General features: G+C 38.4%; 3 protein-coding genes across 6 annotated transcripts; 2 read left to right on the forward strand and 1 right to left on the reverse strand.

The window, feature by feature from the left end:
- Nucleotides 1-6,022: 6,022 nt before the first annotated feature.
- Nucleotides 6,023-9,828, reverse strand: LOC148362425 (zinc finger BED domain-containing protein 4-like). Of its 2 annotated transcripts, none has more exons than XM_088339267.1 (3): nt 9,693-9,828; nt 7,028-8,418; nt 6,023-6,822 (listed from the first exon to the last, which is right to left on the reverse strand). In XM_088339267.1, the coding sequence occupies exons 1-3, from the start codon at nt 9,791-9,793 to the stop codon at nt 6,431-6,433; spliced, it is 1,884 nt and encodes a 627-aa protein (XP_088195393.1). In that variant the 5' UTR covers nt 9,794-9,828; the 3' UTR covers nt 6,023-6,430. The 2 variants fall into 2 exon arrangements, with proteins under 2 accessions (XP_088195393.1, XP_088195394.1); XM_088339268.1 differs by lacking the exon at nt 9,693-9,828 and adding an exon at nt 9,481-9,632.
- Nucleotides 9,829-24,146: 14,318 nt separating this feature from the next.
- cacna2d1 (calcium voltage-gated channel auxiliary subunit alpha2delta 1) lies at nt 24,147-185,122 on the forward strand. 3 transcript variants are annotated; one of them, XM_088339835.1, is made up of 39 exons: nt 24,147-24,450; nt 46,803-46,884; nt 50,156-50,272; nt 78,117-78,176; nt 81,720-81,755; nt 86,015-86,144; nt 102,211-102,342; nt 105,347-105,416; nt 109,673-109,723; nt 109,901-110,000; nt 125,462-125,620; nt 129,731-129,835; nt 130,059-130,137; nt 130,201-130,250; nt 130,351-130,440; nt 133,192-133,266; nt 133,342-133,422; nt 133,520-133,594; nt 135,255-135,314; nt 139,851-139,907; nt 140,020-140,091; nt 140,175-140,236; nt 143,858-143,934; nt 150,677-150,737; nt 150,853-150,944; nt 154,470-154,551; nt 162,935-162,997; nt 165,334-165,437; nt 165,881-165,976; nt 167,343-167,410; nt 167,608-167,646; nt 167,715-167,786; nt 171,218-171,370; nt 171,453-171,505; nt 171,582-171,637; nt 172,552-172,681; nt 175,532-175,644; nt 177,523-177,605; nt 182,042-185,122. In XM_088339835.1, the coding sequence occupies exons 1-39, from the start codon at nt 24,362-24,364 to the stop codon at nt 182,153-182,155; spliced, it is 3,288 nt and encodes a 1,095-aa protein (XP_088195961.1). In that variant the 5' UTR covers nt 24,147-24,361; the 3' UTR covers nt 182,156-185,122. The 3 variants fall into 3 exon arrangements, with proteins under 3 accessions (XP_088195961.1, XP_088195962.1, XP_088195960.1); XM_088339836.1 differs by lacking the exon at nt 135,255-135,314 and having other exon boundaries at nt 139,836-139,907; XM_088339834.1 differs by lacking the exon at nt 135,255-135,314 and having other exon boundaries at nt 133,192-133,422; nt 139,836-139,907.
- A 33,674-nt stretch (nt 185,123-218,796) lies between these two features.
- Nucleotides 218,797-281,447, forward strand: hgfb (hepatocyte growth factor b). Its single transcript, XM_088339838.1, has 18 exons — nt 218,797-218,935; nt 228,752-228,911; nt 231,157-231,269; nt 232,701-232,815; nt 242,049-242,191; nt 244,098-244,218; nt 247,257-247,375; nt 257,807-257,972; nt 258,659-258,786; nt 260,418-260,511; nt 268,412-268,542; nt 270,531-270,560; nt 273,886-273,991; nt 274,205-274,279; nt 276,177-276,326; nt 276,402-276,508; nt 278,100-278,242; nt 279,275-281,447. Exons 1-18 carry the CDS (start codon nt 218,875-218,877, stop codon nt 279,458-279,460), a joined length of 2,148 nt encoding a protein of 715 aa, XP_088195964.1. The 5' UTR covers nt 218,797-218,874; the 3' UTR covers nt 279,461-281,447.
- Nucleotides 281,448-288,358: the final 6,911 nt, after the last annotated feature.

Consider the following 288,358-nt stretch of genomic DNA (forward strand, 5'->3'; position numbering starts at 1 on the left):
CAGTTACTAACAGTGCAGGTTCACACTATGCTATATTCAGTTTACACCAGAGTTGGGCAAACCTTTCGAGTTGCAGGCTGCATTGGGTTAAAACATTTTTTCAAAAGGGCCAGGATGGTGGAAAATAATTGACTTTGTTTTTTGTATCTAAAGATGCTCCCCTACTTACGACCATTCAACTTACATAAAGTGGTAGATACAAGTTTTTTTCGGGATGTCGAAAATATCCAGACATTTCTATAAGTTAGGTTTTGTACTGTGTGCACCTTTTTCCGAGTACAGGACATTACTGTAGTGCTTCTTTCCGCCGCTACCGGCTGAGGGGTTACCCCGCATCCACCCAGAAGAAAAAAAAAAACACTTCCTCTTTCTAGTCCTTGTTTAAACATTCTATACTGTCTATGTCTATACTATCTCCATCGAATTCAGAACTTTGACATTATTATTGTTTAAAATTGCATGCATCCATTCAATATGGTTGGTGTAAAGTGGAAATAAGAGGTGAACCGTTTTTTTTTTTAAATGAAAGTGGAATTAGAAAGCTTGATACGGTTGAGAAAATGCTCGGAACACTTTTTTTCAGGCACCTTTTACCACGATGGAGGACCTATTGAGCTCATCTTACAAAAGTAATTTAAACTCTATTAAACTTTATAGAGCATATTATTTTAGGAAACATTTATCTTTTAGTACAAAACAATACAGGTTACTTATACGAACCTTAAACATACAAAATATAGCACTGAAGCATTTTACGAACAAATTCAACTTATGAATCATTGTCCGGAACCTCGTTCGTAAGTGGGGCAGCGTCTGTGCTTATACAGTCTTGAATCCAAAGCCCTGGCAAAAATAAGGGAAAAAGATTATGTAGGCCTATTCAATTTTTCTCATATCTTTGCTGCCATTTCAAAAAGGTGTATTTCGATTGATGAAAGGACAAAAAATTGAGGTAGTCTTTTTAGAAAAGCTGTGACGAAAGCATTTAAGAATAAACAAACATGCAGACATTCACACAAGTACATGTTTTATGTCTTTTTGGTCAAAAATCATCCCTTTAATCAAATTGGTTTGGACGGTTCAGAAAAATAACAAACTAATAAATACTGTCCCGTTTTATAGCACTAAATTTGATAATATGTATTGAATAACTCGAAATCCCAAACAGCTAAATGAGAAGTTTTTCTTTTTAATTCCTTTTAACATTTCTCAATAAATATAATAAATACATTTCAAAAATGTAGCCAGCTATTAGAAGGTTGGGGCCACAGGGGACAAGAGTGGCACCAAATCAACACATTTTTAAAAGTACTTTTTTCTTACCATTTAATAATATTATCTTATTGTTTTCAACATTTTCATTTCGCGGGCCGGACGAAGAAGCCTGCCGGGCTGCATGTAGACCCCGGGCCTTAGTTTGCCCAGCCCTGGTTTAGACTATATAAAAAAATACAAGTTTTAAAGCATATTATTTAAAGGCTATGGACAAGATGTCTTTGACAGCAAAATATATATATATATATTTAAATAATGTTTGAAACTAAGAAAGAGAATATTGAGGAGCCGTGTTTTATTGTGCCATTTTCATCTTTTTTTTTTAAATTTCGGTAATTCTATGCAACATTTTTTTTCTTTTAAGCAATTCAATGTTTGTCTGTTGGAGCGTAATATGTAGTCGGAAAAAAAACTGAGAAAAAGTATTTTATTTTGTTACAGATTTAAATTGTATGGATTTGCGGGCGTGGACGCTTGCGCACACTAATGTTTTCCCCATTGGCGTCTTTTAATGTTTCTGCACTAGAATGAATTAAAAATGTGGCGGTCGGACGTTTAAAGTGGTGTACGTTTATTCGTGTCTGATGTAAGAAATTTGAAAGAATAACAAAAAGATCAAATAAATCTCTTTTGGGGGAAGTATCAGAAACAGGAAAAGTTGTTTTTCAAAACAAAAGCAACTGTTTCCGTTTTCGGCTCTTCACTGTTTGTCCCGTTGCCTGTTAATTGTGTAATCATCCGTGTGTGAATGTGATTTAAACAGTGTACATAAAATATTTATTTTCTACAGAGCGAATGTTTATTTTGGCCATATTTGAGCATGCGAGAGTTAAAAAGAGACATAGATTTAATGTACAGTAATAAATGCGTGTTGTACAACACAAATAAGAAGGGAACAAATGTCTTCATGTTGTAGATGTTGCATGTTTGGTCCGACATATTATGTATAGATTGATCTGTATGCTGGCTGTAAAGAAATATGCTTGTAAAATGGTCTTGTTTTTCCACCAAAAGATGTAATGGTTTTGTGATTGTACACAGGATGTGTTTAGACATTATGCAAATTGTGTTGTAAAAAAAATACAAATGTTGAAAAGATCTCCCAGCCACCCTTCGACGAGTCAAAAGTAATAAATATTGAGAAGAGAGTATATTACAAATGCAGAGTGTTTGTTTTCTTTTCCGGACATTGTTGATACATATTCTCAATTATACACAGTAAAATTGCCAGTGTTAGTTTAACACTGTAAATATGGACCGTTCACTCTATAAGGTTTACTCTTTAAGTGTTAAATAAACACTAATACTGAGTACCTTCAAAAAAATGGTGAATTAACACCTAAAGAGTAAACTTTTATCACTACCTCGGAGAACATATGGTGCTTGACAGTGTTAAAAAAACACCACAGACGCTCCCCTACTTACGACCATTGGACTTGAGAAAATGGTCGGAACGCTTTTTTTTCGGCCACTTTTTACCACGGAGGAGGCCTCTTGAGGCGCATCTTCAAAAAGTAAGTTAAACTCAACTTTATTTATCTTAATAGAGCATAGGGCGGCAGTAGCTCAGGAGGTAGAGCGCTCGTCTTGGGATCAAGGTATCCTAGTTCGAATCCCGGCTCGTCCGTGTTACATGTCGAAGTGTCCTTGGGTAAGACACAGAACCCCTAATACCCCAATAAGCAGCTTAGCGCCTTACATAGATGCAAGGCCGCTATTGGGAAATGTGGAGCACATTGTAAAGCGCTTTGGGAAGTCATTGACTTGAAAAGCGATATATAAGTGCAGATCATTTCATATTATTTTATGAAAAGTTTATTTTTTAGTACAAAACAATACAGGTTACTGAAGGATTTTAAACATTTGACTGTAAGGGATTTTGTACAATCAAATACAAATTACAATTATCGAGTGCAATGAAGATTTTCGCTGAGTGCGCATCAGGTCACGCCTTACCGAATGCGAATGTTTTGTTTAGTTCTGTTGATAACAGGAATCTGACGCAGAAGGCCAGACGCACAAGGACAGACATCGAGACGCTCTTCTCCATGATGGTGGGGCCACGTGGGGATTCTCTGATGCGCCCATGGGAGGAACCGGGGCGCCGGCTTGCGGAAAAAGGCGTGGGCCGGGACACTTGAGAAAATCGAGAGAGAATCGAGAATAGGCTTGACGGAGACTCAAGCAACACTAATTCGGCTAATTTGATGGAGTTCACTTAGTTAAATTGATAGGGAAAATAAATCTGCCCCCGTGTGAAAATGTCGGGTATTCTTGTCCACCTTTTCCCAAAAAGAAACGAGCGCGCATTGTTAGGTGGTGTTTGGTTAATGGAGTCAGACAACTAATTTGAACAATTTGGTAAACAGTACATTTTAATATTTATATTCTAACATTACTCATACAAGCCTTAAACATACAAAATTTAGCACTGAAGCAACTTACGAACAAATTCAACTTACAAACGATCATCCGGAATCTCATTCGTAAGTTGGGCAGCGTCTGTAGTCATTTACTGCGTAAGAAGTCTTGACTTTTGTGGTAATATTTTCCCGCTGGCCATTTTTGGGCATCACACTGTGGGTCATTTTATCAAGTGAGATAAAGAGCTCTAAAAATAATGGTAACATTAATGATAATAGATACTGCAATACTAGTCATGATACAATTTAATGTTGGCTTACCAGTGTTGAATTAACACAGTGTATGTAGAGACCATTTGTCTACTGAAGTTCTGATAAAAATGTACTCTTTAATTGTTAATTTAACAGTGTTTATTTTAAGGTAATCAGTAAATTTAACACTGTTTTCACACTAAACTTGAGGAGGACAGTGTGTGATATTTAGTGCAAACATACATTAACTATCATACCAATGTTAGTTTTTACAAAAAATTATAGGTCGAGAAATTTGTGTTTCTTTTACATAGAGGAAACCTTACTTAGTAGTCGCCAGTCTGTTTGTTTCTCTTCTTGCTGCTATGCTGTGCTTATTTGGCACCAGTTTTAGTTCGCATTAGACAATACAGTGCCATTTAGCTTTCAAATATTACACAATGTACCTTTAAAAGTAAACCTTTAAACACTACCTCAGTTCACATATGGTCCTTATCTGCAGTTTTAAATTATCACTGGTTATTTTACTGAGTATGTTTCAAGCCAATTTGAATTGTTTTATTACTATTAATGCAGTATGTACTGTATTATCAATAATATTCAGGGTTGGGTAGTGTTACTTTAACTTGATTACTTTCAATTACTTTTGGATTACTCCAATACCAAATATCCTAATAAAAGACAAAATAAACTAAATATGAGTAAAATTATGACTCACAACACGTGGTTAGCTTTCTCTCCTGGCTTTGATCTCTTTGATCTCCGGCAAAACTAACATAAAATGCGACAGAAGCAAAATGAAAATAAATCCAAACAGCTTGCCAACATCATTTTTGCCGTTCCATGTATTCCGTTACTCCCCAAGCCTGCACAAAATTTAGTAATTGTATTCATATTTCGTTTCTTTTGTCTTTTATTAGCATATTTGGTATTGGAGTAATCCAAAAGTAATTGAAAGTAATCAAGTTAAAGTAACCCTACCCAACCCTGATAATATTGTCATATTTATGAGAGCACTTTCCCTCACTTTTTCAAAAAGCCATTGTTCTCAAGTCCATAATAGCCAACAGGTGGCACTATTACCTCAAAAGTAAATACTTTATTGGTCAAATTATTGTTTTTGTACTGTCTAGTGGAGCTCGCTGCGTACGGTATTCTTCACATTACTTGTACTCACAAATGTAAAACCACAAGCCGTGGCTCAGAAATAGTCTAAGATTATATGTTCACTAAAAAATAGGATAAGTATAATATTTAATTCAATAAATATTTGTCCTACTTTACCGTATTGGCTTTCTTTTTGAACTACTAGAATATTCCTTTTTCCTGTATTTCGCCTCGATATGTAAGTAAACTGGACTTTTCAAGTCAAGTTGCAAAATCTGAGGAAGAAATACAGTGAAACAAGGACGCAAGTGAATACTATAAAACAAACAGGGTTGGGTAGGGTTACTTTAACTGGATTACCTTCAATTACTTTTGGATTACTTCAATACCAAATATGCTAATAAAAGACAAAAGTAAGTAAATATGAATAAAATTATGACTCACAACACGTGGTAAACTTTCTCTCCTGGCTTTGATCTCTTTGATCGCCGGCAAAACTTACATAAAATGCGACAGAAACAAAATGAAAATACATCCAAACAGCTTGCCAACATTATTTTTGCCGTTAAGTCAAGTCAATTCATTTTTATTTGTATAGCCCTTAATCACAAATGGTCTCAAAGGGCTTCACAGGTTATTACCAGACATGGGACCAAGTCACACATGTGCAAGTCTCAAGTAAGTCCCAAGTATTTTTTTCTTGGGCAAGTCAAGTCAAGTCAAGTCACAGGCTGTGTCAAGTCAAGTCAAGTCAAGTCCTGTAATAGGTCAAGTCAAGTCCAAGTCAAGTCACCTTTGGCGTACTGTTGTAATTTTAGCTTCAGAATCTGATCTTAATAAAGTGAAAGGCAATATATAAGAAATCAAGTAATCATCCTTGGCTAATGTGCCTAACCTGTAATAAAATATTTGTATCCTAAATACTCATGTTCAGTAAAATACATCATAGACTCAAACAAACAGTGATATCGTCAGTATTTAGTATTTATTAACAGAAAAAGTGATCTGTAGATCGAAACCCAAACTTTTACTTTTTTTTTACTTTTACAAAGTAACAATAACAGCTAAAACAAATACTAACTTACAGAGGATTAAACTGTCACATTTCTCTTGCTCTTTTCTTTGCAGATTTCTCTCTCACACGCTTTCTGTCACTCACTCAAACAGTATATCCATAAGTCAATCCCTTTTTATGAGGAAACAAATAACAGCTAAAACAAATAGCTTATTATTATTAAACTTTGTTACATTTCTCCTCTCTCTCTCACTCACACACTCACACACACTCACACACTCTCACTCACTCACTCACTCACTCACTCACTCACTCACTCACTCACTCACTCACTCACTCACTCACTCACTCACTCACTCACAATGACACAAATTAACTCACTCACTCAGTCACTGTATATCCATCAGTCATTCCCTTTTTACAAGGTATTGCATTTGCAAAATAGAAGATTAGACAGGGTCTTATCTGCAAGCCGAGCTCGATGGGGTCTCATAATGATTCCACCATGGCTGAAGACTCTTTCCACTGGGGAACTTGAGGCTGGCACTGACAAAGCTTTCATTGCAACAGGAAAAAGGGCAGGGAGGACAGCCCTGTTTGCGTCCCAGAAGGACAGACAAGGCTGCCCACAACAAAGAGAAAAATAGTTATTTAGTTGTGTCTCTGGGTTGGTGGTTGGGTCCTGCTTGCGGCGTTTTTTGTAGCCTGAGAATAGGCCAGTGCTGTCTTCTTGCTGGCTTTCGCTTTCCTCCTCTAGGAATTCAGGACTCTGGGATGTTGTGTGAGGTTGCACCTCACGTAGAATCAGATCTAATTAAAACAAAGAAAAAAAAGGGCAAGCGTAAGATCTCATGAGCATTATTCAAAATTGAACATCCACAGTTTGATACGCTTGCAAAATCATCTCTAAAATGGATTATAATACTCATATAACTGTTTTGAATTACATTTCCATAATTTGATAATGGTGACACGCCTAAGTGTACATCACGTTAAAAAAAAAAAATCCACTGACCTTTTACCATGTCAACAATGTTATTCTTGACATCATCGGTGACAAGCACATCATGCTGAAGCCACATCATGGAGAAAGCCGGGTCCAGGACAGCTGACCTGATGTAGACTGGGTCTGCAAATGGCAGCTCTTCCCCTGATGCAGCTGACAACATCTTCACATTAACGAAGATTCCCCGGAACCGTTTCTTCAAAGAGAATTGCAGGCTATGGATCATGCTTCCCAGGAAGCGCACTTGCGGCTTGAGTCTTTCCAAGTGGTGGTTAAGAGACAATACACAGGGGAGGACAGAGCTAATCGTCACAATCTTCTCTCCCTGAGTAAGATCAGTGGCCTCTGCAAATGGCTGTAGCACATCACAAAGTTCCTTCATCAAGTTCCACTCCCTAATTGAGAAGACCAGCTCACTGTGTCCCGTGTTCTGAACAACACTGCACAAGTCCTGGTGACTGAATGAGAGCACTGCCTTGACTTGTCGGAAAGTTGAATTCCACCGTGTGTTTACAGCAGCGGGTATCCCTCGCTGATCAAACTTCTCCTCAAACGCATCTTTAAAGGTGCTGGATGTATGCAAGAGAGAGCTAAGCTTGGAGCATTTTGCAAAGGAACTGTTCATGATCCGTGCATCCTTGAGACCATCACCAACAGCTAACTGCAGAGTATGCGCAAAGCATTGCTGACGTTTAGGGCTTCCTCTGTTGATTGTGCGGTCCACAGTCTCCCAGTCACCTCTGGAGAGGTCTTCCCACAATTCTTCATCATCCAGATTGTCATCATCGGTTACTTCGTCATCTTGATCCTTCGGAAAACAGACTGAAAATGCTCGCTTCATATTCGCAGCATTATCACAGATTATGAAGTCGAGTTTTTTCCGAATGCCATAATCCTCACACAGGGAATCAAAGGCTTCAGCAATGCGCTCTCCTGTGTGAGATCCCTTGAATCTGCTGCATGCCAGCAGGTATGACTTCAGCATGACTCCTTCTGAGGTTGTTAAGACATGGCCAGTGACTCCCAAAAAGCCGCGCATCCTCCTATCTGACCAAATGTCTATGGTAACCGACACATGGTCTACACCAGCAAGAATCACTTTGATCTTTTCTTGCATGTCTGCAACAAGTGATTCTATTGTTGAAGTTATTGTTCTGCGGCAGATAGGCTGGTATTTGGAGTCGACCACAGACATGAAGTGCCTGAAATGTTTATTTTCCGTCATTGAAAGGGGCATGCTACATCCAATCACAAGATCTGTAACAATAGCATTGGTTATGGACTTCTGTTTGGGATGATTTGCTGAATATGCTTCCAGAGGACGAGACTGGATGAACTGTGATATTGCAGGCTGTGTAGTATCAGTGCAGGCGTTTCTTGTCCTTTCATACTCTGCATATCTGTGAAGCAGATGCAAAAACAAGAATGAGATGTCCTGTATGGTTGGGCAGACATGAAATCATGACATATGGTTAAAAAAACAGTTGTTTGAAACTTTCTGTATTTTTTTTTATCTATCTTCTGGATGATATTACTTAATATCAAATCAACTGTAACTGAAGCTTTTACCACATTTTTTTACTTTTTTATGCTCATAAAGCTGGTATATCTTAACCATGTGATAGTTAATAAATAAAACAATTTATTTAACATTTCCAACCATGAAATCAAAATTTTTAAAGAAAATAATGAGCTAATATTTATTTTTATACTAAAAAGTTACTAAAAAAAAACTACAAAAAAAACTTCCATAATTGTCGACTTAGTGGTCTTAATTATAAGATTGGATTAACATTATTGTCACTATTTGATTTGGAGACTACTGGCATAACTTTTGATCTAGCCTGCACGATTGAGGCGGTTTTAGCGTGATGACGTTGTAGTCTGATTGGTTGTAGCATAGTCCAGTAGTACACAGAGGCATTTGATCAACGCAGCCTCTCGGATGGTTGGCCAGACTAAACTCGTGTGATGAGTTTATCACACGTTTATCACAGTTTATTAATAGTCGCGATAGCCAGGCTTTATTGTTGCACTTTTATTGCACTTTATTGTTGTCAATGTCTACGCATAGGACAGTGTGGAACGTAATTTCGATTCCGTTTTATGTCAAGTACATTTGAAGGAACTGGCAAATAAAACTGACTTTGACTTGACTATGTACGATCAGCATGCCTGTGAAAAAGAGCGGATCCCCCTGCAGCTGCCGCCAACCCCACACTCTCCCCAATCGTGGAAGGTGCCCTTTTGCCAACACTTCCAAATTATATGCAGATTGAGACTATAACATTAAGGCAAAGACACATTTTTCAGGGATGTGATTTTTCCGCTAATTCGCGGAATTCCGCTTTCGCTCCAAAAATAAAATTTTAAAATTTCCGATTCTTTTAAATGGTAAAAAAAAACGATTTCGTCTCGACAGCGTTCCATTTTAGTGTTTCCGTAACTGAAATGAAACGTACTTGCGATTGGTTGAAGTCTCCGTGTTGACCAATAAACGCGCTCCTTATAAAGGCGTAGGAGTATGCCATTGTTCATTTCTCACACGTTTTTGCCGAGTGTTTAAAGAAAGATGTCCGAGATCGAACGCAAAGATGCTCCGCGAGTTAAAGAAATTGCTAAGATCGTAAAAAAACAAGTTTCGATCGGACTGGTTAGAGAAGGAATTATCTACAAATGTTGGTGACCCCGACGTGATCCAATGTAGCGAGCAGAGACGGGAGTCGTAAGCGGAGTGTCAAACAAAGGTGCCAACGAAAGCTGCTTTAATGACATTTAAACTGGCGATAACAAAACAAACACGAGAGTGGCTAGAACCGGCCGAATTAAGAGTCCCCCTAGGAACTCGCTAACTAAACAATGGTTCCGTGGGTGAATTATGTACAACCCACTACAGTACTTTCATTTATAGATAACATCTTCTTCTATAACAAAGACATTTATGGTATGTTCTAATATGAGTTACTTTTCATTTGGTCATGATACAATTATTTGTTCATGAAATTTGAACTCTTCAACATGATTTATGTGTTAACTTAGTAATCACATGAGTTAGATATGATGATATTCTCAGTGATAGTTTTTAATAGCAAAGGCAGTCCAATGTTTTTTAATGTGACTGATTTTGAGTTGACTTAAACTGTAATTTTATATGGGATAGTTCAAAATACATTGAAAATGTATGCTGTTGTTTTGTCTATTTCTTTGTCATCTGAGTGCATTGAAAGTACTTAAAAACACGGAAAACCCATGACCTCCGGGGGGCTTCGCCCCACTTCTCCCCCCACCAGGGCACTGCCCTGGACCTAGCTGGGTGCCCGCGGCCCCCAGACCCCCGCCTAATTTTCAGATAATTTCACTTTGGTCAAATCACATCCCTGATTTTTGATCATGTACAGTGCACGTGTCCTTCTCAACTTCACCGCTTAGCCTACCCTATTTTCTCAATTAGACAGCCCGTTTATCCGTAGCTCCTAGCTCAATATGCCTGGCTTGTCTTTTGCGTTACCCGTTGTAGGATAGACGAGGCACTATGAGCACAAATGCATTCGTTTTACTCAAACATACTGCAATGTTTATAAAAGTAAATGAATGAAGCATCATTGACGCAGGTTACGATAACCTCTCGTCTCTGCATAAGAATGTCACAATGATAAACTGAAACCCCCCTGTGCAGCGGCTAAATCGCCCTGCCGCTCACTCTTAGCTAACAACCAAAGAGTAAGCAACTGGACTTTTTAGAGATTGAGCTGTAGATGTTCCTCATGGAAGTTCCTCAAGCTCAAATTAGAAGTCCAGTTGCCTACAACTAAACTGTATGGATAAAATGACCTGGGTGAATGACAATATTCACAGACATTAGCCAACATCCAACTCACCAGATATTAACACATTGACAAACAGATATTAACACTGACAAACACTTACTGGGCAGAATGGCTCTTCAAATGTCGGATGAAATTTGAGGTGGTGGTCTGGCTGTCCGAAATTTTCCCGTTGCAAAATTTGCACTGCGCTGTTCGCCGTTTACCTTCTTCACAGAAGTTTTTGAAGCCAAAAGTTACTACCCTCGGAGCAGACATGCTGACTTCAGGTGGTTGCCGTGGAGGTGTGTGGCGCATGGGCAGAGTGGGCGTGACATGAGAGCGTTTCTCAGCCCGCATCCCGTACTGTAATTGTCAACATTATTTAAATAATGAAATATATATATATATATATGAACACGCAAGTCATTCAAGTCATCGTGGCTCAAGTCAAGTCAAGTCCCGAGTCTTAGATTGCCAAGTCCAAGTCAAGTCACAAGTCATAAAAACAGCGACTCGAGTCGACTCGAGTCCAAGTCACTAAGTCTCAAGTCCCCATGTCTGGTTATTACACAGACTATATTACACAGACTATATTACACAGACTATTTTTCAGACTATTATTACACCATGCCCTGCTCTGGAACCAACATGAGGGCAAGGAAAAACTCAAAAAACCTCAACATGAGGAAAATGAAGAAACCTTGAGAAGGGACCGCACATGTGGTATCCCCCTTCCAGGATTACCAGACAGCAAAGGATGTTGCAATCCCAAATAATACAGAGATATTTTCCACGAAAAGTATAGGTTATTCATATGCTATAGAGTAGAAGTGAGTTTTAAGCTTAGATTTAAACATTTCCACTAAAGTTGCAGATCGGATCCCGGGTGGAAGAGCATTCCACAGCACCGGTGCCCGGATGGAGAACGCTCTCGAACCAGCGGAACACTTCTTCCATGTATTCCGTTACTCCCCAAGCCTGCACAAAATTTGGTAATTTTATTCATATTTATTTTCTTTTGTCTTTTATTAGCATATTTGGTATTGGAGTAATCCAAAAGTAATTGAAAGTAATCCAGTTAAAGTAACCCTACCCAACCCTGAAAACAAAGGACAACTACAGACAGTAATAAAATAAATAAAACAAAAAAAACAAAACAATAAAACACACACAAATACCCCCACCACAACATTTAACAAGAAAGGAGTGTACAAAATCCCTCCAGGTCTTACCCATTAAATTGCACACTATAGGTTACAAAGGCAGATCAGCCTTAAAGGGTGAGTAAAAGAAAGAACAGCAACATGATTGGCAAATAGCATACCTGTCAACCTCCAAGGCTCCATGCCCGTACAAACTGTTGTATTTTCCCTGTACAAAATACAAAATAATCGTACACCATATTTTTTTTTAGGAATGATGCATGATGGGAAATCCCCAGGCGGCAGACGGATGTGCACAGTAGCATCAAACCGCTCGCTTCGTTTGCAACAAAAAAAAACGATACCGAGATAGAGGCTACCGCGGCTAACTCGTTTGACTTGATTGATTTGCCGTTTCGTGATAGTGGGTGTTTACCGGATGGTACCCATAATTTACATATTTGCGGTTTTCCATACAGATTTTCTTGTATGTCGTACTCGTCTTAAAATACATTAAAAAACGTACTTTGTACGGCAAAACCTTATAGTTTGACAGGTATGAAATAGTGACAATGGTGGAAACAGTGCACAACAGTCACAATACCGAACAAGAGTGAGCAATAATAGTCAATCCCCTCTGCAGATGTCCAAAATTTATAACAGAAATACATTCTTCATCAGTATTTGGGACGTTACTTTAAAAAAGTAAATATAGTTACTCGCTACTTCTTCCAAAAAGCAACTGAGTTAGTAAATGAGATACTTTGTGGTTAAAGTAACTATTTCCGTTACTTTGAAAAAGTAATTGTTTGTCAAATAATTTTGATATTTTTGAGCAGTCCTCAATTCAGTTACAGTCAGGTAGTTGTGTTATAGAACCTTGTAATATTTATTGCACCTCACCCGCAATAGACTTATTTTACACTTAAAGTGAAACTAAAAAAAAACAGTAAGAAATATAATTGAATAACCATTAGCAGTAAACAACTTAAAGTGAGTTAAATAATTTAAATCTAACTCAACAGGTCCGTTGTAGAGATGGGAATTAGGGACTCTTTTTAGAGAATCAACTTTTTCTGCTTGGCTCACTAAAATGAGATTAGAAACGCGGAGTTCAAATTTTTCCCGAATCTGCCCTCGTTCGCCTTTTCTTTCGGCGCATAATAAAAACTGCATTTGTTGTCACTATCTAACTGTATGGTAGTCGCTATTTTGAATGGGGACATGATCCGCAAACGTTAACATTCTTTGAGGAGAGCAGAAAACCACTTTATTCAAAGTAACGCACCACTTTCGACCTTTAGTAAGGATAATGGAGTTGTAACGGAGGAAAACGTGATTAGTTAGAGTACCCCGTTACTGAAATACAAAACAAAAAAAAAAACGTTATGTAACACCTTCATAGTAAGCCAGCAGAGTAAGAATAAACGTATCCATTTTATCAAGTCAGCTGCAGTGCTAGCACAGATCAGTGCTGGCTAAGAGCATTGTCAAGATTAACGTAGTGATTGGCTGTATTTTTTTCACTAAAAGTAATAACATTATTATTTAGTAATGAGTACAGTCTTAATTGCTTGCATTGTTTCAAAACTCTTTTTTAGTGAAGCAGCTTTAAAGCTTTAAGTAAAGAATCAAACTACCTTTAGAGCGTTAATACGAAGTAATATAATTAAACGATATTTAAAGAGACAGTGAGTATTAGATTCGTAGAGTAGCCAAAAATATTTCTGAAGTAAAAGTTTTGTTCCTTCTGAATAATATGACTCAAGTTCAAGTAAAAAAGTAGTCATCCAAATAACTTAAAGAGTATAAGTAAAAAAATACTCAAGTACGGAATATCTGTAGCAAGGTCTTATTTATTTATTTAATCTTTTTTCAAACAACCATTCAATCGATGATCAAATCCAATCCACAATTAATGACATTTATTTTTAAAATACATTCAAACAATCAAGGTAAAGTCAAATACTTGAATGAATGAATGAAAACTTTTATTTCGAACGTTAAAATAAAAACAGGACAAAAACAATGAGTCAACAACAAAATAATGTCACATAACATGTTGGAAAAGTAATACTTTAGTCCACTGTACTTCAAAAGTAATACGAAAATACTTTAAAAAAACAATAAAAAAAAAAGAAAGTAAATAATATTTAAATTCAAATACATAAATTAAGCATAGGTAGTAAAAGGCTCAGAAGGCAGAAAAACAAGTTAGCCCATTAACTCCTATAAATTTGGTGTGGGTATTACTTGACCACAAGGTGTCGCTGTATTGTGTCGAACATCTGAAAACGTATGCTAAAAAGAACAAGGAAGAATACAAAGTACAGATAATTAAAGTTACAAAACTGCACAATAGTGCCCCTCTTTTTTTGCCCAGTCCTTCACAAGGTTTTTGATTTTCAGCTTATTACAGAAATATGGCCGTCAATTTTGTAAGCTCTCTTTAGGTGAGGTTCAAGTTATTTTCCACCCACAAGTATTTTCGGAAATGAACACATTTATACGATAGTTTTTGTGTTTTTACTTATTATTCAAATTAGTATTGCTTTGTTTTATAACTGATGTTTTATTTTATAACTGAAAGAAGACATCAATGAGTTTTGAACTTGCAAGGAGAACAGGAGAGGACTGGACAAAAATCCTCAAGATAAGAAAATTCCAAATTTGTTCACAGGAACCTCCCCTGGGGCCTTTCTTTTTATTTAAAGTTTGTGTGGAATCAAAATACAGCAACATTATTGGTCAATAGTGACAATGATGTAGAGTGCATAATAGTCAAAATAACGAACTGCCATCCCGATCAATCTTTCCCAGTGCTCAATATTGAAAACAGAAACAAGCAGAATAAAAATCACGACCAGAATGGAATCAGGTCCCAAATGCATAGGGTTAACCACAAGTTTATTGATAGAAAGAGGAAGAGCAGCACCCGCGATTCGGTGCTCACTGCACGAGGGAAGCAAGCCGCTCATGCAATCGGATCGTGATCCGAATACGGAAGTGGATCTTCCGTAGCGGGAGATTGCGGTGTCAAGGACGGAAAAAACTGGTCGATAGCCGGGAAAGCAGAGCAAAAGCGTGGTCAGGATCAAAAACTGTTCGGAGACGGAGACAAACGAGGAGATCAGGAACGGACGGGTGGAAAAATGAGTGCAAAAACGGGACAGGCGAGAGTCAGGGTCAAAAAGGCTTGCCTTGTAACAACAGAGGTTCGCTGACGGACTGACAACCGGAGAGAGTGACAGGACGGGGCTTAAAAAAGGACAGGAAACCAATCAGGTAGCCCGCAGCGGCTGGCGCCAAATGAGCGTGCACAGGTGATCCAAATCAGTAATCATTACAAACCCTATAAGCAGGTACTTCAAAAGTAAATTTACAAATTTCGAAAAACTTTCCCAACAATAGACAGTACGCATACGCAGAATTACAACATAAGCCAGAATATCGCAAAAATCATAATGATCAAGTGGATCCTCCACGAATAAAAATGCAGTCTCCTCTTTGTGAGAGATTGCTTCTTTGTATCGGCCCTCCATTTTAAATGCAAGAATTCTATGTAGATCCGTGGAGTGAGAATCTCGATCACATTTGTGAGTTCTGCCAGATTTTGGGAGCTGCTTTGTCAAAGCTTCGTTCTATTGGAAGTAAAAGGTGTTGCTGGGATGAGTCTGACACCTATTCTTCAGGAGGATGCGCTATCTTTCCTTGTTTAAAAGAATGAATATCTGCAAAAGAAGCCTGCCTTCACTTTTTTTCTCTCTTTGCTATTGTATCCCTGCGCTCATGCAACCTTTTTCCAGAAGCGACCGTTCTTGTCTTCGCTTTCCTCATCTCGGGGAAAAAAAAACGACTGCTTGAGAAGATACCTCGGCAGAATTTGGAGAGTAGATAAAATGGTGAAATGAATGCAACAGTGTTTGTAATTCGGGAGCGACAAAGCGGAAAAAAGGGGGGAGGTTGGGGATGTAGAGAGGATGAGGAGGGTGAGAGGACACGAGAGATACTGCCTGGTTGCTAAGCAACGATTGATAACCAAGTCCCTGGGCGTCCTGCCTGGGCTGCCGTGTTCCCCACCTCCAGGGCTGCAGCACACGCACGCACAGACACGCACAACAAACACAAACACAAGCTCACAAACATACATAGCACCGAGTTTAATTTCCCCCAATCAAAAATTCCTGCGCCTGCGAATTCAAACAAAACATCAGGAAATATTCAGATTGATTCAAATGATGTAAATCAACTGAGAATTCAACAGGAGACACAGAAGTAGGGAAAAATCGTCTTGCACTTGATTGCTCCTCCAAACAGATGCTGAAACTCATCAACTAACCCCTACCACGGGATAGCATCTCCTGAAGGAGCGGAATTTTATTGCACTTCATTTTTTAGCATTTCAGGGGAAGCAATTCACTATGTGTGCTATGTTTTCACACTGGAAAAAATAGTGAGTGATTCTGTACTTCAGAAGAGGGGAACCATTTTTGAAATGCAAGAAACGTTTTCTTTTGAATTCAGACATTGGTTAGATTTTGCTAGATATGAATTAAATGCCTATTTGGATGAAGTCACAAGAACGCAATCGTATCCCTCATCAAATAAAACATTCTTAATGTTTTCCACTTTTACTTTTCGCTACCTATCTTGGGAATCATTATACGTTACAAAAAAAGCAATACAACTCATTAAATCACAATAAAATGAGATGTGTCTCCTCTCATACTTGATCGGGACGGAGTCATGTCATATCGTTGAGGAGAAGATTGCCATCAACTCAAGTCAAATCATTTTTGAAATGCAAGAAACATTTTCTTTTGAATTCATACATTGGTTAGAGTTTGATGGATACGGATTAAATGCCTATTTGGATGAAGTCACAAGAACGCAATCATATACGTCATCAAATAAATCATCCTTAATGTTTTCCACTTTTCCTTTTCTCTACCTATCTTGGGAATCATTATACGTTACAAAAAAGGCAATACAACTCATTAAATCACAATAAAATGAGATGTGTCTCCTCTCATACTTGATCGGGACGGAGTCATGTCATATCGTTGAGGAGAAGATTGCCATCAACTCAAGTCAAATCATTTTTGAAATGCAAGAAACATTTTCTTTTGAATTCATACATTGGTTAGAGTTTGATGGATACGGATTAAATGCCTATTTGGATGAAGTCACAAGAACGCAATCATATACGTCATCAAATAAATCATCCTTAATGTTTTCCACTTTTCCTTTTCTCTACCTATCTTGGGAATCATTATACGTTACAAAAAAGGCAATACAACTCATTAAATCACAATAAAATGAGATGTGTCTCCTCTCATACTTGATCGGGACGGAGTCATGTCATATCGTTGAGGAGAAGATTGCCATCAACTCAAGTCAAATCATTTTTGAAATGCAAGAAACATTTTCTTTTGAATTCATACATTGGTTAGAGTTTGATGGATACGGATTAAATGCCTATTTGGATGAAGTCACAAGAACGCAATCATATACGTCATCAAATAAATCATCCTTAATGTTTTCCACTTTTCCTTTTCTCTACCTATCTTGGGAATCATTATACGTTACAAAAAAGGCAATACAACTCATTAAATCACAATAAAATGAGATGTGTCTCCTCTCATACTTGATCGGGACGGAGTCATGTCATATCGTTGAGGAGAAGATTGCCATCAACTCAAGTCAAATCATTTTTGAAATGCAAGAAACATTTTCTTTTGAATTCATACATTGGTTAGAGTTTGATGGATACGGATTAAATGCCTATTTGGATGAAGTCACAAGAACGCAATCATATACGTCATCAAATAAATCATCCTTAATGTTTTCCACTTTTCCTTTTCTCTACCTATCTTGGGAATCATTATACGTTACAAAAAAGGCAATACAACTCATTAAATCACAATAAAATGAGATGTGTCTCCTCTCATACTTGATCGGGACGGAGTCATGTCATATCGTTGAGGAGAAGATTGCCATCAACTCAAGTCAAATCATTTTTGAAATGCAAGAAACATTTTCTTTTGAATTCATACATTGGTTAGAGTTTGATGGATACGGATTAAATGCCTATTTGGATGAAGTCACAAGAACGCAATCATATACGTCATCAAATAAATCATCCTTAATGTTTTCCACTTTTCCTTTTCTCTACCTATCCTGGGAATCATTATACGTTACAAAAAAGGCAATACAACTCATTAAATCACAATAAAATGAGATGTGTCTCCTCTCATACTTGATCGGGACGGAGTCATGTCATATCGTTGAGGAGAAGATTGCCATCAACTCAAGTCAAATCATTTTTGAAATGCAAGAAACATTTTCTTTTGAATTCATACATTGGTTAGAGTTTGATGGATACGGATTAAATGCCTATTTGGATGAAGTCACAAGAATGCAATCATATACGTCATCAAATAAATCATCCTTAATGTTTTCCACTTTTCCTTTTCTCTACCTATCTTGGGAATCATTATACGTTACAAAAAAGGCAATACAACTCATTAAATCACAATAAAATGAGATGTGTCTCCTCTCATACTTGATCGGGACGGAGTCATGTCATATCGTTGAGGAGAAGATTGCCATCAACTCAAGTCAAATCATTTTTGAAATGCAAGAAACATTTTCTTTTGAATTCATACATTGGTTAGAGTTTGATGGATACGGATTAAATGCCTATTTGGATGAAGTCACAAGAACGCAATCATATACGTCATCAAATAAATCATCCTTAATGTTTTCCACTTTTCCTTTTCTCTACCTATCTTGGGAATCATTATACGTTACAAAAAAGGCAATACAACTCATTAAATCACAATAAAATGAGATGTGTCTCCTCTCATACTTGATCGGGACGGAGTCATGTCATATCATTGAGGAGAAGATTGCCATCACCTCAAGTCAAATCATTTTTGAAATGCAAGAAACATTTTCTTTTGAATTCATACATTGGTTAGAGTTTGATGGATATGAACTAAATGCCTATTTGGATGAAGTCACAAGAACGCAATCATATTCGTCATCAAATAAATCATTCTTAATGTTTTCCACTTTTCCTTTTCGCTACCTATCTTGGGAATCATTATATGTTACAAAAAAGGCAATACAACTCATTAAATCACAATAAAATGAGATGTGTCTCCTCTCATACTTGATCGGGACAGAGTCATGTCATATCGTTGAGGAGATGATTGCCATCAACTCAAGTCAAATCATTTTTGAAATGCAAGAAACATTTTCTTTTGAATTCATACATTCATACATTGGGCGGCAGTAGCTCAGGAGGTAGAGCGATCGTTTTAGGATTAAGGGATCCCAGTTCGAATCCCGGCTTGTCCGTGTTACATGTCGAAGTGTCCTTGGGTAAGACATTGAACCCCCAATTACCCCCAATAAGCAGGTTAGCGCCTTACATGGCTGCACAGATCACGGCCGCTATTGGGAAATGTGAAGCACAATGTAAAGCGCTTTGGGAAGTCATTGACTTGAAAAGCGCTATATAAATGCAGATCATTTCATTTCATTAGAGTTTGATGGATATGAATTAAATGCCTATTTGGATGAAGTCACAAGATCGCAATCGTATCCCTCATCAAATAAAACATTCTTAATGTTTTCCCCTTTTCCTTTTCACTACCTATCTTGGAAATCATTATATGTTACAAAAAAGGCAATACAACTCATTAAATCACAATAAAATGAGATGTGTCTCCTCTCAAACACTATCGGGACAGATTCATGGCATATTCTTGACGGAAAGATTGCCATAAAGTCAAGTCAAATATCGAATAATTTTTTTCAAACTTTTACTCCACAACTAAAGCAGTTTTAGGAATATAGCATCCGAAATCACATATGCCGACAGTAGTGTTTCCTTTGTGCATTGCTTAGCATGCTCTCCATTTATGCGAAAGGTCCCGAGTTCAAGACTCGGTAGGAACATTTGTTGGCCTGGAGAGGGATGGTTTTCCCCAGGCTGTAATTGCTCAAGCCACACTAAAGGAAATGTTGCCCCTAAGACCCACCCAACACCCAATATATACATTGATAAAACATGAACACTTCAAATAACATCAGATCTAAATGGGGGTTAAGTGATGTTGAATATCTTTCCTGATAATACTTAGCTGGTGTATTACTAAGAACAGAATAATCAATTTGGCTAAAATGTCATTGTTTGAACCAATATGGTTCTCAGTATAGTTCGGCTTTCTCCCATGTTCCGGACAACGCCGAAGAACGCTCTAATGAGATGATGGAGGGTGTCCTGGGGGATCTCCTCCCCAAATATGGACCACGGCATTCCTGAACTCTTGGACAATCTTTGAAGCAACCCGGAGCCATTGGATTGACCTACAAACATTGTCCTAAGGCTATTGGGTTTAGGTCAGGTAAACGTAGGTGCCGGTCAATGGTATTACTTCCTTCAATTTCCAGGAACGGCCTGCATACTCCAGCCACATTTGGGAACCCACTGCACCAGCTTAGGTTCTGGAAATGAGTCAAAAGATTTCAGTCTGGTACCAAATATAAGTCAGGGTGCCATCATCTAACCTGTAGAGGTCTTTGCTTCCTTACATGGATATTTCTACCCAGATAATCACTAACTTATCTTCAAACCGGCCCTGCTTGTAGGCGGCATTTTCTTCTTCCACCGTATCTCCTGACCTGTTTACGTCTGTCGCATGTGCTCAGGTTGAACCTGCTCACATTGCAGAAGAGCACAGTTTGCCAGTGGTGTATTTGCCACTTTTGGTAGTCTATGGCATTGTTCTTTTTTAACCAGTGTGCCAAAAGAGCAAAAAAGCATGCCACTGTTCAGTATCTTTGTTTTCTTCCAGTGATCAATTGAGTAACTGTAACGTTCACCCATATCAGTAGGTGGCAGCAGATTACATTGTGTCCCCTTTTTATACTACTACTAGGTAGCACAATATATTTGTATGTATTTGGTTTGATAATGCTGTTTAAGGTTGTAGTGGAAAAATAAACTCATCAAATTATGTAAAGTTTTGCACAAGATTCTGTTTTCCTATTTTACTAAAAGTGAGAAAAACAAAGTCAGAACGAAGTGAAAAAAAAATGTTCAATGGCAGACAATTCTTGCTCAAGTATATTTTTGAAAAATCTCAAAAAAAATGAATGAAAATATCAAAACCCAAAATAAAATAAACATTATTAGCCATATAACCTCCTGAGATATGATGCTGTGCAGCATACAAAGGGCTTACTCAAGGACATTGGGCCTCTAAGGTAATTTTCATAAAGCCTGTTTCTGTTTTTTTTTTTTTTTATCATAAACATCAATCGACAGTGTATATCCTGATCTTTCTTGCACAATAGGGACATATACTAATCCTGCTAAGGGTTAAACAATGTTCTACAGCCTTGTCCACCTCTCCTGGACTGATCTCTTCCATCTAGGGCCAACCAGTTGCTCCTCAAACTGCTCAGAAGTTCAGTCATAATGGTCAATACCTGGGAGAATGTACCACAGGACACTATCGGTCATGTTTTTGGAGCGTGCCCCGACATTGTCAGTTATGCACACAAACTACTGAGAATCATTTTGAGGGTTGAAGGATTTTATACATTTTACTATAAAGGAATTTGTACGATCAAATACAAATTACATTTAATGCAAAAAAAATTCACTGGCTGGGCTGTGGGGCAGGTCAGTGCAACCTAGTGGAGAATGATGCTTACAGGAACAGAGGGAAACGGGGAAAAAGGGCCGATAAGATAATCAGCACTTCTTGACGCAGAGGGCCCTGATGACGTAGAAACGCTCAGGGATGTTTTGATCATTTCAGACATCGAGGCGAGGTGTTGGAACCCAAGTGGGGGCTTTCCTGGCACGCCCATGGGAGGAGCCGGCACACCAGCTTGCGGAAAAACCTTGGGCCGAGAGACTCAAGCAGAAGATCGAGAGAGGAGGGTTGACAGAGACTCTAGCGACACTAATTCGGCCATATATTCGATGGAGTTCACCAAGTTAAATTGTTTGAGAAATTAAATCGTCCCCTTGTGGAAATGCTGGTCGCTTGTTCATTTTTCCATCAAGAAACGAGCGCGCATTTTTAGGTGAATGTAGGTTGTGTTTGGTTAATGGAGTCAGATAACTACCGGTAATACGAACAATTTGGTAAACGGTACATTCTAACATTAAAATCCTAACAGGATCTACAATTCTATTGAGACATTATGACAAAAAGACCAGACTACTATGTCAAATTGTTACTTTTATTTTAGGGGTGTCTTCAGTTTCCTTACTATATAAGGTGCCACTTTTAATTTCTATCAGATTATGAGGTATCATTTTGTTACTCGTACATCAATTAATAATGGTCATAAGGATATTTGGAATGTTTTTTCCCCTCACAAAAAATAAAAGACTTTGGTTTTAAAAGTGGGCGGCACTGCTGAATGGTCTGCGGCACAGTTTTGAGGTCATGAAATCAAACTTTCCTGTGTGGAGTTTGCATGTTCTCCCCGTGTCTGCGTGGGTTTCCTCCGGGCACTCCGGTTTCCTCACACTATCCAAAACATTCATGTCAGTTTGATTGGCCGGTCCAAATTGTCCCTAGGTGTGAATGAGTGAATTGTCTATCCCTGTGTGCACTGAGACAGGCTGCCAACCAGTTCAGGGTGTCTCCTGCCCACTACTCGAAGATAGCTAGGACAGGGTCCAGCGCCCCCGCGACCCTACTGAGGATAAGCGGTACAGATAACGGATGGATGGTTTTAAAGGCATTAATTATGGCGTAGGAGTGAATATAGTGATTAGCATGTCTGCCTTTCAGGTTCAGCGCTCACTGAGGAAATCATCTCTCTGCTCACGGCTTGCGTGGGTTGTCTTGAGGTTTTCCAGTTTCCTCCTACATTTTCAATGCTGCCATGTTTTATTTAATTAAAGACATTCAGCTTTCTTTAGATGTGAAATTTTGTTTGTCTTAATATTCCTGTTAGGGGTTGGCAATCAGTGTATGGTGCACTCTGCCAAACATTTGTTGAAATAGGTTTTAACTGACTCACAAAGAAATTGTGTTTTCAAAGAAAATCAATGAAAGGAACTAATTTGATTTCACACTCTGCAAGAGGAGGTTTCAAACGCTTAGATATTTGCTGGATAGATCACATGCGTGAAACGAATTATTCGTCCCAAGTAGGAATAATTACCAAGTGTCAATCAAATGTTCATCATGTCAATCAAGACATTTAGGAGGTTTTAGCTTTCTCTTATGTTATATTTTTATACTATCTGTAAGACAAGTTCAATTTACCTACCATTTGAGACAAGGGTAGACAAACTAGGTCCGTGAAAGCAATACAGTACCACAAATGCATCTCATCAGCAAGCTTTGAGAGTTCTGAAAATAAATGTGTTCATCAAATCACCAGTTTTGTGGTGGTGGACATGGAAGGAAGAAATGAAGAAAGGGAGGAAGGAAGGGAAGCAAAAAAGTAATTGATTAAGGGAAGATAAGAGGATTGAAAGAAAGAATGAATGAATTATTGAATGAATGAAGGAAGAAATGAAGATGATTGAACCAAACAGAATAGATAGAAGGAAAATAATAAAAGGATATTTTGGAAATATTGAAAGGAGGCAGGTAAAAGAGAGGAAGCTGGCAAATGAGTAAGTGATGAAGAGAGGACGAGCAGATTGAATAACGGAAAAACAAAACAAGGAAAGATCGAAGGAAGGGAGAGAAAAAAGAGGAAACATGGGCAAAGGGAAGACCACATGAAGGAAGGAAAGAGGGAAGAAAGCAAGAAAAACAGCAAAGCAGGATGAATGGAAAGTAAAACAAGATGTTAAGAAAGGGAATGAAAATGAAGGGGATTAAAGGATTGAGGGCAGAAAGAAAGAAAGGAAGTCAGAAAGACAGAAAGAAGGGAAGAAATACCCAAATAGAAGTTTTAAATGATGGAAGGAAAGTAAAAGTAGATTGTGGGAAACTAATGAAAAATAAAATAAAGATGCAAATGAAGGCAATGACGAATGGAAATGAGCGCGTGAGTGTTGACCATTGAGAGAATCCTAAATTGAATGAAAGATGCTACACAGAGAAATATAAAGAGAGCGACAACGAGAGATAGAGAGACTGAGAGCTAAAGAGAGAGACAGAGAGAGAGACCTTCATTTCTCCATTGGGTGGAGGAGGAGCTCGCGGGCTACCTGTCCTTCATGTGTGTGCCGTCTGTTGTCGCTGTGATGGGATTAGAAGCTCCTGAGCTTTCCAGCAGCGAGCAGTGAGGTGGCAGCGAGAGGAGGACGGAGCGTCACGCCGCTTCTCGCTCGTACAACAGCGGAAGGGAGCGTAACATCCAACCGTCTCCACGTCCCACCCACCTCTCAATTTCCGATGGATCCCAGCAAGGCGCACGCCTGGTTCTTCCGGGTCCTGTTGGTCCTGAGCGCGTGTCGAGCTTCCCAGTTCCCCTCCCAGCTCATGTAAGTCTTTAATCCCTTTTGATCCGAGCGGCTTTCTTTTTCCTTTCTCTTGTCTTGAGTGGGGGGCCCCTGCTCTTGATATGTTGTTATGGGGCATTTGCGTGGCGTGGCTTGTCTGTCTGTGCAATCAATACGCGCGCGTGGGCAGGGAGGATGCCACAATTGCTACAATTGCCACAATTTTGCACCACTCACCCACATTTACTGGTTCCGCATGCGAGTGGCTTTTTTTTGTTTTCGTTATTATCGCCAAGTTGCACTTCAACTTGAAGTTGGTCTTGCAGGTCAACAAGTGACACTGATTGAAAGGACAAGGAAAGATATACTGCTGTACAGTATACAGTAATCCCTCGTTTATTTTTGGGGGTTGCGTTCCAAAAAGGTCCCGCGATAGTTAAAACCTGCGAAGGAGAAACATTTACAGTGGAACCTCGGTTTTCGAACATAATCCGTTCCAGAACCCTGTTCGATCACCGAAATCATTTTTCCCCATTAAAAATAATGTAAATCGTTTTAATCCGTTCCAACACCCTGAATGTTTACCTTGAATGTTTAACGTAAACATAAAGCTAACCCAGGCTAATCGTACGTCCGCGTTATCGTAATCTTCCGTACGAAAGATTACGCTAACATGAACGTGTAAAAATAGAAAACTTAGGTCTTTTAGAAGTCATTTAGCACCCGGGTCTCCACAACAAGTGGTAAGCGGTTCATTGGAAAGGGGGCTCCGTTCCAACACCCTGAACGTTTAACTTGAATGTTTAACGTTAACAAAGCTAACCCAGGATAATCATACGTCCGCGTTATCGTAATCTTCCGTACGAAAGATTACGCTAACATGAACGTGTAAAAATAGAAAACTTAGGTCTTTTAGAAGTCAATTAGCACCCGGGTCTCCACAACAAGTGGTAAGCGGTTCATTGGAAAGGGGGCTCCGTTCCAACACCCTGAATGTTTAACTTGAATGTTTAACGTTAACAAAGCTAACCCAGGATAATCATACGTTCGCGTTATCGTAATCTTCCGTACGAAAGATTACGCTAACACGAACGTGTAAAAATAAAAAAAGGGATAAAGAAAAGAATTATGAATAAGATTTCTTACCTTTGTGGTGGTCAGCAGAAGGTGCAGGTGGACAATGGGGTATTCCCTAGCAAGATCAGACACTCGCACACCTCCTTCATATTTTGCTATTATTTCTTTCTTAAATGCAATAGTTTTACGCACTACTTTTCTTTTTTCACCTGTAGCAACTTTGCTGCTTGCGCTGAGTTTCTTCGGAAGCATAATTAGGGGCTAAAACACTTCGTACACCTATATTAAAAGCGAAAGCAAAACGAAGCACGTCCGCACGCAATAACAGTTGGTTGCGAAAAGAGCGATCTACACCCGTACGCCGCTCAGCATCGCACCCTAGCGTACGCACTCACGCATTACTGGCGTTCGAACTCCGATTTTTTTGACCGAACAGCAAAGCAAGAATTTCTCGAAATTGGTCTGACTCCCAATTTGTTCGAACTGAGAAGCGTTCGAAAACCTAGGTTCCACTGTATTTAAGTCTGTATTTATGTATTTATTTAGCAATTAGGAGGAGGGTGATTTTGGCAAACACCAGGCCGAAGATTTTAGTATTAAGCCTCTGGGAATGATTCAAGATGATAAATCCCCACTAGATGGTAGGACTGGCTTTGAACAGATTTTTTCCCACACATAGAAGGAGCCTCGACTTCTTTGTGTTGCTTCCTCCATCCAGCAATTTAAGTGTGTAGGCGAGCATGGCAAGTATAGGCGTCATGAACCAGTGTGGTGAGAAAAGTGACGCTAGGTACAGACAATTCTAACGCTTTAAAGCTGTTTTCTTGCTAAAAAAGACGATTAAGTCCCTTTGCCAATGTCGGGGTAGAGAGGGAGGACGTTTCGTGCAAGTTCGAGGGAATGCAATTTCCATGGTGATTGCAATTTAGTGATCACGTCACAGAAAACATCAGGCACTGAAAAGTTCTTGCATACTTCTTGCACAAGTTTAGTGTTTTTGCAATAAAATGTTGTTTTGCAAGCCAAGTGCCCTTGTGTTTATGGAAAGAAGTGTTTACATACTGGGAGTCTCACAACAATATAAAAAAAGCAGCAAAATGAAAGTTTTTCTCAGGCGTTTCCTCAACAACGGGTATTTTCAAGAAATTTACCTATGTATACTGTCGTTTACCAAGCAGTGGCAAAAACTAGATATATATTTTTTAAACGAAAAATTATGGTTCAAGATTTCTCTTGATATGTCCTACACCTATATAGGTACTGTCACAAGCCCGAAACGGAGACAGGACCCAGTAGCGTTCGTTTACTCAGTCTTAATGATAAAGAGAGAGAGCAGTGCTTGCTTACACGATCCGATGATTGACGGACACGGGTAGCAGGTGGCTGGGACGCGGAAGTGGCACTTCCGTGTCGAGCGAGGATAATCGTTGGCGGCGGGGATACTGGTCACTAGCCGGGACGGGAGAGCAAGGGCGGTATCGAGTCCAGAAAAGAGGTCAGCAACCGGTATCAGGCCCGAAACAAGGCAAAATAAGTCGATGGTCGGGATGGAAGAGCAGGGCAGAAACAGGTCCAGAAACAGGTCGGCAACAGGTATCAGGCAGGAGAAAACAGGGCAGGAAAATGTCGGAAGGTATGAGCTTGCCTAGCTGGGAGCATAGGTTCGCAAACGGTCTGACGGCTTGCTCTTGGAAGCCGGGGGTTTAAAAAGAGTCTTTGTACCAATCAGCACTCAGGGCTGTTGGCGCCAATCGGGCAGTCACAGGTGCCCTGAATCAGCAATCATGACAGGTACAGAACTAAAAATTTCTGTTGGTCTTAAAAAAACAAGACAAAAAGGCAAAAGTTGGCTGGCACCCGCACTTCCCATTTGAGAAAAACATCTGGCATATAATGAATTATTGGTTTACAAAAAGCTTCTGTTCTGCTAAATTATAATTTAGAAAATTAGCATGTCAGCAAATGGATGGATCTTGTTGCTACACTACCACTACCGTGAATCCACTTTCTCATTTTTGATCATTTGTCACCTATGAATCCACAAATAAAAACACAGAACACAGAATCTGAGTTAAAAATGATTAGCATTTATAAAAGACAATACAAACTAGCATATTTTTTGTGTGTGTGTCACATAGTCTCATTTGAAATCATAATCACCATGGCTTTTAACGGAGAAGACACTAACAACATTTCATTAAAAAAAAAAAAAAAAACATGATCTGACTTGTCTTTCGCAGGTTTCACCCATGGGTACTGAGTTTCCCAGATCTTGTTATAACTGCATTTGCTTTTCTTGGCGCACTTTTGACTTTGACTTGACGATTTAATTGATACATTTCAATGTAATGAGCCGCTAAAGGCTGGCTGTCTTTTTGTAGTAGTATTTTAGTTGTAGACACACAAAAGGACAATGGGGACACAGTTAGCACCAATAAAACATTTTATTATTAGTAGTACACATGCCCCCCTACTAACGACTATTCGACTTACGGAAAATGGTAGATACAAACATTTTATCAGGACATTTCTGTAAGTCAGATTTTGTACTGTGTGCACATTCTTCCGAGTACAGTACACTACTGTAGTGCTTCTTTCGCCGTTACCGGTCTGAGAGGTCACCCAGCCTCCACCCTGAAGAAGAAATCCGGCTTCCTCTTCCTAGTTTGTATGTAAACATCCTATACAGTATCTCCACGCTAAGAACTTTGTCATTTTTTTGTTTAATATCTTATGCATCCATTCAATATGTTTGGTGTTAAGTGTAAAGGAGAGGTGAGCAGTTTCTTTTGAAATTAAAGTGTAATAAGAAAGCTTGATGCGGTTGAGAAAACGGTTGGATCACTTTTTTTCGGCCACTTTCTACCATGGAGGGGGAAGTCGCCTAACTCGTGACGCTCATCTTCCTAAAGTAAGTTAAACTTAACTTTATTTATCTTTATAGAGCATATTATTTGATAAAATGTTTATTTTTTTAGTACAAACTCCCGTCATTTATATTGATAGAGCAGGGGTGGGCGAAATATGGCCACATGCAGCCAACCAGGTTTAGTAATCTGGCCTACCGAACAAAAATGGTCAAAAAATAATGATAATATATATATATATATATATATATATATATATATATATATATATATTATAAATAAAGTACTACTAAAAAATGGTTCAGCTTTGTCCCCATTGTCACGTTGGTTATCTTCTATAAAAATGCAACTACAGAGATACTACTAAAATACTACAAAATTACTACAAAACTAAATATCATATTAGGGGTTGGAAACGGGGACCCAAAAAACTACTACAAAAATACTATTACAGTAATACTGTAATATAAAAACTACTACAAAAGTACTATAAAAATGCAATCATAGTATTTTTACCAAAATACAAAAAAATACTCTTACATAAGTACTACAAACATCCTACTACAGAAATATTACTACAAAAATGCAAAGACAGTAATTATACAAAATACTGCTAACTAAATACTACTAAATGATACGACAGTAATTGTGCAGAAATACTACTAAATTCTACTACAAATATACTACAAAAATCAGACTAAGGAAATGCTACAAACATACTAATACTGTAATCAAGAAATATCACTACAAAAGTATTACAACATTGGAACAACAGTAATTCGAAAAAACCCCCACTATAAAATCATACTATAGAAATACTACAAAAATCCCACTGCAGAAATATTAAAAAAACCCTACTGTAGAAATACTTCAAATTACTACTACAGTAACTCTGTAGAGTTAAATCTCACATCTGAAATAAATACTACTGTAATACTACAAAATTACGACTACACTGAATATCCTTAATACAGGGGACTAATATCGTACTTGGCTTAAATTGTGAGTATTTCAAAACTAATTTGATGAAGCTAATCTAATAAGGATGACATATATTTAGACATATAACATGTAGATGTCTGAATGCATTTTTATTCCTAAATAAAAACAAATTGATGGGTTTCCAGGACTTTCCCCTTGGCTAATTTTTTCAACGAATGTGGCCCACTACTCAAGATATTTGCCCACCCTTGTCACAGAGCCTTAAGGTTTGCGAACGGCGCATAACAACAGCAAAACACAAATAATAAAGATTCACAAAGGACACACAGCATTTTCATATTTGCTTGCTAATCTGTAGAAAGAAAGCATACATTTGGATTGACCTGTTCTTTAAAGGCACAGTGTATAATATTTAGTGCCTCCTAGTGGTACAAAAAAACATTGATTTGAATAATAGGGCAAAAATGCATTGTGGTCAAATATTAAACAATGTACCTTTTAAGTGGAGTTGACATCCACTGTTAGAAAGCCACACCTTTTATTGCCTTTTTTTCCGACAACTATTAAGAATTGAAGTTGAAAACGTCTTAATAACGCCAGCACGTCTTCTTTCCATTGATCACCACGAGGATGAAAAGGCTTCATGGTGACACAAAGCTGCCCCCCTCCCCAAGCTCATTCCTGATGAGATGCAAATGGATCGTTTAGCTGCACAGGAGACGAAGCAAAATAAATTAAAATGAGGTGCTGGCAAGCTTCAGTTCATCCATCATTAGATTTACCTTGAAGGAAAAGGGAATTTGGTGGAGGGCCTGGGTGGTTTAGCTGCCACAGATGTTTGTATCTATAAATTAAATTACCTTACCAAAGTTATTTTTTTTTAAATTCGATATGATTTTAAAAAGAAAATACTTGTGTAATGTTCCTAATTGTAAATGAAATACAAGTAGAAAAAGGAACAAGAGCTTGTCCCGAAAACTGCAATGAACAAAAGGAGATGCTAACTCAGTGGTGGGCAAACTAACATATTATTTTGCTTTGATTCTGAAAAAAAGAAATGCTACAGAATGCTACTAAAATACCAAAACAGTAATTATATGATACAAAAATGCTATAAGAGAAATACTACCAAAGAAACACTACTAGGTATATACATATATACTACCACAGGAATACTACAAAAGTATTACTAAATAAATACCACCACAGAAATACTACTACAGTAATGCTACAAACGCACTACTACATGAATATTACTCACGCAATTATTACGAAAATGCTACAGAAATATTATGACAGAACTATTACAAAAACTACCAAAATACATCCATCCATCTATTATCTGCACCGCTTCTCATCAGTAGGGTTGCGGGGGTGCTGGAGCCCATCCCAGCCAGCCTCGGGCAGTGAGCAGGGGACACCCTGAACTGGTTGCCAGCCAGTCGCAGGGCACACAGCGACAGACAATTCGCTCGCTCATTCACACCTAGGGACAATTTGGACCGACCAATTAACCTGACATGCATGTTTCAGAGTGCTGGGAGGGAACCCAGCCAAAAATGGGGAGAGCATGCAAACTCCACACAGGAAGGTTTGATCTCATGACCTTGGAACTGTGCCGCCGACGCGCTAACCACTCAGCCGCCGTGCTGCCCTACCTAAATACAAGTATGGTAATACTACAAACATACTACTTGAGTAATCCCAAAGAAACAACACAGAAATACTACAGAAATACTACAAAACTAAATATCAAATCAATTGAATTAAAAAGGGGGACCTAATATATTATTTTGCTTTAATTCTAAGCATTTCAAAACCACTTTGATTGAAACTCTATTTAAAAACAAACATAGAAAGAAACATAATATGGGCTGGGCACCCGTATGATGCGACAGGGGTAAACCAGTGAAAGCTGTCGGGCCCTGCGGTTGAACAGAAGAGTGTGTTGTGTCACCCTGACCCGGGTGACATGGCCGCTTTCTTGTGTCTCGTTTCATCTGGAGGTACAAAAGCATGACCAACTTGGGTGCCGAGGTGCTTAACTTGTTTGGATGTTTGGGCATTTGGGTTGGCCATGGTCAATTTTTTGTGTGTTTTTTGCTATTTTTTTCTTTTTTCTTTCCTTTGTTTTTGTGTATGTGTTTGTCTTGCTGTCGCTCACCCCTCTCGAGGAATATGACCAGGATAGATAGATAGATAGATAGATATCTGTCTGTCTGTCTGTCTGTCTGTCTGTCGTTTTCACTCCATCTTGACTTTTTTAGAGCTTTACACTATTTATATATGGATGTTGTGAGATGAAAGGATGTTTTGTGTTTGCTTATGCCCCAAATCTATCTATCTATCTATCTATCTATCTATCTATCTATCTATCTATCTATCTATCTATCTATCTATCTATCTATCTATCTATCTATCTATCTATCTATCTATCTGTCTGTCTGTCTGTCTGTCTGTCTGTCTGTCTGTCTGTCTGTCTGTCTGTCTGTCTGTCTGTCTGTCTGTCTGTCTGTCTGTCTGTCTGTCTGTCTGTCTGTTTTTCCGTCTGTCTGTCTTTCCGTTTGTCTGTCTTTCCGTCCGTCGGTGTCTGTCCGCCCAAAGTATCTATCTATCTACAGTATCTATCTACAGTATCTATCTATGGTCATGGATGTATAGATAGCTATTGGCATGTATTTATTCATAAATGCAAATGAGAAAAAACAAAACGTCTAATTTTTGAACGTAGTATTGCCTGCAACTCCCAAAGTTTGTCCACCCCTGTGCTACAGGATAGTAGTGTGTTGAAGATATAGAAGTTCATATGAATGTAACTATAGGGCTACTTTTAGTGATGACTTCAAACAATCTTGCAATGCTCAATACTAAGCCCCTTCTCTCCAATGGCCAGCTCATTATTCCCTTCAAAGTGAAGCTGCTATCACAACAGCTGTCCTTTTTTTGCATTATTTTCTCCAGTCTGCCCCATTTGCTCTTCCTGCTTTGAAAAAAACAACAACAGTGTGTCTGACCCACTTGTCTTTACTGTGCCTGTGTTTAATTGTGTGCTGCTTTTGTGCCAGCGGCTGGAGTCATGAAAACACAGAACACTAGAATATTAATTTGCTCACACCATCGTGATGGCAATTATTTTTCATGCATTTCTAAATACTTTTCCATCAATTTTGTGCATTTATACAAGCATCCCCATTTTTTTCACCTAATGAAAAGCGATGCAATGACGATGTTATTTACTCATTACTAATCGCACCATTAGCGCTCGTGTTGCAATGAACTGCGACTAACCCCGAGCTTTCACGTACATAATAAAAAATGGTCCATAACATTTTGGGAGATTCAACAATGAGCGTACATGAAAAATTCTGCTGTGGGAGAGCTGCCCTGCAGGGCTTTTTTGCACAAGGATATACAGTAGCTCACAGCAAATGCTTTAAATTATCACTATTGAAACTTTTCTCCTCAAAAATAACAAATGGCTGTCTTACTTTGGAACCATTGAAATGATGGAAGATAGCATGACTGTCATTACTGTCATTGCATATGTGGAATTAAATTGTGGGGCTTCTCTTTTCAGTCCAAGTAAAACAAATTAAAAAGTAAAAAATATGCAAACGCATAAAAACATTACAGAAAATATGTTTATGTAATATAAATAAACTACTTGATGAATCCTGATTTGTGAGTGTGTGTTTGTGTGGGACTTATAGTCCCCAAAATGGCTGAAAGCAATTTTCGTGAAAATGAAGGCCTCAGCAAGTGTTTTTGCTAGGTTTTGTGTCAACCACTCCCATGAATACCAACAACATCGATAAACATGTGCTTTTGTGTGGCTTACTTTCTTGGAGTCTTTAATGCCCTTTCACGACCAAACTGGTTACTGCGGGTCCTGACCACCGACTAATCCAAGCAGCCAAATCCAATCTTCTATCAACCTGTCCAAGTTGTGATACTTTTAGCTTTAGAGTTGAAAGATTTCGAGCCAGTGAGGTTGACATACATCTTGTTCATAATCAGTTGGAATAGGCGTGACCATTATGACGAAAAACACCCTGGGAATTAAAAAAAAAGAACATAGAATAGCAGGAACTGTCAAATTGAAAAGAAAAATAAAACAAAAAACGAACACAAAACAATACAAAAATAATAATATTTGAGATTAAACATTTGGATTACTGCACAATGTTTTATACAGGTGAGGGACATTCTGTTATTTTCTCCCCTTCGTCATTATTTTTTTCCCTCTTTCTTTTTCAACTATACATTTATCAATTAATTTCAAATATTTCAGCTAGGATCTGACTATGCCTTAATGAACAACAAATTGATAAATAACCCATGTCATTTTACCTTTTAAAATATAGGTTTAATTTTCTTAAATATGCTTTTAGGCTTAAATTGGCACTCAAATATTTTCATTGAACAATATTTTACCCGTTTCTGAAGATATTTTCAAGATAACTGAGGGGGCAAATGTAAATTACTCAGAAACCAAAAGGGGGCACCTTGTCGGTTTTGTTTTGATTTTATAAGCGCAAGACATTGAAACGCAATGAAAAGAAAAAAGATGCAATGTAGAAGTGTAACGGGGACGATTCTCTGTAAGTAATGCTTGAATAAACTACACCGGGTTTAAAACATTTTGTAATCAAAATTTATGGTGATGCAGGCTTAGAATCATGATACAATATCAAACATCAATTTGTTGATTACATTAAAACAGTTCGACAATTTGAATATATATATATATATATATATATATATATATATATATATATATATATATATATAGATAAAGACCCTGTCCTGGTTACGAACGAGATAGGTTCCGTACGATCGTTCGTAAGTTGCTTCAGTGCTATATTTTGTATGGAATGTATGTTTAAGGCTTTTATATTTCGTTCTGTGTACATTGTTACAAAGAATGACAATACAAAGGAAATTATTATTATTATTATTATAAGTAACCTGTATTGTTTTGTACTAAATAATAAACATTTTAAAAAATAATATGCTCTATTAAAATAAATAAAGTTAAGTTTAACTTACTTTTGGAAAAAGAGCTTCAAGAGTTAGGTGACTTCCTCCTCTGCGGTAAAAAGTGGCAGAAAAAAAGCAATCCAAAAGCGATTCAACCGCATCAAGCTTTCTTATTCCACTTTAATTTCAAATGAAACGGCTCGGCTCTTCTTTACACTTTATACCAATTATATTGAATGGATGGACGAGATAATAAACAATAAAAATGTCAAAGTTCTTAGTTCGCTGGAGATGCAGTATAGAATGTTTAGACACAAACTAGGAAGAGGAAGCCATATTTCTTTTCCAGGGTGGATTCTGGGTGACCTCTCACAGCGCTACATGCCGGTAGTGGCGGAAAGAAGCACTACTATTTCTGGCATCCAGAAAAATGTTCGTATCTACCGTTTTTCGTAAGTCAAATTGTCGTAAGTCGGGTAGTATCTGTACATACATATATATATTTAGAAAATTTCCCTGGTTATATAGTATTCCAGTTAGCGGGGTCCACCACTCCTTTATCTATTTTGACTAAAATCTAGCTTGTATTTTTCCATCTTATTAACTGCAGTTGTTTGTTAGTCAAGCGGGATGTTGTGTAAAGAAAAAAATTAAGGGAGTCAGATCATTATTAGCACCCAGGAGAAATATCCACTTCCTTGTAAACGTCAATGGTGTAACACAGAGCTGAATTTACATATAGCAGCATCTCACGTCCAAGAAGTCCGCTTCCTACCTCAATTAATACACACACTGGGAATATAACTAACTTTGCTACTCTTGTATGGTAATTTCCAATTCCCCCACAAAAAAAGAATACACGAGTAGGAATAATTTATTTAAATCCGGAGAATTCAAAAAGTATGCCGCAAGCTACGAGCAAATCGTGTCATACTGTAGTTTACGGCTCCCGGAGGCCTTGAAATGGTCACAAGATGGGGAAAGAAAGCACTGAATTGCATTGACATTTATAGCTGCAAAGTATATTACCTTGACTTACAGCCATTCCCCAAATACTCTTGCCTTTAAAAAAAAGCCCTCTTTTGGAAAATTGACTTTTTAATGGCTTGTATAGAAATGTTTCTTTCAACAGCACCTGATCAGCCATCAGGTTAGACATTAATTAAATAAAATTAATAAAATTAATAAATCAAGTTTTTTTTTTTTTTTTTTTTAATTAACTTTTAATGGTACAGTTGCTCCCCTACTCACGACCATTCGACTTACAAAAAACGGTAGATACGAACATTTTTTTGGGGATGTCAAAAAATATCCGGACAATTAGATTTTGTATTGTGTGCAGCTTTTTCCGAATAGAGGACATTACTGTAGTGCTTCTTTCCGCTGTGTGGCGCTGTGAGCGGTCAACAAGCATCCACTCCAAAGAAGAAATCCGGCTTCTTCTTCCTAGTTTGAGTGTAAACATTCTATACTGAATCTCCAGCTAGCCAAGAACTTTGACATTTTTATTGTTTAATATCTCTTGCATTCATAAAATATATATATATATATATATATATATATATATATACACACAACAGCCATATCCCCCCAGTGGGAGGTGGCTAGAGTCATTTCTGAATCTTTTTGGGAGATTGATTCAGATGAGGGGATTCCCAGCCCCCTCGCTCAACCCAACTGAGGTGTTGGGAGTCATTAGGTGACCAAACTACCAAATTCCAACCCCTAATGCTGAACGCCAAGCAGGGAGGGAATGGGTACAAATGTTTAAGTCTTAGGTATGACTCGGCCGAGGCTTGAACCACAACCTCCCAGTCTCGGGGCGGGCGCCATACCCCCAAGGCCACCGAGCTGGTTTAATTCAATATGGTTGGTGTAAAGTGTAAAGATTTTTTTAATAAAATTGGACAGTACAAGGTACAGGTTACTTATACAAGCCTTAAACATACTTATATATATATACATACAAAATATAGCACTGAAGCAACTTACGAACAAATTCAACTTACAAACGATCGTCCGGATCTCGTTCGTATGCAGGGCAGCGTCTGTTTTGGGGAAATTGAAAAATTGTCTTTGAAATTCCTTAAAAAGTGCTTGAATTTGGCAATCAAAAAGGTATATGAACCCTGGATTTGGATAGGATGGGTGGCGTGATGGGTAAATGGACAAAAAACAATTGCCTCATAAAATATGGCTTGTATCTTAATATTGTCCCTGTCGGTTTCATGCGCAGACATTTTGAGGGATGTCGAGGGAAAGGCATACAGCTGCCTGTTCCCTAAAACATTTTAATTTTGCAATACTTTAAATGCTCTGTGACTTATTAGTAAAATTACACAAACAACCCTTTAAAACCTTTTACACATTCGGTTCGTTATTATTATTATTTTCTTTCTGTTTTGTTTTGGTTCTAGCCAGGTTGTGTTCTCACATTTTGTAGCATGGACGGGTTACTGTAAGGGTGGGTGCATCGTTCAAAATATCAATTATATTAACACTGAGCAAGTGCTTGGATTGGACCAATACTGTTGTCCTCGGATAAAAAAAATGTCTTCCCATTTTAGCTTTATCATAATGTTGTTAGTGGATTGTAACATTATACATACATTATAACTTTCAAAATTAATCCGATTGTGTTTACACTTTATTTGCATTGCTGACTTTATTTTGAAAACATTGTGCAATGAAAGGTATTTTATTTGTCTTGTGATATTGTTATACAGTAATTGTATTTTTGTATTTTGTTTTCTTTTTTGGTTGACTTTTGTTCTCAATCAATTGATTCGTGAAAGTTTTTTATCTTTTAAAGTGTTCTTTTTATTGTATTGTTTGCATTATTTGCATTTTCTGGGTTTATTTAGAAAATATTGTCCGATGGAAGGTATGGAAGTTGTCAAATTGACATTGTGATGTTTGTATTTTTGTTTCGTTGCTGATTTTTTGATTGACTTTCTTGACTTTTGTTCTTAAACCGCCCTAATAGAAATATTTACTTTTATCCTTTTCCTTTATTATGTCCCGTTTCATCTGGAGGGACGAAAGCACGATCAACTTGGGTGCCAGGGTGCTTAACTTGTTTGGGTGTTTGGGCATTTGGGTTGGCCAATGTCAATTTTTTTGCGTTTTTTGCTACTTTTTTTCTTTTCTTGGTTTTTGTGTACGTGTTTGTCTTGCTGTCGGTCACCCCTCTCGAGAGATATGACCAGGGTAGGTAGGTAGGTAGGTAGATAGATCCTTTTCATAATGCTAAAGTTTGCATTGCAGTTATTTAAATCCAGTTAAAACATTTCAGAGCATAAAATCTATGAGCTGTGTTTATGTAATTATAAACTTAACGCGATGGGATCAATTGTTCAATGATCCTGACACCTCAAAGCAAAATGTATCTGTATCGGATCGGTATCAATTGATACTAAACTGTATTTACTTGGATCGTATCGACATAAAAAATTCTTAACCACCCACCCATAAGTTTCGAAGCCTGCTTTAATATTGCTTATTATTTTGATGATTGAAGACTCTTGGAAATATTGTGGGTCATTTTCTGTAAACCCCTCATCACTTTTTTGATTAATGAATACTTTCTATAATCTTACTTTGTGGCTACGTTTTAAGGATCCACCTCCCCGGTCACATTAGAAAATCTTCTATAATTATCACAAAAAAGTACATAGATTTAGCAGGGAGTGGTGCAGCAGCTGTAACACCAACGACTGTCTATATGTGCATGCTACTGGATACACTTCTTCTCGTTTTCTTATTTGTTTAAAAACATTGGCGCTTGAACTGTCTTCACCGCCTGCTTAGCGTTAGTGTCCAGGTTAGGTATCGCTACATTTCAATTAGGTCATTCTAAATTTAGGTTCTAAAGGTTCACGTACCAGGCAGGCCCCTCACATCTTTTCTATCCTAGTCAGCATATAAGATGGAATTAAATAGTGGGCATTGCACAATGTGCTGCGGCTGCACATTCACAGAACATAATATACATTTTCTGTTCATGAAACAGCCCAATATGCTCAGTCTGCAGTGCTTGTCCATAACCATCTGGCTTTGGGAATTAAAGCAAGCATCTGCTTTTTACTGAAATTTGTTCCCAACAGGAAAGCTTATTATTTTTTTCTCTGAACAATTTCACTTTGTCCTTCCCCTGCTGCTGTCCTAATTGTCTCATCTTGTTTACCATCAGTGCTCTGCATATTCTCCGCGTAAGGTGAATTTCTGTCCGTGAAAATGTTTCTTTTCTGGCTTCTTGGTCTTGTCAAATATTTTGGATCTTGCTCAGATGCACGGGGCCAGACTGATATATTGCTCGTACAGGGGTTGTTTACACTCACTCTGAAATATTTTGTGGGTGAGCATATTGCTCTAGCAGTGTGTTTGTGTGGGGTGATGTGAATCTAGAGGAGAAGCACGGCTATACTCAAGAACAGGGTTGGGTAGGGTTACTTTAGCTGGATTACTTTCAATTACTTTTGGATTACTCCAATACCAAATATGCTAATAAAAGACAAAAGAAACTAAATATGAATAATAATATATATAATATATATATATATATATATATATATATATATATATATATAATAATTACTCAATTTTGTGCAGACTTGGGGAGTAACGGAATACATGGAATGGCAAAAATGATGTATGCAAGCTGTTTGGATTTATTTTCATTTTGTTTCTGTCGCATTTTATGTTAGTTTTGCCGGAGATCAAACAGATCAAAGCCAGGAGAGAAAGCTTACCACATGTTGTGAGTCATAATTTTATTCATATTTAGTTTCTTTTGTCTTTTATTAGCATATTTGGTATTGGAGTAATCCAAAAGTAATTGAAAAGAATCCAGTTAAAGTAACCCTACCCAACCCTGTTCAAGAAGCATATTATTTATACATCATATATTTGATTTTGGACATTATTTCCTGTAATTGACATCATTGAGTGGTTACCAATCATCAATAACGCTAACACAGATATAAGACACTGGTTACGAACCCTTTTACAATATGTCACAAAAGAGAGTAACACCTCACATTCTGCAGATATTTTATTATAATGCCTAATAGAACAATATTCAAGAAACATCACTTTGATACGATTAAAAGTAGTCCGTCTAAAGCTTATACAGCAATGAAATGATCTGAAATGATCTGCATTTATATAGCTCTTTTCAAGTCAACGACTTCCCAAAGCGCTTTACAATGTGCTTCACATTTCCTAATAGCGGCCTTGTATTGCAGCCATGTAAGAAGCTAACCTGCTTATTGGGGTATTAGGGGTTCAGTGTCTTACCCAAGGACACTTCGACATGTAACATGGACAAACCGGGATTCGAACTGGGATCCCTTGATCCCAAGACGAGCGCTCTACCTCCTGAGCTACTGCCGCCCCCAGCAGTGTAAATGTATGCCCCCCCAAACCAATCAAAAATAAATACATAAAATAAATATTGTTATCAATAGCTTAACCCCTGGCAACAAAAGTGACTACACTCCAAAGACACTACACTTCTAAATGTCCAAGCAAAGCACTGCTTGTCATTTTCCCTCCAAAATATCACATGACTTGTTACTCTCACTAGGTCTCAGGTGTGGATAGGGAGCAGGTGTGTTCACTTTGTAGTACAGCTCTCACACTCTGTCATACTTGTCAATGAAACTCCCAAGGTGGCACTCCATAGCAATGAACTCTCTGGGGATATTAAACAAAAGAATTGTGGCACTACATAAGGCTAGCCAAGGCTACAAGAAGGTTACAAAAACCCTGAAGTTGATCTGCAGTACAGCGGCCAAAATCCTCCAGTGTTTTAAAAAAATGACGTATGCCCTCGCAACAGGGCTTACAGTGAAGAAAATAAGTATTTGAGCCTGCTATTTTGCTATTTCTCCTACTTAGAAATCATAGACAAGTTGGAAATTTTCATCGTAGGTGCATGTCCACTGTGAGAGAGATTAATTAAAAAGAAAAATCCAGAAATCCCAATGCATGATTTTTTTTAAACAATTTATTTGTGTGATACAGCTGAAAATAGATATTTGAATACCTGTGTATAATCTAGAATTCTGGGCCTGAAAGACCTGTTAGTCCGCCTATTAGAAGTCCACATGCACTCCATGTATCATTCTGGATCAGATGCACCTGTTTGAGGTCGTTAGCTTCATAAAGACCCCTGTCCACACCATCAAATCAGTAAGACTTTAACTTGTAACATGGCGAAGACCAAAGAGCTGTCCAAAGACACCAGAGACATATTTGTACAGCTCCAAAAGGCTGCAAAGGGCTACAATTGCCAAGCTGCTTGGTGAAAAAAGGTCCACTGTTGGAGCATTCATTAGAAAATTGGAAAAGCTAAACATGACGGTCAATCTCAATCAGAGTGGAGTCCTATGCAAAATATCAACTCGTGGGCTCTTGATTTTGAGGAACCAGCCAGGAACAACACGACAGGAGTTGGTCAATGACCTGAGAAGAGCTGGGACCACCGTTTCAGAGGTTACTGTAGGTAATACACTAAGACGTCATGATTTGAAATTATGGGGAACCTGATTAAACTAGCACATGTTAAGGCTGTCTTAAGTTTCCACATGACCATTTGGATGATACAGAGAAGTCATGGGAGAAAGTTTGTTGGTCAGATGAGACCAAAATCGAACATTTTGGTCATAATTCCACTAAGTGTGTTTGGAGAAAGAAGAATGAAGAGTACATTCCGAAGAACACCATTCCTACTCTAAAGCATGGGGGTGGTAGCATCATGCTTTAGGGGTGTTTTTCTGCACATGGGACAGGACTAGTGCACTGCATTAAAAATAGGATGACCTGGGTCGTGTATTGTGAGATTTTGGGAAACGACGTCTTTCCCTCAGTCAGGGCATTGAAAATGGGTCGTGGCTTGGTCTTCCAACATGACAACGACCCGAAGCACACAGGCCGTAAAACTAAGGAGTGGCTTCGTAAGGTTCCAGCCAGTCTCCAGACCTGAACCCAATAAAAAATCTTTGTAGGGAGCTCAAGCTCCGTGTTTTTCAGCTATTGAAACATGACTGATCTTGAGAAGATCTGTGTGGAGGAGTGGGCCAAGATCCCTCATGCAGTGTGTGCAAACCTGGTGAAAAACTACAGGGAACATTTGACATCTGTCATAGCAAACAAAGGCTACTATACCAAATATCAACATTCATTTTCTCGAGTGTTCAAATACTTAATTGCAACTATATCACACGAATAAATCGGTAAAAAATCATACATTGTGATTTCTGGATTTTTCTCTTTAGTTTATCTCTCTCACAGTGGACATGCACCTACGATGAATAGTTCAGACCCCTAAGTGGGAGAAATAGCAAAATAGCAGGGTGTTTAAATACTTATTTTCTTCGCAGTACACCATTTTATTGTTTATTAATGCACTTGAATTGAATTTGAATATTTTAATCTACATTTAAATTAATTTTGTTTTTTGTTGATTGGATGGACTTGATAATTTGATGATCTGATTGGTTGTTTTAAAAAAATGCTATCTAACAATGAAAGGCGCAGAAGTTCTGTCAGAATTGCTGCAGAGATTGAGGAGTTGGGGGGGCTCAATCTATAAGTAATAATTATAAGCTGCGCATTTCACAAAATTGCTCTGTATGACATTAGACTTAGAAAGAAGCCTCTTCTGAAGGTTTTCCAAAACAAATGTTTGCTATGGATATGTCAACAACATCCTCTGGTATGATGAGACAAAGCTTAATGTATTTTGCTCAGAAGGTGAGAAGCATTTATTTAGACAACCAGGTAAGGACTCCCAAGATTGATGCCCTCCTTCCGGAAACTGGGTTTTAGGGCTGTGTTTCAGAATGACAATGAACCCAAACACACCTCTAAGATGATCATGGCTTTTTTAAAGGGTAAAAGTGTTTGACTGGCCAAGGATGTCTTCGGATTCAAACCAAATAGAACTTCTTTGGGGCATTCTCAAGCGGAAGATGAAGAAGCACAAGATCTTGAGTATTCTCAGCTACCCCATTCTGTCAATTTTAAGAAGTGGAAGAGCATTCCAGAGGCAACTTCTGAGGCTCTGGTGATCTCCATACCAAGGTGGTTTAAGGCCCCTCTGGAACTTTTACTTTAGGGTAAACTCATTCTGGCTAACAGTGGTTTATCTATTAATGTCTATATTTTCACTTTTTTATGGGAAAAATTTACACCGTTATATACATTTTTCAAACTACTTTTTAGTATGTCAAAGTGATGTTTTTCAGTATTGTTCAATTAAAAACAATAATTAAACCTCTGCAGAAATGTGAGCGGTGTACTCCCTTTTGTGACGAACTGTAAAACCTAGAGCCTTTTTTTGTTACTGAATAGGGGATTCATGCTATTACTAGTTTGTAATGATCAGAATTAGGGTTAAAATAGTCTGACTCAACCATTAGAACATTTTGCTTGTACAGATGCTACCCTACTTACAAACGAGGTTCCGGACGATCATTCGTAAGTTGAATTTGTTCGTAAGTAGCTCCAGTGCTATATATTGTATGGAATCTACTTCTAAGGTTTATATAAGTATGTTTAAGGCTTGTATTGTTTTGAAACCAAAAAATAACTGTTTAATAAAATAACATGCTTTATAATGTTTCATAGCAGGCTGAATGATAAAGCATAAAACTGAAAAAAAGGCCTCACATTAGGCGTTGACATTATGTGGTCTGTGAAGCCCTTTGAGACTACTTATGATGAAGGGCTTCACAAATAAACATGAATTGACTTGACTATAAAGATAAATAAAGTTAATTTTAACTTACCTTTGTAAGATTTAGGTGACTTCCTCCTCCGGGGTAAAAAGTGGACGAGAAAAAAGTGATCCAACCATTTTCTCAACTGCATCAAACTTCCATATTCCACTTTCATTTCAAATGAAACTGCTCGCCTCTTCTTTAAGCTTTAATAATAATAATAATAATTTCCTTTGTATTGTCATTCTTTGTAACAATGTACACAGAACGAAATGTCGATACACCTGACCCGTTGTAGCGAGCCGATGCAGCCGCAGCCAACAGAGGGCGCCGCCATTTTTACCAATGTTATAAGTCTTACACTAATCATATCAAGTGGATGCACGAGATATTAAACAATAGAAATGTCAAAGTTCTTAGCGTGCTTCAGATGCAGTATAGAATGTTTAGACACGAACTAGGAAGAGGAGGCCGGATTTCTTTTCTAGGGTGGGTGCTGGGCGACCTCTCACAGCGCCACATGCTGGTAGTGGCGAAAAGCAGCACTGCAGTACTGTCCTGTACACGTATAAATGTGCACGCAATAAAAAATATAACTTACAGCAATGCCCAGGTATTTTTCGACATCCTGAAAAAAATGTTGATATGTACCATGTTTCGTAACTCGAATGTTCGTAAGTAGGGGAGCGTTTGTATAAGGGCGTTTAGTGGTTTACATATGGAATTTATAGGCAATTTTAAAAACAATTTTGGAGGTATCATCCATATGTAAATTTTATAATCCATTGTATTTTATTGACCATTTCAGCAAATTGGTTTTGAATCACCAAGAAGTAAAACCAAGAAATATACTTTCTTTCTTTTAAGAAGTAAATTTGATAAAATGCATTAAAAACTCAAAATGCAAAGGTATTTTTGTTTGCTGATGATATTTGACCAATACAATTAATAAATTAATTACATTTATGATAGAGAAAACAGCAAATACAGAAAACTCACAATTAAAAAATGACATTAAAAATTTAATTTACATTATTTGAATCAACATAAAGCAGTACACAATGTTTTATAAAAAAACATATTTGTATAGGAGAGGGAGCCTCGAAGGGCATTTTGGGACATGAGCAGCTCAAAATGACATTTTTTTTTTTACTAGTAAGATTTTCTTGGGGTAAGATTTTGCTCATCAGGCTGGACTAAATAGCCTAGTATGTGGCTCGCGAGCCATAGTTCTCCTGTTTGCTTGAATCATCTACCTATTGACACCATTCATGTTGTCACATGTAATTTCCTCCTTTGTCAATGACAGTTAAGGGTTGCTAAGGTATAGAACATGTCTATTCCCGCCCAGACATAAGAGATCAATTTGTCATGCCTTGCAGACCCGATTTTTATTCTGATCTCGGACAGGAGTACATGGGTCTTACCTTCCAATTTCCCGGTTCGCTCACTCACATCACCATCATTGTCACTGTCGGGAAGCCCGTTTGCTTCACTTTTCAAGAAATTGCCTGATAACACTCCATTGAATGCCGGTCCTTTCGATCAGATTGACTGACCTGTTTGGCGGCGACACCTCACCCAATGAATCTCTTGTTTGTTTTGATGTCTTGCTATCGAGCTGCTCGCTGTTGCCTACGGAGGGGTGAAGTGATTGACAGCTTAATAGACCGCTGCGCCATCAAGTCTCACACTCACGGTGGTAAAAGCGCTGATTGCACAACGAGACGAGTAAACAAACTCTAAATAATCGATTGATCAGGTAGCACAGCTTCCTAAACCATTTCAAACAGCTGCCATAAACCGGGTTCTCGTGGATCCTAGAAAAGTCTTAAAAGACATTGAATTCATTATTCTAAAAATAAGGCCTTAGTTGGTATAAAATGTCTTGAATTCGTTTTTGAAAGTCTTAGACATGAGAACACATTTATAGTATTTCTATAAACTAAAAATATTTATCAATTCACTGATCTACTTTCGTTGCAACACCGCATAACCACAATAACAGAACTATTAAAACTGTGATGTGGTTTTAGTTGGGCCTATCGGAGCAGACGCATGTCTTAGGTCTACCCACGATACATATAGAAACATCAGGCAGAGACGTTTACTTTGGATCATGGGAAAGTGTAAGTTCATTGAGAAGTGGCTTTGACAAACTTTTTGGGGCCATGGCTAAAAGCTGTGCTAGGTAATGTACTAAGCACGATATATTGTGTGCAAAAAATACTTTTGGTGTTTTCTTTTGTCAGTTTCAATTGTGGGATTTTTTTGTCGACGTGGTCTTAAATTTGATTACAAAAGGCATTGAAAAAGGATTGGAACGTCTTGAATTTAACTTGCCTTAGGCCTTAGGAACCCTAATAAACTTACCAGCAAAACCAGAACCCTCTGTGGTCCCCTTTTTGCAAACTATAGGGAGAGCCTAAACTTATCTTTGTCAACAACATTTTGAAAGTTGGGTTTTATTTAGTTTTTTACTGGAATTTCTGACTCTTGAGTACATTACATATTCACAACTTATAATGAATTCTAACAAAAATATGAAATGACAAATTATAGACGTGTGACAATGAACAGTGATTAGCAACCACTGAGCAGCAGACTGGTACAGAGATGTTAATCATTGGGTACCGGACCATTCTGTAAGAAATAAAACTTTTTTTTTTTTAAAGAAAAAAAGTTGCCCTATTATAATACCGTATACAAAAGAACTTAAAATTTGTGTGTGCGTTATACACAAGGTTTTGTATTTTAGCAATGATTAATCAGTCGAATTATCCCGCTCACCATATTTGCACAATATTGGCTGTCTTCCGTGATTGTGGCAATGAGAGCGTCGAATCCTACGACTATTATTATTATTATTATTATTATTATTATTATTATTACTATTACCAACATGTTCAGTGTGATCTATTTCACTTGTAAATTTGACAAGAGCCTAAAGCACAAGATAGGTCACCGAACATTGAGGGCGGTCAAGCTCACCTGACAAAAACCTACTGATATAGAATTAAATTAATATATTTTGAACCTAATGTAACGGTTGTATTCTGTCACTTCATGTAAAATTCAATTTTTTTTTTTTATATACAGGTAAATAATTCTGTGTATTTGCAGCATAGTGTCCCATTCCGACCTTGGAGGGCACCGCTAATTTTGCTAATTGCTTATTCCAACAATATTAGGACTTTCACTATTTGTCAGATATATTTGAATTATTTCCACCTGGCTGCATTTAAAAATCTAACCTTTAAGATATTATACCTTAAATTATGAATCTAATCAAGTAATTTATATTATCTGGACTGATTTTGGAAAAGATGTGTGATGTATTTAATGCCAGTGATCACTAAATAGTGAACATTGTTTGCAAAGAGATTAGATGTGGCATTCTATGATAAACAAGATAAACATATAATAAAGACCCCAAATGAAAAAAAAATGATTAAAAAAAATTCAGGATACCTAGGCAAACAAATTTACAAGTTAGGGCTTGGAGACTGGCCCAAGTTGCAAGTGTAATTTCCTTTGTAATAATAGTGCAATGAAAAATAGTGCATCGTAACAATGTGACTGTGTAGGGAGTTTCCAAACATATGAAAGGTCTGTGGCAAAGTGGTTCTTTCAATCTTATCGACTGACCAGTTTAGCTGTTTGTCGTGATGGGTTGTGATTGAGCAGATCGTCCGTGGGCTACCAGGCTAGAATGATTGACAGCTTAATTGCACCCATGATGTTGCTTTCGATGTGGACTAACTCTGCCTGTGTGTGTTTGTGTGTGTTTTCTGTTTGGCAGGCTTAAAGACTGGGTTGATCAAATGCAGAAAGAGATCATCACCCTCGCAGACACAGCCACCGCTGGCAAGAGCCTCACCCAGGTAAAAACATACCAATGGCAATAAACTGCATAAACATGGCTTTATTTGTGGCCCCTAAATGAGTTTTCAAGAGAATTACAATCTTGGGAAATTAAGGATCAACATCATCTAGTCCACTTGATTCATCAGAGCCTTAGCAAAGATACTCTGAGGGTCCCTAAATGACTCAATAAAGGACAACAAATTTGGATTGTGGTATAATCTGGTTTTAGCTAAAATCGTTGGTAAACCTGACATATCCACTAATCAAAAGACTCGTTATCCCTGCCTTAATGTGGGTTATTGAATTAAGAGAAACATCTCGTCCCACAATAACCATATTTTCTGGACTATAAGTCGCAGTATTTTTTCATAGTTTCGCTGAGGGTGCGATTTACACTAATATGTGGCATTATTAACACATTATCATATCTTTACATTTCAAATGTTCTATTTGCGGTACTGTATATAACTTCACAAGTTATTTTAACACCAAACCACAAGAGGGCGTTCTAGGCCCGTATTGATAATTTCAACCTTGACCTGTTGTGGGAAGACATTTTTCAAAGCGGAAAAGGAAAGCAGCTTATTATTTACTTCCCGAGTTGGAGGAGTTGCTTACCAGGAAAAGTGACAACAAGGATGGATATTTCATTGTAATTAGTGATTTAGAGTGAAGCTGATAGTTTGGTTAGCATGTTCTTTATGCGAGAGTTATCTGAATAACTCTAAATATTTTACCTTTTTTTTCCCCCAGCTTTGGTGAGTTTTTTTTTCTTTTTTTGGGCAGCTGTAGCAGTGTGATGGCGAACAATTATGTTAGTCCATTTAAATGAGGCTCATGCTATGTAAAATAAATTTTCTTGACCTATGCATATTTTTCAAAAATGTATGTTTATATGATTGTTTATGCATTTTTGATTGTTATCTTAGATCAATATTGTTTTTTCCAATGACCGAAGGTTTTTACACTAAGAGGTGATAAATACTTTACACTGTCCCTTTGATAAAGACAATACCTGGAGACAAACTTTTGAGAGGCTCGATTCACCAAAACTGTAAGAAACCTATGAGGCTTCAGCTTGTCTAGACCATATAGGGGGCACTGTAGTGTTTGAAATGCTAATTGAGCATACCCGGTGCTCACTAACTCTAGAAGTTAAAAGCACCATGTCTGATCATCTGCTTCGAATAGCGGATATTGCTGAACCTCACTCACCAGTCAAGCCTGAAGATTCGTAATACTTTTCTTTTCTGCTTGTTTTTGGACTATATTTCTTCTATTCTTTGACTTTTTTGTCTTCATCAGAACACTTCTCAAACTCCTGGTTGTGTCCGCAATTATATCCTGCTTAGTAACACAACAAAATCTTTACAATGTTTATCTATTTTCTTATACATTTTTTGAATAACTCTTTTCGTGACAAATGAGAACACCAAGAAAAATGTGGACAATTGTTGCGGAACATCCATCCATCCATTATCTGCACCGCTTATCCTCAGTAGGGTCCCGGGGAGCCAGAGCCCATCCCAGCCATCTGTAGGCAGGGGACACCCTGAACTGGTTGCCAGTCAGTCGCAGAGCACACAGAGACAGACAACTCACTCACTCATTCACACCTCGGGACAATTCAGATCGACCAATTAACCTGACATGCATGTTTTTGGAGTGTGGGAGGAAACCGGAGTTCCCGTAGGAAACCCACGCAATATCGTCTTTTTGCCTCTGCAATCAGATGTTCGGAGGAACATTTTGGAGGAAAACAGTGCAGCACCAAAGGCGTCAAGTATCAAACATGTTTGATAATTTTGGTGCTCGGTTCCCAATTCCTTACATTTTGGGGGTGCACAGGGGAAAACGGCAAAAAATAAAAATCCCACAACGCATGCGCTCTAAATCCATGGTGCCCTTCTGAGAAGATAAAATAGTAGATATTTTGCCAAAATGATTCATATAACATATAACTGGAGAAAAACTGGGGGATAGTTGGTATGTTATTCCATATTTAAAATATTTATATTGTACTGGAAACATTTTTTTTCACAAGAATAGCAAGCGAAGTTCTTGATACGTAGATACAAATTGAAGCGAAGGGGAAATGATCAGACAGGCTACATTCCTTTTCGGTAATTACAATCATTGTCCAGTCGCTTAGTTTCTTTTAGTTCTTGAGGAACGTTGACAAGCAAATTACAACAAAAAAGATGACTTCTCTCATCTGTGTTGCAATCTGGCCTTATTTTCCACATAATGGTTCATTATGGGAATGAATGGTTATGAATAAATTTATGAGCTTACAGCACACTTTACGCGACACATTTGTGTTTTCTTTTTGTGCAATGGTGAACATGTGTGATCTCTATCTGACTATGGTTGTTGCCATCTTTAACAGTCACATGACCCAAAAACATGTGACATAGACACCTTGGCATTGAGCTGAAAACCGCATTAGGTCTGCGGATAACAGCTCTGTTAGCGTTCTGCAGCCAATGGCGACAATGCCAAATTACCCGCGCAAAATGGGAATAAAAGTGGGAACTCACCAAGTTTTAATTACTACATCACTATGCAAACTGTTTTTAAAGTTTAGTGTTGAAGTTGGAGGACGCATACTCCAGTACGCATGAACAGAATGAATGAATGAATGAAAACTTTTTATTTCGAACATTAAAATAAAAACAGGACGAAAACAATGAGTCAACAACAAAATAATGTCACATAACATGTTCGAAAAGGGGTAGTCAGAAGCAGATGCTTATTTTTCCTACCCCTTTATCTTCCCTATTAAATACATTTTACAAATCCTCCTTTCCTCTCATGTCTAATATAACAAAATCTCGTGGATATACTTATTACATAGGTCAGATAACAATAATTATAATAATTACTATAATTACATATTCTATATACTAATCTACGCAATACCCATCCCTCAACATCATAATGAACCTAGTTACCAAATGTCACTGCGGCACCAATGATAATAACAACAATAAAAATAAACATAATATTTATAATAACAGTTCTGATATAATAATAGCAACAATAACAACCAGTTAACCATAGTTAACAGAGAAACGATAAAGGATATTGCCTAGTTTTTGGTAAATCTTTGGACTTCCTGTGGTCCGGTATGTGGTTTGTCATGTGTGTGAGGGCTAGTAGTAGTCAGACGTTAACTCAAGCCATTGTTGTATTCATCCTTATTTCAAAGCTATAATTTTCGGGGGTAATTTTAATTCCTCAAACTTTATCATAACTTACCTTTTTATACATGTTTCTTATTTGTAGATTTTCTTAAGGAACAAGCATCTGTACACCGTGGAGCAGAATGATGCTGAGGAGCTGGTGGCCCGTGCTGCCAGGAATATTGAACAGCTGCTCCGCAAAAGATCTACAGCCTTGGAGGTAAGACCGGAAAATGCAAGCATCTGCGAACAAAACAACAGCCCCGTCGACAAAGACACTATCCAGTTGGGAATTTATAAAAGTGAAAAAGTTGTTTACAGTAGAACAATGTCTTCCAAAAGAAGGGCAGCCAGGCTTAATCGTAAACCCCTCGAAACACAGGTGGCCTTTTCGTGTTTGAGCTTTCATCTTGTGGGATTTTCATCATAAGTGAAGCAAGCTCGGAAGCAAAACACATTTTTTTGTATTTTAATAAGCTTTTGCACCTCTAGAGACACTGCACTGTTTTTCACCTAAATCTAAATAAGATAATCATTACTGTCAGCAATTACCCTGGTGTTCTAAGGAGCTTAGCTCGAACCTTTAGAAGGAGAAGCAAAAACGATGACCTGCAGCATATGCCAAACGGAGTCAACTGGCAGATTGGCATTGCTAATGCAAACACTTTGGCAGGTTATGGCAGTGACCTACAGTATCCTTTGAATACAGACTTTATTTCTATAACATGCCACCCAATCCTAAGCCTTGTCTATCATATATGGTTATCTTTTATCTGGGGGTAACATTTTATTACTTTTTTCCTATCCATAGAGATTTTTACAAATGAAAGAAACGGGAAGTAAGTAAGCCGTACTAAAATGGGTCATCTACAAACATCTAACGATGTCCCGTTCACATTGGGGAGTGAAAATAACATTGGTGCAAAGTCATATTTCAGTATTTGGGTCACGACCAGCCGATCCCTTTAATGTCATAGGTCGTCGGGGTCCTAGGCAAGTACAGCCTGATGGCGCCCCATCCCTCTCCAGGCTGTTTTGTTTTTTTGGTAGGGGTTTGCTCCCCTACATGAAACGTATGTAACAGATACTAGTGAATACCAGTAGCAGGAGAAGCCTCTTGATATGACTCAGATACCCCACCTTTATCACCTAGTTGCTTTTGTTGTCAGTGTAAAGCGTCCTTCTGCTCTTCAGGGATGAGTGTGACGATACTGATGCCAGATAATAAATTACTGTGTGAAAATTGGTATATTTGTTTTTACAATTTCAACAAAAATAAAGCCCATCACTGGATACAAATGTTTATTTCTTTTTGACGTTTAAAAAAAAAAGAAAGCTCAATTCTGTCACAAAGTTTTGAGTAGGCCTGTTTTGTATTCTACAAAGACAGTATCAACAGAAAATAAACTTCTCCATTGTTTAAATTGCTTAATTTACCATTCCGATTACATTTATTAATTGACGTTCAAACATCTCAACTTGAGTAAATATTATTACGCCAAAAAATCCCATTTCCAGTTTCTAAAAGGGCCATCTGGCTTGTAATTAACTGAATCATACATTGAAATGTTTGGCTGGCTGAATTGCAATCCCTAAAGAGAATGAACTGGATTGTTTATTTTATGCTATAATAGATAAGCGCCATTGTGCTGTAAGCGGAATCAGTCACATTGCACCGTGCTGTAATAATCCTGTGGCAGCTCACATTTGCTGCCAAGTAAATAAATGCTATTCTCCATTGCCACGTAAGTCTCATGTTACGAAGCTTAAGAAGCAGCCAGGGTGGTTAACAGTTGCTTTTGAACCACATTTGAAACAAACTAGTATCTTTGCTGAAAACTGTACTAGTGAAATACACCGAGATTGTAAGGATAATGCCAAGGATAACTGTTACTATTCACAAAAAAGCGTAAAAGTGTATAATGTTACCAGTATGTCAGTTTGCATTTAGCGGGACACGACCGTAGTTGGAAAGCTATTGTTTTTTTTTTGTTTTTTTTTTACTGTAACACTGGGCAGACTACCAAATCTGCATGCATATATTGGCAATTTTGGAAAGTAAAACAATTAAAACTTGGGATGTGTCAAACTTGAAAATGAGTGTGCGGAAAATGAATAAAAGATCATCGATACCTGGTTTCTGTCAAAGGAACAAAATGAAAATGAAAAGAAAAAGCTACTGTGAACAAAAGAAACAAAGGGAATGTAAAATTTTTACAAACACGACATTCTATTTACAGTCAGTGGGTTTCTTTGTTCTTACATTTTCGGTTGCCGTTAGCAGGACGTTGGCTGACATTTACTTGCTAATATCATATAGATAACTACCTGAAGTTTAGCTGCTTTAATGCAAAAACACTTGCTTGAATGAAACATAATGGCGGTTTGTTCCCAAAGTTGATTGTTTGGCGCTAAGCTATGTGTGGGGAGAGTTTACTATTGATGTTTTAGGCAAATATGTGACTTTGACTGATATGTTGCAGTAGACTGAGCTGACTACTGCACAATAAGCATCATCATTGTTCAGTTCCTTATGTTTACTTGTCACTCCTGTCCATTTAAAGCTAAAATTCCCGTAGAATGTGTACCTTTAAAAGAAGAGAGGAAGAGAGACATTTAAGACCAACAGCTACAAGTGATCTATTTATGTATTTTCATAACCAGCCCCTTTACTCAAAGTACTGGAGAAGAACTTGATTGCTTGTTTTATTTGCATTTTACATATCTCAAAAGTTTATCTTCTTTTGTACCACTTTGTTGTCTGACTGGATTTTTAAGTACTATTTTTTGTTGTTTTATGTAAATTTGATACATTATCATTGGCAATACGCCAGTCAGTAATTCATCATTTTATATGATGCCTTTTTTAACAAATCTTTGCAACGTATACATATTCACTGGTGGTTTGTTTAAGTTGGTGTTGCTGTTTTGGTACTTCAGCCAAGTGTTTTACATTTCAGGTTTGGCCCAAAATGTTCATTTTGTTGCGTCTCTAATATAAGGTACTCCTAATTATGGATTTCCCTCTTCAGCATCACATCGGGTGGACATTTTTCAAAAGACGAGTGCTGATAATGAAACTTGTTTAAAGCAAATAAAGCTGATGAGGACTGCTGTCGTCAAAAGTTCAGTTTTTTTTAAAAAGGAAGAAATTATCAACTAATCCACAAATATTTCATTATTGCAAAGGGGTGAAACATAGCAAGTAATAATTCTCCTTAAAAAACAAGCCACTTGTGCTTTTTCAGCGCTCTTAGCACTACCTAAAAATTCTACTTGCCTGCCTCAAAAACAGGCTCCTTCAATACAAGCCATGTCAACATAAAAGCACAAATGCAATACAATGATGAAAGGTACGACCCTGTGGAGTTTTTTATTTTTTTGACTAAAGAAGGGGGTCACCAATAGATGCAATACGTATTTGTTCATTCAGAGAGCAAAGATAGGGCTTGTCTCTCAGGCACATGTATGAGGCATTCTCTAACTGGTCTCATTAGTAATGCAGACAATCACTTCATAAACAAGTTTTCCCCCAATTGTATATTCGCTGTCTTTTTAGTAAGCCATGGGAACAAATTTTCCTCTGTGGGAGAGTAATGGATGTGTCTTCTAAGAGTCTTTTGACTTATGATGAGGTGCTTGGAACTCAAACCACTTGTATTGCAAATTAAATCAGTTCCAATTCCAATCAGCATTCAATTTGTGGTTAGTAGTGTGTGGATATAATATAATATCTCATCTCATCTCATCTCATTAGCTGCACCGCTTATCCTCAGTAGGGTCGCGGGGGTGCTGGAGCCCATCCCAGCAATATGTATATATATTTCTCCAGGAAATTTCCATTTTATTTTCTGCCTCCACGCTGAAAATTCCATATATGTGTATATATATATATATATATATATATATATATATATATATATATATATGGCCGGTCCAAATTGTCCCTAGGTGTGAATGAGCGAGCGAGTTGTCTGTCCCTGTGTGCCTTGCGATTGGCTGGCAACCATTTCAGGGTGTCCCCTGCCCACTGCCCGATGATTGCTGGGATGGGCTCCAGCACCCCCGCGACCCTACTGAGGATAAGCGGTGCAGCTAATGAGATGAGATGAGATATATATATATATAATTCTTAAGACCACATGTAACACAATTACTTGTTTGCATTGCAATTTTTCCTTTCTGGTATATTTTGATGCTGTGAAGCACTTGCAGTACAGATGCAAATGATACTTTGGCTTACTTGCTAAAACACATCATTTGTACTAATTGGTTTCTCCAGGAAATTTCCATTTTATTTTCTGCCTCCACGCTGCTGAAAATTCCACAGTTGCATCCATCCATATAGCACTGAGCTCAGAATAGAAGCAACACAAAACAAGTATTTTGGTGATTCATTATTTAATGTCAAAAGTCAAATATAGAAACAATGTTTATTAGCGCAATGATTATTGCTCACAAAGGGCATGCATGTTAATGATTAATTTTGATCGCTCCAATCAGATCGCACGAAACGGAAAGCTTTACTCCAAAACGCTTGATTGAAAGGGTGGTTGTAAAGTGACACTGCGATTCTGCAAACAACACGTTTTTCCGTGGAACAGGAGAACATCCGTGATGCACTCAGCATGTGAAAGTTGACCACAAAATGGCGAAGAAATGATCGAGTATAGTTATAAACTAGGGCTGGGTTGACATGCTTAGATGTAATAATATTATATTTTTTAATGTTAATTCTCGTTACCTGCTTTGATATATAGATTTGATTATTTATTACCAACTACTTTAAAGTCCCACCCAAAGGAGCAGAGGAAAAAATGTTCCCGGGTGATCAACTTCTGACCCATTGCAGTCCAGCCACCTTCAAACTTAAACTCAGTTGCCAGGTATGCAACACGGGACGAGGCTTTAAAGGCCGCGCCATATTTTTAGATGGAAACATCACCTTGCGAATGTTTAGGATATCAGCTATTTTATACGATTACATTTACTGCTCTGGTGGCTTGAGAGAGGATTTGATTTGCATTTATTTTAAAAATGTTATCATTTTAGAAATGACCTAGAGACTTTTTTTCGACGTACTCAGAAATGTATGGCAGGACTGATTTAATCATTCAATGGGCCATGTTTTACCCGCGGGCCGCATGTTTGACATATCCTTTTTATACGGATTTTGGATCGAAAATGAGGAGTGCGTTATACTCGAACAAATATGTTTCAATCACTATATTATGAGTCTGCACATGTGTGTTTGCAAAGGTCAGAGTGTTCAACTCACGCAATGGATCTTCACCTCCTCGCATCAATCACCTCTTGCTCCTTATTACATCTTTGTCTCGTCGGTGCCCTTTTGACCTCCGGCCATATTGATATTGCCTTCTATATGCTCGAGGACACAAATAAATTAAATAGATAGATTGAATGGCACACATAGGCACGAACAATGAAGACATTCATCACACATCGAGCAAGTCCATCTTTCGATGAAGCTTCTACTAGGGCGGCACGGTTTTGCAAATAAACCTAATTGGGATTTTTCAGAAAAGTATTGCAATTTATTGTGTTTTGATCTCAAAAGACAAGTGCGTTTTCTGTGCTAGTTAATCATAGAGTCATGCTTTAAGCTTAAGAAAACAACGCCCTCTTCTGGGGAGCTTTGTTAGAGTCGTTGGCACTTGGCGGGTGTGTGGCATAGCACGTTGCTTGCCAACTTCGCCTCGCCTTTATTGGCAAGTGCCATTAAAACTTGTCTCTGATTGACTGTTAAAACCCAAACTGTGACATGGAATTCTAAATCCTTGAAAAAAATGCAGTGTCTTGCGATTACACAATTGCACTACGTCACATCCTAATATCGACCAGATTTTGCCTAATCCTGCAGCCCTAGTTTCAACCAATTTTTACGTCTCTGCTCAACAGCCCAAGACTAAGGCGGCGGTTTAACCAGCCACCTGTGCGTAGCGTGGTGTGTGTACTCACGCCTCCATAAATAAGTGTGTGGGAAGAGCGTGGCATGAATTATTAATGAGCACTTGGCCCCACGCTGCCGAGAGAGAGGGAGAGAGACCACAGTATCAAAGGCTTTACGATGCTCGCTGGCCCTTAATATCTAGCGGGCACGCGCATTCGCACATGGTGGCCGTCACGCAGCATTTCGCATGACTGGCTGTGGTAACAGTGATCTTGTTACTCGGGGTTAATGAACCTAAACCGACAAAAATATAGCAAAAGGTCTTGGAGAGGGCAATTACTCTTCCCAACATGTAAGAGTTTGTCTTTAACGTGGTCAATGAGCAAAACACTACTTAGACCAGGAGAATGCATTGACTCAACTAAGAGGCTTTTGTTAGATATTAGTGTTGAAGAGATAATTCATTAAAGCTGTTTTTCCTTTAAAGGGAAATTGTGTATTTAAGGACTAGATGTCCCTGCATTATGTAGTGCAACCTAAAACAAGTGCTGACAAGCACAAGAACAAATACAAACTCAAATTCACCAACACTAAAGCCTTATGTTAGACTACCACTTTTCTCACCTTATCCCGTTAGATGCGCTGGACTTTTGATAAACAAATACACCTCTGTGCTATGTCACCAGTCACTAAAATATGTCATGCTTCATATCATTGGAAAGCTTAAACTCTTGGGATTCAAGATGTTCTCATCACAGACACATTGCAATCAGACTGAAACAACACATCCGAAAACTATAAAGCCAGCGCAAATCACTAATTACGTCCCCTGGCCATCATTCAATTTTTTGAATGTCTGTCCTTGATGTAAAGAAGCCATTTTCCCAATCTATAGAATGCAACCGTGTAAAACATTTAGTCCAAAACCCACGATAATGCTGACAGATAAATCGAAATCCCCTTCAAGGCATATCTGCTTCATTTGACGTTGCTTCTTGAAATTCGTTTGTTTCGCTCTAATACGTATCTTTAAAAATAAAGGGACTCATAAAATTATTCCCAATATAGTAGCTAGCCTATCCCCTCTTGTTTGACACCTTTTTTAGCCAAAACCAGCCTTTTTTCCACGGTCCACAGCCCGCATTAGCCTATATGAGCCTGTTTGATGAAACAGATATTGTCTCCAATACGTTAAAATATATTCAGCCAATAGTAACTTATTCGAATGATGACTGACGCATTGGTTTGCCAATGAAATTTCCAAAATAAATGTATAAAATAATCGTGTGTATTCACATCAGAGACAAAAACTAAGGTGCGCAAATGCAACTCGTGATCCATTTTTACGAATAATTGTTGCTTGCACATCTGCACAATCATTGATTTGCCTATCTGAAAAGAGAAGTCAAACATTTGCCACTCGATCACAATGCCTAAAAATTTGGCCAAAGTAAAGATATAATCTTGGAAAGCTTTTAGTGTAGTCAAGTGGTTGTCTCCAAATGGGCACGTTTGGAAACGCCTAAAGCTAACCTTAGAAAAATGTGTAAAATACAATGTTTAGTTTTTCAGATTGTGATCAAATATGACAAGGTACCAGCTAATGCTTCAAGCTATTGTCTTACTTGTTTTCCACCTAAGATGTCCATGTTACACTCAACTGCAGGCATTTAAGTCAAGTCAAGTCATTTTTATTTGTATAGTCCTTAATCACAAAGAGTCTCAAAGGGCTTCACAGGTTATTACACAGACTATTTTTTTGACTATTATTACACCATCCCCTGATCTGGAACCAAGATGAGGGCAAGAAAAAACTCAAAAAACGTCAACATGAGGAAAATGAAGAAACCTTGAGAAGGGACCGCACATGTGGTATCCCCCTTCCAGGATGACCAGACAGCAAAGGATGTTGCAATCACAAATAATACATACATTGGTTTGTCAATGAAATTTCTGTAATACAGAGATTTAATTGAACACAAAATACGATGCGAAGAAAAAAAACATCTAGTTTTGTGATTTCCAGCTCAGATTTTTATTTCAGTTTGGAACAAAACATCAGAATATTACCTTTCAAAAGAGACCCAACAGTCCATATCCTCCAAACGGTTCAAAAAGAGCATTCGAATTGCTTTGGATACGTCTTGAATTGGAATTTTATGTGAATTATTCAGGAACATTAAGGCGTTAAAAGCACCTACCGAATTGTTTTCATTAAAACAACAACATAAAAACATCTGGACTCGAAACTAGGATTTTACTGTAAAGCTTCTTTAATTTGAAACGATACTAAGTCTTTGCGTGCATAAACCACACCTAAAAACGTATTAGATTTCCCTTTTCGTAAAAGTTTACCACTTTGGTTTCAACCAAGCACATTTCAGGCATGGGAATCTCTCACCTCGAGGAGAAATGCACTGTTTTGAACTCAAAAAGGGTAACTCGTGTGAACTTTATAGATCCAAGAAGAAAATGTTTTAAGTTGGGGAGGGTTGTATTTAGAGATGTCCCGGAGTGAATCGAGCATTTGAGGTTGTGAGTCTAAACAAAATGGTGTAGTTCGCGCAGGCAGGAGTACTGCCCCTATTCGTGTGTAACACACATTCGATTTGATCTCATTATCACACTATTTTCGTCACACTACCAAAAGATGAATTAGAGGATGGAGAAAACACAAGTCATCCTGAACGATATCAACACAAAAAGCATGAGAAGAGAACAGAACAACTCTGGTGTGAAATGAAATGAGAAGGTACTTTAACACCTTATATATACAATCGTTTAATGTATTTGTAAATGTATACTTCCATGATTACACCTGTCTCCCGTGACTATATATCATCGAAACGATATAGCTTCCAAGTCGATAAACACACATAAGCCAGAAGTTTGATTATAAATGTAATTATTGAGGCTACATAAAAATTAGGCAAACTGATAAAAGACCAGACAGACACACATTAGTTTATGCATGCATATTAGGCGAGCGATCATAACTCTTTTGGATGTCGACATATATTGGGAAATACTTGATATGTGCACTAAGTGACAAACGGCCTGGTCTGCAACACCACTTTGTGTTAAAAGGCAAGCCACGGCAATAAACTGCAGCTGATACGCGTTGGTTTGCTTTCAAAGTTACATACGGTAAATCACTATGACTATAAAGCTAATTTAAATGTTTATGGGTGTGTACAGTCTAATGTAGACTGTAAAAATCTGGGGCATGGTGGTGATTTAATATGAATATAATTATGCATTCATTTATTTTACATCACACTTACTGCCCTAGATTGTATTCAATGATCGGTGCACAGATAAACAACACGCCATCTACAGCAATGACATAAGAATATGATACATTTTTATTCTTGTTTGACACGCTAGGTGCTTTATCGTTCTCAGCAATCTAGCAAAAAACATGTTGGATGCAAAAAATGCATACATTTATTTTGTAAATGAAATTAAATTGGATTATATGAAATGAAATGAAATGAAATTATATCACAAATAGTACTGTTTGTTTTTTATAATATTTGATCAGATCATATGCGTTTTATTATATAATATTTTTAAACCAGTTTTATCTATCTAGATAGATAGATAGAAACCGATTTTATAAAATTAGCTACAATTATATTTAATTAGATTGAATTGGATTACAGTTAAAATGAAAAAAGATTATTATTATTGGTATTTTTTGTTACCTAGAGCATCAAACCATGCACCTGTCTGTGAATATTGAATATTTTTAAATTGAAAAGCTATACTGACTAGGGAGTGATACCGATTATTAGTATCAAGAGAAGGCCGATAACCAATATTTGTAACCTTTATTAATTTGATATAAAAGCTTAGAAATTGGCGTAAGAAATGGTTTATAATGCCAAAAGAAACAAAGAATACTAGTTATAAATTCAAATAAAGCTTAATCCCTAAAACCTTTTACAGTAAATGAATAAGCATTTCAACACAATTAACATGACTAATCATTCACTTTAACCAACAACTAATGGTTCAGGAAATAAAATTAGACTTAGCAGCAACTCGCATAAAGGTACATAAAAACTTAAAAAGCTCCTTGAAACGGTCCATTGTCTGCACCACTTATTCACAGTTGGGTCGCAGGGGTGCTGGAGCCCATACCAGCTATCTTTGGGCAGTGGGCAGGGTACTCCCTGAATTGCTTGAACATGAAACTTTTTTTCAGTGAATTAGAATTTCAACACAACAAACATAACTAATTTTTCACTTAAACCAAAAACTTACAATGCAAGAAAAAATAGGGATAGCAGCAACTCTTATAAAGGTACATAAACAATTAAATAGCTGCCCGTTTTTTTTTGTTAAATAAGAATAAATCTCAATACAATTAACATAACGTAAATTAATTTAAAATAAAGATTTCAACAGAGCAGGCGAATTGAATAGTGTAACAAACTTGTGTTATGAAAAGAGCTAATCACTCAGCCTTCCACTTTATCGTGCTTATCATGCACTCTCTAAAAATCACAAACGCACACACTTGATTGACTAATGTTATGATAAGAGATACCGTATTATATCAGTCTCCACCTCAACATGTTTTTCTTAAACATGTTAGCAACAGTTTTTGCACTTTCTCTGAATAACACACACACACGTTTCTACCCAAGCACGGACTTTTTAAAATGTCATTATTACCAGTGGTTGATCACACTGGGGCATATCGGATCATGTCGGGGAATAAACAGAGGCTGCAGCTGTTTGCAGTCTGAAGTGCCTCAGTGGCTGCGCCCCAGTCACATATCCAATCAGATGGTGGCCAAATTAGTTACTGCAGCTCTTGACCACTGACCACTCCAAGCAGCGTAATCTAATCTATGATTGAAACCAACACCTTGATTTATGCAATCGTTTCTTATGCACAGGATTCAACAAACCACGGCCCCAACAACCTCGCCCAAGTAGAATGCCCAGCAACACCAGCTTCTATTCTATCAACACATTGAAACTAAAATGAAACATATTCCCTTATAATTTAACAACTGATCATTTGCTTTTTTTTTATCGTTCAGAATTCGGTTCAACGTCCTGGATAAAATGTTTAGGCATGAATCTACGGGATGATTCTCGCACACATAAATTCTCGTGAGAATTCCCATGCTTCGCCTTCTTCTGTCTTTCTGACCGTCGCTCACAGACATTCCCCCCTGCTACACACCTCTTTCAGAGCGGAGATGGGCGGTTGAGTTAACATCTGCTCTGGAGACTGAGATATCTCTGATCCTATCATAACCTCGGTTCATTATATTGATGTGCAGAATATCACATCTTGCACTCATTATAGAAACAGTGTGACAGAAGGTGACAGATTAACAAATATATAAACCCCCTCAGCCTTTCCCACACAGACCGATGAGTGTGATTCAGACATGACACGAGAAAACCCTTGATACGCTTAGGATAAGACAATTATACCGTGGCTAATCTTTATTAATTGTGAGCAAATAATTATGTCTAAATAGAATGTGCTGTCCTCATAGGAATACTTGCACACATTAGAATTAGAATTGTCTTCATTGTTATGGTCAAGTCATGTTTATTTGTATAGCCCTTAATTACAAAGAGTCTCAAAGGGCTGCACAGATCAAAGACTATTTATTGCAATCTACAAACTATTAGGACACCAACCCCTGATCGAAAACCTACATGAGGGCAAGTAATACACAGATATTGTCAAGATACAATATAAGTTATTCATATGCTATAAAATAGTAGTGTGTTTAAGCTTAGATTTAAACATTTCGACTGAGGTTGCAGATCGAATCTCAAGGGGAAGAGCATTCCACAACACGGGGCCCGAATGGAGAACGCTCTCGAACCTGCGGATATCTTCTTGGCTCTTGGGATCACAAGTAGACCAGCTTTTTTGGAGTGAAGGCTCCGTACCGGGGGAAATTAAATCTGAAATATATGAGGGAGCAAGTCCTTACATGATTTTGTATACTACCAACAGAACCTTAAAATCCCATCTTAAGCTTAGCTAACATTGATGTCAATGTGTTTTCTAACAACGAGATTTGACCTCGCACTCAAGGATAATCATGTAATAAAAACTTAAATGAGAGAATAAATGTTCATTTAACTAGGCAAAAATATTCCGACGGAAATTCCAAGAAGTGTTTTTATCAACATAATGCAAATGAGAAGATTTGTTTGGAAGATGGTTGACAGTGATCATCTGGCTGTCACGGCAAAACTAGCATTTATAAAATGTCCGGGTTTTATTGTCGCCCAAAAACATAATACAAAGTCCTCAAAACCACATTATATTTCTAATCTTGCACCTGAGGAAACTGTTGCTCCCGCGAACAAGAAACAAATTATTTTAGCTCCTTGCTAGCGCAACAGTAAGTATGCAAGTATAACATCTTGTTTTTTAATCGACTAATTGTTTTAGATGTTTTGTGTTTGACAAGGATTTTGCTAAAAATGAATAAATAACACAAATATCTGACACAGAGACGCAACTTAAATATGGTCCTTCCTAGGAGCTGTACTAGCAATATGAGACTTCCGGTCATGCTGGGGTTTAAAGGGACAGTGAGTATTAGTTAACATCTCCAATTGGTATAAAACATCATTCATAAAAGAAAATCCCAATTTTCATTTCAGTAATAAGCAGAAATTCATGTTAAGCATAAATTCCTGTTGCGTGCTAGATGTTACTTATATATACTTATATATACTAATAAAGATGTTTTTTCTTGTAATACTTCCAGCCATCCATTATCTGCACCCCTTATCCTCAGTAGGGTCGTGGCGGTGCTGGAGCCCATCCCAGCCATCTTCGGGCAGTGGGCAGGGGACACCCTGAACTTGTTGCCAGCCAGTCGCTGGGCACACAGGGACAGACAATTCGCTTGCTCATTCACACCTAGGGACAATTTGGACTGGACAATTAACGTGACATGCATGTTTTTGGAATGTGGGAGGAAACCGGAGTGCCCGGAGGAAACCCACACAAGCACGGGGAGAACATGCAAACTCCGCACAGGAAGGTTGGTAGCCGGATTTGAACCCATGACCTCAGAACTGTGCCGCACACGCGCTAACCACTGCCCCGCCGTGCTGCCTACCTTGTAATACTTGTGGGTCAAAAAAAATATCCTCTTATTTACACAACGTGAGCCTCATCTAAGGAGAGTTGACATAATGGTCCACAATTTTGCTGCTACGGGTACCCAAGAAAAACTCAAAGTCTGGGAACAAAAAAGCCAAGAAGTTTTGGTTACTTTGAGTCCGTCTTTCTCCCCATATTTTTTTACACTCTTTTTAGGTTGCATCACACCACACAGCGACATCTAGCGGTCAAATAATGGTCACTTTCCATCTCAAGAAGGGTTGACTTTTATGGTAACCTGCATTATCCTAAGAAAGGGATGAATAGCCGGTAGCAATTCTTGCACAAGAAGGTCAAAACACTGAATTCTTTGGAGTGACCAGTTAGGTTAACCAAAATCTAATCGGCATTGCGATGTGACCTAGTGCGATTTTGTAACCGTATGAAACCTGTTTTTTTCAAGAATTTTTGGACAGCAACCCTAACAAAGCTCCCCAGAGGAGGGCGCTCTTTACTTAAGTTCAACACTTCGCATCAAATCGGTTTTGGTCTCTTTTCAGATTCAGATTCAGATATACTTTATGTTCATTCTAGTACACGTGTATACAGAACGAAATGTTGATACATCTGACTCGCACAGTTTCCTTGAATGTACAGATATAAATAAAATGTTGTATTGAGTTGGAGTATTGAAGTATTAATAATATACTAAATAATTATGGCTATGTATAGTATTATACAGTAGTGCAAAGAGTGCATGAGTAGCAGCTAACCAGATGTGCAAAATGGGCAGTCAGGTAAACAAGTCACTGTACAGTAACAATAACACTGTAGTACGATAATGCAGAGGAGAACAGCTGTGCAAAGAAGTGGCTAGGTATAAAGAACTCCTAGTAGTTCAAAAAAAAGAAAAAAAACAGACAAACAGATGTACAGATTAGCAGCAGTGTAGACTTACTATGTGTGTGATTGACCATTTAACAGTCTAATGGCCAGGGGGACAAAACTATTGCAGAACCTGGTGGTCCTGCACCGCACACTGCAGTACCTCTTCCCAGAGGCTAGCAGAGTGAACAGTCCATGATGGGGGTGAGAGGGGTCCCTAATGATGTTCTTGGCTCGGGATAGGCAGCGCTTCTGGCCAATGTCCTGAATGGCGGGGAGAGAAGTCCCGATGATTTTCTCTGCTGTCCTCAACACCCTCCTCACACTACCCCAGTCCGAGGCACTGCAGCCTCCACAACACACAGAGATACAGCTGGTCAGGATGCTCTCTATGGTGCCCCTTTTGAAAGAAAGTCGCTGAAGTTTTGACCCCAACTGAATGATCACAGCAAATGCTACTAACAACTAATAATCTAAGTCTGAAAACACAAAAATATTTTTTTTTCTAGACTAAATTTTGTTTTGCAATCACATGCCTGCAGATGAGTGTAGCATAGGTATCTTAGCTGGAAAACAGCAGTGAAGCCAACCATTTGATGGCTCTGTCACCAGTATTGACCTTGACTGACTAAGTGGGATCAAAAACACAACCCCATGGGTTTTTATTCTTCAAAAAAATTTAAAAATAAAAAAAGTTGTTGTATTGACATATTCCAGGTATTCCTCATTAAACAAATATATGACATGATGCCTTTAGTACATTTTCCCTACTAATTGTATGTACTGTAGTTTATGCATCAACAGGTTAGGTACCTACAAAAATACCAAGAATTGCACAGAGAAGGCACCTTTACTTTAAAATCGAATCAAAATTGCAAGACTGGTCTGAAAAATCGCAATTAGATTTTTTCTCAAAATCGTGCTGCCCTAGTAACTAGAACTGAAGATCTGTAGTGTAATTAGTGCCGTTTTTTTGAAGCAATACAGACTGCACTGTCAATTTATGCTCGGACTTCTTGTTCTGCAATGCGTAAAGACGACCCAATCAGACCACTGAAACTTCTGTTCGCAAAAACTTTGTTGCTTCCCAACACTTGCTCCGCAATTGCACACATGCCCAGAATAATCTGGAATAACATTTGCATATGTTATGAGGGGAACTTATGTTTGACATGTTTTGACTCGCAAGAAGTCAGCTGAGTGGTTAGCGCGTCCACGGCACAGGTCTGAGGTCATGGATTCGAATCCAGCTACCAGCCTTCCTGTGCGGAGTTTGCATGTTCCCTCCGTGCCTGCGTGGGTTCCTCCAGGCCCTCTGGTTTCCGCTCACATTCCAAAAACCTGCGCGACAGGTTAATTGTGACTCCCTAGGTGTGAGTGAGCATGTCAATGGTTGTGTGTCTCTGTGTGCCCTGCGACTGGCTGGCAACCAGTTCGGGGTGTCCCTTGTCCACTGCCCGAAGATACCTGGGATTGGCTCTAGCAACCCTGCAACCTTTGTGAGGATAAGCGGTGTAGATAAAGGATACATGGATGGGTGTTTTGACTACAAAACCCAAGAGAACACTTTTTATGATCCCAGCAAGAAGGTTGTGGAAATATGTATTTAAATAGAAAGTGTCTGCTGCCCCTGCCACTAAAATTTATTGAGCTATTTGACCACTGTTGGGCAAATTGTGGCGGAATACTGTGTGATGCATGGAATATATACATTGTTCGTGCTTCACAAGTGAGCAAACTTACATCTACATCTCAAATTATTTTGATTTTACCAACACTGTCTGTATTTGACCTTGTTAAACTGTTTTAAACTTGACGACAAATTGCAAACCTCACATTTGATAATATGATAAAAGAACACTCTTTGGCTGCATTCATTTTTCGTTGATGGCGGATCGTTTCAGGACTTTAATTTCAAATTCACTTTGACAACTTATTGAACTTAATTCAGACAATTTAATCATCAGATTTCTAGCAACCAACTATCTCAAGTACAAAATTGTGTGTGAAAAAATCCACACCTCTGAATAACTGATTGTCTAACTTATTTTACTCATGACTTTTGAAAGGGTTGTTGAATTTGGTGTCAAACTGCGAGCGCCATAATCAATGTTCCCTCTAATTTTCCACGGGTCTGAGCGTTCACACAAAGTCGGTGAGCAACGCTTGAAACAACAGTGAGCAACCATAATCCCAAGTGTGGCAAGATAATTAATTATCAAACATGTCCAAAACATCAAGTTACATTTTGCTGAGTTTCCGGCAATGCAAAATTATTTTTCTCTTTTGAATGAATTGACTCGTGTACTATTGCAAAGGTTGTACGGCCTACGTCGTTTGTTCTTACAATTCTTCTTTTATCCATTTCTTTTTATTTCCTGATATATTTTGTCGCATAATATTAACATTTTTGGGGGCTTATTTAGTCGGTTGTAAGATACAGAACTGTACTTAATCACATGTTTTAGTGGAAGTACAATGTTGGCAACAAGATTCACTTGATATAATTGGAAATTATTTGAATGCAACACAAACTTTTTCTACTTTTTTTAAAAATTCCTTTAAAAAAATCTCATTGTGTTTATTTTTTCCGAGCTGTTACTTTTTTTTATTTTTGTTCTCTGTTTACTTTTTCCTACATTTCGTTCTTTTCTTTCTTTCTGGCTTTTTTCAAAATTTTTCCTTCTTGTTTTCTCTTCCTTTTGTTTCTTTTTTTCTCAGCTTTTCACTACTTTTTCATTTTGGTATTTTTTTGTTTTTTGTTCTGTTCCCCCCTTCCTTTAAGTCATTTTGTGCATAATTTTACATAATATTTGGTCATGTTGGGATTAAAGAAGCAAAAACAACCTGAACAGCCGTTTACGACCCGATTCCTTTTAGTTAGCCTAGCCGAAGAAGCCGGTTCTCGACAAACTCTACTTTACTCAACTTCGTTCTACTTCGACTCGACTTCAAAATACCGCATTTAGGACACAACGTCAGAGAACCCGTGTATTTTTACCTTCATGCAGTGTAACTTTGACCTAAGTCGCTTCTTAATTACCGGTAGTAATTTTGAGCCCTCATTTTTGTGCGCTGGCTAGATTTTCTTGACCGGTGAGAATGTGCGAGCAGTGCACAATTGCGCGCGTGCGCAGCTTAGAGGGAACACTGGCCATAATGTAATATTAGAAAAAAAAACTAGTTTACAGGCATGAGGATACACGGAATACAAATAATGGTGTTACGTAATTAGGATACCACAAAAAATGTAATTGTATTCCGTTACAGTTACAAAAAAACTGACTGAATTAAAATACCGGTTCATTTCGTTAAAATATGGATCACTTTGCAGGATTATAATTTTACTTAAAACTATATCTACGTATTCTTAATGCGCCGGTACACTAATTGTGTCTATCATGATTTCAATCGATGACACTCGAGAGGCACGCGAGTGGTACTAATGTCCCTATTTTTTGCGAAAATTGTACAGACGGCTGGATTCCGAATTCTATTTACTGAGGGCCCACTGGAGCTAGGCTCTGAATGAGTTTAGGTCAGTTTTTCAACAAGACAATTTCTTACAACCACACTCAACAGTTCTCAAATACCTTTAAAACAAATCTACACCATAAAAGATCTCATCATCTCATCATCTCATTAGCCGTACCTCTTATCCTCAGTAGGGTCGCGGGGGGGCTGGAGCCCATCCCAGCAATCATCGGGCAGTGGACAGGGGACACCCTGAACTGGTTGCCAGCCAATCGCAGGGCCCATAAAAGATCTAAGAATACAAAATAATATAAATAGTTAACAAGAAAATAAACAAATAAATAAGTGAATGAATAATTTGTGGAGAAAAAAATGAAATTTTTTTTTTAAAAAGAATGTGACTAGATGTTAAGGCTATAGTTAAATAATGGTGGTTTTGCTGGTCACTGTTTGAGTCTAAATAAAAGGAACTCGCACAAAACTCTGACAAAATAAATGTGTTGACACAGACAGATGCGTACTAACGTGGAGGTCAATGTAGCATAATGTATGGGTGTAAGAATCCAGTTTGTTCTTCACAAATCTACTTAAGTTACAGTAATAAGTATAATGAGTTAAAAAAATACTTCTAGAAATAAAAAATATCCCAAAACTTACTCAAGATAATGTAACGGAGTAAATGCAACCTGTTACTACCCACCACCGATTTTCACCTAGTGTAAAAGTTGACTAACACTCCAAAGTGCAGTGTAGTGTAAAATAAAAACTCTTATAAGAGTAAAATTAACTCTTAAAACTTAACTCTACGTTCATTGTTTACTCTGTAAAAATAAATATATGTTCATTGGGTAGTGTTAAAAAAACACTCTTTAGATGGTAAATTAACACTGGTTATTTTTCTTACTCAGCCTTACTCAATTGATAAAATATATAAAAATAGATAATGCCTGGATAGATATTTATAAGTGACTGTACGGATGACATTTTAAGTCACGGGATGTTATCAGGGATAGACAGCATTGACATTGGAGCATGAAATAGAAGCAGCTGCCAACGTTCCTCTGGGAGTCTCTCCCACAGAGTATCCAGAGGGACACTTATTTTTGTGATCCTCGTCCCTTGAATATGGCCTTCTCCCTGGCCCCTTGCCAGGCTGTCTCGCAGACTTGAATATAAAAATCAACTCATTCTTTATCTGTGCGATGACTTCAATCGGCCTTCTTGTTTTGATGGAATCCAGTTTATTCTTTTCTCCTAGCACACAAAACGAGAGATTTACTCAGTGTATTGGTTCTCTCTGTTTGTTCTGAGGATTTAATGAGGTATTTTCCTCTTTGCTCCAAATTAATCAATGAGCCTTATTATTCTCTTCTTCCCGGACTCCTGCTCAGCTCGTAATATCGATGCCACCCCCCTGCCCTCCACTGCTTGCCCCATCTCTCCTATTTTATTTTGTTTTATGGGCATGTAATGACAAAACATCCCAACTGTGGATGGACGTGAGTGGGTGGAAGGAACACAAGCGTGTCTGTGCGTTAATGATCTTTTAGGCTATTACTGCTCTCTGTGAGTATTGCTTTGTTGGGTAAGCGAGGAATCTAGGTGCTCTAAGTGAATCATTGATTTCAGGCTTTAGTACCATTTTTTTCCCCCAGCACTAAAGAGTTTGGGGTTTAGTCGAGCTGATCTCGTGTTTCCAACCAATACGCGCTCTATTTTTTTCACGATGCAACCCCTCGTGTGGGGATTTGTGAGAAATGGTTTCAAAAAACAGTTTACTGCTGCAACCTATATGAAAACTGGACTTTCAAAGTTACAAAAAGACCAGCTGAAAATATGTTTGAATATATATATTTTTTACTTTTATTTAATGAACAGACACTGCAAAAACTCTTCTTGGTAATTTTGGAAGAATATATTAAAATAAGCCCAAAAAAATCCAGGTTTGTTTTTAGCTAAAATAATTGTGTTTCATTTGCATAGTCTTATTTTCATTTTTAATGTTACTTTCAATATTTTAAAGGGACAGTGTGTATTATTTGATGACTACATGTCACCGTATGGTATAGTGAAAAAACAGCACCACTGAACTTTTGGGTTTTTGGGTAACAGTATCACCAAGATAGTGGACAATTATGTCTGAATTCCTTAGATTATGCTCATGTTATATAAAGTACATGCTCATTTCTTGACCTATGAGCAGAGGTGGGTAGAGTAGCCAATTTTACTCAAGTAAAAGTACTGTTACTTCAGAATAATATTACTCAAGTAGAAGTAAAATTAGTCATCCAAATACTTACTTGAGGAAAAGTAAGAGTACTTGGTGAAAAAAATACTTAAGTATTGAATACCTGAAGCGAAGTCCTATTAATCTTTTTAAAACAACCAATCAGATCATCAAATTATCAATGTCCATTCTATCCATTTTATTTGAAAGTAGATTTAAAATAATCAACGTAAATTCAAGTGCTTTAATAAACAATAAAAAAGTATAAATCAAATGAATAAATTAAGCACATGTAGCGTTAAGCAGCACATTTAGAACCCCAATACTTAACATGCTCTGTAAGCAGAATAACAAGCTAGCCCATTAACTCCAACAAAGGAGACATTGCATAACATAGCTGTTGTTTTGCCCTTTTTAAGGGGAACATGCTTTTGATGTGAGGCCAGCAGTTTTCCTTCTCTTCTGTTTTTTTTATAGTCAGTATTGCTAAGCGATATTTTTAATCTGTTTTATTCGTAAACAACTTTCCCCCACACTGAAGTTGAATATGGTCACGTGACAAGGCTGCTACGTTTGATTGATTCAATATAATAGAAGCTGGCGGAGTTCTGCGTCAGAATAAATGTGCCTTAGCGCAGACAGACAGACGCATACTTACGTGGAAGGGATTTATTAAGTAACAAAGTAACGACTTCAATGTTGCCTAATGTAGCAGAGTACAAGTACTGTTATGGATCTTTGGTGTGCATTGTGTTCTGCATTCTAATTGGCTAACAATCAGTTACTTCTGCTATTACAGAGGATGTTTAGTTGAGCGCTGAACATTTTAATTGATGATTAATTACGAATATAACTTTTATATAATCGTACTCATTTTGTTGGGGGAAGGTGGTTCCAAGGGGACAATGGGAACAAGTGTGACACCAAAGTTGCTAATAAGCTTGTTTTTGCTAAAATTACCACATGGTTGTCTTGGACATGGGACTTATTTTTATAACAAAATATAATCAACTGTTTTTTGAGCTTGTTAAATGCCACCAATAGGCACCAAGTTTGCGTGTCATCAAATAATTAGTACTCGTTTAACACTATTTTGAACTTATGTGCATCACAGCTACTAATTACAGTCAGGATCGCCTTTCAAAGTATGTCCGTTTTATTTGATCATTCCATTTTTAATGAAGAGCTAGAATAGCAACACAAAATAAAGTAAAAGTGAACGTTAAAAAAAAAGAAAGAAACTTTGGTCAACTAACCATTCCAGATGCACGTGCAAATCCGAAAATAATAATAATTTTTTTAGCTTGTCCCACTCCTTTTCAGGCATTCTCTTTTGATTCAGGTTATATTTACATGTGTTCACAAGGTTTGTTTTTTCCTGAAATGAATGAAAAAATAAATGAAATGAACCCTAACTGTCATTCCGGTCACCATTCATGCAGCTGGGAACTAACAACAATGTTCAAGGCGATTTGAGTGCTGCATATTTTGGGTAGACGAGGACATTGCAGATAAAATATCAGTAACACCTTAGGAACATGATATGGATACTTCCTTTTAACTATGGCCTGGATTAAAAAGCCTAATGGGCTGTATGTGGCCCATGGGCTGTAATTTACCCATGCCTCCTTTAGTCAGTTGGAGGAATTTGATTTTGCTCACTCTGCAAAATTAGTATTCTTTTCTGGCACTTTTCAAACAAGCATAGATTAAAACCCGGCTCTCAACATCCTCCCCATTAAAGCCACAGCCGAGCTGGTGGCTCCTCCTCGGGTCTCCAGTGGTCATCTACGGTGACTGAGTGAACTCATTACAGTGTAGAAGCTGAGCCATCTACAATACAATCCAGAGGGGGAGACTAATGAGCAGTTACAGGGAGATCGTTACGGGCGGCCAGTTAGGGACGACCATTAACTCAATTGTTGCTTGGCTGAAATTTGCTTTATCTCATTCTGAGGGAGCGCCGATCAATTTGTGCAAATGACAGCTTGCAGTAAGTCTCCCAGGGACTGCTTCTTTTAGTGTGTTCCACCGTTATTGCACAAATTAACAAGTTCTACAACTGTTGATGAGCCGCCAGACCGTCTCCGTAAATGAAATTGGACTTCTCTCCAATGTCTTACTCTTGTATTGAATTGTACTGCTGGAGCTTAATGAAGCTTGCATAAAGGACTTTGTTAGCCATATATGTGTTCAAATAGGACGATAAACATCATAATACTCAATACACCTTTCCTCTGATATTGTTGATCTATGTGAGACATAGATAGAATAGCAATTTTGCTGGCTGTTTTAATAAAGTTAACTCAGTTATAAAGGAAGCTGCACAACACGTGTGTCAAGCTGCCACCACAGTCCTGGGTCATTTACCTTTGCTCATCTGTTAAGCAGTGTTATTTGGTAGCATTACCCAAATTCTGCCATATTGACATTGCAGATGCTGGAGCCTGAGCCAAGTGCTGCTTGCTATGTTTATAATATTAGTGAGAGTATTTTTCTGTCTCTGTAAGTATCAATTGCACTTGAGTTTTGCAATTATTTTGTCGTTGTTATGTCATGCAGTTGATGTGGACAGTTTAAGACTACACTAAGACTGTTCCAAAGTACCCAAGTTCATTAATTTATTGAGGTTTACGAAGTCTTTCTAAGGAAAAAGAAATAACGCAATCTTTTGTTTATCACAGTTAATGGGGACCAGAACCCTTCGCTAAATGCAAAAATCCAAAAAGTAGACTACAGCCCCACGGATTTTTAAGATGCTCTCTGCTGGCCCTCGCTCATAGCAATAGTGATGATGTATCCGGGATAATGGGCAGCTGCACAAGGGGCTGTTCATTTTAGGTGAAAACAACTGAAAAAAAAGAGCCGTCGGTCATGACACAAATTTGCTCACTTGGCCTGTGTTTTTCACCATCAATCGACTGTGGATAATGGATAACAGCAAACACAGTTCAGTTTACTTTTAGGCGGGCTACAAAAAAATGCCGGCCCCTGCTCTCAGCCATAGTCGACCATGGATAATGGATTGCTGTCACAACCATGCATTTGATTTTGAATGGGCCAGAACAGCACACCTCCTGAAAAACGAGCCTTCTGTTAGTCCCCGCGTGCACCAATATAAATCCATCCATTCGATTTTCCTCTCCTTTTCCCTGATTAGTCAGGGAGCCGACCCCTGGGGTCGGCTCTCATCCATTCGATTTTCCTCTCCTTTTCCCTGATTCCCATACACATCCGTACAACTATGCATGTTGATGCGATGATAGTTCTACCCAACCAATGTGTTGCAACACCTGACTTTTTTTGAGTCTTTAGGTGACTCCCCAATAGAATGCCCTAATGCCGAGGACCAAGAAGGGAGGCAATGTTGTAAGCCAACCTCCCAGTGAGACCACCGAGCTGGTTGCTTGCAGCAATATACGATCAGCAATAATGTATCAGCGCCACATCAATGCAGTTCATTACAAAAAAGAGTAGCAAGGCCAGACTAAATCGTGCTCTGATGCTTCCTGCGCGCTGCAAAATGAGATCGGGGATAATGGATCACGGAATATTTTTCAACCTGCAATGCACAGTGGCCATAAAGTAAGAACTGTGAAGTAATGATTATCGTATCTAGGCAGTGGGAAATATTGTGCCTTTATAATCTCATCAAACCCTTAAAATGAGTATTATCCTCCATTGTTCTTAAAAATAAAAATAATAACTCCAAACGGATATTGCAAGCCTGTTCTTTGTTTTAAAAAAGCTAGCTTATTTTGTAACAAAAAAACAAACATTTTTTGATATTTTAGATCATTTTTCCTAATTCACAAATATTCTGCATCATCACATTCAATATTTGGCAAACAGCATTTGTAAACAAAAGTAATCAAAACAGGTATTAAGGACATGCAAATAAACCTTCTACAAACTCGTAGATTAATGTACTCTCCGGGCTCCCAAAGTCCAAAATCAAGAGCCTGCAGCTGGTACAAAATGCTGCAGCGAGGCTTTTAACTAAGACAAAGTTTACATTATTCCAATTTAAGCTAACCTGCATTGGCTCCCTGTTAGCTTAAGATGTGATTTTAAGGTTCTGTTGGTATTATAGAAAATTATGCATGGACCTGTTCCTTCATATGTATCAGATTTAATTTCCCTTTATGTTCCGGTCCGGAGCCTTTGCTTTGAAAATGCTGGTCTACTAGTGATCCCAAAAGCCAAGAAGAGATCCACAGGTTTGAGATTGTTCTCCTTCATTTACTTCATGCTAAGGTTTTGAGTTTTCCCTTGCCCTCATATAAGTTTGAAATTAGGGGATGGTGTAGTAATAATCTGTAGTTTGCAATAATATCGTGTCTGTCAATTTATTATTTAATATTATTATTCAGCCAGTATCAACCATCAACATGATATCTACCAGAAATCATTTTTTCACGGGAAGCTATCGACGTGACTCGTCGCCTTCGATCGGCGCCGGGTTTTTAGACCCAACTGCTGTGTTGGGAGTCATTAGGTGACCAAACCCCCCAATTCCAACCCTTAATTCCGAGCGCCAAGCAGGGAGGCAATGGGTACCAATGTTGTAAGTCTTAGGTATGACTCGGCCGAGGCTTGAACCAGCGACCTCCCAGTCTTGGAGCGGGCATACCGGGCCTACCATCTAGGCTACCGAGCTGGTCTGTACGGCTCATGTGATTAAGGTCTATACAACTAACATGACTTGACTTGACTGGTGCGTGCAACTGGTCCCAAGGACTAACAGGCCCAGAGACAGTTTCTTTGTGAAAGCCATCACCGCCCGAAACAAGCGTTCAATACTGTGAAAAATCTATATCTTGTCAGTTATATTGAAAAATGGGTTTGCAGCACAATGTTATTGCACTACTTTTCATCACACTTTTGTTGCAAATGCATTATTTCTCATTGCTACATGATTATAAAATAAATTGCACTTACAACTTAGGCTTTTGTTCAACCAATGCCAAGTAAATATATTTTATTCTGACATTCGTTTATCTTGGTTTTCTATTTTTGGTTTTTATAAAGTGTTTTTATATTCTATGGTATCTCGTTGCAAAGAATGCTCGCTCCATTGTTATCAATTAAAATAAAGATATATTCTATTATATTACGTTATATTATATTATATTATATCATATTCTATTTTAATTTAACCTAAGCTATTCTAATGTGTTTGCCTTTAAAAGTTATACAGGGTACCAAAAAGTAAAATCATAATCTGATTTAATCAAATTTAAATGCTGAACAAGTCTAGTAAAGTGAGAAAAGCTCAACATGCTATCTTTCTATATTAGCACACAGGCAACAGACACAATCACACACATCTTCCAGCACATCTCCCAGAAGTCTTGTCATGAATTTTTAACAAGCGTGTCCGTCTGCTCTCCACTGAGGCGTGTGTGCTTGGACAGATTTGTATATGCATGTGCACGTATCATTTGGTGGAGCACAGTGGCGGTAAAAATAAGTGAAAAGATAACCTTAATGTTTTCAGTGCAATGCCCGGACCAGAAAGTATTGTGATAAAGAAAAATCATCACATCACATTGGGGGGAAGACTGATCAACCTTCATAGCTTTGGAAGAGAAAAAAAAAAAGATTCCTACTTCGAAAATGATTTTCATCACATGTGTAGATCCCACTCTTATTTTCCCTTTTCCGCCCCTAAACTGTCTGTGCACTGAATAAATAATGAGATGGAACAAGTGAGATTTTTTATATGACTATTCAGTTCCACCCACCTGACATGGCCTGTTTCATAAACATAAATGTTCGTAAATGCTAATATCTGCGCCCTGGGGTACTTTATGTAACAAGATGAAAATCTTTCGCTAAATATTCCAAAACGATCAGATCTTAAAAGCAGTTCAATTAACTGCCTTTCTTGGGGCTGGTCTAGGGGTTGAGTAGGGCCCTTGACTGGATGAGACCATATACTTATCTGTTATATATGTCAATCTTTAAAGGATTATTCAACCATTTTAAGTTGCATGGGCCCCTACTACTCTGAACACAGAATTTTGTGATTTTAAACTGTTTAAGAAGCAATACTCACCATGTTTTAATTAGAAATGCACCAAAATGAAATTTAGGACAAACCCAAAAGTGATAATAAACACTTGTTTGAAAAAAACAAACTAAACCATTAAATGATTTACTCATCTGTTGAAAATGGAATTCCTCAAACAATTGCCCAACCTTTTAATTTTGCAAGGGCCCCTAGAAGTCTGAACGCAAAATTTTACATTTTTAATATGTTCGTTTAAAAAGCAATATCAACCTATTATTTGGGAAGCAATTTCAGACCAAAACCGAAAACATGAAAAGCTTGCCCGAAAAAATGAAACTAAATAAATTTCTACAAAAATAGAAATAACATTTTTTTTTTTATACTGATACATCACTGCATATTACTACATGCTGGGTTTCTTTTATTACATTCTCAGAAAACATAAAAACAAAAACAAAAAGGCAAAAGAGCATTGCGTATTATTTAGCGCCTCCTACTGATATAAACAACTTAATTAATTAAAAAAAACTGATTTGAATATTAGACAAACATACAAGAACTGTCATATAAACTTGCACTTTTTAAGAACACTCATAGGTTGTAAAATTTGTATTTATATAACAAGAGGGAGCTGCCATGATTGTGCGCCATCTTGCTGGTACGAATAAGGCCCCCGGCCCCCACTCCTGAAACCAAAAACTTTGTGAATGGGTGGTAACAAAAAAAGAGAAAAAAAACAGCGAGGTTTGGTCTCTTTGAATTTCCGTAGTTTGTATTCTTCCTTGTGCTTTGTAGCATTACACAATACAGTGACATTGAGTACTCCCTCTTGAGCAAATAATGAAAAAAAGCAATAGTTATAGATGAACGTTACAATTAGCCGGGTTATCCCTCAAAGAAAGTAAAAATACAGCACAACGACATGCTTTCTGCAAATATAAAATTGGGCATTTTCCTGCGGCACACTAGACGAGGTCTCACCCAACACTGTTAAATACCGTGAATTCCGGACTATAAGCCGCTACTTTTTTCCCAAACTTTCAACCCTGCGGCTTATTCAGTGATGCGGCCAATTTATGTAATTTTTCTAACGGCTGCCAGCAGCGCTCGAGTACAAAAGGTAAGATTTAGGCTGCAACTTCTTAACTTGTGCACAAATTAAATTAGCGTAGACATATCCTCATCATGCAAATTGCAAAAAGAAAGGCACATGACGCAACATTCAAGCTAAACGCAATCGAGCAGTCCGATATAGAAGGAGACAGAGCTACCGCACGTAAACTTTACTTTGCGAGCGTGACGCTAGCGTATTGTTTAATAAGGGAGCGTCGGACGAAGTCTACATGACAAAGTCTCTTTCCCTTACTGAAGGAGGACGACTTTGATGATGTCAGTTAAAAGGAGGAAGATGAAGACGGTTTACCGTGCTTACTGCAAGTTCGATTTGTCTTTTTTAACAGGGTTGTTTATTGTGTTGCGAGCGTGTTGCTAGTAGCGTTTTGCTACCTTTCACAGGCACGTTCGGGATGAAAGTTATAATACTATTATTAAAGCTTTGAAAACTCTCGGTGTACCGTCTTTCTTTGTAAATATGTGTAACCATGTATACTATGTATTTGCAACTGTATATTTTTGTAATGTATTTATTTTAGAAACTTATTCTGATGTTTTGCACTAGCAAATGAGAAAGAAGGGGCGGGGCAAACGCGGGCTGACGGGAAGTGGAGTAAAGGTGAGATGTGTTTGTGGACACGGCCAACAATAGTGGATATATATCAAGGTGGGCGCATGCTTGTGTAAGTACAAAATCGGTTTTCCTCCCGAAATGTGGTGGGTGCGGCTTATAATCAGGTGCGCTCTATAGTCCGGAATTTACGGTAGTTGCTTCTTCTGTTGAAGAAGATTTGAAATTCTCAAAAGGTATAAATATTATTGTGAGTCTTTATTTTTTCCCCATGTACCTTGTAATTGGCTGGCAAGCAGTTTCCTGCGTACTCTCCCTCTCACTGTCTCCCGGGAAAGCCCCCAGCTCACCTTAAACCAATGTGGACAAGCAGTAAAGAAAATGGACAGCTAACAAGAGTGGCACAGTCTTCTTGTAGCAGAGTCCTCTTTGAGTGACAACTGCCCAGTCAGTGATTCATTCGCCTTTGACTGGATAGCCGTTTTGTAGGTTGGGAGACACATCGCACACACATTCACACACAGTAATACATTTTCCCTCTGACATTATTATGCAGTGCGACATGGCCTTTAACCTCGTAGTGCTGTAAGACCTTGATAGCCCGGGCAGTTGGAGCTGTGCGTGGGCAGGCTGCTAGTATTGTAGCCATGTCTGCAGATTTTTGTGCACATTTCCAGTTTTTACACAGCCCAGTCACTGAGATCATGTCGCCCATTTTCCAAACTAAAATCCTCTCTTTTCCTTCCCCTCATTTTCTTTTAGAAACTGGCAACAGCGGCTGAGAAGTTCCAAATGAAACATCAATGGAAAGATGAGTATGAGGTGAGAAACAAAGTTGGGAGTTCCATTGAAATCATTCCACTTACATAGGAAATATTTAGCAATCTGTGGCAATTATTGCACAAGCTCAATTGTTTCAGTATAACGCCCAAAAAAGATAGCTTGCCAGGAAAATCACTCAGACAGTGAGTTTTCAGATTTTCTAGCAGTCAAAATGTATAAAAAAAATCGTGATATAGTGAAATCCTTCGTTTTTTCGCTGCCAATGGGGACCAGACTCTTACCGCTTATATGCGAAATCTGTGAAGTAGCGCCACCGCAATAGCAATGGATTATTTTCTGTGGTATGTGTGTGTCTTAAAAATATATATATTTTTAGAATTTTTTTCATCCTAATAAGGTTAAGACGATAAAAATGATTTGATTTTCATTTTGTCGTCTTCATGCCACTCTGCTCCTTCCAGGGTTCCGGCGGAAACCCTAAAAAGTCTTAAAATGCATCAAATGCATTATTCTAAAATCAGCCCTTAAGTGGCATTAAAATGTCTTGAATCCAATTTTTAAAAGTCTTAAAAATATGAACACATTAAAAAGGTATTTGAACTAAAAAGATGTTGTAATATTTATCAAATGACTTTTTAATAATTCACTGATTTACTTTTGTGGCAACAACGCGTGACCACAATATTGGAAGCACCAAAACAGCAGAGGTGGGTAGAGTAGCCCAACAATGTACTCAAGTAAAATTAATATTACTTCAGAATAGTATTACTCAAGTAGAAGTAAAAGTAGTCATCCAAATACTTACTTGACTAAAAGTAAAAGAGTACTTGGTGGAAAATTGACTCAAGTATTGAGTAACTGTAGCTACGTTGTATTTATTGGTTTTTTTTTTAAACAACCAATCAGATCATCAAATTATCAAGTCCAATCAATCAACAAAAAACACATTTAATCTCAAAGTAGAATAACATATTCAAGTTCAATTCAAATGCTTAAATAAACAATAAAATACAAATGGTATAAATCAATTAAACAAATGAAGCACATGTAGCGCCAATTAGCACATTTTAAGCCCCAATACTTATTTTAACAGGCTCTGCAAGCAGAACAATAAGCTAGCCCATATAGATATAAATCAATATATCTATATGAATCTAAATTCCAATGTACTGCGTATTTACATACGCATTTAATGTAAAAAAACCTCATTTTTAAAACTGGAAGGTTGAATCAAAGACGCTGGATGGTTGAGGATAATAATAATACATTTTACTTCAAAGCACCTTTCTGGACACCTAAGTTCGCTGTAAACCAAAAAACATCAAACAACAATAAAACAAGAAAGTAATACATAGCAAATAAAACCGAAGTAAAGTTAAAGTTAGAATTTGGGAAACTTACCGCTACGTATTTCCTCAAGTTTGATGTGGAATTTTTGAATGCAGAAATATTTTTTTATGTATGCAAACAAAGGAGACATTGCATATTTTAGCTGGTGTTTTGCAGCCTTTTTAAGGGGAACATGCTTTTGATGTGAGGCCAGGGGTTCTTCTGCTCTTCTGTGTTTTCATAGTCAGAATTGCTAAGCGCCATTTTCGATCCGTTTCATTCGTAAACAAATTTTCCCCCGCTGAAGTTGAATATGGCCACATGACAAGGCTGCTACGTTTGATTGGTTAAACATGGTAGCGCCTGACAGAGGTCTCCGTCAAAATAAATGTGCCTTAGCAGAGACAGACAGACGCATACTTGCGTGGAGGGATTCATTAAGTAACGAAGTAATAACTTCAAATTTACTTAAGTGAAAGTAAAAGTATAGGGATTAAAAAATACTCCTAGAAATACAAGACTTCCCAAAAGTTACTCAAGTAGATGTAACCGAGTAAATGTAAAACAAAATAGCTTCTTTTAAAGATGGGCAATAAATGTACTCTAAATGTTACTACCCTCCTCTGCAAAACGGTGATGTCGTTTCAGTCCCGCCTGTCAGAGCAGACGCATGTCTTAGGTCTCAAATTTGATTGCCAAAGGCAGTTAAAAATTCTTAAAAAGTCTTGAATTTAACTTGCAGTTGTAGGAACCCTGTCCTTCGCATGCCTCTTTTAAAGAGTGAGGTTATCATACAACAGTTTCACTTCTGACGGAATTATGTTGATAGTGAGACTTATTTCACTTCTTTCGAAAGTGATAATCTAGCCTGTTATGCAATTGTTCACTACGTTTTCTTATATATACCAATTTGTTTTCATGGGGTCAGATGCACTATTTATGAAAACGAGAACAGCGAACATAAAAATCCCAGCTTTGTTGAACGTTTTTCGCAGTTGTATTTGGGCAGCCAATCAGATACATGAATTTTGTGAATTCTGAGAGTGTACTGTGTTGATTCTGGGATTCGTGTCCTGTCTACCGCCTTCTTCTTTCTATGGCGCAAAAACATCTTGTGCAGCATTTTTGTAATGAGTTTTTTTTTTAAGTCCAAAGTAGCGATAGATTTCAGTCCAAGAGTTATAAGCTTGTTCTCGATATCCCTTACAAGAATTGACAAAATCGGTAGCTTTCAATTAGATTGCATTATAGATGGAAATTCATACTTATCAGGAAAACAATTCAGTTTTTCATTTCCAGGTTCAGAATAAGGTTGAAAGCAATTTCCGAAAAGATAATGAGGAAAAGAGAAAAAAAAAACTACATTTAATCTTTAAGCAATGGAGCACATTTTTGGAGCGAGAGCAAGCAAGCACGGGACTTGGTTATTTTTGTTTAATGACGTTTATAAAATAATTATTTATTTGATGTTAAAGGTCAAATGCAGAGTCGTCTGAGTAATGACCTTGCTTATGCTTGCCAACTTGATCGGATTTGTTCTGCTCTCTTTATGTGTGTGTGAAGTACATAATTTAGCAGTTGCATATCTTCTCTTGGAGAAAAGTGCTGAGTCAAGATTAGTGTCCAAGTTCCACTTTTATCCAAAACAAAGTAAAATTGAAACATACATTGAAAAATGGAGTGAGACTGCCACCACACAACAAATGAATGACAACATTCTCGAAGTAATTTTATCAATTAAATACATAAAAAATATTTGTCAACAAAACAATATCTATAGAAGTTTTACAGACGATGAGGTTGAAGACACCACAAATGGAGCTGATGGCTGTTGACGGTGACAATGCCATCTGTCAATGAAAATGTCTTAACTATACTGAACCAACACAGCTCCCAATGTGACAGACATCTCTTCCTGTCTGAGAGTTTCTTCAAAGTAAATATGAAAAATAAACTTAAATTAACCTTTCCTTGGGGGCAGATCAGGAGCATGTATACTGGGTATTTCGACAGTCTCTAGAGATGTAAATGGTTTATTAGGAATACTCCAAAAATCTGAATTCTGATCCTAATCGGATTATTCCCTGCATATGAGCATAGTCTTTGACTGTAGGCAGCAGTAAATACAGGAACTGATAACACATGTTATCATCCATTTGGAGAGCTGTTGGAGGATTATGGGAACAGAGGCCATCATTTTGTTTTCCAGATATCCTGGTGACTTTATATTTTCCCTCATGTGCTTGTTTTCAGGAGGATGAAATTGCATACTACAATTCCAAGGACAACGTAAGTGTTTATTCTCTTTTGACCTATTTTAAAGTATTGGAAGAAAATTCCACTGAAATGGGTTTTAAAAATGAAATCAATTCTAAGGTATTTTGTGTGAGTCAGTAATAAGAATATCAGGTCAAAACATAGACAAAAGTCACATTTCCGAGTTGCTACTTTCTTCGAAAAAAAATGAAAAAGATGCAGCTTAACACAAAAAATGCAACATCAATTTCGATTGATACTTGAATACGTTCAAAAGTAGTTGGCGCTGCACTCGTGCCGACCTCCAAAAGACAAAATTATCTTCCCTAATTCATTTACAAAAGTATTTTCTGCAAAAAGTGATGCAATAAATCAAACAGTAATCTGATGGAGCAGCTTCCTAACTCAAATTAATTTGCATCTCTTGTAAGCTACTGATTGACGTGTTCTTGATCTTAACTATTTTTAATTATTTTATTTTGTAACCTCTTTTAACCTAAGGTGAGAAAAATGACACATGGCTCCCAGCAAGTAAGAAAATCCGTAGTTTTCAATCTTGCACTCAACTGTTGAATGGTTAGAAAATGTAATTGAATCATTCTCATTCTAACTTTTACACATGGAGTAGAATATAAACATTAGACAGGCCAGGTATGGTAAAAAAGATGAAAATATTTTAATATTTTCAATTGACAATGATGTGTTTGCATGTAGGGCAAGGCTCCAAAAAAGTAAACAATTGATAAAATATTAATATACTTATCAATAACAACAGCATTTTTAATTAGGGGTGTCAAACTCACTTTCACCAAGGACCACATCAGCTGTCCTTAAAGGGCCTGATGAAACTATCAAATGTAACTATTCTATCCATCAATCCATCCATCAATTTTCTGCACCACTCATCCTCACTAGGGTCATGGAGGGTGCTGGAGCCAATCCCAGGCATCTGCGGGCAGTGGGCAGGGGACCCCCTCATCTATTTGCCAGCCAGTCATAGGGCATACAAAGACAAACAACCATTCACATGCTTATTCTTACCTACAGACAATTCGGAGTCATGAATTGACCTGACTTGCATGTCTTTGTATAATGGGAGGAAACCAGAGTGCCTGGAGGTAACCCACACTGGCATGGGGAGATCATGCAAACTCCGTATAGGGAGGCCAGTTGCAGGAATTGAACCTCTGCACCGGTTAGCCTCAATGTAAAATAACTATAGATCTATTACTGTTTCTAGTCACAAAATAACAGTTGCAATAAAATGATATAACTGCACATATAGAATATCTATCAACTAAATATAACAAAATTAATATGAACTTTTTGGGATAACGCTCAATTCTGCTCAATGCCATTGGTGCGAAAACACTGCAGTAGTGCTGCAACAACAAATCGACAAAATCAAATAAAATTGATGATTAAAAGCGTTGGCAACTAAATAGATCCTCGTTTTGTTGAATCACGAACACCATTTCGTTGTGACGCTGGGAATTGTAGTACCACTTTGGTCCGGCAGAGGGCTCCAAGACAGTTTTTATAAAAAGGCTATGTTATTTTTTATATGCTACATTTTGAACATTGCATCATGTACAAACAAAATTGACATGAAAGTGTCAACTTTGTAGTTTTTTGTGAGTGTTTTAGCATGAAACAAAGTTAACAATTTTAAGGGAACAGACAGAGATAGAGAGAAAAACAATCAGAAAGTAAGTATAAAATAAAAAAAAGTAAATAGAAATGGCATGTTAACTCTACCCAGGGGGAAAATTCTTGAGCACATATCATTTTATATTAGCAATGTTTATCATATTCCAAAATGTAGCCCCCAAAAACAAAACATTTTGAAAAGTGGGTTTGTTTACATTTTTTTATTATTTATTTTTTGGTGGATAAAAAAATCTACACAAATTGAAATGTATTGCTTTTTCTTTTTTGTTTTGTATAAGTCCAAATTTAATATGATCTGTGGATAAAGTGATGGGATAAGAGTATCTTACATATTTGCAGGTGTATAGCATACATTTATATACATTTTTTTATTTATCAAGTTAATTGACAACTTCTATTTTTTTATTGTTTTATATAATAGAATATTTTGTTTTGTGCACTATCTGTCCAAAACTTCAAAATTGGAATAAATAGGAGGGAAATTAGAAATCCAATTCATCGATTAATCGAAAAAAAAATAATAATCGACCGATTCATCGATTATGAAATTCGTTAGTTGCAGTCCTTCACTGCAGAATAGTCCACAGGTATGAAGGAAATGGGTCAAAGTAGTCTTGGACCTTTGATTCTTAGATACTCAGACATTTAACACAGGTTTTAAAATAAGAAATTGATTTTAATGTAATTAACAGTGAAAACATGTTCAGAAAATTTAGAAAACAAATGCATGAACATTTGATAAAAAATATGAAACTTTCCTTGTGATCTTTTAGTTCTGTTGATTTTTGTTTTTGTTTGATCTTATATTTAAGACCAATATAATTTTGTTTTTAATTTGTCATTCATTAGGAATATGTGTTTTATGGCTGTTTTGCGAGACTGGGAACGGATTAATCGGTTTTCAGTTATTTTTTATTGGGAACATTTGTTCAAGATACGAGCAGGATCTGAGAACTATTTACTTTTGTATTTTCATTTTTTTTTAACTTGACTTTTGTTCCAAGTGCAAACATTTCTCTTGATGAAAGAGTGTAAAATTAACTTGAAGAAACACTGAATTTTATACTGTAAATGTGCAGACACTTAAAATAAGACATAAAATAACACATTTTTAATAAATTGGCAAAGCTTATATTATATTATATTGAGTTGTATTTTCTCTGTTACATGCGCAATATATTCTTTGTGGTTTTATCAACTCTAATTTGTTGCCTAAAATGAAGAAAGTGTGCCCGGATACTGGTGTTATCCAAGTGACCCAGATGTTCGCTAGTCAATAGGTTGACCTCCCATTCACATTCGCATCCTTCATCTTCCTCTTTCATCTACATCCTCGTGCTCGTCTTGTAGCTCTTTGCTTTTTTCAGTGTCGTGTCCTTCAAAGCTTTCTTCTGTTCTTTTCCTTCTTTTGTCATGACTACTTCATTCCCGCTACCGCCTGCACCTTTTTATTTTGCAGGTGAAGAGGTTCCTGCCAAGGTTCTCCCTCTAATTGACAGATGAGATATATGAGGCGGCCATATCGTTGCTTTATTAGGAAACAAGTGTTCACCGGCACTCTTGCCCTCCTCCCTTTTCACTCCTTTCGCATATGCGTCCTCTACATTTCAATGCATATTACTTAGAATTTGTCTAAACTGCTGAGCAGAACCGTTGTTTTTCTTTTCTTCTGAAACAAGGTGATACAATCTAAACTTTACCAGGCTGATTAAGACTTGGCATTTATTTATGAGACTAACTATTCACAGATCCCTTAACCCCTTGGGTAGTCTAGGCAACACTTCCTGTGGTGTGTCAAGAAAAGCCTGGCTGCAGCCGTCCCTTACCAGGCCGGTTTTGTGGGTAGGGGTTTGCTACCCCACAATAAACAGATGGTAGTGGTTTCTATGGTTAGCAATAGCTGACTAAGATACAGTTCCTTTATCACCTGGTAGCCATTTTTGTAAAGCGTCCTCCCAACGCGCGTACAACGTACATCCTAAATCACAGGGGAAAACTTTTTATTTCGCAAAAGAAAAAAAGTTTGAGCCTGTTACCAAAATATTGAGTAGGACTGTTTTGTTCATATTTACATCATACAATACACATTGCATCATTTGTGGGTTTCATATTTTTGTTGGAAAACTGACTTTGTTGCAATGACGTTACATACTATGTTTATGACATATTGTAGGATCTTTATGCTGTTAGTCTTTGCTTTTTGTGCTTGCATGTCTTTAATTCCTGCATTTTATTTAAAGTAATAATTTACAATCTTATAAAGTATTGAGTCATATTTTAATGTTTATTTGTATTTTTAATTAAGGTTTATATATGTATGTATGTATATATGTGTGTGTGTGTGTGTGTGTGTATATATGTATATATATATATGTGTATATATATGTGTGTATATATATATATATATATATATATATATATAAATGCAAATACTTACTTACATTTTTTTTAAATTACGATTTCAATACATCCACTTTATATATTTTCAATTAAAAAAAAACACTTCTATTTATATATTTATGTTTGATATATATATTTTTTTATAGTGAACCTGTCATTGTTGTTGTTGGTAGCCGCGGCGGCTATTTTCCAGTTAATTATCTCTTGTTTTTCTTCACTAGCTGGATTCAAACGAAACTGAGGGACGCAAATCCCGACTGCGGCCTGATTTTACGGAAGATCCTTCCTTCCGGCGCCTCACGGACCACAGCCACACAGCTGTGCATATCCCAACTGACATCTATGATGGCTGTGAGTGCACACAAGCAAAACAGTTGACACATGATAACAGCATCAAAAGATATTGCTATATTTCTAAAATATGCCAGCAAGGAGAGAAAAAAAGGGGATACAAATAGAAAAAGGAACTGTTAGATGTAATTTCCATTTATGAAAGACACCAGAAAAATGGATGAACCATTCAAATGTCCCCGTTTTTTTATTCTTAGAATGAGTTGAAACAGGTACCATTTATACAGGTAACGAATGGAGCCTTGTTTGACCTCGTTTGAAGAAGTGGTTATTGAAAATGCCCCAAAAAATCATCTTAAAATTTAATTTCACTATATCCATGGGAAACAGCAAATTATATCGCTTTCAAATATTCAACACAATGCAATTCTCTACGTTCATCTGCAGGGAGACTCACACTATATTTCGACGGTTGAGTATTTTTTAAGTTGAGCTATGGTTGTCATAGCTGCTGAGGACGATTTAAATGTTGAATAGCTCCTTCGCTTTGTTTGATTCTCTCTTACTTCTTTCCAATGTGGAGCAGTTATCTTCCTTCGACGCGAAACGCCGTTAACATTTCAGAAAAATGCATAAATAAATTCCACACAATGCAGCTTTCAAGTCAGAAAAGGAGCGTATTAAAAAACATTTACCCCAGACTCTAATAATACATTTTGTGCATAATGGCATCGTCAAGTTAACTGCAAGCTTGAGTTTATTTGCCGCTTGCCTTCCGTTTCTCTCGTTTACCTGCCAAATGCTTTAAAATGAATGTCTTTCCCTTGTTGGCACGCTGGATACATTCCAGTTCTGGCTTATGCTCTAATTACTCTAAAGCCAATTACAAGAATCCAACCTTAATGCCATTTTCTAATTACATTTTTGAGCTGCTTCGCCTCAGATCCTACATTAGCACATTGTTGTTCAACCATAGTGCCAGTCAGTGTTGGGAATAATGCCATTATATATGTTAGGTAACGGCGTTATTTTTTAGTAACGTGGTAATCGTAACTATTTTTTCCACCATTGCAATGCCTTTCCTGTTGCTGACAGTCAAAAGCGGTGCGTTTCTTTAAATAAATTGAAGAAACTATTAGCCGTAGTGAATCTACCCTGCTCTGTTTATTTTGTCATCGATGTACGTTCGAGAATAGCAGCCGTAAGAGCTGTTATTCTTGTTTTGACCGTGTGGTGGCACCCGATAATTCTGTGGTGCATAAAGGTAGCAATGCAGATATCTTACCCGAAAGGGCAGACGATTTTTGACCGCTATACTAAGCTGCGCTACACGGAAGCTGGACGATGCGAAAGATGTGTCTTTCTTGTTGAGGAACAAGCTATATGGCGTGAGATTTTAGAAGCCTCTGCTACTCACATACAATCACTGGTTTGAGAAGGGGTAAGGAGAGTCTTTTTGGCTGGATTTATGATGGAACAAGTACAGAAAGTATAATTTTTCTCAGGTTGTTAGATTTACATTGCAGTATTGAACACAATTTGTTGTGTATTTTATTGTTGAACTATTTATTTTTGTTGAGAATTAATATTTGAAGTACAGTAGCATATGTTTACTTGACCAGTCCCTTTTTGATAAACATGTGTCTGTGTCTGTATGAGGTCACCGGTCACTGAAATATGTCATGCCGCATATCATTGGAAAGCTTAAACACTTGGAATTCAAAATCTGATAACCATTTTAAAAGGTACTCGTCAGAAAAACATCGTGATCAGTCCGAAACATGATACCCAAAAAACTAAAAGGCTGGCGTAACTCACCATTACGTCCCCTGGCTGTCTTCAACTTCTTTGGATGTCAGTGAAAATTTTGCCGTTACATCAAGGAACATTTAATGGAATTCAACCGTGTAAAATGTTTACTCCAAAACACACGATTATGAGAACAGGTAAATGGAATCCTCCTAACACATTCTGCTTCTTCAGTCGTTTTCTCTTGTGATCCGTTCAGTTTGCCATAATATTTCTGTTTACAAATAAACAGACTTGAAATATTCCCAATATGGTAGTTAGCCCTCCCCTTTCGATTGACACCTTTACAATGATGAAGGTCTCTTTATGCTAGTTTTATTAATGCACAAAGCCTGAAGTTACATTAAACATGTGTCTTCCTCTACACATACAGGTATATTCCACCTGTCTTATCTTTACTGCATCATTGCATAAGCCGCAGGATTGAAAGCTTTGAATAAAAATTGCAGCTTTTAGTCAGAATTGTATGGTATATTGTTAACAGTTTATTTGTGTTGCACTTCAAAGTTCAAATTTACAGAAACTACTATATCGACATGCTTTTTTTTAAAACTCGAAAGTCAATAAATGTATTTATGGTACATAAAATGATCCACCATCTTGTTGTTAAGGGAGATCAGATTGTATTCTTCTTTGTGTTTTGCAGCACCCATTTTTGGTTGCTCTACACCATGGGTCTCGCACTTTTTCTAGCCGAGAGCTATTTTTTGTTCCTAACTTGCGTAAATGGCCCCCAGATTGATAAACAACTTATGGTATTACTATGTTGTTACTATGTTAATAATATATTTTTACCAGCAGTGTTTCCCATAGGAAGTTGTGGGAAGATCTCTGACCCTCGGGGTAGGGTGTGTGTGTACATTTTCAAGCCTGGTGTATCTCTTTAGGGCATTTTGAGGCCACTGAATGTAATAGAAATTGCTGTATTTGAACACAAAGTCATATCAGGAATATTTTAAATTTAATCTTAAGTCAAAAAGCCATAAAACAAAGTCATTAATTCATTCACACATTCAGTCCATTGTTCATTCACTCACTACTGACACACTTTGCACCCTGCCATTGAACATTTAATTTTTCTTGGCTTTGTAAAGAAAATTTCCATAGCTCTTCCAAAATTAAACACTTCAGGGCTTCGTCCATTCATGGAGACTCTCAGGCAGGCAGCAAGGTGTTCTCCCAAACGAGACTATGGCGGGCCACCAGAGTCTCGTTCATTGGTGGGAAATTACTGTAAGTAGGGTTAAATGGACTCAACTAATTAAAAAAAAATCATTGTACTAGAAAATCACAATGACCCCGCACTGTTGAGCTATTTTTATAACAGGTGTCCTTAGGGGGCACCCTCGTTCCCGCGATACCTGCACTACACAACAGTAGTAGTGGTCAAATATTAGACAGTGTGTCATGTCCTGCACGGCCGTCATGGCACCCAGCTGGCCCCGCCCCTTGACACCAGCTGAGACGCATTGAATTGATTGCTTGTGGAGTACTTTTGCGCTCCTTTTGGGACTGCCCGTTGCCAGACCATTGCTTAACTTTGAGGAAAACCTGTTCATGCCTGTTTGTTCTGAGTTAATGCCTAGTTTGTAATTTTGATTGCCTTTAAGCCTGTTTTGTTTTGTCTTTGGTTCGTTTGTGTTGGACAACTTTTCTTTCCTAAATTAAAGTGACAGATCGTCTACGCATTTGAGATTACACTTCCTGCTTCCTGGCCCGTTTCGTGACACAGAGTGCCTCTCGTTAAAACACATGTGTCTTGTCTCAAAAAGGTTGAGAAAAACTACATCACTGCACTAGCACAGCATTAGAAAAACAAATCTGCCAAAAAAAAAAGGTTCAAGTCCAACGTGGCTGTAAAAGAATTAATTAATCTATAAAATAAACTGTTCTGCTTACTCATGTTTCTCAATCTCAAATGGATAGATTACTTTAATTTTTTAAAAATGTATTAACTGGACAACCCTGTATAGTTTTGTCAACAATCTTTAAATAAAAATGACAAAAAACATTGAGTAAGTATGCTATAGGCGTGCCACAGAACTTACAAAAATACCACTACAACAACACACATCATTTTTTTTTTCTGTCTACACATATTACAGTTTTTTTAGTAGCATACTACATAAATCTATCCTCACAGCTCAAATATACCACACTGGGTTTTCCGACGCTATAAACAACATTTGAGTCCACAGTCCAACAGAACTCATATGAAGGTGTCACCAAATTTATGGAGAGTTTTGTAGCCTTGGTCAGGTATCAAAATTGAGAGGAATCTGATGTACTGTGCGTGTTGCTTTGACTTACAAAATGTATTAATTGGGATTTGGTGAAATGTCATGTGTCAGCATTCACACAAAGAAAGTGGACAGGTTAATGTCCTGCTGTGAAGCCTTCTGGTACCAAGGTTAGAACCATGACCCTTTATTGTTGGGATTTATACTTAGCATTAAATATGGATGCCGGTGTTGTTTTGTTTCTGACTCTGAAGGTTCTGGGCTTCAACCGGTTATGATTTTTTTTTCTGTTCCTTTGACATATCCCGGTTATAACCTGGGCTTGGTGCCATAATACACCTCACTCAAAAATGTCGTGTCTTGCCTGCAAGTAATGAATATCAGAGCTACTGGATTCGATCCAGGAATGAGGGATGTTCTGACGGCTCAGCTGGGACAAATGTCTGTTTACAGTTACGTATAAGCCATTTTTGGGGTGTGGGGAACACAAATCAAGGAAACCACTTAGCATTAAATTACCATATAAAATAAAATCCCATGCATGGCCTGGTGTTTTTTTTAAAAAAGAATGTTTCTTTAGACATTTTATGTGACACGCTGTCACCGTCCTAAAATCCATTTCAGGTCAAGAAGTACTAATAGAAAACTATATTATGTTTTCAGCATTTTCTTGTATCACAGAATGATAATAATAATAACAACAACAACAAGTTAGAGTCAAGATTACTGAACAACAAAATAAAGTAAACTCTACACTAAGATAAGTACTACAGTTTGCGAGGTTCATGGCTATCCAGATTAACCATAACTGACACCTTGCAATAATTCAGATTGGACATTACATTTATAAGGATTCAAAATTACAAATTAAATCACTGAAAATTATTCTGAAATAATTGAAGCAAATAAAAACACTAAAATAGAAAGCATCTTCTCAATTCTATGCAATGGGAAGTCATTCAAATAATATGTGACAAGTAAAGTAAAAGCCTTATTGGCCTGTGTATACATTTGCTTTCCCCTCCTAAGTCATCGGACAAACATCTGTTTTCAGTTTCTCATTCTAATGTATGTAAAAAAACAAAAAACAAACAGGAAACAACTTTTATTTAAAAAAAAAAAATCATATTAAAAAAAGGAATAATGAACACAATCTGATATTCCATTGGCAGTTTGTATGGGTACTTGAATTCCTTAAAAATGCTTGAATTTAACTGGTGTGTTTTCAAGTCTTGGAAGGCGATTCAATTTTAGGTGAAGTGCTTGGAAATGCTTGCAATTGTTGCCATGTTTCTCAACAAGTCTGCTTTGAAATGACAGTGACACTGCTCTCTGGCAGCTTCACTTTGCCATTGCATTACTTCCCTCGTGATATACGGCAGCTAGCATTAGTTTGTATGGCATTGTCCCATGAAACATCATCCACCCTTATTTTTTGCGCCTAAGAGGGCTGGTGTATGCTACACCTAAACAAAGCACTATGAAATGTGTATTAGTGCAAGGATTACTAATCAATAATCAATTTATAATGGGCCATGCAAATAAATTAAGGTAGTGTTTTCCAGTGCTATGTACTGTATATATATATATATTTATAAAATCTGTCATTCATTGTTTATTGCAATTCCCTTTCCACCTTATTATTTCAACTACATACACTCAATACCCTTCAACGTCGCCAAAATTACAGTGTAGTTCATTTAGATCGACAAGTATGTCCACACAATTGTATTCAACAATTTTGAAGGCTAAACATCTGTTAACAATTCTAAAAGATTTACGTGTTGGAATTGGCCTCAATCATCAATAAACGTGTGTTGGCGGTGTTTAAAGTTGTAAGTGTAACTCTTTTAAGAGTTAAAGACCAGCAATTTATATGGATAAAATTTTGTCGAAACAATATCATTCAACCCCTGACAATTGCAGCCTGAATACTTCGAGTCTTCTTTTATTATCGACAAAAACACGGCCAGTAGCACAGGGGCCAAATACGCAAAGCTGTAACGCGACCTTCGGGCTTGCCATTGTTCGACTATGACAGAACACTGCTTACGATGTCTATTTATATATGTCTGTGATTCTAAGAAATAGATGCTAGTGGTATGACGCTGCCCCAACACAGTAGAAGATGTAGCAAAAATGAAACGATCTCGATGAAAGGGATGGCGGGCCTTTTTAATTTTCCATTATTGTTGGAATTGAAAAACAGATGTTTTTCCTTGTCAGTTTCCCTAAGAGATTTCACATTTTCCCCCTTGGTGGCCAAATCGTCAGCTGTCTTCTGGCGTTAGTCAGGAGTGAGGCCATTATCACGTGATATTAAGAAAGACTAAAAACACAAAGCAATTGAGAGTAGAGTCCGATATATACAGGGAGTGCAGAATTATTAGGCAAATGAGTATTTTGACCACATCATCCTCTTTATGCATGTTGTCTTACTCCAAGCTGTATAGGCTCGAAAGCCTACTACCAATTAAGCATATCAGGTGATGTGCATCTCTGTAATGAGAAGGGGTGTGGTCTAATGACATCAACACCCTATATCAGGTGTGCATAATTATTAGGCAACTTCCTTTCCTTTGGCAAAATGGGTCAGAAGAGGGACTTGACAGGCTCTGAAAAGTCAAAAATAGTGAGGTATCTTGCAGAGGGATGCAGCACTCTTAAAATTGCCAAGCTTCTGAAGCGTGATCATCGAACAATCAAGCGTTACATTCAAAATAGTCAACAGGGTCGCAAGAAGCGTGTAGAAAAACCAAGGCGCAAAATAACTGCCCGTGAACTGAGAAAAGTCAAGCGTACAGCTGCCAAGATGCCACTTGCCACCAGTTTTGCCATATTTCAGAGCTGCAACATCACTGGAGTGCCCAAAAGCACAAGGTGTGCAATACTCAGAGACATGGCCAAGGTAAGAAAGGCTGAAAAACGACCACCACTGAACAAGACACACAAGCTGAAGCGTCAAGACTGGGCCAAGAAAAATCTCAAGACGGATTTTTCTAAGGTTTTATGGAGTGATGAAATGAGAGTGAGTCTTGATGGGCCAGATGGATGGGCCCTTGGCTGGATCGGTAAAGGGCAGAGAGCTCCAGTCCGCCTCAGACGCCAGCAAGGTGGAGATGGGGTACTGGTATGGGCTGGTATCATCAAAGATGAGCTTGTGGGGCCTTTTCGGGTTGAGGATGGACTCAAGCTCAACTCCCAGTCCTACTGCCAGTTTCTGGAAGACACCTTCTTCAAGCAGTGGTACAGGAAGAAGTCCGCATCCTTCAAGAAAAACATGATTTTCATGCAGGACAACGCTCCATCACACGCATCCAAGTACTTCACAGCGTGGCTGGCAAGAAAGGGTCTAAAAGAAGAAAAACTAATGACATGGCCTCCTTGTTCACCTGATCTGAACCCCATAGAGAACCTGTGGTCCCTCATCAAATGTGAGATTTACAAGGAGGGAAAACAGTACACCTCTCTGAACAGTGTCTGGGAGGCTGTGGTTGCTGCTGCACGCAATGTTGATTGTGAACAGATCAAAGCACTGACAGAATCCATGGATGGCAGGCTTTTGAGTGTCCTTGTAAAGAAAGGTGGCTATATTGGTCACTGATTTGTTTTTGTTTTGTTTTTGAATGTCAGAAATGTATATTTGTCAATGTTGAGCTGTTATATTGGTTTCCCTGATGAAAATAAATAATTGAAATGGGTATACATTTGTTTTTTGTTAAGTTGCCTAATAATTATGCACAGTAATAGTCACCTGCACACACAGATATCCTCCTAAAATAGCTAAAACTAAAAAAGCCCCACTCCAACTTCCAAAATATTCAGCTTTGATATTAATGAGACTTTTGGGTTCATTAAGAACATGGTTGTTGTTCAATAATAAAATTAATCCTCAAAAATACAACTTGCCTAATAATTCTGCACTCCCTGTACAGTATGCTCCCCCTTATGTGATGGAATTTAGTATCTTTGTATCTTTTAAATGTGTACTTGATAGCTGACTCCAACCTCAACTACATCAACCTTCCTCTATGAGCAAACTTTTGTATGTTCAGATCATGGTTACAGTAAGCGTGGTAACCCACAATCAGAGGTGGGTAGAAACGGAGTATATTTACTCTGTTACATTTACTTGACTACGTTTTGGGAAATGTAGTTCCAGGAGTATTTTTAAATCCCTTTGATTTTACTTTTACTTGAGTAAATTAGTGAATATAAAACAGTACTTTTACTCTGCTATATTGGGAATCATTAGAGTTGTTACTTTGTTAATGAAAAAAATCGCTCCACATTAGTGCACGTCTGTCTGTCTCCGCTAAGGCACATTTCTTCTGACCCAGAACTGCGCCAGGCTTTACCTTGTTTAACCAATCAAACGTAGCAACCTTGTCACGTGACCATATTCATCTTTAGCAGGGGGAAAGCTGTTTACATATGAAACAGATCGAAAATGTCATTTAACAACACCGACTTTGAAAACACAGAAGAGGAGGAGCACCCCTGGCCTCACATCAAAAGCACGTTCCTCTCAAAAAGGGGTTTTTAAGGGTTATTGATCTATCTTCGTTATTCATTATCCATTATCCGTTATCGGTCAGTTCATAATACGCTACAAGGCCTAGGAGCCGGGACACTTACTCTCAGCCAAAAGGCCAAGCTAAGGTCCTAGCCCTAAAGCCTTGCTGCGATCATTGCGAATGCACCGTTCCCGGAGGTACTGCAATACCGGGCCGATGCGTGGAGTGGACAGAGCAAGCTCATATTGCGATTACCGTGATTTCTACATGTAAGGTATGTTTCTCTCAAAAAGGGTGCGAAACAGCAGCTACACTATGCAATGTCTCCTTTGTTCGAGTTCATGGGCTATCTTGTTGTTCTGCTTGGAGAGACAGTTAAGTATTGGGGCTTTATATATGCTACTCGGTGCTACATGTGCTACATTTATTTATTTGATTTTTAGTATTTTTATTTTATTGTGTACTAAATCACTTAAATATATTAAATGCTTATTCTAATCAACTTTAAAATTAAATGTATTATTTGTTGATTGGATGGACTTTGATAACTTGATGATCTGATTGGTTGTTTTAAAAAAGAAACAATAAATCCAACGTTGCTAGTTACTCAGTACTTTGTTGAGGAGTTTTTTACTTTTACTCAAGAAAGTATTTGGATGATTACTTTTACTTAAGTAAAATTATTCTGAAATAAAAGTACTTACCCATCTCTGCCCACAATTTCTTTTTTCACATTTGCATAAAATTCCATTTGGGAGGAGATTTTGCCTTAAGCTGAAACCAAGCGATGCTAGAGATTTTGCATTTGGTACTTGTTATGAAAACACATTGTCGGCAAATATCCTGCTGCATTCTGCATACATGGACGCCTTATCCGAAGAACATATTTTTCTGAAGGGGAAGGTAAAAAAAAACGACATTTGCACACTGCTGAGGCTTCACCTCACCCAATTTGATCTCCACCCCATAAATGTTCCCGGAATAGCCTTTTTTTCAGCCAGGGGGGCCGAAATTGAATTTTGTGGGTAAAGTGGAAGGCGGGGTTATAAAATCACACCTCGCAACGCGTGATGTGAGACTGCAGATGACAGACATATCACAACACCCCCATGTGTTTGGCTAAATGAGGGATGAGGCAGACGTGGAGGATAATTGGCTGTTTTGTCTTCCTATATACCATAACTACTATGAATATTTAATTAAACACAAGACTTTTTACTTTGTTTTCATCAAAACATGTCGGATGATTACATAAATATTATTATTTTTACCCGACACATACTGTACATTATCGCTCTCTAAAATTCCGTAATGAGGTACGGAAAAACATCATATTCTAACGTGAACATATTGGTAACTAGGGACGCTGAAACCCATGGGGGTTCTATACTGGTTGAGCATGGACCACACATCAGACCCGCAAATGGTTACATGAATAGAGCAATGGATTTAATTGATATTCCTATGCAGTGAGATACATTTGGCAGGCATTGTGGAATAGGTATCGATCAAATGTTTAGTATTCAGGTTTTAAGTCAAATAATGTAATCACTATGAATTCATTCACGTTAGCACGATAGGTTCAATAAAAAAATCCATCCAGAATTATGTATTATTACCCAGACTGTTGTACTGTATACGTGTAGCCGTTTTAGTCTATAGCTCAATCTTAACTTTTAACCTGACACAATTTCAACTTTTCTCATTATGCTCTGGCCGTAGCGCAATTTAACTCCCCCCATCTGGAATTGTGCACCTAATGAGGTAAATGAATAATCGGCACACACTTGTACACAATCGTGCACGCTCTCAGGCACGCAAGCACACGTGTGTGCTTCGATTGAGAAAGAATGAAACAGCTACTCTGGGCTCAGCGAGACTTAATTACCTGCCGTCTGGAGAGGAGTGCATGCAAATGCATTGTGTTTGCACATTATTCCCACACGTCACAATCAATACAGTCAATTTACATTTCATTCACTCAATGCCCTTATTAAAGTTTTAAACTGAGAGGAATAAAAAACTATATGACCCTATGGAGGCTTGCGTACGTGCCAAAATTAATAATTCCTTAAGCGTCTTGAATAGAAAGTTAAACGTAGGGTGCGTCACTCAATGTGTCTTTAAAAAAAGTTGAAAGTTAAACAGTGTCCTAGACGCATTATTTTTGCTGGGGACGCATAGTGTCAAATCAACGTGCGTCCCCGGAACGCAACTTTTTTGACACAAAATTGTCATTATTACCTGATTAATTTTTTTTTTTAACAAAGATTTACCGCACTCCAAACTTTTCGTCAGGCAGATCCACCATTGTTGTTTTGGTCTCGCTGTTCAAGTTTTCGTCTGCGCGCCGATCTCGGCAAATGAGATCTCGTTGCGTCGAGATTACGTCATTGTTGTGGTGGTTGTCGTCGGGTGAAGGTGAAGGTGAAGGTTAAGTATGCCTCAGAAAAAACAGTATTACGTGAAAATCAACACAAAACCGGTAATTTCTTCAGTGTCAGTAATAAGTCGAAACATAATGCAGAAAGTGATAATTCCGGCACAAAAAAACTTTCGGAAGATCGTGGAGGCAAGGAAAACACTTGTGTTGAAGCAAACGATTCGACGAAAGAAAATAAACAAAATAATAATCCTAGCAAGAAAAGGACTCTTCTGCCAAAATGGACTAAATTATATTTCTGGTTACGCGATGAGGAGGATTATAATGGAGGCTACATGTTCTGTGATGTGTGTACCCAGCGTGATAAAAACACTGGATTGCATAAATTACTTCGCAATACGAACTTTCAGAAAAGCACCTTGGATCGGCACAACGACAGTCAAAACCACAAATTAGCTATGGAAATTCCGTTGCTGCAGGAAGAGGGAGGCAAGTATGAACGGATACACAATATTGTGAACCGAAAAATCTGAAGTGATAACTGCTTTGTATTACGAAATTAACTGTAATAATTAAAACTGAATGAAAATATAGATTAATATAATAATTTCAGCAATATTATTTTATATAATGTACAATATTGTTGTGAACTGAAAAATCTTGAAGTGATAACTGATTTGTATTACCAATAAACTGTGATGATTAAAACTGAATGAATATATAGATTTATATTATATATTTGTCGCCAATTTACAATTTCAACCTCGATAACACAACATTTTGGGGACCCATAGATCTCTGTTGGGACCCATAGACCAATAGTCCGCGGGACCCATCACTTTTCAGAGGTAAAATGAACACTGGTTAAATATGTTCTCTTAAGTATGTGTTAACCATGTCCAAATGATTTCAAAGAGCCCTTATGCTTATGCTGTCACAGTTTTTCAAAATGGATAGAAAAGTGGTTGAATTTTGGGTAAATTGTAAATGCTTGATATTGTTGCCATGTTCTGCTAAAATATGATGTCGACACTGCTCTCTGGTGGCTTCTCTTTGCCATTGCATTTGTTCTTCTCGTGATTAACTGCAGTTTGCATTAGTTTGTATGGCGTTGTCCTCTCAAGCATCATCATTGGTGCACGCTAGAGGGCAGGTACATGCTACGCCTAAACACGGCACTATAAAATGGGTATTGGTGCAAGGACTATTTATCAATTTTTGCTATCTATGTCATGCAAAAAATTAAGGTAGCGTACCCCACTGGTAAATTGTAATGGGAAGAACTTCCTGCAACTGAAAATGTAAGCTACATATTACTTTCCTTTTTATCCAACACCTATGTGGGGAGAGATTTTTCTAAAAAATAACCAGACTCATTTAACTGTTTCAATATGACCTTTTGATTGACACATCTTTGGACCATATTGAGCCAGTAGTAACTAAATCAAATGATGATTGACACATTGGTTAGCCAATGAAATCTGAAAAGAACAATAAGCAGAAATTCTCTATGTATTCAAATTAGACCCTAAAACGCGCAGGTGTGCACACTCATTGATTAAATTCATGAAAAAGAAGTCAAACATTTACAACTCTTTCAAAACGTCTACAAAATTGTTCAAAATAAAATACACAGTTGCCTTTTTTATACCTTTAAACGTGTCTCCAAATGGCCACTTTTGCAAATGCCTAGACCTACTATTGTAATGCCCCCAATAGCAGGTAGTTGCCTTGCTATCGCTTGGTTAGTATGTAAAAGGGAAAAGTGTGAAGCACATTGTAAAGCGCTTTGGGAGGTCTTCATTGACTTGAAAAGCTCTATATGAATGCAGAGCATTTACTTATACTAAAAACGTCCATAATCTTCAAACGTTTCAAGAACAGCGTTCAGTTTCTTTTAGTAATCATCTCGAACTTTGTTTCCATGGCAAAACCAATAGCAAGCCATTATATAATGCCAACCAATAGCAGAGATGCGTCTTGAGAGACATACTGTATTAGGTACGCAACTCACTCAATCATGCGCTGAAACACTGCAACATGTTTTGGACACACATTTGTTGTTGATATGGAGGTCAATATTCCATAACAGGGGCCGGAAAAAAACATTTTATCAAACATACTCGCGTGAACATATTGTATTCCAGAGATACTGTAATGCAGTGGTCTAATTTAATATTTCAAAGGCTTTTAATACAGCCCTTATTAAAGAACTCCAGAAGCATACTTAATAAAGCTTCAGGTAGAACTTGAATAACACAGGGTTTACCATAATCCGTACTGTCAGGCAAACAAAGAAAATGTGCAAATGTATTTCCTCAGCGGAGGTAACAAGAGATAAGAATTACAATGAGGAAGAAGTGAAAAAGAGGGAGGAAGGATTGGAGTCAGAGGCTGATCCAGTTGGGGGGCACCCAGTGTTGCATCCCCTCCATCCATCATTGTGAGTGCTGCCTGGCTCTGGGCTGTCCAAGTGCTGTGTCACTGCATCCATATTGCCTGTTGCCTCCCACAACACACACTATCAATCAGAATCTATCACTCGCCTATCGCACATACACAGGTTACAGGTTACTTCTAGGTAGAAATAAACAAGTTCGTTTTTGTCAGCATTTACTGTGAATATCTACGTAGGTCTTCAAACCCTGACAAACAGGCTCGGATACAGCTTCTTCCCCAGGGCCATCACCACCCTAAACAAACGCACAAAAATGTTAAAACATATATTGCCAATTATTTGGGTTTTTTTTGCTTTTTTGTTGTTGCAATTTCACAAAACTGTGAAAATATATACCTTGTGACTTATTTTGTGTTTTTTAATAGTTGCTGCTAAATGTTATTGCACTTCTTTTTATTGTACTGTTAATACAATGCACCATTCCTTTTCATTGCATTATTATTCTAACTTAAGCACGACTTTGTAATTTTTTTTTTGCCTATTCATTTTGATTTTTCCTCTTCAAAGTCTTCATTACATGGTTTACCCTGGAGTGGTATGTCTAATCTTGTTGCATACAATTTTTAATGACAATAAAGATAACTTAATTCAATTCGTTGTCAAAATTTTCACTTGTTTTACATGGTGGTTATAGATGTACGTAGTATAAAAGCTCAATAATTGTGATTACCCCACTGTCCGTTTTTTCTAACTTTTTACGTGAGACCACCACCTAAAGCTTGTGTCACTATTGCAGCCTCCTCCAAGCTCATAATGATGAACATGCAATTACGGGCATGTCTTAGATGCACTTGAATACACTCTTCTTTTGTCAACTTTTTGGGGGTTTGTGTTGCGTTTGGACTATCCTGGAAGCAGGCCTCATTTGTATTTCACAATTTTCATGCTACACTTACAAATAGGAATTTAAAGAAGCGGGAGAAGGGCATGAAATCACACTCCACATCCCCACCACCCCTCTGTCCTCCTATCCCTCCTACCTAATGTGTTCTGCACCAGACAGCTTAGCTAAAAGTAAGATAATTGCAGATAGGCAGGGTGAAAAATAAAGCATAAGTGTCATGATTACTGATGCATATCTCCTGTGCCCGCTCCTTTGGCTCCAACTGCCTCTGACTCTGATTGGCTCCCTGTCCCTATTTGAATCCACTCCTATCTGTCCCCTTTTGTCAGTCCGTCTGCGAATCTGTTTTACACGGCAAGCCCTTTTTCGACCCTGACTCCCGCCTGTCCTGTGTTTTGCTCCTATTTGTCTCTCGCTACAACCTGTTTTGATCTTGACTACGTCTGCTCTCCCGTCCCGAATTACGATCCGTTTTTTGATCCCGACCACGTCTTGACCTCCCTGTCCCGGCTAACTACCAGTTTTCCGCCCCTGACACCGCCATCGCTCGCTACGGAAGATCCACTTCTGTGTTCGGATCACAAGCCAAGTACTAGAGCGAGCACTGGATCGTCGGCGCACCCCTTACTCGTTCCTTCAATAAAACTTGGTAAATGTTACGCGAGTGGGTCCTGTTTCCGTACTGGGCCTGACAGTACGGACTGACCACAAAATGGACCCAGCGAACGCTCACACAAGCGCGGATTGGGGGAGAGCTGGTAACTCCTCCGCACTGCAGCAGTTGCACCGCCCCACTGTTTGAGCATAAGTAACATATGAACCACTTTGACCATAGGTAACGATAACGGCATTGTAACAACAGAAAAATAAATAGTCTGATTACCCCATTACCGAAAAATGAAACACCATCACCTAACGGCGGTATTTATAACGATGTTATAACTTACACTGCTCTTGAATGATACCGTAAGAGACAGGCATACCGGAATATCTTGTGCCATTTGCTCGCTAGCAACTTCTGCATGTTTTGCTTGTGAGGAAAGACTCATGTCATTGTGCTTCTAAAGTTGAAGCACCTATAATTAAACCTTTCCCTACCTATTTCCTTTTTGCCTTTGTGTAAGTTAACCCCAGGCTGATTTATAGTCCAGAAATTTGATCCATCCATACATTATCCATTTATCGGGGGCAGGCTCGCAAAATACACTACACTCTTGACACTAAAATGGATAGCAAACTTGCTAACATGTTAACCTCTGTTTTTTTGTAATGACTCGGGGGAAAGGGTTTTCATTGAAAAGCCCATGAAAGTCTTGTACATCCTCATTTTATCTACTTTATTTATTGCTCTTAACCACAATTTCCTCTAGATTTATTTCTCTTCATATTGGCAATGGTGGCTGAATTGGTATGACTTTTCTCCGTATTCGTGTTTGTTTCACATTCGGATTCTAAGATGATTAAAATAAGAACTGGAGTTGAGCATTTCCGTTAAGGTTTTTTATTTCTGAATATTCTGGACACAAATGAGGAACAGAAGACTGATACTTAATTCAAACATCCACTGTCTAAATGGCTAAATATAACTTTTATACTAGGAGGATTGCTATTAAAAAACAAAACATAATTTAAGAGGTAGTGGAAACATCCCCTCTTCACACTAGCCCGTTGTCTAGAATGAAGCGCATTTATCGTGACTAAATATGTGAGTTATACATTACTGAAATAATGAAACTGTGATTAATGAATAAACTTACGATCATGACTATATATGCAGTGGCACATTTCAATGTTACAAAATGACACAGGTACATAAACTCTCTTTGTTATTAATTACAAATATTTGCATTAAGACAATCTGTGTTTTGTTTTAAGCGACCATTGTGCTGAACGAGTTGAACTGGACAGAGGCCCTGGAGGATGTGTTCAAGAAAAACAGAGAGGACGATCCTACGCTGCTTTGGCAGGTTTTTGGAAGCGCGACTGGTCTGGCCCGATACTACCCAGGTAGGACAATTACGGTTGAGATCCGTCTTAAAACATGGTAAAATGGTAGCGAGAGAGGATGGTGGACATAGAATGTGACCTAAACGCTTTCGTCAGAGGGGCAAAAACCTAACCGATTACCAATTTCCCAGTCTTTTGGGTCAAGTCTAAAATGTTCCTATTAAGACTATTTTTGGTGTGTAGTTTACAGTGTTGGGTACATTACTGAAATACAATAATTAATTACTACTACTAGTTACTTGCCTTAAAAAAGAATTCCATTACCCCCCAAATTACTGACACCGTTACTCTTAAGGTAACTATCGGTTATAAATTGCCGTAAATACTTGCATTGAAGCCGACCCCCTAAAACTGAGATGAAATAGCTGGCCTCCTTCAACATCTGCAAAAAGCTCCTGAAAATATTCTATGAGACAGTAGTGGCAAGCGCCCTCTTCTATGCGGCAGCGTGTTGGGGAGGCAGCGTCAAGAAGAAGGATGCCTCTCGTCTCAATAAACTGGCTAGGAAAGCGAGCTCTGTTGTGGGCAAAGAGCTGGACAGCCTAACAACAGTAGCTGAGAGACGAGCACTGAAAAAGCTGAGGTCAATCATGGACAATCCATCGCATCCACTACACAGCATTATCTCCAGACAGAAGAGCAGTTTCAGCGACAGACTGCTGTCACTGTCTTGTACTACGGACAGACTGAAGAGATCTTTTCTTCCTCATGCCATGAGGCTCTTTAACTCCACCCGGCAGAGTAAAGGCCCACATTAAACAACACCACCTACATTGGATATTACCGAATCTTACTGCAATATGTATTCTGTGTAGCACTATTTAGTTACTCTATATTACACGCTACAGTGGGCATTTGCACGTCACACTGGGTATTTGTATATTGTATTCTTTTGGCTTTATTATTGTACTGTTCTCAGCTCAGGGATGCTGCTGGAAATGTGAATTTCCCTTCGGGGATGAATAAAGTATCTATCTATCTATCTATCTATCTATCTCTCTCTCTCTCTCTCTCTCTCTCTATCTATCTATCTATCTATCTATCTATCTATCTATCTATCTATCTATCTATCTATCTATCTATCTATCTATCTATCTATCTATCTATCTATCTATCTATCTATCTATCTATCTATCTATCTATCTATCTATCTATCTATCTATCTATCTATCTATCTATCTATCTATCTCTCTCTATATCTAATAAAAAAAAATATTTAAAACATGTTGACACCAGTGAACCCTCATATTTCTTGGCTTGGGCAATCTTGTAAGCCTGCAAACACTTAGCCGAGACACTCCATATCTATTTTGTCTCTGGGTTTCAAATCACTCAAATATTTTCTTCTCCATTTCTGGGTACTGCTAAAGATGTTTTCCTTTTTTCTAGTCATGGTGTATTTCAAACATTTTATAAATAAAACTTCGGGACACTTTAAACGTAAATTATGTGCTCACGTTTGCCTCATTGATTTTGTAGTTCTTGTATATGTCAGGACCAGAACGGAAACAGGACCCAATTGCGTGACGTTTACCACAAGCTTTATTGAAAGAAAGAGGAAGGGCTGTGCCCACGATCCGGTGTTCGTTGGACGCGGGAAGCAAGTCGCTCTCAGAATCGGACTGTGATCCGAACACGGAAGTGGATCTTCCGTAGCGTGCGATGGTGGTGTCAGGGACAGAAAAATGGTCGGTAGCTGGGACTGGGAGAGCAAAGCGTGGTCGGGGTCGGAAACGAGTCGTAAGCCAGAACGGGGTATCAGACGTTGTTGGGGACAAAAAGAGGTCGTAAGCTGTGACAGGAGAGCAGACGTGGTCAGGAGCAAAACAGGTCGTAGCCGGAGACAGACGGGAGCAAAAATGAGACAGAAGGGAGTCAGGGTCGAAAAAGGCTTGCCCCGTACACACAGAGGTCCGCAGACGGACTGACAACAGGCGACTGACAGGACTGGGTTCAAATAGGGACAGGGAGCAAATCAGAACCCGCGGCAGTTGCGCCAAATGAGCGGGCACAGGTGATTCACATCAGTAATTATGACAGTATAAGCCATATACCTTTCCAAAGTTCTGCCTACCATTTGCCACTGGTGTCACACAAACAAATATGTGCATATAAACCGACCTCCTGATTCCAGTATTTAATTTTATAGTTGTAAAAATTAGATGTGATTATACACGGTAGGGAGAATATCTCCATCAGGATAAATTCAGCGTTCTTGTACTATGTGCTTGAGACGGCGCGGCCATTACTGAATTCAGTTGTCTTTTGTTAGTGAATATAAACACTCACCCTCCATATTCATTATTGGCTAATTGTGAGTATATATTACGTCGTGAGTCATGGAGGAACAGTTAGCAATGAGAGCACATTGTAAATCGTGATCTACTTTTATGACTAGCGAAGTAAGGCACCATGTTGTGACGACAGTTGAGTTACAAAATGTTATTAATAACACATTACAGTACTCATTACCGAGAAAAGTATTTTGGTTTCAGGAACATGTTCCATTGCAGAACATTAGTCCCAACATTACATATATCAGAGTAATGTACAAACCAATCATCCAAGCTCTAGTTTGACAGTATTTTCTATTCATGAGATCATCTGTGTGGCCTCACACGAGGGTTTGATGTATAATATACTGAAATGATTACTGTCTTTGGCTATTTTATTACTCTGTGTTTTTAAATACTACTTAGCATGCATGAAGAGCTGGCTCATTCTCTCATGCATGCTGGCTTTTCATGCTCCCCTACTCTAATACCAAGCCGGTGATTGCCAAAGCAGTTAAATTAAGTCCACGAGTCTTCTCATGAATTATATTCCGGGCTCGACAATGTAATGACATGCAGATGACATCCGGAGATCTGTCATTTTTCTGTCACCGTGCAATACGTCACCAGCCCTACATGAAGGAAAGGCGGTGCATAAAATAAGCAATTAGTGGTTTTATCTCCTTGCTGGGCGAAACGGGTGTAATCAACACACTTTTCATGTCCCGCAGCGTCTCCCTGGATGGATGCTCGCAAGACGCCCAGTAAAATTGACCTGTATGATGTACGCAGGAGACCATGGTAAGAACATTTTTCATTATCGCTTGCTGTTGGGCAGCCACAAAACGGCTCGTTGATTTAACTGTGAGAGTAAGGACACTATGCTATTTCTGGAATATTTTGCTTAAAAGGATGTTTGGGGTAAATTTAAATTGGTATTTCAATACACTGATTGGTACGGTTCAAATAACCTACAAAGATAAAACACAACCCATAAAATATGATTAAAGTTGTAAAAAGGCCCTGAACAATACCTCAACACATGTAACTAAAAACATCCCTTAATTTCCAATTACCTCAGTGTATACTTCAGGCATGCCTTAAAATGTGCATTCAAACCAGCTGTTGATTATTCAGGGTTAGTACAGGTGCTTGAAATTCTTGAAAATGCTTGAATTTTAATATTGTGTTTTCAAGGTTTGAATAGTGCTTGAAGTTTGCTGGAAGATCTTGTGAATGGTTGACATTTTTGCCGTGTTTCTCAATAAGTGCTTAATGATTGCAGACACTGCAATCTCTTGGCTTCGCTTTGCCATTGAGTTTTTTTCTTCCCTCTTTATTAACAGCAGCTGACATTAGTTTGTATGGCATTGTCCAATCAAGTATCATCGCCCCCTATGGGTCGCACCCAAGAAGACAGGTGCAAGTTACGCTGAAACAGGGCACTATTAGTGCAAGTATTAGTGCAACGAGTATGTATCAATTATACATTTATTATAGGCCATGTATAAAATAAAGGTAGTGTTTGCTAGTGGTAAATTGTAATGGAAGAACTGCCTGCAACTGAAAATGTAAGCTACATATCATTTTTATCCAAAACCTGTATAGGGAAAGATTTGTCTCAAAAACAAATATATTTGTGATTTATTCAGGATTCATAAATCATGTCTTGATAAATGCTTATGCAAGATTAAAAATCAAAAATTTAAATCAAAGATATATTTGTGGCTCTAACAAATTATGATTAGCTAATATTTTTTTTAACGGTACTGGATAAATTGGAAGATTGCCCCTCGAAAGTCCTTCAAAAATGTTTGATTTTGGCCATGAAGGAGTTGTGCGAACCCTGTTTATTGCAGATGGAGTGCAAATATTTTTACAAGGGTTGTACTGATTTATAGCCAAGCAAATATATCCTCAAGTGCTTCTGATAACTTCGTGAAAATGTATTTTTTTAATGATTCTGTCCAAAATAAAACAATATTTTTTCAACGATACATCAATATATCATTTTGTTTACCAGAACTACTTCATGCGCCAACACAACAACTGTTTGACTTTACAGACAATGTTTAATGTTTAAAAAGATTGAAAAGATAAAGGTTTGTGTGAGCATTTTCAAAAAAAAAGTGGGATATGCAAAATTGAAATAAGCAGGTCTGACTTTTAAGACTTTGAATTGCCTGGACATTTGTAATCTGTACACCCCGAGTTTTGTGTTAAGTCACCATAAGCCAAAACCAGGGGAATGGTAAATATAAAAACAAATCTGCATGTCAATGGCGAGGGAATATTCTACAATATATACAAATACCTGTCAAAGGAAATGTGAATATTGTGATAAAGCTCTTTATTTTCTGTAATGTAATTTTAAAGACGAAAATATCATACATTTTGATCCATTACAATTACATATACTGCATTACAGAAAATAAAGAACTGTATGCTAATTACAGTAATCCCTCGGTTATCGCAGATAATGGGGACCAAAACCACCCGCGAAAAGTGAAAATCCGTGAAGTAGCGACACCCCTTCAAAAATGCCTAAAAAAAAAAAAATATATATATATATATATATATATATATATATATATATATATATATATATTTTTTTTTTATTATTATGATTTTATTTTATTATTATCATTTTTTTGACCCACGAAGCTCTGAACCCGCGAAAAGTGAAAATCCGCGAAGTAGTGACGCCCCTTCAAAAATGCTTAAAAATAAATTTAAAAATAAATAAAAAATAAAAATCAATTATTATTTTATTTTATTAATATTATTTTTTAGACCCGCGAAGCTCTGAACCCGTGAACGTGAAACCGCGAAGTAGCGAGGTCCCACTGTACTACAGTCCTGTACATAAATATTTATATTGAGGTCCCTTAACCACATGCGTCGTTGAGGCAAGAATGAGGATATATCTTCCTCTACTGCTGACGGTCCCTGGCCTGTTTTTTAGTCGTGGAAAAGTTGACACCAGTCCGTTCCTTAATTTCTATTAGCCCAGTTCTTCTTCAATCTTCCTTTCCTCTTCCCCGCTTGGCTTGTGCCCTGGAAAACTATTTTGCTCAGTCCTGATAATCTTGTGACGTGACCATACCACTGACGTTTCTGTCTGCGCACAGTTGGCAACGGTTCTTCATAGGGTCCAATGTGCGCTCTGATGGTGTTGCGCACCATTTCATTTGTCACATGGGCTAAGTTGCCTAGAAGTTTTATGTAGTATTGCATCTCCATGGCCTGGAATTTCTTTTCCAGTTTTGCTGTGAGAGTCCATGGATCGCAAGCGTAGAGAAAGATGGAAGTCACCAGCGTATGCTTGAGTCTGATCTTTGATTTCCCTGCTCCCTCCAGATGGGTTGAAGTCTAGCAAATACAGCTGTGATTTGAGCTATCCTGGTCATGATTTCTGGTTCTAACCTGTCTTCTCATATGACAGCTCCATGATATTTTAATTTGGTGACAGGTTTTAGCTTTCTGTGGTTGATGGTGTTGTTTGTGGTGATACCCAACAGGGTTGGTCATTACTTATGTTTTTTCTGTGCTGATTTTCATCATACCCTGGCTTGATGCTGAGAAAGTTAATTGGTGCCTCTACTTCTTCTCTGATGATTGGAAAGTCGTCACTTTTCCCTGGGCCGAAATTCTTAAGAACCTGAGTGTCTCCCGGTGCCGGGTGGTTGTAGAGTTTGAAGGAGTATTTTATTCCTGATCTTTTTTCTTCATCCTGAATCCTGCAGACTTTTGCCTGTTTTGTTCATGCAAGGTCTTCTTCAATGTGGAAGCTTTCTTTGAATGGTTCTTGTTGAGGAACTCTTCTACTTCTGAGCATTTGTGTTCGATCCGTTTCTCCTTTGCTTCTCTAAAACTTACTGGTTTATTTTTTGTTGCCCTTTTTTTGGCTGCCCTATACTTGGCTGCTCCACCAAGGCTTTTATGTTTTCTACAATTTATTTTGCTGCTTTAGAAATCATCCTGGATATGTGCGCGTATTTGCAGTCTCTATTCCACTTTTGAAATGTTGTGGAAATATTATGTAGTAAACCTGATTGTGGTATATTCCATCCGGGTGCTGCCATGTCCATTTTCTGGAGTTCTTTTGGTTGCCAAGAGTGTTTGCCAGCACCAAGCTGTTGTAGCTAGCTAGTTCAAGAAGCTGTTGTCCTCTATCATTGGTTTGTAGGTTAGAGCTTGTTTCACATGTTTTCTTCCAGTCTCTATGAGTATTCACTCCAATTTGGGCGTTCCAGTTACCTTGCAGGATGATAATATATATTTTTTGGTGCTTTGTCTATGATGTCGTAAACCTGGGCTTGAAAGTAATCAGTTTCTCCATCTCTGTGTTCTAAGGTTGGTGCATATCCCTTGATGACTGTGATGTTGAAAGGCGAGCCACCTAGGCGTATTGTGATGAGCCTGCTTGAGATTGGGCAACATCCTAATACAGAAGCCTTGATGTTTTTGTACACCAATAATCCCTTACCATAAATGTGCTTGTCAGTTTATCCACTTTTGTAGAAATTATGGCCCACATCACTTGTCATCTCTGCAATGTTTTTTTCCATCTGGCCTCAAATAGACCCAAAAGGCCTCAAGAGTATATTTCCATCTCGTAGATAAGTTCTTTCAACTATACGTGTTGATTTAAGGTGTGGACATTCCATCATATGTGCTTAATATTCCTTCAATGTGTACTATTAAGCAGAAGTCACATCAAAGGCTGTCATGCCTGTAGCAGCACTTGAATAATTTCTAAGATGTGGACGTCTACCCGGAAAAAGATGGAGATGATGCTAAAAAGTGACAAAAATATCAGTTTGAACTAAATGAACAACTCTGAATCAGTGTTGTTATTACTAGCCTATGAATATTTCCACCACCACACATGTTGCAAAAATCTTGGTAGCTAGAGTGATTACTGGCAATTTCGTTCATTTGGCTTGGAAAAAATGATTTGCGCTCCACATGATTTAAGCCGGGGGCCGGGAAGGGAATAAATTAAACACGTAAATCAAGGGAAGACTCTGCTCACTGCTTCAATGTGTGTGCAGGTACATCCAAGGAGCCGCCTCGCCCAAAGACATGCTCATCTTGGTGGACGCGTGAGTTATGCTAACGTCATTGATTCGTCCCCTTATGATTTACCCCGTTCATAACATATTTCATTTCTTTATTTGTACATGCCCCCCTCCAGCTATTTTTGATGCCTCTTTTTCTTTCGTTTTTTAATTTGAAAAAGGAAAATGCTGCAGAGCGATTTAGCCTTCCTGTTTTTTCAGAAGCGGCAGCGTTTCAGGCCTGACTCTCAAATTGATCCGGACGTCAGTCAGCGAGATGCTGGAGACGCTATCAGATGACGACTACGTCAACGTGGTTTATGTGAGTGCTGATTGGGATTCTTGAAACATTTTGCATAATTCACTCTTTTTTGTTTTAAATGAGTTAAATTAAGTTTTTGTATTGTTATTGATAACAATGTAGTGAACATTTGTTGCAACAAGATTAGACATTGCACTCCAGCTGGAACACATAATAGACTTAAAGACTTAAGACTTAAAGATGAGGTGCATCATTTATGTCTAGTTGGGGGCGGCAGTGGCTCAGGAGGTAGAGCGCTCGTCTTGGGATCAAGAGATCGCAGTTCGAATCCCGGCTCCTCCGTGTTACATGTCGAAGTGTCCTTGGGTAACACACTGAACCCCTAATGCCCCCAATAAGCAGGTTAGCGCCTTACATGGCTGCACGGCCGCTATTGGGAAATGTGAAGCACACTGCAAAGCGCTTTGGGAAGTCTTGACTTGAAAAGCGCTATATAAATGCAGATCATTTAATTTCATTTCATTAGTTATGTCCATTCATGTTTATTTGTGATGCCCTTTATCACAAGGAGTCTCAAAGGGCTGAACAGAATACAGATTATTTTAAACTAATGAGGGCAAGGAAAAATGCAAAATCCTTAGCATGAGGAAAATGAAGAAACCTTGAGAAGGGACCGCACATGAGGTAATCCCCCTTCCAGGATGACCAGGCTAAAATGGATGTTACATTAACAATTAAAAAAACTAAAAAATATGTTTAAAATAATTAAAGTATAATATAAAATAGAAAACAAGGAAATAAAATAATAAAGATGACCAGGTTGCCATGGATTTAGCAAACAATACACAGATATGGTCCACATGAATTAAAGGTCATTCATAACCTCTGTAGTATAAATGTGTCTTAAGCCTTCATTTAAATAGTTTGTCCTTAAAAGGTTACATGTTAAATATTTCTCTATTAAGTATCTATTAACAATGCACTGCTGTGTTCAAAGAACCCTCATGTTTTTTTTCCCCACTGCACCTATCTACTTTTGGCTTACTTTTAGCAAAGCTTTTTCCGGAGCGGAACACATTAGTTGGGAGAAATGGTTAAATTATATAGATGAATGTAAAAAATACTCAGCTGATTAATGGAAGAGAGCAAAGGTACTGAGCAATGGAAAGCTTATTTGCAAAATTGGAAAAATTCCTGCGGCACACTAGGCAAGATTTAATGGCACATTAGTGTGTCATGGGACACTGGTTGAAAAAAAAACAGCAAGTAAATTGCAAAGTCTTACCACAATTTAGTCATTGTCCCAGTGTTCCCAAAATAAACTCAGTTCGACAAAAGCAACATTTGGTTACTTAGAGAGCAGCTGAACCTTGTCTCTTGATGTAACAACCCTGCTAATTAAGCGTGCTTTTCAATATATTTTGGTCGCTGTTGTTCAAAACATGTCCAAACAGTTAAATATGAGATCCAATCCTCTGGCTTTATTCGATAGGAGCTTGTTAACAACCTATTTGCATGTAAGTCTGTTAGGCAGAGTTGCCCATTATGTGATAGGTAAAGAATTCCCCTTATTTTTTATGTATTTATTTATTTTTTACCAGGTAAAAATATATTAGTTGTAACAATGGTTTGGATGGAAGACTCAGATATTACCAACGCAAAAGGTAATGGAAGAATGTAAATGATTTCAATAGGTAATATTTAAGTTAGCACGCAAGATGGCCATCATTTTTCATATTTAAAACAGTCACATTTTAATTTGTTTCTTGTTACAAATATTATTAATATGCATGCAACATTGACATGTTAAAGATATCTTGTTTTGATTTATTCAAAGGGAAAATAATAATCTTTAGATTTTTGCTATATTCGTCCACCGAATCGAATTTCATTTGCTGTTCGAAGCATGCATCACTTGGTATTTTGTTTTCTGAAATTCAATTCTGTTGTCAGTACTTATTAGGTAATCAACATACTAGTGGCTTGAAAACAGAGAAATTGAGAGAAATACTCAGACAGCCCTTTTTGGGGCCTTGTTTAATCCTGAACAGCAAAGACAATAGACTATTGAGCTTTATTTACGCATGCAGGTGGCATGGCATCTTGTAATTACTCACACTCATTGGTTTTCTAGCTCTGCCCGCATTTTATTGACATAGTTTTTATTATATAACATTTTCAACGGATGTCACGTCCAGCCTCGCAGATGTTTTCTCTTAAGCCAGTGGTTATCAAACTATGGCCCGCAGGCCGGCTACAGCCAGCCTCAATGTTTGGTCTGCCCCCCTGGACAATAACAGAGACATTTTTGACAGTTTTTTAACCTGAGAAAATAACTCAAAGTCTGGGTGCGTGTTTTTGTTATGACATTTAAACCTGGGTTGCAGCAGTGTGAGCGCCCAAGTCTCGCCACTAGACTACCAGACATATAGATGACGTATGAAAAGTCGTGGGTTTATTATTTATTTTCTGAATTTTGTTGTGTGAAGAATCCAGAGAGTGTTATTTGATTATTATTTTATTCACTAATAGTGATATTACTTATTTTATGACTAGTTCTGTGAAAAATCCAGAAGGGTTTTTTTATTTGGGCTTTCTGGAAAACATTACATTTTTACATTTAACAGGAAAAAGTTTGGGGGACCCCTGATTTAAGCAGTATTTTAAGCCCATGTTTTCCGTTAAGCAACAAGGCAAAACGTCGAAACAGACAATGAGGAAACCTCAAAACACACCGTGATTGGCCCCTTCCTGCACAGAAATAGGCCACAAAGGATGAAATCAACCAGCATGGGACCCAACCAGTGCAAAAACCCCAAAGTAAAATTGCATATAATGCGTGTTTTTTTTTTAATTTAGACTTTTGTTGCTCACTGTTTACTTCATTTTTACTATTGGCCAATCATGTTGCTGTTCTTTGATTTCCCCAACCTTTAGGGTGGATCTGCTTTTGTAATCTAGGAGATTTGATAAAGAGAAGCATCTCACGGGAGGGCTTTCAGAACCGGTTGGAATGTATTATCAGCGGTTTGTGCTTCCATGTTTTGTTTGTTAAGTTTAAACTCAAGTAAACTGTCAAAATAGGGAGAGAATATATATACTCTTAACTTGCAAAAAGCTTGTGATGACTAATGAACTAGTAAATAAGTAAATAGTAAATAATAAATATATAAAACCTTTGACAGGGTCCATTTAAATATTGTAGATAACCAATTGATGGTATTTTACATCTGGTATTTGGTGGAACACTGATCTGTTTTTCGATAGCAAAGACACTCCAGAGCACAATTGCTTTGTCTCAAACGCACACACATAGGCAGTTCCCAGAGATGGATGACATATAATGAAGTATGGATTTCTGCCAAGTCTGGCCACCTTCAAGCAAGCCTTTAATGAAATGCCCGCTTCTCAATTTGGTGCACTGGATGAAATTGTGCCCTCTTTTTACTGTCCCTTCTGTATTACAGTGTGTGTGAAGGTGTCGTGACATTTAGCCAACCTCACCTGCCAACCATGTTAACCAAATTAATCAAACGTTCCCCATCACTCCATCTGCATTAAGTGATCGCCTTTCCATTTTATATAAGGTGCTAGAATGTTCCAATTTATGTTCGTTCCCTTCATTTCTTGTTTTGGCATCGACCAATCATTCCCACAGGTAACTGTTTCATCTTTCATTCCTCAAAACCTCCCAGCCTTGCAGTTAAGTGTCCAAGAGCCAAGCAACCAGGAGGTTGAGTGGTATGTCAATAGTGATGCGCTCCCTTAGATGAGTTGTTTTCTGTGATAGAGCCTGCTGGTTGGTGTTTTGTACTCCCCCGGGGGAGAATTTGTTTTTCTGAAAACAACATGTCACACTTTTCGGTGGGCATTGGTTCCAAGAAGAGCTTTACGTCCATTAACCCATCCTTTGTGTTCCTGGGAATCAGCCAAATGTAATAAAAGAGACTTGGATGCTGAAAGGACACATATCCTAGGATATGAGGCACATTCATGATCATGTTTGACATAATGGTGATGCCTTTTCTTATAAAGCAAACAAGTTTAGGGTAGAGATGATTTTCCAACAGGGAGGAGAACGCTCTTTTCATGAAACCATACCTCTCGCTAAAAAAACACCGACTGGCATTCTGAGCTCAGATTTGTGGTGCATACAACAACCAGACAATTAGTTGGAACTTTCAAAAATTCAATGATCCACTCTGGGAAGGGTATCGACAGTTGAATTTACAAAAAATATGCATGCAGCTGTAGATTGGAGTCAAACACCACTTTACTGTGTCTGTAGTAAGGATTTGGCATTTAAAAATGGTTAATACACCTCAAAATGTAATATTTAGTGCCTCCTAGTGGTCAAAATGATCTTTCATAAAAAAATATTCATTTGGATAATGAGAAAAAATACTTGATATGTACAACATCTTAGAACAATTCTTTTTTTTTAATACCCTTAGGTCAAGAAATGTGTATTCATTTTAACATAAGGCTGACCTAATGGGAGCTGACATGATTGTCTGCCATTTTGCTGTTACGGGTCAAGAAAAAGGACGGGAGAAAACTAGAGTCTCCGTTGTTCCAATTCTTCCTAGTGCTTTGCAACATCCATTTTTGGTTGCACTACACAATACCGCAACATTTAATGGCCAAATGTTACACAGTGTCCCTCTAAAACCTGTTTCATACTGCTAATATATTTGCTGTGTATTAACCCAGGTTTAGTTTACCAAAAGGTACATTAATGAATTTTGAACTGACAAGGATAACAATAGAAAACCATACAGTATTTCCTGTATACACAAAATTAAGCCTGTACTAAGTTTCCACCCATGAGCCCCTCTGTTGTTTGAAATCTTGTTTACCAGAGACACACCCTTAATAGTGTTAGAGACAAGAACAGCAGCATGGTGGACCAACAGTGACAATGTTGCAATCATTTCATAACAGTCAAAATAAAGAACAACAGTGTGCAATCTCCTTTGTGTTCAATGGTCAAACTTGAACCACATTGTTCATTGTAAGCAACCAAAATAAAAACAAGTGTAACCCCAATTTCAAATAAACAGTAGTTATCTTATCATAAGGTTAACCATGTGATATTATATTATTTTTTGTATTAGTTTTTGTCACCTCAGTAGTGATATACTACAGGTTTTCATGCCAGGTGGGGAAATGGGAAACGGGGGAACATAAACAGGAGGCAGGGGTATGCTCAAAAGCTGGTTTCATTTTCGAAAGTGTAGGTTAGGGACACAGAGTTGAGAGGAAGTCAAGTGCTTAACATTGACCTAAACTCGGGCTGCATGAATAACCGAAATCCTATCGACATTGAGATGTGACATTGTGTAGTCGCATAACACTGCAGGTTTTTTCAAGGATTTATAGACAGCAACCCTGAAAAAATCCCCAGAAAGGGTGCTGTTTACTTCAATTAACAATTTAATAATCCCGTAAATTTCACCTAAAATCTCCATCCAAGACTTACCCAAAGTAAATTAAATGCAGTTGTTGAACCGTTTGGAGAATCACGACGGTTTTGGTAACACTCTTAAGTTTTGCCACCAGCTGAAATGATCACTGCAAGTGCAACTAACATTCAACAATTTAAGTTAGAACACACATGAATGGTAGGCTTTTCTTCTCACCTGAATTTTTTTTGCAATCACATGCAAGACTATTGTAGTATGGGCTGGGACAAATACATGGAGCCTTGCCTGGTCCCAGGTCAAATTTGATCACAATCCGAAAAGTCAATTCTTTGTATTTTGCACATTTTTCAAAGTGGCCATTTGGGTACTCCAAAAGGACCAGTGACTACTGACATACAGATGGGTCTTTGCTTCTCAACAGTTGGATGGCTCACAGGCGGGGTAAAGCCTGACAACAGTCTTATCCCTTGTATGCATAAGTGGGATAAAAAATGACCCGTGGGTCTTCGAAAAAAAAAAAAAAAAAAACTTGTAATATTGTCATATTACAGGTATTCCTCGTAAAACATGTATCGCATGATGCCATAAGTAGTTTTGTTTTTTTCTCCACTAATTATTGACCCCACTTATGAAAGAGTGTATGTACTGGTAGCTCATGCATCCGAGTACTCCCAACAAACCTAGCACAGAAAATACACTTCCTTTTAAAAATCGAAAATCGCATCCAAATCGCAACACTGGTCTGGAAAAATCACAATTAGCTTTTTTCCCAAAATCGTGCAGCCCTAACCTGAATTAAATTATTTATCCTGAACTAAAACTTTCTAAACAGACAAAATATATTCTTAAGACTCAAGTAGCTGGAGGTACTGATTGGCTCACTCACCCCCATATATACTATATATATATATATATATATATATATATATATATATATATATATATATATATATATATATATATAATTAGAATCACACTTATCATTTTGTCTCACTGTCCCCCCTTTCAGCACGAATCCCTTTTTATCCTCTCTTGGAAATCTTAAGACTGGTGTATGACACCCCGAAGTGTCGGGACTTGACATGTCATCATTAATCTCAAATGTGAGCAATAGATCCTACCTCATTAACAGCAGCCAAGGGACCAAGTTGGCATTTGGTCAAAGAAAAAAAAAACTCTCACACACAGTCCCTCGACATCTGTTGTATGTCAGTGGAAGGCCTGTTGGCTATTCCTCGCCATTCTTCTTATGCTCATCTTTTATCCCAATTCCATGTTTTTTCTCTTCTGTCCTTTTTCTTTTCACTTGGAACAGGGTTTACTAAAGGTTTGCTTGATTTAATATGAAAGGAATCTGGATTGTTCACAAAAACAATGTCATGAGATAGCACACTCTTTCACACTCACAATGTAGTGTCTTTTCGATATGTTTTTTATCCACATTGAACCAATCCAGCAACCAGAAGGTATTACCTCCTCCATAAACCTTTTTTAAATGTAAAATTTAGCACTGCATGATTAGGATTGACAAATAAATGGCCTAAAAGCCGACTTGAAGCCAGTCACAAGAAGGAGTCATTAAATACTACCAATGACAAACTCTGTTTTACTTCCCCTAAAATGCCCGATTTTATTTAAAACTCGGACTTCGCCAAAACACTCTTGCTGTGGCGCAGTCCGCTTGCCGTTGCACAACACCGGCTGGACTGCTCTAGAGGGTTGTAGTAGGGACCGGGGTAAACTGGACGCAAAAGCATGTCCTTCGTAATGAAATCTAAGTTAAACAAGACTGTATAATCGTCCGGGCTTAAGCGCTTACCTCAAGGTTGAAAGTTGCCTTCCAGAACCGAAATTTTGACTAGTGATCTCATTGGCTAACTCAACAGTTTCATTCTCATTTGTTTGGTCTCATGAGAGCCCGCAGAATCTCCACTGCGGGCTTCAGGGTAGACTTCTGAGCCTAGCAACAAGTATTGGCTCAAATGTGATTGATTAAATACTTAAAAATGAAAGCACACATCTGGAAGCAGCGAAATCAGGAAGAAACCAATAAAAAGAAGCTGACTGACCATTTGCAGTTATTTGATAAATATTGATGCACAAAATATAATAAATATCACATGATTCGGATATTCTTAACGTAGCATAAAAGGCTTTGCAGGCACTCACGGATCACCACTGCTAAAAGCACAGAATCTTTAAAGACATATAAGTATGACAATGCCCCTCACTTTATACACCTTTTACCAAAAACCGAGTGTAGGTAACCTCAGATACAGTTGAGTCCATTAATCCGGTAAGAAGTAAACTCTGTGGCGGTCTGGTAACAATGTGGATGATAAAATCAACCGTGTTGGGGGGGACATAAAAAAAAAAAGAAAATGGGCAGGACAATGCCATCATTTATCTCCCTTTCCTTTAATTGTACACCTCACCCTAGCAAAACACATTCACAATGAGGTTAAGAAATTCTAGATTACCAGCAAAGCGAATAGTCATGTGGAAGATAGAAGGACACAAATCCCCTTTAATGAAATCATCTTGGGAGCGCCCTAGCGTCTCTCTGACCCACCAGCCTAAAGAAAGCAAACATGAAATGGATTGAATAAATTATATGTGTTTGTCTTGTGTTATGGAAAGAAAATTCCCAATGAGGGCACTGCAGGACAAGATAAAGCAAATAGGCGCAGAAGAGGTGTTCATCTTGAAAATGAAGAAGAGTAACAAATGAAATGAAATGATCTGCGCTTTTCAAGTCAATGACTTCCCAAAGCGCTTTACATTGTGCTTCACATTTCCTAATAGCGGCCGTGATCTGTGCACAAGAGTGAAGCACAGTACCAGTAATAGTGTTGTGACATACTTAGTTGTTTTCCATGTTAAAAACTATAGATTTTTACAGTTTAAATTGGGTGTTACCGTTTTTATCAAAGTGAGTGAATTTAATAGAAAATAGAAATAAAAATGTTCCAGTATGAGAGAAGTCCTTTATTTACCTGTGGTTAGGTGAAAGAGGAAGTAATCGGATTGAGCCTGTGTCCCTTCAGAGTGTGAGTTTTCTACCCCTAATCTTGACCAAGTGGCTAGGTCCACCAATGCGTCTGCATCAATCTCTGTCTCTTTAAAGATTTAGACTCAGTTCAGTCCGTGTTTTCTCGATTTAATGAACTGCGTGCAAAACAGTAGAAATGATGTGGTAACATCTTCAGCTTTACTGCTACATAAACACAAATAATGAGTTTATACTGGGACCCCAAAGCACAGGTTGACCATTATTCTAGCTGCTTTCTCACTTTTTGCAATAACCCCCATGATGCTAAACCCAATTATATATTGTAAAAGTCCAAATGTTGCCCAACACAATCCTTAGGGCTCTGCTAGCCCAATCATTTCTGAAAATATCTAGTAGTAGCTGTAACATAAATTATATATCACCAGCATACTTGTAAGTACACTGATTAGCTACAGTCAGAAATTATACATTAATACATACATTAAAAAGAAAACACAGCAGCTCAATAAAAAAAATACTGTTGGGAGCCCCTGTCTGTTCACATTGAACTCAACTGATCTTTATTTGTAAAGGGATTTCATAAAAGTTGCAGTTGGAACAAAGCACAGAGCCCAAAATAATAAATAATGAGAATACGTTCGTAAATCATGAACCAGAAGCACCTGGTATGGAACACATCATACAGTATCTGTCTTTACACCAGTGAAAAACCTGAAATCTATGCACAAAGGTTTTACAAGACCCACTGTGAATAAATTGTTCCTTTGGTGAGTTTCCCATCCCCAAAAATTGTAATTTAACAACTAGAAAAGCAAGCAGATGAGTCATTTTCCCCGGATAAGACAGAGAAATGTGCATGCTCTTGTCCTCTGGTGCTGCGTACTGTAAATTTTGATGATGATTATTTTCCAGCAGAGGTTACACCTTCGTGTATGTGGAAAATTACTTTCTGGAGACTGTTCATCGAAAGAGAATATTTGCATAATGATTTGCCTGCTTGTGCTAAAGAAACCTCTTCAAAGAAAATCAAAAACGCTCTGAAAATGTAAAACATGAACATAGAACGAAACATTAATACAATCAATAGCTTATTTCTGTTAACTTTTGTTGTTTTTAAAATTACTCCAAAACAAAATAATCCATAACATGTTTAAAATGACCTCTGATGCGGTCAGAATAAAGTGAAAGAAACATTACTATAATTACTAAAAAAAATTCCATTGTTTTCAAATATATATGTTTTCATATTCTATACAAATTAAGATCTAAAAAAAATTTAAGAATTGATTTGAAGATAAATCAATTATTCATTAAGTAATACATAATGAGTTGCACTAACATTTAACGTACGGCAGGGGCCTCAACTATCATCTCGGGCCGCAATTGGCCCCTGGGCTGTGAGTTTGAGACCCCTTAATTAAAGGGAAAGTGTGAATTAATTGAATACTGGATGATCCTGTATTGTGTAGTCCAGCTCAAAACAAGGGCTAAAATGCTCAAGAAAGAATACCAATTATGGAGACTCAAAGCAGCCAAAAAGCCCAAAATCTTCTCTTAATTTTTTTGGTAGGCATTTTGCAAGGCTTTCTTTTATTTTGTACCCTTAGCAGCATGGTAGTGTACAATTTTGCTAGATCCCTTTAGGTGAGGCTTATGTTAGGTAAAACAAAGATGTTTTTTACCTACAAGTATTTGAAAAAAAGCATGGTTATGTGATTGTTCGTGTATCTGTGCTTAATTTTTAAATAACGAATTTCTTTTTGATTTTTTTTTCACAACTAAAAAGCACTAAATGATACACACCATACCTTTTATTAAATATCAAAACAACATCCAATCCTACTCCTACTCAAATTGTTCTTTAAATCCAAAACCCAATCCAGTTTAGCGTAGTTTGTACTGTCCTCACTCTGATGTTTCATTCAGTTGAGAATACGCAGACTTATTGTATTTTAGTTGCTGTTTATTCAAACAATAGCTTCTAATAAAACTATTTTAATGTCACCGACAAACTAAAAACAAAAGTGTTTGTACAAAGTACAAGGTCCCGTTAGCTTGCTAACTACACAGCTATAATCTAAGCTTAGCTACGACATGCTCTCAACAATTCAAACAAGAGGATGTAATGTTGTACAAAAGTTACCATGAACAAATACCTCTGGTCACGTAGTCACGCTAATTTTAAAACTAATGGAAAATTCCTATCCAAAGCAACACGAAAATAGGATTCACAACCAGCGTTGTGCTGTCATCTTTCTGTGATTTTCGTTTTTTTCTTTTAGAAACAATTACCGTACTTTCTGCACTATAAGGCTCACCGGATTGTAAGCTGCACCCCTAAAAAAGTAGTATTGTGTCTTTTATTTTCCATACACAAGGCGCACCACACTGTAAAGCGCTACGGAAGGAATATCAACAAAACAGTCATATAGGTCAGTCAAACTTTTTATTATCCCTCAGCGTTCCAATGGTCTGACTTTGGACTGTTGAGAAGCAAATATGTGTCTCAGACACGTAAAGACATGGTGTCTGTACAATGTCACCAGTCACTGAAATAGCTCAGGCCTTATATCATTGGAAAAGTAAAACGTTTAGGATTCAAGATATGCTAAACATTCATAAATACACTCATCACAAAAACATTACGATCAGTCTGAAACAATATACAAAAAACATAAAAAGACATATTCTTGCAGCGATTGCATTCGATAATAATACACAACCATTGTCCCAATACATCCATAAGTGTAGTGAATCCAACCGTGTAAAATATTTTCGCTGAAAAGCATCTCTGCTAGCTGACTGTTTAGCCTCAGAATTCCTGTTTACAAATACAGACTAGTAAAATTGTTTTCTCTAGGTCATAGACAATTTTACCTCTAATTTTCCACGGGTCTGAGCGTTCACACAAAGTCGGTGAGCAACGCTTGAAACAACAGTGAGCAACCATAATCCCAAGCGTGGCAAGATAATTAATTATCAAACATGTCCAAAACTTGACATCAAGTTACATTTTGCTGAGTTTCCGGCAATGCAAAATTATTTTTCTCTTTTGAATGAATTGACTCATGTACTCTTGCAAAGGTTGTACGGCCTACAAACGTCGTTTGTTCTTACAATTCTTTCACAAGATATCCATTTCTTTTTATTTCCTGATATATTTTGTCGCATAATATTAACATTTTTGGGGGCTTAGTCGGTTATAAGATACAGAACTGTACTTAATCACATTTTTTAGTGGAAGTACAATGTTGGCAAAAAGATTCACTTGATATAATGGGAAATTATTTGAATGCAACACAAACTTTTTCTTCTTTTTTCCGTGTTTTTTTTCTCCTTTTTTTAATTCCTTTAAAAAAATCTCATTGTGTTTATTTTTTCCGAGCTGTTACTTTTTTCTTTTTGTTCTCTATTTACTTTTTTCCTACATTTCTTTCTTTTCTTTTTTTCTGGCTTTTTTCAAAATGTTTCCTTCTTTTTTTCTCTTCCTTTTTTCTCAGCTTTTCACTACTTTTTCATTTTGGTATTTTTTTTGGTTCTATCCCCCCCTCCCTTTAAGTCATTTTGTGCATACTTTTACATAATATTTGGTCATGTTGGGATTAAAGAAGCAAAAACAACCTGAAGAGCCGTTTAGGACCCTTGTGCGCTGGCTAGATTTTCTTATACGCTGAGAATGTGCGAGCAGTGCGCAATTGCCAACCTAACTTGGGATTCATATATTTTTTGGCCAATTGCAGGCCTTGTTTTACGCTGCTTTAGCCTATACGAGCCTGTAAATGCTGAAAAACCCCGCCTACTTTACTTCCGAATGACTTTAGCTAATAGTGACCGATTTAAATGATGATTGACACATTGGTTAGGAAATGAAATGCCACTATATATATCCCATCATGCACCGCACACTACTTCTTCTATGGAGAAATATCAAGTCGGCGACTCCTTACCGTAGTTGTGACACCTGTTGCGACTCAATATTGATCCATATATAAGGTGCACCCTATTATAAGGCGCATGGTCAGCATTTGAAAAAATTGAAAGCGCCTTATAGTGCAAAAATTACGGTAACATGTTAACAAAAAGAAGGTGTTCCGGGACCATTCTCTAAGTTCCTACAAGGAAGAACATATTTCCACATTAAAAAAGACGGTGTGTAATATTTAGTGCCTCCTAGTGGTACAAACGAAACTTGTAAAAAAAAAAAAATACATGAATTATCATATCAATGTTAATTGGCTCGAGAAATTTGTATTTAATTAAACCCAGAGGTCGCCACCATGTTTCTCTTGTATCTTGCTGTTATGGTGTGCTCCTGGCACTGCTTTTTGTTGGCCTTAGACAATACAATGCCATCTAGTGGTCAAACATTACACACTGAGGCTTTATTATATCTATTTTTTCCAGCATTTATTCTTTCACCTCTGATGATTGCCTTTGCAAATGTACCGCTAACGGCAGCATCACCACGTGACTTATCTCATGAGATTAAATCGTTTTTTTCTGCACACAATGACAAACAATTTCCTCATGTTCCCTATTCAAACACACCCTTCCCTTATCTTTATCCTCCTGGTAATGGATTATTTGACAATCCGATCCATTATGACCGCCTCTGTCGTGTTTGTGTACATTCTATTCTGTCTTTTTGATATGGCGTGTGAGCTTTTTTTTCCCTCTCACCATTGTGATCGCAGCCTTTCGGTCAAATAGAGATGTGTTTGTCTGCTATTGTCAAAGGAGATTGGACTTCAAGGCCAGCCAATGGAAAATACACGCACAGACGCGCATGGGTCAAACATTATGCTGCTTCGCAGCTTGTTGATGAGTGTTTGCAGACTCACACAGCAACTCTGATGACTTGCGGGAAGGTTTAACATTTGAATGCAAATGAATGCTGAAGGCCTTAGTTTTCTTCGTGGTATTCCTAGTACTAAATTTAAAAACTACAATTGTCCAACAACCTTTGGGAGAAGTGGCATAAACGCCTAAACCAGTAAAATCATACCCAGGAAAAAAGAAGGTAATGATTCCTCGCTCATCGCGTTTCTTGGGGGAAAAAAGAAAATCCGCAAAGTAGAATTGCACCTTCATAAAAGCCTCCAAGGGTCAAACATGCGATGAAGTCCTTACAGACTGAGAGTATATGACTGTAACAAGATAACAACTATAGATCTACAAATAAAAACACAGAACACAAAATTGCTGTTAAATAATTGCTATTTATTGTCATTATACAAAAATACTTCTCCTTTTAGTGCTAAAAAGTGATCTGGCTAGCGCCGTGCTTGCATGCGGTATCCTTGGCTGAGCCAGGTCTCGGTGATGATTAAATACAGTGGAACCTCAGTTTTCGAATGCCTCTCAGTTCGAACAAATAGGTTCTCGACCAAAAATTTCGAGAAATTCTTGCTCCGCTTTCCGTTCAAAAAATCGGAGTTCGAACGCCGGTCCGCTAGGGGCGATGCTAGCGGCGTACGAGTGTAGATTGCCCCCACCCCTCGTGAAGAACTGTTGTCACGGCAACGCGCACTCTTTTTCTGTTTTCGTTTTTCAAAAGCGGTGTAGGGAGTGTTTTAACCCCTAATTATGCCTCGGAAGAAGGTTGGTGCAAGCAGCAAAGTTGCTACAGGTGAAAAAAGAGGAGTAGTGCGTACAACTTTTGCATTAAAGAAAGAAATAATAGCAAAATATGAAGAAGGTGTGCGAGTTTCCCTTCTTTCAGGAATACAGCATGGCTTCTGCCGACCGGTAAGAAATCTTATTCATAATTATTTTCTTTATCCTTTTACCGCTCACCACTTGTTGTGGAGAGAGACCCGGTTGCTAAATGACGTGTAAACAACCTGATTTTTTTTTATTTTTACACGTTCATGTTAGCGTAATCTTTCGTACGGAAGATTACGCTAACGCGAATGTACGATTAGCCTGGGTTAGCTTTACGTTAAATATTCAAGATAAACATTCAAGGAGTTGGAACGGATTAAAACAATTTTACATTACTTTTAATGGGAAAAAACGGCTTCGGTGATCGTACAAATCGGTTTCCGTACAAAGAAATGGAACGGATTATGGTCGAGAACCAAGGTTCCACTGTATAGCAGTTTCTCACGAGTTGTAACCCCAATTAATCCGTTTCCTGGCTAATAGGTCTGGCGTTGGTATTATACAGGCTCTGCAGGGCTAACTTGTGTGGGTTGTTACGTAGCCTAGCCGGATTAGGCAAGAGTGGCGCCGCAGTTGCTTTTCAAACGCAAAAATATACCACGGTGCACCCGCTGGGTATCACTGTTTCGTTGCTCTGAGTCTGATTTTCTTGATAAATTCCTTTTTAATGCAAATAATCGTTAAAAGCTAGCGGCAAGCAGGCTTCCCAGATTGTTTTAGGTGGACACATTGACTTGTATGTAATAAATAGTTGTAACAACCCTCACGCCCCCTATTCCCCGCTGTTTGACTGACAGTATACACCAGCCTATTACAGTTGCGCCCGCAGACAGTCACACCCACCCAACACATAAAGCTCTCCCTAACCTGCCCCTGTGATGGCGTTTGCTGCGTGCTGTCTGCTCAGAACATAATGTCTGGAACGTTTCAATTCCGAATCCGCAAAGCAGTGAAACAGCAATAACAAGTGACGAGGCGTCTCTGTATATTCTATGCTTTCCACTTGTCTTGTTCCTCATAATTTTATTAGAAAATAAAAACAAAACTAGCCGCATCGCCCTGTTTTTTTTTTTTTTTTTTTGCACTGTCGCTCCTGTCTTGTTGCCATGGGTACGGAGTTGCGGCACTCCAAAGATGTGAAGCAATTAGCAAGGCTTGATGAATGTGTCTCTTTGTCAACTAGCACCTAACAACCAAGGCCAGGTGGGATTGAGGCGTGAGTTAGTGTGCAAGTGTTTGTGTCTTAATAAAGGCCTCGATCGGCTTTATTTACATTTTTGTTGCACATGCCGTAATGTGTTCCAAGACGCTGCTAGCTAAATGGGCTCATGCAACCGAGCGTTTCACCTTAACAACAGGAGCGGGTCTTTTGGGGTCTGCTCGGTGTCATCTAATAAACGCCGACTTTTGTTTGGCAGTTTAACACCATGGTGAAGAAGACGGCATGTTTCGACCATCTTGTTCAAGCCAACGTGAGGAACAAGAAGCTGCTGAAGGATGCCGTGCAGAATATCACCGCCAAAGGCATCACCAACTACACTAAGGGATTTGAATTTGCATTTGAGCAGCTTGCAGCGGTAACAACCTATATTCAGGAATATTTTTCAATGTATTCAATTTTTTTTTCTGTTCATTTGTCTACCAGTCAATGAATTCCTTTTCAGGACTTCTTCATTCCTCCCAAGGACCAAATATTACCGAGTGTTCTGATTTAAAAGGAAAGTGTGTTTTTATTAACGCCTCTTAGTGGTAAAAATGGCCTTTAAAAAGAAGAAAATATTGATTTAATTAATAAGGACAATCTTCACTGATTATCCTCAGTAGGGCCGCGGGGGTGCTGGAGCCCATCCCAGCTATCTTCGGGCAGTGGGCAGGGGACACCCCGAACCGGTTGTCAGCCAATCGCAGGGCACACAGAGTACGACAACTCACTCGCTCATTCACACCTAGGGACTATTTGGACCGGCCAATTAACCTGATGTGCATGTTTTTGGAATGTGGGAGGAACAGGAGTGCCCGGAGGAAACCCACACAAGCATGGGGAGAACATGCAAACTCCACACTGGAAGGTTTGATACCATGACCTCAGAACTGTCCCGCACACGCGCTAACCACTGCGCTGCCCGGACAATCACATGAACTATGATATAAACAAGTATGTTTTAAGTACTAGTAGGTCGAAAAAAATTTTACACAACATGAGCCTCAACTAGACCAGTAATTTTCAACTGGTCTGACTTCTGGAATCGCCATATCACCTTAATTAAAAGCCATGACCAAAAAAGATTTACTGAATGAAATGTTTGAGAAGTTTGAACCAGATATAGTAAAATATAAAAAAGAACAGCTAAATTAAAACAACTTTAAGTAGTCACATTCCCTTCAATTCCCAAATAGCTACATTTTCAATAAATCCAAAACACTTTACTTCAGTGGCTTTGTCTTCAAGACAATAACATCGATATCTCATATATATTCTGCTGTATGTGCATATGGCCATGTTCGACTTGTGTAAACTAATTCTATCAGTCTTTCTCTAGTGGTGTGAAATGGAAGCTGTCAACTAGCAGGGAATTATGGCCATTAACTGGTTAAGGCGTTTAAATGACCAGTTATTATTTTTCCTATTTTTGGCATTATTTTGCCAAGGCAAAGGCCCACGGCCCACTAAAAACGGGTCCACTTTTGGGTCCTGACCCACCACTTGACAACCACTAATCTAGAATGAGCTGAGAAAATTGTCCTCCATTTTGCAACTACAGCTGCCCAAAAAAAAAAACCTTGCCAAGCGATAAACATAAATGAGAAGAAAATTGTGCAGTTTGATCAATTTGTGTATCTGTAGTTTGTATTCTTCCTTTTGTTTTTTAGCACTCATCTTCGGTTGCACGACTCAATGCAGTGACATCTAGTGGTCAAAAAATACACACAGTTCCTTTATCACACAGTTTTATCTTAATATAAATCCAATAAGTGTTGTAGGGGTGCAGGAACGTATGCCAATAAAGTCCTGCCTAGCTCTCATTTCAGAAAAATAACAAAAAAACATGGTCAATGATTTGGTTTTACTACTTGTTAGTCAGGAGTTGGTTATTAAAAATTTAATTTATTGTATATTTAATCCTCAACCAGTTCAGATTGTCCCCTTGCCCACTGCCCAAAAATGGCTGGGATGGGCTCAAGCACACCTGCGGCCCTACTGAGGATAAGGGTTGCAAACAATGGATGAATACATATATTTAATACGGCTTCCATTTGAGAAATACAAAAAAGTTTTGGTCCTTTTCTTACAATCGTACTTTCATTTTTATTACTCCCTAAATGTTTTTTCCCCTCAAAAATATATGTTATACACATATACTTCAGCCTTCAACACCATTATCCCGGAGATCCTGGTGGAGAAACTTGCACACCTAGGACTCTCTCCCTCCATCTGCCACTGGATAATGGACTTCCTCTCCAACCGCCCACAGTCGGTGAAACTCGGTACCCACGTCTCTCCCACCCTAACACTGAACACTGGCTCCCCCCAAGGTTGTGCACTGAGCCCCCTGCTTTTCACCCTCTACAGCTCCGACTGCTCACCGACCCACCCCACAAACACTATTATTAAGTTTGCTGACGACACCACCTTGATCGGCCTCATCTCTGAAGGGGACGAGGCGGCATACAGGGATGAGGTTGAGTCACTTTCAACGTGGTGCTCGGAAAACCACCTCATATTGAACACAACAAAAACAAAAGAACTGATTCTGGATTTCAGAAGGAATAGCAGGAATCCAGCACCACTCATCATAAAAGGAGACTGCGTAGAGAGAGTCCACTCGTTCAAATTTCTGGGCGTGCACATCGCCGACGACCTCTCCTGGTCTGCAAACACCAGAGCGGTGGTAGGGAAGGCCCAGCAGCGACTGCACTTCCTGAGATTGCTCAGGAAAAATAACCTAAAACAGCAGCTGCAGGTGTCTTTCTACAAAGCCACAGTGGAGAGCATCCTAACATACTGCATCACGGTGTGGTATGCGGGGTGCACAGCAGCAGACAGGAAAAAGCTCCAGAGGATCATAAAAACAGCCCAGAGAATCGTCGGCTGCTCTCTGCCCAGTCTGGAGGACATTGCCTGCTCTCGCTACCTCAGCAGAGCAGAAAACATCGTCAAGGACTTTTCTCACCCCGGCCACCATCTCTTCGACCTGCTGCCTTCCGGCAAGCGCTACAGGTCACACAAAGCAAAAACGAACAGACTCAGAGACAGTTTCTTCCCCACAGCCATTACCACCCTAAACAGACACCGCACAAACAACTGAAAACTGTTGCAAAAAAAAAAAAAAAAAAAAAAAAAAAAAATACCTCACACGTATGTAAAATGGTACTCACGTACATGCTGTCTGCACTATGTTTGTTCACTGCTCAACAGACACCGCACAAAAACTGAAAACTCGTGCCAACACTACCTCATACGAAAATAATGTTACTCAAGTCTTGTTCTTGCACATGTCGACTGCACTACGTTTAATGCTCAAATTGCACAATGTCTGACCATTCCTTTTTTTGCACTATGATGTCTATGCTTGCACCAATGTATATGCGGACTATTTTTGCACCATGATGACTTTGCACCAAATGCAATATTGCACAACCGTTACGATACAACGTTATCACGACAACCCTGTATGTAACATCCCACATGCTGACATTGTGGTGTAAATACCATGTAAATTATAACTATAGCCTTATTCCCCTTGTTTTATAACATTATCTTCTCTGTTCCTTTATCTTCTTGCTCATACCCTCACTATGTGTAAAACTGGAGTGTCATGCCCAATTTCGTTGTCACAATATGTTAGCCCATTTGTAACAATGACAATAAAGGTATATTCTATTCTATTCTATTCTATTCTATATGTTTTCATTTTGTATAATTTGTTTGATTATTTTATTTTTTTGCTGTTCACAGACTTATAAATAACCGTACTTCACTGTAAATGTTAAATTGCATACAATTCTTTCAATTTTCCTTTTTTTTACACACCAAACTGTTTTAAGGTTTGCCATCAGTTGTTTTTTAAGAATCACAATAAATTATTATTATGTGTAATTTAATATATTAAATACCTTGATTTGAATTCAAATTTTATTTTAGTTTTATTTCTTGACATGTAGTTTAATAGTAATTCGTTTGCAGAGCTTATTTGTACATATTTCAATCATTCATTTTTGCCTGTTGAGGTAACCTTTTAATTATTATTTTTTTATTGTTATCGTTATTATTGTTATTTTATTGTTATTTTATTGTTATTTTTCATTTCATTTTTTATTGATTTAAGCTTCAGGGTTTATCTTTCCTTTACCAAGTTTTACTACTTTTTGGTTGGTTTAAGTACTCCAACCTATGTCATTAAGACTACAAATATGTTGTATAATTAATGTAAAGTAATTGGAGTCTTAAATTGAACTGGATGGCAACTGACAGCTTAGTACTGTATTGATCCTTTGCTGCCATCTAGCGGATACATGATAATTCTGGGAGACTATTTTATTCTTTGTTAAATAGAACTAACTGTATGTTGTTCCGTCCGTCTTCTGTCTGCCCTTTTCATTTTTATTTTTTCTCTTTTTAGTATGCCGGTTTTGTATTTTACTTACTATTTTTTTAAATAATAATTGTCCTGTATTTGTGTCAACAGGTAAACATCAGTAGAGCAAACTGTAACAAGATTATCATGCTGTTCACTGATGGAGGAGAGGAGCGTGCAAGGTCCATCCTGGAGAAATACAACGCAGACAAAAAAGTATAAACACTCTTTTAACAGGTTGTAGTTGCAAAGTCTTTAGTGCTTCCCTTCTGAAGTCAGGAACACAGTAAAACATATGATATGACAAAAAAAAAGCATATTATTTTCAATTTGTACGTGATCTCGTCTTTATTTTCTGGGAATTTGGCATGGTATTGGTGGAATTTATAATAAGAGAGAATGGCATCCAAATCAGAATGCTAATGTCACAATGTTGTAGGTGAGGATCTTCACCTTCTCTGTGGGGCAGCACAACTACGATAAAGGACCCATTCAGTGGATGGCCTGCTCCAATAAAGGTGCAGCAATTTTACAGCACATCCAGAGTATGCCCTAATTTCCTTTATTTTAATTCCCTTCAGGTTATTTCTATGAGATCCCCTCCATTGGAGCCATACGAATTAACACCCAGGTGATCATTTCAATACTGGAATTATGAGCATCGTTCACCTCTCTAGATGACCTAGTATCTAGTCATGTTTTATTCTTTGATTTATTTCTTTGCAATCTAGGAGTACCTGGATGTCCTGGGCAGACCTATGGTTCTGGCAGACAAGCAGGCCAAACAAGTGCAGTGGACCAACGTGTACCTCGATGCTCTGGTGTGTTTAAGTCTGAATGTTCCTGAAAAAAAGCTAAATCCTAGAACAATGTGAACATCTTCAGACTATGGTTGTGCACCAGTCTCAAGAATTGTCTACTGTTCCTTCCTCATCTGCACCTGAAGAATCAAGAAGGAATCTCAAAATATGAATAATATGCAATTAGCAGCTTTGAGGATTGAGCCACTTCACAGTACAAAGCATTTTCCCTCCGGGAAGCAGCACTTCACCAGAAAGACACTCGATAACAACCTATTTGTGTCTTCAATCTGCATAGCGAATACAAAAGGCATTTAAGTCTGGCGTAAAACGTGAGATTGCCTTATCAAAGAGTTTGATTTTTAGATTGCCCGAATCCCAGAACATGCTTTCTACAGAGTGTTTGAATAAAGTCAAAAAAGTTGGGGCAGTATTTAAGGCAGTGTTCTGCAACCCTTTAAACTGTGATCCCAGCCTCAAGCACATGGGTAGGGAAGCTTAAGAGTTTATCTATTTGAAATTAAATCGAATACTACATCACGATTAATTCAAGTTCCAAATTGTGTGTCAAGTCATGTTTTACTAATAACGGTTGATTTACCGTATTTTCCGGAGTCTCCATAAATTGCACAAGCTCAAAACTCAATCCATCCATCCATTATCTGCACCGCTTATCCTCAGTAGGGTCATGGGGGTGCTGGAGCCCATCCCAGCTATCTTCGGGTAGTGGGCAAGGGACCCCCTGAACTGGTTGTCAGCCAGTCGCAGGGCACACAGAGACAGACAACTCACTCGTTCATCTACACCTTGGGACAATTCACCTGAAATGCATGTTTTTTGGAATGTGGGAGCAAACCGGAGCGCCCGGAGGAAACCCACGCATGCACGGGGAGAACATGCAATCTACACACAGGAAGTTCGATCTCATGACCTCAGAACTGTGCTGCACACGAGCTAACCATTGCCCTGCATTCTAAAGCATTTTAAAGAAAAACAAACAATTTATAAGTCGCACCGGAGTATAAGTCACATTTTTACGGAAAATTGTCTCATTAAAATCCAACACCAACAACTGATATGTCATATAAAGTTTAAATGACAAACAATTTAAAATCAAATTTAGCTAGAGGCAACATCAGACTTAATTATTTGCTAACATTACATGACTTAAGTAAGAATGTACCTGGTTTGCTAACATAACATATTAAGAGTTATTCTGACAACCACAGCAAAAGTTACATAAGAATTTTACTCCAAATACCTGTCAACTAAATTCTGATGAAATGTTCATCCTCTGTGTCACTTTTCATCAATTCCGCTAATGTCTCGATTAACATATTTAGCTGTGTATTTTACTACTCGCAGTTTGTAATCTTAAAAGTATGATTTTATTTTCGTTTGCATTTTTTATTCCAGCCTTCCCCATGGTGTTTTTTTTAACATTATCGACATTGTACAAATTATTAACGCATGCCTAGAGCGTCTTGCGGTTTAGTCTTAGAATACTATTTTAAATCACATACCGATAATAATATGTTAATCGGTTCACCCTCATGGGTTCAAATCCAGCTACCAGCCTTCCTGTGTAGGGTTTGCATGTTCTCTCAGTTTCAAATATATGCACGTCAGGTTAATTGGCCAGTAAAAATTGTCCGTAGGTTTGTATGAATGAGTGAGTTGTCTGGCTCTGTGTGCCCTACTACTGGCTGGCAACCCGTTCAGGGTGTCCCCTGCCCACTGCCTGAAGATGGCTGGGGTGGGCTCCAGCACCCTGCGACCCTACTGAAGATAAGCAGTGCAAATAATGGATTGACAGTTTTACCCATATTTTGCTCCAGAGTATAAAGGCGCACCCCTGACCTAACTATAAAAAAATTTGATTTATGGTGCATAAAAAAAATATGTGTGTGCTTGTACTGCGGAGACCTAAATGTCAGTAGACAAATACATAAAAAAAACAATTGAAATTGGTAATTTTATAGTTCAGTGGACTTTAAAAATTAAGAGGGAAGACATCAACACATGTTGAACTTGCAAGGAGAACACAAGGAGGCTGTACAAAACACTTAAGATGCAAAATTCCATCACTTTCTAATGGTCCCCCTCTGAGTCTTCTCTTTTTATTAGTCAAGTCAAGTCATGTTCATTTGTATAGCCCTAAATCACAAAGAGCTACACAGACCACTGATTATTGCAAACCACAGACTATTATTACACCATCCCCTGATCTAAAACCTACATGAGGGCATATACTACATAGATATTGTCAACATAAAATATAGGTTATTCATATGCTATAGAATAGAAATGTGTTTTAGGCTTAGATTTAAACATTTCCACTGAGGTTGCAGATCGAAACTTAGGGAGAAAAGCATTCCACAGCACCGGGGCCCGAATGGAGAATGCTCTCGAACCTGCGGCATCATTTTCAGAGCGAAGGCTCCGGACCGGGACATAGAGGGAAATTAAATCTGAAAGATATGAGGGCGCAATTTCTTAGGTTATAAAATGCAGATCTGCCCTAAAGGGAGTGGTCAAAAAACAGCAAAATGATTGGCCAAGAGTGACAGTTACTCAAACAGAATATACTAGTAAAATAGTGAAAATAACAAAAAGCAAATGAATATAAAATAACAAATAACCTTGGCATCCTATGCAATCCCCTTTGCAAGTGTCCAAAAGTAAAAACAGAACTACGTTCTTTATTGAAATCAAGCAGAATAAACCCACCGGTAAATAAAATTGTCCTTGTTGTTTTTGCACCATCCTCAGGAACTGGGCCTGGTCATTACCGGAACCCTTCCAGTCTTCAATAAGACCAAAACGAAAGACGACAGGAATAGCGAGGTGCGGCTAGTGGACAATGGTCACAGATCATTTACAATAGTCAGTACATTTACTTCTGTTATATCTATTTTTCAGCATCAAAATCAACTAATTCTTGGCGTTATGGGCATCGACGTGTCACTGAATGATATCAAGAAGCTTACACCGCGTTTCACTGTGAGTGCATCACCATTTATATTCAGATTTCATAAAAGATAAGAAATAGATATGTATTATATGCAAACTGTTGTTGAAAATGTGTTGTATTTGTCAGATTGGTCCAAACGGATATTACTTTGCCATCGATCCAAACGGTTATGTGTTGCTGCACCCCAATCTCCAGCCAAAGGTAAGCATCACAAGGCCGTGCAGTGAATGCTAGGAGTTAACTGTTAGGAGATGTATTTTTGGACAGAAGGTTAATATTATCTTACAATACAGACGCTGCCCTACTTACGAATGAGACGATCGTTCGTAATTTGCTTCAGTGCTATATTTTGTATGTTTAAGGCTTATATAAGTAACCTGTATTGTTTTGTACTAAAAAATAAACACTGTTTATAAAATAATATGCTCTATAAAGATAAATAATGTTGAGTTTACCTTACTTTTGGAAGATGCGCTTCAAGATGTCTTCCTCTGTGGTAAAAAGTGTCGGAAAAAAAGCATTCCGACCATTTTCTCAGCCGCATCGAGCTTTCTTATTCCAATTTCATTTTAAACGAAAGGACTTGCCTCTTCTTTACACTTTACACCAACCATGTTAAAGCATGTTGAATGGATGCACGAGATATCAAACAATAAAAATGTTAAAGTTCTCAGCGTACTCGTGATAGTATAGTTATAGACAGTATAGAATGTTTACACAGAAACTAGAAAGAAAAAGTGGATATTATTTTCTTCCGGCTGGATGCTGAGACCTCTCACAGCGCCACACGCCAGTAGTTGCCTAAAGAAACACTCCAGTAATGTCCTGTACTCGGAAAAAGGTCCATACAATACAAAACCTAACTTACAGCAATGTCCAGATATTTTTCCAGCATCCCGAAAAAAATATTGGTATCTTCCATTTGACGTAAGTCGAATGGTCGTAAGTAGGGGAGCGTCTGTAATATTTTTGCAGCATTGTATTCTTTAGGTTAGCTTTTTGCACATGTTTGTAACCTTATACCAAATATACAGATACAATTTTAGTCACTTATTCAACTTTTAACAACAGCTAACGTTACGTTTTAGAATGTATATTTAGCTGGAAATAATTGTAATTATGCTTTTTAATGATAAACTATGCAAATGTCCGTATTATGTTGTTAATAAAGTAACAGTACTGAATCCAGCATTTAGATATAGCTATAGTAGAGGCGCTAAATAATACACACTGTTTTGAACTTCAAATAGCAATATTTTATTAGCTGATATTTCCATTTGTCATTTGAGGCTACCATCGATTTAATGGGTCACCCAAAATTTGTCATTCCTACTGTACATTTAATTTGCAAAAATATATTATATTTGTGCAGTTAAATCTAAATAAGTTTTAAATCAAAGTTATAATTTCATTTGTTTTTAATCTAAAAAAAATGGTCTTGTTTGACCACTTTTTAGGTCATTGGCCATTTTACACAGTAAGAGTTAGACATTAATTATGCGACATTTAGCAGATTAGCTCAATTTAACTCAGACATTCAATTTTCTAATCTAAAGCAAGGTTTAAATCACAGTATCAGTTTGTGTTAGTATTTTGTAAGTTAAATTTAATGGATACATCAACATTAGCTTTAGCTGTAAGTCGGGTATTCTTAGTTTTATTTTATTCTTTACTGTTTATTCAACAAGGCTCTTTCTTTTACGCAGCTATTCTATTTAAATTGTTTTATTGGCTTTTAGCAGAGGAATAACACTACATGTCGTAACTATCACCAGACGACCTATAAATATTTCAGTAACCCTCTTGTGTTTTGACAACCACAGAAGCTATTTTACAAAATACTTTAACACAATTTTCCCAGAAAAGGATCCATAACCGGAAGTTAAGGCTCTATAATAAGTATGCTGTCACTTTCCATGAGGTGAGATGTTACAATGTATTGCACATAAAAATAGTCAGTTGATCTAGTCGCCATAGATGAGTGTTCATAAATGTTACTGCAGTTTTCTTTTTAGCATACCGTAGTAAGCATAGCATGGTTTTCCATAGTCGCTATCACTCCCATTGTGAAGTTGTATGGTGTAACCTTAACAGACGTAGGGTAAATTATGCCGGCCTCCCACCCCTCAAAAAACCCTTTTCCTTTTCTTTGATTTCTCTTCATCAGTCATTTTAGTTCTTTTCATATGCTTCCCGTGAATATGTTTGATGTCATATTCTGTCTCATTCATCTTTGCTTACCCTTGATGATTTATTCTTTTTTTCTTATTCTTCACATTTCCATGCTGAGATGTCATCTTTCATTTCCCTTCTTGCTTTTTCTTACTGCAAAATGTAAGGAACATCTGCACTTTGAAAGTGTTAATGAATATTTTACATGCTTCTTGACTGTGCGATTAATGTGATGTAAGCGAAGTTCTTAATATATTTTCAAGACACTAATGTCCCTTCATCCCATTGGTACTCTTTCATCTGGCACATATACAAGTACTCATATATGACGGTCATTCTGCTCACGTTTCCGCAACACAGATATACAGTATTCCCTCGCCATTTTGCGTCCTTGGTGCATAGCAGGTTTTTTTTCGATGAATAGATTTCGGGCAAAAATACGTATTTCAAAAAGTTATGGCGTCACTTTACAAGCGCCTATTGTCAAAAACCCACTCGGGGTGATGCGGAAGCACAATGCAGAAGCACACATTAGAATAATCAATTGCTTTCCTTTATTTGGGCAGGGTTTGTTACATCGAAAGTCTGGCAGCCAGGCAACAGTATCTAGTAAGCCGTAAGCAGACAATCGTGATCCAAAATGCAGACAAAGGTTTGGTGATACAATGAACCCGGCAGCAAAGGCGCCAATCCAAGAGTTCATCAGGCGGTACTCGAAATGAGAAGGAAGGCAAGGGTTCGGTAATCTAGAATGTGAAAAAGCTGAGACAAGAGTACTTGGGACGTGACGATAAAGACAATTAACTAGCACAGAGCCAAGGAGAGAGTGTTTGAATGGTGACGAGGGAGAGTTATAATAGGAGGGAAATCAAAACAAGGGACAACAGCTGTTGGGTAGAAATGAGAACCTAGAAATGAGTAACCAAATAAGCTGAGGGAGAGAGGGAGGGGGGAAGAGAATCATTTAAACTCGTGACATTTGATTAACCGCCCCTCATACATGCCGTTTGTGAGTCATGACGCAAATAGACATTGTCTTCCCCACTTTTGACAATAAACTAAGGATGATTTAAATCATGTCACTCCCCAAAATCAATTACCGTGTTTATATGCTCTTTGCTCCAAAAGTGTGGTTAATTCCCGCGTCTTGTCTATTTACGAGGTGTGCTTGGACGTTGTTTGCCAGAAGCAGACTGAAGCCCTGTTCACACCTGAGGCGCAACTGCTGATCAGCATTTTGCTTCTGGCGTCACTTGTTTACTTTTTGGATCAAAACAGGTCGAGGCAGAAAGCATCTCGTATCAAATAAATGTGATCATTTTGGCGCATGGTAGACGAAGGGGAAACGGCGAGCTTCTCTTTTGCTCAACACACACTTTCTAAATACGAAACACTACGGTGACATCTGAAAAGATGCCTTTCTGCGTGCATAATTACATGGATTTTTTTGGGCTAACATTATCCATATACCGTAAATTCCGGACTATAGAGCGCATCTCATTATAAGCCGCACCCACCACATTTTAAGAGGATAACCGCTTTTGTACTTACACAAGCCGCACCTGTATATAAGCCGCATGCACCCACATTAAAACATGTAACACAATCACAAAAAATTACCCAAACCTGACTTTCAGTCCCGCGATCGTAACTGAATATATAGTACACAGTCTAAAAACCACAGCCGGCAAAATGAACGGAAAATGATACCGGTACTTAAGGTTTGATGCAGACCTGCAGAGTCCAAGTTTCTTTGAAAGTAATCCAAGGAAAAAAAGTGTATATTTTCAAGGTAAGGGTGGGAAAAATATATATCCACTATTGTCGGCCGCGTCCACAAACACGTCGCACCTTTACTCCACTTCCCGTCAGCCTGCGTTTGCCCCGCCCCTTCTTTCTCATTTGCTCGTGCAAAACATATCAGAATAAGTTTCTAAAATAAATACATTACAAAAATATGCAGTTGCAAATACATATTATCCATGGTTACACATATTTACAAAGAAAGACAGTACACCGAGAGAGTTTTCAAAGCTTTAATAATAATATTATAACTTTCATCCCGAACCGTGCCTGTTAAGGGTAGCAAAACGCTACTAGCAACACGCTCGCCACACAGTATACGGGCCTGTTAATCCTTATAATTGACATCATCAAAGTCGTCGTCCTTCAGTATGGGAAAGAGATTGACATATAGACGTCGTCCCACGCTCCCTTATTCATAAACACGCTAGCAACACGCTCGCTAAGCAAAGTTTACGTGCAGTAGCTCTGTTTCCTTCTTAATCGGACTGCTCAATTGCTTTTAGCTTGAAAGCTGCGTCATGTGCCTTTCTTTTTGCAATTTTCATGATGAGGATATGTCTACGCCAATTTAATTTGTGCACAAGCTAAGAAGTTGCAGTCTTCCTCGGCGCATATATTCCACCGGTCTAAATCTTACCTTTTGTACCCGAGCGCCGCTGGCGGCTGTTAGAAAAAATCCGTAAATTGGCCGCATCACTGAATAAGCCGCAGGGTTGAACGTTTGGGAAAAAAGTAGCGGCTTAAAGTCCGGAATTTATGGTAATCTATAACAGGAGCAAAACAGGGGGTTTTGACAGTACTTTATTCAATAATTACAATATTTGCAAGTCACATGCTACAGTTCCCTTTCGATATCATCTGAGTCATAGTCAAGTAACTGCAGTTCCCTTTAATTCTCAACGAACGGTGATAAACAAATGCACTGTGGTCCGATAAGTTGGCAATAGGGCATCCACCACATCCTAAGCGACACAGCCCCCGTTCGTCTTTTCCTACAGCACAGCAGTAAAGAAGTGTCGTTTTCTGAATCACTATTTTACCCCATGGTAGTCGCCATCTTGAATGGTTACATGATCCGTGAACACGTGATTTAAGACTACTTTGAGCATTCCTGAAAACGGCTCCTGGTGTTAGGAGAGAGTGCCCTAAGTATTCTACAGCCCATGAAGCCGATTGTGTAAAATTTGGATTGAAACAACTGTGGCATTTTCGCTGTCATGGCAGAAAAAAAAGTCGAAATGTTAAGTCAAGTCAATTCATGTTTATTTGTATAGCCCTTAATCACAAGGAGTCTCAAAGGGCTGCATAGACCACAGATAATCGCAAAACACAGACTACTGCAAACTACAGACTATCATTACACCATCCCCTGATTTAAAACCTACATGAGAACAAGGAAAATTCAAAAACCTCAACATGAGGAAAATGAAGAAACCTTGGGGCGGCAGTAACTCAGGAGGTAGAGCGATCGTTTTAGGATTAAGGGATCCCAGTTCGAATCCCGGCTTGTCCGTGTTACATACCGAAGTGTCCTTGGGTAAGACACTCAACCCCCAATACCCCCAATAAGCAGGTTAGCGCCTTATATGGCTGCACAGATCACGGCTGCAATTGGGAAATGTGAAGCACAATGTAAAGCGCTTTGGGAAGTCATTGACTTGAAAAGCGCTATATAAATGCAGATCATTTCATTTCATTTAATTGAGAAGGGACCGCACATGACGTAACCACCCTTCCAGGATGACCAGGCTGTTGCAATAACAAATAATACACAGACACTGTCAACATAAAATATAGGTCATTCATAAACTATAAAATAGAAGTGTATTTTAAGCCTAGATATAAACAGTTTCACTGAGGTTGCAGATCAAATCTCATGGGGCAGAGCATTCAACAACATCGTGGCCCGAATGGAGAACGCTCTCGAACCTGCGGTTCTCTTCTTGGCTCTTGGGATCACTAGTAGACCAGCATTTTCAGAGCGAAGGCTCCTGACCGGAACATAGGGTGAAATTAAATCTGAAAGATATGAGGGAGCAAGTCCATGCATGTTGCAGGAAATTAACAGAAACATATCAAGCTTTTTGAACAATCAAGCCCGAGCTTGTGTTTATCATTCCTCTCCTTGCTTTATCTTATGAAAATATTTCGGAAAAGGGAAACAGCGCATGGGCGGTAATGCGCAAAAGTAAACTGATTAATTGGGTTACGCTGTGTTTTACTCATGTGTATTTAGTACTTACTTCAATAAAATGAACCTAATACGAGTGGTTATAGAATTAATTCAATACACAAATCGAGGGAATACTTTAATACTAAATGTAAATAAAAGCAGAATAAATGCCAAAGAACAACAAAATACAACGGAAACAGGAAAACACTGAAAACAACTTCAAATGAGTATTATTTTCAGTTGCAGAATCAAACTGCCACCTACAAACCTTTCTTTTTTTCTGTTTTGCAGAATCCTAAATTCCAGGAGCCAGTTACTCTCGACTTCTTGGACGCCGAGCTGGAAAATGAGATTAAAGTGGAGGTACTGTACTGTCGACAGCACCCGTGGGCGTTCGGTTAAAAGTTGAGTTGCCCTACAATATGCTTTCAAACGTACCAATATGTAACTGAAATGGGGCACCTGCCACCCGCAGATCAGGAGAACGATGATTGACGGTGAGACGGGTGAGCGCACGATTGACACCCTGGTGAAAACTCAAGATGAAGTGAGACACTCTGCATATAAATGTCACCCTAAAATCAATTCTATGCAGATGAATTACAGTTCGATTTGCTTATCATTTTGCAGAGGTATATTGATAGGGGAGTGAGAACATACACTTGGGCGCCGGTCAATGGAACCGATTACAGGTGAGTCATCTTTAGCTCTCGAACTCTTGCCCTGTCAATTACGACAGAAGTGCTGACCATATTTTCTAACACAGAGGCATAATTTACTTACCAAACTAAAAGTGGAGCGAAGGATTCAGCAAAAATTGTATTATTCACAATTTAATGAAGTTAAATTAAAGCTGTAGTATTCACAATGTAACAAACTACTGTTTGTTTACTGTCAGACAAATGGACAGGTCACAACTGAGATAAAACATTCTGAAATTAAAAAAGTTATAAAGACAATTAGACATCATCTTTTTAATAATTTTCTTAATTTGCAGAAAATAAAAGAATGCATGGAAGTGTGACACAGAAATGGGTTGCATAGTTTTAGGTGTCCTTAAAAAGTTGAAAGTAGAATATTTTCTCTATTAAGTACTTTATGTGTTAACAATGTCCCACTGAGTCTAAATAGCCTTCATCATTTGTTTTCCACCATACCTTTCTGCATTGATCATACCTTTTTATACATATAGGTAGCGGGTCCAAAGATACTTGTATGACGGACACCACACACCACAAAGCAGTCAGTTTCACTGTAAGCAGTAGGACTGTGTATTGATAAGGTGTCACGATTGCCCATTGCCCTCACTTGGGCCCGCTCGTTTGCCGCCAGCTTTTGCTCGTTGCCTGATTGGCTCCCCTCCTACTTAAACTCAGTGCTCTCATTCAGTCCGTCAACGAATCTCTGCACTTGCAAGACGTGTATTTTGACTCTTTTCAGTATCCGGTATCAATCCCGTCTGTCCTGTCCTGTCCGGTATCTTGCTCATGTGTCCAGTATCCGGTAACGATCCAGTCTGTCCTGCCCTGTTTGGTATCTTGCTCGTGTATCCAGTACCGGGTATCGATCCCATCTGTCCCGTTGTATCTTACTACTGTATCCAGTATCCGGTATCAATCCCGTCTGTCCCGTCTTGTCCGGTATCCTGTTCGTGTATCTAGTACCCGGTATCAATCCCGTCTGTCCCGTATCTTGGTCCAGTATCCGGTATCGATCCCGTCTGTCACGTCCTGTCCGGTATCTGCTCGTGTATTCTGTATCTGGTATCGATCCCGTCTGTCCTGTCCGGTTTCAATCTCGTATGGTCCCCGTTTTCCTGCGCCTGACTTCTCTGTCTCACTTCTTCTGCCCAGCATTCGCCGAATCACTGGCGTTTGTGTTCACGTGCATGAGTGCCCCATTTCGGTAAAATAAAGCTTGAAAACGTTACGCGTCTGGGTCCACCGTCTGTTCGGGTTCTGACATAAGGTTTTAGCGATTCCGATTGCTTAGCGATCCCTACTTATCGATCGAATTCCTTATAAGTACTATGCGACGACAGATATAGTACAAAAGGTTTTATTCATATAAAATAATTTAAAGATGGGCTGGACTGTTGCACAAAGGGCCTCTGCTGTACCTGCAGCTGCTCACTGGCTACCTGCAGCATTACCCTGACTGCCAATCAGGTCATCTAAATTACGTGGATAAAAAAATGCAGTCTGAAGTGAGAGGTGGATACACAGAGTGGCGTTAAATTAACCTCATGTTACGACTAAAAACTTAGCTAAAGTAGCCAGCGAACCATTAGCAGGCTAGCTAGGTTGTTTACCTGCTGTGGCTACACTGTCCTCCTGCCTTCGAAGCGCCTCAAACACGGTGCATTATTTTGAGTTTAATGCCATGTTGTCCAGCCAGGTGTTTTACCATGTTGGTAATGTTACCCTCTATCGCTGAGATGGTTTTTTTTTGCAAGTACAGCATATTCCTGCATAGTCTTTTGGAGTGAAATACAGCCACACCTTTAACTGTTTAGTGCGAGCCGGGGACATCTCTGCAGCTGATATTATTGGTCGAGCAGCAACAACAAATAGCACGTGGAACGAAGTCACCCAAACCTGCATTGGGGTGTGTTCGTTTGGTATGTTTTCGATAGCGGACCCGAAATAGTTTCCCCACCGATTTCAAGGAATCGGTTAACTGCGGAACCGGTTCCAAATTAGAAGCGGTTATCGATGCGCAGTCCTAGTGAGCACCCAAGAGAACTATTGTTATCATAATAGATACTCTAATTATATAATATGCCGAAAATGTACGGAGACAGCAATGATAATGATGATGGTAAGAAAAAGTGATGGAAGTAGTGATAGTGATGATTATGATAATGAAGAGACTGTGTATCCACAGAGCCGATGTAAATATGTATGTTCAGAAGTTATTCTTTATATATAAATGCACTGGGGATCTAGATGTGGGATGCAACTGTTGAGGAAGTCTGGGGGTAGGGTTTAATAAGCATATGCTCCTTCCTACTCCCTTTTCAAACATTGTGGGTCTTTTTTTTTCCCCGATTTGTTGTTTTTTTTTTTGCTTTTGTCATGTTCGAAATAAAAGTTTCATTCATTCATTCATTTATCATACTTTTAGCACCACTGTTGCTGGGCGATCAACACATTAGGAAGCAGGGGAGGTGGGAGGAGGGAGAATAATTGTATGCTCGTTCATCCGGATTTTTGATAGTGTGGCCTAAAAATGTTAGAAGTAAGAAAAGGGCTGCATCAAATACAGTCAAAAAGCCAACCTAAATCCCAAAAAGATTAAAAAAATAAGAGTTTATGAGAGGGTGTCTAATAAATGATAATACTTTAGGAATGAGCTGACTGAGGCTGCAATCATGACTTGAAGCCAGGAGATGGCAGCAGAGAGCAACAAAGTTTCACATTCCAGACAGCACATTTAACTATTTCTATACACAAATAAATACTGTGCTAGATTATCACTTGTATTTAATCAAGTTGATGTCCAATATGAAATATCCTGTAATAATGTATAGTATTTATTAAACTTGCAACTTGAAACTTTTGTCTGGATCCCGATAGTTTTAAAATGGAGTAATTGTATTTTCGTACAGTGCAAAGAAAAAGAATCGTGTTCTACCGACAGCTGTTTTTGCTTAATTTTATTATATTTCTGATTTTAGAGTATTTCTAAGGTTTTTTCCTCAATATAATTGATATTTAAAACTATGACATTTGCAATACTTCTATGTTTTTTTGGTGAAAATTTGTATTTTTAGAATTTTATGTTGACTTTGTTTCCAGTAGAATAAAACAAATACCATTTTAAATGTGCAAAATCTTTTAGGCGATGTATTTTCTATTACACTGGAAAGTTATTCTTAAAAGATTCTGAAAACTGTGCCTGCTCACGAGTTCGTATGTTGTTTATAGGCTCCCTTACCGCTATGCCGATTTTCATGAATATTTACACAGTTGTACTTTAGGCTTTGGCAAGTGTCTTTAGCTTGGTTTCAAGCCAAGACACCCCAAACAAATACACCAAAAAATCAAAAAACATCTGCTTTTTTGTGATCTCCTGTCATGGAGTCTCTATCGCTCTGTGGTGGCCAAATTTAGTACTGCAGCTCCTGACCTCCAACCACTCCAAGCAGCCAAATTCAGATAAAAGATATAAAGCTAACTGCACTATTGACAGACTGGCATCTGAAAAAGCATCAACCAGATGAGCACGAACCTCCTCATCCTCTTTATTATCTTCATTATCATCATTGCGTGTAATGAACCTACAAGTTCTGGTGTGCTTTCCCTGTGCAGCCTGGCGTTGGTTCTGCCAAAATACAGCGAGCACTTCATCCAAGCCAAACTGGGAGACGACATCAAGCAAGCGATGTGTGAGTGCAAGGTTGCCGTCATCAAGCAAACTGCGCTTTCAATTTCCTTTGATTGGTCCTCCACGGGAAACTCCCCGACATATTTCTCATTCGGTCGCCGCTCTTGCTTCCCAGCTGGAACAGCAGGCCTCTCTGCGTGTTCCGCCGCAATTTTCTTTTGTAGTGCTGGTCATGCACTCCCATGCATAGTCAAACACAGTCAGTTCGAGACCTGAGGTTCTTTTGATCCTCCCTAAACTTTTTCCCTCCCTCTTTTTCTTTTTTTCTGACCTGCTTTCGGCTTCTATTGTAGCACTTTTGCACACCTACGCACACTTTTTCTACCAGGCGTGATCACATGGGAGAAAGAAAAATCGCAAACATCAGAATAAATTGACTCATTGGCAAGCAAAAATTGAACTGAACTGACGGTATAAAGTAATTTGAGGAGCTTCCCTCAGACAAAAAGTGAGCTTTCGCATAAGGTGATTTGCAGTGGCTAGTTGTATGTACCACCATATACCTTTTCAAACAACATTATTTTTTTAGCAGATTGTGCTTGTATCAAGGATATATCGTTTCCGGGGTGAATTTATGATACAAAGTACAAAGAAATCCGTTCCTGGCCTCCCAGAAGCATCCCAGTTAACCCTAAATAGCTATAAAACACATCTTCCTCATCTCTAAAACACATTCAAATTGTCATTGAACATAAAACCAATACAAAGTGATAAGATAAACATGATGATAATACGATTACTTTAAAGCCCCGCCTTGCACCAAAGTAGCATATCTTAAAATAAAGACAATAGGATATGTAATGCACTGTATCTTAAATATGGTTGAAAAGAAAATGATTTCATTGTGATTGACTCAAATTACAGTTATTTTCCAATTTATATTTCCCCTAAAGCTGTTCTCAAAGATCAATACGACTGATGCTTTTTCATGCATTTAGAAGTAGTGACGTGTAAAATACTTTAAAGCCTTAACTATTGAAGTTTAATTATACAGACGCTCCCCTTCTTACAGCCAACGTAAAACGGTAGTTACGAACATTTTTTTCGGGATGTCGAAAAATATCCGGGCATTGCTGTAAGTTAGATTTTGGATTGTATGCACCTTTTTCCGAGGACAGGACATTATTGTAGTACTTCTTTCCGCTGCTATTGGCGTGTGGCGCTGTGAGAGCTCACCCAGCATCCACCCCAAAGAAGGAATCCTGTTTCCTCTTCCTAGTTCGTGTGTAAACATACTATACTGTATCTCGAGCGAACGTTGACATTTCTATTGTTTAATATCTCGTACATCATTTCAATGTGGTGGTTTTAAAGTGTAAAGAAGAGGCGAGCCGTTTCTTTTGAAACAAAAGTGGAATAAGAAAGCATGATGCGGTTGAGAAAATGGTCAGAACGCTTTTTTCGGACACTTTTTACAACAGAAGCGCATCTTCCAAAAGTGAGTTAAACTCAACTTTATTTATCTTTATAGAGCAAATTATTTTATGAAATGTTTATGTTTTAGTGCAAAACAATACAGGTTACTTACTAATACAAGCCTCAAACATACTTATACAAACCTTAAACATACAAAATATAGCACTGAAGCAACTTACAAACAAATTCAACTTAGGAACAATTTTCTGGAACCTATCTTGTTCGTAAGTAGGGCAGCGTCTGTACACGTACAAAAAATAAATGTACTGTGTTTAAAGTGATGTTTTTTTTTCTATAGACATTTTATTGTGGAGGCAGCTGTTTTTAAAAACTGAAAGGCTTCAATAATATTTTTTCGGACTTATCGAGACTCTCAACTCGACCATTCATCCATACTGATACTACCAGTACTAAAACTCCTCTATCCCCAACTTTAAAAGAAAAATCCTACTTCATAACCATAAGACATCATCACGTATCAGCACCAATACCGATAGTTATTCGCCCATCACTTGTTCAAATATTTATTTTGGACTTGCTTTAAAGTATGCACTACACCAATTTTTGAGTTTTCACTTCTTTCTGTTTAATTTTCTACTTAATCTTCTACAACTTTTTCCATGTCTTCCTTGCTGGACCTCTGCAGCATCATCTTGGGGCAAGTACACACTCTCTTTTCTCTTTTCTTGCAATTTGATGCTCCTCACACCTTTTGCACATTTAAGTGATTATTACATTGAGAGTTCTGTTGACAATTACTTACATCTTGAGGATGCCTCACAGGGTATTATTAGTGGCCCCAAAATGGCTAGCTCAACATAAAAATACATCTGCCTCCAGTGCATTTTCATCCCTTTGATGTGTCTCTACAAAGCCGTTGGGGTAATGGCGTTGTTATCCTAATAGATGAGATTTTGACGGAGTACATTGGCCCATGTGTCGTTCCATCAGCACCATAAAGAGCCGGCCGACGTTAACAAGCCCGTTTGAAGAGCCCAAAACCCACGGAGTTGATCGGGCATAGACTCAAAATGTCTGTGTGGAGCCATTTTTATAGGAGGCATCTTCCATCCAATTGAAAACAGTTGCCATAATCAAACCGACGTATGTTGACACTAAGCATCTTATTTAAGGATCTGTCGCTTTGTGACATGTATAGCGGGTCTGGCTTCGGTTACCGAAACATCGAGGGGTGTGGTAATAGCAATACAAATTGAATGATCAATCACGCCCAGCATTTTTCAGACATGTACTTGTACACAGCTTTTCAGCAGTCATTGATACCGCCAGTGTTATGATGTTAAATTGAGATTAGGCACAGATGCAATGACATAGAATTGATACAAGTTTAAACTTCAGTAGACACTCAAAACAAGCTAGGATTTTAAACTTGCAAGGAAGAATGGGCAAGGGGCTTTAGGATAAGAGAGTTCTATCCATTCCTAAAGTCCTCCGAGATCACATCAGCCTTAAAGCGTATCAAAGAATAGCAACATATTTGGCCGATAGCGTCAATGATGTAGCAGTAGAAAAAAATGAACAACAGTAGAAAATAATAGTATATATAAGGGACTGACCACCTATGAAATCTCCTTTGCATTGGTCCAATATTAAAAACAGAATAACCTTATCTTATGTACATATTATTTTGGGTGGAAACTTGAAATCGTAAATGTTAAACACTTGGCCAAAGTTATAATACAGAGATGAGTTTTCCCTAAAACACATACAATTTTTAATTTTAAATGTTTATTTTACATGGGCTTAGTAAAAGCAGTGATGTTCAGTCATGCAGTTAAGGCTGTGCTTCACCGGCCTTTATAGAATTAGAAAATATAAAATGTATTAAATGATCAGATCCATTCAGTGTTAACGTTCTTTTTTAATTTCCTAGTTTGTTTTTTTTGTTTTTTAAATCGCTGAATTTTCACATTATATGTTGGATTCTATTAAGACAACCAGTATATGACATAAAACTTTGTTGAGCTTATGCAAATGCCGAATGAGAGACACAATTCTCTTGTCTCATGGCAGAGGTCGATCGTGAGACCAAGGAACCTGATTTTGTGCACACTTTAGTCCCAAAAAATATATTTAGTAATAGTCTCAGGAATCTAACAGCAAGTCAAGCCATCCAGTATTTTCTTTCTTGTTGCATAGATTTTCAAATGAATGCTTTTATTCAAAAGAGGTAGTGCATCAAATTCATTTATGAGTCAATAAAATTAGTATTTTATGTACCAGTTTATCTAATTACTGCTATTTCCCTTTCAATCAACAAATGAAAATGGAGGTTAATTTATTTGTAGATCTAACTGTGCCTCTCCAAACATGAACTTCACCACACATCACTCCTGAGAATGTATTTTATAAAATAATAAATAACTGATTGGAATAGCTGCTAATTTTAAAGACTTAAATTCTCATAAAACTATGCTCATCTTACATTAGTACTTTGAGTAAATTGACTGATTTTGTTGATCCAAAATATTTTGGGACGCTTTAAAGCTAAAATTGACAGGTCAGTGAATATGGACTAAAACATGAGAAAGATGGAATTTCAGTTGTTTGCGTTGTAGTCAATGCAGTCTAATGTATTAAACAAGTCAAACACGGATATTCGCCAAAGTAAAAAAATGATAATGGTAAAATAAACACTCTTTTCACTTATCTCTGTGCCAGCCAATTGATTGTTTTAACAATTGGATTGAATGTTACACACCTAGCAGTTGGACCTGATGCAAATAGTTTAAAACAGAGTCCCCTAACCTTTTTGAAGATGACAACTCCATTTTGTCACTAATAAGGGCTAAGGACAAAGAAGGGCTACCATTTTATATACATTTCTAAAATAACAATGACCGTTATTACTAAGCTGTAGTTATGTTACCGGGTTGTAATTACTAGTCATTAGGTCAACCACAAAAGCATCATGTCGGATAGAAATTAAATGTACTAAGAAATTTCAGTGACCCATAACTGATGAACTATTCATAGAACCTGAACATAGGCTACTCAGGTGTTCTTAGGGGGCTACCTGGTGCCCTTGGGCACAATGTTGGAGACCAATGGTTTAAACAAATATTCAGTTTTGTTAGATAGATAGATACTTTATTTATTCCCGCAGGGAAATTCACACTTCCAGCAGCATCCCTGTACAGAGAACAATACAATAATAAAGCAAAAAGAATACAATATACAAATACCCAACGTGACGTGCTAATACCCACTGTAGCGTGTTATATAGAGTATCTAGATAGTGCTACACAGAATACACATTGCAATAAAATACAGTAATATGCAATGTAGGGGGTGTGGTTTAATGTGGGCCTTTACTCCGCCGTGTGGAGTTAAAGAGCCTCATGTAATGAGGGAGAAAAGATCTCTTCAGTCTGTCCGTGGTAGAAGACTGTGACAGCAGTCTGTCGCTGAAGCTGCTCTTCTGTCTGGATATAATGCTGTTGTCTAGAATCAAAGGATAAGTTTGTTAAAAAAAGAGCTATAAGTATATGTTTTGTGTCCTTCACATGTCAAAATTGATTGGTGTTGGAAGTATTCCATTAAATTCTAATCAGTTTTATTTCTAGGTATGTAGCGACAACTGGGAATTTTAGAGAATCCTCATGGCGCCCTTTGTTGGCAGGGACTCAAGACATGTAACCATTTGTCATATTATTTATTGTATTTCCATACTCCTCAAGTTTTAAATCAAGGTTGGACCACCTCTAACATATACCGACTGATATATAAGGGAAAATTCCCCACCCCCCCAAGGAGTGCGACAAAATCACGAATTCTTATACCAGAGAGCGCTATATAACCAGCCTGTAAATCTGCCTGTCATCTTTTTACGCCAAGGATGTCGTTTCATTTCAATGACAATGTTCAAAGTGATGGTTTTTGCAGACTATACCAGCTGAGCATTTGCTAGCTAAAGAGTCTACCAACCATCGTGAATGACGGCCAACCACGCCTGTCTTGTCATTTACAAGATTCCGAAGACTCGTCAGTTGCTCGGAAGAGATCATTCTTTTTTTTAGATGTTTACAACTGTGATGTTTTATTGCGTGTTTTGATATTTTAGTTTTATGAGGGAAGATTTTCTGATTAATTTGTTTCTCGCTTTCCGTCTCTTTTCTTTCTTTATGGGGTCACAGGGCAACTAGGCAAGTATCCAATTCCACTCTTCATATAGATCTTTTTGTATAGAGCCTCATATTTGCCATGCCTCTGTCTCTGTGTATTTGTCAATAGCTGTTAGTGTTTGTGTGTGGCCTTTCGTTGCTATCTGTATTCATTTACATCACTGTTTTATATGAAAAAAATATTTCTTAAGTGTTTAGAACATAATGTACTTTTGTTATTTACTGGACTTAATGTGCACTGGATTCTTAAGCTTTTTGAATCTCTGGCATATGCAGTAAATATCATCCAATGGTCAAGACAAAGGGTCTGGAAAATGCGTTTATAAGAGTTTATAGGTTTGGTAAAGAAGACATTTTCACTCCCTACTAGATTATAAAGTGCAACTTCAAACTTCAGGCAACATTTTGTTTCATGTGCATTTTATACTCCATTATCTTTGTGAAATTAAAAAAGAATGACTCACTTCTGCAAACAAAATATTTTCACGCAGTTCTTAAATTTCTCGATGTGATGTGAAGTGCTTTTTCATTTACAATTTTATGATTCTATTTTTCACATAAAAATTCCAAACGTCTGTACTGCACTGGATTATAAAGGGCACTTTTAAATTCCTGGCAAAAAATGTGTTTTATAGTTGTTCCTTGTAGTCTGAAATATATGTTTTGTATTTTTTATCTCCACAGAGAAAATTAGAGTATTAAATAAACAGTATTTAACCATTCTGTGGTAAACTGTCAACTGTCTAAAGTGTATTCTGTAGAAGAAATGGTTTACATTGTCAAATAACGTTTCTCATTTTTTAGGATTTATTATTTTTTTACATTTTTTCTAGAATTAATCTAATATAATTTTCTTATTTTAATGTTATTGGAGATGGTCTGTAAAAAACAATAAAACATATTATACCACTTGCCCCTTTTAAGGTATATGGATTGGAAATCAACGCATAAGGAAAAAATGGTTTACATTAGCAGATAATGTTTCTCATTTTTTAGATTTTTTATTTTAGTGTTTCCAGCATTAATCTAATATAATTTTCTTATTTGACTATCATTGAAAATGGTTTAGGGAAAAAAACAATAACAAGTATTCTCTCACATGCCTCTTTTGAGGATTTCAAGATTGCAGATCAACATTGAAGGATCTGATTGAAGATTTGTGTCTGCTTTATTTTTCCAAAGTGATGGAAACGCTCCAGTTGGAGAACTTTGACAACTTCGGTCACACTTTCATAGCTCCACGGTGAGTAGGCCAAACCCTGCTCCTCATCCATCTACTCCCTCAGAACCCTTGCCATGCGCATGCCCGAAGAAGAACGTGTTGGTGAGAGTGAAACTGACGGTTGCTGTTTCTTCAGGGAGTACTGCAAAGAGCTGACGTTGTCGCTCAACAACACCCAGTTTCTCCTCGATTTCAACCAGTACATTGATAGGAACACTCCAGATGCATGTGAGTCATGCATCTCTCTCCGTGTTTTCTTTTGACTTTGTTTTTAGAAACACTCGCACTGACGGTGTTTTTGGCCTTTATCAATGTACACTGTTTGAGACTTGTCACTGTGTTTGTGTTCATATTAGAGGTAAGATCAGGCATAGAAAAACCCAGTCCGACCCATGCCCACCGGTGTTAAAGCCTGACCCATTCTGAGCCCGACCAATTAACTTTATTTGCAGAACCAAGCCTGAGGAAAACCCGAAATAGCATATTTTATGTGTGAGAAGAGGTTATTTATTATAAAAGATTAAAGTCTGTCTTTTGTAACAAAATTTAAGTTAAACAAAACTGAATACACATTTACATCTTTTATATATCTGTGCCTGCAGTGGTTACATTAACCAACAATGTTCCATTATTGATGGATTTAATTAGAGTTGACGGAAACATTTTACGGTCGTCAGCCATTTTGATGGGTTGAAAATCTATCCCATCTAAATCTATCCAAACAACTTAAAAAAATCACGATTTGCGTGTGTTTGTGATTGTGTGTGTGTGTGTGTGTGTTTGCTTGTGTGTGTTTGTATGTAACCTATAGGCCCCAAAACAAGAACTTAGTTTTGTGAAAATTTACACAGTTGTACTTTAGGCATCTGCCAGTGTCTTAAGCTAGATTTTGAGTCAATGCACTCCCAATAAATACGAACAAAATCGATAAACATCTGCTTTCGAGGGGTCTGCTTTTGTTGGGTCTTTACCGCCATAGGCAGCCAAATTGGGTGCTGCAACTCCCAACAACTGACCAATCCGAGCAGCCAAATCCAATGTCTTATAGGCCCAGCGGTGTTGGGGCTTTTTACTTGTTGGGCAAGAAACCATAGCAGCAGGACAATTCTAGCGCTGCACTTTAAGAGAGAGTCAGAGAGACCAAGAAGAACAAAATGCCAGGTGTGTAATGAACAGAGACGGGAAGGAGTTATTTGATTTGACATCGCAAGAATGTAGAACAAAATCCACACATAATTGTAGTTCACATTTTTATAAACATATTTTAAAAAGTCAGGAAGAGAGAAACCCAGCCCGACCCGAACACAATGATTGACATTTCCCTCGTCGGTCGGGCTCAGACTCTGGCTTGGGCTTAAGAGCTTACCTCTGTTTTTTCTGCATGCATCACAGTCTGTTTTCACCTTTGAAGTTTTGCAATCTTCAACTCTACGCTCAAGAGTCTGAAGGGCAAACTCATTTGATGAGTCAGGTCTAAGCAGGGTGACATCAGGCCTGATCGGCCAAGCTTCCTAGAAGCCCTGTGTTGTCATTCTACGCGGTGAGTCATCGGGTTTGATTGGTCGTCAGCTAATGGATCTCGGCGGCTGGGATTGCTTACGGCCATTATCCCCCTGCTAATGGAAGCAGCTATCCCAGATCCCTTTTGGAGCCAAGGTTACACGAAGGCAGCTGCCTTTGAAAACTTTGGAATCACAATCAAAGGTGTCCAAAGTCTGACTGAGTGCCATTTGCAATGAAGCATTTACCTTACACTGCTAAAAATACATTTGTATATTTTTATAAGAACATATTGCACAATTTTAATATATGTTTTATGATTTTATAATTGAACGTTCTATATTGTCATTGATAACAGCATTGTGAACATTGTGAACAAGAAGATTAGTTATGGAAATAGGATAAAAAAGAACATCAGGAGGTAGTGCTTAGATACCGACCAAAGTTTTAACAATAGTGCAAAGAAAAGTAGTGGACGGCAAAACAATTCCCAAATATGTCGATAAATAGAATATGATAATAAGATATTTTAAGATGTATAAGCTTGCTTCCTGGATAAAATCAGGAAAAACAATTGTGGTTGTAAAAAACCTAAAGTGTGTAAAATAATGTACCATTTACTAAATCAAACATTTTCTTTAATTTTAACGACGAATTTACGATGGCGAAGGGAATATGTCATCTTCTTTAGAAAGACTAAAAGGTTTGAAAAGTTACACTTATGTCTTCCCTTTTTTAATTACACTGCGCGTAAGGTCTGCTGACAGACTGCCATACTCTTCGATATAGTGGATACAGGAAACAAAACAAAGCAGGTTTATTGACAGAGATCTGATCAAAGCCACTCCTGCCATCTAGTGGTAATTCATCATAGTGGCATCATTCCCAGAGGCTTGATGCATACCGAAGGGTTGCGCCAAAGCCTTTAGAATAGTTTAACAAAACAACATATATATTTTTTTATAGTTTTCACACTCAGGGACAATGCTTCTGAAAACGCAAAAAAAAGTAGTAATATAATACATAATTGTTAGAATAAAATAAGAAGTACCGTATTTTCCGCACTATAAGGCGCACCGGGTTATAGGGCGCACCCCGAAAAAATAGTTTTTGGTCCAATTTTTGACATAGATAAGACGCACCGGATTATAAGGCGCTACAATGGGAACGTGGACAAAACAGTCAGATAGTTAAGTCCAACTTATTACCCCCTTAACATTCCGAAAGCTTGCAAAGACGCAAATACGTGTCGAGAACACGTGCGAATGCGGTGTCCGTAAGATGTCACTCAAATGCATCGTTCCATCATTCGGAAGGTTAAAGTCTTGGGATTCAAGAAATGATAACCATTCCTTCGTATCTATTTTCTTTTTCGCTCGCAACTTTACTGTGCATACGACAATAAACTCTTGGAATTGAGTTTAATTTAAAAATAGACACTCCATTCCATCCATTATCTGCACCGCTTATCACAGAAACATCGAGTTCAGTCTGAAACAAGACAATATAAAACCGGGAATAGCTCACCGAAGTCATTGTGTTCATAATAATGTGCAGGCAATGTCCTCTTATATCCGTGAGGGTAGTAAATCCAGGAGAATACAATATTTACAAATACAGAATAGAAAAAAATGCTTTCTCTATGCCATCGGCCACATGCTATACGCATTCATCTTTTTCGGCCAATTGCAGGCTTTGTTTCGCTGTTTAAGCCAATGGCAGCCTGTACATTATAAAAAGGATCCGCCTCTTGACCTCCGAATAACTTTAGCCAATAGTGATCGATTCAACTGATGATTGACACATCTTTTTCGGCCAATTGCAGGCTTTGTTTGCCGTTTGAGCCAATGGCAGTCTGTAAATGATAAGAAGGATCCGCCTCTTGACCTCCGAATAACTTTAGCCAATAGTGATCGATTCAACTGATGATTGACACATTGGTTAGCCAATGAAACGCCGGTAAATAAATCCCACCATCCACCGCGTACTACTTGGCGTTCGGGGGAAAATCGAGTCGGCGGCTGCAAGTTAGTTGGAAAACTTAATGTTGATCCATAAATAAGGCGCATTGTATTATAAGGCGCATGGTCAGCTTTTGAAAAAAATAAAGGCTTTTAGGTGCGCCTTATAGTGCGGAAAATACGGTAAGCTATGTTGATTGCTCTTCTTGCATCTATTTTTTTCTCACAAGTTTGTTTTAATCTAGCAAGTGAAGCGGTTTGATATGTAGACGATATCTGTCTCCAATCACAGGCAATTTGTCCCTTGTGAGTCGACTCATCCTGGATGCCGGCCTGACAGCTGAACTGGTCGACTTATGGAAGGAGCAAAAAGTGTGAGTAGGACCTGTTCAAGTTTTGTTTGGTAATACAAATGTTGACTCCGGGTTGCGTTCAGCTGCTGCTCACCATCTTATGTGAGAAAATAGTGCATGTTTTCTTGCATAGAATCTTTATGCATATTTCATCGGTATATTCCAATTAGTTGCCGAGATAATGCATTTTGGAGACAACATGTCTTGTCCTTGTCGCCCTGAGCTGTGAAGTCATTAGTGAAACACCAGCACCTTAGCAAGCCAGTCGCCATAATGTTTTAGGTGTTAGTTTGTTGTATAGGGCTTTAAGCTAAGTTTTGGTAGTTTATGTGGAGAATTCCTAAGGCGTCTTGTCGTAGGTGGGTGCAGTAATAGGAGAACAACCGGGCGAGCAGCCAAGAAAGGGAAAACTGGCAATAATAACACCCAGAGAGTCGCCACTGGGGGGCTAACTGGGACCATCCAACGAAGGGTGGCCAAAGCCTCTGCGTAAAACTGTGAGGCTAGCCAGCCAACACGCAGTGAGAAGCTACGCTAACTGGGAACCAACAATAATAAGCAAAGCTGGCCGGGAATAAACCAAACTGGTGATGTAGTCAGACTAGCCGGCCAAACAACACACGGTGGGCAGCCAACGAGCGCCGACCGGGAGCAGACAAAACAGGAAAGCCCTCGGTGGCTCTGACGTTAACTGTGAGATAGCTGAACAAAATTATACTGACGGCGACACAAGTGGCAAAAAACAAAAACGAAAAGCCACAATAATCTACCTTTAAGGAGGCCAATTAGGAACGCATGCTTTAATGGCGGAAGCTAAATTTATCCCATGTAGCTTTTGGAGGTCGAAGCACGCAACTCTGACAAAACATTCACAAGGTCCCCAGCAACAGCGTAAGCAAACTATCAAATTCTACAAGAAGAAATACAGGTATGCAATTGTTGTTCACAACAATCACTACCTGTTATAAAGCTTTACATGTTGTGTTAATTGGATTCATCATTTTTAAAGTGTTCCTTTAAATGACGTCTCAGCTCTATCGCCAACAAGCCAGATTCGCACAATTGTGGGGAGGAACTCTACCGTACAAAAAATGATTGAAACAAAAACGATTTATATTGCTACCAGACACAAGTAGTGCAGACAGGAATCATTTCAAAGAATGTGTAAAAATGTTCCGAATTTCTTTGCATGTACTCACCCTCTGACAGTGAATAAGGAGCTTGTGCATGAAGTTAAATTGAATATCGGGTTCTATTTTCGGCTCTTTCCATAAAGTTGCGGTGTGTTGATGGTGTGTATTTGGGGATCATTCAATTCCACAAGCATGCCTGATTCACACCGCGGCACATATCTGAAACTCTGCACTGGGAAAGGCAAGGGGGTGTTACAGGATCACGGAGCAATTGCACAAACATTATTCAAAGATTTGTATCCGTCAAACAACATTCTAAAACTATTGGAAACCTCACAAATAATGAACCAAGTGAAACTAATTTTTGGGGTAAGTGTTTTGAAACGTTGATATCAACGACTTATTAGGCAACTTACTTCATTTCAAAATCTGCAAAGCAATGAACCAACTTATTTGACACAAAATTGTCATTATCATTTTTTAACAAAGATTTACCGCACTCCAAACTTTTCGTGAGGCAGATCCGCCATTCTGATTTTGGTCTTGCGGTCCGAGTTTTCGTCTGCACGCCGATCTCCAGTTTGAGTTGTGTAGTGAAAGTCCGTTTCTTTTCAGAGAACCGGCTTCTTCGGCTCAACTCATTAAAGAGAGCCGGCTTTCAAACGGCTCACTTGCTTTGATGCATTATATTACGAAAGATTATGTCGTATAAAGAAGTCAAGAAAAAAGGAAGTATAAAAGGAGAAAATGAAAAAAAGACGGGTTTGTGGTGATCCCTTTTAATCAGTATATTACCAACAATAATTTAATGCAGAAAATGAATTAATAATTTGAATAAGAAAATGTATTCTTCTACTTAATTAATTAATATTTGCGTGTATTTTTTCCTTCTACAGTGAACGTCCAAGCGACTTCATTTTTGAACTTTTTTTTATAATAAACCTCATTCATGTCGAGCAACTCAGTGTCCCACAACAAAATGTTCATTAACAATATATGTGATATAAGGAAACACATGTACAATATAACATGTTAAACTAAATAAATAAACATGTTTGAAAAAAAATATGGTGTAAGATTATTTTGTATTTTGTAAGGGAAATTACGGCAGTTTGTAAGGGCATGGAGCACACAAAATTTTGGGGACCCATAGATCTCTGTTGGGACCCATAGATTTTTGAGCATGCGAGTACTTTTCAGAGGTATATATACTGGAGCCATATCTCTCTAGTGGGAGGTGGCTAGAGTCAAGAGCACATTCACGACTCTTTCTGGGAGATTGATACAGAGGGGATTCCCAGACCTCGCTCAAACCAATTGATGTGTTGCGACTTCTCGTTGGGAGTCATTAGGTGACCAAACCCCCTAATTCCAACCCTTAATGCTAGGCACAAAGCAGGGAGGCAATGGGTACCAACGTTGTAAGTCTTAGGTATGACCGGGCCGTGGCTCGAACCAGCAGCTTCCAGTCTCGGGGCAGGTGCCCTACCCCAAATTCCACCAAGCTGTAGTTGATTACTGTAAAATTCGGACTAGAAGGCGCACCTGATGATTAGCCGCACCTCGTACATGTTTTAAGAAAAAAAAAATTGTACATGCGTAAGCCGAACCTGACTATAAGCCGCATGTGCCCACATTGAAACATGAGATATTTACAAAGAAAGACGGCTTACAGAAAGTGTTTTAATAATATACGGTACCTTGACCCCTTAGGGGGCCAGCGGTACGCCGGTGGGCCACCTAATCTTTGATGAACAAATACGTCTCTGTACAATGTCACAAGGCACTGAATTATGTCATGCCACCGATCATTGGAAAGCTTAAACTCGCGGGATTCAAGAAATGAGGACCATTTTAAAATATACTCATTAGAAAAGTATCACGATCAGGCTGAAACAAGACACCTGGAAACTATAACGCTGGCGTAACTCACCAATACAACCCCTGGTCGTCTTCAACTTCTTTGAATGTCAGCAAAAATGGCTTTAATACATCAAGGACAATCCATAGAATCCAACCGTGTAAAATATTTACTCCAAAACCCATGATGATAGCGACAGATAAATAGGAATCAACCTTAAACATTTCTTCTTTGTTGGACATTGCTTCTTGTAATCTGTTGGTTTCGCCACATTATTTCCGTTTACAAAATAAACAGAGTCGTAAAATTATTCCCAATATGGTAGGTAGCCCACACCTGACGATTGATACCTTTTCCATGTTGAGGGTCTGTTTATGCTAGTTTTATTCATGCACAAAGTGCAAAGTTACAATAAACTTGACTATTCCTCTACACATATATTCCATGTGTCTCATTTGTACCCTTACTACTCGGGCACCCCTGGTGGCCGCATAAATTAAATTAGCGGTATCATTGCATAAGCCTCGGCTTTGAAAGTTTGGGTAAATAATTTGTGGCTTATAGTCTGTGTTTTATGCAGGGTTGGGTAGGGTTAATTTAACTTGATTACTTTCAATTACTTTTGGATTACTCCAATACCAAATATGCTAATAAAAGACAAAAGAAACTCATCTCATCTCATCAGCTGCAACGCTTATCCTCAGTAGGGTTGCGGGGGTGCTGGAGCCCATCCCAGCAATCATCGAGCAGTGGGCAGGGGACACCCTGAACTGGTTGCCAGCCAATCGCAGGGCACACAGGGACAGACAACTCGCTCGCTCATTCACACCTAGGGACAATTTTGGACCGGCCAATCCACCTGAAATGCATGTCTTTGGGATGTGGGAGGAAACCGGAATGCCCGGAGGAAACCCACGCAAGCACGGGGAGAACATACAAACTCCGCACAGTAAGTCCGGTAGCTGGATTTGAACCCACACAGGAGGTTCCCGAGACATTAGAACTGTGCCGCACACGCGCTAACCACTGCGCCGCCGTGCTGCACAAAAGAAACTAAATATGAATAAAATGACTAAATTTTGTGCAGGCTTGGGGAGTAACGGAATACAGGGAACGGCAAAAATAATGTTGGCAAGCTGTTTGGATTTATTTTCATTTTGTAGTTGTCGCATTTTATGTTAGTTTTGCCGGAGATCAAAGAGATCAAAGCCAGGAGATAAAGCTTACCACGTGTTGTGAGTCATAATTTGATTCATATTTAGTTTCTTTTGTCTTTTATTAGCATATTTGGTATTGGAGTAACCCAAAAGTAATTGAAAGTAATCATGTTAAAGTAACCCTACCCAACCCTGGTTTTATGATATCAAACTTGAAAAAAAAAGTTGATGCCCACCTAGCAATTGACGTCTTATGGACTATGAATCTTGGTCTTAATCAGATCTCATCTATTTTAGGTATGATTTAGTCTAAAAACAAAGGTCCAAATTTGGAGTTGTATTCATCCTTCTACAGGTATATGTAGTTACAATTTAGTCCGAACATTGCTGTCGTTGTGTTTACTTCATCTGAAAGCTTTTTTTTTTTTTTTTTTTTTTTTTTTTTTTTTTGCTATCCACAATAAGACATCTTCTGAACTAGTACCTTTTTTCAAAATGTTTAAAACGAGTTTTGCTGGATTTTTTATTTTCGTTTTCGTGTTTTCAATCAAAAATCATTCTCAAGGTGCAGATCTCATTTTAAGGCATTCTAAGACAGTGTTGTGCAGTAATGATTTCTTTGAACAATTCCATACTGACTTAAAAAAATAATGTACTAAGATGTTTTAATAACAGCAGTAGAATATTACTTTGCACCTCCGCAATCAATCGTGGATAAAGAAGATAAGCTCTTTTTCAAAAAAACATGCCTCGCAGTAATGATAACTTTATTGCTAATATGATGCTTTTGTGACACATTAATCTATGAAACAACCAAAACAACACAGCGAAACGATTTTTTTTATGGCACCTAATAAAAAGCTGCGGCCTTCGCTGACTCACTGCATGTCTCTAGCTAATATGTAAGGTTTTATTTACAGTGCAGAACATTTGTCATTTACTCCTTGAACTGAGTCACCATTATTAGTCATGATGTTACTGTCCCATCCCTACAGTACTGTTATCACCCATTTAAAAGCCGTAAAGTTCCAAAATCCATAGTGATCTTATGGTATCAAAAACAATTACCTTTTTCTTCATTCAGATGGTTTACAAACCTGAATTTCACCAGTAAACTCTGGTTGCTATTTTCCATGTCTAGGTATTACAGGCCCAGTGTGTAATCCATTGGGACCCATAATGGTTAAAAAAATGCCATTAATTTGAAACACTAATGGCAAATGGTCTGCATTTATATAGCGCTTTTCAAGTCATTGAAGACCCCCCAAAGCACTTTACAATGTGCTTCATACTTACCTATTCACACACACACTCACACACCAATATAAAAGCAATATAAAAATATCTTATTTGACAATGTTCCCCAAAAACCTTTGAAGACCTACATATTTGTTTATTCTTGACCTTCTCAAAAACAATACTAATATTTATGATTGATTCCATTAATGGGGGCAGCGCGGCAGCGCAGTGGTTAGCGCGTGTGCGGCATAGTTCTGAGGTCATGAGATCGAACCTCCTGCGTGGAGTTTGCATGTTCTCTCTATGCTTGCGTGGATTTCCTCCGGGCACTTCGGTTTCCTCCCATATTACAAAAACATGCATGTCAGGTGAATTGTCCCTAGGTGTGAATGAGCGAGCTAATTGTCTGTCCCTGTGTGCCCTGCGACTGGCTGGCAACCAGTTCAGGGTGTCCCCTGCCCATTGCCCAAAGATAGCTGGGGTGGGCTCCAGCACCCCCGCGACCCTACTGAGGATAAGTGGTGCAGATAATGGATGGATGGATTCCCTTAATGGGAAAATTTCCTGAAATGTGTTTGTTTGTTTTTTTGTTTGGATTCCTTAACCACTCGGGTCTTAGGAGCACCATTTCTAACCATTCCTGTGGTGTGTCTTGGGCAAGTACAGCCTGGTGGCTCACATCAGTCCGGTATCAAACAGGGCTTGCAACCGTCACAAATCATTGACAACAATCTGGAGTTTCTCATTTAGGCCATCAGATAGGAGTAAAGCACTTTTGGTTTTATTATTCAATTGATATACAAAAACACATGTATCGTCTAGTAATCACTCTTTAAGCCTCCTTTGTTTTGAATTGATCAATAACATTAAGACAACTTGAGGCACCTTTGAAAAAAGGGTCACTGTCCTACTACTACGGAAGCCTAAATGAGGATTTTGCCAAGGTAGACTGTCCCTTGCTGCTGGAAGAAGTTGAAAGCTTTAGGTACTTGGGTTGTGATGTGGCTGCAGTTGGTGGAATGGAGTGTGAGGTATTGCACAGAGTGAATCAAGGAAGCAAGGTTTTGGGTGCTCTGGGGAGACTGACGAACAACAAGAGTATGAGTATGGATGTTAAGAGGGGACTGTATGAGAGTGTGATTGTGCCGACTGTGTTGTATGGTGCAGAGACTTGGAGCCGGAACGCAGATTTAAGAAGGAAGTTGAATGTTTTTGAGATGAAGTGTTTGAGGACTATGTTAGGAGTGAAAAGATTGGATAGACTGAGAAATGAAATTGTGAGAGACAGAACTGGAGAAGTCGTGGAACTGAGCAAGCGTGTTGATAAGAGAGTACTCGGTTGGTTTGGACACATGGAGAGGATGGATGAGGAGCGAATGTTGAAGAGGATCTACAGAGCAGAAGTCAATGGAAGGAGTGTTTTTTTATGCTAATTATTTCCCTTTTATTTTCTTTGTTATTGTATGTGTGTGTCTTGCTGTTGGTCACCCCTCTTGAGGGATATGACCAAGGTAGATAGCTAGATAGATAGATAGATAGATAGACAGACAGACAGACAGACTGTCCCGGTTGTGGTTTTACAACAAAACAGCTACATATCTTCTACTACTGATGCCTGTATGTGAAGGTCGTCTATGGTGTTTCGGCATCTTTCACTTGTTTCCACTATTTTCTTCTCTCGCCTTTTGGTTTCTCACTTGCCTGCCGTTATGGCTTGCCGCTAGCAGCTATTGTTATTTGCTTCTTGTAAATAAGTTCGGTGTTTCAGGGTCCTGACGCTTGATAAATTCTGTGTTGCTCCTCTAGTACCTCAAAACATAGCAGCTTAGACCGGAATTATTTATTATTTCCAGCCAATCCAAGTGTTTCCAGCTCGCACAGTCTTTTGTTGTCACTTTTAGGAATTAACACCATCTTTGATATCTTGTAGCTCAATAAATGTATTATTATTTTTGGCCATGCAAGAAAATAGGGAATTAAGCTTCTGATTCTTTTAAAGTGGTATCAAATGATTCAGCTCCATTTCAAGAGACAATTATATGTAGTAGTGAACTTTTACAGGCAGACACTTGAAGATTGACGGAATATATTCCGTATACATCGGTGGTAGATAGCAGAGGTAGGATTTTAAGCCCAACTAGAAATTCTAGCTGGTTTGGGCTTAAAATGTCAATCATTACGTTTGGGCTGGGCTTCTCTCTTGCCGCTTGTTTTAAAATTATCCACCTGTCATTGTTCTTCTTTGTTTCACTGCCTCTCTCTTTCTCTCTCTCTCTTTAAGTCCTGTGCTAGATTCTTAAGGACATACCGTTGCTGTTGTTTATGGCTCAATTTTGAAACTGTTAAAATGACAGACGGCCTTAAAAAATTCCCGTCAAAAGAATTTTGGTTAATGTAAACACAAAACAGAAATATAAAAGATGCAAATGTTTATATAGTTTTGTTTATCTGAGATTTTATTACAAAGACAGTCATTCATTAGGTGCAGTATCATAAATCAACTCTCCTCCTCCTGAGTCCTCGCAAATAAAAACAAAAATTTCGGGTTTACTTTGGGTTCGGTCCAGCATATTTAGTCAATTGGTTGACCTAGGGCTGGGTTAGTCTTTGACACACGGGGCCGGGCTAAATTCGTGCTGGATTTATAGGCCTAATCTTACCGCTGGCAGTTAGGACGTCGGCAAAAAACTGTGTTTGAAAACACGGATTGGTGTTGTTTTTTACTTAACATAAAAATTGAAAATGATCTAAGCTTCCAGAAAAAAAGTCAAGAAAACCCAATAAAAACATTGTGAGGCAAAAGGCACTGTATTATTCCAGTTTCCGTTGGGTTCTGGAATCAGTTTTGATGTTTGGAGCCCATTTTTGATCGCAAGTTCCAAGTGTCTTCACTTTTACTCATGTGACTGGTTGTGAAATTCAAGACTGTCTTTTAAATCAGCCAGGAATCACGGATGCACTATTTGTCTTTGTGATCTGCTCTGAAGCTTGACTGTGTTTTTCCATCTTCTCAGAAACGGGACAGTGGCCAGATTTGTAGCCACAGATGGAGGAGTCACACGAGTCTTCCCTCGAAGGTATCGTTGATCATGGTCCCGTTGTTCTTCTTTGGCTTGCCTAAACTAGCCTGTGAGCTGTAGACAATAACCTGTGCTGATAAATTTCAAATATTTTAGGGTATTTTTATTCAGATCTCTTTTATGTTGCACCATTGGCTCTTTAAAATGAAGGATGATGTCCTTGCCAAGCATTGATCGATTCATGATTATTATCCATGAGATTGTCACCAATCTGTCATAAGTCATCTTGGAAAATAAACAAAAATGTAGTAAAACAATTAACAATTAAATATCTAATAAAACAAGTAAAATAATTGTTTTTTTTTCAGGGAAAATGATACAAAAAGTATTTAATTTATTTCTTTTAACATTTTATAAACAAGAAATTGAAATTTTTAAAATGTAATCAAATATATCTTATACAAACAATTATCTAAATTCGTGTTTTCCTTGTGAACAAAAAGAATAAATAAGGATAAATACTTTGTAAAAAGTTCACGGTTTTCTCATACTCATAATAATTAATAATAATTTAAGTAATATTATTATTGTTTTCCTAAAACTGAAGTCATTAAATATATTTGAAAAAATATTAATAATACCTAATACTTGCATATGTTTTCAGGTGGCAGATAATTTGAATAATGTGTTTCTTGTTTTCTTTGAATGCATTAAAAAAGTAAAAGAAACAAACAAAAAAATTAACCTGCCAGCAGAACAAGAATAATTAATTTTAGTTTTACTCAGGGTACTACATTTTATCCTCACTTTTCTAATTTGACTTTTTATAATATGCTAATTGTTTTGATATACTAAAATTTAGCCTCTCACAATTTACCATCTGTTCAATGTATACTTTTTTCACACATTGAAACTTTTGTTTGATCCATTTGTTTCCTTTTGAAAAATCATTGAGTATTTGAAGGTATTGAAAAGGTATTAATGCTGCAAAGCTAATAGATCAGTTAACATACTGAAAAGTGACAATCTCGGAGGTCCATTGTAAAAGATATTAAAAAGCACCAACAAATTTGAAATTTGATTCACGATTAAACATTTTTCACCAACATTTAGTCGTATTTGAACCATAATTTATACTGGACCCCCAGGATACGACATGTATCTGTTCTTAAGTGGGGAAAGTAAGGTGAAATTATCGGATGTGGGGCAATTGAAACATTTGTTAATCAGATATTTCCCAACGACTGATCCCCGGGTATAAACATTCAACTTACATGTGCATAAGATTTTTTTTTTTTTTTAAATAGAATATGTACCTATATGTGATACACGCACATATGAGTAGATAACATTATAAATTAACATGCACAGAGAAATAAAATCGTATTGACCTTTGTTGTGGCGTAACTTGAGCTGGCAGAGTGAGGTAGTGGGGAGATGCAATGCGGGGAGAGACAGAAAATTCAAATAAAAAAAACACTTTTTTAGCTTCCATTTACCGGTACAAAGATTGTTTGCCCTTCAAAGACTTTGTTGCTTAATTTACCTCCTTATTCTTAATGTCGCAATCGTCAAACTTTATGGCAATTTTAGCGAGGTGCCTTCTTTGTATTGCCTTATTTTTTCACGGTTTCATTCCATTGTTATCTTTTTTTCTTTTGCCTTTACCATCTCTGCAAACGTTTGGACACATAGCCACACAATTTTAAGTTAACACGTGATACTGAACAGAACAACGAACAGAGTTTAGCCAACCATATATATATACCCATAACCATATATGAAACTGGGGCATGATAGGCATGACTTGCACTGTCATACAAATCAACACTGTCAAAATAGAATTTTGAGGAATTTGTTGTCAATGTCATATGGTGGAAATGTGCTGTAACAAGGTCCCATTCTACAACAACATTGTAAGGTAGGAACGCCATAACCTTGGGGTCTATTCAGGGTTGGGTAGGGTTACTTTAACCTGATTACTTTCAATTACTTTTGGATTACTCCAATACCAAATATGCTAATAAAAGACAAAAGAAGCTAAATATGAATTAAATTATGACTCACAACACGTGGTAAGCTTTCTCTCCTGGCTTTGATCTATTTGATCTCCGGCAAAACTAACATAAAATGCGACAGAAACAAAATGAAAATAAATCCAAACAGCTTGCCAACATAATTTTTGCCGTTCCATGTGTTCCGTTACTCCCCAAGCCTGCACAAAATTTAGTAATTTTATTCATATTTCGTTTTTTTGTCTTTTATTAGCATATTTGGCATTGGAGTAATCCAAAAGTAATTGAAAGTAATCAAGTTAAAGTAACCCTACCCAACCCTGGGTCTATTGCACATTAACTAATGTGGTTATTTTAATTTGTCCTATTTCGTTTTAGCGCTGGAGAAGACTGGCCGGAGAACCCCGAGACATACGAGTCTAGCTTCTACAAGAGGGCCCTGGACAACGACATGTACATTTTCACCGCTCCATCTTTTAACAGTAAGACCTTTGTGTTCATGCAATTCGGTACGCTTCTTTATTCAGTGTGGTCTGGCACTGAGCCTCGATGATTTCGTAAATCAGTGTGAACCGTCCTGACAGCGACCGTGCCTGCACGCCGGTGACATCATGCCTTTTATCCTCGGTCTTTTCCCGGCTTACAGAATGTCTGTCAACACTCATGCTCGGCCTTACACTTGGGCCACGAGCCTCCTCTTTAGCTTATCTCCACTAATCACTCCGGCAGATGTCAGGGGAGGCAAACAATGAGTATAGTTCCGTTGGGGTAACACGCTACTGGATCAGCACATTCATGAGTCCACCAGGCTTAATGCAAATTACAAGCTTTACATGCATTCCCCACCATGGATAACTGTTATTCACGTTTTTGGCCAAATGTGCGGCGATTCAGTTCAAGGTTCCCTCGTGTGTTCCTCACTCAGCTGCAGCAGAAGGCCGAGAGACCGTGTCCGATTCTGGTATCCTCGTCAGCAAAGCAGTGGATCTCACCATCAATGAAGTCACGCTTAAACCGGCAGGTCAGTCGCGCTTAATCCCACATCGATCACTGCTCGTTACGAAAACATTGCACATTTCACAGCAGCTCATATCTTATGAATTGATATTTATCACATAGTCTATCAGTCAATGTAAGTTAATATGGAAAAAGTGAACAATTATAAATGTAGAAATAAGTTAAATTAGTAGGAATGCCACTCATATTCACATATAGCAGAGAGTAGATCAAGCTACACCATTAGAGATAAGATTGTGCCTTAAAAAAATCCAGCCCAACCGGACTCAGCCCTTGAGTATTGAAACCTGAACCAGCCCGAGCCCAACAAAATTTCTTGATTTTTTTATCCTAATATTTTATTTTTGAGGATTTTTTTTTTTAAATGTAAGGAAGAGAAGGGCTTCTCTTTCGCTAACTTTTTTTAGTCATTCACCCCTCAGAGGAGGATGTCTTCTGCTGCACTAAAAGTGGACTGAATTGATGTGCAGATCCTCCACAAGAACAATGACGAGTGCATAATTAAAAATATAAGTCTGCGAAAGACAAGCCCGGTCCTAACCCGAACTAATGATTGTCATTGTTAGCCCGACCTGGCCCAGATATCGGTTCGGGTTTTGGTTGGGCTCGGGCTTAAGATCTTACCTCTACACTCCATATATTGTAAAAAATAATCAAAACGAGAAAGATACGAGGGTTATTTACCTTCAACTATTGTTAGCATGAAAATCGAGTGGTCATTATCCGTTCTCCCTTCCGTTTGATAGATGCAAATCTTCAACATCTTTAAAATCTCTAAAAACATTCATCTTAAAAGTCCTCTGGCGCATTGATTATCCTCTGTCATTCTTTATAGGTTGCTTACATGATACACCTGAAAATGTTTTTTCGAAAAAAAAAACAATAGAAGGCAGACGTAACACTCCCATGTTTATTCTTATGCATCTTATTGGCTAAGAGACACGGAAAAAAAAACCCTACTGACATTCCTTCTTACCAGCTTTGAAAGCAGACAAGCGCTACAGCTCTTATGCAGGTAGTGGTAAAAACACAATATTGCACTTCCGGCCTAGATCCGTTAAATTGGTGAATTTCATATCCGAGCCAGATGAGAAGAGCCTACCTGGTAGGGAGTGATACATACCTAACCCCTGACATACAGAAACAATTTAGAGTCTTTCTTTAAAAATTCCAAGCAACCTTTTGCAATGTTGATAAAAGCCAGGGTGCACCCACGCTAGCATATGCAAACTCCATTCAGGTTGACCAAAAGCCAAGTTATAGACCCAAGACTGTGACCTAAACCAATAAAAATTCAACCACTGAATTTGTGTTTTGGTTACTATTTTGTTGCTACTCTGGTAATTCATCATTTCCGGTCTGATTCGTAGTGGTGGGAGTGAAGCTCAATGTCTCTTTCTGGATGAACAGTTTCATCAACGCCACACTTAAAGAGAATGTAAGTGATGTTTATAGAATTATGTTTATGAGTCAGTCGGGAACCATGGTCCTGAAAACCAATCGTCCTGCCTGTTTTCCATATCACCATTGTTTTGGGGGAGGGAGACATGGAAAACAAAGCAGGGCTAGAGCTTTAGGTGACCAAGGTTTCCTACCCTCAAGGTATCAGCAGTAAATTTACTTTTTCTATTATAGTGCAAAGACGAAATCTGCGGCTGTATGAGGAATGACAAGGTAAAAGAATCAATCGAAAATAATTATTTTATTTATTACTTAATTCAAAACCATTTCCTCTTCTTTAGCACGTAGACTGTGTGATCCTGGATGATGGTGGTTTTCTACTCATGTCCAATCAGGAAGATTACATTAGTTTGGTAAGTTTCGCTTGATATTCAGCACTCACTGGATAAAAGCATCAGCAGAGATGATATTTTGAGCTATTTATGATCAGCTGAATACATGTTTGCAACAGCAGTTTCTCTTTGTACATGAACTTGCACGTTAAAATCAGGTTCAGGTTTATTTATGAACGGGTTTGATACCAACGATGGAAGCGTAATTCACATGTCTTAAAATTGGGATTTTACCCTTCAAACCGAAGTTCATGTCAACAATTCTGATACATTGCTATGCCATGCTTTATTGCAGCAATTCAATTGACCTAATTTTGAAGAACAAAAAAGCTTCATAGTGCACATTAATGTATTTAACACAATGGATGCATTAAGGATAAAACAATACTTATACCACATTACGCTTCGGAATAGCTTAAAACAAGCAGCAACTTCTTCTGCGTGACCTCTTTTACTCCAGATAAGTATGTTTGTCGTTTTGTGTGGAAAGCTATTCTTATGTTCTTTAAGACTAAAAATGTGTGCTGGCTTCTTACGTGTCAAAAGTAGCATAGTGTATCTCAATCTTTTAGCCACATTGTTATGTGACACTAGTAGTCCTAGGTACAGTATTTCCCTTTCTCTTAGCCTCACAACTGACTCCGTTGACTCTGGCTACTGTATAGTTATGTGGAAATGCGGAGCAATGCTTTGTTCCTCATATTGGCTTGTTATGGCTGGAATACAACAAACCCGCACACAAGTTGTCACCTTGCTTTTATAATAAAAGCATGAACTAGTACCCTGTGGTTCATCCCTGAAATGCAGATAAACATGAACCAAATGACACGGCACTGGGTTTCCAATTAAAGCCTACAATAACTGTGATTTGTACTCCACTGTGACTTGCTTATTGTTTAAAAACTAAAGCCTCGTTTTCACAGCCGGTATCTACCGTTTTCGACTGTGTTATACTCTAAAAGATCGCAGGTGAAGCTGATGTACTAGCTCGGCCACGACACGGCTCGCCAATTTCAGTACCCCTATTTGTTGCGGATAGGAAAAAAGTAGCTTGGCCAGAACAGAACTTTTTCTTGTGGGTAACTTTTCAAGGACAGTGATTGTTCCGTAAATTCATTACGTCATCGCTGCGCAAATCACAGCCTCAGGAAAATCGCAATCACTGCAACCAAGTAACAACATACGAAAGTTATCCCAAAAAAAAAAAAAAAATAAATATGTGGTCCGTTGAAGAGGTTGACTTTTAACATTGATTGTGGATGTACAGGCAAAGGCATCCTGATGGGTGCATGAGTAAAGAGGGTGTTCCAAAGGATTGTTGAAAAAACGAGGGATCATGGTTTCTGTGCGACCTCTGCTAAAAGAGAAAACTGAAGAGCAAGTATCATGTCATTAAAGATAATGATGGCCGAACCGGAACAAGGCATAATAATTGGAAGTGGTTCAATTTAATTGACGTTTATGGCCGCAGACCGACTGCCAATGCCAGTGATTTTGAATTGACTCTTCCCAGCTTATTAACTGCATTAATTACGGTGAGTGCGTTAGTTGATGTTTTGTTTCACTGTTTTACATTGACAAATCAGGTCCTGCATTTATTTTTTTTTCAAAACAATTTTCTATATAAAAGCTTTGCTGCATTTACATGCAGCCCTCTGCACTCCCCATTATTATTACTGTGCGCGTCAGCACTGCAGATCGTTGGCTCGCAAGTACAACGTCAATAGGAACGGAGGTTACGAGGGGGTTTGCTCGGCAGAGACTGTTGATTTGAAAATGAAACGCATTTTAGGGTGCAGCTTGGTTGGATGGAGTCGAGTTGAGTAGGGGTTAATACTGACCGTGGAACCGAGGCTTAATCGTGCAGGTGGAACCTTTAGTGTAAGACAAACAGGGACAAAGTCAAGGACGAGGTATGGGCGTTTTAAAGTGAAAATATCTTGGGTTTAACATGTCGTAAATCTGGGTCTCCCTGTATGTATCAATATACACATCACCCCTTGTAAAATCCAACAGAAAAGTATGTTCGGCTTGTTATTTATAGGGTCGTGTGTTGTTTGAAGAAATATCGCAGGATAGAACATTTCACTGTACTGTCAGGGAAGGTGAAATGAGAAACTTTATAAGTCAACTATTGCATCTCGTGGGATTGCATCAATCTCCTACCTAGGTCAGGCAAAGGACTTGTGGCTTACTTACAAAGATGGCTTACTTGCTTACCCCGAGCTTCTTTCAAAGCTCCTCGAGGACACAGGTTCATCCGTGCATCACACGCAGGAGGACGATCAAAGTTCAGGTTCAGTCGACCGGTGGATGCTTTATAGAAGCGAGTCTCTGGTGGATTTTAGACTCTCGGAACTGAAATACTGTCTGCAGACTGCTGTAGGTCCCTGTGGTCCACTGTGCTTGCCAGAAGAATGTTTCTAGTCAGTCATGACTAGACTAACAGTACATAATGCGTGTTCATTTTCAACAAAGTAAAACATTTGATGAGTTTCTGCTTGTTTCTGATTTGAATATTGGACACCTGTAAAGGAGATTGCATAGGATGCTCGTTAATTATTTAGACTATCATTCTTCTCTATTGTTTGTTATTTTGCCCATCATGCACTGTTTATATCATTGTCACTATCAGCCAATAATGTTCCTCTTCGTTGATTTCTACACCCTGTAGGGCAGATCTGCTGTTTATACACAGGTGTTTATTGATTCAATAAAAAGAAAGGGCTCAGGGAGGACCTTTAGGACAGATTTGGACTTTTATTGTGGTTTTTTTTTGCCAGTCCTCTCCTGTTCTCCTTGCAAGTTCATTATCATCGATGTATTATTTTCTTATTTGATACAAATGTATCAATCAAACATTAATTGTCCCTTGTTTACAACTCCAATGATTTTTTTGGACACGCTTAACACATTCAAACAATTAGTCTCGAGCCTGGTGCTTTCTCCACAGATAATGTTTTAAATCTCTCTGATTAGGCGTTTATTGATTGGATCTGGTATTTCCATTAACAGAACAAACACATGTAAGTGGTTCTGAGGTTGGTTTGCATGAAAGTTGTTAGTATAGAAAAGAAGAACATCCACTTATACATGCCAGTCTTAACTTGCCATTGTAAAAAGTAGGAGTTATGTTGCTGTTGCTTTTAACACAACCCTGCAAAAAGGTAAAACAAATGATTTTTCTGCGGTCGTTGTAGGAATATAATATTGTTGCACAACATTTGACATTGCACAAATGAGCAAGGACATGGCAATCGCCCATTCCATTTCACGCATCAGAGATGTGTTGACAGCTGCCTTCTTAAAAGGATTGGCTGCATATGACTGAGCTCGACTTGCAAATTACCATTGTAAGCAGATGCTAGTTTTTTTAGAACATATTCCCTCGCCACACAAAATGTCCATTCTGTTGCTGTCCCATACCAAGCGTCCTTTGCGTATGTGTCCAGATAGGTCAGTTCTTCGGCGAAGTGGATCCCGTATTAATGATCAACCTGGTCAATACTTCTCTGTACTCGTTCAACAAGACCTACGACTACCAGTCCGTGTGTGATCCGGAGAAAGACAGCAAGGCTGCGGCGGGGCCCCGCTCTGTCTATGTGGTCAGTTGATTATTTGAGCAGTTCTACCTAATTGGCTGGGATTGGTGGGTGTTTGCTCTACATATTTGACTTTGTTTTGTAGCCCACCATAGCAAACTTGGTCAGTGTTGGCTGGTGGACATCTGCTGCTGCCTGGTGAATGCACTTTAAGACTCAAACCTACTTTTCTTGATTTTGGCAAAATTGAATAGCAATGATTGTCTTTATGTAGGTCCATATTCCAGCAGCTCTTCTATGGGCTCTTGTTTCCAAGTCTTCTTGAGGCGGGTGAGTGTTTAATAGCCATTTTTTTGTTTTATGGGAATTTTATATTTCAATCAGTTTCTATCCTTCTTTACTAGGGGTCTCAAACCTTTTTAAAGCTCATAGCTACTTTTTTGTTACTAACTAGCACAAAGAGCTACCGGTTTGGTATGCATTTCTTATTAGGTCATCTCTATGTTCTTAATATTTTATTACCGGGTTAATGACTATAAAGTATAACTGGTTTATGGGCACCACCTTGGTGACCACTTATATTATGTATTTTAAGCAGGTCATTGCCAAATAAATGTTTGAAATGATGATTTACGGATTATTTTAGTGGGAAAAGTTTTTAATTTATTATTTAGTATTCCGGCCAAGCATGACACCTTTTCAGTTTTGGGCCCAAATTTTCACTTTGTTGCATTCCTAAAAATTACTCAATGTGAAAAGTTCTCAAAAGTAACATTTTTTGTCAAGTAAATTATTTGACACAATTTTCTCGCATTGGTGGACATCCATGGTCCAAAAAACATGGAGCTACTCACTAGCGGTTAATGAGGTCTGATTAATTGAGACATGTGGTAAAAATTGAGAGTTTTTGCTGATTTCTAGCCCGTTGCTGTCTCTTTTCTATATGGGGTTAAATAATATTAACTAAAGTCGGGTAGCATGTAATCCAACCACATTAAAAAAAAAACAAATAAATACTCTCTAAAGTAGTAAAAAGTGTATCTTAATACATAAATTTAAGTAAATTTCTAATAATAAGATAAAAATGGTGAAGAACAGTCATAATGTACTTTTACTTTGTCACATTCTGCCACTGCAGATTACGAGACAGGTGATGTCAATCTTGATCACTTTTTGTGCTGTCAAGTACAGAAAAGCATCGTTTGCCTTAACTACAAACATTTATTTGTTCGGACTACATTTAGCGGAGTCCGCAGATGAGGAAATTTCAGACGCCATGTTTAAAGAAAGCTGCATCACAGAGCAGACGCAGTACTTCTTTGACAACGACGAAAGATCTTACTCAGGGGTTTTGGACTGCGGAAACTGCTCAAGGTACGTCTGTTACTTCCCACACTTATGCTGTGTGCATGTTAATTTTAATATACTCTCACAAACGATTATCTTTCTTTTCTATAACTGAATACATTGTAAATGACACAATAAAGATGTTCCTCCTTTCTTCAGATCATTGTCCTGCACATCCTTTCATTTAATGATCTGTGGGGATCGGTTTGGAATAGTGCTACCTTCCTAAAGGGCCTTTTTCGTTTTTTACTTCAGGTGGCTTCCCTTACGAGTTCCAATCATAGTCGTTTGACCTTGATCCATCACCGACAGGAACTGCGGGGGGAAGCGCAAATGTTCTTTTATCTGTTAGACTTCCCCCATTCTATGGCTTTTATTTCAAATTTGCCAATCTTCACGAGCTGCTGCACATTTACTTTACGTTAACCTTCTTTGTGTCAATTTGAGGGTTAAATATGGCAGTAATTACCCAGTGTTACGGGTCCCATGTTTCTGGTTCCTGATGTTAACGGCGGCACACACGGAAACCCTCATGTTGGCCATAAACCGTCCAGTAAGAGAGCGGCATAGCAAGGCCACATGCACACCTGCGTTGGTCAGAGCAGTGTGTATCGAATGAGACTTCTTATATTACATAGCAGCTCGTAAAGTAAATCACTGCAATTGTATCAGACTTACTGAGATTGGATACGTGCACAACTTGGATACAAATTCAGACATAAGTTGACATAAGTTCTTTCAACCATATTTACACAGAAGGCATTTGTTGTAGTGTTGTTGAATGGATAGATAAATTGATCCAGAGGTAATATGAATAGTGTCATTGTATAGGTGGTAAGCTAGGTGAGTTGATGGATAGTAGATAGATGGTAAATGGTGGCGTGATGGATGTATAGTCATTGACAGAAAAAGTTGATCAATTAATAGATGTGTGCATTGGTGATGGCTAATGAATGGGACAAATGTTAGTTGTATCTGGTACGGAATTAATGTCTGGATGAAATGACATATAGACCATGTGGCTATGGTACATGATAGATGTGGATAGATAGATGGATGGATAGATGGATGGATGGACGGATGGACGGATGGACGGATGGACGGATGGACGGACAGACGGGCGGGCGGGCAGACGTTCGGACGGACAAACGAACACATTGGCTATGTATACTTATTATAGATGGACGAGCTGACTGGTAGATGGACTGATGGATGGAAATAGGACATCTGCATACATTTTATTTAATAAATTTGTATTTTTAACATAATTTTAAAGCATACTGTCTAAATTACACAACAGAACTACAAGGCAGTCATTTGTTGAGAAATACAGTGGAACCTCTGTTCTACACCATAATCCGTTCCAGAACCCTGTTCGAAAGGCGATTTGTTCGAACACAGAAAACATTTTTCCCATTACAAATAATGTAAATCGTTTTAATCCGTTCTAACACCCTGAATGTTTACCTTTATTTATCTTTAAGACACAAATAACATAAATGTAACCCAGGCTAATTTTACGTTCGCGTGATCTTCCGTACGAAAGATTACGCTAACATGAACGTGTAAAAATAAAAAAAGGATAAAGAAAAGAATTATGAATAGGATTTTTTACCTTTGTGGTGGTCAGCAGAAGGCGCAGATGGACGGTGAGAGGGATGGAGGAGGAAGGAAAATTATTTTTTGGAAGGAGAGTCCCCTTCCATAAAAACTTCAGGGAGCTCTTCTGTCTGAGGGGTGCTCACACGTTCAAATCTCTTTGCTACGGATGACTGGCTACAGGATCTTCTTTTCTCTTAAAATATCTATCCACTGACACTTGCTTCTGCCTTCTTTGTAGCACTTTTCGGAAGTGGTTCATGACAGTGTCATTAAAGTCATGATGACTCTGGTGGCTGCAGCTTTATCGATGTGGTGAAATTCTGTAACTCGGCCCATTTGCTACACATTTGTTCAATCTCGGACGTCCCCCAGTGTATTGGAAGTGCAATTGCACCTGAGAAAATTAAAAGGAGTAAAAAAATGTGATGTGAAACATCCACCCCGGCGTTCGAACTCCGATTTTTTGACCGAACAGTGAAGCAAGAATTTCTCGAAATTTTTGGTCGGACTCAAATTTCTACGAACTGAGAGGCGTTCGAAAACCGAGGTTCCACTGTACAATAATCCCTTGTTATAACGCGGTGTACTTTTCACGGTAATGCGATTTAACGAATTTGCACGGTGCAATGTGTTCTGTATTATGATTGACTTACAGTGCCTCTGCTTATTATCATTTGACAGTACAGTATTATGAGTTAAAATAGATAAATAATTCACAAACCATTTTAAAGCTGAGAAGCTACTTTTTGTTACTGATTAGCGTGAATGCCTACCATTTCTATATTCATTTCTAAAACAACAACAAATACTATGTTGTTATTATTAGGTTGGTACTATTAGGAATGAAGTCAACGACTAAAACATCGTGTCAGCTAGTAATCACATTTATAAAAAATCGCAATGACACTGGTGAACAATTATCAGAACCTGTCTGCGGCTACTCAAGTGTTCTTAGGGTGCTAACTGGGCACCACGTTGGAGACCCCGGTTTATACAGTACTTTTATTTGTCAAACAAATGTTTAAGCTTGTAAAAAGGGGTTGTTCTTTGGTTTCAAAGTAGAACATAGTTTTGTATAATAACAATAAAAATCAAATAAAGTTTTTTGCTTTGCGGATTTCGCATGATTAACGAAAGATTAATGTATAGATGTATTAATCTTGAATATGTAACCCATGCCAGTTGTAAAACGTTTAACCAAATCTAAGGCCATTTTAGTTTTTTTGTGCTCTAACATTGTATTAACATTTGACATCATCTGTCTTTGTCCACCAGGATGTATCGAGCCGAAAAGCTGCCTAATACCAACCTAGTGTTCCTGATCACCGACGCCAAAGCCACGTGTCTGTCATGTGACCCAAGACCGCTGCGGCAGGCCGAACAACCCTGTATCCTTTCACTCATGTCGTAAATAATCAACTAGGGAGTGGCGCTCTTTCATTTTTTAGCCCTTCCATCCATCAGCTTTTGAGACACGAAAGGTTTAAAGTCGGCGTCCAAGGACACACGCCGAAGCACTTTGCAGACAGGCGAGCAGTAAAACCAGATGCAAAAAAAGGGGCTCTCACGTTACTACCAGCTTGGCTTTTCTTTCTTTGGGGTCCGTGTGCCGCCATCAAGTTGAATTAAGGTTAGGAGCAGAGGTGCACTTGTGTTTCGAAAGGTAGGTAAGCAGGCAGGATATCTGTTGGACAGATGTGGCTTCTTGCCTCTCCAACAGTAAAGGTGTCATCACAGTCGTTTGCCACGGGGTCACCACAGGCCGCTTTTGTTGCCGTTGAAGTAACGGGGGCAACAAATTCTCTCTAGTTGTTAGCGTTTAGTCTCAATTGGGCTTTTAGTTGTGGTTGTTTTGGACTGTTGCTTGGTGTTAAATCGGATTGATCGTTTCCTGATGTGATTCAGTGTTTTACACATTTGCGGTTTTCTCCCTGACATTTGCTTCACTTACGCGCTGTCAAATTTGTGTCTTGTCTGTTTTGTTTTACGCCTTTCGCGTTAAGATAATCAGTTCCTTACCCGGCAAGGTTTTTTGGGGGGGTATTAGGATTTTTTCTTGTAGATTATTTTCATGGCTTCCACATACTTGTCAACCTCAACCAACTGCTCCTCTTATTAATGATGGTAATTCCCCTTATTAGACGAGAATACACCACACAAACACAACGCGGCATCTATTTACTTACAGTAAGACAACAAAGTAATACAGAAAAACTCTTGTGAGATCTAATAGCAAATAGCACAAGAATATTGATTGTATTTTAGGAAAGTGGCCGGCTATGATTGAAAAGTAAATAGCTTGTATCTGATAAACTGCACAATCTTGCGCTCCCTTTTTTAAGAACATACATGGATCATTTTAGCTATTTTCAAATCATCTTGGTGGCGAGGCGTAAAAAACAAGCGCTGGAGCGAAGCACTTCTGTTGAGGTTGTATTACTTTAAAACAAATAAAACAAAGACTCAACTCCAGTGTTGTAATTACAGAACAGAGCTGTGTGTCCTTCACAAAAAGTCTGCCCAAATGTGTAAAGCTTGTTTTTATAGCAAATGGGCGTTGTTTGAAAGAACAGAGCCTCGAACGAATAGAAAGTACCCCATTCCCGTACCAGATCTGACTAGATCTGAGACTGGATATTGCTGGATTTCGAGGGTGGTTTGATAAAATCCCCAGCAAAAGTCAGGCCTCCTCCTAAGCAAACCAGATATAAGTTAGAACAATGTCAAGACTGTAACAACTGAATTAATGGATACATTGAGACCTCAAGTGAATACAGCAAGAACTAAATACTTCATCAGAAAAATGGATAATAGAGTGCATCGATTAAACAAATGCTGGAGCCCATCCCAACTTTCTCAGGCAGTGCGCATGGGACTCCCTGAACTGGTTGCCAGCCAGTTATAGGTCACTTGCTCATTCACACCTAGGGACAATTTGGACCAGCCAATTAACCTGAAACGCATGTTTTTGGAATGAAGGAGGAAACCGGAGAGCCCGGAGGAAACCCACGTTAGCACAGGGATAACATGCAAACTCCACACAGGAAGGTTGGATCCCATGACCTCAGAACTGTGCCACACACTTGCTAATCACTGCGCTGCCGTGCTGCCCTTAGAAAAAATAATTCTCTTTTGTACTTCATTAGCTTTTTTGCGTTCATGGGTACATGACTCAGAGAGTGCAATGATTTCTACTCTGCAATTTAGGCTCAATATTCTAGTTTATCACCACATTGTAGCTGTTTTTCTAAAAACTGCCTGTTCAGCTGAAGGTCCGGATCAATGCGAGCTGGCCCAGAACCCGAGGTATCGCAAAGGGCCCGACGTGTGCTTCGACAACAATGAAAACGTAAGTGTGAGTGCTGACAAGGCAGATTTGAAAGAGCGGGTCATTTTTCACATATGTTATTCGCTGTCAGATTATGGTCAGTTTTGGCCTCTCGGGACAATGTGATCGATCTACTCACTACCATGTCGATATTTGTATGTCTTGATGCATTTTCATCCTATCATTTCTTATTTGTCTGTTTTCATGTTATTCTTTTAAACCATTTCTCTTCATCTTTTTATTTTTTTTTTGCCTCTGCATTGCTGCCTTTCCCGTTCGTCTTGCAAGGACGAGCCATTGTGTCCTATCAGCAGAGGTTCCGCAATGAGCTCCTCAGCACTTCTCTTCTCTCTGTTGATGCTGCTCAATGTTTAGGGTTAGTGTCTCTAGGATAGATCAATCAAGGAAAAAATCTGATTATACTTCTTGTTGTGTTCGTTCATTGTGTTATTAAAAATGAAACACATATCCCCTTTTGTAGGCAAAAATGCTGACAAAAGTCAATCAAAGAAATTGAAAAAAAAAAAAACATTTTTTATTTACTGTATATTCCAGACTATAAGACTCACCTTATTGTAAGGTGTACTTTTTAACTTCTGGCCAATTTGAGACTTTCATTTTGTTTTATAGTCCGGAAAATACGATTTTATTCATCTCTCTATATTTTCACCTGTCTTTAATTGTAATGCAATAATATTATTTTTTTATGATAGAAAATAAGTATTTGCTCTAGAATACTGTATCAAGTTCATAATACCATAGACTCAATACAGAGAAGTAATAAAGTAATTTAGAGTTACATTTGTAGTTAATAATAATGAATAAAGAGTGAATACATCAATAGATTTTAAATTTGCAAGAGAGCAACAAAAAGCCAAATACTCAAATAAAAAACGCAAACATGTTCTGAAAGCCCTCCTTTGAGCTATATATTTTTATCAAATCTCCTCGGTTACCAAAGCAGATTCCTAAATTGTGTGGTTATAAAAGAACATCAACCTTATCGGTCAATAGTGGCAATGATATAAAACAGTTCATGGTAGTCGAAAACAGTGAAAAACAGTAGAGTCAAAATAACGAACTAGCAAACTATGCGATCTTTTTTGCAAGTGTACAATTTCAAAAAAAGAATAAACTAATAATTGGTAAATTATTTTTTTCATAAAGTCTTCCAGTAAATCATATTCTACTTCTGTAATAGTTTATATGAATGAAATGCATTAAAACAACAGTGATTGAAGCAGTTTAGAAATATTTTAATCAGCTTCAACTTCTTAGAAGTATTATTATTTTTATAGTTGACATGAATAGAATTGTCTCTAAAATCAGTGGGGTTTCCTTCAATGTAGCGTATTTTTTTGTGTATAACTTACATTTCTTTACCTATAAAAATAACTTAAATTTTGGGCATTGATTGATTAGTCAAAAAAATTTCGCTGACCACAATCCCAAAACATTTAGTGCAATGGGAGGTGAACCTGGGTCCCGGCTGTGAGAGTGGCGGACTGTAACCATCCGTCCACAAGTTATAGAGAAGACATATGAAGAGAACATTCGATGTTATTTCATTATCACCCCGTTTTTATTCTCTGTATCAGATACGAATGTTGGAAAATGGAGAAAACAGAAAGTCATACTAAAAGATAAATAAACGGAAAAAAGCACTGAGAGGGAAACAACTCTTTGTGTATTTGATGTAGAATCAGACTTTGAAAGACATTAGGAAAAAAACATGTTTCGTGTTGTGTTAATAGATTACAATGTCAATAAATGATTTCAATCATGGCTTTCACAATGCATAGTTTAAGTGTAGAAAGGTGAAACAAAATTGTATGTTTTTAGTAAAAAATGAGGGGTGCACGTTATACTTAAATATACAAATTAATATGGTAAATAAAATGTTTTACTTTAGCGGTCATTAATGGAAGCAATAGTTTACCTACTCTGTTCACACTCAGTCACATCTAATTCGCTAAATGCATTCCTCCGTTGGGGAAAAAATAGGGGATTGAGTTCATGCATGTCATAAATCAATATAAATTGGCAAAATCAAAGGGGGAATGCAGAAAAATTATTGTCTCCGGTAAGCTCGAGAGTGTTTATAAGCTGTCTAAACATTTGGCCTAAAAAATGGTGTCATATGTGTCAGCCCTGCCCTTTCATTGTTATTACTTTTTTAACCTTCTTAGATCCGGACACTTGATGTCTGCGAGTGTGTCCTGGGATTCCTAAAAAGGAAATAGGAAGTGGGCCTTTCTCATCTTTCCATCTCAGCTTTACTTACCTTTAGTTGCAGTCCTCATAGGAAGACAGATTGTGTCACTGAAGTAAACAGAGGAAGCCCCGCACAGCTTTCCTGCCTTTTGAATTTGGGCTGGTCCGAAACCTTTTCAAGGCTACTGGCATGTCTGCTTTTCCTGAGGACTCCCAATACACTCACGCACATTTACAGTTGCAAACAGGAACTGTACTGTACATTATAACCTCACTCCAGGTTTTCATAGGCAGGAACTATGTAGCACTTCTGCAAACCAAAACCTTCATCTCCAACATTAAAGTAATTGCTTGCTGTATCATGGGTTACTTATCGGGTTTTGCTACTCTGCTGATTTTCATCGGGCCTTGTGTTCTGTATTCTGATTGGCCAAACAGTCGTCATGCCCCTCGCCTGCCTGTCTCTACCTGTGCGTCAATAACGTTGTGGTCTCAGTTGTACGCTCACAGAAAACAGCTTGACAAACCTACATTACATACACGCAAATCTTTTTCAATTTCAAGTCAACTAAACACTCTGGATCAACGAAAGCTTTGGTAAAAGCACAGGGCCAAGAATTAAATTTTTCTCAACTCGCTAAACTTCAGCTGCTCTGGAGTTGCATAAAGGTCTTCGGCGCTCCCTTAAATTGTTTGATAATGGAAAAATATACGATTTATTTTAGAAGATAACCAGGAAATCAAACATTCTTTATGTTTTCCAATGAATATAATGAGATACAGTATGCGATCCTTTTAAGGCTTATATAAGGCATTAAAATTTTTTGCGGCTCCAGACATTTCTTTGTCTTTTTTGTTCTTTTGTTGATCCAATATGGCTATTTCAATATTTTGGGTGGCTGGCCCCTGGGCCAAAGGAAGGTAAAAGATGATTTTCATAACATCCACATGATAGCGACAAAATATGATCTCCAGTAAAAACGTATGGGTATGAAATAATTTCCGCCCATTATTGCAGCAATTTTAAAAAATTTAAATTTACAGTACTGGAAAAATAAATTGTTTATATTATTTAAAAGATGCCTGAGCCTGTAATTAGGGTTTGTTCTTTGCATTCAATGTATATTTCACATAAAATAAATGAAAAAGGTCTTTACTTTGTAGATTCTGACTATTGCCGGTCCTTTTTGGAATGCTGCAAAAAAACAAAAGGTTACTGCATTTATTGTTTGGATATATTTTGTTTGTTATTAGAAGTAAAAGGCCTCGTCTTACTACTAATAAACAGTTAACAGACTTGTCTAGTATTAAAATTGTGATGGGGTCACAGTAGAGTTCCTGTTTCTTTAGTTAGAACATCTGGTTGTGGTGAACTTCAACCTCTTTATTGCTGGAATGAGGGCAACAATAAACAAACAGGTCACAAAAACAACTGCACTCGGTACACACGATCAGGCTGGCATAATTTTAGGCAGTCATGTTAACCCAAAAAAACATTTAGGAAAGGTTCTCTGTGATTTTTATTTGTCAAAACACATCCTGCATCCAATAAAATAGAGAATCTACTTACCTTTGTGTAGCACTTAAAGGGTTTTCTTATGCAGCTGTCCAAAACTACAATTTGTTTTAATTAAACTTTATAAAATGGGAGCAGATGTAACAACAAACAGCATTTTTTCTAGCTAGGTTAATATAATTAGAATCAATTTTGCAGCATAACAATACATTGATCAACCAATATTTCAGCACAAGGATGTAACAACTGGCTTATTCCATGTAGACAGAAAAAATACCCGTAAGGAGTCTGGTATGGGTTAAAAAAAGAAAAAAAAAATCCTCATTACAACTAAGGTAGAGTATATTGAGTTTCGTTTTTGGCGCATTCCTGCGTATATAGAAGTGCCAATTTAATTACTATTGACTGCTGCACTACTTGATTAAGATATACAGCTGTGGATACAGTCTGCAAACAAATGTCTCAATTGCGGTATGAAGTGTTACTTTTCTTTACTAGACATGTCCCCGCTGATTCTGCCAAAATCGCGTTCTGACTCCATAGGTACAGAAAGAATCTCATTCATGCAGGTTACCATTTTGAATAACAAGGAATTGGGTACGGAAGGCGAGCCTGTGTTTAAAATGTAAAAAAAAGTAGCTTGTAGTCCGGAATGTACAGTACATTTAACAAGGGTAGAGTTTGTCGTGCTTTTTGCTTTTTTGACTGACAAAGGCTTCCCCTGCAGGAAGACGACTCTGATTGTGGCAGCGTGGCTAGCCTCAGCGCGAACGTCAGGGTCACCATCGCCCTCCAGCTGCTTTTGTTTTTGTGGCTCGGCACGCCTTCCACCAGTTCGTGACGCCCGCAAACGTGCCAACCCACGCCACAAGAGAGATTCATGCGTACATGGAGGAAAACAGGGCAAAGAAAACGCTCTGAACAAGCGAAGGGTCTCACTTCACCCAAGGAGTCAGAGGATGCCATCCGGGATGGGACAAAGATCAATTTTGTTATATTGCCTGGGTGGTCTCGGCGTGTTCATCTCCAATGCCAAAGGTTTCTCCCTCGTTTTTTTTTAAAGCTTACCCTGCTCTGCTGCTCTCATGCCAGGCCCCAAAGTATTCTACTCTGGGGGGAAAGGGTAAGCGCGAACCAGACCCTTTAATTCAGTTTTTCTTTTTTTAAAAGTTGTGTGCTCACTGACAGCATTGATTGGTGTAGTTGTTTCTCCTGTTTGTTTTGATTGCACATATATGGCAAGTAACCTGACATTTTGTCACTTTTGTTGAGTATTTGAAAATGTACTGTACCCATGCAGCCGACAATTTGCTACTCGATTAGTGTTGTATCTGTATATGAACTGATGTGTGCTTCATACCAGCAACACTGCGAAAAATATATACCGTATTTTCTTGAGTAAAAGGTGCACCTTTAAAATCCATTATGAGATGTTATCATCATGATCATATATGAGCCACCTGGACCAAAAAGCACATGCAATTAAAACTACTGTAAGAGCGAAGGTTGAATACATTAAAAAAAGTGAAAATTGTATTTCTTCAGCATAAATATTAGGAAATGAGGTTTTATAAATTAACTTATAATTATGTATTTCTGATTTTATTACTGACTAATTTTAGTCTGGAAGATGCAGTGGTTTACAAGGGGAACCTTTGAAATGGTGGCTAATGTTTGGTTTCGAGGTGCACCTAATACTGCCGAAAATATGGTAATCACAACCCCCACCACCCCCCAAAATATTAATAACGAAAGTATGCGATGACACAACCTCAAAAATTAAATTTCTTACAATTTATTTAGGCTCACCTGATATGGTCACAAGCACAATAAGTAAAGAATCATCTAACCATTTACAAAAACCTAGGCTAAACTTAGCTCATCCCCGTCCTATACTTGTCATCTACGTACATCTCCTATTAAACTGTATTGTACTTCATCGAGACCAATTACTCTTGATTTGACACGAGAGAGAGTTACCATATATACTCGCATATAAGACTCATTTAGAACTATGAAATACAATGCTGAAATCAGAGGGGCTACTGATATGCCCATAAAACAATATAAATGAGAGAAGGGAGTAAGAGAGGCATAGCCACACTAGCCAACCTATGCCTAAATTTCCACAAGAATGTATTAAGCACCCAAAGATTAGGAATGCACTCTCCTTTCGCTCGCACCTCATTCAAAAGCAGAAGGATATGTATGCCCTGAATAAACTTTGAGTTCTCTGCATTAGCGAACTCAGGAGCCTAGATGACTTGTGACTGAAGCCCATATCGGCCTCGATTGTCTCTTTGTTTTTCCCAACCGTGCTCCTCTTCCTGCTTGTTTCCTCTTTGTTGTCGCTAAATTAAAAAGTGCTATGAAGCCGACGCCTGCTTGAGGCTCGCTTGAATTTCTTTGTTGTGTTTCGCGCGGTCATCATCGGGGCCTGCTGGAGAGAACGCGAGAGAACAAATTACAGTGGTACCTCTTTGTACGAGCACCTCTAAACACAATCGTTTCGATATCCTAGTTTTGATTCAAACAAAAATCTACCTCGCTGTACGATTACATTTACAGTTCATGAGCAGTCCCGGAGGCTATCACTACAGACTGCTCGTGACTTCTTACGGCCTGGATAAACTCGTCCAGTTTGCACACACAAACTACTACAAGCAAAAAACTTAAAAATAAACAATTATCATTTAAAGATTGTCTCTGTGTACGTTCATTTAAATTTGCAGTAACTTTAATTTTTAATGTGGAGTAAGTAAGTGCTAATGTACCACCAACAATCTCTCAAACTCATACCATGGGTCAAGGGGCCGAAGCCACATACCATTTCCTCAGCCAATTTCTCCCTGTATTAACAATTGCTAATCCTCATTATTAGGCCATTATAAACCTTTACAAAGACAACGCTGAACCTACTCCCAGCAAGACAGACTGTAGAGTACCGCGACAGTTTTAGCAATCCACGATGACATGGTCGTCTGCTACTGGGGACAGGGACGATCCGGATTAGAGTCAAAATGGGCTAGACAATATCGTTCTTTTTTGTGCCAATGTATAAATTGTTATACGGCAGACACAATGTGAAATGAAGTTGACAGGTATGCAATCTCCGTGATCACCTACCCCTCATCATCTGCACCATGCGCACACATTTGTTACGGCGTTAAAAATAAACTCACTTTTTGTTTCGTTGACATCAGATTATTCATTTTATTATATCTTTTTTAATTTTAAATACTATCTGATGTATTTAGCGATCAAGAATATGTGTTTTGTTGCTATATAGTCTTCAATTGGATTTTCTTGTGATGACAGAACTAGACCAGTTGGTTTTTAATTGTTTCATATAGGAAAATGTACTCGTTTCACAAACAATCCGAGCTACGAGCACAAACCTGGAATGGATAAACCAGTAGGAAGAAATACCACTGTATCAGCGATGGCCCGGCATTGCCTTACCTCTCGTTTTGAACAGCGTCGCGGTCACCAATTGCATGCCTTCCCAGTTTCAAGTTCTCTCCACCTTGCCTTTGTGTTGAGCTGTCGGTGCTACGTGTGCGGGTAATGCCTGTTTATCAAAGTGTTGATGTGCGTGTATTTCGGAAAAGGAGGGGCTCCTCCCGATTGTGCTTTAATACTGTACATTAGTTTCTCTTTTGTGGAACTTGACTATAGCCTGAATACATTTTTGTAAACATTTCTATACTATTTACTGTATAAAAGAAAAAAAAGTTAAGATGTTTATAACATGGTGTTGATTATCGTGCAAATATAATATATTCACAATAAAAGTGTTGTATTGTTATGGGCTTTTCTGATTTTTTCATTTTATGGGAACACATCACGTCACCTCTAAATGTTCATTTGAAAATCACCAATACTTGAAAAATCTGTTTTTGAAACTGGGGTCTCAAACTCAATTTTCTTGGGGCCCACAAGAGCTTTGGTCTGCGTAAAGTTGGGCCACTTTTCTTCACAAAATAAGCTCTAAAAATAAGAACTATTATTGATCAAAAGTACATAAAATAGTAAACTTAAAGTACATATATGAGTAGAAAGATGTAATTATCATAATTAAGATTCTGAAGTGTAAGGTATAGAATAGAAAACTCGAGCTATGTGCATGTTGAAACAATGGGGACTAGAGTACCACAAACACAGCAGCATTTGAATTTGTAGTACTTTTCTTACATTGTACATATATATATATATATATATATATATATATATATATATATATATATATTGGCGGGCTGAATTAAAAAAAACTTGATGGGCCGTATGTGTGTCACAGGCTTTGGTTTGCCCACACCTGGTCAATATACCCTCCATGCAATTTTCCCACAAATAATTAGAATGAAAACAAAGCAATTAATTGTTTTCGTAAGAATTTAATTTCAAACCATGTATTAAGAATATTAGCATGATGGTTTTTTTTTTGCACTACATAAATACCTTGAAATATCTATTTAAATAAAATAAATACATGATCAATTGCAAAACCGGAAACATTTAGTCATTATATTTACATTAGATCAAATGTATACGCTTTTCCCTGTATTTTATTTGTTTTCATTCTAAATTGTGTATGCCGTATAAAAATTTTGTATGGGAATAAAAATAACATTTTGTTTGGTTCAACAACAAATTATTTTTTTTCCAATCTCATTTTCCGAATTCAGATTCAGATATACTTTATTGTCATTCTTGTTCACGTGTATACAGAACGAAATGTCGATACATCTGACCCGCACAGTTTTCTTGAATGTACAGATATAAATAAATGTTGTACTGAGTTAGAGTATTGAAGTACTGATAATATGCTAAATAATTTATAGCTATGTATAGTATCATACAGTAGTGCAAAGAGTGCAAGAGGAGCAGCTGACCAGATGTGCAAAATGGGCAGTCAGGTAAACAAGTCATTATACAATAACAATAACACTGGTGTACGATAGTGCAGAGGAGAACAGATGTGCAAGAGGAGCAGCTAACCAGATGTGCAAAATGGGCAGTCAGGTAAACAAGTCATTATACAATTATCTTGGACCATGATAGCAGGCAACAACGGCATTGTAGATTGCTAAAATGGTCGCGGTATTGGTGCCGCGTTGTGTTTGTTATGTTTGTTTTCGCTCGAAAAGGGGAAATGCAATCATGTATAAAACGAGCAATCGGCTAAGGTTAACAGGTATAGAATTGGTGCAAAAACATCAACATCTGCAGTACTTATTTTTTGTTTAGCAGGCTTGACGGGGCATATGAGGCCCGCAGTCCAGGGTTTGCCTACCACAGAGTTAGAGTTAGACCATTAGGGAATGTAAATTGTGATAAAAGTGCATACCCTTTTATTAATGAACTATGATTTTAAATATACCAACAGCTTTGTTTTTCTCACTTTGCGGAAGTCTGCAGTCTGCTATCTTATCACTTTTCCTTTTTTTATCAGCAGCGTTGTTTTGACTCGGCCGAACTTTTGTTTACATAATGCCAATCTGAGCATCAGTTTGACCGCAGCTTGAAGGGCCGTTGTCTCAGAAAGTTTGTTTCTTTTGCGTCTGACAGGGAGGTCCCTGTACATTTGCTTTATCGGGATGGCCTCGAAGGCTGTCGGTAAGGGGATACGCTTGTAAAAGGGGGTTTAGGTCATAGCCTTTAACATGCCCGACTTAAGGAGTTACAGACACAGGAAAGCGTCAATGGCTGGCGGTAGGTTCAAAGTTTGTTTTTCACCACTGCCACCAATTCTAACTTTTTTTGTAGAGAAAATTCTGTTTTATATACTATATTTTAAAAATGATCAATTTTGTGGGATGCAGGGAAGCAGGAACAGTGGCAGGTGTGCTGAAAAAACATGTTTTTACTAAAAGAAAACCAGGATGAAAGTAACAACAGTAAAGACAAACCAGTCTCAATAATTCGAGTAAAAGTATGCAAACCTAAAAGAGGAAACAATAAACAAACCTGAAGTGACAATGAAAATAACCCACCCCTTCCCTACGTATAAATGAATGTATAACTAAATAACTACAAAAATGAATACGTACATGAATGAATCAAGACATACCTACTGTGTATATATATATATATATATATATATATATATATATATATATGGGCAGCACGGCGGTGCATTTCATGCAATTGGCCGGTCCAAATTGTCCCTAGGTGCGAATGAGCGAGTGAGTTGTCTGTCCCCGTGTGCCCTGTGATTGGCTGGCAACCAGTTCAGGGTGTCCCCTGCCCACTGCCCGATGATTGCAGGGATGGGTTCCAGCACCCCCGCGACCCTACTGAGGATAAGCTGTGCAGCTAATGAGATGAGATGATATATATATATATATATATATATATATATATACATACAGTATATGACATGAATGCAGTTTATTTATTCATGCATTGTGTCAATAATATTTTTTACATTTATTTTGGTATTTATTTTGTCGTGTATTTTGCGATGTGAAAATAAATGCATTACAGTTTCAGGATTAACATTTTACATCAATATCTTTCTTAAATATTTTCACAATTTCGGAGGTGTAGATACTATAGATGTTTTGAAACTTTGTTAACAAGAAACAGTTGCGTAACAACCAGACTATTATTCAGGTGTGAAATTTTAGAGCTGATAAGATTGATAATAGATTCAAATATTTTGGAAAGATGTAATGCAGGGAATATCTCATCTCATCTCATTAGCTGCACCGCTTATCCTCAGTAGGGTCGCGGGGGTGCTGGAGCCCATCCCAGCAATCATCGGGCAGTGGGCAGGGGACACTCTGAACTGGTTGCCAGCCAATCGCAGAGCACACAGGGACAGACAACTTGCTCGCTCATTCACACCTAGGGACAATTTGGACCAGCCAATCCACCTGAAATGCATGTCTTTGGAATGTGGGAGGAAACCGGAGTGCCCGGAGGAAGCCCACGCAAGCACGTGGAGAACATACAAACTCCGCACAGGAAGTCCGGTTGCTGGATTTGAATATATGTCTCTGAAATAGATAGATAGATACTTTATTCATCCCCGTAGGGAAATTCACACTTTCAGCAGTATCCTTTGTTGTTTATTAACGGATTAAGAGGATGCCCTCAGGGTGCTTTGTTGTAGTTAAGCCACAGCGGAGTGGATGACGTCACACGCTAGTCCAAAAGTTCAACTTCCCTGCAACATATGGAAATCTTTGTGCCCAGGGATACACCACCTCATGTTAGCGAGTCCACCTTCTCTCCGCTTCCCGCAGGCTTTCGTGTTTCTGTCCAACAGCGCTGAAGCCGGATAGCTCCAGTAGCTCCGGGTAGCTACACACTAGCGTCCGGGATGCTAGACGTGAGCCACGTTTCCATAAAATACAGCAAACTGCACTCCCTGTGCGCTGTGATCTAAATTATACAAATCAAAGCCAAAATTAACAGTTACTATCAATCGTACTATCATTTTGGCTAAATTGTATAATCAGACATGCAAATTCACAGAAAGAATCGCCTTTATACTGTACATGAATTAAACAGTGATTGTTATCTTCAAAACTTTCCCTCAACTGGAAGGCAATTAAAACTAATGATATTTAGACTAATAACATTGTTGGTATCATACCCCCCTCCCCCTTTTATTTGTTATCATTTTTGGGGGTGTAATTTAGTCTGTTTATGAGTTAAGATGATAACGCAACATTAATATTGTTTTGAATGTAAATATGAATTAAGAAATAAATATGAACTTTCACAGTGGCGTGCTACTTTCTGGTGTCCCTAATCTGGGGGCTATTTGAATTGCTTTTTAAATTTGGTAACTGGTAATGTAACAGAGTTGAAATTTGATTGTTTTGAATGTTTTTTTGAATTCTCACAAAATCTGTGTTTTTGTTGTATTACTGTTAATATTCCGGTACCTCATTCAGTTGTTAAGTCATGGGCGACTGCGACTGTTTTTTTCGTTTGGCACTTTATGGGCTTCAGCGCTTGCCGTAGCTGAAGTGATTTTTGTAAGCGTTGAAGGTAAGCTGTGCCCAATATCAGTTGGATAAAAAAAGTGCATATTTTGCTAGACATTTGAGCTGCTTTCGAAATTATTTTTGTATATAAAGATATAAAAGTTTAAATGATGTGTATTAAAAAAGCACTAAATAAGAAGTTAATACAGCTTGAAATGAAAATGCAACATGTTTTGATGCAAACACGCCACGAGGTGCGGCCTGTTGAGTGATGACCCGTTCTTTTGTATCTTCAATATTTTAGATAATTGCAGTCGAGAACAGAGACCCCTGACTTTTGTATTGTTTTATTTACTGAATGCAGGTACGTGGGAAAGTTATGTTCATTGTTATAATCGAAGTTTCATTATTAATGTGCTCGCATGTTGTCTGCTTGCCGTTGCTTTAAGTGATTTTTGTAAGCGTTGAAGATAATTGCAGTCGAGAACAGAGACCCCTGACTTTTGTATTGTTTTATTTACTGAATGCAGGCAATAAACCAGAGATTGTGAAACCTTGTGTCGTGCATGAACGAGGGTCGCTACACTGGTGCCGTGACTACGCAACTGGATCATTTCGATCAGCCTCTGAGCAGATCCCGGCGTTGCTGCATATTCTTCTTGTGTCCACTAGAGGGTACTGTTGTACTGCATTGGCGCTTTGATTTTGTTTTATGTATTTGTGCCACTGTGCATTTGCTATCAATACGTTAATTATTAGTTAATTTCTGGTTTTTATTTTTCCTGTTTTATTTTCTATTCTTTGTATTATCAAAAGTATAATGGCTGAAGGATATAGTAGTCAAAATGACGATTTTCAGGGCTTTTCTATTGGCAGGGGTGTCCATTTTAATGGTTTGAATGCAAACACACTTACTAGTGGGTATGGAAGTAAAGGTGTAGGTGGTCTCCAAGAACATGTTAGTGATGGGAGGGACAGGGGGCGTGGTATGAGCCCAAACTGGTCTCCAAGTGAACAGTTCTTGAGGGAGAATGCACAGACTTCAACCCAAATGAGTGATAATATTGCCCTGCAACACTTGACTGACATGGTAGGCCGAATTGGAGAACAGATAGGCAACTCAGTATTGGCTAGTCTGCTCTCTTCTGGTTTCATTGATCGCACACATGCACATGACACACCAATGACTGGAAAAGCAGCGACTGTTATGACTAAAGACGACCCTAGACCACATAACACAACGCAGGAAAACACTACACCGGTAATTGTCCATGTCAAGACTGAACGTGAAATTGTGACTTTCAGGGGAAATGGTTCTGACAAGTGTTCAATTCAAGAATGGATCACCATGACTAAAGCCCAGCTTCGGAAACAGTCATATACAACAGCTGAGAAAGCATATGAGATACTAAGCAGGCTTTTAGGGAGGGCAAGAGACGTTGTCAGAGTAGCTCTCAGGAGTGATGAGGCACTTGATGTGAGGCAAGACCCAGATATCATTTATGACATTCTAATACGATACTTTAGTCATTCCTCGTCAACTCTCCCGTTGCAAGATTTTTACACCACGCTACCCACGCCAAAGGAAAATCCAGTTGACTACTGGATCAGACTAAACAAAGCAGCAGACACTGCTGATGAGGGTTTGCGTCGCTTGGGCAGAAAAATGGAAAACCTTGGCGGGGAAGTGGCACAAATGTTTGCAAAGTACTGTCCTGATCCACAGCTATCAAACATTTTCAGATGCAAGCCTGTTAATGAGTGGACTTCTAAGGACGTTCAACTCAGGATAGATGAGTATCAAAGGGAATCAGGGGCGTCAACTAGGTCTTGCAGTGTCCCTCCACTGAAGAATTACCCGACTGCAGTGCTTGACAGTGAATCTCCTTGTTGTTCCTACTCTGGCTCTATAGAGACGGGTCTCCAGTCCATTTGTCCCCACCAGGTTAACCCCGATCCATATACACATTTTTCGTGTGTTCGACAGCATGCCCAGCGCCCACAGCATGTCTCACCGCCTGTCCGTGTCCCATCACAGCATGTTCCACCACAGCATGTCCCACCACAGTATGTCCCACAGCCTGCTCAGAAAGATGACAGTGATGTCCTTGGCCGAATGATGAGCATGCTAGAGAGAGTTTTGTCTAGAGTGGAGCCACGGAATCCTGAGCGTATTCAGAGGCGCCTAAGTCCTTTCAACTCTCCTCCATGTAAAGTGTGTGGTGGCGCTGATCACTCCACTTTATATCATTGCAAATTGAATAATCTGTGTTTCAAGTGCCTAGCCCCTGGTCACTCTAAGCAGCATTGCCCCGACAAAGTTTCTCCCCAAATCAGTTTAGTTTCGGGAAACTAGCTGACCTGTATTCAGAGGGAGGCCGTACAGGTCAAAATGAGTTCTCCCACCCATTTGATCTCAATTTCAATTCAGTTTTTAATTCTGACACGTTCACACAATCTCAGTTGCCTAATATTGTTTATCAAAACACACATACTGTAGGGGGCCGCGATAGTTTGTTTTATGTACCAGTTAGAGTGGGGAGCAGTATGACTTTGGGGGGGATGTTGGATAGTGGCTCCATGGCCTGTACCGTGAGTGAGACTGCTCTGCGTAAGATGCTCTCTGTTGGAGCAGTACGTACAGAAGACAAATTTTCCACCAACGTGACACTCATTGGTGTTGGGGGTCGACGAGTGTGCCCAAAGTCAGCTTTCAACATCGAAATGGAAATCAATAATTGTAAAATGATTGTGCCAACAATTGTTGTTGAGGGGCAACCTGATGACCTAATCATTGGAACTAATGTTATCAGAAACATATTGCATGAGTCAAAGAAGTTTGGTGCGTACTGGACAGCAATCTCTGCTCCATCATCCACTAATGCTGAAACTGAGCAATTTCTTTCATTGCTAGCTGGCTTGCATAGATGGAGTGGTGGTGAAATGCCCGAGAAGATAGGCACAGTGCTCTGCAATTCAGCCACATGCCTTGAGCCTGGCCGTGAGTACCTCTTGTGGGGAAAGCTGTCAAAAACTGCACGAGTATCTCCTGGGAGCGCAGCGATGACAGAACCTACGTCGGCACGATCTGCCCCCAAGGGTCTAATGGTCGCCAGAATCGTCACACCTCTGTGGGCAGATGGATGGGTTCCACTGAAAGTCATGAATGTCACAGAATATCCGCTGTTTTTGAGACGCAATGCAAAGCTGGCTGACTTGGTGCCTTGTGTTGCTTTGGAGGATCTAGACCTGGTCAGTGGCCATCAGAGTACTTCCGTTGTGCAATTGCCCCCTGTCTGCTCTGATGTAAGTAATGCTGAGGAGAAGCTACAGTCTATTGGCCTGGGTGAACAAGATGTTGGCTGTTGTGATGCATCGTCTGAGTGTAAAGACAAGTTGTCAGAGCTGATCATTCACTACCAAGACATCTTCTCGCGTAATCACCTTGACTGCGGAAAGGCGAAGGACTTTGTTCACAGAATCCATCTGGTTGACCAAAAGCCGTTCAGACTCCCTTTTAGACGTGTGCCACCGAGTCAGTATCAAAAATTACGCCAAGTTTTGAATGAAATGGAAGAGAAAGAGATCATTCGAAAGTCGACAAGTGAATATGCTTCACCTTTAGTTCTCATCTGGAAGAAGAATGGTGATATGCGTGTGTGCACTGACTTTAGGTGGTTGAACAAGAGGACTCTGAAAGACGCTCATCCTCTGCCACATCAGGCTGATTGCTTAGCAGCACTTGGTGGCAACTCCTTCTTCAGTACAATGGACTTGACGTCTGGGTTTTACAACATGCCTTTACACGAAGATGATAGGAAGTACTCAGCGTTCACTACGCCTATGGGGCTTTATGAGTACAACAGGTTGCCACAGGGGCTCTGTAATAGCCCAGGAAGTTTCATGAGGATGATGACATCCATTTTCGGGGACCAAAACTATTTAAGTCTGCTATGCTACTTGGACGACATTTTAGTTTTTGCCCCTGATGAAAGTTCTGCACTCAGACGTCTTGAAATGGTGTTCAGCAAACTCCGTGCCCACAATCTGAAACTGGCCCCCAGGAAATGTCACTTTTTAAGGAAATCTGTAAAATTCTTGGGGCACATTATTGATGAACATGGAGTGTCAACCGATCCAGAAAAAGTTGAAAGTATAAGCAAAATGACTGTGGCGGACTTGATGGAGTCGGATGGAGCGACACCTTCTGTGAAACGTGTACGGTCTTTCTTGGGCATGTTAAATTTTTATCAACACTTCATTCCGGGGTATTCAACACTCGCAAAGCCCTTGTTTTATCTGCTGGCTGGCCAGAAACAGAAGAAAGGCAGAAAGCCCAAATGCACTGTAGTGGGCCGCAAACTGAAATCAGGTGACTGGACTGCTGACCACGACCAGGCATTTACAGACCTCAAAAAGGCCCTTATCCATTCTGTGGTTTTGGCTCATCCAGACTTTAGTCGTCCATTTTTGCTGTCGACTGACGCCTCACTGGATGGCCTTGGAGCCGTTTTGTCCCAGGTACGTGAAGGTGACACAGTGGCTAGGCCAATTGCGTTCGCTAGCAAGTCTTTGACCCGGTCACAGAAGAACTACCCAGCTCACCGTTTGGAATTTCTTGCACTGAAGTGGGCTGTGTGTGAGAAGTTTAGCCATTGGTTGAAAGGCCATGAGTTTACCGTCTGGACTGACAATAATCCACTTACACACATTATGACTAAACCCAAATTGGACTGTTGTGAGCAAAGATGGGTGTCAAAGCTGGCCAGTTACAATTTTGAAATCAAATATGTGCCTGGTCCCAAAAACACGGTTGCTGACGCTCTCAGCCGTGTCCCTTTTTGTCAGAATGTTGGCCACAGACTAGTCAGTGAACCTCTTCATGATCTCACTGCGGAAGCTGCGGTTTTGTCTGATACAGCCGTCCAACAGACTCTCAGAGACTCTACAGATCAGCCTGTCATGGCAGAGAAGCTGTCCCATTCTATAGCTACAAATGTCCAGTCATTACTCGTGTCGGCCCAGACTGTATCCAATCAAGAAGTTGCTGCGGTTGTCCAGTCACACACTGAATGGGCCTCCGGTGCGAGAACTCGTGCAGCTCAACTGATAAGCCACATGCCCCACCTTATTCCAGATACACTACCCAGTCTGCCTGCCTTCTCTATGGATGACCTGCGAGAGGCTCAGTCCAGGGACAGAGTTTTGTCTCGTCTTCGGTTTTATGTGGAACGGTCTCGAAGACCGTCTAGACGTGAAAGGGCACACGAGACAAGTCAAGTTCTGGGCCTCCTGAAGCACTGGGAGAAGTTTGTTCTGAGTGATGATGTTTTGTACAGAGTATCCCGTAATCAGATTTCAAATGCAAAACGCCATCAGTTAGTGGTCCCTGATTGCCTGAAGGCCGAAGTTTTAAAAGGGGTGCATGACAGTGCGGGCCATCAAGGCCAGTCAAGAACCCTGAGCATCGCCAGACAGAGATTCTTTTGGTTGCATATGGACAGAGATGTGAGGATGCATGTTCGTCAATGTCAGCGTTGCATAGTCAGCAAAGTCACTGAGCCTGCAGGGAGGGCCCCTCTGGAAAGCATTGCCACTTCCCGCCCATTGCAACTTGTTTGTATTGATTTCTGGTCCGCTGAAGATTCACACAACAAATCTGTTGACGTATTAGTGATAACAGACCATTTCACCAGATTGGCACAAGCTTTTCCATGTAGAGACCAGTCAGCCAGGCAAGTAGCTAAAGTTCTATGGGAAAAGTATTTTTGTGTTTATGGCTTTCCGGAGAGGATCCACAGTGATCAAGGCCCAAGCTTTGAGAGCAATTTGGTCGCAGAACTTTTACAATTGTCTGGGGTGCGTAAGTCACATACTACCCCGTACCATCCGATGGGAAATGGAAGTGTTGAGCGTTTTAATCGTACTTTGGGCAATATGATCAGAGCTCTGCCCCCTGAATCAAAGCAGGACTGGCCAAGACGTTTACAAACACATTCATGTACAATTGCACTGCTCATGAAACTACTGGATATGCACCATTTTACTTGATGTTTGGGAGAGTTCCTCGCCTCCCAGTCGACACTCTGTTTGGGAACATTTTGTCTGACCCTGACATTACCACCTACGGCAGATATGTTGCAAAACTGTCTGAAGACCTGAGGGAGGCTATGTCAATTGCTCAGGAACATGCAAAAAAGGAACAGGGCAGACAGACTCGACTCTATAACAGGGCAGCAAAAGGGCCGTCAATTGGAGTTGGAGATAGAGTCCTTGTGGCGAACAAAAATGAGAGGGGCAAGCGAAAATTGGCTGATAGGTGGGAGTCTACCATCTACACTGTTATTGAGATGAACCCTCAAACACACACATTCAGAATTCAAGACACCATCACAGGGAATGAGAAGGTTGTTCACCGTAACCTGCTGATGTTGGTTAACTTTCTCCCAGTTCAAGACCAGCCCTCTCCCCAGTCTGATTTGTCTTTGTCCTCTGCACAATCATCTGCCTCTGTTTGTTCTTCAATGACCAGTCCCACTGTCTCCGAAGAGTCTCATGCTCGAGTGCCTGCTCAGCTAAACCGGTCTGGATGTGCGGCAGATGATGCGCAGAGTCTTGTAAGCATCTCAGGCCTTGACAACTACACAGATCTCACACCTGCATCTGGGGAGAGAACCAGAGAGTGGGTGCATGGGCTGAACTCTGAAAGTTCTGATCACTCTGGTCATTCCTTGACCACTCATACTCACGACACTGCTGTTAGGGATGAAAATTCGACTCTTAGTGAGCATGATCATGTTCAATCTGTAGTGGCTGCTGTCTCTGGAGGTAACGTTAGCCACACTGATCAACCAGAGTCTGCACCACACCGCACTACACGCCTGGGTCGTGTTATACGACCAGTCAACAGGCTTCTTCACACTATGGCTAGACAAGATGTCACCAGACACCTACAGTGTAATGTTTAGACTATGCGTAACACAGTAGTTCGAGCTCTTGGGGCATGACAATTTTTCCCTTTAAAATTCTTCTGAAATAACTTGGTTTTGGAGAGAATGTTTTGTGCTCATTTATGTCTTGTATATGTCTTGGGTGAATGTGGAATGTGTAAGGCATTCTATAGCCGGTGGCTGGTTCAGAGAATTTTCTCTGGCCACTGCATCCTTAAAGGATACTTCTCAAGTCGGTCCTAATATGTGTGACCCAATGTCTACTGTTATATATTGATTTTGATTTTATAACCAAGTGTGAGATTTTGTCCAGAATTCGGTGGGGGTGGGTGTAACAGAGTTGAAATTTGATTGTTTTGAATGTTTTTTTGAATTCTCACAAAATCTGTGTTTTTGTTGTATTACTGTTAATATTCCGGTACCTCATTCAGTTGTTAAGTCATGGGCGACTGCGACTGTTTTTTTCGTTTGGCACTTTATGGGCTTCAGCGCTTGCCGTAGCTTAAGTGATTTTTGTAAGCGTTGAAGGTAAGCTGTGCCCAATATCAGTTGGATAAAAAAAGTGCATATTTTGCTAGACATTTGAGCTGCTTTCGAAATTATTTTTGTATATAAAGATATAAAAGTTTAAATGATGTGTATTAAAAAAGCACTAAATAAGAAGTTAATACAGCTTGAAATGAAAATGCAACATGTTTTGATGCAAACACGCCACGAGGTGCGGCCTGTTGAGTGATGACCCGTTCTTTTGTATCTTCAATATTTTAGATAATTGCAGTCGAGAACAGAGACCCCTGACTTTTGTATTGTTTTATTTACTGAATGCAGGTACGTGGGAAAGTTATGTTCATTGTTATAATCGAAGTTTCATTATTAATGTGCTCGCATGTTGTCTGCTTGCCGTTGCTTTAAGTGATTTTTGTAAGCGTTGAAGATAATTGCAGTCGAGAACAGAGACCCCTGACTTTTGTATTGTTTTATTTACTGAATGCAGGCAATAAACCAGAGATTGTGAAACCTTGTGTCGTGCATGAACGAGGGTCGCTACAGTAACAGTAACTAAATACCAGTACTGTTTTGCTGCAATGCACCCATCGCTGATGATGGCTAACTAACAGCAGTAACTCATGAACTTATACAACCCCTAGCAAAAAAGTATGGAATCACCAGTCTTGGACAAGCCCTCACTTTGATTTTATTCCGTTGAAAAAACTTTATTCACACACATGAAACAGTTGTAAGGTCATTCCAAAGTGGAACCTAACGGCATTCAAAAACCATCCATCCATCCATCAATTATCTGCACCGCTTATCCTCAGTAGGGTCGCGGGGGTTCTGGAGCCCATCTCAGCCATCTCCGGGCAGTGGGCAGGGGACACCCTGAACTGGTTGCTAGCCGGTCGCAGGGCGAATTCAAAAACAATAAACAAAATTAAGAAAAACATTGCAATGGTCAGTAAATGTTACTTTTACAGACCGAGTGCAGCAAAATAAATATGGAATCACTCCATTCTGAGGAAAAAATAATTAGATTCGGTGCATTTTGAGTAGGAAATAAGGACACACACACAGTCAATTTCCTTTCCGTAATTGGGCACCTGGCTTAGATTAAGTCTGCCCTTTAGTCAGCAGTTAAACACAGTGCAGTTATCACACCTAGGAGGGTTCTTGGACTGAGTGGATTGGCACAAATCATGGCTCCAACAAGAGAGAGATGTCTCCTTAGACTAAAGACATGATCGTCAAACTTCTTGAAGAAGGTAACTCTACTCGTGTGGTTGCCAAAGATGTGGGCTGCTCACAGTCAACTATATCAAAGATTTACACCAAGTATAAACAGCATGGGAAGGTTAAAGTCAAGCGTACTGGTAGGCCAAGAAAGGCATTTAGGCATCAAGACAAGCAACTGAAGGCCATATGTTTTGAAATAAGAAAATGCACAACAAGACAAATGAAGAGGAAATGGGAGGAAGTTGTAGTCAATGTATGTGACAGAACTGTGCAAAATAGCATAAAATAAAAGGTGATCTTCATATAGGAAAGCACAATGCACAAGTTTACACTGGCATTGTAGACAGCTTTCTTATTCCTTCATTTGAAAAAAATATTGGCATTGATGAACAAATTTTCCAAGATGACAATGCATCATGCCACAAAGCAATAACTGTGAAAGCCTTCCTTGGAGAAAGACGCATTCAGTCAATGCCATGGCCTGCAAATAGCCCCGATCTCAACCCAATTGAAAACCTGTGGTGGAAATTGAAAAAAAAATTGTCCACAGCGAGGCTTTGACCTGCAAAGATGATCTGGCAACTGCAATAAATGAAAGTTGGAACCAGATTGATGAACAATACTGTTCGTCACTCACCAGGTCCATGCCTCAGAGACTGCAAGGTGTCATAAAAGCCAAAGGTGGTGCAAATAAATACTAGTGACATGTTTTGATTGTTATTTCTTTGTCTGTTTTTTTATGATAACATATTTTTTTCCACACAACGGCGGGATTCCATATTTTTTCTTTGGTCTATAAAAGTAGCATTTACTGACCACTCCAGAGTTGTTTTATTCATTTTTTTAGTGTTTCTGAATGCTAAGGAGTTGCACTTTTGCAAAACTTTATTATTTTTTCATGCCTTTTATCAGAGCTTGTTCTACAGAATAAAATGTGAGAGTGAGTGAATGTAACTGAGTACTTTTCCAAGACTGATGATTACATACATTTTGCTCGGGGTTGTATTACAATGACACAATAGACAATAATACAGTGACTCATTACTTGTTTTTTTCAACGTCAAAAGTCACTTAAGAAAAATGAATGTTCTGCTGCATCACTAAATTTCCTTTTTTGCTGTCATTCTGCAACATTCTTATTTTAGCACCGTGGCCGGCTGCTCGAATGAGAACACCTCACCCCAAAGCTGCAGCCGAGTGACTCACTGCCAAGTAGGCCCAAAGAAAAGCGCCGTCTTTTCAATATTTGTTCCTCTAATTACAGGAAGTTACGCACGTGGCTAACGCTGACTACGCCGGAACGAGCGAGAACGGTTAAAAGTTCAACGACACCGTTCTGATGGTAATGAAACGAGCCTGCCTCGCGATCGCATTAACAAACGTTATCGGTGGCGTAACGCAGAGATGGAACCAGTCTAAATTTAGCCGCAATGCTCCCAGTGGCTTCGGCCCCTTGACCCAGCCCGGGGCCGACAAACCTGTGTCTGGATGAACTTCTGTGCAGAAGATTTTAATTGGCTTTTTTTGTTTTGTTTTTCTGAAGGAAACAGGCATAACTCCGTTGAGATTAAATCACAACAAAACCTCTGGCATTGAAGTCTAATCTGTATTTAGATGATGTATTACATAAAGTTATACAAAATTCTAAAATGAAATACAGTTGAACCTCGGTTCTCGACCATAATCCGTTCCAGAACCCTGTTCGAAAACCGATTTGTTCAATCACCGAAATCATTTTTCCCATTAAAAATAATGTAAATGGTTTTAATCCGTTCCAACACCCTGAATGTTTACCTTGAATGTTTAACGTCAACATAAAGCTAACCCAGGCTAATCGTACGTTCGCGTTATCGTAATCTTCCGTACGAAAGATTCCCCTAACATGAACGTGTAAAAATAAAAAAATCAGGTCGTTTACAAGTAATTTAGCACCCGGGTCTCCACAACAAGTGGTGAGCGGTTCATTGGAAAGGGGGCTCCGTTCCAACACCCTGAATGTTTAACGTAAACTTAAAGCTAACCCAGGCTAATCGTACGTTCGCGTTATCGTAATCTTATGAATAGGATTTCTTACCTTTGTGGTGGTCACCAGAAGGCGCTCGCACACCTCCTTCATATCTGGCTATTAATGTTTTCTTAAATGCAATAGTTGTACACACTACTTTTCTTTTTTCACCTGTAGAAACTTTGCTGCTTGCACTGACTTTCTTCGGAGGCATAATAAGGGGCTAAAACACCCGAACGCCGCTCAGCATCGCACCCTAGCGTACGCACTCACGCATTACCGGCGTTCAAACTCCGATTTTTTGACCGAAGAGCGAAGCAAGATTTTCTCAAAATTTTGGCTCGGACACCGATTTGTTCGAACTGAGAAGCGTTCGAAAACCGAGGTTGCACTGTAATGAATATTTATTATTTTAGCACACGTTTATGAAGTTCGAATGTTTAAAAATCGTTTTGGGGTAAAATCCGGTGAATCTTGCCACAGATAACCTCTTTAAACCTGGCTTCCTCTCTTATCTCACTTAGATCAGTCCCGTAACTCTGTAGGGCAGGGGTGTCCCCTACGGCGATCGCGATTGACTTGTCGATCATGAGGCAATGAAGGACTCTCTGTTCGTTTAGGTGGAAAGAAAGTTTATTAAGTGATCATCACGTTCAACATAACGCATTATTCCCTGCACGAGAACAATACAGTTGCCCCGTGGCTGCAACTTTGAAGCAACAGGGAACATTGCGCAATGTGAGGGATCGCTAATGTTATGTACAAAATGATTTTATCTGGACAAAAATGCAAGTTTATATAACAGGTTATGTATTTTTACTTATTAGGTAAATTGGCATCGTTTATTTTTAATGAATAATGTTTTTTACCACTAAGAGGTGCTAAATGCTAAATGCTCTTCCCCCTGACATCCGATCTGCAACTTCAGTGGAAATGTTTAAATCTAAGCTTAAAACTCACTTCTACTCCATAGCACATGAATAACCTATACTTTTCGTGGAAAATATCTCTGTATTATTTGGGATTGCAACATCCTTTGCTGTCTGGTAATCCTGGAAGGGGGATACCACATGTGCGGTCCCTTCTCAAGGTTTCTTCATTTTCCTCATGTTGAGGTTTTTTGAGTTTTTCCTTGCCCTCATGTTGGTTCCAGAGCTTGGGATGGTGTAATAATAGTCTGAAAAATAGTCTGTATAATATAGTCTATGTAATATAGTCTGTGTAATAACCTGTGAAGCCCTTTGAGACTCTTTGTGATTAAGGGCTATACAAATAAAAATGACTTGACTTGACTTGACTTAAATATTACACACCAGAGCCATTGGAATCGTGACAAAACGTAAAGAAAAAGAACACCGTTCATCAGATCCTAAAATTTGATATCCGTAAATACAGTTCTTATATTTAACAAATCCATTCTTTCTTTGTGGTATATATTGTTATTGTATTGTTATTTTGGTTTACTTTTATCTCAGTTTTGAATGTTTTACGTAAGGCTAGAGTTATTCAAAAGGCAACATGAGTATAGCGTCTTGGGAGGTCAGATCCATATAAGTTTTTATTCAGCAGGGACGAACACAGCGATTAAACAATGAGAGCTTGTCGACAGACCACTCCACCTTAATTCAACAAGACAGTTTGGTTGGAATGATTTCTGCATGTGTGTGTTTGTTCATGTTTTAGGTTAGCGGATGTCTGGCAAATCGCTCAGTTGTATTCTGAGTTTACTGAGCCAATTTGGCCATCAAGTAGTTCATTAAAAGTACGAGGTCTAACATGGACACACATCAGGGAAGCATACCTGCAGACATTTTTTTTACACATGGTACTATGTCGGTAAAGCAATTTTTGTACATATACTGTGATTCATTCCTTTTTCCTGAACTGGACTGAACCACTTTTCGAAACGGACATCCTTTGGAACTGCGATCCAAAGGCTCTTCGACACTTTTTCCTGGACAGCTACGGAAATGCTATCAAAAGCCAGGCATTTTCTTTTTTGCTCTTACGTGAAACTGCTTCTCTATACGGGTGAATGATCAATTTTAGAATACATGTGTATAAAGGTTCCTCAGTTAAGTTTCTGAGAGTTTGTTTGTGTTTCAGTGTTTACAAACAGTGAGTAGTCAGGTTAAGATAAGAGTATTCCCGATACAGTATTTGGGTTATGTAAAGCCATGTAAACGTGCGCCGAAATCCAAATATGCTTTTATTCGAAATGAGAATAATCTGATTGAGAGGGTTGGGTAAATCATTCATGTTTGGATTACCTTCATGTCCAGACTATAAACTGCAGTTTTTTTCACACAATTTTAACCGTGCAGTTTAAGTCTTTTTTTATTTGTCATCTATTTTTTTAGGTCTGTCGCAGGGTTGGGTAGGGTTACTTTAACTGGATTACTTTCAATTACTTTTGGATTACTCCAATACCAAATATGCTAATAAAAGACAAAAGAAACGATATGAATAAAATTACTAAATTTTGTGCAGGCTTGGGGAGTAACGGAATACATGGAACAGCAACAATGATGTTGGCAAGCTGTTTGGATTTATTTTAATTTTGTTTCTGTCGCATTTTATGTTAGTTTTGCCGGAGATCAAAGGGATCAAAGCCAGGAGAGAAAGCTTACCACGTGTTGTAAATCATAATTTTATTCATATTTATTTTCTTTTGTTTTTTATTAGCATATTTGGTATTGGAGTAATCCATAAGTAATTGAAAGTAATCCAGTTAAAGTAACCCTACTCAACCCTGGGTCTGTGTTACCTGTGTTGCTGCTCTGTGTCTTACTTGTGTTCTTGCGGGTGCCTTTCCATATGTGCGTTTGTTATTACAACTTTAAAACTTTTTCTGTGTACCGTCAATATTTGGAAATATCTCATATTTCAACGTGGGCACATCTGACTCATAGTCAGCTGCAGGTCAAGTTTTTACGGAACGTTTTTTCTTTTAAAAAAATGTATTTGGTGCGGCTTATAGTTGGGTGCGGCTAATAATCTGGAAATTACAGTACCTGTTCATGTATAACGTTCTACAAGTTTGACGCCTTAATTGCAATGCTGCGCATGCTCCATTTCTTCTGTGGCTGTTTTTTTCCTCTTTGTTAGTGCTGCAAAAAAAAATAGGCTGAATGTACACAAAACCATAGACGTGCGAATTCTGGCTAACTTGATTAAAAACTAGTTAATTTTGTTGATTCCTCGAGGTGTGCATGTGATTTCTAAATTAATTTTACAAGAACCATGCATACAAAAACATCATAAAAGATTGCCACTGGTATTGTAGTTTCATATTATTTTTATCTAAAAATAGCCCATTTAAAAATAACCATAGATCATTTTATTTTGAAATGCAAATATTTGGCCATATGTATCAAATACTGCATCATTTTATTTTACCTCTCCAAAATAATGCTTGCTTTGAACAAAAAGGGTTAGGGTCGGGATAAGGGTTTCCGTTATAGATTAGGGTTAGTGGGGTCAATGTTTAGGGCTGGGGTTAGGGTTAAGGGTTCAGATTAAGGGTTAGGGCTAGTAGGATTCAGGGTGGGGGTTTAGGGGTTGATGGTGTGGGAAAGAGCAATTAAGTGGGGTGTTAGCGCACACTTCAGTATCATTACAATGAGCATTTAAATCATGTTTATGAGTGTTTTGTGGAATGCAGTTGTACCAAAATGACGCCCCGTGGACACATTTGGTCGCTTAACATACCAAAGAGCATTTTGACGCAGGTTTTTTTTCTACCTGAAAAAGAAGTCACAGTCTGGGTGGTCATTTTTGGTCGTAAAGGATTCGAACCAGGGTCTTTCTAATGGACTACCCAGTGTTAAAGATAACTTATCAAAAGGCATTGGATTTTATCTCATTTCTCATTATCACACAATGTTAAGTAACAGTACCAGAGACAAATGTTAATTTCCTTGTGCATGTCACATGTTACTGTTTGTTGCTTTATGGAAAACAAAATCGTTTTCGATTCACTCTTTGTGCAATCGTCACACTGTAATGTGACCCTAACAGGAAAAAGGTTGGGGACCCCTGATGTAGTGTGTATAAGACTTGATAAATGTGTGCTACAACTGCTTTGTAGAATCGAGGTGAGCAGTCAAATACCCTTAATCAGAGTGTTTAGGAGTGTGTGAAAGAGATTTTTCAATAGTGTGTATATGACAAGACTGGATTAATGAAGCAAGTGTGAATGATGCCCTGAGGGCGTCTCGCAAGCATGACTCACACCGGCGTAAATTAGCAGCGAACGGCAGACAACACAAAGCTGACTGTTAGCAGATGGGCAAGAAATGAGGAAACGCAGGTTGGCTAGCTAACTGTTTTCATCCTCACGCTCGTGTCCTCGGGCCTGCTTCGCTTATCTTGCCATCTTTTGAACACGCAAACACTTTGTTGCAAAGTAAGGATTGTTTGTTTTAGTGTGAGTCATTTTCATTGGTTTCATCAGGCATCAAAGACAAACAGTAAGATCACATTTTTTACTTGTTTAACTTAACTGCATTTATCGTATCAATAAATGTTCCAGTTTATTTGTTCTAGGGATAATGACATCCACTTACATGAACATATCTATTTTCTTGTTTCAGATGAACCAGTCTGTTATGTAATCTGCATTGTAGAGAAAATTAGTTTGAATAGTATTTATCTAATTCAGGATGTAATTCGGTGCTAACCGATTCTGCCAGCAAATAATGCTCACAGCTTCTCACACGAATTAATTTGAAATAGCCTTTCACTGTAAATAAAATATATCATGAAGGAAGCATTACTCTAAACGTATTTTATTTTTAGCTTGAATTATTGATTTTGCAATTCATTGCTATGGATCATGATTGATTAGTCCAGAAGGAAATTATTATGACACACAAATAAATAATGCACATTGTTTATTTTCATAAAGAGGACAACTAAATCAAACAAAAGAACAAAGAACATGGTTGACAGGAGAAACTGCCCTTTCTGATTAAAAAAAGAGAAATTTACCTAACCAATGCGTACTAAGTGTCACAGTTACTCAAAAACCAGACAGCATGTAGTCAATTTTGTGCTCAAGTTACCTTTATGAATGGGGCCAGTTTTGCGGGTCATGTCTTGGCCAGTGGCAGGAAGCATTTGGGGGCCCACAGGTAATCTAAAGATTTCGCCCTGTGGGCCCTGCACCCAGAGCAGGGGTGGCCCATTGCTGGGAGCAGACGTTCGTCTCTCAGTCGGCAGGAAAAATAGACTGAGGGGAGGGTGCCTCCACCTTTTGTAGCTGTCGTGACTTGGCCAGTTTGGTCTTGCACACAAAAATCAGATGTGATTAACAAAAGGAAAACACACAATTTGGTTGCCAATAGTTAGTTTTCTGCCAAGCACGCTTGTATGGGTCAATTTCTCAAACTAAACCATTTATGATCAGGAATGATCTAACATGGACATATATTAACATGGGAGCACAGCCAGTTTTTTTATTTTATTATGATGGAAAACCTTGTCAGTCTGCTTTGTTAATCTAATCAACAAGTTAGAACAAAAGAGTTGTTTTGTGGGGGTAGGGTATGGCACTTGAGTCTATCGATGAAATACAAAAGGGGAGAAGGTTCTGTAGCAGGAAGAAAAAGAGGGAGGTTTCTAGCCAGTCACAATATCTATACAGCATTTAGAATTTAGTTTATTTAGTTATTTTAAGAAATAAAAGTTTTTTTCTAGATAAATAAACAATGTCACTTATAAATCCATGATTTATTTTTCGTGACAAGACGAAATTTAGATAAATAGATCAACTTTATTTGTCATTCTTGTGCACATGTATGTAGAAATACATGTTGATAAATCTGACCCGCAGTTTCAGTAAATATATAAATAATACATATGAAGTCAAAATAGGTATGTATTAAAAGTTGGTGTCTCTAAAAAGGATACTGATCATTTAGTGTGCAAATATATGGATGTGCAGTGGTAGGTAAAAAATCATAGTTATGAGTATTGTACAGGGGTGCAAGAGGAGGAGCTGAACAGATGTGCAAAATGGGCAGTAAGGTAAACATGTTCACTATACAGTAGCAATAGAAAATAAAGACAAACAAAAACGCTTTTTTTTTAATTAAAACAATTTAAAAACAGATGTGGGACAGCAGCTGGTTAGGTTTGCACTATGTGCAATTGACCATTTAACAATCTAACGGCTAAGGGGACAAAGCTGTTGCAAACCTGGTGGTTCTGCTGTGCACACTGCAGTACCTCTTTCCAGAAGCTAGCAGAGTGAACAGTCCATAATAGGGTAGAGAAGAGTCCCTAATGGTGTTTGTGGCTAGGGATAGGGATCGCTTCTGGCCAATGTCCTGAATGGAAGTCCCAAATTTCTCTGCACCACCGTCCTCATACTGCTCAGTCGGAGGCACTGCAGCCTCCACACCACACAGAGATACAGTTTCTAAGAATAGTCAAGTCAAGTCAAGTCAAGTCAAGTCATTTTTATTTGTATAGCCCTAAATCACGAAGAGTCTCAAAGGGCTTCACAGATTGTTACACTATATTACACAAACTATTTTCAACCGACAAGAGGAGTAGGTTATTCGTATGCAATGGAGTAGAAGTGAGTTTTAAGTTTAGATTTAAACATTTCCACTGAGGTTGCAGATCGAATCTCAGGGGGAAGAGCATTCCACAGCACCGGTGCCCGGATGGAGAACGCTCTCGAACCAGCAGAAGACTTCTTTGCTCTCGGGATACTCTCTATGGTGTTTCTGGTCAATGTGGTGAGTGTGCGTGGGAGCGTGTGGGCTTTCTTCATTCTCCGCAGGAAGTACAGGTGCTGTTGCGCCCTCTTCACCAGTGATACAGTGTTCACAGACCAGGTGAGTTCGTCCGTGATGTGTACACCCATCAGTTTTGTGCAGCTGACTACCTCCACAGCCTTGTTGATGAAAGGTGGGGCATGGTTGAGTTGCATTTTTCCTGAAGTCAACAATAATCTCTTTAGTTTTGTCAACGTTCAAGACCAGGCTACTGTCCTTGCACCAGTCCACCAACACTCCATTTCCTTTCTATAGGCCAGGTTATTATACTCCCTGATGAGGCCCACTACTATTGTGTCATCCGCAAATTTCCAAATGTGGTTTGTGACTGACCTTAGGACGCAGTCATATGCCATCAGGGTGAACAGTGGAGAGCTTAGGACACAGCCATTTGAGATGTTCTGACCAAGCTTCACTGGGGTCTGTCAGTGAGGAAGTCCAGCAGCCAGTTCCGCCATTTTTCTACCAGGTGTTGTGGGATGATTGTGTTGAATGCTGAACTGGATGTTCTTCTCGTCTAGGTGTGTCAGGTGATGGGGAGAGGAGATGGCATCCCCGGTGGAGCGGACTAAAAGGATTTGAGCGAAGAAGGGAGACTACCCACCATCCCTCATCACTTTCTACAGGGGCACCATAGAGAGTATCCTGACCAGCTGTATCTCTGTGTGGTGTGGAGGCTGCAGCGCTACCGACTGGGGTAGTGTGAGGAGGGTAACGAGGACAGCGGAGAAAATAATCGGGACTACACTTCCCTCCATTCAGGACATTGGCCAGAAGCGCTGCTTATCCCATGCTAAGAACATTACCGGGGACCCCTCTCACCCCCATCATGGACTATTCACTCTGCTAGCCTCTGGGAAGAGGTACTGCAGTGTGCGGTGCAGGACCACCAGGCTCCGCAATAGTCTAGTCCCCCTGGCCATTAGACTGTTAAATGGTCAATCTAACATATAGTTAACTTAAATCTAAACGGCTGCTAATTTGACTTTTGCACTAGTGGCAGTTTTTTTTTATAGCTTGCCACTCCTTGCACATTTGATCTCTGCACTATTGTTACTTACAGTGTTATTACTTACAGTGTTATTGTTTACAATATAATGGTACTGTGTACCTGACTTGTTAACCTGACTGCCCATCTTGCACATCTGGTTAGCGTCTCTTCTTGCACTATCGGCACTATGGTAAATAACACAATACAGCTTTATTTATATCTGTACACTGAAGGACACTGAGGGAAACTGTGGGAGTCAGATCCATCGACATTTCGTTCTGTATACACGTGTACTAGAATGACAATAAAGTAGATCTGAATCTGAATCTGAATCTGACTAGAGGTGATGTGCTCTTTAACCAGCCTTCAAAGCATTTTATTATGATAGGAGTCAGTGCAACAGGCGGGTAATCGTTTAGTGATGTTATCTGGGAAGGAAGAATATGTACTACAGAGACTCAATGTGACAAAACCATAGCATTTGTCTTCTCATTTTTCTTTCGCCAGGCTTTTCCGAGGATTTCGGTTTTTGAGGGTGCCTGTCGCAAGATGGACGACAATCATATCTCATGTAATGTCAACTAAATACAAATTCCTCGACCTACAAGTATTTTAGAAACACTTCTATATGATAACTAATGTTTTTTCTTGATTATTGAATTCAATATTGTATTTTTGACGGATTGAGTTTTTACCACTACCAGACACTAGATGATACACAATCTACCTTTAATATTTCTTTTCTTTTTAAATATGGCCCTTGGTTTCAAAACTATCGACTCTCCATCTTGGAGTTAATAACCAAATTACTAGTATAATAAATAAGTGTTGAAAAGCAAGCCAGAAAAAGAGTACTCCTACAAGGTGACATACAAACCAAGACAATTGTCCTCACTTCATTCATTTTTCTGTTTCCTATTCAGATGCGATTTGTAGTTTACAAATGCACTTCCAGTTTATTATTAACCAACCCGAACAGAATTGAAAGAATGGGAAGAATAAACACAGCATAATAATAGAATAAATGTTTCCTTTTGGCTAAACCGTCTCTTAGGTTGCACATATGATTATTCAGGGTTCTGGTGCCCTTTATAGGACGGCTGTATGTTGAATGGGCTTTACAATGGCAGTGCACGTGTTGCAGCGCTGATGGTGGGGAGGTGGGGGCGGCATGCGGATGTGCCCTTTAAACAGTTATGACTTTGCGGGGATACACACAGCCCACTAATTGTTTTTCCCTCGTTCTGCATTCTCAGTTCAAGTCAACACCCGTAAACACAAGAGTGAAACAGACAAAAGGCCAATATGGAAGTATTACATTAAAAATATATTCCGAGATAACAGACTTTTAGAATAATAATTGTCTTTAATCCTGTTGATAAAAGTAGAGTGAGCATTGTTTGTAACAAGATGAGACGTAAAACTCTAGGGTAAACACTGAATATCGAGTTATAAGAGAAAAAAAAATCTGACTAATATCAGCATAAATTGGCTAAAATATTTACAGGGTAGTGCTTGCAGATTGGCCTAAGTACTGAATGTGCATCATAAACAAGAGTGTAATGAAAAATAATGCTATAACATTTAGCAGCAACAACATTTCAAAATATTGTAAGTGGAAATAAAATATGAATACCAATTTTTATACTTTTTATTTATATATAATGAAGGTGAATGGACAATTCTCCGGGACCAGGCAGAGTATTTGGAATAATACAGTTGGAGAGAAGCATTCCAGTTGAGGACATTTATTACAAAGTTTAAAAAATAAAGATAAAACAGAGTACGGGGCGGCAGTAGCTCAGGAGGTAGAGCGCTTGTCTTAGGATCAAGGGATCCCAGTTCGAATCCCGGCTCGTCCGTGTAACATGTCGAAGTGTCCTTGGGTAAGACACTGAACCCCTAATACCCCCAATAAGCAGGTTAGCGCCTTACATGGCTGCAAGGCCGCTATTGGGAAATGTGAAGCACACTGTAAAGCACTTTGGGAAGTCATTGACTTGAAAAGCGCTATATAAATGCAGATCATTTCATTTCATTTCAGTACTCTGGGCCAGTCTGATCAGGAGGGCTGCACAGACCATAAACTATTGCAAACTACAGAATATTATCATGCCATCCCCTGATCTAAAACCTACATGAGGGGAAGGAAAAACTCAAAAATCTCAACATGAAGAAAATGAAGAAACCTTGAGAAGGGACCGCACATGAGGTAATCCCCATTCCAGGATTACCAGGATGTAACGGATATTGCAATAACAAACAATATAGAACACAGATATTGTCAACATGAAATATAGGTCATTCATAGGCTATTGAGTATAAATGTCTTTTAAGCCTACATTTAAACAGTTCCACTGAGGTTGCAGATCAAATTTTAGAGGGCAGAGCATTCCACTGCACCGGGGCCCGAATGGAGAAGGCTCTCGAACCTACGGATTTCTTCTTGGCTCTTGGGATCACCAGTAGACCAGCAATTTCAAAGTGAAGGCTATAGACCAGAACATAGGGGGAAATTAAATCTGAAAGATATGAGGGAGCAAGTCCATGCATGATTTTGTATAATACTAAAAGAACCTTAAAATCTAATCTTAAACTGACAGGGAGCCAATGCAGGCTATCTTAAATCAGGGTTATGTGATCAAACTTTCTTGTCTTAGTTAAAAGCCTTGCCGCAGCATTTTGTACCAGCTGCAGGTTCTTGATTTTGGACTTTGACATAGCGAACAAGAAAGGGCTCAGGACGCATCATTGGGAGAGCCGCAGCGCTGTTAGGGTGGAAAAGACATACATGGTGGCTAAGTTTAAAAGACTCTGGGCGGTTGGTGGTGGTTTAATCGCTAAAAACTATGAAAGTGATGGATGAGGTATTTTTTCTTTTGGTTACTTGTGATTGATAAAGCAAACATAGCAAATGACACTTTGACCATTGTACACGGTAGAACTATGTCAGGATGAAAATCTTTTTTTGCTAGGAAAGATGTCAAGTAACATCTAAGACTGTAAACAAATCACAGAAATTATAATCATACTCTCTTTGAGAATAACAACTTCAGCCTTAAGATACGATGTAAAATATTTGCCAATTCATCATAAAATTTTATGTTAATCTTATTCTCTTTTAAGTATCTTCTCATATGTTTATATTGAGTTACACGTTTAATCTTGCACACAATTTTCACTCTGTTATTATAAATGACAATAACCCTGACAATAAACTCTAAAAATGTGTTTTGTGACAATGCTTATTACGCAAAAAACTTTGCTCACCTATCATTTTACTTAATTGAAATGGTCACGGTTACAATATATCCCAGACTGGCTGATTAACTGCATTTGAATCAACAAATATAAGTGGGCATCATGACATGCGGCATATACTTGCATATGACCCCAATTTAGAAGTGTAAAATACATGACTGATTTAAGGGGATTGGCTTAAATGCGCATAAAACCAAAACACATTGACCCACTGCCGTGGATTGTCCTCATGCTCAGTCATCTGTGTCCAGATTTGGTATGACAGGAACAGTATCTCATTTCATTGAGGTTTTGTGTGTTTTATTGCTTTGTCCATACAGGGAAGGAAAAGTGGAAAACAGTGTCAGCTAAGATATAGTCAAAGAAGAATTAATTGCGAACTACAAAATTGGTGTATAAATCTCTTCTGTTGGGGCGTTGCTTAAAGGTATAGTCAATGGTTTGAATAGTTTTATTTTTATTTTTATTACCAGTATATTAATCTTTACTATTTTTACATTTGAATAATTATTGTTGTTTCGGTCGACATTTTGCAAATATTTTTGCTATGTCTTTTTTTGTAATTTATTATGTATGTAGCTATTTTTAATCAGTTTAAGGGTGTCAGCTTATATGCGACATAGGCTTATATGCGAGTATTTCAAGTATGACCCTGGAATTGGAGCATATGTTGCAGATTCTGTACTTTCCACAATTTCTGGCTTTGAAGATACAAGTCGAATAATGTCTAGCATTCTAGGTGTTTGGACGGCAGTTGGGAATGTTTGCGTGATCTTTGCAGGCCCTAGGTCATTAGCCTTACAGGTGAAATTTGATCGTTTTTTTCTTTGTATTGTTTTAAAATATGTTTTTGTGGACTCATTCTTGTGAGGCATCTCGTTGTGTAGGATATACAATTTTATAAAAATGTTCCCCTATGCACTATTTTAAAGAGAACCTGTTCAGAAAGCATTGTACATTGTTTTTTTCAGATTATCTGCATTTATCCAGATCAATAATATTTTTTCTAAATGACGCAACATGATGTTTTTTTCCTTTTAAAGGAAACAAAGTTGAATATATTCTACTGTCTCTAATTCAAACTGCACACTATTTTCATATGATAAAATTGAGAAGTCAAATTTTTTTATTGATATGGGTGGAATGGTTGTTCCTGAAGTCAGACCAGTTGAGAACCACTGCTATATAATACGCATTGTTGCTTTAAAATGCTGTTTTTTGAACTCAAGTTCAACATAAAAGGAACATTTTCTTGTCTTACCTTTACTTATAAATTATGTTGTGCACCGCTCATTTTGAATAAAAAAAAAAATTCCTGTTGTTTTTCTTCAGTTCGACACCAGGCATGCAGTTGATTTTGGGTGGCAGCTTGCACTTAGTATTCGAACTGTAAATGTAAAAAAGCAATTTAGAAATGGTAAATCCAAAAACTGTGAAGCTATAAAAGAAAGAACTTGATCGATCAATAAATATAACCATTTTTTACATTTTTTTATTTCATATGTCTATGAAGACAAGAGAGGCGCCGCTTCATTTGCCTCCCCTGACTGCAAGGCAAATGTTCATATTGCTTTATCTTAACACAATGTTGCAAACAACACGGAAAAATGATAATGTCACAAAATATTGGCGTGTGTTTGTTGGATTCGTCTTACGGTAACTGTCGGCACAGCTCAATTACCAGCAATGGAGTCAATCTTGTGCCTGGACAACAGGAAGCGCTTGTGTTTGTTTTAAACGACAGGATCTCTTAACACGGCATATCTGTGTTTACTGCATCTGCGTCTTCTGTCATCACGAACCTTAACACGCACACACATGCATACACAAAAAAAGCACAAGAAAACGTTCATTAGCGGGTTGCACTTTTTTTACACTTGTACACTTCCTGCCCTTCTTACATACATCACAGCATGCTTGTTATAATCTATAAATGATCCCTGTTGTTCTTAAGCTACACACTGTTAGAGTATTGTACATTGTTAGGGTCCAACCTCTTTGATTTGATCTTCTTTAATTGATGGTGTGCATTTCGAATTGATGAATAAAGATTCAAGATAAAGAGTACTAAGACACTTTCCATTGTTTGATTAGCTTATGAGCTATTTGGCAGCCCATTACCTCGTGACGAGAACCGTTTTGTGATTAAAGTAGTTTGACATCACATTTACCTGAACATTGAAATCTATCTATCTATCTATCTAGCTATCTATCTATCTATCTATCTATCTATCTATCTATCTATCTATCTATCTATCTATCTATCTATCTATCTATCTATCTATCTATCTATCTATCTGTCTGTCTGTCTGTCTGTCTGTCTGTCTGTCTGTCTGTCTGTCTGTCTGTCTGTCTGTCTGTCTGTCTGTCTGTCTGCCTGCCTGCCTGCCTGCCTGCCTGCCTGCCTGCCTGCCTGCCTGCCTGCCTGCCTGCCTGCCTGCCTGCCTGCCTGCCTGCCTGCCTGCCTGCCTGCCTGCCTGTCTGTCTGTCTGTCTGTCTGTCTGTCTGTCTGTCTGTCTGTCTGTCTGTCTAAAAAAATCGCACAAATACAAAACGTCCGTCTGTCCATATGAAAACTGTGTGTGTTCACAACATTTGGTCCAGCCATTTCTGAGCCTATACAGCACACACAAATACACACAGGTACACGAATTGGGATTTAAAGTAGATTAGATGGTTTAGATTATTAAATACTCTTTTATACATTAAAATCAAAGATCAAACTCTTTTACAGGCCCAAGCATTAGTTAAACAAATAAAAGCACTTTACACTTTAAACATTTATCATTACCAGTCTCTTAATCTGAAAAATCATACTGCAGAACACAATGCATGATGAAAATCTGTGAAACAGCGAGACAGTGTAATGTTTATTGTGTTACCGTGAGGTATTACTGCATATCTGTTGTCAGTCTGTCTTTGTGCGGTTGAGAAATCAGTAATAGTTAAAGACTGTATATATATTTGGTACCCTTTAATATTGCTAGTTAGGTGTCACTAATAGCAATTGTTGTTGTTATCTGTATTGGATAATTAATTTGGTAACTGAATTAGTTTGTGTTTTTGCTGTTTTACTCAACTTCACTGCCTGACTGATTTTCATGTCCGTAAATTGAAATTTCACCAAATTTGAATATTACGCAGTTAAAAACGATCTATTTACCTTAGTTTACTGTGATTATGTTTTAGGTTAGTAAATTATAAACGTTTTTGTGGATGTGTAGGTATGTGGCAGTAGGTTTGAGTTTCTAATACGTTGATGGTTTCCGGGATGCTAACAGTGACAATCACTGCTGGGGTGGTAAGTTGATTACTACTGAGCTAAATTGTAAACAAACAAAAGTAGTACAATCTTGAAATGGAGAGCAGTATCCTATCCTTGCCTTTTTCTAATTACATTGGGACGACTTTCTTGAACGTCCTCCAAGTTTGTTCTGAAAACTTAAGCCATTTGGCTTTACATTCCTCTCTAGAATGGAAATGGAGACACAAGAAGACATTCCGGTGAAAGTGTGTGACTCATGAGCACTTGTTTATTACTGCCGGCGACTTTTTTCAAAAGGGGGAAGAACAATATGAGTCACTTGAACAGCAGAGTGTAGTTGAGTGAGAAGACATCTTCTATTTTGTCTTCCATCCGCCATTAAGCCCTGCTTTTTGATTTTGTGCTCATGTGCTTTGTCTGAAAGACACAGGAAGTAGGAGTCTGTGATAGTGGGAATTTTGGTATCGATCGGAATCAAGTATATACATGGTAGCATCGATCAATACCGATCCCTTACCGATACGTTTTTCCTTGGAAATGTCATGATCATTGTTTACCATATTTTACCATAAGTCGCACCAGGCCAAAAATGCATAATTGTGGAGGTAGAACCGGAGTATAAGTCACATTTTGGGGGGGAAATTTATTTGATAAAACCCAATACCAAAAAATTACATATCATCTTGAAAAGCAATTCATAATAAGAGAGCAATGGACTGAATAGATTCGTACAAAGACATAACATTACATGATTGACATGTGTGTTAATATCACTGGCGACTTAACATAGTATTCAGATAACTCTAGCATGAAGAATATGCTAACAAACTATCAGTTGAACTCCAAATCACTAAATCCCAAAACATTTTCACCCTTGATGTCACGGTAGCGATGCGCTGCTTCCTCTTTCCGCCTCTCCATCGCTTACATTAGACGTCATTTCTGCTTCTCACCAGTATCTTACAAGTGTATTCTGTCCTTTTAGGGAAGGTTTGGGATCACTCCTTATTGTATAAAATTACACATAGAACATTTACGTCTTCGTTGGAGAGTGACACAGTACCTGTTTCTTGATGAACACACAACAACTCAAACTCAAACTCACATTGGGTGACCCGCTTACGTCATTATGACGCTCCTCAGAAGCTTTACAAACTTTATTTCTGCTTTTCGGCTGTATATTTCAAATTAAAAAGTAAATTGTGTTAATAATTTTAGTCACATTCGGAGTATAAATTGCTCCACAGGCAGAACTACGAAATAAACTGCTTCTTATAGTCCGGAAAATACGGTAATCGAACCCTCTCTCCTTGACTTAGTCTGTAAGTACGATAAAAACAGCAAAAGTATTTTAGGCACCAACCTTTTTAGTAAATAACAACATTGCAAACTTTAAAAGTATACTTACTTATATTTACAACTGTTTCAGAACAAAAGCCAAGACAGTAAGACCAAAAATGTTGCAATATAACAAACATACAAATACTGTATACTAATGTCAACTACAGAAATAAAACACCTTCCATTGCACAATATTTTGAAGAAAATGTCAGTAATTCAGAAAAAGTTTCAATGGTCTCTTTGGCTCTGGTACCATATTGACAATGGATTTACAGAAATTTATTCAGGAACAGCAACATGTTTATATTTGTGGTTGCAGCCTGCTGAGCTCCGCAGTTTTTTCATGTGTTTATGCAAATGCATGGTCTGGCCACAGTTCCGGACCACTTTACCATTCAACTTAAACCTGGCATTGTCCTTTTATGTAGTTAAAAAAAGGTCCACACATGGCTGCACTTCCTCTTTGCCTCTGTCATTTTCAGCCTCTGGTTCTGGTGGGCACATAGTTTTAGTCATCTCTTCTGCTTGGCAGGCAGGCAGGGTGCAGCAGCAAACAAAAATTGTGCCTGTCAGTCACACATTCGAGCCTACTCTGAAGGTTGTAGAGGGCGCTCTGTTAAACAGGGAAGGGCTACGCTATCTCCTCAGAGATGCGGCTCCTTGAGGGTAGAGGAGTGAAGTATCGATCCCAGGAGAATTGTACCGATCCGATGTAATTTCCGTCTTAGTATCGATAGTATTGATATTTGTATTTTCCCACCCGTCCCTAGCAGTAAGGTCATCGCCTATCTTGAGCTGTCATCGCTTCATGAAGATAAGACAGTTTGGGAACGCTTTGGGATGTTTTCATCCAGCATGGCCTCAACAACTTCATGACAATCACCCCACTGCTTATCAGGGGTAGAGGAAAAACAAGCAGTGGCATGAAAACGTTTGGGAAGTTATCAGTCCCTTAAGTGCTTTTTCTTTTAGAAGAAATCTGGGGAGCTGTCAGCCTTTGGTACCTTGTATTTTTCATTAGGGGAAAAATGTAGACTCCACTAATCCCACATAAAATGGCGACAGCGGGTCAAGGGACATAATCATGTATTAATATTTACCGCATTTATACAAACTTATCTCAAAGTTTTTACGTAGTATAGTACCTTATTTGCCTAACAATTGAGAGGTTAGAAAAACGTCATTGACCACATTTATACAATAGTGAATGTAAGCTAATTGCAGCAGTGAGAGTACTTATTCTTAACCACGACACCACTAGGCTTTAGATTTTATATCATCATCACAATTTTTCTTTACAGTACATTAAATATGTGGGGCCATGATTAAAATAATTTATTGACAATATAAACTATGAAGAGAATACCAAAAACATTTTACAATATATTCATTGAAAGTCCAATTTAGTGTCTATAAATGATTTTATTCATACCCCTCAGAAAAACATTTAACTTTCTACTTTTTAAAGACAACTCAAATGAGGTAATTGTTGTATTCAATCACTGTAATACATTTCTCTCCTGTCTCCTGAAATCTAGCACTAAAAGCCTGCAGGTAGTGCAAAATACTGCTCCAAGCTTTTAAAATAAAAAAAGACAGTTTGATCAGATGAACCCCGATTTTCTTAAGTGGTTTTCCTGTTGTGGCTCCCTGTTAGTTTGGGATTATACAACATTTTGCATGAACTTGCCCCCTCATATTTTACAAAATTTGACATTCCACTATGTTCCTGCTTAGAGCTTTCGCTCTGAAATCGTGGGTTTACTAGTGGTTCCAAGAGCCAAGAAGAAATCCATAGGTTAGAGAGCGTTGTCCATTCGCTCTGCCCTCTGAAATTTGATCTGCAACCTCGGTCAAAGTGTTTAAATGTAGACTTAAAATACACTTATATGAAAGAGCTACGATAATAATGATGTTGGCTTCGGGAGGCTGTCAATCGGATCTTCTGTTATTACCTACATTTCTGTTCATTCTCCTCATGTTGAAGTTTTTTAGATAGTCCTTGTCCTCATGTAGAATTAAGAACAGGGGAAATGTTAGACTGTAGTCTGTACAGGCCTTTGAGACCTCTTGGGATTAAGGGCTACACAAATAAACAAGATCTGACTAGACAATTTGCACTTCATTTTTAGAATATTGTGCAACGTAAGGTATAGTTGTCACGTTGTTTTATTTTGAATTTTATGTTACATTGCTACTTTTTTTGGGATTGACTTTCTTGACTTTTGTTCTGTAGCGGTTATAATCAAAATATTGATATTTATTCTTATATTGCCAAAGTTAAAAATGCATTTATTCAATTAATAAGATAAAACTTTTTAGTGCAAACAATCTTCAATCTTGTCATGATTGCCGAAGTGAAGACACCTGTGGCAATAGTTTGGCGTGCCGGAGCGCGCTCTCCGATTTGCTGACGTTCACTTCTTCAGCGTTCAGACAAGGACGTCTGATCGTACTCCTGTGTTCCTGTGTGTTTCGCCAGATTAGCAAGTACCAAAGACTATTCTCCTGTTTTGATTCCTGCCTTCGGTTCCGACCTGTTTCTGCCCCGCGTTTACGAGCTACTGTCCTGCCCTGGCCATCGACCTGCCTGCTAAGACGTATTGATTCTGCCTACCTGTCACGGGACTGCCGTCCGTCCAATTGCTGCGAACCTTCAGCTCCCGCTAAGAGAAGTGCCACTTCCGCGTCACGAGCGACCTGCTCCCCACAATCGACGATCACTGGATCGTGGGTGCCAGCTTACATCTCTTCAAATAAAACTAAGAAACTAACGCAATTGGGTTCCCGTCTCCGTTCCTGGTCCCTGACAAATCTGTGTTTACCGTGAATTTAAATGAATTTAACAGGGAAGGGGTTCAATTATTCCTAGGCGATGACATTTCCAAGCAAAAAGTATCTGTGTCAGATCAGTATTGACACCAAAATTCCGCTTATTGCCCACACCTAGTGTATTCCTGAACATGCATCAGATTCAGTATCTATTGGCCACTCGAGGTGGAGAAATTGCTTTCTGGTTATGACATGATGGGAGCCTCTTCTTGGCCACTTTTGTTTTAAGAAGGCTGAAATAAGAAGAAGTTAATGGGGTGGGCGAGAGAAGAGGAGGGAGGGCTGACTTGGAGGGGGAGGAAGAGGGGAGGAGAAGGAAGAAGTACTTGGAGGAGAGGAGACGCATCCTCTGCGCAGTGGTGGGAGCAACATCTCCCAGTGAGCGTCGGACTCTTCTTTTTTCTTGCTTTCTTTCACTTTAATTGCTTGTTTTATTTTTATGTGCGCTATCAAATAATGTGCACAGCGATGTGGATTTACAAGCTTTTGCTGACTCTCTGCGTGCTGACCTACTCAGGTAAGTTTGTCCGTGGCTTGCACGACAAAGTGAACTTATCCTGCAATCTTGCCAATGTTTTTCTTCCTCTTTTTGAAACCTTTCCACTCCATTTAAAACAAATCCTTTCTGTTGTGGTGCACAAATATAATGCCTTGATCGCACCACGAGAAAAGTGAGTTGATCTGTATGAGTGACGGGTCGTTCACGAACGAAGCGGCTTTATGAGCCAGCTCTTTGAAGTATAAACAGGAGCTAGTAAAGACAAGGCTCCTTTCGGAACCGCCTTTACATCTTTCTCTCTGTCTCTCTGTCTCTCTCTCTCTTTCTCTCTCTCTCTCTCTCTCTCTCTCTCTCTCTCTCTCTCTCTCTCTCTCTCTCTGTTTTTGGTCTGTATTTTTGGTCTCTGTTTTTCTGGCTCTCTTTTTTTGGTCACTGTTTCTCTGTTTCTGTGTCTCATTTCTCTCCCTTGTTTCCCTCTCTTTTTCTCCACATTTTTCTGTCTTTTTATCACTCACATTTTCTTTCTTTATTTTCCTCTCCCATCTCCCTTTCTCTCTCATCTCCCTTCCCCATCTCTCTCCCTCTCATTCTCTCTTTCACTCACTTTCTCTTTTCATTTCTTTTTCTCTTTCCCTACTCTCTCCCTTACTCTTTCTCTCACTTTCACTTTCTTTTTTCTCCTTATTTCCCTTTGTGTTTCTCTTTTCTCTCTCTCTCTTTACCCTCTCTCTCTTCTCTCTTCATGTTTCTTCTCTCTTTATCTTTATCTTAATTTTCTCACTCTTTCTCTCACTCAATTTCTCTCTCTCTCTTCCTCTATTTTCCCATCTCTGTCTTGAAAGCGCTCATGACTGGCTGATAAGAGTGGTGTTACTTATGTGTGATTTGCTCAGTATAAATATTTTGAAACATTAAAGAGGTTAAAGTGTCATGTATATTAAAACAATAGTGGCTATTCTAATAAAGTAACATAAAATATTTTCAAAATGATTTAATCTGGAGGATAATATTTCATTATTGTTAGTAAGATATCATATTTTTAATTTTATTTTTATCTTTTTAATCTGAGGAAACTATTTTAGAGCCGAAAGTTCTGACTCTTCATTGAGCGGATCAGAAAGAGCTCTTTAAAAATATCAGACATTCCTCCTATTAATAACTTGTATTTTATTCAGATTCAGATTCAGATTCAGATCTACTTTATTGTCATTCTAGTACACGTGTATACAGAACGAAATGTCGATGGATCTGACTCCCACAGTTTCCCTCAGTGTCCTTCAGTGTACAGATATAAATAAAGCTGTATTGTGTTATTTACCATAGTGCCGATAGTGCAAGAAGAGACGCTAACCAGATGTGCAAGATGGGCAGTCAGGTTAACAAGTCAGGTACACAGTACCATTATATTGTAAACAATAACACTGTAAGTAATAACACTGTAAGTAACAATAGTGCAGAGATCAAATGTGCAAGGAGTGGCAAGCTATAAAAAAACTGCCACTAGTGCAAAAGTCAAATTAGAAGCCGTTTAGATTTAAGTTAACTATATGTTAGAATGACCATTTAACAGTCTAATGGCCAGGGGGACTAGACTATTGCGGAGCCTGGTGGTCCTGCACCGCACACTGCAGTACCTCTTCCCAGAGGCTAGCAGAGTGAATAGTCCATGATGGGGGTGAGAGGGGTCCCCGGTAATGTTCTTAGCATGGGATAAGCAGCGCTTCTGGCCAATGTCCTGAATGGAGGGAAGTGTAGTCCCGATTATTTTCTCCGCTGTCCTCGTTACCCGTTACCGTTTATGCGCGTTATGTATACACCTTTCTCTCATATATACTACTATAGTCTCATACACACTAGTGGTAGCAGTGGTTGTGCATGGGTATGACAGTCTGTATGAAAGTATAGTTGTGCATGTGTTAGAGCAGGGGTGTCAAACTCGTTTTAGCTGGGGGCCGCAAATGCTATAAAAAATCTCACGGTGGCCGGACTAGTAAGTTTAAGAGAAGAAGAGAGGGAGAAAAAGAGAGAGAAAGAGAATGAGGGAAAGAGAGAGTGATAAACAGATAGGGAGAACAAGGGAGACAGAGTAACAGTGAGCGAAATAGTGAGAGCAGAATAAAGATATGAATGGAGAAAAAGAGGGAAATTAATATGTAGGGTAAAAGAAAGTGAAAAAAGAGAACGATAAAAAGAATAAGAGAAGCTGGAATGGGCTCCAGCACCCCCGCTACCCTACTGAGGATAAGCGGTACAGATAATAGATGGATAGATGGGATAAGAGAAGTGAAACGACAGAAAGAAAAAGAGTCAGCAGGAGAAAAAGAGGCAAGTGAGGTGAAAGAGAGAGAGAGGTCGAAAAAGACAAAGAAAGAGAATTAAAGTGTAAATTAGAAAGAGAAAATAGAAAGAGAGCAAGGCATAGAAAAAGAAAGAGTTAGAGAGAGAGAGAGAAATAGAGAAAAGAGAAAAAAAGAGAGAAAGAGAGAGTGAACAGGAGAAAGAAAAAGAAGGAGAAATAAATAAAAAAGAAGTGAGTCAGAGAGAGATGGAGAAATACTACCACAATTGTTTTGCAAGTGTTAACTGGCTTTGGTGACATCCGGTGGAAATATTTAAAACCACAGCTCGTTTTCCTCTTGCGCTTCTCTCACTGTTGTTTTGCGGGCCGGATTCAAACCATTGCTGGGCCTGATCTGGCCCGCGGGCCGCCTGTTTGACACATGCATATTAGAGTGTAATATTGTATGTGAGAGCAAGTGTAATTTACTTCTCAAACGATCTCTCATTTGTGTGCTTGTTCGTGCAGGGGAAACAAACTTGACCGCTTTGTGTCATTGGTTTGCCTGCATCACTGTAAAGTGTGTGAGAGCGTGCGCTCTTGCACACTATGCTTCTTAAGTGATGTATCCACTGCGCATGACATGAAGCCCTCCATCGGAGACATTAGTTAAATTAAGGCTGTTGTGAGTCACAGGGAGTACATCGAACTAAGGGGGTTCAACAAGTCCTGATTCTAAGCCCCACCTCTGAGTTGCGCCAACAGGATTACCGTAAATTCCGGACTACAGAGCGCACCTGATTATAAGCCGCACTCACCACATTTTAAGAAGAAAACCGATTCTGTACTTACACAAGCCGCACTTGTATATAAGCCGCATGCGCCCACATTGAAATATGTAACACAAACACAAAATTAACCCAAACCCAACTTTAAGTCCCGCAATCGAAACTCAATGTCCTTCATTGAAGTATACAGTCCGAAAATCACAGCCGGCATAATGAATGGAAAATGATACCGGTACTTAAGGTTTGATGCAGACCTGCAGAATCTGGGTCCCGTTGAAAGTAATCCAAGGAAAAAAGTATTTTTTTCAAAAGCTGACCATGCGCCTTATAATACAGTGCGCCTTATTTATGGATCCATTTTAAAGTTGCAAAGTTTTCCAACTAACTTGCAGCCGCCGACTAGATTTTCCCCCGAACGCCAAGTAGTACGCAGTGGATGCTGGGATTTATTTACCAGCGTTTCATTGGCTAACCAATGTGTCAATCATCATTTGAATCGATCACTATTGGCTAAAGTTATTCGGAGGTCAAGAGGCGGATCCTTTTTATCATTTACAGGCTGCCATTGGCTTAAACGGCAAACAAAGCCTGCAATTGGCCGAAAAAGATGTGTCAATCATCAGTTGAATCGATCACTATTGGCTAAAGTTATTCGGAGGTCAAGGGGCGGATCCTTTTTATCATTTACAGGCTGCCATTGGCTTAAACGGCGAAACAAAGCCTGCAATTGGCCGAAAAAGATGAATGCGTATAGCATGTGGCTGAAGGCATAGAGAAAGCATTTTTTTCTATTCTGTATTTGTAAATATTGTATTCTCCTGGATTTACTACCCTCACGGATATAAGAGGACATTGCCTGCACATTATTATGAACACAACGACTTCGGTGAGCTATTCCGGGTTTTATATTGTCCCTGTATCTTGTTTCAGACTGAACTCGATGTTTCTGTGATAAGCGGTGCAGATAATGGATGGAATGGAGTGTCTATTTTTAAATTAAACTCAATTCCAAGTGTTTATTGTCATATGCACAGTAAAGTTGCGAGCGAAAAAGAAAATAGATACTAAGGAATGGTTATCATTTCTTGAATCCCAAGACTTTAACCTTCCGAATGATGGAACGATGCATTTGAGTGACATCTTACGGACACCGCATCCGCACGTGTTCTCGACACGTATTTGCGTCTTTGCAAGCTTTGGGAATGCTAAGGGGGTAATAAGTTGGACTGAACTATCTCACTGTTTTGTCCACGTTCCCATTGTAGCGCCTTATAATCCGGTGCGTCTTATGTATGTCAAAAATAGGACCAAAAACTATTTTTTCGGGGTGCGCCCTATAACCCGGTGCGCCTTATAGTGCGGAAAATACGGTATATCCACTATTGTCCGCCGCCTCCACAAACACGTCTCACCTTTACTCCACTTCCCGTCAGCCCGTGTTTGCTCCGCCCCTTCTTTCTCATTTGCCCGTGCAAAACATATCAGAATACGTTTCTAAAATAAATACAAATAAATACAATACAAAAATATACAGTTGCAAATACATTGTATACATGGTTACACATATTTACAAAGAAAGAAGGTACACCGAGAGAGTTTTCAAAGCTTTAATAATAATGATATAACTTTCATCCCAAACGGTGCCTGTGGCAGGGCAGTTAATGGTACCAACACGCTAGCAACACGCTCGCAACACAGTAAACGGGTCTGGTAAAGTTTACGTGCAGTAGCTCTGTTTCCTTCTTTATCGGACTGCTCGATTGCTTTTAGCTTGAAAGCTGCGTCATGTGCCTTTCTTTTTGTATTTTGCACGATGGAGGGTATGTTCACGCTAATTTAATTTGTGCACAAGCCAAGAAGTTGCAGTTTTCCACGGCGCATATATTCCAACGGTCTAAATCTTACCTTTTGTACTCGAGCGCCGCTGGCGGCCATTAGAAAAATTACATAAATTGGCCGCATCACTGAATAAGCCGCAGGGTTAGTTTGGGAAAAAAGTAGCGGCTTATAGTCCGGAATTTGCGGTACTTTAAAATGGGAATCCGATACACTTACTTGTTACCTGTTGAAAAATGTAATTAGTAACGTAATTCGAATAATATGTAACTGCATCACTTTTGATTCGTTTTGGATTACTGCAATATCAAATATGCTAATACGGGGGAGGCGAACATGTGGCTCTAGAGCCGCATGCGACTCTTGGCTGATAAGAATGAGGCTCTTTGCCTCATCATATTTTCTATATACTGTGGCTTTTTGCCTTGTTTCCTGTTGATTTTTTTTTGTGTGTATTGAGGGTGGACACTTTCCTTGAAATCAACAAAGAACAATACTTGTATTGTAAGGAGAGGAGTGTGTTATGGTAAATAGTATGATTTTTATTGTGTGTGTTTGTGTGTGTCTGTCTGTCATGGCAGGTCAGTGCGTGGTGTGGCTCTTTGACTCTCACAGTTAAAAATTTCGGGTCTTAGTGTCAAACTTGTTCGCCACCCCTGTGCTAATAAAAGACTAAATAAACCCAATACAGACGCTGCCCTACTTACAAACGTTGAATTTGTTCCTGAATTGCTTCAGTGCTATATTTGTATGTTTAAGGTTTGTATAAGTATGTTTAAGGCTTGTATGACTAATCTGTTTTGTCTTGTACTAAAAATTAAACATTTCATAAAATAATATGCTCTATAAAGATAAATAAAGTAAGTTTAATTTACTTTTGAAAGATGAGTTTCAAAAACTGGGCAAACTCCTCCTCCGGTGGTAAAACGTGGCTGAAAAAAAGCGATCCAACCGTTTTCTCAACCACATCAAGCTTTCTTATTCCACTTTAATTTCAAAAGAAACGCTTCGCCTCTTCTTTACACTTTACACCAACCATATTGAATAGATATATTAAACAATAAAAATGTCAACGTTCTTAGCGCGCTGGAGATACAGTATGTTTACACACGAACTAGGAAGAGGAAGAGGATTTCTTCTTCGAGGTGGATGCTGGGTGACCCCTCACAGCGCCACACGTGGTTAGTGGCGGAAAGAAGCACTTCAGTACTGTCCTGTACTCGGGAAAAAGGTGCACAATACAAAATCTAACTTACAGTATTTTTCGACATCCCGGAAAAATCTACTGTTTTTTGTACGTCAAATGGTCAGAAGTAGGGGGGCGTCTGTGTAACCAAAACTACTAAATTTTGTCTAACAAAAACTAACAATGTAACCTTGAAAAATAATTAGAGGGAACCAAGGTCAGGTAGTTGCTTATAGCCCTACAAAACAGGGATTTACCCGTAATTTTAACCACATAGAATAGTTTATTAAGAAAAACATCAAACTTTCTCTCTCACTTGGCAGACAAGAAGTACTACATTCTAGTTCACATTAATAGGTCAAGAACCAAATATTGTTCATTGTTAGGAAAGCCAAACCTCTTGACAATATTTAGAATCACTAGACCAAGTAAAACATTCTCACAATATAATAATACAGTGATTGTAAAGTGATTTTGACACATTATCTGTAAAATACAAAAATAAGAAAATCACTCAAATTTACTAAATGTCCCTGAAAACATGACTAGCGTGCTTCTACACTGCCCCCACGAAACTGCAGGCACAAGCCAATTCAAGAAAATGAGTGCTACATTGAAAGAAATTTAAAATACAGGCAAAACACAGGTTAGTTAGTCTCTCATTAGCTACACCTCTTATCCTCAGTAGGGTCGCGGGGGTGCTGGAGCCCATCCCAGCAATCATCGGGCAGTGGGCAGGGGACACCCTGAACTGGTAGCCAGCCAATTGCAGAGGTTAGTAGTATTAAACGATTTTAACAGCCCTATGGCTTACTTTTCATTGCGCCTATCTTCTTTCATCTTACAATCATCAGAGCTGTTCGGGGCAGAACATATTAGGTTCGAGGAAAGGGGGATTCCAGTAGTGCTGTAAAGAGACATCATGCTCGTCCCTGCAGATTTTTCATTGAATTTCGAATAAGGAGTGGAGCATAAAAATGGTGAAAGTCAGAAAAGGCCTGCTTATAGTACAGTCCAAACTCCAATCCAAACCCCAACAAGAAGAGTTTATTCGAGCGCATGTCAGAAATGAATGTACCTGCACCCGTATCATGAACAGTCCGCCTAAGGCTGCAATAAGTGACTTTGAGCCAAGAGATGGCAGCAGAGGGGAACAAACATTTCAAATCCTGCACCCAACTTTTGAATCTTTCGAGTGATTTCCTTGCCCAAAACACAATCTGTCACGGTTGCCCATTGCCCTCACTTGGGCCCGCCCGTTTGGTGCCAGCTGCTGCTCGTTGCCTGATTGCCCTCCTATTTAAACTCAGTGCTCTTATTCACTCCTTGTCAGTCCATCAACGAACCTCTGCACTTTCAAGACTTGTATTTTGACTCTGTCCGGTATCCTGCTTGTGTATCCAGTATCCAGTATCGATCTCGCCTGTCTCGTTCTGTCCGGTATCTTGCTGTAGTATCCGGTATCGATCCTGTCTGTTTCATCCTGTCTGGTACCTTGCTGCATTCTCCAGTATCCGGTATTAATCCCGCCTGTCTTGTCATGTCCAGTATCTTTCTCCAGTCTCTAGTAACCGGTATCAATCCTGCCTCTATCGTCCTGTCCGGTATTTTGCTCCAGTCTCCAGTATCCGGTATTGATCCTGCCTGTATCACCCTGTCCGGTAGCTCGCTCTAGGCTCCATTATCCGGTATCAATCCCGCCTGTCTCCTCCTGTCCGGTATCTTGCTCCAGTATCCAGTATCCAGTATCGATTCTATCTGTCCTGCCCTCTCCGGTATCTTGCTCCAGTATCCAGTACCCGGTATAGATCCTGTCTGTCCCATCCTGTCTGGTATCTCGCTCCAGTATCCAGTATCCGGTATTGATCCTGTCTGTCCCGTCCTGTCCGGTATCTTGCTCGTGTATCGATCCTGTCCGTCCTGCACTCTCTGGTACCTGCTCGACTAGATTTAAAATGTTTTAATATTGTTTGAATCTGGAAAAAAGTTATACATATATCTATATTTTTTAATCAGCAGACCTTCTAAGGAGGGAAAGCGGTAGTCCAACACATAGAATGGTAGTGTTGGTGACCATGCTACCTTCATCTTGGACCCGGTTTTACAAAATAAAGGTCTAGTCGCTGGTCATTCTGCCCAATGTCATTTGGACAGCAACCACAGAACTAAATTATAGCAACAAGATTTTGCAAAAAATGGCAAAAGCAAAATGACATTTGATAATAAACAATTAATCTCGCTAAAGCTAGGCAAAATCATTAATTTCGGAATACAATTGTATTGAAATAGTCTCACAAAAAAATCACATAAAAAAAGATAAATTATTATAGGTTGTCAGGTACGATTCATTCAGGTCAGTGTAGTTACAGCTAAATCACAGACACTCAATGAAAAGCATCATAAATGGAGCCCCGATTCGATGAGTCAACACAGCAACGAGAAAGTCAAGGACATAGTTTATGATTCCTCTGAAAAGCTTATACGGAGCCATGGGGATGACATAAAAAAGAGGTCAGAAAGAAGCACAAGGAAAATAAGAAAGAAAGAAACTACTTCTTGAGTAGAATTAATATTTTGTTCTGCAACTATCGTGCCCACTAATATCAAATTGCATGAGGTACGGGCAAACGGTATGTGAAAAAGATAATTGCATACTTTTGCTGGGACGAGCACCTAACGAGCACAAACTTGCCACTCCCCTCTTGTTTTTGAAATAAAAAGAAAGAAAGAAAGAGAGAAATAAAGAAAGAAAGAAAGAAAGAAAGAAAGAAAGAAAGAAAGAAAGAAAGAAAGAAAGAAAGAAAGAAAGAAAGAAAGAAAGAAAGAAAGAAAGAAAGAAAGAAAGAAAGAAAGAGAAAGAAAAAAAGAATTAAAGAAAGAGAAAGAAAAAAAGAATTAAAGAAAAAGAAAGAAAAATCAGATGATCAGTAAAATTTAAACAATAAAATTCCTTCAAACAGTTAAGAATTGATTCATTTATAAAAGTTATTCTGAATGTTAGTATTGGACACTTGCAAAGGATATTGCATAGGAAGCTTATTTTGACTATATCGTTATTTTGACTCTTATACCTCACTGTTGTTTATTATTTTGACTAGTGTGCACTGTTTACATCACTATTGGCGTTTTTATTCATTCTTTAGGGCGGATCTGTTTTTTTGTAACCTAGAAGTTTTAATCAAAAACCAAGTCCTCAGGGAAGTGTTTTTAGAACAAATTTCGAATTTGGCATTTGGGGGAACTCTCCTGTTCTTCTTGCAAGGTCAAAATTCAATCATGTCGTCTATCTTTTTTTTGAAATTTTACTAAACTATAAACTTGTACTGAATATATTGTAGTCCTAAACTAAGTTGAACCTGTTAAATAATGATTTAAATGCTAACGCTACGGCAGCTGGGTGGTTAGCGCGTAGCCCCACGGTGCAGAGGTTCAGGGTTCATGTCCAGCTACCCCAACTTTCCCGGGGGGAGTTTGCATGTTCTCCTCTGTATACTCCGGTTTCCTCCCACATTCCAAAAGATACATGTCAGGGTAATTGGCAGGTCCAAATTGGTCCTAGGTGTGAATGAGCAAGTGAGTCTTTCTCTGTGTGCCGGTCAACGGGCTGGCAACCAGTTCAGGGTGTCCCCTGCCCAATCCCCGAAGATGGCTGGGACGGGCTCCAGCACCCCCGCCACCCTACTGACGATAAGTGGTGCAGATAATGGATGGATGGATGCTTACGCTTTGTGGTTCCTTCCAAACAGAGAGCAGAAGAAATGCGCTGCAGGACTACCAGAAGACTGACGGTGTTCGTCTGGTGGTCTCTTCCCCAAACCCCACCCACCTGACTAAAAGCAGGAAGGTCAGCATGGCCAAGTGCGCTCGAACCTGCAGCCGAAACAGAAAGCTGCCGTTTACTTGCAGGTAAAGTCTGCAATATATTATGAGATAAAGTTTGAAACAAGCACTTAAACACCAAGAATTCCATGTGTCTTATTTTGGGTAGATTTTGAAAACCATTTTGATGCAGTTGAGTTTGTTTTTAAGTAAAACAGAATTTTGATGCATAAAACGGGAAAAATGGGATTTGCTACTGATTGTAAAAAATCCTCCTCCACATCCCAAAACAATAATTAAGACAAAGTCGAAAATAAATTATAATAAACAGTTGAAAAGTCCCAAAGACTGTGGAATTCATTCTAAATTCATACAAAAAGACTACCTCCTGTAGTTCTGAATATTTGCATTGTGATTCTTGAGACTTCTTGTAGTTCTGTTCCTAACCATTTCGTTACCAGATGAATATTCACTCGATTTGCTGATTATTCTGATAAAGGAACATATTTTTCATTTCAACCACCATTTCCTACAACTTTGTAGCTCCACAAATATTACAGTTAGAGATAATATGATCAACAAAACATAAATTCATGATGATTCATGTACCGTTTTGGCAAATGATAATCCACTAAATGGAAAAGGTTTAATATTTTTGGTAAAATATACAATAAATTACAGCATCAGTCTAAAAGTGTTTACTTCTAGAATTAGAACTTTAAAAAACTAAGATCATTACCTAAATGACCAACGTGTGCTCTATAAAGTTAGGTCCCAGGTTTCGACAAAAGCAAACATTTTTACTTGTTATTAAAAAATTGTCCTCCCCTATAAAAATCAGGACAGGGCATCAAATATCACCAAATATGTAGTTTTGTGGAATTCAAATTCCAGGAGAAACTCTGAGGATTCGGAAAGCCCCTCAAAAGGCGTGTAAACTTCTAATGTATTATCAAAGAGATTTGAGATTTTTTGTGTTATGATAATGAATCGACCATGGTGAGGATAAGGGTGCAGCGAATGTATGTATGTATGTATGTATGTATGTATGTATGTATGTATGTATGTATGTATGTATGTATGTATGTATGTATGTATGTATGTATGTATGTATGTATGCATGTATGTATGCATGTATGCATGTATGCATGTATGCATGCATGTATGCATGTATGCATGTATGCATGTATGCATGTATGCATGTATGCATGTATGCATGTAAGCATGTATGCATGTATGCATGCATGTATGCATGTAAGCATGCATGCATGCATGTAAGCATGCATGCATGCATGTAAGCATGCATGCATGCATGTATGTATGTATGTATGTATGCATGCATGTATGTATGTAAGTATGTATGTATGTATGTATGTATGTATGTATGTATGTATGTATGTATGTATTTATGTATGTATGTATGTATGTATGTATGTATGTATGTATGTATGTATGTATGCATGTATGCATGTATTTATGGATGGATGGATACAAATGAATCGATTAGAACTGCATTTGCACCTTCATTCTTTGTATGTGTATAAAGCAGGGGTCTCCAACATAGTGCCCACAGGCAACATGGTGCCCCCCGAGGACAGCTGAGATGTCTGGCAGTGCTGTGTCATTACACTTTTCTTTCTGAGTCTATTTAACCCTATTTTTAATAATGAACCTGGTAATAACACAGTAATAACATAATAACAACTTAATAATAACATAATATTTTTTAATTTTAGAAATGCATATCAAACTGGGTACTCTTTGCACTGTTTAGTAACCAAAAGTAGCTCTCCGCTTAAAAAAACCTTGGAGACCACTGGTCTTGAGAATCTAGTCCTGTAGTAAAGCACACTTTTGGTGTTTAATACACATTTTTCGAGAAGGAATACATCTGACCTTCATGTTTCCAAAGACTGTAAGATTGGTTCAAATGTGCTATCCACATCTAATTGCGAAACTGAAATCCCAACCAATTCTGACTTACATTGGAATTTAATAGCTCTGGCTATTATTGAGAGCCATTGATTATTCAATTAAGTCAAGCGGGCTTATGTAAGGTGACTTTGGAAACAATTTCAGCCAAGGGTAAATTCATGAAGAAGAAACTCGTAGGACTCTAAGATGTTTTCTTGCATTACCCAGGTCTACTTCTACCTCTTTAAAACGATAACGAAGCTGAATGAATTCAAGAACATTATGTTTTCTCTCTTCGGGCCTCCATTTAATGGTTTGTAAGTTATAACAATGGTGATAATTGAGTGGAATACTGCCTTCAAGCTTCACAGTTCCCCTATTTATCTCCCCTCACTACCTCATTTGTTTTTGTGTCTAGAGCGTTCCTCTATGATCAGCAAAACAGGAAATGCCAGTGGCTGTCTTTCGACCGCAGCTCGCCGGTCGCCCAGACGCAACACGACTTGAACGTCCAACTCTATCAAAAAAAAGGTGACGTCATTTGCTATTTTAGGATCAAATTCATTAAAAAGAAACAGCCCGGAGGTTGTTATAGCCCTGTCTCCCCTTGGAAGGTAAACAAAGGAAGGGCAAGGACCAATGTCGTTGTTTGTGTCGCCACGCATTATGCATCATTTTGTGTTATTATGCGACCTTGTGCATAAACTGTGGAAATTGCTCCCGCCCTAACACTATTTAAACATCCAAAAGAATGTGGAAAATATTCAGGTAATCACATGTCCCTCGTCAAAGCCAAACTGTAAATACAGTACTCCCTCGCTATTTTGTTTGTTTGACTTTCACGTCATTGCGTGCATCGCAGATTTTTTCCATTATTAAACACTTGCAAGACTGGTGCTTCAATACTTTTTGCAAGTGGTTGTGTATATCTACATTTTTATACATTATCATATACTTTTTTTGTTTCCTGGGCTCTGATTGGAGCAATTTGAATGAGTCGTTTTCAAGACAGGTGACAACCGAATAACCCCTTATTCATGCACATTCTATTCAAAACAGCGTCACGAAAATGGAAGTTTTTTTTTTTTTTTTTGCATTTAACTTTTGACGTTATATAAAGAGTGATTTAATTCATGTGTTTCACCAAAATGAAAGAAACCCCATGCACATTTGCTCTTGCATGGTCCATTGCTGTTTCCTTTTCGCTGACAACGGTTGTTTGTACGTAGATTAACGAAAGCATGGACTTACACTACTTATAGATGTATACAACTGTGGCATCCACTATGTATATACATCTATGGCATTTTTCCATGAATTAGCCTTAGAGAAAACAATTGTCCACAGTCCTTTTCAGGATAAAAATGTCTTGGTTAATTGAAAGGTTTACTAAAGGTTTACTTTTTCATTGTGTAACGCGGAAATTCACTTAATACAGTTAGTAATGTAACGGATAAACCTCAATAATTGTATGAATGCTTGACTTCCCAAAAGCGCTTTACAGTGTGCTTCACATTTCCCAATAGCGGCCGTGCAGCCATGTAAGGCGCTAACCTGCTTATTGGGGGTATTAGAGGTTCAGTGTCTTACCCAAGGACACTTCGACATGTAACACGGAGGAGCCGGGATTCGAAATGCGATCTCTTGATCCCAAGACGAGCGCTCTACCTCCTGAGCCACTGCCGCCCCCCATTAAAATGTAAAATGCAGAAAATTCGTTTCCTTCTGAAAATTACTGCACTAGTTTTCACATTTCAAAAGCAATTGCACTTTCATTCTTCTAGCACTACCTTGTAAATATTTTGCCCCTTTGTCAGACTTTCTTTAGCTCCTTTATTTTATTTTCAAACTTCATTACGTATTTATTTTGTTTATCCTGGAACGCATAGTTCACTATGGTGTTATCAATGGCAATAAAGACTACTCTATATCATTCTATCATATTATTTTTGTCTTCTCCAGATTACATTCGTGAGTGCATCATGGGTAGCGGTGAAAGCTATCGAGGTCGAAGGTCGATCACAGTAAACGGGATCCTGTGCCAGGCCTGGGCCTCCCCCATTCCTCATGAACACAAGTAAGCAGGGTTTACTGTTTTCCTATATGGTTGTGTTTGTTTTGGCCTGCTATTGATGCAATTAGTCAGTAGCTGTAAGCTATGGTGCATGCCTGTGTATGCGATATAAGAGCGTGAGAGCCCTAGGGTGAGATCTTTCTTTAAAAATGCTTATTTCGCTTCTTGCCTCGGGCTTTCTGTTTATCCAAATATGTGTTTAGGTCTAACAGCCCAGAGTGAAGCTTGAGGAACCTCCCTACTGAGTTACAATCCCAGATAAAGCACATTTTTCCCAATCCGATGCCCTGTAAAACTAAAACAAGCTAATTAAAATAGTTTGTATTTACGCTGGTGGAAAGCATGTTTCTACACTCACTGCGCTATGATGACATTCTCTCAGACTCTTGTGAGTCATCAGCAGGGATTCTACACTTGCATTCCGTTTCAGAGTTGAGTTGCATTGAAGATCTTCTGGCATCGGCCGGTAATTTTTTTCATTGGAGTGGTGGACAAACTACAGTTTACGGCTCAAATGCGGCCTTGCAGGCTTTTTAACCCAGCCCGCTGAACCAGAAGTTTAAAAAATTTGAATTTTCTCTCGCGGGGGTCGCGTTCCAAAAAGGACTCGCGATTGTAGAAACATTCTTTTATATAAACTCATTTAGACCGGTTTAGTGTCTGCAAAATTCTTGCGAGTCAGCCCAATAATAACATTAGTAATGATAATGATAACAATAATGTTAAAACTAATAATAACAACCCTAAATCTGTGTAATCACTAGATCACAATGTACAATGTTGTTTTGGCTGAACTGTTTCCCTTAATGCTCCAACGTTGTACAACATGGCACTGAGTAAAAATAGTGTGATGATGAGATAAAAAAATAATGCCTTTTACTATGTCAATAACATTCCTTGTGGTCTAATGGTTGGGATTTGGCACACTCACCGTGGTGGTCTGGGTTTGATTCCTGTTGATCCAAAGCTGTGCAAATGTGATGAGCTGGATTTGTAAACTGATACATCATTGCTCGAATACAGTGATCTAGTACAGTAAAAACCTTGTGTGTAACACATACCGAAACTTTCAGGTTTTTGGGGGTTGTATATAATAATAAATACCGAGTAAGGAAAAAATAAGGCATTTTTATTTTCTACTTTCTGTGCAGCCCAGTACTAAACAAACTGTGGCCCGCTACTGGTTGCTGACAGATCTATTATACATTAAAACCAACGACTTGGCCAAGCATTTGTTCGACAAATAAAAGTACTGTACAAACATAAACAAATTTAAATCTTTTTTGTACTGTCAAATAAGAATTTTTGAAATAAAAATACTGCTACACTGCATAAGAGTATATGTATACCGTATGTTGAAAATGGTTTCAGGACATTATCCTAACTTCAGATGTTATTTTTTCACCATCTTCTGAAGGTTGTAGTAAAAAAAATGTTGCTTACAAATGTTTTTACCGTATACGTGGAGAAGGCCAAGTATTTTGCTTTTTTGGATCCAGAGTGTTTTGTTGAAATGATGGCTATTAGAGAAACTCGATGTTGATAAAGATTTGGGCGTACGTAATGTTGTCAGGACCAGAACGGAAACAGGACTCACTCGCGTAAGGTTACTCACAGTTTTATAGGCAAGAAGGAAAAGAATTGCACAGACGATCCGGAGATCGCTGGTCACGGGGAGCAGGTTGCTCTGAACGTGGAAGTGGTATTTCCGTGGCGAGCGATGGCGGTGTCGGGAACGGAAAAAATGGGTCAATAGCCGTGATAGAAGAGCAAAAACGTGATAGGGATCGGAGACCAGTGGAAAGCCAGAAGAGGAGAGAAGACGTGGTCGAGATAAAAACAAGGTCGTAATTCGGGACGAGAGAGCAGACGTGGTCGAGGTCAAACAGATCGTAGTGGGAGACAAACAGGAGCAAAAACACGGCATAGGCAAAAAAGGGCTTGCCGTGTAAAAACAGAGCTTTGCAGGCGGATTGACAAAAGGGGACTGACAGGACAGAGTTTAAATACTGACAGGGAGCCAATCTGTCAACAAGCTGCAGCTGGCGCCACACCAGCGGGGCCAATTGGGCGCCATGGCAACCGTGACACACGGGTGGGGCCAATTGGGTGCCATGCCAACAGTGACAAATGTAGGTTCGTCAAGCCATTTCAGGTAGAACTTAAACCGCAATGTTATTGGCGTACAGGTAGACACAGGCAGAAAAGGGGTGGTGTGAATGTTCAGCCAACCAGGATTCAAAACACAATGCAGGAAGAAAATCCAGGAAGCAGCTAAACCGTGTAAAGTAAACTGCACTACCGCAAACTATTATTGTATTACTAAATACAATTGTTGTTATAGTGCCATTCCTGTGCCTTTTGTGTCCCTTGTCCATAAAAATATTTTTTTAATAAAGCATTAGTGCACCAAGTGTTCCAAAAGTCTCAATGTCACAAGCCAGAAACGGAGACAGGACCCAATGGCGTTCGTTTTACTCAGTATTAATTGAGAAAGAGAGCAGTGCTTGCTTCCACGATCCTATGATCGTCGGTCACAGGTAGCTGATGGCAGGAACGCGGAAGTGGCACTTTCGTGTCGAGCGAGGGTAGTCGTAGACAGCGAGAAAACAGGTCGATGGCCGGGACGGAGGAGCAAAGCAGAAACGGGTCCAAAACAGGTCGGCAACAGGTATCAGGCAGGAAAAAACAGGGCAGGATAATGTCGGATAGTACAAAGCTTGCCTAGCTGAGAGCATAGGTTCATAGACGGTCTGACAGCTTCTTCTTGGAAGATCGGGGTTTAAAAAGAGTCAGGGAGCCATTCAGCGACTAGGGTTGTTGGCACCAACGGGGCAGTCGCAGGTGCCCCGAATCAGCAATCATGACACTCAAACCCATTCTAAATGCCCTTATCTCGAAATTTGTTTGATGGATCTTGATAAAACTAAAAACACTCTGTGTTTTATTGGTTAAACTAAAGAAAAACAAAATATTTGTTGGTTATATGAAAGATTTTCATTTACATTTAATAGGAGCGCAGCCTGTGACTCTGTCCAGTATAAGTTGGTATTCCAGTTTTTGCTGTTTTCTTAAGATTTTTGGTTCCAAGTCCTAATTTGGTTTGTAGTTGGTTCCTTCTTTGCAAAATTTGTGATGACTCAGTCCGAGCTTAGTCTATTATGCGCAATACCGTTTCTTTTAAAGTGAACGACATTACATAACCTGAAAAAAATAGAAATGCCGAACATGACAAACAAGAACTTGAAAGATTTTTACGCAAACTGTAAAGAATTGACGTAATTCCAACAAAAATTGTCAAAAGGATCGGCTTACAAATTGGGGTCAAACATATCCAGTATACTACGCCAACATTCAAGTAATGTAAAGTTTTGTTTTTTATGTTTCTACATTTGCACTTTTTCATGTGTTTATTTTATTCATTCATTATTATTTATCAATGGAAATGAAGAAAAAAATATATAGGGTTTGATAATACATATTAATTTTGGATTGATTACATTAAATGTTGAAAAGCAGTTTTTTTCTTACATAATATATTTTTTACACTCATTGGCAAAAAAAGTTGCTGATTTCAAGTTTCATTCATTCTTTCATAGTCAAACCGCTTATCTCCATAAGGGTTGAGGGGTGTTTTATTTTTCTGTACAATAAATAAATCTAAGTAAAAAAATCAAAACTGCATCAGCCAACCAACAATGGATTGTTTTGCTCAGTTTTGCTGTCTCAGATAATTGTCGTGAGCCATTAAAAAACGGCTGAAATATTGCAACCTTTTAATGTGTTTAATATTGCCTATTATGGCAAAAAACATACATTACATTTTAAAATAGCACGAAAACGAATATTAGTAGGCTGTAAGCCAGGGGTCGGCAACCTCATACACGTGTGCCAGCATAATAATGATTCTTTCTTTTTAAAAATGTGAATTTTCAGTTGCGCACCGTGTTGTTTAGAGGCTTTATGCAAGCGCCACGGGTGGCCGACAACTTTCAAAAAAACAAAAAACAAAAACATACAATTTTTTTTTTCTTAATTTAAACGTTTGCTTTATTCCGATTTCAAAATCTTCGTTTGTTTTGGACATTTCCGAATTTTGTTTTGTTCGGCAATTTGCATACTCGGCAGCCAATCAGAAGCCTGCATTGAATAACTTCGTGCTTCCGGACATTCCCGAGTGTTATAAGGTCGTGCATTTGCATATCATTTTCCAAAGTAGACGCAGAGAGAACACAAGAGAATGGATACGTGGTTAGGAATCAAGCCAAAGAAGAAAATTCAAAATACGCTAACAAAATAGATGACGCTACAAAACGTAAACGTATATTAAAAGCATCGTGGAAAGATTAGCAGACAACGCAACGCGAACATTGCATGAATGAAGATGAGTAAATACAGGTACATACTGATGGCAGATGGAAAACATGCAATGAATGTTATGCGTAGATATCTAATAAACGTAATTCTGTGTTGTTCTGTTATATATTCTGATTATCAATCCTTAATACTTTGCAACAGTTTTTTTTTTTTTTGCGATTACTCGTCTTATTCCGTTTCAAGTTGTGAAAAATAGGGACGAGCAACTTTATGGATAGGCAGGCAACTTTTTAGAGTTTTTTGCCCTGGTGTCCGTTAACTTTTTGTCATGAGTGTCATACACTGTGAATAGTATGGTAGCTGTCCATGTAACTTGTTCTTTGATTGTAGTTCATTGTTGATGAAGAACGGTTGATTCAGGTTGATTCTTGTGGTAAAAGAAAATGTCTACAGGCCTTTCCACATGTTGCTCACATTCATTTGAACAAGAACAATGGAAGATAAATTGGTCAGTTGTACGATTTCAATGTCTATCCATGTTGTATATTTGGACTGGTGAATAATTACAGCTCTTTTGGATAGAGAAAAATTGTTGAGCGAGTCATTAATCTTGGTGTGGCACACCAATTTACAAGGACATTTGAAAGTGGCACTCCACACCGATATAAACAGAAGTATTAAAATAATAGAAGGCTTTCAATAGAAGGCTGTACTTGCCCAAAACAAACAACAGAAATGGTTAAGCAATCCAACCAACCAACCAACCAACCAACCAACCAACCAACCAACCAACCAACCAACCAACCAACCAACCAACCAACCAACCAACCAACCAACCAACCAACCAACCAACCAACCACAATGTATGTCATATTTGTCTTCAATGGCATTACAGAAAATAAATAACTTCATCACAATATGATCATTTTAAGACACGGTCCAGTATATCCTGAAATTATCTACCATCTGCAAAATATTTTAACAAAACGAGGGGCAGTTGCTCTTTTCTTAACCATAGAAAAAACACATTATTTCTTAAAATAAATTAAAAAAAGACAAAGCGATTAACATTTTCTGTCGATGGAGGAAATTTCATCTTAGAAGTTTGGATGTATTGGAAGCAAGTATTCAGGAGACGAATATCCCAAATAGATTTTAACATTGCGTAACAAGCCTCCACCCTAAATAAAGCACTGGCTTAGAAATAGTCACAACCAAGGTCAGGCCAGCACAATGCACATATTGGGACTTTAATTTTATGGTTCTTGATCTGTTTTGGGGTAAAACTTGTTAAAATTACGATGTTGAGTAAAACCCATTTGTAGTGTCCTGTTTTGCGTCTTACCACAAATTCTTACGATGCTGTGCAAGCTAGTTTGTATTGTGTTGTTTTCGACATTAAAATCTGATGTAACGGGATCGTTTAGAATTGTGTTTACTTCTATCTTAAATCACCCAACCAATCGCATTACATTTGTTTTTGTCTTGCTGTAGAACTGCTTGCCTGACAATTATTGAATAGTACTCTTACTCCCGGCCTAGCAGGAAAAATACATCCATTGAATTGACGTTATTGTCTGTGAATACAACATCTTGCACTTTGTTCACAAACGGATGAGACGTGGAACTACATGCTAAACAATTTATAAAAAGATTTAAAAAACTTTTGAATGTTAGGATAAATAAGCAAAATATTTACAATTTAGTGCTTGGGACTGGCCTTCTTTGATTGATTGATTGACATTTGTATTGTATTTTTACCACTGGTCATCCTATACAAGGTTACAATAAGTTGAAAATCAACAGCTTTGAGAAACCATTGTCAAAACAAAAGGAAAAAAGGGGTAGACAGGAGAAAGCCTGTCTCCTTGACAACCTAATCACTTCTCTTATTATTCTTGTCATGTAATCAGATTTTATAACATGGGGTTTTGAGTAAATCACATCTCATTATCACACAAGAGCGATAATCATAGATGTAAAATGTAGATCCGCATAATCATGTTTCGCATGGTATGTCGATTTCATTATCTCCTCCCCAGTTTTTGTCGTTTATATTTTAATTTGGTATTTGTTTAATTCCTACGAGAAGAGCCAAAGGTCAGTTTTGATCCGAGGAGACAGGTCTAGCTGGTCTGTCAGTCTGTAGTTTCCATTTTGACGTTGAGGACCTCTAACTTGTCGTTGAACTTGCTGTAGAGGTCAGCTTTCAGCTTCTCCAAGACATTTTCGAGCGTGGTGATCTGTTCGGCGTGGTTGTTAGCAAGGATTCCATCACGACAATGAAGTAAGACCTTTAGTCTGATCTCTGAGCAGATGGTCAGACATTTTCCTCAGCCATGTCCACCAACTCCAACTAAAAACTCCTGCGCAGATTTCTCCAATGAGAATGAAGGACAACAGATACACATACTCAACATCTTCGATGTTCAGTTTTGTTGAACCCAGTGATTTAGAACTATACCAGGAATTTTTATGATTCCCACTCAGGTGTCTGCTCTATGGGCAAGGTCTTTTTATTACTTTCAGCTCCCCTAGTAAAGTAGATCCTATCAATTCTACTGAATGCCCAACTAAGAATAAAAGTTGTAAATGCATAAGAACAATAGTACCTATGAACCAAATAATGCGATAAAATAATAAAAAAAATCCAAAAGTAAGTTGATAAATAAGATATTAATACACATTTTCTATACATAGGCAAGGTATATTTTTCACAATGTAGGGTACTTATTTAGAGTTTCTTCGTGGGTAAGAAACTGTCTCTGAGCTTGTTAGTCCTTGTTTTAATGGATCTGTAGCTCTACCAGAGAGTGCCAGCTCAAAGAGGTGTTGGCTGGTGTGGGAGGAGTCTTTATTATATTGTTGGCTCTGCTGCTGTTTTGCGGCAATGTCCTTTAGACTAGGCACAGCAGCCGATGATTTTCTGGGCAGTGTTAATAAATATTAATGATTTTTCTTTCTGTTGCCATGACCCCACCATACAGCCCCATGACACCATATACCAGTAACCAATGTGACTTTGTAAGGCAAAGAAGAAGAGGATTGGCAACATTTACAATAAAGTGCTTGTACATTGGCCTAGTTTATTAGTGCATCAATTAATAGTAAAATTAAAATAGAGTGAGAACATGTATCGTATAGAATGGAGAATAACACATGAATATCCAATTTTATCCAGATGGCAAATAGATATATTTCCCCAACGGGTTACCATCGCCACCAGTGTAGATATCTTCTTTCCGTCATCTCTGTTAAAAAGCACTCTGGCTCAGCGTGGGACTCTCTTGAGGCCCAAGCCATGTGCGGTCTTGATGTAGAATATATGAGTCACCGTCATCCCTGTCGATTGTGTAAATTTCTTCCCACTACGGCCCCATGGAATGCTATATTGTCCCGCTTTGATTTTTTTTCACAATATACAAATACTGTTCTCATTAACGTAAGCTACATTTGTACATTTAGGGATGATAGTTCATCCTTGGGCCTGTTAAAAAGGTATGATGCTGGCTGATCTGATTATATTGAGTTTGTTCTAGCCTAAATGCTTATTTATGCTTTGGAAGATTTTTAATGAGAAAAACACGCCTAAGAAAGTTCCGTTTTCTGTTAGTTGGCTATTTCCCCAAAGATGTGGAAACATGTTTTAATACCATTAACAAACAATTTTTTTATTTGTATGAGCTAAATCATTTTTTTAATTTATTTAACATTGACTATGATGACAACAGAAGTCCTGTATTTTCAAATAAAACATTTCAAATTAACTCCAGTAAAAAAAAAAAAAAAACGTTATAATTGACTGGCCCATAAACTTTCAGAGTACACAAAATTTGTTTCGAAAGTACAAAATGGTCCACAACGAGCTAAATCCTTTTGCTGAACCTTATGCAGTTTCAAGCTAAATTAGTAATTTATGTGGGCCGAGGAAAAATAGTCAATAGGTTTTCATTCTGAAGATTTGGCAAACACAATATTTAAAAGGACATTGCGTATCATTTAGCGGCTCTTACTTAAAAAACAAGACTGACCTGGAGGAAGCTGAAATAATTGTCCGCCATCTCGCTCTAAAGGGTAGCCCCCAAAACCAAAAATCTTGTAAAAGGCTGGACAAAAAATGAAAAAAAAATAAAAATAAATAAATAAAAACATAAATAATGGTGCGGTTTGATCACTTGAAGTCTCTGTAGCTTGTATACTTCCTTGTGCTTTTCTTTATTTTTGGGTCCACCACACAATAGAGCTATATCTATATGTCAAATATGAAACAGATTCCCTTTAAAGATAATCTTTGAATAGTACAAATAAGGTGTTTTATTAGTCCTTGATGAAACGATTATTTGTTGAGTTTTTTGTACTTTGGCCTTATTCCTTTTGTGGAGCCATCTGTTGAATTATTTTCGTCTCAATTCCTGTGATGTGTTTCATCTGTTTGCTCATAATAGCCCGTTTATTTACCTTGCGGTTACAATTTGCCCAACTCTACTCCTATTTGTTGTTGTGAGTAAATACCACGGTAGAATTTGTGGAAAGCTTAAGTAAAGCATGCAGTATTTGTATACGTGAGTCGAAGGGCTCTCGTATTTTTGTGTTGAATAAATGGAACTGTCTGTTTTTGTTTATGCACAGTGTGATTGTTTTCATGTTTGATGGATAATGATGGCGCTTAAAGGTCCTCTTATAAAGGTCCTATAGTCATAATATTTTCACCAGGTTTGATTCTTTAAACTTGACCCTCTTGACCATGACGGTGACGCATCTATTTCGCCCATTCCAACCCGATACCAAATTAGGTGGCCTAGATTGCATTTGCTTTTGTTTGTTTTTCTTCTTTCTCTGCACGCTACCTGCAAACAGCTTGCAGATGCTCCCCGCACATGTGGCGTGAGTTTGCGTAACGGTCGTTCTACTCCCGACAGATTCATGTCCAAGCGTTTTGGCAAGAAGGACCTGAGGGACAACTACTGTCGGAATCCGGATAACTCCACGGTCGGACCTTGGTGCTTCACCACAGACCCGCGCCACCGACACCAAGAGTGCGGAATCCCGCAGTGCTCTCAGGGTAGGCCCAATGCATTATACAGATGTTTGTTATTAGAACCAGTTGTGAAGTCGGCAGGACACATGAGGTCCTACTTTGAAACCCTAATTCTGACTGCAAGGAGGTATTTTCCTTTTATAGTCTGAATCTAGTCTGGATTTTGAAGCCATAATACCTATTTAAAACGTGAATATTGGGTATAAGACTAAAACCCAATCTCGAAGCGTACATTGAATTTCTTAAAATGCCAACCCTTGTTTAAAACTATAATCCAAGATAAAACCATAACCGTTTCATTATGACTACATGTATATTTATAATGTTTTTTTTTTTTTTAGGTTTGACTATATTTTTATCTTTTTTTCCCCTAAAAAATAATAAAACTAATCATGTAAAATGAGCAAAAATGATCTTCCAGTGCAACAAAAACTACAGGTATTTTTTCTTATTTGTAAAATTAAAAAATAATAAATCAAGTCAGCAAAATATGCTCACCATCTTGCAAAAATGTTAAAAATCGGATTTTCAGCACCAGTTTCATGGAAAAAAAAATTGATTATTGTTTTGTTTAATAAATTGATTTGGTTTTTGTATTTTACTATTTGTTTTACCTGCTTTTCAAGTTTTACATTATTTTCATCCTGGGATAATAACAAAATATCAGCCAGTGAAATAATTTGTAGGGTTTTTTTTGTAAAAAAAAAAGGTGAGATAAGTCCTTCACTTTGTTTATTTTATTATTTTTGCAGTGAAAATTCAAACAGATTTATCAAACAAAATAAATTATTACATATACAGTAGTACCTCCTGAGCAGCTAAATAGTATAAGAAAATCATATGCTGCCACCTTATACTGCTATGCGAAATAATCCTTGATGAAAAAAGAGTGAAGAGACTTGAATGTGGTTTATGCCTTTTTAGAGAAGAATCACATTTTGTAAAACCGTGAATATAAACACAAAAAAATATAAAATAAATACCATGAATATATCCTACCAGAGAAGTCAGCTTGTCAAAGCAGTCATGAGCCAGTGTCATATAAATCAAAAATTTGCAGGTTTAGACCTTCCAAGTGTTCAGTGTTGAAATTAAGCTTGGGGCCTGAGCATTGTTTGTTTGTTTACAATGTGGTTTTATACAGTTTCCTGATGTCTGAAATTCCTAAGATGTCTACGGCAACACAGGATGGTCCAAAATAGAAAATAATTCCTCCATTGGGTGTTTAAATTACATTGTGGGGGCATAACACACCTACTGATGGATGGAGGTTACAGTTACTCGGCTGATCTTGTGTAGAAAGCAAATATATTGGAAAACACTGGACACGATATCACCGCACACAAGTGTGCCCCGGCAGACTAGTTAAAAAAACCCTCTCTCACAAGGGTCGTAGGGGTGCAGAAGTCCATCCCAGCTGACTTGGGACAGTGGGCAGGGGACACCTTAGCTGGTTGCCAGCCAATCGCAAGAAGCGGAGGTCAAATGGAATGGAAACCCCTGAGGCCAAATTGACGATCATGACTACCATTTGACCGGCAACCAACACAAGTCGGACGCCCCCGTTTAATGGGAAACATGCTCGCTTCAAAGCCCCACAATTTGCTTGCGAAAGTAACGCACGCAGTGAGCGGACATCTGCCTTTAATATGCAAGCGCCTCGTTGTTGACAGAAGACAGCATGAAGCAGTTGGCGAGCAACAAATGAGAGCTTTGCGTACATGAAAGGAATCGACACCTCCTTGGCTCACTACGAAGTGTGTGCACGCGTGTTTATATAATCATATTTATGGCAACGATACAAGAGGCGTTTTATTGCATATCGCCGTGTTTCCAAGAAAATAATGAAGTGATCTGATATGTTTGCAATTAGTTTTCCTAGAGACCATAAATTGAAAATTGAATGTATGCATATGTGATGCTTTTATAGTGGAGTGCATTCACTGCAATGGCGAGGATTATAGAGGACCCATGGACCACACCGAGAGTGGAAAGGAATGCCAACGTTGGGACCTCCAGGAGCCACACAAGCACCTGTTCCTCTCGGACAGGTAACATGAACGCACAAGTTGGGTGGAATTAGCTATTTAGCCGTTCTTTGATTTTAAATCAATTGCCATTGTGTTTAAAGTTAGGTAGGTCTGGATGAGTAGCGGTATCTGACCAAAATTTTTAAGGTATAGGACAAATAGACTTTATTATGTCACAAAAACAAAGGACGTAACCTCAGCGCCACAAAGTTGGTTTGGAAACAAAAATATGAAAACCACATTTTTTGACATGAATGTGAACTAAACAGGCCTACTTTAAATTCCGGAACAAAATATATTTTCCACAATGATTTGGAATCTGGCATCAGTATTTTTATATGCATACCTGATGGCTTTGGGGCAAAGTGCACTGCAATGGGCTGCAGCAAACAACCCAGGCGGTAAGTCTTTCCGTGAAAGCAACACAATGCCAATATAAGATTATAAAGTATCTAAACATCCATCCATCATCCGTTCATCCATCTTCTTTATCTGAGATTGAGTCGCGGGGCTTGCAGCTTCAGCAGAGAACCTAAAAAGTCTTGATCCCCAGCCACTTCTTCCAGCTCATCCTGTGGCATTCAGGTTAGCCAAAAGGCACGTTTCTTCAACATGTCCTGGGTCGTTCCAGAGTCTCCCCTCGGCGGTACATGCACAAAACACCTCGTAATGGAGGAATCATTGTCCATCAGGAATCTCACAAATATTTTGGGGTAGTCAGACATGTATATATGCGCACAATAATTTAAAAAATCATAGGTTTGAAGACATAAAAATAAAAAGTACATATAAGCAGTGGGAGGACCTTATTTTGAAAGTCTCGTTCATACAATAGCAATTACCTAAGAGCATACTTGGCTGGGATGGGCTCCAGCACCCCCGCGACCCTACTGAAGATAAGCGGTGCAGATTGATGGATGAATGGATGTTCAAAGGACAAGTAACATTAACCTCAACACAAGATAAAAAATAACAAGAACTATAATATTGACTTGGGTTTTCACACTCAGCCAATCCATTTTTAGAGAAATGCCCCCATTCTTAGCCAAAACTTGCCTGATTAAAATTTTGCTGCACTAACTAACTAACTCACTCACTCACTCATGAACTGAATGTTTAGAGTTTAATAGTAGCTCAAAATTTGGAGAGAGGACATCAAACGATTTGGACTTGCAAGGAGAACAGTGGAGACAGCCCATCTCATCTCATCTCATTAGCGACACCGCTTATCCTCAGTAGGGTCGCGGGGGTGCTGGAGCCCATCCCAGGAACCATCGGGCAGTGGGCAGGGGACACCCTGAACTGGTTGCCAGCCAATCGCAGGGCACACGGGGACAGACAACTCACTCGCTCATTCACACCTAGGGACAATTTAGACCGGCCAATTCACCTGAAATGCATGTTTTTGGAATGTGGGAGGAAACCGGAGTGCCCGGAGGAAACCCACGCAAGCACGGGGAAAACATACAAACTCCGCACAGGAAGTCTGGAGCTGGATTTGAACCCATGCAGGAGGTCTCCGAGACATGAACTGTGCCGCACATGCACTAACCACTGCGCCGCCGTGCTGCCCGAACTGTGCCCTCCCATGAGCCCTTTCTCTTTATTAAATATTCTAGGTTACAAAGGCAGATCCACCCTAAAAAGATGGGGAACACAGTTTATCTACCTTTGGTTTGACATCACTTGAGGTGGTACAGGGGAGTAGTGGGTGGATGCGGAGTGGGTAGGAGACGGCAGATTAAAATTCAAATGGATTTTAAAAACTTCTTTTTGAGAAGATTGTCATGCTTTTAGTAGTCTTTGTTGCTTTAATTGCCTCCTTGTTCTTAATAATGGTCTCATAATCGATTGGTTATGGCCATACTCTTTATCGAGGTTAATGATGCGAGTGCTTTCTTTGTCTTTCTTTATTATCCAAAACTTCATTTCCATTTTCATCATCTTCTGGCTTCTCCCTTTACCCTCACTACAAATCTTGCGACACATAGCTGAACACGTTTACGTTTTTTTCACGAGAAAGGGAGCATTGTGGGAGGGAGTTCAACCAATCCCATACCAGCAATTTACCTGACGTCGACCAATAGAAGAAAGGCCTTGTTTGTTTCGTTTTTTTAATTTTCTCAAGCTTGTTTTCATCGTTATCATTTTCTTGTATGTTTACCATTACTGAAAGTTAAAACACAGTGTGCATTTTAGGATAGAATGTAATACAAAAGTCTTAATGGTCATTGATTACAACGTTGTTTTCAACGAGATTAGGCATGGCACTCCAGGATAAACAAGATAAACATGTAATAAAAAAAAACGAAAAATAAGACGAAAGAATGCCGGGATAAAAATAGGCAAACGTATTAGCAAGATAGTGCTTTGAGATTGGCCACAATTGTAGGTGACATTTTCTTTTGTAATAATAGTGCAATGAAGAATAGTGCATCGTAACAATAGTGCGATGCTTCGATATAATAAGCAGCTTAAATAAAAAAGTAAGCTTTTGAATAAGTCATTGTGACTTCTAAGGGGGAAAAAAAATAATGTTTCACGAGAAACCTGCAAATGGGTTAAATGTGGGAATAAAAATGCCCGAAAGTGATTTAGAAGTCAGCCAGTGTACTTAGATCTCCCTGATGAGACAAACTTTGTTTTAGTTCTTAGTGGTGATTTGCTGGGAACACTTTTCATCCTGACTAATTGCTCTAAATTCCCGGTAAGCCTGCTTCACGCTTTTAAGCTTAAACTCTTTGTGTGGTGTGCTGGGAGGGGCGGTTCGGACAAAATCCATACGAGTGAGTAACATCCAAGCAGGAACCTTAATCATGTTATCACACTGTAATAAACACCAGGGGCCTCAACAGATGAAATGGTTGTTTGTGAAAAGTCTTCCCTTTGATTAAGTGATTGATTAAGAAGCAGGCCTGAAAAGGATCCGATTAACAGGAGAGACGCCATTTTATATTATTTCTCTCTCACACTCTTACTTTTCCAGTTCTTTTCTGACTTGGTGTTTTCCATCAAGTTTTGATGATGTCATGTACTCAGCCATGCATGTTTTGTGTTAGGTATCCCGACAAGGGTCTGGACGATAACTACTGCAGGAATCCAGATGCACGCCACAGACCCTGGTGCTTCACCACGGACCCCGACACGAACTGGGAGTACTGCGACATCAAAGTTTGTGGTAATACAAGTTTTGCTCTTTGGGTTTTATTGGCAATAGCGCATTGAATTTGATTATCTTTCGTGGAGGTTTTTGAACCCTAGAATAATTAGAAATGACCCAATTTGAGTCCAAAGCGAAATATTCCCTACTTCGAAAAAATATTAAACCACAATTACTAAATACAGAATAATGTTAGGCAACTAGAAAAGATTCAAACATTTCAGCATTAAATCAAATACCAATGCTATTTAGTTACTTGATTTAAAATTCTGGCAACAAAGAAATCTGTGAGTTTTTTTGTTCAAAAACTGAAAAGAAAATGTGTTAAAATCCAGAAACAAGCATGTTGCAGACATGCTTGATTGCTAAAAGGGACATCGTGTATTATGTAGCGACTCCTTGTGGTGAAAAAAGCTCCGTTGATTAAAAATAAAACGAATAAAGATTTGAATAGAAAGCAATGACCTGTTAATACGTTTAAAGAATAGTAGACACTCAAAGTAAGGAGAGAAGACATTGTTGGATTTTGAACTTGCAAGGAGGACAGGGAGAGGAACCTTCAATAAGAATGCCCAACCTGTTCTAAAGGCCCTCCGCTGAGCCCTTACTTTCTAATACACATTCTAGGTTACAGAACCAAATCCACCTTAAAAGTTTTAGAAATAAAAAAACAGCAACATAATTGGCCAATAGGGACAATGTTGTAATAGTCAAAACAACCAACAACACTGCCCAAATATTTTCAAAATGATGAATCTGCATCTGGTGAAATCATATTTGCATGTGTCCCACATTAAAAAAACTGAATTATTAAAATGTTTTTAAGTTGAGAAATGTGTATTTATTGACCCATTTAGATGGAACTAACATGATTGTTCACCATCTTGCCCCCCAAAACCAAAACCTTTTGAAAGGCTTGGCAAAAAACGAGAAATAAACTAGTGGAGTTTGATCACTTGGAGTCCCTGCAGTTTGTTTTTAGTAAGTCGGGGGACTTTGCCATAGCAAAAAAAAACTAAAAAGAAAAAAAAAAAAAAGAGGGTCAATTACACTCCTTAACAGTAGATGGCAATAATGCCCTACTCTCTCCCTTCTTCTTGGTCAATCGGCACCGTCTCATTTGTGTTTAAAAGAAACCACATCTCATTTTATTATGATTTTGTTGGTTTTCTTTTCTTCTCCTGCCCATAAAATGTGAATTTCCCTTCGGGGATGAATAAAGTATCTATCTATCTATCTATCTAAAAATAGGTGTCAAGAAAATTAGTGATACTGGGATGAAAAAGTAGAAAAAAGTGACTCAACGATCGAGTCGAAGAAGGAAACGATTGCGTTTGGTGTCTTCCATTAATTAGTTTATTTTAAATTGTTATAATTTTATCTGTATTACCAGTAAATTAAACTTTATTATCAACATAATTAAATAATTGTCGTTGTTTAGACACAAATTTAATCGATATCTTAAATTTTAAAGTAGTTTTAATGGGTCACTTATATGTGATTCAAGCTAATACGCTAATATATACAGGACTTGGTTTTGTAATAATATTTTAGGATTTTGTAGTATTTCTGTGGTAGCATTTTGTCTAAAGGGACAACGAGGACACAATTTGCACCCAAAACAGTTTTTTTAGTATTTCTTTATTTCTCATGTGTTGATTTTTTCCTTGCCCTCATGTAGGTTTTAGATCAGGGGATGGTGTCTGTATTCTGTCATAGTATGTGGTCTGTGCAGCCTTTTGAGACTCCTTGTGATTAAGGGCTATACAAAAAACATGACTTGACTAGACTATTTTACTTACTGTTGTGGCCCCCGATAAGCAGGTAGGAGCCCTGCATGCCCCGACGCCGCTATCGGTGTATGAGTGTGTGTGAATGAATGAGAGTGAAGCACATTGTAAAGGTCATTTCACAGTCTTGAAAAGAGCATATAAATGCAGACCATTCACCATTTACTTAAAGTCATTTGGATTTTGCTGGTCATTTTCTTTTGTGAAAAAAAAGGTGAACATAATCAGTGGTCCCTCTAAGCTGCGCGCGTGCGCAATCGTGCACTGCCTGCACATTCTTAGCGCACAAGAAAATCTAGCCAGCACACAAAAATGAGGGCTCAAAATTACTAATTAAGAAGTGACTTAAGTCAAAGTTACAGTGCATGAAGGTAAAAATACACCGGTTCCCCTGACGTTGTGTCCTAAATGCGGTAATTCAAAGTCGAGTCAAAGTAGAATGAAGTTGAGTAAAGTTAGTAGTTTGTCGAGAGCCGACTTCTTCGGCTCGGCTCACTAAAAGGAACCGGCTCTATCGAGTCCTAAACGGCTCTTCAGGCTGTTTTTGCTTCTTTAATCCCAACATGACCAAATATTATGTAAAATTATGCACAAAATGACTTAAAGGAAGAGGGAATAGAACAAAAAAGAAAAAAATACCAAAATGAAAAAGTAGTGAAAAGCTGAGAAAAAAGAAACAAAAGGAAGAGAAAAAAAGAAGGAACAATTTAGAAAAAAGCCAGAAAAAAAGAAAAGAAAGAAATGTAGGAAAAAAGTAAATAGAGAACAGAAAGAAAAAATTAACAGCTCGGAAAAAATAAACACAATGAGATTTTTTAAAGAAATTTTTAAAAAGTAGAAAAAAAACACAGAAAAAAGAAGAAAAAGTTTGTTCTGCATTCAAATAATTTCCAATTATATCAAGTGAATCTTGTTGCCAACATTGTACTTCCACTAAAAAATGTGATGAAGTACAGTTCTGTATCTTGCAACTGACTAAATAAGCCCCCCAAAATGTTAGTATTATGCGACAAAATATATCAGAAAAAAAAAAGAAATGGATATCTTGTGAAAGAACTGCAAAAACAAACTAAGTTTGTAGGCCGTACAACCTTTGCAATAGTACATGAGTCAATTCATTCAAAAAAGAAACATATTTTTGCATTGCCGGAAACTCAGCAAAGTGTAACATGATGTCAAGTTTTGGACATGTTTGATAATGATTTAGTTGCCACACTTGGGATTATGGTTGCTCACTGTTGTTTCATGCGTTGCTCACCGACTTTGTGTGAACGCTCAGACCCGTGGAAAATTAGAAGGAACATTGAACATAATCAATCTCTGCTTCAAAGTGCACAATCCTTTCATTCGAAAAAATTGGAGAAGTGGAATATTTCTTTCTTGATTTTGGTCACAGCTTGTCATTTGAATGGAATCGTAGGTCCTCAAGTCAGACCAGTTGAGAACCACTAGACTAGATCCTATTCCTTACAGTCGAACTCACTGCCGCAATTTTGAATTTTAGCAGCAGTGAGTTCTTTGTGAACTGAGGCTGAAACTGTTCTAGTCTTCTTGGCACTGCCTTTACTGGGATGACGCTCATCCATGTTCACCCACATCAGATATTCAGTCTTTTCCCCCCATTGGAAAAAATAAAATCCCTAATTTGGACCTTTGTCGAAAATGGAGCGACTTTACGACCCAGTGAGTCTTAATCAAAACAAGGCAGCAAGTTTCAGGGAGCGCAGTGTTCTTTTCTCTGTCAACATTTAAAATAACTTTTTCTTTAAAGAAATTTTGTTTATTTTTTGTCTCCATTTTAAGGCTCAATAATGTCATTAACAAAGGATTCACAGGCATCAGCTAGCTGTAAATACCTGAAGTTAAACAAGGGATCTTAAACTCACACCCTGGGGGGCAATTGTGACCCTCAGGATGATGGTTCGTAGCGAAAATGGGAGTTAAATAAATTATTTTACCAAATAATTTATTGACCAATTGAATTCTTTTCAAAACTCTTCCGGCCTTTTTGGAGCAGCACATATGTTTTTAGATCATTATGTCAGGGAAACGGATGAAAAACCTTGTTTAGTTATTCTGAAGGGTGGCTACACACACAAGGTGAATTCTTTTTAACGTTTTGATAGTTTATTGTACTTTAATCAAAATCCACACACTCTTGGATTTATGGACTTTTCTTTCACTAATCATCTACTGAAGAAGCTTGAATAGAACACAAAACAATGAGAATAAAATAAAACGAAACAAAACTAGAAGTTGAGAACTTAAATTGGCACCATTTGGATAGACAACAACGTTGGCTTGATTATTACGCTATTGTATTTTGATAGAGTTCCCCATTTTACGTCACACCAATACCAATACCTAACAACAACGAGATGTTCTGCGAAGTTCTGCGTCGATGAAGATGACGGCCCAGTCTTTATGTCCTCGGGTGTACAGCGATGAGGAATCCTGGTAGGCTTGAGAGCCGGTTGGGATGAGGACCACTGGATGCAGTGTTGCAGGAGAGGTTGACTACTGGTGGCTTGAGGCTACTCTGAGGTAGCTGGCTTTGTCCCACTGGTTTGGTCGCTAGCTTGATCAAACTTGGCTGCCGACCTAGCAAGGCTCGCCGCCTGCCCCTTTGAGCTGAAACCTGGCCAGGACCGGCCAGGGCCTTGCCACATATTTTTATCCTGTTAGGACATCCCTCCTGCCTTGTGGCTGGCCAAAATCAGACTGTTCTTGTGAGGTGAGACGTGTACCAGATCTGGGTTCCGGTCTCCTGGGAGGGGCCGGCCCCCCTGTGGTGTAGTTGTCACGGAGACCTGTGATGCGGAATTGCAGAGAATGCCCCCACCCCAACTTCACATTCCAGCAGTATCAGTCAGATAACAAATCTATGTGATTGACTTAAAACACAGTACAGGTATTTACTTCACATGTTTTGACATTGTTTGATAACTTTCAAACATTGCTAACTAGAATTTTAACCAAATGTTGAATACTCTATAGCAGGGGTCGGGAACATATGGCTTACGAGCCATATGTGGCTCTTTCTACGAGTACCCGTGGCTCAGAGACAAATTTGATTGCATGCAATTTTTCTCCATCTCGTTCAAAACTTGACCCATTAATCCTGTTCAGATACACACAAAGCCAAACCAAAGCTGAATTGTGAGGCAGTACTTTGCAGAATATTTAGGGCACATTTTTCACTTCAATTTACACTCGAAGTGTCACAAAACAAAAACAAAAAGAATCTCGTTTTGGCTGTACAACGCTAAAGAATCCTTTATATAAAAGCTCACTATATAATCCGTGTTCAGTGTTCTGATACCTTATGATGAATCCGCAGAACAAACTGTGGAATACGCCAAAACACCGGAAGAGAACTTAAAGTTATTTGATTGGGTGAGTGGGAGGGATGGGTGGAGCTATGCGAAAAGTGCAAGCACTCCCTCCCATCTGTCGCTCTACGATGTCTGCGCCACAGGTAAACACATCAGGTTCCCTGTTTGCAGAATGTCGTGACGTTTTTACTAAATAACTGCTTGCATCTGGTTTTAAAAACAATATGTATAGAAAAAAGGGTCAAAATGAGTTTAACCGATCTTGAGGAATTGCAAAAAAGAGACAAGTTTAAAGTGGTATGATTGTTGATTTGGGGACACGGGCTCTGGCATTATTCTCTTTTATTCATGTTTATCAAATCATCAAAAATAAATATGCTGAAGACTAAGCTTTTGTCTAGGGCATGGGTTTAGCAATTTAGTAAATTTGTCTCATAATATATGGTGTGGCTCTTTCCCAAAATAAAATTAATATATTTTGCTTTTATGGCTCTTTGAGTCAAAAAGGTTACCGACCCCCACTCTACAGGTTCAAGACTCTTGACACCTTAATATGAAAGTTAAATGGAGAATGTGTATTACTCAACTCCTAGATGTCACTGTGTTACCAAAAACGAGTGCTAAAAGAATACAAAGAGATTTGAAGTGACCATAAAGTACTAATTTTTTGCCCAGCCATTCACCAGGTTTTTGGTTTTTCGGGTATCGAAAAATATGTCAGCTGTGAGCCTTATGTTTGGTCAAATAAAATCGAAATTCTCAACGCACGTGTATTCAAAAAAATGCACATTTACATCATATTTCATGTATTTTTGCTAATCATTTAAATTAACAAATATATTTTTTAGATAAATAATATTATTTTTTACCACTGGGTGGCACTGAAAAATACCCATTGTCCCTTTAAATGCAGTCTTTGCAGTTTTTAGAGTAACCTTATACTGACTGATTGATTCATTTTCATATTAATGTTTTTGTTGTTCTTATTTCATGTAGGGAATTAAAAAAAAAGCATTTGAGAACAAAGGAACATTTTGTATCATGACTTTTTTTGTGGAAAACTCAATGCGACCCAACTTCACCCATACCGGAGCTCCGCCGGCCCCGAAGTCAATTAATTTCATACTTCTCAATTAAAATGCCGAGTTTTCTCGGGTTTTAGTCTAAAGTCTGCCTTATATACCGGGAGGTGCGTTCGTTAATTATCTCAATATACACACACATATATATACACACATTAAAATCTCATCTCATCTCATTAGCCGTACCGCTTATCCTCATTAGGGTCGCGGGGGGGCTGGAGCCCATTCCAGCCATCTCCGGGCAGTGGGCAGGGGACACCCTGAACTGGTTGCCAGACGCATAATTAAAATTAAATGCTACTGTATGCATTAACAGTTCTGCCTTTGAGATAAATGTAGATTGGTCTTCAAGTGCTGTCTTGTGGTTAACATGTTAATTCTTTGTTAAATAAATGAGAAAAAAATGGGCAATTTTCGAACGCTTATTACAAATCCTCTTTTGTTGTAACTATGAAACATGTTGTTATTACTTAGATAAAAATGTTGTTTTATGGTAATGTTTTGGACAAAAATTACGTGCTCTTGTTTTAACCGTTGTTAAATAGTACTGAATTTGGTAACTGTTCTGCCTTTGAGAAACATAGAGTGGTCTTCGAGTGCTCTCTTGTGGATGACATGTAATGGCTTGTTGTTAAAATTCAGAAAACAGATGTCACAATGGTGATTCATAGAATAGAATAGAATAGAATATACCTTTATTGTCATTGTTGCAAAATGGGTTGAACATATTGTGACAACGCTATTGGGCGTGGCACTCCAGTTTCACATTTAACAGCGAGGATAAAAGAAAACAAAAAAGATAAAGGAACAAAGAAGATACGGTTATAATTTACACAATTTACACAATATAAAGGAACATATTTCATATGTTTTGTGAAAGAAAATATTTTTATTCATGCATACTTATTTATTTTTTATGTAACCCTAGGGTTGCATAAAAATGCTCTTACTGTATATTTCCATTCACTTTATAGTCCAATTTAGCTTGTATATGAAAATGTATCACAAAAGACTATTTCTGGGGTGTGCGCCTTATAACCCGGTGCACAATTTATCCTGATGATGGCAGTAGTGGGACACGTGCGGAGTGATTATGCCATAAAGAAGGAGACACACTGTTGTCTCCTCCAATATGTCCGCCTTGGCCCCCAAAGCACAGAATGATACCTGAGGCTTTGATATTGGTCATTCTTCCCTGAAAATAAAGAATACATGCTGACGAACATTAGGTGCGCAGATTGAAGCTAGTGTGATGGGACTTCCTGTATTTACAATTTCATTACACTTTCTAAATACGGATATGTTTTTTCAGCAATATTAAAACGCCACATCAGCGCTTATAAAGCATTGTCAGTAAGCAGAAATTTAAGAAAGAGCAGCAATTGCTTTTGGCCTCGGCAAAAAGAGCGAGTCTCTTGGATTTTATGATGTCGGTGCAGGTGCAGAATAGCATACGGATCAGCAAACAAAATGGCAGGCATATTATCAAGAGGTAGGGAGGGGGGTGTTCTCGGCGGTCGAGGTGGGCCCATTTTGCTGAATTATTGGAGTCATTTCATAATTTGACTGCGCACTTTGCAGCACCCTGGGAACGTTCTCGCCTCTTTAATTCTCACGCTCTCCCTATCTCTCCATCTCGCCCTTCGTCTGATAAGCGGCCCTGTTTTTTGTGAAGTGTGTCATTGCTTCTCTCTGCAAATTGCAGCACAATTAGTTAGGCTAATTGCTTTTTTATGATCTGTATCACGCTCCTCTCCTATGTGGCAATGTATCATTTTAATGTTATTGTGAGTTGTAATGTTATTATTAAGTCAAATCATATGTGTTTGTATATCCCTTAAAGAGACAGTGTCTAGTCTTTAGCACCTCCTGGTGGAAAAAAAGGCATTTAAGAAAACAAAAACAATTTTGATTGTATTTATTTATATAAAATATATATAAACTATCATGTTGATATGCATTTTTTTCTTTTTTCTTTCTCCCTCCTTTTTTCTGTCTTTTTACTCTTTTCCTTTTCACTTATTTGTCCTTCTTTTATTTTCTGTTCCCCTTCTTCTTTTTAGTTTTCCTTTTTTTCTCATCTTCCCTTTTATGCTGTTGTTTTATTTTTTCAAATTTTCATATTTTTATTTCTTTTTCACCTGTTTCCAGCTCGGTAGCCTAGATGGTAGGGCGCCCGCTCCGAGATTGGGAGGTCGCTGGTTTAAGCCTAGACCGAGTCATACCTAAGACTTACAACATTGGTACTCATTGCCTCCCTGCTCGGCATTAAGGGTTTGAATTGGGGGGTTTGGTCACCTAATGACTCCCAACACAGCAAGTTGGGTCTAAAATGGCGGCGCCCTTTTTGGCTGCGGCTGCATCGGCTCGCTACAGTTTAACTGTACGGGTCAAGTGTATCGACATTTCGTTCTGTGTGCATGGTTACAAAGAATGACAATAAAAGTAAATTATATTCTTTATTTCTTTTTCTTTTAAATCTTTTTTTCTTAATTTTCCCTTTTTATTGTTTTTTTCCTTCTTTCCTACCTTTTTTCAGTTTTTATTTTACTTTTATCTTTGTTTTTCTTTGTTTATTTCTTCTTTCTTTATGTGGCTTGTGAGACAATGCTAAGAGAAGTACAATAGATGAGTGCCAAATAATGACATGCAGTTTTAAATATGTCAACTTGCAAAACCCAACTCGCAAAATACCCACTTACGCTGAACTTGCTATTCTTAGTCAACCAGAAAAACCCATCTCGTTGTTATTTTACGAAACAAAAGTTACACACGCGTTGTTTAAGGCAATAAAAAACCTAAATAAAAGCCCCCGGAATAAGTCAAGTTTAATTAACTTATATTAAACCAAAGGTTATTTGAAAATAACAATTACATCAAAGTAAATAAGGATATTGTAAACTCAATTAAAAGAATCCAAGTAACTTTTAAGTGACCAAATCCATTTGGTTCTAGTGTTCCGTGTTAACTCTCAAAAGGATATCTTTGCAGAAGTTAAAAGCAGCTTTAGCTCCTTTATATGGTATGTATATTTAACAGCAAATTCCCATGTTTAGGTAATTGTAAAGAAATAAAAAGCAAAAGGACTATTAATTCATTAAATCAATCACGTGTATGTGCTGTTTCTGTCACTTTCAAGCGTGCCTGAATTTACAGAGTGAAAACTATCCATCTATACATTTTCTGCACTGCTTATCCTCAATAGGAGGGTTGTGAGGGTTCTGGAGCCCATCCCCGTCATCACCTTGGACCGGTTGCCAGTGACAGACAACTCATTTTCTCATTCACACACAATTTGGACCTGACATGCATGTTTTGGGGGAATGTGGGATGAAACCGGAGTGCCCGGAGGAAAACTATGCAAATGGGAGAACATGCAAACTCCGCAGGGGGGAGGCTGGACTTGAACCCTGAACCTCCATACCGCGGAGCTGTGAACTAACCACCCAGCTGCTGTGCTGCTCGGGTTAAAGACAATTTAGTGGAAATAAATTCAATTGCTGTTTTTTTTTTTTCCTTACAAATGGACAGTTTATAAACATTATCAGAGATTAAATCTTTGTGAGGAAAAACATATTGAGGACAAAAAAATGTTGTCCTGAATCATAATTTAATTGTGAGCCTCCAAAAAGAACCGAGCCCTACAGCTAAGGCACATTATTTACAGGGTTGGGTAGGGTTACTTTAACTTGATTACTTTCAATTACTTTTGGATTACTCCAATACCAAATATGCTAATAAAAGACAAAAGAAACTAAATATGAATAAAATTACTAAATTTTGTGCAGGCTTGGGGAGTAACAGAATACATGGAACAGCAACAATGATGTTGGCAAGCTGTTTGGATTTATTTTCATTTTGTTTCTGTCGCATATTATGTTAGTTTTGAGATCAAAGCCAGGAGGGAAAGCTTACCACGTGTTGTGAGTCATAATTTTATTCATATTTAGTTTCTTTTGTCTTTTATTAGCATATTTAGTATTGGAGTAATCCAAAAGTAATTGAAAGTAATCAAGTTAAAGTAACCCTACCCAACCCTGATTATTTATACCATTAAATTACTATTCTGGCCCCCGTGGGAATGTTTGTAGGACCATGTGGCCTCTGAGCTAAAATGAGTTTGACAATCCTTTTCTAGATGATGGCACATAATTCATTCACCGTATTACATGCAGGCTTGTCCTTCTCCCTATTATATTATTATTTAAATGTATCATCGTTGTTATTATTTTGTCCCTACAGAATCGCCTCCCAAAAGAACCACGGTGGAAACCAACGAGTGCTACTTGGACAAAGGAGAAGCTTACAGGGGGACCGGGGATATGACCCCCACTGGGCTCACCTGCCAACGCTGGGACTCGCAGTACCCCCACAATCATTCCTTCATCCCGGAAGCATACCCTTGCAAGTGAGTCGTCCATTTTTCACCCAAACATAGCCATGTCTTGATATTTCTATGAACTGCTGAGTTTTCCATATTTAAAGGGATAGTTTGTATTATTTACCGCAGGGGTCTCTAACCCATAGGTGGAACCCCTGAGAAGTCCGTGGACAGGTTGTGAAAATACCTCACCAGCGATGGTCATTGTGATTTTCTCGTAAATTACATTTCTAGCGGACATGCTGTTTGAGTGATTGACTTAACATTTACAAATTTTAACCTTATTGTCAGCCATCTTGCTGCTTAAACCAAAAACCTCCCGACAAAAACTGAAAGAACAAATGGTGCCGTTTGGTGACTTGGTTTTCTTCCTGGGGCCACATATGTTTTTGGATATATTTCATTTTAAACTCAACTATTATAAATTATCAACTCATTACTAAGTTGGCGGGAGCTTTCTCACAGTCCTGGTGATTGGAATTACTTGAGTTGCAGAAGAGAAACCTCTAGAAACATGCAAGACATGGGGCCCTCAAGGACTGGGTTGCCCACATCTGACTTAATGTAATGTCTCGTTGGAGAGTAAGCGTTTTACTGCCGACATGCTACATTTTTTGAGCATGCCTCACCTACTTCATTTCACGAAAACCTTGCGACGGAACATTGGTCGGCAAATATTTTATATCCACTGTACGTTTCCTGTTGCTTTCCAGGGATTTGAGAGAGAACTACTGCCGGAATCCAGATGGCCAAGAATTCCCATGGTGTTTTACAACGGACCCGAGAGTCCGCACCATGTTGTGCACCAACATCGCTCTGTGCGGCTCCCAAAACAAGCCTGGTGAGAGACGGACTGATTTTCTCACAACCAGAGCACATATTCAATAGTGGGTGTATTTTCGCCCGTCCCTGTGGAGCGCTCCACGAGTGTTGGGAAGGCCTCGCCACCACGCCTTACACAAAGAAAACCCAATAGTCCGAAACGTTTAGGACAGTCTGCTATGGCAGACATTAACAATCTTAAACTACCATTGATTGGAAATTCCAATTCTGTTATGCACAAGAATGAATATATAGTTGTGCCCCTTCTTACGTGTGTTATGTTCGAAAAAGGGCTAGCAATTTTCAAAGTAAAAATCTTATATTAGGCAAGGCAAGGCAAGTTTATTTGTATAGCACAATTCATACACAAGGCAATTCAAAGTGCTTTACAGAAATGGCAGACAGGTTAAAAACACACAATAAAAGACATTGAAAATTTTAAATGTGGTTTTTAAAATTCATTAAAATCACAGATAAAACATAATAAAATCAATGAATTAAAGTAAGGTAAAAGTGAAGAGTGCAGATCGAACCCTTTCAGTTGTATGCACAGTTGAACAGAGCTGTTTTCAGCCTGGACTTAAACATTGTCAGAGTAGACGCCTGTCTGACATCATCAGGAAGACTATTCCAGAGTTTAGCTGCATGGAACTGAAACGCAGCTTCACCCTATTTAGTCCTGGCTCTGAGCACCAGCAAAAGGCCTGTCCCTGAGGTTCTCAGGGTCCGAGATGGTTCATATGGGACCAACATGTCACAGATGTACTTTGGTGCTAGACCATGAAGAGACTTATACACCAGCAGAGCTGTTTTAAAGTCTATTCTCTGAGCGGCAGGAGGCCAGTGCAGAGACTTGAGCACAGGACTAATATGGTCGTACTTCCTGGTTCTAGTCAGGACCCGAGCAGCAGCGTTCTGGATGTTCTGCAGCTGTCTTACAGCTCGTTTAGAAAGTCCAGTCAGAAGGCCGTATTATCTATTAAATACTATATTATACATTTAAACTAAAGATCAAACCATATTTACACTGCCAAAAATTGTTTAATAAAAAAAATTCTGAACATAACAAAAGTGTTTTTCAAAAAGTAACTTTTGCACAGTCAAATTATAATTCAAAAAAATAATCTTTCTGTGTCCTGAATCAATAGTGCAAAATTGCACTATATTTTCATATTTTTATCAATATAGCACTATTGATTCAAAACGCTATCCACTCTTTTACTTCAGATGTTATTTTTTAACCATCATGTGGAAAAACAAACTAACAATGTTTTTTATCTTTTTATCCTCCTTTAGTTCTTAGTCTAACTTTGTTGGCAATGGGAAGCCTTTTACTCTGCCTTTTTGGCCTGGCACCAGATGCTTTTGTTGGTCTGGAGCATTTTGTTGACATGATGGCTTTTAGAGAAACCCAAAATTGAAGAAAAAAATTGCTCATACGTAATATATGTTAGTCAATCTGTTTCTATGTACGTGTACAACTTATACTGCAATGCTATTGACGCACAGTCAGATACAGGCAGGAGAGGAGACAGGCTACTGTTTGGCCAATCAGAATGCAGAAGACAATATATGATGAAAATCTGCAAAAAGATAACCGCGATATTTTTCATCTATGCACCCCTCAATTGTCTTTTGTCTTTCCATCAGACTGCTACGAAGGTGTTGGAGAAAAATACAAAGGCGAGCAGTCACGGACGCGATCCAACCTGCCTTGTTCTCCTTGGGGGGAGCACAGCAACAGGTCAGACTACCAGAATGAGTCCTACCACTTTTTCAGGATGCATCTTACAAAATGACCAAGTCAAAATTATCTGCCCACAACAAAACAAATGCAAAACGAAATGAAATGATCTGCATTTATATAGCGCTTTTTAAGTCAATGACTTCCCAAAGCACTTTACAATGTGCTCCACATTTCCCAATAGCGGCCTTGCAGCCATGTAAAGCGCTAACCTGCTTATTGGGGTATTAGGGGTTTAGTGTCTTACCCAAGGACACTTCAACATGTAACACAGACGAGCTGGGATTCAAACTGGGATCCCTTGATCCCAAGATGAGCGCTCTACCACCTGAGCCACTGCCGCCTGATGTCTTATTATTTTCACAACCATACAGCGCACGAGGTTCACAGTCTCTGTCGTAAGTTATATTTCTGTATTTAACATTTCGCAAGTGACACGCCACCAGATAATCCTCTGGTGCCCTCTGCTGTGGCCGCATTCCAACTACACAGACAAGTGTGCGTATTTAAAAATGCAACAGAAGCAAAACTGGGTTTCGTTGTTGTCCATCGAAGTACCGTATTTTCCGCACTACAGGGCGCACCGGGTTATAGGGCGCACCCCCAAAAAATAGTTTTTGGTCCTATATCTTCCATAGATAAGGCACACCGGATTATAAGGCGCTACAATGGGAACGTGGACAAAACAGTCAGATGATTCAGTCCAACTGATTAGCCCCTTAACAATCCCAAAGCTTGCAAAGAAGCAAATACGTGTCGTAGACACGTGCGGATGCGGTGTCCGTACGATGTCACTTAAATGCGTCATTTCAAATATCATTCGGAAGGTTAAAGTCTTGGGATTCAAGAAATGCCAAAAATGTCTTAGTTTTTATTTTCTTTTTCGCTCGCAACTTTACTGTGCATATGACAATAAACACTTGGAATTGAGTTTAATTCACTCAACTCATCACAGCAACATCAAGATCGTTCTAAAACAGGATACCGGGAAAATATAAAGCCGCATAACTTACCTAAGTTCTCACGTTCAATAATGATACGCAATCATGGTCTTCTTACAACCGTGAGTGAAGTAAATCCAGGAGAGTAAAATATGTACAAATACAGACTAATGAAACATGTTTCTTTATGGCGTACTGTAGCAAGCTTGCTAAGCTTGCTACGCCATTGCTAAACTCGGCCAACTGCAGGGTTTGTTTTGGCCATCTAGCCAATCCGAGGCTTCGAATAACTTCAGCCAATAGCGATCGATTTAACTGATGATTGTCACATCTTTTTCGGCCCATTGCAGGGTTTGTTTCGGCCCTCTAGCCTATCCGAGGCTCCGAATAACTTTAGCCAATAGTGATCGATTCAAATGATGATTGACACATTGGTTAGCCAATGAAACGCCGGTAAATAAATCCCAGCATACACCGCGGACTACTTGGCGTTCGGGGGAAAATCTAGTCGGCGGCTGCAAGTTAGTTGCAAGACTGCGAAATAATTTTGTTCCATAAATAAGGCGCACTGTATTATAAGGCGCATGGTCAGCTTTTGAAAAAAATTAAGACTTTTAGGTGCGCCTTATAGTGCGGAAAATACGGTATTAATAACAAAGTAAAACACACTGATAGAGAAAATAGAAGAGCTGCGTCAAAACAAAGTTCGGTGGTCACATATTTTTCTTTACCAGGAATTTATTTTAAACAAAACCAACAAAATCCTTGTCCACTGTTCCACTGACTAGATCAGCTTCGCTAAATCTCTATGATGAAGACCTTAGAACTGTGCCTGCACACGCGCTAACCACTGCGGCGTGAGCGGCACAGTTATGAGGTCATGAGATCAAACCTGTGTGGAGTTTGCATGTTCTCCCTGTGCTTGCGTGGGGGTTTTCCTCTGGGAACTCCGGTTTCCTCCCACATTCCAAAAACATGAATGTCAGGTTAATTGGCCGGTCCAAATTGTTCCTAGGTGTGAATGAGTGAGCAAATTGTCTTTCCCTGTGTGTGTATATATATATATATATATATATATATATATATATATATATATATATATATATATATATATATATATATATACATGGAGAGGATGGAAGAAGAGTGAATGTTGAAGAGGATCTACAGAGCAGAAATATATGGAAGGAGACCAAGAAGAAGGCTGCAACTGACGTGGATGGATGGCGTTATGAGTGCACTGCAGGAAAGACGTCGAAATAGAGTGGAAGCTAGAACTCTTGTTGGTTAAAGGAATAAGTGGAGAGGTATTGTGAAAGGATAATGGGATGTTTGGACGCGTTCTAAGTGATGGGCAGGGCACCTGTATGATGCGGCAGGGGTAAACCAGTGAAAGCTGTCGGGCCCTGCTGTTGAACAGAAGAGTGTGTTGTATCACCCTGACCCGAGTGACATGACTGCTTTCTTGTGTCCAGTTTCATCTGGAGGGACACAAGCATGACCAACTTGGGTGCTGAGGTGCTTAACTTGTTTGGCATTTGGGTTGGCCATGGTCAATGTTTTGGTGTTTTTGGCTTCTTTTTCCATTTTTTTTACTTTTATTTCACACTACACTCAAACCTAGCGAATCATTTTCTGAATCAGTCACTTGGTATACCAGCTATGTGGAGCTCCAAAACGGCGCTATTCCCAACACTGTTCGTTAGGATAGCAGTCTTTCAAAATGATATTAGCAAGTTTGCTAGCCCTTATCAATTCCTCAACTACTTTAAGAAAACCAGATATTTGATTGATACATAGCTGTGCGAAATGATTTCGAACAAACCAAATAATGTAGGCCGGGTTCCCAGTCCATCCCTTGAGGAGTTGCTGTGACCATTTCTTCATAAAACCATCCACAACAGCCACTCCATTTAACCTCCTTTCCCACACGGATTAAATCATATGTATGTGTTTTTATGTGTGTTTGGTATGATTCCAAAGACTTTTGCAGTTCTTGTGGCACAACACCAAACATGGCATGCATTTTTCAGAGTGTTTTGTAGATCCATAGCACTCACTCCCTTCTTGACACAAACACTTTATCTCTTACTGTTCGCAAGCATAATGTATCTTGTTCTTACATAGACATCAGCAAGCTGGTCTAGCAGCTGTCATTAATCATAAAAGGAGGCAGCGACCCAGGAAAAAGTGGCACAAGAATTCTGGCTTTCGCAGACTCTCTAAAATGTGTTGGCTTTCAATTCTGCTTTTTCATTGAGAGCAATTGTAAGCTGCCAATGTTTGTGGTAAGAGCATGGCAGAGTGTCAGCAAAACCTTGGCAAGTCATTAATTCAAATTTTCCAAAAATGAAAGCCCTTGCCTAATATGAAAAATTACACTTTTTGATTAATGAAATTAGATTCTTTAACGTGTTTACTCAAAAGAATTTAATGATGCATTGACTCAGGAAGGACAAACAGGCCTTGAGATCTGTGGTTCTCATATTAAGTGTACTATTACGAGTCTACTGTTAATGTTTTTGTTTTTTTTAAAATTATGTTCTTTAACTGTTCTTCTTCGGGGTGGATGCTGGGTGACCTCTCACAGCGCCGTTACACGCCGGTAGCGGCCGAAAGAAGCACTACAGTACCGTCCTGTACTCGGAAAAATGTGCACACAGTACAAAATCTGACTTATAGCAATGTCTGAATATTTTTCCACATCCCGAAAAAAATGTTCGAATCTACCGTTTTACGCAAGTCGAATAGTCGTAAGTAGATGATTTTAATCATTGTCACACATATTCTCGACTATAATGCTTAGTTTAAGCTGACAAAAAAACTCAAACAAAATTTCACAACAATTTTTCCAAAATAATGGTGCGCATAAAACATTGTTATGAACGAATAAAACCGTACTTGTTTTTAATGTTTTTGGTGGATAAATTATTTTGAATTGGTGGATTACGAGCTAGAGTGTTTAGGCATGTGCAGTTCCATAAGTGTATACATTTTACTATGAAACGTCTTTGAGCTTCATGAAAAAAGTTTCCCTCAAGATGACCTAAGTGAGCAAGAATGATTGTTGACGGCGGCAATCCTCCTCAATCCTCACCTCTGACCTTGAGCCCCTCCTCGGCTTCAAAGCCATCCCCAGGCACTCCCGGCTCCCGCCCAGATAGGTTTAAAGGTCAAGATTTAGGGAGTCAACCAAAGAATTGGCTGTTAAGCTCGTCGTTATAGATCCATTTGATCATTTCTTAATACCGGCAAAAAAAACGGCTGATCCACGTGTGGACGAGTATAGGTGACTGTTTATGTGAGCAATTGCAGTGCATCACCTCTTTATATTCTTTCACAGTACAGAGAGCCTACACAGCTGTGTACTTCCACGAGATAGATCTTATCTCCGTGCAATTGTTCAGCTTTTACTGGAAACTTAATCGCCATGAAGTCGTTCTTTATTACACATTCTGCTTTTATTGCGTGAACAAAAAGAGTTCAAAGCTGTACTTGAGTTTGTTTTATATTGGGTTATTCATGATAAGGGTGGGGGATTCTGGGAATTTGGTATCAATCTGATCCAAGCAAATACAAAGTAGTATCAATCGATACTTTTTGCTGGAAAATGTCATGACCATTGAATCATTGAATCCTTACCTCTTTCGGGTTAATTTATAATTTCAATTAACAGAGCACAAATATTTGAGGCTCTAAAATGTTTCATTTTATTAAAAAAATAAATTAAATATAAATAATTCTGTTACAACAGTTTCAGAACAAAATGCAAGAAACTCCAAGCAAAAACATAGTGATGCAAAGAAAATACAACTACTATATAAAAATATCAACAAGTCGGCTAAAGTACCGTCCATTGCACAATATTTTGAAAATAAAGACAGTCATAAAATAAAGTATCCATTGTCTCTCATTGGCTCTGTTGCCATTAAAAACAAGGGATTTACAGGTTTTTGTTTAGGAACAGTCACATGCTTGGATTTTTGTTTTCTTGCTGCAGCCTTTATCATGTGTTTTTGACAATTTGTGGTGTTGCCACAGTCGCAGACCACTTTACCACACACATGAGCTGTCCATGAAAAAAATCTCTACATTGCACTGTGCTTTCTATCTGCTTTCTCTATTTTTAGCTTACGGTAGGGGTATCTGCAGAGATGTGTTCCTCTCTTCCACCTGACAGGCAGGATGCAGAAGAATGTCAGCCAGAGAGCTAAAGTGTGACTTTCAGTCACACACTTAGAGTGGCCATGGGAGAAAAGGGCTACATTATCTACATAAAGAAATTGGGCTTTGAGGAACTTGGTGGAAGAGTAAAGTATTAATCTCAGGACAGTAGTATCAATCCAATCCAAGTACCAAGTACTTGTTTGGTATTGATAATATAAATATTTGGTTTGAACCGCCTACCGCTAATTTAAAATAACTATGTAAATTTAATTTTTTACACCAAACACGTCTTCTCGATGTATCATTCCCAAATATTACACGAGAATTGACTGATTTTACTAGCACGGGGCTGGGTAAAACTTTCTGACTCACGAGCATTGTGTTATACAATTTGGCTAAGTGACGCACACGAGTAAAACATATTTGATGTATTGATTAATCGATTTGATTTTAATTATCTGCCAATATAGTCTAATGCAGGGTGTCATACTCATTTAAGCTCAGGAGCCACATGGTCGTAACAACTCTAACTATGGGGGCTAGATGCAAGAACACATAATGGATATTACCGAATCTTACTGCATTATGTGTTCTGTGTAGCACTATTTAGTTACTCTATATAACATGCTAAAGTGGGCATTTGCACGTCACACTGGGTATTTGTATATTGTATTCTTTTGGCTTTATTATTGTATTGTTCTCAGCTCAGGGATGCTGCTGGAAATGTGAATTTCCCTTAGGGGATGAATAAAGTATCTATCTATCTATCTATCTATCTATCTAGATTAATAAATTATTGACATAAAAACTGTGTCGTAGCTGTAGGGCTGGGGATCTTTGAGAGGCTAATAATTAAACTATTATTAGGATTCAAGGGTGTAGGCTTCGATTATAAAATGATTACTGTTTTTTTTTCTTGATATCATTTCATCAATAAGATCTAATCCCTTGTATTGGGTATTTCTAAAAAAGAAAAAAAAGAACAACAATTTAATTCATTATAATACTGTTTATTTAACTGAGGGTAACTCCTACAAACTAGAAAGTGACAACAATTACACACAAACACTTATTTGAGTGTAAATTGTTTCAATAATTCATCCATCAATTATCTGCACCGCTTATCCTCAGTAGGGTTGCAGGGGTGCTGGAGCCCATGTCAGCATCCCCGGGCAGTGGGCAGGGCACACCCTGAACTGGTTGCAGGGCACAGAGACAGACAACTTGCTCGCTCATTCACACCTAAGGACAATTTAAACTGGCTAAATAACCTGACAAGCATGTTTATGGAATGTGGGAGGAAACCGGAGTGCCTTTAGGAAACCCACGCAAGAACAGGGAGAACATGCAAACTTTGCACAGGAAGGCTGATAACTGGATTTGAACACATGACTCCAGAACAGGACGTGCTAACCACTCAGACGCCGTGCTTCCCAGTTCCCATAATTGATTTGTTTATTTAAAAGGCTTCTTCCTTTACCCTTTTTTAAAATGAAAATATTTACCTAAATCAGGGATCTTCGCTGTCAGATTTCATACTCCGGTATATTATAGAATTGAGCTAAAGCTTCTTTAAACTGCTGAAAAGACACCCAGGTGCAGATTTGAGTAATGTGTTATTGAATTAAGCTAAAGTTTTGTTGAACTACTGCAAAATCACCCAACTGCTATTTTTTTATTCTGTATTGTCAAATGCAGGCGCTAACCAATAATTTCCAATCACTGACGATAAAAAGTGGGATTTAGTAGCAAATGTTGCTGTTGAGAGGGACATCCACGCAACATACATGAGTGTGGTCGTATTGCCTAAAACATCGCGGTTGAGACTTCTATTTTAAGTAAAGTAACATCAATATTGGTTTTTCCTGTTCTTTGGTTGATAAATGGTAGTCAGTAAATACAGCTTCAGTGGATGGTTTTCTTTGTCAATGGTGCCTGCCTTTGGCGACATCAAAAGGACACATTTAAAAGTGCTGGTCATAGTTTGTCGAATGCACCTCAGTTTTTTTCTTGCGCTTCTCTCAATATTGTCTCGAGAGCCATGTTAAAACCATTGGCAGCCTGCTTCATAAAAATATATTTTTATGTGAACAAGGGGACACTGGGGACAAGCTTGACAGTAGTTGTCTTTGACGCATGATTGATTTAATCAACAAATAAACGCAACTGATTTATGAGCTTGTTAAAAGCTACCAACTGTGTCATGATATAATTAGCACTCGTTTAACATGTATATGAAATTATGTGTATCACAGCTGCTGATTACCGTCAGGATCGTTTTGTTAACCCTCGAATCTTGCCGGTGCGCTGTTTAATTTTATCTCCTTTGTTCAACTAAACTTAACTGACGAACTAAAAAGCCAAATTGAAACAAAGTTATAACAAAAACAAAAGTTTTCCTGGAACGTTATCCATTCAAGCTACATGATTGAGGCCGAGGATGCACAAAAAGCTTAACTCTTGTTTCAGTTGTGAAGTGTCACCAATTGGGCAATAATTGATTCGGTTTAAGTCTGCTATCTATTGGGGAAACGTGGCTGGTACATCAAAATGAGAAGAATTAATATAGTTACCGTTATATTGCATGATGGATTAAGAAGCCTCCCCATGCCTGGTCTAGTAAAACCATGTCAGTAAGCACAAACAGAGTCTGCTGTATTGGTCATCAAGGTTTATTTTTCTGGCTCTTGTGATAATTTATTTAAAAGTTCCGGAGCCAGAATAGTTCATTTCATTATCTCGCCTTATGATAATCAAAATGATTTCTAAATAGTTCCTTTTGTGTTCTGTAGCGGTGAGAGGGGCATGGCAGTTGCAGGTCTCGAGAGGAACTTCTGCAGAAACCCCGATAGGGACAAGCATGGACCTTGGTGTTACACTAACAATTCTGCCATTCCTTGGGATTACTGCAACGTAAAACCTTGTAAGTATCCAGGCGCGAATATAAAATGCCTCGGAACAACGGGCTACTTCCTACCCTAATCATGTTTCCTTCTCAATCTCATCACTATCACAAAGCGCCTTTGCTAAGTGTTCCCATTTCCTGCAACAAACTACCAATGATCTTAATATAGATTCATACGAAAAATTCATGAACTATCTTTTGAAACTGGCTTTTCCCTAAACATGCTGAATTTTAATTTGTATTTAATGTCATGCAAAGCCTTCTTAAAATGGCCGAATAAACACTATATAAACTTGATGTATAATCACTATTATTACGGTAGATTTATTAGCATGATAGCATACAAATTCAAACAAGATTTGTCCAGTATTGCGCAAACATTTTGATGATTTATGCTTTTTGAGTTGAAATCTAGATCTGGTAATTGCTACTTTATCTAACTTTGACTTGAATCATGCAAAAACAATACTGTTTTTTACATCTGCATAGAATGATAAAAAATCTTTCCCAAAACAATTGAAAGTTAGTATATGTGATGGACAGGGTTGGGTAGGGTTACTTTAACTTGATTACTTTCAATTACTTTTGGATTACTCCAATACCAAATATGCTAATAAAAGACAAAAGAAACTAAATATGAATAAAATTACTAAATTTTGTGCAGGCTTGGGGAGTAACGGAATACATGGAACGGCAAAAATGATGTTGGCAAGCTGTTTGGATTTATTTTCATTTTGTTTCTGTCACATTTTATGTTAGTTTTGCCAGAGATCAAAGCCAGGAGAGAAAGCTTACCACGTGTTGTGAGTCATAATTTTATTCATATTTAGTTTCTTTTGTCTTTTATTAGCATATTTGGTATTGGAGTAATGCAAAAGTAATTGAAAGTAATCAAGTTAAAGTAACCCTACCCAACCCTGGTGATGGAGGCTAGTACTTTCGCCCAAAATAATCTATTTCTACGTCTACTTATTTTCTTTTGGCATCATGAATGTTGCAACCTCTTCTGTCAGATCAATAAGTAATTGTTACTGAATTTGATTAAATTAGGGATTAGCACTGAATATTCGACACAAAATTTTTATGGAGAGCTACGTCAAACTGGGAGTTCTGCCATGTCTATACCAACAAGATATCTTTTCTAAAGATCTTGTGTTCCTTTGTTTCCATGTTTTTGTTAGCGACTAGCTGGACTTTGGCTATTGTTTACACGCTAAACACTGCCAGGATAACTATCTACAGTTCAGTTGCAACACTTAGTGTGGGACATAAAATCTATCAATTGATTGGCTGGTGCAACAGTATGTTAGATAATTTAACTTAGTATTGCTATTATTTAATTGCGTCCAATATGTGATTGTGCCTCGTTTGTTGCAATTGACTGCGCTGACTACCGCTCCATCATCACCATCAATTCCTTCTTCTTTTCTCCATTTTCTTGTCACAATTGCTGTCCTGTCCATTAAAAAGTAAAAAGTGCAGCTGTTAAAAGAGAAATACTTTTTTTCATCATAACTATCTACTTTACTCAAGGTAATTTATTGTTTTCAGTGTTGCTGTTTCAGTATTTCAGGGTTTCACATTTTTGATTTTCAGTTTCTTCCCCAATTTTTCATGTTGGTGCATCCCCATAAAATACAATCCAACAATGTGAAGGCCAAACAGAAAATATTCACAAAGTATGTGAATGGAAATTAAACATATTGGTAAAAGGTTACTCAGAGTGTCTGTCTGCATGCATGATTAGATTTAACACTAACCAGAGCTACAATTTTGCCTCCGAGTGGGAAATCCACACGGATATGATCTTGTTTGCCACACTCAAGACTAATTGAACATGACAAATTAAGGGTCGCTGTTGGCCATGGCATTTGACCCACAGTGAATGCAACACTCTTGTGCCTATGGGCTGGGCGGAGTTTTTCCTTTCCTCCCCTTTCCTCTCTTATTTGTATCTTTCAAACCTGGCTGACCTCCACCCTGCTTGTCTTCTGTCCACTGTGCAGGTGATGTTCCCCAGAAGACCCTTCCTGTAGGTGAGTGTCTGCCTTTGGTTGATTTGGGTTTTATTGGCCCACTAGAAAAGTAGTCACTCTTTTTTATGCGCTCATGTCGCAATTTGCAATTACAGTGTGCACTTTGTGTGTGAATAAGCAGTATCGTAACATTTAACATGTTCTTTTGAGCGGGACGGTGAGCCTATATTAATATTAACCTACAATGTCTTTTTAAAATCCATTATAGCTGTATGTGAAAAGTGAATAATTTTCACGTTTAATGCCCACTGCCTTTTCTGGTTTTAGAGCGGGCCATTAACTAATACATTGGGAAATTGATTTTTAGATATGGACTGGTGCGTGCATACTTGTCTATGAATACTTAAACACTGGTGCCTTGAGATACAAGTGGAAAGATTCTGGAGTGTTCAGTTATGAAACTTTGGGACACTCGCAAAATAATTGTGAAGAGAGTTGCACGTTAAATGTTTAAAACAACTTGGTATCCTGCTAGCTAAATATTAAGTATTATATATACCAGTGCACTGCAAAAAATATATATGTTCCTCATTTGCAGAAAATGTTGCCAATTTTCAGTATCACTTCTGTTATTTTATTTTGTTTTTAGTTTTTTTTAGGATAGAAAAAGAGAAATCCTCTTCAAGATTATCTGATGCTGTTAACAGTTGCAAATTCTTCTTACTTTAAGAGTTTCTATCAAGATTAAAAAAATACAACTTAGAATAAGCAAAGCTATTTGTCATCTGCCACATTGAAAAAAAATCCTTAAAATCAAATGGAAACAACAATAATATGTTTGTCTACTGAAGTAGTACATTTCCTTCATCCGATTTAAAAAACAGCTGCATATTTTGCAGAGGTTAACAGATTGACATACTGTGTTTGTCTAAGTTTTCTTCAATTATGTCTTAAAAGTTGTGTGCCTCAGTTGAGGTGTCCTTAAAAAGTTGAAAGTACATTATGTTTTAACAATGTGCAACTGAGTTCAAATAGCCTATTTATTTTTTTCCACTGTGCCTATCTGCTTTTGTCTTACTCTAGGAACACTGTGCAAGGTAAAAGGAAAAGGGTGAGGGGGAGGGGGCGTATACAGTGTTCATTTTATGCTTGTCATCGCAATTTTTCGGAAGTGTAGTTGAACATTGTAAAAGTAAGAAAAGGCCCTGTTTTAAGTACTGTCCAAATGCCAAGCTTAAAATAGAAGAGAAAAATTAAGAGTTTATTCAAGCACATCTAAAAAAGGCGCATTCTTGCACGTGCAACATAAGGAGCTTGGCAGAGGCTGCAATGATGACTTAAGCCAGAAGATGGTATCAGCGGGTAGAAAAAAAGCAAGTGAAAAAGTTCCAAATCCCGTACAGCAGGTTTAAAATACAGAATTATACATAATGCAAAGATTATTGTAATTGACAGGTCTTTTGTTTTCTTTTTTGTATTGTTGTTCTTATTTTGATTTTATATTATTTCATTTTGTTTTTGTTCTTGTCAAAACTTACCAACAAAAATCAACTTAATGATTTAATATTGTGGCTTGTATTTATTTAAACCTTAAAGCACAGCAATCTGTTGTCTAAAAAATCAAAAATATTCCAAATGAATACTAATTAGTGAAAAATACTATTTATATGAACAATTGTCAGTTTTTTAATTGTTTTGCTACCTTCTCTCACCCATATCTGAACTGGAATTTTTGCAGTTCTCATACACCAAACTTAGTACAGCATAGACTTTTTTTGTGCTGTCTTAAGTCAACGCTTCGAATGCTTTACAATAAAACAATCTCTTTTCTTTTTACTCGAGGTAAGATTGGAATTATTAAAAAATTCAGCCCGACCTGACCCGAGTTGCAGGTATATAAACCCCAAACCGTCCAAACCCGACGGATTAAAATGATTTTATAATTGAGCCTGAAATAAACCCGAAACTTTAATTTGCCGCCAAAGTAAACACGCAGCTTTACACCACTCATGAGTACTTCAGCACCAAACTGTGAGTTTATGTTTGACCACGCAGCTTAGGGTTTACTTGCGGCTGAGTCCCTCAAGTGTGCGCTGCCAGTGGAACAAAACGACACTGGAAAGAAAATCAATTTGTGCGGATTACAAGCTTCAAATAGTGAAATATTTGGGCAAAGAGCAGAAAAAAAGTTTATGAAGGTTGTCGGCTATTTGCAAAAAGCAGGAATGACGTCTGACGTAAGGGAGGTTGAAAGAGGAAGCCGCTTTTAACCCAGCACCGAGGAGGAAAATCTATTTGGATTTTGAGTTAAACTGATAGTTTGGTAAGATTTTCTTTATCTAAATAATTACTTGAGAAAAATTAAGTGTAGATCCATACCTGTCAACCTCCAGGGCTCCATGCCCTTACAAACTTTCGTATTTTCCCTTACAAAATACAAAATAATCTTATACGATATTTTTTTTCAAGTTTTTTTTTCAGTTTATTTATGTAGTTTAACATGTTATATTGTACATGTGTTTTGTTATATCATATATATTGTTAATTAACATTTATTTGTGAAATACTGAGTTGCTGGAAATTAGTGAGGTTTATTGGAAAAAACGTTCAAAAATTAAGTAGCTTGGATGTTCACTGTAGAAAGAAAAATACATACAAATATAATTAAGTAGAACTTTCGTATTCAAATTATCAATTCATTTTCTGCATTAAATTATTGTTGGTAATATACTGATTAAAAGGATAACCACAAACCTGTCTTTTTTCATTTTCTTCTTTTATACTTCTTTATACAACATAATATGTAATACATTGCATCAAAGCAAGTGAGCCAGTGAGAGCCGGCTCTCTTTAATGAGTTGGGCCAAAAAACTCGTTTCTTCAAAAAAAGACGGACTTCCTTTCACTACACAACTACCACGGAATGATGCATGATGGGAAATCCCAAGGCGGCAGACGCATACGCACAGTAGCATCAAACCGCTCGCTTCGTTTGCAACGAAAAAAAACGATACCGAGATAGAGGCTACCGCGGCGAACTCGTTTGACTTGATTGATTTGCCGTTTCGCTATAGTCGGTGTATACCGGATAGTAACCATAATTGACAAAATTGCTTTTTTCCGTACGGATTTTCTTGTATGTCGTAAAATGAATAATAAACGTACTTTGTACAGCAAAAAACCTACAGGTTGACAGGTATGTAAATCCTCCACGAAGGAAAAAAAAAACGTGAGAGGGAGAGGCCCGACTGGCCCGACTGGCCTGACTTAATGATTGACATTTTGAGCCCAATATCTTACCTCTACTTTTTACGTTGTTTTGGTTTAAAGCACCACAAACGGTAACCGAAGGTCGTCTCATGTTGGTGTTTAATCGCTTTTGCAGGTGAGCTGTCCTCAGTTGGCTGTTTCGTCCACAAGAGGCCTCGAATCGTGGGAGGGGGTCCGGTTAGCGTGTCAGCCGGCAGCTGGATGGTCAGCATACAAAAAGGGTACGGCCGAGTCTTTAATATTCCGCACGTTTTTCCACGCTCTTGAAGGGCACGCAGCCTTCCGGTGACTCATTAAACTCGGTCATTAATATTCCACACAGCTGCCTGGAAAACATTATTTGATGCCTCTGTAAATATCAAAGGCATTAATCTGTCAGTTATCCTTTGATTAGGCTAAGTGATTTGATTGATTGTTATGTTCGTATTTTGCAGGTCGGGGCACTGGTGTGGGGGTTCGCTCGTACGAGAGGAGTGGGTGCTCACAGACAGACAGTGCTTCTCCTCATGGTAACAACACTTTTCATTTATTTGCACCTTTCATTTTACATATCTAACGCTTGAAAGAGGACTGAGTTTTTCTTCCTCCACGTGTTCCAATCAACATCCGGGTCGCGAGACAAGACGGGTAAAATAACTGGAAGGAGAGATTCTGTCAAGGTTTTGTAGTCCAATAATAAATAAATAAATAAAGCAGAATAATTTGGGCCTGTGAGTACAGAAGAATATTGTCTTTCATAAGCGTGTTTTCAAAGTGGCAGAAAATAATTTATAAAGCAAAATGACGAAGCACAGAAGTTAGTGGAAACTTCCCAGGGGACCAACCTCATACCGTTCCTTTGTCCAAACTGAATCTTGCAGGTGTTTTGATACGACTTAAATGCTCCCTCCCAACAGTAAATAAGAACACTAATTAGAACTGTGTAGAAACTGTATACTGACTAGATAAATTGTTAAATTGTATTTGTATAATTGTATTGAATAAAAGAGGGAAGTTAATACCATAAATTCAGGACTACAAGCTGCTACCCTTTTTCTACAATTTAGGCTCTGCATTTTTTTATTCTTCTTTTTTGAGGAGACAACAAGGCAAACTGCGAGCTGCTCTTTTACACAACACAGGTTGTCTAAATACAAAAGACCACAGTTATGTCTGAAAAAAATTATGACACCCACCCAGAGAAATGAGTCAATGTTGTTGCCAACGTTGTTCATGAGGTACATTACAGAGCAAAACGGGATGTTTGCCAGAATTTTATTCAATATTTACAGTCAACTCACGATATTTCAGCTTTTTTACCTACAAATCAAGCCCTCAATTTGTACATCCAAAGCGGTCCCTTCTCAAGGTTTCTTCATTTTCCCCATGTTGAGTTTTTTTCTCCAGTTTTTCCTTGCCCTCGTGTAGGTTTTAGACCAGGGGATGATGTAATAATAGTCTGTAATAATAGTCTGTGGTTTGCAATAACCTGTGCAGCCCTTGGAGACTCTTTGTGATTAAGGGCTATACAAATAAAAGTGACTTGAAAAAAATGACTTGACTATCAAAAATGCTACACCTCAGGTGGCTGAAGTCTCCTTCAATCCTATAGAAACAATAACTACTAATTGCAATGTGGTCCAGAACCGGGGGAACCACCAATAACAACACAAAAAGAAAAATCAACATAAGTGTTGCATTATGGCACTATTCTCCACACCAGTGTTTTTCAACCCTTTTTAACCAAGGAACACTTTTATTTATAAAAAAGTTCCGAGGCACACCGTCCGTCAAAAATGTTTGAAAATGAAGTTATGTCAAATAGTTCACTGTACTACCTCAAAACTAGATAATTGGTATGTAAAACGAAGAAAATAATGCTTGAAATAAAAAAGAATGATGTGTTTTAATTATGTTTTTATTTTTTACAGTGCAATCTTAAACTGCTTTGTGAAACAAATTGAGTTATTAAATGTACTATGCTACCTCATAAGCAGATAATAAGTACATAAAAAGTATGTAAAAATCTACTGCTACCTACTGATATGGATGACTATCACAGTTCCTCGTCTCAAGATAGCAAAAATACTGAATAATGGCCTGATTTTTTGGAAAGATAAAAACGGGCAAATTCCAGCGGCACACTAGACAAGGTCTCACAGGACACTAGTGTGCCCCGGCACACTGGTTGAAAAACACTGCTCCACACTATAGGGCTTACATTTTACACGATGGAGCCATCTTTCGCATTTTCTTATAGCACAGGAGTACATATGTGCTTGTTTATTAACCTGGTTATTATATTGATGTGATTATTTATAAATAATGAAAAGTATATGACCAGAAAGCTCTTAAAGTTATAGACCGTGTATATAATATATACAGTGACAAGTTTCATTATTACAACACTCTCATGCTGTACCTCAGCGTTCCTGACCTGAGTGAATACCGGGTGTGGCTGGGCGTGTCCAATATCGCAGCAGACGCGTCGGATTGGGCCACCAGACAGGAAGTGCGCATAGCGCAGGTGATATGCGGCCCCGAAGGTTCCAGTTTGGCCCTGCTGAGGCTCTCCAAGTGAGTTTAACCTTGTTATGGGTTGGACGTAGAATTGCAGAAAAAGCTGACTTGACTTTTTGTGTTTGGTTGCAGACCTGCACTCCCTGCTGACAACGTGCACACCATTCAGCTGCCTGTGGATGGCTGCTCCATCCCTCAAGGAACAATCTGTAAAATGTATGGATGGGGAGAGACCAAAGGTACTACTATGTACAGTATTTTATTGCGATATAATTCTTACAAATAAAATTTGGATCACTGCTGTATCTAATGTATGGTATGTATTGCAGTAACTAGCAATTATAAAGGCCATGTACGGGATTTCATGCATGCATTTGGTAAAACAAGGAACAAAATGCACTGATTTATACACATACAAACATGTTTAGTTATTAATATAATTTTTAGAAAGTACATTTAACAATATTGAATATATTTGTCTATTTCATAACCGATATTTAATATGGGTCATGTTTTAAACATTCTCTCTTGTTGGTGATAGAAAGGAGTGGAGAGGTGTTGTGAAAGGATAGTGGGATTGTGGACGTGTTCTTAAGGATGGGCTGGGCACCCGTATGATGCGGCAGGGGTAAACCAGTGAAAGCTGTCGGGCCCTGCTGTTGAACAAAAGAGTGTGTTGTGTCACCCTGACCCGAGTGACATGGCCGCTTTCTGGTGTCCCGTTTTATCTGGAGGGACGAAAGCATGACCAACTTAGGTTCCGAGGTGCCTAACTTGTTTGGGTGTTTGGGCAATTGGGTTGGCCCTGGTTCAAAAATTTTTGTGTGAGTTTTTTGCTTTTTTTTATCCCTTTTATTTTCTTTGTTATTGTATGTGTTTGTCTTGCTGTCGGTCACCCCTCTTGAGTGATATGACCATGGTAGATAGATAGATAGAATGTTTTAAACATTACAGTATGTTTTTTGACTGACATTTTCGTCCCAAATAATGGTTTTAAAACAAAGTGCAAGACAAGTTGTTTTGTAAAAATGTCACAAAATACTGCAGATGAGTATACTGGCAAATTTACCTTCTGCGCAGATGGCGCTGGGTAGAGAGAAGCGAGTGCGTCCCGCCTGCATAGCGCCACCCATTCTAATCAAACTGCTCTCTGTGCTTGGCTGGGTGTTTACAGTTTGTTATTTGGGTTTTCAAAACAGCTGGTGTTTTAACAGTAAACATAATCTTCTTTAAATTAGCATTCATATAAAGGATTCCTTGGCAACATACAGCTGAAACGGGGTAAGTTGATGAGACAACCTGACTGTAAATTATAGTTGAAACTGTGGCCTATATTTACTGAACTGACTCCGAAAGATACCAGTGTTGCATTGGTCTACCTATCCATCTTACTACCATGGTCATATCCCCAGAGAAGGGTGACCGACAGCAAGACAAACACATACAAAAAGAAAGAAAATAAAAAAAGGGACAAAGTAGCAAAAAACACAAACAAAACTATTTGGACCATGGCAAACCCAAATGCTCAAACACCCAAACAAGTTAAGCACCTTGGCACCCAAGTTGGTCATGCCTTTCTCCCTCCAGATGAAACGGGACACAAGAAAGCGGCCATGTCACTGCATTGGTCTACCTGTATACAATTCAGGAAGGCACTTATCTGAACTGAGACAATATTGAACAGATTTGCGCCATCTCAAATTGATCTCCCAGCCATATATAACTTGCGACCCATAGGTACCCGGTCCCTGCCTCATTAAAAGGTTTTACTGGCCGGCGAGCGTTCATTGTATATGTGTGCCTTAGCCAATGTTTCCTAACACCTTACAGGTACAGGCCACGACAACGTCTTGAAGGCAGTCAACCTTCCCATAGTGAGCAACGAGCACTGCCGAGAGCTGCACAGGGGCAGTTTGCACATAACCAACAGCAAAATCTGCGCGGGAGGTCGCAGAAATGAGGGCGTTTGCGAGGTAAAGCACCCTTCAGTCCCCCTCACCCCATCTCGCCTTTCACAACCGCCCGACGCTTTGGAATCCCATAATTGTTCCCCATGTGAATCGAAGCACATCTTCCCCTTCTCGCTTCCTCGCGCTTCTTTCAAAGATCTAAATCTCGAGCAAATTTGTGGACTTAGTGTGCAGAGTTTGATGTAAAGTGTTTCTCTACATTTCATCATCTTCTCTAAACCCCGAGCTTTTGTGTTTTCGAGTGTTTGGAAGAGCTGCGCTGCATTTTTGGTAACCATGAAAACACATTTCGCCTCCTTTCAATACGGCAAGATGAGCTTTGATGTTATCGGGGATTTTAATTACAGCCGTGCAGAGAGTCTCGTAGAGTATGTTTGTGTGAAACTATGAAATGTCAAGTGTCACGCTCTCAGTCAAGCATTACTTCATTTCTCAGCCACAGCATCAATATTGAACAGTCTAAGGTTTCAGATTATTATTATTTTGCTCGCGGTTCTGTTTTTTTCTACGATGAAACTAGTGAAAGTAAGAAATTGACTATTTGAAATACAATCCAAAAATGAACGTTTATTGGTCTAACAATTACACATACTTGCACACGCAACAAAAGGAGATTGATAAAATGACGATTTCAGCCAGAATATGGTTTCAGAAAGTAGATTATTTTGTTACTGACACCATCTTTAATCATTACAAGCATAATGGCTCGATGTTACCGTGCTTGGCACTGCCGAGCTTCTGGTTGCGGGCTTGGCGTTAAGCGAGTTTGTTGGACGAGGGAAAACCATTAAAAGGGCTCCTCACAAGGGAGGATGGTAGTAAATGATAAACAAAAAACACAGTCAAGCCAAAACCCTCCAACTGGCAAGGAACAGAAAATCCTGAGTTGGGCAGGGAAAAGCATGAAGGGATCGGAACCAAGTGCAGGAAGGAACATCAATAAATGTAAAGCGGCAATTCACGGACTCCGCTGTCGGCAGATGGATCCTAACACTTAGAAACCATTGACAAAATGTATCTCACTTAACCCCACAGAGAGATTATGGCGGTCCCTTGGTTTGCCAGGACGGTGAGATCAAGGTTGTGGTGGGCGTTAGTGTCCACGGCCGAGGATGCGCCCGCGCCAACCGGCCCGCCATATTCATCAACGTGCCCTTCTACACCCAATGGATCTACAAAGTCTTTAGGCATTACCCAGAGCTGGAGCTCAGCATGGAGTAACCTGAAACCAGGTTGAAATGCCCACAAAACTACTCAGGAGGGCTCCTCAATTTGTAGGTTGGACTGAGACAAGAGAATCGTTTCTTCATGCTGAAGAAGGGAGTCGAATAGAAGATGAAAACGCACCAGGAACAGATGTCACACTCACTCTGACGGCAAACGATAGTGATTAACATAAAAAAAAACGAAAAAAAAACACCATCTGCTATTCAGGTGTTTAGTACGAAATAAAAGCAACCAATCGTAACAAGATGGCACCCAAATCACAGCATAAAATTTAAACATTAGCAGCTATATTTTTTTGTTGGTGATGGTAATTGATGCAATTTTTGCTTCTAAACATTTCTAGAGGTTAAAAGTAATGAGCAGTTTATGGATGATAAACAACCGAGTACAGGCTCTTCCAAATAGAAAAGGGAATAATGAATGCTAATTGTAAGGAATACAAAGCAAATTTGAATGTGACAGAAAAAAAAAAATACCATCGAAACACTACTAGGTGAAAATGTCTTTATATTTGCTCCAAAAGAGAAAGAGATCAAATCAAAATTACGAAAAAATAGGCACTTTCTCATACGAGGGTGAAACTTATGTATTACAATTTTTGCCCAAGAATCTGACAAATTAATTTTTGTTCCTCAACAAATAAAATCAAAATGTTTCTCGAAAAAGTGGGAACAATATCAAACTAGAGGATATGCTGTTTGTGAAAAAGATAATAATTAACAACAACAAAATAAACATAATAAACCCATCTGCTGTTCAGGTGTTTAGTACAAAGTGAACGCAACCAATCGGAAAAAGATGGCACCCGAATCACAGCTGTAAAATTTAAACATTAGCCGCTAAAATCTTTGTTGGTGATGGTAATTTATGCACATTTTGTTTCTGAACAATTCTAGATGTTAAAAGAAATTGGGGGATAATGAGCAGTATTTGGATGATGAACAATTAAGTACAATCGCTTGTGAAAATAGAGGTCGAAAAGCAATGCTAATTGTGGGATAGTTGCTCTAAAACAGGGGTCTCCAACCTTTTCAAGCTGAGAGCTACATTTTGTTTCTAATTAGCGCAAAGGGCACTTAGTTTTCTACGCATTTCTAAAATAGCAACCAAGCTAGATGACTTGCAAAATAGCTAAAAAGGTAGGTTGATAGTTAGCTATAAAGGTGAACAGATACAAAATTAAAAGGGAGCTAGATAGCTTGCTAAAAGAGTAAAATGCCATCCAAATAGCCGGATAAAAAGCTATAAAAAAGGTTTCTAACTAGCTAGCAAGAAAGGAGGCCAACATTTAGCTTGGTAACTAGCAAAAAAAGTCAAATGTTATCGAGATATGATGCAAAAAAGTAAAAAGCTAGTGAGATAGCTGAATAGATAAAAAAGATAGGAGGATAGCTAGCTACAAAGCTCAAAAAGTAGCCAGATAGCTTGTTAAAATTGCACATTTTTCTCTCATTCGCTTCATAAAACCCATTTATGGAAATTGAGATTTTTGTATTTTTTGTATCTTAATCAATACAAAGTTGAATGGATGAATTTGTTTTATAGACTCGTTCTACTGTCTTAATTAATTGCTTAAAAGTATCTATCAATACTGGAATAGATCTTTTTTGTCCACGAAGTCCATGAACTAGAATGTACTTTTTTGAATTTCCCAAAAAATAACTTATCATATTATTACTATGTTGTTACTATGTTACATTATCAAAAAAATAGTGTTGATTAAACTCAGTCAACTAATAAAAATAATTTCACTAGTAAACAACAATGACCCAGCCCAGGTGAGCTATTTCAAGAACACGGGCACCTCAAATGTACTAAGGGGGCACCCTGGGACCTGCGGGCACCATGTTGGAGACCCCTGCTCTAAAATTTAAATCCAATTTGAATATGACAGGGAAAAAACAACAGAAACCATCAAACCTAAGCTATTTTTAATTTGCTGGGTGAAAATGTATTTATATTTACTCAAAACAAAACTAAACACGTAGAAAAATATACACTTTTTCCTATAACAGGTAGAGCTCAATCTAAGAGTAAAATTGTTCACTCTTAAAATTATTGCTAAAGAATAAAGTAACGGCTTTAAGTTCCTCGGCAAATAACAAACATAATGTTTCTCCCATAAAAGTGGGACTAATGTTAAACCCGTGATATGTTTTTCTGTTAAATAATGAGGGAAATGGTTACTGCAAGATAAATGTATGATTCCGAAAAAGGAAAAGGGAATAGTGCTACTATGTTATTTGTTTTACACAAAAAACAACAACCCCCACATCGAAAACGAAAAAAGAGCACAATAAATAAACTAATAAATTAATTGCATTTAGCAAAGCATAGATAGGACAAATGATAAATTAGTGAAATAAGATTCTGATATTCCACAAAAAACAGGAAAATAACCCCCACACACGTGCGGCGTCCACTCCGGTACCGTTACGATCGTGCTCGAGATATTTTACACGTGGGAATACTTTGGATTCCTGGCATTACTTGAAACCTTTGAAAACCAAAGTGTTGTAACTCGACGGCGCCCCCCCCTCGCGGAGCTTGTTCTGCGGGGCACGCTCGTCTCTATGTGTACATAGTATTTAATGAGTGTATTTGTGGCACTCCATGTTGGGTCTTACAGACCTAAGAAAAAAATGTATCATTCTGTTCGTTCGTATTGTAACTCTTTGTTTAATGTGTACATATGAATATAAACAAGTAGTAAAAAATAAGCGCCTATAAACCTCATGTCAATTCAAAGCCACTGACTGATGATTATGTGTAAATACTGCATTGCAAGTTGTTTATTAGGTGGACAGTGTGTATTATTTAGCCAATAGATGTCCTGCAACAAAAAAAACAAATGCGAAAACTAAAAAGAAGGATTTATACAAACTGCACCCTTTTACTTTTGAGTTTTTGCAAAGATTTTTTTTTCTTTCGGCTACCCGTAGCAGCACGATGTCGGATAATTTAGTCAGCTCCCTCTATGTGAGGCAAACCTTATGGGAAATAAATCAACTTTTCTCAACCTACGAGTATTTTAAAACATGCACGTTTATATGACAGCTAATGTATACCGTCCGAGGATCCTTTAACCAGCTGTGTTGTAGAGGTACCATACAATGGGGTGTGTTTTGGGCAATTGCAGCCTGGCAAAGCCCATCACTCTACAGGTTTTGGAGTCAGAGTTGGCTCCCTATTAAGTCTATCATCTTACATCTCTGAATAAAACACAATCGGAGACAAAATATATTGATTTAAGCTCATGAGGAGATGCATCGGTTCAGGGCCTGATTCTCATTTGACCAAAACGCCGACAACCTTTTTTATTACAACTCATTCACGTAATTTTTGGGGGGAAAATGTTGGAAGAAAAATCAGAAGGACACTCCATTGTATACTGGGGGATATCAAACAGAGGAGTGAAGCTTTATTACACAGGAAAATTGTTGATTAGGCTGAGTAGATCACAATAAAGTAAGACTCTTTGAAGTAAGAAAATACTCAACTGCAAGGACTCTGCAAGGGTCAATATTGGTAATAAATGCATTATTAATTTAAAATTATCCTATCACTCCCCCACATGAAACAGGCTTCATTGGTTACCAGTAGCAGGAGGAGCCTCCTGATGTGACTCAGATACAGCACCTTCATCATCTGGTCATTGTTGTCAGTAAAGCGTTCTCCCACTCTTAGTGCTATCGGATAAACAAACACCAAAAAGGTTTAAATCAATAAATTAATATTTTTATGGTTGCTGAACCCAGTTCTTAAAATTGGGTGTGTAGTTTGAGACGTCCTTTTAAGTATGAGATAACCATGTCCAAGGACTCACAAGAGTCTCTATTCATCCTCTATTCATATATATATATATGTATATATATATATATATATATATATATATATATATATATATATATATATATATATATATATATATATATATATATGCGCATTAGGCTGGAGGAGAGGAGGCATGTGGGATAGGGGGTAAGAGAGTTATTTCACGCGCGTGCTTGAGGTTTTCTATTATTCTAGGATGAAAATGGTGAAAGTAAGATAAGGAATGTTTTGAATACACTCCAAATGCCATCCCAACCCCTCCAAAAGTTGGAAAAAGAATATTTTATTCAAGCGCGTCTAAGAGACAAGTACGTGCATGCGCCATACAGGCAGTTTGACAGAAGCTGCTTATGAATTTCAGCTAGAAGATGGCATCAGCAAGTAGAATATTTTGAGGTTATGCACAGCAGCTTAAAGTAAAAATAAACTCTAACCACTGCTATATAAATGCAGATCATTTCATTTCATTTCACTGCAGTGATAGAACTAGTGTTATTTTAAAAACAAAACAAAAAAACTTTAAAAATGGGGGTAGTATTATACAAACCAACACAAAAATTTAGACCAAATTGATCCAAGTCCATTTTTGCGCCATTTTTGGTCATCTTTGTATTTTAAGAGTAAGTGTGTACACAAATACCATCACATGAGTTATACTGTACTGAAATGCTTTCTTTATCATGATTAATCGGGACCAGAACTTCCCCTTCATCCGCAAAAATCCGAGTAGACACAACTCTCCTCCATTTTCAACAAACCGTCTGCAATTTTGCGTATTATTAAATTGATTTTTAATGCCTTTTTTTTTTTTTTTACCATAAAGTGGCACTCAATAATACACACTGTCCCTTTAAGCTTGTAAGGAAGGTTCATTTTTTGGGGGAGAATGTCTTTGGTGTTTTGCATTTTGGGATGAACCCATTGAAATATTTTGGGATAAAAGTTGTGTATTTGTGTTTAAAGAACAAAAAAAAAATCGACGGAAAATTGTTTAAACAAATCTTTACTGTGTACACTTTCAGATTTATTTGTTTTAAAAGCTTCAAATAGAATTGTGTGGTATCACAAGACACAAATAGGATTCAGGTCATGTATTTTAAAGCAGACATCAACTTAAAGGATTTCCTAAGAACAGAGTATAGCATAGGCCTATATCAGACTGATTATAATATTTTGATGAATTGTAAGCTATTTTTTTTTAGAATAATCAGAGAAATTGGGACCCATCTTTGCAGCCGGTCGTTTTGAGAACGAAATGCATCAAACTTTCCCAGTGAGCAATCGAGATGCCATCTTCACTCTAAGCAAGTCTTAAAAAGAACGCCCCCAGAGATCAATAAAACAGGCTGGTATTCTACAAATATAAAACTCAGGGATTTTTCACGAGTAGCGACCCATAGCACTTGCCAAATCTAAATCATCTGACTTACCCTTTTGAGAATAAACATTTTTCTTCTGTTTGTCGCATAAATCATTGTTTTATTCCCATCCCGACTTGCAAAACAAAGGACGCTTTGCTGAAGGAGAATGTGTCCTCTGCAAACTGTACATTACTGTTGTGTTTTCATGTCTGCATAACCCATCTGTTATTAAATCAACCAAGACTTCTACTTAATATTTTACAAAATGTACTGTATATACTCATTTATCATGTTTTATGAGTCATCCTTTCATTTGTCCCGCCTATTAAATGTTTTGGTAATCTGATTGCTTTTATTAACTTGAATGACATATTCAAAGGCGATCCAGGCTGTCATATGCCCCCCTTGCTGTAGATGGCGTCAAAGTAGCGGAGTTCCTTCTTAAAATCAAAGCCACGTTTTTCAAATGTGGCCGTTTTATCAGGTTTCTTTTTCTTTTTTTACACTAACATCTGCAGGTTTGAGTAACTGGGTTTGGATGAGGTTTGTCTGTGTAACACTGGCCTTATCCCTTTACTTATTGCGTGTAAAGAAGGTGATGTGTGAAGGGCAGATTAAATGTCAAAATCAATTGATGCTGTATTAAATAAATATCACAGCCTACGACCAAAAAGAAAACATGAACAAGGCAACCTTTGTGGCTGTGCACACAATGCTGACAAATGCACAAAGCCGGTTTTCACGTTTTCTTCAAACGGATCAAACGATTGACATCATAACAGAGAGAGACTGAGAGAAGGACGGGGTGAGAAGAGAGAGAGAGAGAGAGGGAGAGAGAGAGAGAGAGAGAGAGAGAGAGAGAGAGAGAGAGAGAGAGACGGAGAGGACTCAGACAGAAAGAGAAAGAGAGACTGGGAAAGAGAATGAGAAATAAAGGTAGAAATAGGAAAGGAGAGAGAAAAATAGAGAAAAAGAAATGGAGGGTAGTAGAGAAATATAAGCAAAAGGAGGAGAACCAAAGAGAGATAAATGAAAGAAAGAATAAGACAGAAAAAAGAGAAAAATTAAGGGAGACAGAAAGAAAGAGAGAGAGAGAGAGACAGAGAGAGAGAGAGAGAAGAGAGAGAGAGAGAGAGAGAGAGAGAGAGAGAGAGAGAGAGAGAGAGAGAGAGAGAGAGAGAGAGAGAGAGAGAGAGAGAGAAAGCACTGAGACAGAAAGAGAAAGAGATACTGGGAAAGAGAATGAGAAATAAAGGTAGAAATAGGAAAGAAGAGAGGAAAATAGAGAAAAAGAATTGGAGGGTAGTAGAGAAATATAAGCAAAAGGAGAAGAACCAAAGAGAGATAAATGAGAGAAAGAATAAGACAGAAAAAAAAGAAAAATTAAGGGAGACAGAAAGAAAGAGAGAGAGAGAAAGAGAGAGAGAGAGAGAGAGAGAGAGAGAGAGAGAGAGAGAGAGAGAGAGAAAGAGAGACAGACAGAAAGGACTGAGACAGAGAAAGAGAGAGACTGGGAAAGAAAATGAGAAATGAAGGTAGAAATAGGAAAGGAGAGAGGAAAATAGAGAAAAAGAAACGGAGGGTAGTAGAGAAATAAAGGCAAAAGGAGGGGAACAAAAGAGAGATAAATGAAAGAAAGAATAAGAGAGAAAAAAGAGAAAAATAAAGGGAGACAGAAAGAAAGAGAGTGAAGAAAGAGAGACAAAGATATAAAACGGGAAAGATAAGTACATAGAGAGACAGAAAGACAGTGAAAGGAGAAGAAAAAAAAGTAAGAAAGAGAGTAAGAAAGAAAGACAGAAAGAAAGAAAGAAAATAAGGGAGATAGAGAGTAAAAAAGAGAGAGTGGGAAAGAGAGAGAAGAGAAAGATAAACAAAGAGAGGTAAAGTGAGAAGAATGAAACAAGTAAGGTTTCCGCATATACTCAAAAATGTGTTAAAATACATTGAATTCCCTCCATCCATTATCTGCATTGCTTATACTCAGTAGGGACGCGGGGGTGCTGGAGACCTTCCCAGCCATCTTCGGGCATCATGCAGGGGACACCCTGAACTGATTGCCAGCCATCGACACCTAGGGACAATTTGGACCGGCCACTTAACCCGACATGCATGTTTTGGGGAGGAAACCGAAGTGCCCGGAGGAAACCCACACAAGCACAGGGAGAACATTCAAACTCCACACAGGAAGATATGATCCCATGACCTTAGAACTGTGCTGCATTTGCTCTAACCACTCAGTTTCCTGCTCAGTGTTTTGATTGGTGTCAGGAAGCCCCCCTTACTGAGGTTGCATATCTAGCCATAAATGTTCTTTTTTTTTTGTTAGACTTGGTCTTAAACTTGATTTTAAAAGTCATAAAAATGTCTTTAAAATTCTTGAATTTAACTTGCAACACAACTGAACACATAAGTGTTTTCTCCCTCTAATTAACCCTTATGCTAATTTAAAGGACCTTCGTTGTCCCTTTTATAAATATTATACATGGAAATGAAAATGAAAACCATTCATTATCCATTACCTGCACCGCTTATCCTCAGTAGGGTCGCGGGGATGCTGGAGCCCATCCCAGCTATCTTCGGGCAGTGGGCAGGGGACACCCTGAACTGGTTGCCAGCCATTCGCAGGGCACACAGGGACAGACAATCCACTCGTTCATTCACACCTAGGGACAATTTGGACCGGCCAATTCACCTAACATGGATGTTTTTGGGAATGTGTGAGGAAACCGGAGTGCCCGGAGGAAACCCACGCAAGCACGGGGAGAACATGCAAACTACACACAGGAGGTTCGATTTCATGACCTCAGAAGTGTGCCGCATACGCGCTAACCACTGCTCCGCCGTGCTGCCCTGAATAAAAAACGTATTAGTTAATTTATAAAGTAGGGACCAGTCGAGGAAAAGCCATGACACAAACAACACAGTGGGTCATTTTGACCCCAAGACAACAGGAGTGTTAAACTCATATATATACCACAGCCATATCCCCCTAGTGGGAGGTGGCTACAGTCCTTTCTGACTCTTTTTGGGAGATTGATTTAGAGGAGGGGATTCCCAGCCCCCTCGCTCAACCCAACTGAGGTGTTGGGAGTCATTAGGCGACCAAACCCCCCAATACCAACCCCTAATGCTGAACGCCAAGCAGGGAGGCAACAGGTACCAATATTTAAATCTTAGGTATGACTCGGCCGAGGCTTGAACCTCAGCCTCCCAGTCTCAGGGCGGGCGCCATACCCACTCATACTTTTGATATATGAGTATTTTAAAGATTTTAAAGCGCATCAACCAAAGGTCAGTTAAACGTAACTTTATTTATCTTTATAGTACATATTATTTTATGAAATGTTTTGTTTTAGTCCAAAACAATACAGCTTACTTATACAAGCCTTAAACATACTTTTACAAACCTTAAACATACAAAATAGATAGATAGATAGATAGATAGATAGACAGACAGACAGACAGACAGACAGACAGACAGACAGACAGACAGACAGACAGCTAGCTAGCTAGCTAGCTAGCTAGATAGATAGATAGATAGATAGATAGATAGATAGATAGATAGATAGATAGATAGATAGATAGATAGATAGATAGATAGATAGATAGATAGATAGATAGATATTTTATTCATCCCCGTAGGGAAATTCAAACTTCCAGCAGTATCCTTGTGTTGAAAATAATAATAAAATAA

This window comes from Urocampus carinirostris, chromosome 7, assembly GCF_059441175.1.
Source record: "Urocampus carinirostris isolate Australia breed hairy pipefish chromosome 7, RoL_Ucar_1.0, whole genome shotgun sequence".
Lineage (NCBI taxonomy): Eukaryota > Metazoa > Chordata > Actinopteri > Syngnathiformes > Syngnathidae > Urocampus > Urocampus carinirostris.

What these genes read in the sequence shown, in the direction of transcription:
- LOC148362425 (XM_088339267.1), bottom strand. Translation starts at nt 9,793, where the DNA reads ATGTCATTAAAGCAGCTTTCGTTGGCACCTTTGTTTGACACTCCGCTT. An exon ending in CGTCGGGGTCACCAACATTT is followed by an intron (nt 8,419 to 9,692) that starts GTAGATAATTCC and finishes TCTGCTTCACAG; the next exon opens with ATATGCAGAGTATGAAAGGA. An exon ending in CATTGTTGACATGGTAAAAG is followed by an intron (nt 6,823 to 7,027) that starts GTCAGTGGATTT and finishes TGTTTTAATTAG; the next exon opens with ATCTGATTCTACGTGAGGTG.
- cacna2d1 (XM_088339834.1), top strand. Translation starts at nt 24,362, where the DNA reads ATGGATCCCAGCAAGGCGCACGCCTGGTTCTTCCGGGTCCTGTTGGTC. An exon ending in CTGGCAAGAGCCTCACCCAG is followed by an intron (nt 46,885 to 50,155) that starts GTAAAAACATAC and finishes TCTTATTTGTAG; the next exon opens with ATTTTCTTAAGGAACAAGCA. An exon ending in TGGTGAAAACTCAAGATGAA is followed by an intron (nt 140,092 to 140,174) that starts GTGAGACACTCT and finishes ATCATTTTGCAG; the next exon opens with AGGTATATTGATAGGGGAGT.
- hgfb (XM_088339838.1), top strand. Translation starts at nt 218,875, where the DNA reads ATGTGCACAGCGATGTGGATTTACAAGCTTTTGCTGACTCTCTGCGTG. An exon ending in CTGCGTGCTGACCTACTCAG is followed by an intron (nt 218,936 to 228,751) that starts GTAAGTTTGTCC and finishes CCTTCCAAACAG; the next exon opens with AGAGCAGAAGAAATGCGCTG. An exon ending in AAGCTGCCGTTTACTTGCAG is followed by an intron (nt 228,912 to 231,156) that starts GTAAAGTCTGCA and finishes TTTTGTGTCTAG; the next exon opens with AGCGTTCCTCTATGATCAGC.